Source organism: Neoarius graeffei, chromosome 5 (genome assembly GCF_027579695.1).
Source record: "Neoarius graeffei isolate fNeoGra1 chromosome 5, fNeoGra1.pri, whole genome shotgun sequence".
Classification (NCBI taxonomy): Eukaryota; Metazoa; Chordata; class Actinopteri; order Siluriformes; family Ariidae; genus Neoarius; species Neoarius graeffei.
The window spans coordinates 68,257,295-68,545,652 of NC_083573.1; the positions used below are offsets into that span (position 1 = coordinate 68,257,295).

The 288,358-nt window shown below is 42.2% G+C and overlaps 2 protein-coding genes across 2 annotated transcripts; both read left to right on the forward strand.

Annotated features, from left to right (window-relative positions):
• The first annotated feature begins 5,153 nt into the window (after positions 1-5,153).
• On the forward strand, positions 5,154-123,048 carry eif3ea (eukaryotic translation initiation factor 3, subunit E, a). The gene is made up of 13 exons (XM_060922285.1): positions 5,154-5,265; positions 5,669-5,786; positions 27,411-27,528; positions 63,769-63,811; positions 64,536-64,640; positions 85,959-86,084; positions 86,575-86,699; positions 92,200-92,326; positions 95,180-95,281; positions 100,848-100,957; positions 114,812-114,914; positions 115,348-115,482; positions 122,835-123,048. Exons 1-13 carry the CDS (start codon positions 5,176-5,178, stop codon positions 122,871-122,873), a joined length of 1,341 nt encoding a protein of 446 aa, XP_060778268.1. The 5' UTR covers positions 5,154-5,175; the 3' UTR covers positions 122,874-123,048.
• Positions 123,049-130,864: 7,816 nt separating this feature from the next.
• rspo2 (R-spondin 2) lies at positions 130,865-214,721 on the forward strand. The gene is made up of 5 exons (XM_060920671.1): positions 130,865-132,031; positions 165,737-165,922; positions 178,077-178,220; positions 179,027-179,215; positions 213,472-214,721. Exons 1-5 carry the CDS (start codon positions 131,932-131,934, stop codon positions 213,588-213,590), a joined length of 738 nt encoding a protein of 245 aa, XP_060776654.1. The 5' UTR covers positions 130,865-131,931; the 3' UTR covers positions 213,591-214,721.
• The last annotated feature ends 73,637 nt before the right edge of the window (positions 214,722-288,358 follow it).

Genomic DNA, 288,358 nt, shown 5'->3' on the forward strand with positions numbered 1-288,358 from the left:
AGCCAAAGTTCCTTTTACTTTTTCCCCCCACCCTGTCATCAGTGTTAGTATCAGAGGCACAGTAAAACAAACTGAACCATAGTGACTATTGTGTGTTTAGGACCCATTCCTACCTGAGGGCAGGTTTTAGAAAGCCAGATCAGTATAACAAGAGGGAAATTGTTGTGGGATTGTCTTCTGAAAGCACCATGTGGCTGTCAGGAAAACAGGGCACTGGTGGAACCTATTAGAGATGGACCATTTAGAAGCTGATATTGGCTCTTCACTCCACAGTATGGCCAGCACATGGGCATCTTTATGAGACAGCTGCACAAACAAGGAATAAAACGCTGTGCATTTTATTTGCTTTTTTAAACTTTTTGTCTCGTCCACCATTTCTATCTGATTTCATGGGATATAAGACTGACATTCATCATATATATATATATATATATATATATATATATATATATATATATATATATATATATATATGGGTCTGTCTCAGAAACTGGGTACTGTGGGGGTACCCCACTAAATATACTCACAGTCAATAAACTATATGGTTTTGAATGGTGATGTTGGTTTTAATTTGATAATAATTTGAAATAATACAGGTAAAACTAAATCTTTGATGTGAATATTCAGAATTTGCCAAAAATTCTGCAAATTTGTGGAAAAACGGCGGCTTGATCTGGGACATGATAAATGATTGACTACATCGCATTCTCTTAAAAAGGCTGTAGTCCACTGAAAAGTCTACAGTTATCACTAATTGTATTTTAAGTTGTAACTTTATACACCTAAGGATTGGTGCGCTCACAGAATAATCATAACCATAATAAAACATCATGCAAAATATTTGATCACCATCATAACTCCATTTCCCGCAGACCCAAAACCAATACGATCGTGTGTTTTGATCTAAACGGAAAGCCTCAGGGTCAAGGTCACGATCTCACCAAAAGTAGTAACTTAAAATCACTACACCATATAAAAATTTAGTTATAAATCGGTGATTTTGTTTTTTAAAACGAAAGCTGAAAGTTAGGTATAGAATATGTTTCTTACAGAACGTGTTACAATGGTAGCTGGTCTTGTATGAATTTCTGAGCTATAAAATGAGTTGTGGTCTATTTTTTACCGTAGCGTGTTATTTGTGTGCGGGGAAGGACACACGTTAACAATTTGCATGTGTAGAATGGAATTTTCCACTCCAACAGTTAGAAGTTGATCGTGCTTCCATTTGTGGTCTCTCTGTTACGTGGGTGATCTGTTCGGACGTTATCACTGAAAAGGTGAGTTTTGACAGTTTTATTTTGTTTTAGTCTTGCAGTATAAGGCAATAGAATGTTTCTTTTTCATCTTTCTTTCATATTTCGTAGTGTTTGCATATTTTTGGCCAATATTTTGCAACCATGGTCGATTTAGATCGAACTTTTGATAGAATCTTTTTGCCCCGCCCCCACCTCACGCTCCATCCAGTGTGGTAGTGATGTCCCCATGCTCGCGCGCCGCAGCAGAGACCCGCACAACCTTCAGCCGGTACAGTCGCTGTTCTTTTACCACCGCCGTTATTCTCATCTTTCCGGTGCGTTCTTGATTTTTCCATTGTGTCCTGTTTCGCCATATCAAACACCCAAAGTGTATCATATTATTCATATTTAAGTGAATAATCAATTCAGTCATCATAATTTGGCATTTTTAACCCAAGCACTCAAAAAGAGGAAATTTATTCAATATTTTCACTCATCTGTGAAGGAGGGCCTTTAATTCTTCATGATGGAGTTATTTTATATGTAAATCAATTTTACAAAAGCATTTGAATTGTAATCAAAAAAATTTCCACACTGGAGGCCAGATAAAGCAAGATACTTTATTCTTATTAAACATGACAAAAAATAGTAAAATTAGAAAATTTATTTTTTGACCATAATGTCCCAAATGAGAGACCAGTTTCTGAGACGGACCCATATATATTCAGAAGGAGAAGGTAAAATTCATATCTTCACACCACCATGTATTGTTCTTTATATTATATAAATGCATCCACCAAAAATGTAAGTTAATCAAAATAATTTTAATTTTGAACCTGTTCGCCATTTTGACATTGCGCATCAAGTCAGTGGGAAAACCCTGGGAGTGACATCACTGGAGTGAAATATCAGGAAATAGGTCACTTAGATCCGTGATGTATTTCGTATGAAAAATGCGAGTTTTCAACACGAGAAGATAAACTTCATATCTTCCAGCCAACGTGTGATTTTCTTTTTATTATCCAGACACATTCACAAACAAAAAGTACCCAAATTTATCAAAACAATTCATCAATTTTCTCACAAGTGACATGTAGAGATTTAAGTCACCATTTTGGTTCTCCAAGTCCAAGTCAAGTCAAGTTTATTTGTAGAGTGCTTTTAACAACAGACATTGTCACAAACCAGATTTCCAGAAAATTAAAGATTTTAACCATGAGCTAAATTTTATCCCTAATTTATCCCTAATGAGCAAGCCTGTGGCGATGGTGGCAAAGAAAAACTCCCTCAGATGACATGAGGAAGAAACCTTGAGAGGAACCAGACTCAAAAGGGAACCCACCCTCATCTGGGTGATAACAGATAGTGTGATTATATCTCTATGTCCCGGATATAGCTCGTATGAAAAATACGAGTGGCATATTTCCCAGAAAAACACTTGTGTCCATATACGCCAAATACACCCCCCCCCCCAATATTGGGACTCCTTTACCACAAATTACTGGATCAGAGTGGTGTGTCATGGCGGCGATCAGCCTGTGGCATTGCTGAGGTGTTATTGAAGCCAAGGTTGCTTTGATAGCGGCCTTCAGCTTGTCCGTATTTTTGGGTTGGGTGTTTCTCATCTTCCTCTTGACAATATTCCATAGATTCTCTCTGGGGTTCAGGTCAGGTGAGTTGACCGGCCAATCAAGCACAGTAATATCATGGTCAGCAAACCATTTGGTAGTAGTTTTGGCACTGTGGGTAGGTGCTAAGTCCTGCTAGAAAAGGAAATCAGCATCTCCATAAAGCTTGTCAGCAGATAGAAGCATGAAGTGCTCTAAAACCTCCTGGTAGATGGCTGCATTGACTTTGGGCTTGATAAAACACAGTGGACCAACACCAGCAGATGACATGACACCCCAAATCATCACAGACTGCGGAAACTTCACACTGGACTTCAAACACCTTGGATTCTGTGCCTCTCCACTCTTCCTCCAGACTCTAGGACCTTGATTTCCAAATGAAATGCAAAATTTACTTTCATCTGAAAAGAGGGCTTTGGATCACTGAGCAACAGTCCAGTTCTTTCTCTCCTTAGTCCAGGTAAGACATTTCTGACGTTGTCTCTGGCTCAGGAGTGGCTTGATATTAGGTGCCAGCCTCAGTCCACTCCTTGTGAGGCTATTCCAAGTCCTTGAATCGGCTTTTCTTGACAATCCTCTCAAGGCTGTAGTCATCCCTGTTGCTTGTGCACCTTTTTCCAGCCAGCCTTTTCAACAATGACCTTCTGTGGCTTACCCTTCTTGTGGAGGGTGTCGATGATCGTCTTCTGGACAACTGTCAAGTCAGCAGTCTTCCCCGTGGTTGTGTGTACTGAACTGAAAGAGATACACTGTATTTATGCTGTTTGAAGAGTAATATACTCAAACTTGAAATGAAATTTTCTCATATTTTGAGATTTTTTTTGCACTGTAGGCCATAATTATCAAAATTAATATAGGAAAATACTTGAAACGTTTTAGTTTACATATCGTGAGTCTGGAATATATTAAAATTTCACTTTCCGAAATAATGGGCGGCATGGTGGTGTAGTGGTTAGCACTGTCGCCTCACAGCAAGAAGGTCCGGGTTCGAGCCCCGTGGCCGGCGAGGGCCTTTCTGTGCGGAGTTTGTATGTTCTCCACGTGTCCGCATGGGTTTCCTCCGGGTGCTCCGGTTTCCCCCACAGTCCAAAGACATGCAGGTTAGGTTAACTGGTGACTCTAAATTGACTGTAGGTGTGAATGGTTGTCTGTGTCTATGTGTCAGCCCTGTGATGACCTGGCGACTTGTCCAGGGTGTACCCCGCCTTTCACCCGTAGTCAGCTGGGATAGGCTCCAGCTTGCCTGCGACCCTGTAGAACAGGATAAAGCGGCTAGAGATGATGAGATGAGATGAGACGTTCCGAAATAACTGATGGAAAATATTGAACTTTTTACAAGATATTCTAATTTTTCCAGGTGCACCTGGATATCACAATTGGACAAATGTAGTCTCATCTCATCTCATTATCTCTAGCCGCTTTATCCTGTTCTACAGGGTCGCAGGCAAGCTGGAGCCTATCCCAGCTGACTACGGGCGAGAGGCAGGGTACACCCTGGACAAGTCGCCAGATCATCGCAGGGCTGACACATAGACACAGACAACCATTCACACTCACTGGAACACTGGAACACCCGGAGGAAACCCATGCGGACACGGGGAGAACATGCAAACTCCGCACAGAAAGGCCCTCGCCGGCCACAGGGCTCGAACCCGGACCTTCTTGCTGTGAGGCGACAGCGCTAACCACTACACCACTGTGCCGCCCCTAATAATAATAATAATAATAATTTTTATTATTATTAAAAAATGAACAATTAAATAATATGAGTAGTAGTAGTAGTAGTTTATATAAATGAGCTCATCTTAACACTGTATGTTGTTCAGAGAGCAGAACAAAACCATCTACAATCAGGAATACATTAGATTAGATTGGATAGAACTTTATTGATCCCTTTGGGTAGGTTCCCTCAGGGAAATTAAAATTCCAGTAGCATCATTGCAGGACAACCAGAGAACAGAAATAGAGAAAAACTTCTAGATAAATTAAATTAAAGTATTTGCATATACAAATATAAATAAGAATAAGATATGGGGGGGTCCAACAGAAGAGGTATTGCACATTGACATTATATTGCACATTCTCCAGTATTGCTGATTGTCAGGCTAGGCTACTGCTCCTTCCATTGTAAATATATGAAAATAACAACCAACTGGCATATTAAATAAACATAATATCTAAATATTCATCGAAATTCGACGCAAGACAAATTTTCCTGCTCTCTTCGTTTCCCCTCAGCACTGAGACTTTTGTGAGCTTCCTGAACTAATAAAGTTCTATTGTTTTGAACCGACTCCTTTTCCGCGGCCAATATGGCGGAGTACGACCTGACTACAAAAATTGCCCACTTTTTGGACAGACATCTCGTTTTTCCTTTGTTGGAATTCCTGTCTGTTAAAGAGGTCGGTATCTAGTTTGTGTTTTTGACTTCAGGGTGTTGTGCTGGCGGATTTCTCCCCACTCACAGTCGGTGTTTTAAACACGTGTGCGTGGCTTCTGGATTAGCCAGCTAGCCGATAGCATTAGCTCGCTAGCATGATATATCTAGTGAACTAACCCCGGGGATAACATGGCTCACGCTAGTTTTGTATACCGTCATTGTTGTTACTGAGTAAGATAATAATCATCACTGCGCGCTCTTAATTGTTTATATTGTGTCAGAAGCGTGTAATGAAATAATCTGACTGTCGACTAATCACATATTAGCATCTGGATTAGCGGACATGTGTCTTTCATGCCTCGGTTTCGATGTGCAGATTAATTTCCTGTTCAAATGTATTGTTTACTCTGTTATTATCACAACAGATCTACAATGAGACTGAGCTTCTCCATGGGAAACTTGATCTTCTCAGCGACACCAACATGGTGGACTTCGCCATGGACGTGTATAAGAGTTTGTACCTTGATAAAGACATCCCTAACTGTGAGTATCCTTACACACACACACGCCTTTCTTGTTTGGATGGATATGTTCTGATTTTTTTTTTTTTGAAGTGGAAGATTTATAGCTCATCTCATTATCTGTAGCCGCTTTATCCTGTTCTACAGGGTCACAGGCAAGCTGGAGCCTATCCCAGCTGACTACGGGCGAAAGGCGGGGTACACCCTGGACAAGTCGCCAGGTCATCACAGGGCTGACACATAGACACAGACAACCATTCACACTCACATTCACACCTACGGTCAATTTAGAGTCACCAGTTAACCTAACCTGCATGTCTTTGGACTGTGGGGGGAACCGGAGCACCCGGAGGAAACCCACGCGGACACGGGGAGAACATGCAAACTCCACACAGAAAGGCCCTCGCCGGCCCCGGGGCTCGAACCCGGACCTTCTTGCTGTGAGGCGACAGCGCTAACCACTACACCACCGTGCCGCATATTATTTATATATATATATATATATATATATATATATATATATATCTCATCTCATCTCATTATCTCTAGCCACTTTATCCTTCTACAGGGTCGCAGGCAAGCTGGAGCCTATCCCAGCTGACTACGGGCGAAAGGCGGGGTACACCCTGGACAAGTCGCCAGGTCATCACAGGGCTGACACATAGACACAGACAACCATTCACACTCACATTCACACCTACGGTCAATTTAGAGTCACCAGTTAACCTAACCTGCATGTCTTTGGACTGTGGGGGAAACCGGAGCACCCGGAGGAAACCCACGCGGACACGGGGAGAACATGCAAACTCCGCACAGAAAGGCCCTCGTCGGCCATGGGGCTCGAACCTGGACCTTCTTGCTGTGAGGCGACAGCGCTAACCACTACACCACCGTGCCGCCTATTATTATTATTATCATTATTTGATATTTCTGTCATAACTCTGCCACATACTACTTTCTTCATATCAGGTCTGGATACTGATAGGGTGAACTCATCTCATCTCATTATCTGTAGCCGCTTTATCCTGTTCTACAGGGTCGCAGGCAAGCTGGAGCCTATCCCAGCTGACTACGGGCGAAAGGCGGGGTACACCCTGGACAAGTCGCCAGGTCCTCACAGGGCTGACACATAGACACAGACAACCATTCACACTCACATTCACACCTACGGTCAATTGATACCCTGTCCACACTAGGGATTTTGTACCGATACGAAACTACTTTCGTACCGCAACACCTGTCCACACTAGCAACTATACCGGTACTGTAGCGGTATAACTGTATCGGTACGAAACCCACAAATGTATGGGTTTCGTATCAGTGCTGTAGTGTGGACAGATGAAGCGGCTCTGGATCCATACAAATATAATGCGCATGCGCAAAGTCACACACCTCAATCGATGTCTTCGCTGAATAAAATAGTGAAGAACGGAGATTCGTTTTCTTTGTTTCTTTCTCAACTGCCTCGCGCGTTTTATACGATTCGACTGAATAAATAACCACCAGAAATACAGACTGTACATTGACAACAAAAAGCACACACACATTGCTTCATCCGCCATATTCTCGGAAGGAAGTTACTCGGTAACCACGGAAGCATTTCGCGCACGCGCATTTCAACTACCGTGAAAGAAAACCGCAAACATTTCTTGCTAGTGTGGACAGATGCACTAAACTGTACCGGTATACTTTCAGGGATGAGAATTTTCCACCGATTGGCGGATTTCCGACTTTTTCAGACCAAAATGATCGTTTTTGTGATGGATGTAAATCCGTTGAGAAATTTTTTTTGGGGGGGGGGATTAACAATCTGTGGTCACCTTATAACGCAGACATCCCAAGTCTCCCGGAAGTTCTGGGAGTCTCCTGCGTATTGATAGAAGCGAGCAAGAGCATGCACGCACAACATTAAGGTCTGCATCACGCATCTTAGAATGTGCACGCGCGAGGGAGACTGTGTGCAGTGTTGCCGGATACTGCTGACGTTTTCCAGCACAAAATATGTTCAAAACCTGCCAAAATGCACTTAAAACCACCCAATCTGGCAACACTGCCTGTGTACCTGTTCATGTAGCACATGCCAGACAAAGAGCATCTTGATTGGGTTACTCAGCAAAATAAGCCAATCAGCTTTCAGTGTGGGCGGGCTTTTATCTCTTTTCTCGAGGACCGGAGTTTGCAGTTGTATTGAGTCAGTGCAGCCTACAGGATCGGCATGGCAGAGAGGGAGCGCGCGCCCCAAAAAATATATATCAATTACACGTCATATACAAGTGTGTATCTTTTTATAAATGGGGTTAGCTTATCTAATGTAGCATGTTGGGGAGAATCATAGTATCATATCTATATTTCTGATGAAATTTTAAGTATGATAGCATGTATAACTCTCCTACTTATTGCTCATTTCATAGGGGGACGGAATTGCCGGCATGTGCCGCGCGGGAGCGTCTGCCCAAACTTTTTAGGCCGAGATGAACTTATAGTTTTTGATTTAAAAAAAATTTCCAATATGTAATGCCAATTGTACATGCCTGTTCTTTAATTCAAAATCACCATCTCGATCTTCAAATTGACCATATGGTATCTGTATCACATTACACAACATCCTGTCCAGATAAAACCTAGTTAGTTCACACAACAGTTGAAAGGGAAGTGATGAGTGATGTTGAATGTTGCCTGCTTAATATGCAAGAGCTCCTGCTACCATGATAACATCAGAAGAAAGCTTAAGAGAATTATATGATAGAACTTTTTTCTGGTTTGCACTTCATTTTAAAGGATTAGAGTATTCAAAGACATGAATAGCTAAAATGCAGAACTATAATACTGTAGAGCTCGTTTATATTAAAAGGTGCATTGATTTTTTTTTTTTTAAATCATCAAATGTGAATTGATTAAAAACAAGTCTCTTGTACCATATTAATCATTTTCACCTGGGAGTCCACCAAGAAGGGGAATTTATTTGCAAATAAATTGCAAATTTTTGCTGATAAAATTAATGGTTTTGGGGTAAAAAAAAAAATAGACAAAAATCATTAGCCCCATGCCCCGTTTTTTTCAGACTTTTAAAATATTTTTCATTCTCATCCCTGATACTTTGTATCGATACAGTTATACCACTTTCGTACCGGTATATATGTGAACACAGCATTAGAGTCACCAGTTAACCTAACCTGCATGTCTTTGGACTGTGGGGGAAACCGGAGCACCCGGAGGAAACCCATGCGGACACGGGGAGAACATGCAAACTCCGCACAGAAAGGCCCTCGTCGGCCACGGGGCTCGAACCCGGACCTTCTTGCTGTGAGGCGACAGCGCTAACCACTACACCACCGTGCCGCCCGGAAGATTTATATTTGGAGCTTTTTGTTATTATTTTAAAGGGACACACTCTTCAGGGTTCCACACTGAATCTTTCACAATTCCACCAGATGGACAAACCTCAGAACCCTGAAAGCTGGATTTCCATTGTGTGATTTTTCAACACGATTTAGCTGCTGCATTATAAAAATCGCAGCTTTTAAAGGTTCTGAGTGCAAAGTTGAATTCTAGGCAAAAACGTTCTATATGTCTAGCTGTTGGAGTTTTGAGATGTTTCGCTGCTGCGCACACAGAGTATCCTGTGTGTAAATCTTTTGCTGAGGTAAAAAGCGTCCTGTGTTTTACAATTCCGGAGAGTGCCAAAGCAAGTGAGCACCAATATCGCGTGACCACCGTGGGGCGTGTAACCTACTTTTAACTAAAACAAGTCGTCACGGGCAAACATGGCGGACTCTCATTTTCGCTCTCCTGTGAGCTAAAAGCCAACAGGAAAGGAAAAGGAAAGCCTGCCTACTGGGTGTAACTGCAAGATAGAGAGGTTAAATGATGTCATCTTTCTGGACAGATACAGTGGTGCTTGAAAAAGTTTGTGAACCCTTTAGAATTTTCTGTATAAATATGACCTAAAACATCAGATTTTCACACAAGTCCTAAAAGTAGATAAAGAGAACCCAGTTAAACAAATGAGACAAATGTATTATACTTGGTCATTTATTTATTGAGGAAAATGATCCAATATTACAGATCTGTGAGTGGCAAAAGTATGTGACCCTTTGCTTTCAGTATCTGGTGTGACCCCCTTGTGCAGCAATAACTGCAACTAAACGTTTGCGGTAACTGTTGATCAGTTCTGCACACCGGCTTGGAGGAATTTTAGCCCATTCCTCCGTACAGAACAGCTTCAAATCTGGGATGTTGGTGGGTTTCCTCACATGAACTGCTCGCTTCAGGTCCTTCCACAACATTTCCATTGGATTAAGGTCAGGACTTTGACTTGGCCATTCCAAAACATTAACTTTATTCTTCTTTAACCATTCTTTGGTAGAATGACTTGTGTGCTTAGGGTTGTTGTCTTGCTGCATGACCCACCTTCTCTTGAGATTCAGTTCATGGACAGATGTCCTGACATTTTCCTTTAGAATTCGCTGGTATAATTCAGAATTCATTGTTCCATCAATGATGGCAAGCCGTCCTGGCCCAGATGCAGCAAAACAGGCCCAAACCATGATACTACCACCACCATGTTTCACAGATGGGATAAGGTTCTTATGCTGGAATGCAGTGTTTTCCTTTCTCCAAACATAACGCTTCTCATTTAAACCAAACAGTTCTATTTTGGTCTCATCCGTCCGCAAAACATTTTTTCCAATAGCCTTCTGGCTTGTCCACATGATCTTTAGCAAATTGCAGACGAGCAGCAATGTTCTTTTTGGAGAGCAGTGGCTTTCTCCTTGCAACCCTGCCATGCACACCATTGTTGTTCAGTGTTCTCCTGATGGTGGACTCATGAACATTAACATTAGCCAATGTGAGAGAGGCCTTCAGTTGCTTAGAAGTTACCCTGGGGTCCTTTGTGACCTCGCCGACTATTACACACCTTGCTCTTGGAGTGACCTTTGTTGGTTGACCACTCTTGGGGAGGGTAACAATGGTCTTGAATTTCCTCCATTTGTACACAATCTGTCTGACTGTGGATTGGTGGAGTCCAAACCCTTTAGAGATGGTTTTGTAACCTTTTCCAGCCTGATGAGCATCAACAACGCTTTTTCTGAGGTCCTCAGAAATCTCCTTTGTTCGTGCCATGATACACTTCCACAAACATGTGTTGTGAAGATCAGACTTTGATAGATCCCTGTTCTTTAAATAAAACAGGGTGCCCACTCACACCTGATTGTCATCCCATTGATTGAAAACACCTGACTCTAATTTCACCTTCAAATTAACTGCTAATCCTAGAGGTTCACATACTTTTGCCACTCAGAGATATGTAATACTGGATCATTTTCCTTAATAAATAAATTACCAAGTATAATATTTGTATCTCATTTGTTTAACTGGGTTCTCTTTATCTACTTTTAGGACTTGTGTGAAAATCTGATGATGTTTTAGGTCATATTTATGCAGAAATATAGAAAATTCTAAAGGGTTCACAAACTTTCAAGCACCACTGTAACTAAATCATTTTAGCTAGTGCTTAGCTATCTTAGCCTGAGAATGCATGGGCTCGACTCCACGGAAGTGAGTATGGAGTTATAAACCTCATGTTTTGATCTTGCAGATAAAGAAATAACACAAAAGCAGTAACAGAGAAAAGATATTCGTCTTTTGTTTCACGGCTCTATTCGCGAGCAATAACCACAAATTGCATACCTGCAGATCAGGATTCTCCAAGGTTGATTCTGAGTCACGATGTTTTCTGTATGTCGCCATCTTAGTGTGACCCAGTACGATAATGAGTTAAAGCTCCTCGCGTTCGTCTGTTTCCGTAGGGTCATACTGTTTACCTCAAGAGAGAGGATATTCAGTCCCAAAACGGAGAATAGCGACCCTCAGCACATCAAAATGATCACATCTCATCCGCATGATATTGTTCTTGCGGGACATGGGAAAATGCCACGCACAATAAAATGTTTAAAATATAATAATAATTCAAATGACTTTGCAGTCAGTTCCTTTTTTTAAATAAATTCTCCGCTCATGCATTGTGATCTGCTGTCTTCGGCCCTGTTTACACTCGGTTTTAAAATGCGTCTTGGGTGATCGGGTCACAGGTGGACAGCTGAGACACTTCACCGTTTACCTACTGTGTCTCATTTAGCTCCAAGACGTCCAGTGGACCTCTTGTATTCAGATTTCATTACTGCCTCCATCACCTCTGCTAGAAGGTCAAAGAGTCCCGAGCGTTGCTGCCAGATTCGGTTGTAGCGTTTTCTTCAGACTTCCTAGCAATGTCCTCATAAACAGACCGGTTACGATGGGAGTTGTCTAGTTTTCTTTGGAATGAACCTTCTGCCTAAATGGAAATTAGGCATGTGGTTTCACTTGCGCTCCAACTACGTACAGTACTGTGGAGAAGTCTTAGGCACCCGATTTAAAAAAAAAAAAAAATTTTCTCTTCATACAAACTTTGTGATAGATTTCTATTTTATGACTTCTACATTATCGAGTCAGTCCAGTAACATTTTAGAGTCCAAACGTTTGTTTTCCAACACAAAATTAAATGGTACAGGAAAAAACTGTTTGTATCTGAGCAGCATATTACATAACAGAGCACTTTTCAGATTAAAAAAGAAAACAGAATGAAGGCTGCTGGGTTTTGGTGCAAAATGAAGACGCGAGTGTGACGGTCAAAGTGTCCAGAAGAACTGGGGCTGCTTCTGTAATGCTGTGTTCACACTTATACCGGTACGATAGTGGTATAACTGTATCGATACAAAGTATACCGGTACAGTTTAGTGCATCTGTCCACACTAGCGAGAAATGTTTGCGGTTTTCTTTCATGGTAGTTGAAGTGCGCGAAATGTTTCCGTGGTTACCGAGTAACTTCCTTCCGAGAATATGGCGGATGAAACAACGTGTGTGTGCTTTTTGTTGTCAATGTACAGTCTGTATTTCTGGTGGTCATTTATTCAGTCGAATCGTATAAAACGCGCGAGACAGTTGAGAAAGAAACAAACGAATCTCCGTTCTTCACTATTTTATTCAGCGAAGACAGCGATTGAGGTGTGTGACTTTGCGCATTATATTTGTATCGATACAGAACCGCTTCATCTGTCCACACTACAGCGACGCGCTACAGTACCGATACTGTACTGGTATGAAACCCATACATTTGTGGGTTTCGTACTGATACAGTTATACCACTACAGTACCGGTATAGTTGCTAGTGTGGACAGGTGTTGCGGTACGAAAGTAGTTTCGTATCGGTACAGGGTATTAGATCTCGTCGTCTTCCGCTTATCCGGGACCGGGTCGCGGAGGCAGCAGTCTCAGCATGGAAGCCCAAACTTCCCTTTCCCAGACACCTCGGCCAGCTCCTCGGGAAGAACACCGAGGCGTTCCCAGGCCAGCCGAGAAACATAGTCCCTCCAGCGTGTCCTGGGTCTTCCCCGGGGCCTCCTCCCGGGGGGACATGCCTGGAACACCTCCCCAGGGAGGCGCCCAGGAAAGAGATGCCTGAGCCACCTCAGCTGATTCCTCTCGATGTGGAGGAGCAGCGGCTCTACTCCGAGCTCCTCCCGAGTGACTGTGCTTCTCACCCTATCTCTAAGGGAGCGCCCAGCCACCCTGCGAAGGAAACTCATTTCGGCCACTTGTATCCGCGATCTTGTTCTTTCGGTCATTACCCAAAGCTCATAACCATAGGTGAGAGTTGGAACGTAGATCGACCGGTAAATCAAGAGCTTCACCTTTTGGCTCAGCTCCTTCTTCACCACGACGGACCGGTAAAGCGACCACATCACTGCGGAGGCCGCACCGATCCGCCTGTCGATCTCACGCTCCATCCTTCCCTCACTCGTGAACAAGATCCCGAGATACTTAAACTCCTCCACTTGAGGCAGGACTTCTCCACCAACCTGGAGAGGGCAAGCCACCCTTTTCCGGTCGAGAACCATGGCCTCGGACTTGGAGGTGCTGATTCTCATCCCAGCCGCTTCACACTCGACTGCAAACCGCCCCAGTGCATGCTGAAGGTCCTGGTTTGAAGAAGCCAACAGGACAACATCATCCGCAAAAAGCAGAGATGAAATCCTGTGGTTCCCAAACAGGATTCCTTCCGGCCCCTGGCTGCGCCTAGGGTATTAGACGCTCAGTAAAACCTACAGCTCATTTCCTTATAAAACTGTACTCACTGTACCTGAGACTACTATTTTTTTTTTCTTTTTTAAAGCAAAGGGTCGTCTCATACCATCTATTGACTTTTTCATTTATTATGGATTACTGCTGTTTAGTATTAACTTTTTTTTTAATGTTGAACATTTCATTATTTAAGCCATTTTTGTTCTACAGCATTTCTCTCCGTGTGCTCCCCTTTTTTTTTTTTTTTTTTTTATTTATTTCCTTTTTTGAATTTTTTTTTTTTAAAGCATTGGTATGCTGTCACCAAAACAACCACCACACGCATTGCATTGAAGTATTGCCCTCCTTGTCAGGGACACATTAGTGCTTATACTCCAAAGATACCTGGTGAAATGTGTCCCAGCCCACCCCTGCAATTAGTTTGATGTTTGGCTCACAGTGCGTCGTTTACGCTTGTATTCAGCGCTGTCCACTTGTGAGCTCATCCCCAAAACGCATTTTAAAACCAAGGTGTTAGAACGCATAAGGCGACGTGCTCATTCAAGGCTGATTTTGTGCAACTCCGACCAAAGGCAGCATATGCTAAAGCTCTGGGAATATCAGGAAACATAATCTTAGACTGTAACATCTGCTACAACATGTGTTTTAAAAAAAAAAACAAACAAAACACCAGTAGGATGGCATAGGATTACACAAAACTCAAAGAACAGCTACACATATGGGAGCGTCAATAACGCTTACTTAACATAAGGAACAAAGACGTGAATATCTAATCACAAAGTCTGGAATGGCATTGACTGACTATAAACCTTGAAAATAAAAATCGGAACTTGTTTCTGAGGCATTAGAGTGGGACAAAAGCGCAGATGGGGGCAGGTGGGAGTGATGGGAGGGTGTAAGCAATAATAATTGCATAGCAAGCTATATTGTGCTGCTTAGTCCAATGCCATGGTTTTCCCCAAAGCGTTTTAGCGTATCGGGCCCGATACGCTTGGTCTGCCTGCCGATACGCTTAGTCACTTTAGTTAAAATTCGATACGCTTAGATTTATACCGATACGTTAAATTTAGTAATTCGATACATAGGAGAGCAAATAACAGATCCATTTACATACTGATTGATATTTGTGTTAAACAAGCGGTCTTTTTTCCCCCCAATGTTTGTGTTGATTCTGTCAAAGTAATATGTCCGCGTGGTATGATGTAAACAAACTGTAATCTGTTGGCTGTGTCAAGATCACGTGTTCAAACTGTCCAATAAAACCATCGAAAGAAAACGTCAGACATCCCGTAAGTTTCCGATTCATTATGAGCGATCTCATTGGCTGCCGATGTCATCCCGCACCAGACGGACAAAGCCGACTGATTTTAATCACAAAAGTTTGACCTCGTCTATTATCATTATGGCTTCGATCAAAGATTGGTTGACCAAATGTCAACAAACCCACATGAGTGATGGCGCACAAAACCAGACAACTGTCACGACAACGATGCTTATCGTTATTATTTGAAATTATGCTACATTTGACACTTATAAACACATTCATGAAGAGAATTTAAGTACATAATCTTTCTGCAAACTTAAATGCATGAATTAAGTTTTTTTTTTTTTTAAATACACTACCGTTCAAAAGTTTGGGGTCACCCAGACAATTTTGTGTTTTCCATGAAAAGTCACACTTTTATTTACCACCATAAGTTGTAAAATGAATAGAAAATATAGTCAAGACATTTTTCTGGCCATTTTGAGCATTTAATCGACCCCACAAAATAATGTGATGCTCCAGAAACTCAGCCCATGTTTACATTAGACCGTATCAGCGGATCATCAGATTAACGTTTTTAAAACGATTAGTGTGCACACAGCAACACCAATACACGGATACGCTCGGCTCCGCAGGCATCCTGCGCTCCAAATCACTCCGCCCTGAACAGCGAGTGCCCTCTGGAGGGTGTGCACTCCGGCCCTGCGCAGCTCACAGAGCGCGCGAGTGAAGTGCACGAGCAGTGATTCGGGACTGAGCCGCTGTGTGTGTGATCCCAGCGCATATCACTTACCACTTGCAAGTGGAAGGATGGCAAGCCTAAAGACAATCATAACTACACAATGGGCAGTATTTGCATCAGTATTTGCAGTATTTTCATACTTTTATACTCTTTAATGAAAGGTGATACAAGGCGGAAGTCCGCGCCGTTTTTCAGCTGTCGCGTCACATGACCAACGCCAGCGAATCAGGAAGGTGGATGTCACAGTGACGTTGTCCAATGACGACGCCAGCTAGAGCTCAGCACAGCGTATCCGTGTATTCTCAATGTTTACACAGCACCGGACCAGACACGATCTGGATTGAATACGTGGACCCTGGCGGATTCCCGTTTCCCGGCGTTTCCAGGCGGTTTAATGTAAACGGACAGTGCATCCGCGAAGAAAACGAGACAGATACGGTCTAATGTAAACTTGGCCTCAATCTGCTCAAAGGAAGGTCAGCTTTATAGCTTCTCTAAAGAGCTAAACTGTTTTCAGCTGTGCTAACATGATTGTACAAGGGTTTTCTAATCATCCATTAGCCTTCTGAGGCAATGAGCAAACACATTGTACCATTAGAACACTGGAGTGAGAGTTGCTGGAAATGGGCCGCTATAGACCCTTTTCACTCACGTGACCTTCGTAAATGCGACCGCCATTTTGGACATGAAGAAATAACGGTTTATGGCACAGACCCTTTCGGTTCTCGCTCATCTAGCTGCTACAATGACTGCTTAGACTGCAACAATAATACCTAACACACATTTAAGTATCCGTCGTAAAGACGTGAAACTCGTCGAGCGACGAGTGTGTTCATTGATAAGCTAACATAATCTAAAAGTAGACATACCATCACACTGCCCTGGCGCTGTGTACAGTTTACCTTCTCTGGTTTGTGCACTCACTATTTGCCATTACTTTCTCCAACCCAGTGTTCGAACTATGCCGATATTTTTTGGGGGTCCCTTTTTTTCCCTTGGCGGGGGTGCTTGCGCTTGCCTCAGAGCGCGGATCTCCAAACACATGAGAAGCCTATCTTGCGCACATATCACGCGGACTCCACACCTCCACACACGCATCGCATCTGAAGTCATAACTCATCAGGGGAAATCGTGTCCGCATTAGTTTCAGCATATGGCAGCATGAAGGCTGCCTCTATTTCCTACAGACGTGCTAGTATTTGGCCATTATTTAGTTGAATAAAACTTAGTTTCACATGGCACGCTGCTCAGTTTTGTACAGATATGTGTAAACACATATTTTTTGTTACTCGGTGAAAAATAGATGGCGGAAAATCCTACTCCAGACAGCGATTTGCTGACGACGACCGGCTACTTTTTTTTTTTTTTTAAAGCTTTTTTTGGGGGGCTTTTTCCACCTGTATTGGATAGGACAGTGTAGAGACAGGAAATGAGTGGGAGAGAGAGATGGGGAGGGATCGGGAAATGACCTCAGGTCAGAATCTAATCCGGGTCCCCGGATTTATGGTACGGCGCCTTATCCAACTGAGCCGCCACCCCCCCCCCCCCCCCCCCCCGGACCGGCTACTTTTGAGATCTCTGCAGCATATAAAGTCTGAGACCACATTGGAAAATCTGGGATTTTTTTTCTTCATGAAATTGGAAATAAACAGAAGGTTTTAGAACCTTGAAGTATTTAAAACAAAAAAGTAAATTAATATTCAGAATTCTGCACCATTTCCAGGTCTGGATTGAAATATAAGCAAATTTGTGATACTGATCATCAGCGAACAATTTTAGCACCGGACACTCAGTCCACGACCGAATAAAACAAGCACGGCCCAAGAAACAGTCTGATCGATCGGTTTATGTGTCAAATTGTTTCAAGTAATGAATAAATTGATCAGAAATAGAGCAAAAGTTGTCGTCTTACTGAATCGTGGTCTTGTTTTGATTTGCCGCCGTTACTGGACGGGTCCCCGATCACATCACCGCCTTATTTTCATTCCACACGTTGATTTATATTTTTCGCCGAGGCGGGTACCCGATCGTAGAGCCTTATTATATTTCAATCTGTGAACCGATTTAGTTTGTCATTCTGATTTGGCGGGAAATCATGTGCTCTGTCTTCTGCTATGCTGACGATACCACCTTTTTTTGACAATTTTTGCGCAATTTGTTTCGAGAGATTTGGATTCATGTTATCCAAAAAGCCCTCAAGCTCTCCTGACAAACAAAAACAACATGAATATGAGGCAGAAAGAGAATGGGTTTGCCTCCGTGATCAGCTCCATCAGAAGTTATTATCCATTTCATATGAAGTCAAATGATGATGAACCCTAAAACCCTCCTATGCTAATATCAAACAACGCCGAAGTCCTCATATCCATGTATGGTTTCCTAGCTAAGGGTGCATTCAGTATCGCATGTGGGAAATGTGCATTGTGCAGCTATCTAAGGGTGTTTTCACACTTGGTCCCTTTCAGCCATCTAACGGAACTCAGATCGATGACTCAGCATTTTTTGCGCATATGTGAACACTCCAACCGTACCCAGACCCCTTTAAAGCGAACCGAACTGAGACCACCTCAGGAGGTGGTCTCAGTACAGTTCGCCTAATCTGCGCATTGTGAACAAAAAGCGCACCGGGTTCACTTCGCCTTTTTCACTGGAGTTTAACCTTCTTCGTTTGCCGTAGTTGGTCACGTGACTGTAGCAGGGAAACTCAACTTCCTTTTGCAACTTACCACAGCCGCTTTACAGTTCTCTGAACTTACTGACTGATGAGTCGGCCACAATAATATAACTATATATATATATATATATATATATATATATATATATATATATATATATAAAATCAATTTATTTTCCTTAATCCGCACTATTTTGATCAAAGAATACAGCAGGGCAAGCATGGCAGCAGACATTTTGATTCAAGAGAAAATTACCCAGAATTCCGTGCACTGGGGGTCTGAGGGCTCTAGAGGACCTGGTGCGAACAGAAAGAGGACTGAGGCTCCATCAAAGCTTAACTGGACCAGAAAGAGAACCCAGTCCTCTTTGTAATAAATTCACAGTGTGAACACAAAAAGAACTGAGTTCTTTTTCTGTTGGTCCACTTTTTGGTCCACTTAAAGAGGACTGAGTCTGGTTCCTTTAAAGGGGACCAGGTGTGAAAACACCCTAAAGCTAATGCATGCTACATCTCCATTAAAGATTACTAGTGAACACCATGAAGCACATGCACCACCACACCTGTTACCATTAGAATCTGGGAATATGTTCCAAGTCGGGTAGCATCTCCCGTCAGCACACGCGTACATAAAACGGCGTTCCCCCTGGGTTCTGAAAAATATTCTCCACCTTTTTTCCTTGAAAAATCAAGTCAGAGAAGTATTCTTCACTTTTTCTTATTTGTTTTTTTTCATCTAGTCTGTTTTTTTTTCTTTCTTCGTTACTGACTTATCAAAGTGGACTTGATACAGGTTTATACCAACCAAACTGGTGCAATTCAAATATTTGTACAGCACATTTGCAGGGGGGCCAAACTAGAAAATTATAAAATTTGTGAGGGCCGGAGGGGCAATTGACATAAAATTGATATCAGCTAAAGGCAATTAAAATATACTATACTAAGGTACATAATATATGAAATAAAATAAGGTACATTATTCTTTTTCTTTCCTTTATTATGAAAGCATTCAACACATTCAACAACATGTTGTAATGATTACAACAAAAGCTTCCCTAAGTGTAAAACTGCAAATGCAAATACTGCATAAGACCTGGGGTGATGATAAGTATATTGAGGGCCCATTTACACGAGGACGCTGTCGGGTAAAAACGACTAAATATTTTATCGGAAGTGCCTTTCGTCTACACGGGGACGGCGTTTCCGAGGCTGAAAAACGGAAAAAATTGAAACCGCCTTCCAGAGTGGATAAGTTAAAAACAGCCCCCGTTGCATATCCGTCTAAACTACCCAATACGCGAAACTCTGCTCGGATCTGCTCACGTCGGGTACGCGTTTACGTCATACATATGTCATATACTGTACATGCCAGCCCGGGAAGTAAGAAAGTAAGTAAAAAAGTAAGAGCATGTCTGATTACATCGATCTAACGGACCTTCAAGCTGCTCTGGCAGCTTTAATAAACGTCCAGGAGTCCTTCGAACATCTATACCGAATCTGCACATATACCGTTAATGAACAGAGGCGGGTATAGTATGCTCTTACTTTTTTACTTACTTTCTTACTTACCATAGTCAGAGTAGTCAAAGCTTTCGCGGCGCAGATGTGCAGATCAGACAAGACGGAAGATGTTGCGCATGCGTGCAGACATAGCGGAGGTCTTTCACAGCACCACCTAGCCGCCTGGCATGCACATCCAATTGAATTCCACACATTTATGCGTCACCGTATAGACGCAGATTTCCTCCTTGAAAACGGTCGTGTAGACGCGGAAAAAAGTGAGAACGAAAACGGACTTCTGCGTTTTTGTTTCAGACCGTCCCCGTGTAAAGTGGGCCTGAGAAATATACACAGCTTTTACCCTTAAAACAGTAAACATAAGTAATAGCTTATATAACAAATTCAGACAATCAAAATAAAGCTGCCATAAGTGCAAACTGCAAGTGCAGTTTCAAGTATCAAATCTTATTTGGGGTGATGATGATAACATTCAAATATCCCTGAAAGATACCTTTAAAACAGTACACATTTTAAAACGAGATCAGCATTTCGAGTGTACAGTAAGTAAGTACAAATCTGCTAATTAAAACAATATGCGCTGTAAACATACTCTTGATGGAAACTAACTACTAACCAGAATAGTTTTTTCCTGCTTTAGTTTACCTTATTTATCAGTGAGCTCTCTCTTGTTCTGTGCAAAAGCCACCAATTGCACGCTGACTTTGTTCCAAAGAAGTTAGCAGTCTGTCTATTCTCCTTCGTCTCTCCTCGGAGCCCTCTCGGTATTGCTCAGAAAATGAAGCATGTTTTGTTGTAAAATGTCTCTTCACGTTGTACTCTTTGGCCACAGCTACAGATTCGTTGCACAATAAACACACAGGTCTATCGCTTGCCATAGTTGGCAAAGTAAATAAGTACTTTTCAGTCCATTCGCTTTGAAATTTATGGTTTTCTCTGTCAACTTAGCGATGTTGCTTGGACAGCGCCATGGTGCCGCTGCTGTAGCTGCATGGAGTGTGTCGCATCGCGAGAATCGGCGAGAATGAGTGTTTATCACCATGGAGACGACCTGTACTCTGGTCTGTGCCAGAGCGGTAGAGAAAACTGTGCGCCGCGGCAGTAACGTAGATATGTGTTTTTTGTTTTTTAAAAATCTGCCGCGGGCCGGATTCAATTTCAGTCTGGCCAATTTCGCCCCCGGGCCGCTATTTGAATAGGCCTGTTGTACAGCTGCAGCTAGACCTCTCCATTACATATAAACTTTGGGCTCCACTCCAGTCTGATGAGAGAGACTTGATTTTGGGGACCCTGTGCACCATCAAGCTCTTTAGTTTGAGCTTACTGAAGGTTATTTTAGCAGGGCATTATTCAAAAGAGAGATTAAGGCTACGTTCACACTGCAGGCTGAAGTGACTCAAATCCGATCTTTTCGCCCATATGTGACCTGTATCCGATCTTTTATTGACAATATGAACGACACAGATCCGATTTTTTTCAAATCCGACCCAGGCCGTTTGGATATGTGGTGCTAATTCCGATTCCTATCCGCTCTTTTCATATGCGACTTCAGTCTGAACCGCCAGGTCGCATTCATCCGACTTGCACGTCATCAACAAGCCACAAACGTCACTATTCTGCGCTGAAGTAGGCGGCGGGTCTCTCAAAAAAAGTTACAACAACATGGCGCATAATCACGGGCGCAGATAGAGGGGGAGACGGGTGAGATTCGTCCCACCCAGATTTAAATTCACCTCGTTCGGTCCCCCCCCACTTATAGGGAGGAAAAAACGTCTATACTGTCTTTCTTTGCATAAGGCAAACCTCACGGAAAAATCAAAAGACTAATTACCATTCAGTTTATTGAGGTGTACAGCAGTGTATACATAGTTGCAACAACTCACATAAAACAAAACAAAGACTGATATTCGGTTGGTTGAGCTGCGCAGACTGCACAGGTTGCGAGCTCGAACTTGGTTGCTATGGTTACTAACAAGTTTGACAGGCATATCGGGGTTGGGGTTGGTTTGCTGGCAGCTTTGTCCCCCCAGTTTTTTGTCCCCCCCAGTTCAAAAAACGTATCTGCGCCCCTGCGCATGACATCAGTGCGAGGGACGCTTCGGGCTGTGAAGGTTCTGAATCTTCTCAATGGAAGGACGCAGAGGTTAGGGAGCTGATTTCCATTTGGGGGGATGCAGCTATTCAAGCTAGATTGGATGGGTCATACCGCAACCGGGCGGTTTTACTTCCGTAAACACTGGCCATGCTCACTGCGTGTGACGTCGTCGTATCCTGCAATGCGCATGCGGAACACTTTTAGGTCGCTTTTCGTTCATACTGAGGATCACATACAAGTCGCATATATTTGTTAATGTGAACGACCTCACAAAAAAATCGGATTTCACAAAAAAATCGGAATTGAGCATTAAGCCTTGCAGTGTGAATGTAGCGTAAGACTCCCCTTACCTTTTATTTCAGCACAAAACTTGATTTACAATTGAACAGGGTCAAGAAGAGTCTTGGAACAACCAACAGTGAAGGAATCTGATTTTCCCGTCGATTTACAAACCGAACACTGAATGACACCACGGTTTACATCATACATTAGCCATGGGGACTCAACACACCACTCCCCCTGAAACATAGCTCCCTTCAGTCGCTTGCTGGCTGACAGCACTTTCACTTTTTTTGGTTTTGTTTAAACCAACCCCGGATTACTGATGCTGTCCGATGTGCTCGGGGACAGTCGGGGCTCCGAGTGTGCCTCCCCCGTGGCTGTTTCAGCCCTTAACTCATCTTCAGTGCTTGAAGAAGCCTGCTCAAAAACTTAACCGGTGTAGACTGCATCATTGTTCACTTCACGCAGAGATGATTACACCATCACACCAGGCCAGTTAGGATGCGTTGCAATTGGCCAAAAGCTCGGCGCTCATTTGGTCATCGTGTTGTCTTTTTTTAAAATTAAATAAAAAAAAAAAAAATGTTATTGCTCACAAGCACGTGCTCATTGTTTACACTCTGGCTTTTCTAGTAAGGGATTTCTGGAAAAGATGACTGATGATAATGATAAAGATGACAAATACATTTGTCACTGTAACAACTGCTAGTAATTTTCTCTTCGTCACTGATGGATTATGTTCGTCAGTGACAAGTGTGATGAGTGCCAGCAGGAATCCTGATAAAATACCCATGGCAGTGTTATGCACTCGCCTACAACCAAGGAAAAATAAACCATAATTAGGCAATAACCCGAATAAATAACACAAGGTATGTCGTACATCGGTAATAATAAAAATTTGCATTTTTAAATTGCGTTTTCATTTGAAAATTTGTGTTTTTTACATTAAAACCCCCCCCCCAAACAAACACGGAAATGATCATTCATCTGTCAGCACAGGGACCAGCTAGTTACCGTCAGGACCAGTTACTTTTCAGACACTCAGACAGACTCTGCTGTTCATGTTACCTGCTTTGTACAGAAGATCAGGTTTTCCTCGTGCCTTATCTCGTCCACCGAAGCCTGTGTTCAGGCGACACCCTGATGGATTGGATTTAAAATGGATCATAAGGTTTTGCACAAACTTCTGGAGTCCATGCCAGTTCCAGTGCACACCGTCATTAAAATGAATAGGAGACGGATTCAATACTAAAACTCTAAAAGTCATTATTCTGCTTTCCTCTCAAATAGTTGTCAGTAATATAATTTGTGATGTGTCATATTAAATGAGAAAAGAATAGGAAATAGAAGTATTTTTATTCGCTCTCTCAGACCCCACTGTAGTCATCCGGTCATATTTCCCAGCCACACAGAACCAGTCAAAAGTTTGGACACCCCTACTCATTCATAGGTTTTTCTGTATTTGGACTATTTTCTACATTGTAGAACAATACTGAAGACATCAAAACTATGAAACGAGACAGTCAGTGACAGCGTAGCTCACTCTGGCCCAGTCTTGTCCAGAAGGGACGATCTCAAGTGGGCCACCTTGCGCAATAAATGTTTAAGTTATACACACCATATATACACTATATAGAAGCGATATACACCCTAGGACAGCGGTCCCCAACCTTTTTTGCGGCACGGACTGGTTTGATGTCAGACAATATTTTCACGGACCAGCCTTTAAGGTGTGGTGGATGAACTGTGGTATTTTCTAAATATAGTAATAAACGTGAATCCACTGTGTACTCGTATACAACTTTATTAGCAGCATCCTCGTAACATCGCGTCAGCAACATAACATGAGTAATGTCCTCTCTCCAACATTCTTGGTCGCTGAGATAAGCGTCTTGACATGCGTCAAGAGCAGAGCATGTGAGCGGAGCAGATGAATTTTGAAAAGAGCGCGGAGCGGGATTTTTTTTTTTTCAAGGATGGGAAGGATGGAGCGAGGCAATGGCCCGCTCCAGTTTCGCCCCGTTACCGCTCACATCACGAGTCTGAAGCATGCCCAACGTGGCTCAGAATGAACGACAGCGGTGTTTGTTTGCCACCTGCGCTCCGCCTGCTCATGATGCGTTTAGAGGCGGCTTGGAAAAACGCGTTTCCACGTGTTAAAAATTAAGTGGTTGTAATGGCTGTAAAAAGTGCGGGGGACAGAGGGCAGAGATACGGGAAGTGCTCCGCGTCCACTACGCGCATGTGTGCACATATTTTTTGAGCGAGCGTGGAGTGGAGCGGGATGCAATCTTGGTGGAGCGCTGAGCGGTAACGGGCGAAGCGGCATGGTGCGACATTGAGTGGGGAGCGAGCGGAGCGACCACCTCCGTGAGCGAGGACCGAAATTCTCGCCGCTCCACTCCGCTCACATGCTCTGGTCAAGCGTGAGTTATATAGACGGATGTAACGGAGAGAATCCGGTCATTTTTCAAAATCAAACATCGTTCAGACTCAGATAATGAATGAAACGGAAATAGTGCAGGTTATTTATTCTTTCTATGTGGCCCGGTACCAAATGACCCACGGACCGGTACCGGTCCGCGGCCCGGGGATTGGGGGCCGCTGCCCTAGGAGTACCGACCTATTTGCCAGAAAGAATCCAAAACGGCGAGGAATTGACCGAGAAGAAGCAATTTTTGTTGAACTGCTCATCAAGGTTTACTTAGTCCACAACTTCATTAATAATTGTAATTAAGCAACTCAAGGTAGAAGTTATATGCACCCTAGGTACCCCTACCTTCATGCCAGAAAGAATCAAAATCGGTGAAGAATTGAGGGAGAAGCTAGTCTGGTTAACACCAGACCATATCACAAGTGAAATATGGTCTGGAATCCGCCTATTGAATTTCTCGTAGGGGAGGTGTGGTTTACAATTGTCAACGGCCGTTTATTGGACGTTGCGAATGTCTATCATTTGGCGTATACGTAGCCCATGGCCAATCATGGCAGTTGTACCTGGTGATGTAGTTAGAGCGACGAAGAGGCGAAGAAGAGAAGGAAAGAGAAAGAGAAGGCAAAACAAAAATAGGAAAACAATGGCATCGAACGATTACTGCCGTTTGTGCAAGACAAAGCTTGATCGAAAGTTTGGTTCGTATCGCTCGCCGCCATGTTAAATGTGATCCGTAAACAGTCCCAAATAAACTACAAGCTTCCGTTTGTCGAGTAGTACGCGTCACCGTCTTTCCACCCCTCCCCCCTCTCTGATTGGCTCCCTAACTCAGGCGAGCCTTTAGACCATAGTTTCCATGCTGTCCTTTCAGATCGGAACGATTGTGCAAAGCAGCATGGGATTTCCCAGGCTAGGGAGAAGCAGCAATTTGTGTGGAAACTGCTTGTTAGGGATTAATTACTCCATATCTTCTTTATTATTTGCAATTATGCAAATTTGGGTAGAAGCTATATGCACCCCAGGCAGATCTACCTTCCTGCCAAAAAGAATAAAAATCGGTGAAGAATTGAGGGAGAAGAAGCGATTTACGTGAAACATGGATGATGACGGTCAGATGAACTAATAACTTGGGGACTGTGTATGGAGTTATGTGGTTAACAAAAAAAAAGTGTTAAATTTCATAATATAGGTTATCCATTATGCATATTATAGATTAGTAAATAATAAAAATACAGTAAATAGTCCTATTCCACTACTGTCGTAATCCATATTATGTCAAGAACCGCTCAACTAAGTAAAGAGAAACGACATCCATCATTACTTTAAGACATGAAGTGTGTTTTAAGGCCATCCTTAAAAAAAATCCGTTTCCTGTCCACCGGGTGAGCAAAAAAATTTTCAGTCGGGAGGGAGGGATTTTTTTTTTTATATATATATGGATGGATAAGAAATTGCAATGCTGTGTTTGCCTTTTCTTTCAGTACTTTTTTTTTATTACAAAAGCAGACACATTTAATACAATGACAGTTTAATCAACTGAAACTTGTACAAAAACTGTAAGTTAGCATTTTAAATGCTGACTGCAACATTTGCAAAACTTTTACAAAGGTACTTAAAATGTCCGACACGGACTTTTTGTAGTTCTAAATCGAGCGTTAGGCCGAGTTCGGATGAAATTACACTATTAAAATGATCATGGAATGATTAGTTTTTCTGAATCTTTACTATTTTGTTGTTCGCTAGAGTACCATTTTGCGATTTCACACTTAAGCAAATGTTTGAAAACTCCGGATCTCCTTCCTTCATGGTGGCTGCCATTTTTTTTGTGCCGCACGGCGCATGCGCAGAGCTGATTCGACAGGGCTTTCCACAAGCGCCGGCTGCGGCCACGCAATTAAGTCCAGCCGGCTACTTTAATGACTTATTTTTGTAGCCCACAGGCTCTAAATATTAATTTTCGATTTTAATAAAATTAAATGTTTATCTAACGGACTGACAATAATGTCAAACTGAACCGCACTCATTTAAGTTGTGATTCGCGCTGTTTGTACCGATAATAACCACAAATTCCCCGCCGACTTCGTTGATCAGGGGAGAGTAACTCATCCGCAGCCCCGACATGCGGTGTGTGCGCGCGCGCACTCGGCGGAGGCAGTATGAGCCTTAGTGGAAAGCCCTGGGAATGCGTAAATGTCAAGTTCGAGTTTAGATTTACGAGCCCGAAAAAAATGTCGAAAAACTGGCATTAAAAAAAAAATTCACCCGCACAAACGGCACTCATCGGGCCGGTGGACCGGAAACAGAACATTTTTTAATAATGGCCTAATTAATAAAAATGATGGAGGGGAAAACCTACTGAATTAGTTGTCCAAACTTTTGACTAGTACTGTAAGTGTGACCCTGTTTCTATACATCTGCGACACATTGGCTATATCCATAACAGCGTTCTCGTTTATGAAATGTCATGTTAGTTGAGATGGTAGCGAGTTGGCTGAGCTTTGTTTCCTTTGCTTTAGCGCTGAGAGAGAAGAGGAGTGCGGTTGTGGCCCAGCTGAAGCAGCTGCAGTCTGAGACGGAGCCGATTGTTAAAATGTTTGAGGATCCGGAGACCACCAGACAAATGCAGTCGACAAGGTGAGTTAGTGCTCGTACTCCTGCAGATCTGCAAACAAACTCACTGCCACTTGTAAAGAGACAGAGACAGCCACAACTGAGGGTCGGAGTAAGTACTGGTACTCAGAAGTGCTATAAACACCAGCAGTCGACAAAACAGTGGAAACAACGTTGTAGCAAATTTTCCACCATCATCCCCCTGTTCCATTCACTTGCTTTTTACCACATCAGCTTGCCAGTGGGTTTTTAATACATTTTTCGAGACTTTTCCCCAGTAATCAGGTTCTCTGCTGCATGGATTGTCACCTGGGTGAAGTTGGCTCCTCATCTCCAACCCCAACTCCAAAAAGTTTGGATGCTGTGTTTAAACATGAATGAAAAAAGGATGTGAAGATTTGCAAATCATGGAAACCCGATATTTCATTGAAAATGGTACAAAGACAATGTATCAAATGTTGTAACTGAGAAATTTTCATCTCATTATCTCTAGCCGCTTTATCCTGTTCTACAGGGTCGCAGGCAAGCTGGAGCCTATCCCAGCTGACTACGGGCGAAAGGCGGGGTACACCCTGGACAAGTCGCCAGGTCATCACAGGGCTGACACATAGACACAGACAACCATTCACACTCACATTCACACCTACGGTCAATTTAGAGCCACCAGTTAACCTAACCTGCATGTCTTTGGACTGTGGGGGAAACCGGAGCACCCGGAGGAAACCCAAGCGGACACGGGGAGAACATGCAAACTCCACACAGAAAGGCCCTCGCCGGCCACGGGGCTCAAACCTGGACCTTCTTGCTGTGAGGCAACAGCGCTAACCACTACACCACTGTGCCGCCCCTGAGAAATTTTGTTTTTTTGAAAAAAATATGCTCGTTTTGAATTTGAGGTCAACAACACGTTTCAGGAAAGTTGGGACAGGGGCAAAAAAAGACTGACAAAGTTGTGTAATGCTAAAAAAAACAAAACAAACCTTATTTGGTTAATTGGCAACAAGTCAGTAATATGATTGGGTATAAAAAGAGCATCCCAGAGAGGTGGAGTCTCTCAAAAGTAAAGATGAGGAGGGGTTCACCGCTCTGCGGAAGACTGTGTGGGCAAACAGTGCAACAATTTAAGAATAACGTTCCTCAATGTAAAATTGCAAAGAATTTGGGGATCACATCATCTCTGGTACATAATATTTAAAAGATTCAGAGAATCTAGAGAAATCTCTGTATGCAAGAGTCAAGGCTGAAAACTGACACTGGATGCCTGGATGATGTCACGCATTCAGGGCTGGCTGGCTCAGCTGGGCAGCCAACTTTGTGGTCGGTTTTAACTCTCAAAAATCTCTCTCTCTCTATTTTTTTTTATTCCCATTTATGCAACATACAAGAGTCAAGGATGGAGATACTATCCACTCAGAAATTCATTTAAAAATAAGGGTTCTGCGTATCTGCTTCAGTGTTATAAGCATGGCTAAAACCAAACGTGATCATGATGATACTTCGCAAAGCCTCCATGAAAACAGCATCCGTATCTGCACGTGCTGACTGCGCTCGAATCAATATCGGGTTTTTCCCGTAACGACCAGGTCCCAAGCGTGTACAGCGCGCTCTATGAGCGAGCGCAGCCGCTCGAGCTGTGCCACACTCAAGTGCTCAAAGGAGTGACAGTCAAGTGTTCATGTGCTGTGTGACCACAACTTTTAGCTCATGTATATATTGCCATGCATCGCCACCAAAATGCCTCATTTTCATTGATAACCCATCGTGAGCTGTGGTGTGACCGTAGCTTAATATAAAATTGCAAAGAATTTGGGGATCACATCATCTCTGGTACATATCATTTAAAGATTCAGAGAATCTGGAGAAATCTCTGTATGCAAGAGACAAGGCTAAAAACTAACGTTGGATGCCTGTGATCTTCAGGCCCTCAGGCGACACTGCATTAAAAGCAGACGTGTCTGTAGTGGAAATCACTGTATGGGCTCAGGAACACTTCAGAAAACCATCATCTGTGAAAAGAGTTCATTACTGCATCCACAAATGCAAGTTAAAACCAGGTATAAACAATATCCAGAAACATCGCTACCTTCTCTGGGCCTGAGCTCTTTTACGATGGACTGAAGCAAAGTGGAAAATTGTCTTGAGGTCTGATGAATCAAAAGTAGAAATTCATTTTAGAAATCATGGACACCACGTCCTCCAGGCTAAAGAGGAGAGGGACCATCCGGCTTATCAGTGCGCAGTTCAAAAGCCGGCATCTGTGATGAGGGGTGTTCACACGGCACATATTTGCATCGATGCTGCACCGATGTATTTTGTTGCGATATATCTTACACCGGTGTAAATTTTGTGGAGCGTTCACACGTCACAAACCTGCTTACTAGAGAGAAGTGTGTTCACACCGGTGCAGCCCCACTTGCGTTCACACGGCAGTTTTTGCGACCGTGCTATACGATAGTAATAATGCGGAAATGAAATATGCGCATGCGTGAAAATGTACTTCCTTTTCCCAGTTGTCATGGCATCACGAAGCGCCGGGAAAACAACGTGGATGAAGACACCAGTGTTGCCAGATACTGCTGACGTTTTCCAGCCCAAAATATGTTCAAATCCGCCAAAATGCACTTAAAACTGCCCAATCTGGCAACACTGGAAGACACGCAGTTCTGTTGTTGATATTCGCCATTTTGGAAGCGCAAAATACCAGGATGCAAATTATGCAATGCCCGTATGTAATCAACTCTCCTCACGCGTAGCGAGTCTACCCCTGTAGCCTTCAGACGTCCCATTTTATATCGGTGCTGCCCCGCAAACTAGCATTTACTCCGGAGTAAATTTCTTAAACCACCTCCCGAGCAGGGTTAGATTTGCACCGGTTTAAGCAGCTTTCAGGGGCTACACCGGTATAACTTTGTACCATGTGAACGCTCTACCGGGGCAGCCCCGGTGCTACACCGGAATAAAAGTTGCCATGTGAACACCCCTCTGGTATGAGGGAGCATTAGTGCAGGGCTTCTCACCCTTTTCTGCTTTGAGGCCCACTTATTCATACTTATAACGAGTCGAGGCCCATTTAAAAAAAAAAAAAAGATCCCCAGTTATTTTGGCTCATTTATTCTATTAGAATGTAATAATCTATTGTAAAGTGTATTAATGGGATGCAGCATCACTCCCTGTTACAGATGGGAGCCCAGGAATTAAATAAGTACAATAAATACAAACTATTTTTATTGTAGGTATTCTATTTAAAACTGTACGGATGTGCCAGAAGCCAACATAAAACCATGCATGCAGGGCATTCTCAGTCTAAAGGGATCAATGATCCAAAAGTGGAGTCTGGTCCATTAACACAAGAACTTATTGTCATGTTTGTGTTCAGCAAACAAGCAAGTTATTCAAACCAGGAAGTACACTCAGAAGAAGTGGATATAGAAACCACTCAATGGGATTAGATCCTTACACGCTAACAAAGAAGGGTTTTTTTTTTTTTTCCCCCTACGAGTTGGAAAATTATCCATCCGTCGAGTTCTCGACATCTCAAACTACCTGGTGCTGCAGACATCGTTCTACACTGACAAACAGATGAAAACCTGGAAGAGTATGGAGGAGTACAACTTTTTATATGGGGCTGGTTTAAAGATCTGGGGATCAGGACACGATAGATCCGTCTACCGCTGTCTAAGTGCAGGAAGAGTGTTTGTTAGCAGGCGTGACATTTACAAAAACGAAAACAAAACAAAAAGCAGAATCATAAAGTGGAGTATTTAAACAGTGTTACAAGCATGGCTAAAACCAAACGTGATAACGATGATACTTTGTAAAGCCTCCACGAAAACAGCGTCTGTATCTGCACGTGCTGATTGTGCTCAAATCAGTATCAGGTGTTTCCCATAACAACCGGGTCCCAAGTGTGCACAATGTGCTCCATGAGCGAGCGCAGCTTCTCGAGCTGCGCCACACTCAAGTATGCAAAGGCGTGACAGTCATGTGTTCATGTGCTGTGTGACCACAACTTTTAGCTCGCATGTATATTGCCATGCATCGCCACCAAAATGCCTCATTTTCATTGATAACCCATCACGAGCTGTAGTGTGACTGTAGCTTAAAAAGCACATCTTGGGTAAATTCAGGAGCAAGATCAATGTAATTCTCTTATTTTATATTAAACTTTGGTCAAATATCTGTCACATTATGCATTTTGTGCAATTGTTTTACCTTGCGCAATACCAGAAAAATTCAGCTGAATTCAAGCCATTTGAGGCGAATTGGTCCGCCTCTGAAAAAACTTGGCATTTGGATTTCCCGGCAAGCATTTATTTTTGTGACGTCGCGTGCGGGACGCCTCCCTCTGAATCCTACGTCAGCGCTGGTTTGTTTTATGAGAAAACGACCTGGTGGTTTTCTGCAAATTTCTTCAACGTTATCGCGTAATTATTAAAATGGTTAACAGATGTATCGTAGGAGGGTGTAGCAACACCAATCATGATGGGATTAGTACTCATTGTTTTCCAAAAGACCGGACAATGAGAGAGAAATGGGAGCGCTTGGTCTACACAGGCTGTGCACTGAAACCGTGCAAAGCTCTCGCAGCCTGCTGGCGCTTCCGCAGGTGACTTAACGAATCTGGCTCCAGACTCACTTGGGATTTTTCCAGATGTGTTTTGTTTTATTTTTTTTCTGCTGTAGACAGATGGCCTTGTGCAAAATTGCCCTTCTGGATGAGTGTATAAAGGGACATACTTGCATATAAAAACCCCCGAAATTGGTCCAGGATATGCACTTTAATGAGGTGGGTGTGACATCAGATGCAACCCAGTAATTATACCCTACTACGAGTAGGGTATAATTTTTTTTTTTTTTTACTAAAAAAAATTTTTGCTTCAACTTGGGGGTTGAGAAACACTGCATTAGTGCACATGACATGGGTAGCTTGTACATTTGGGAAGGTGTCATTAATGCTGAATGATGTATACATGTTTCAGAGTAATATGCTGCCATCCAGACAATCTTTTCCAGGGAAGGCTTCCCTTCTTTCAGCAAGACAATGCCAAACTGCTTTCTGCACATATTGAAACTGCCTGGCTCTGTAGTAAGAGTATGGGTGCTAAATTGGCCTGCCTGCAGTCCAGACCTGTCTCCCTTTTAAAACATTTGGTGCATTATGAAGCACAAAATACGGCAAAGCAGACTCCGAACTGTTGAGCAACTGAAATTGTATATCGGGCAAGAATGGGACAACATTTCTCTTTCAAAACGACAGCAATTGGTCTCCTCAGTTCCCAAACATTTACAGTGAGTTGTTAAAAGTAGAGGTGATGCAACAAGCTCTTATATGAGCACCAGTCAGGTTTCCGGTCCTTTTACTCCACAGATACCTGCTTAGCTCACTTAATGGACTATATTAAGTTAGAGCAAGATAAAGGTAATTTCACAGGTATGGTATTACTAGATCTACAAAAGGCCTTTGACACTGTGGAGCATAGTATTCTACTCAAAAACCTGGAAGCTATTGGGCTTCAGAAATCTGCTGTAGACTGGTTTCATGCCTACTTGGCGAATAGGCAGCATTGTGTGGAAGTTGGTGGCGTCACCTCCTCACCTGCAGATATGGTCTGTGGTGTTCCCCAGGGTTCCATATTAGGACCCTTACTATTTCTGATTTATGTAAATGACCTGCCTGCAGCAGTAAAGTGCAATCTTCTGCTGCATGCAGACGATTCTGCTCTCTTGATAGCTGGCAAAAATACTGCTGATATACAGCAGCGTTTTTCATCGGAACTTGAATCAGTCCAAGAGTGGCTAATTGAAAATAAGGTGTTTCTACATCTTGACAAGATTGAATCAGTCCTTTTTGGCTCTAAACGTAGACTCAATGGTAACGAGTCATTAGACGTTACCTGCGATGGTCACAAAATTACCAGTAAATCCTGTGTTAAGTACTTGGGCATTGAACTTGACCTGTCGCTGAGTGGGAGCCGAATAGCTGACAATGTCATAAAGAAGGCCAAACTGAAGTTTCTATATAGACGGGCCAGGAATTTTGATATGGAAACCAAGAAACTTATGACGCCAGCTCTGATTCAATGTCATTTTGATTATGCCAGCACCTCTTGGTACTCTGGCCTTACCAAGAGACAAAGGAATCGTCTCCAAACTACTCAGAATAAAGTTATTCATTTTCTTCTAAGTGTTTCCCCTAGAACTCGTATAGGGTGTGCTGAGTTCAGGCAGGTCAATTGGTCACCGGTGGATCTCTGTGTAAAACAACTTTCACTTAACACTATCCATAACATTATATATGGTAATGCTCCTCAGTATCTAACATCTTCCTTTCGTATTCGTAATTCCCGCCACAACACCCATTCTGGATGCCTGTCCCTGTTTGTGCCCTCAGTAAAGTCTTTCAGGCGTTCCTCGTTTAAGTACACTGGTACCATTGCCTGGAATGAGTTACCTCGTCGTATTCAGTCTATTGAGTCTGAAGGCGCTTTCAAAAATAGGGTTAACAGTTTTTTATTTGATCAACAGTCATAAAATCATTTTATGTCTTAGTCTCATTTGTTTTTTTCTACCATATAAATTTTTGTTGGTTTTTGTGCTTATATTTACTGTGCAACTTGGTTCAAATTTGTTAATAATAATAAAATTATTATTAATACTTTATTATTTTAGTATACTATTGTTTTACATAATATTATGTATTTACTATTTACCCCTATTTTGCCATTTGATTCTTGCCGGACCACAATGGAAATAAGTGTTATACACTTTCTTGTATTAGCCGTGTATCTTAATGTACACTAATATATAATTTACCAGCTGGGAGGTCCGTATCGTGAAATACTGTGACCGAGGTCTTGAAAGTACTGAGCGAGGCCCTCTGGGCCGAGGTCAGTATTCAAGGCCGAGGTCACGGTATTTCACCATACGGACCGACCTTAAGCTGGTAAATAATATATTTATTTTTTTCTTTATCAAATTCTAACAGAAAACCAGAGCGCCCGAAAGGGAAAACTGAGCCGAGCCACCATTTTGAATCCTCATTCATGGCTGTAATGCAAATGGCTTCCTCCTCGGTATACAAGTGCACTTCCATGGCAGGAAAAAACTACATTTTGCCGCCTATGTAGTCCCCTATTCATACAAATAGGAGTCATTGAGGATTCAGCCATGTTTTTGCTCGGCGTTAGCAACAGTTAGAGGTTTTTAGCTTTCTCCTGAAATGTTTTATTTTATTTCTTCTTCCTCAGGGTAGTAAAACTCACTTTCGCTGTGAACACTATCATTATCGCTATCCATGCTGTAAAATTAATGCTATTATGCTGAGAAATGCTGGCAAACATTTATAAGATTTTTGATAATCTTATAAATACATCTTTAAAAAAAGAGAAATGTTGACAAAAATTGCTACTAGGTTTGTTGTTGTGAACGAGCGAGTCGCCAGAGGTCCGTAACCGGGGTCTGTACCGTAGGATATGGACCCGCTCGCCAGCCAATCAGAGCGCAGGATTTGATGGAAACCGGACCGTGAAAAAAATTAATTTATGTATTTTGTGCATTATTTTACTAAGTGAAATCAATCAACCAACACAGTAGTAAACATGCCCTTATCCCAACTTTTCTGAAACGTGTTGCGGACATCAAATTCAAAAGGAGCATATATTTTTCAAAAAACCAGTAACATTTCTCAATTTCAACATTTGGTATGTTGTCTTTGTACCATTTTCAGTGAAAAATAGGGTTTCCATGATTTGCAAATAATCACATTGTTTTTATTTACAGTTTACACAGCGTTCCAACTTTTTGGGAATTGGGGTTATAAAAAGAAATGAAATCAAACAATTGAAATACATTTACAGGTTTGTGCTGGTGTTTTTTTTTTTTTTTTTTTTTTTATTTAGTGTTTACATGAGATTAAACTAATGTACAGGAATAATATATCAAGCAAATTTCATTAGAATCTCTTATGTCGTGCTGCACAACAATATTCTCTTCCCTGCACAATATCTCACTGCCATGACTAATCCTATTTTAATATTAATTATTTCATGTTTTATTAAGCATTTATTAGTTCCTGATTCTCCTTTAATATAACTTGGAATGATTCATGTTAAAATAGGATTAGTCATGGCAGTGTGATATTGTGCAGGGAGGAGAATATTGCTGTGCAGCACGGCATAAGAGATTCTAATGAAATTTGCTCGATATATTATTCCTGTCAATAATAGTTTGTCAATTTATTCATGTTGTTTCTCATTTAAATAGTTGTACAGTGGGACTGCCATAACTGCGGTTTCAGTTATCCGCAGTTTACCCCAGGCTGAAAATATTAAGCGGCAATATTAGAATCCCATTCATGATGGAGAGAGAGATGACAATGTCAATAAACCATTTGGAGACAGGATGGAAATGTAAAATTCCTTTGTTGAACACACAACTCCTCAATCACAAAAACGAGCAACAGGAGCATGAACTAATGATTGGTATTGTATCTAGACGAAAAACAAGCGTTTATATACAGTGGGGCAAAAAAGTATTTAGTCAGCCACCAATTGTGCAAGTTCTCCCACTTAAAAAGATGAGAGAGGCCTGTAATTTTCATCATAGGTACACTTCAACTATGAGAGACAAAATGAGAAAAAAAAATCCAGAAAATCACATTGTCTGATTTTTAAAGAATTTATTTGCAAATTCTGGTGGAAAATAAGTATTTGGTCAATAACAAAAGTTCATCTCAATACTTTGTTATATACCCTTTGTTGGCAATGACAGAGGTCAAACGTTTTCTGTAAGTCTTCACAAGGTTTTCACACACTGTTGCTGGTATTTTGGCCCATTCCTCCATGCAGATCTCCTCTAGAGCAGTGATGTTTTGGGGCTGTCGCTGGGCAACACGGACTTTCAACTCCCTCCAAAGATTTTCTATGGGGTTGAGATCTGGAGACTGGCTAGGCCACTCCAGGACCTTGAAATGCTTCTTACGAAGCCGCTCCTTCGTTGCCCGGGCGGTGTGTTTGGGATAATTGTCATGCTGAAAGACCCAGCCACGTTTCATCTTCAATGCCCTTGCTGATGGAAGGAGGTTTTCACTCAAAATCTCACGATACATGGCCCCATTCATTCTTTCCTTTACATGGATCAGTCGTCCTGGTCCCTTTGCAGAAAAACAGCCCCAAAGCATGATGTTTCCACCCCCATGCTTCACAGTAGGTATGGTGTTCTTTGGATGCAACTCGGCATTCTTTCTCCTCCAAACACGACAAGTTGAGTTTTTACCAAAAAGTTCTATTTTGGTTTCATCTGACCATATGACATTCTCCCAATCCTCTTCTGGATCATCCAAATGCTCTCTAGCAAACTTCAGACGGGCCTGGACATGTACTGGCTTAAGCAGGGGGACACGTCTGGCACTGCAGGATTTGAGTCCCTGGCGGCGTAGTGTGTTACTGATGGTAGCCTTTGTTACTTTGGTCCCAGCTCTCTGCAGGTCATTCACTAGGTCCCCCCGTGTGGTTCTGGGATTTTTGCTCACCGTTCTTGTGATCATTTTGACCCCACGGGGTGAGATCTTGCGTGGAGCCCCAGATTGAGGCAGATTATCAGTGGTCTTAATGTCTTCCATTTTCTAATAATTGCTCCCACAGTTGATTTCTTCACACCAAGCTGCTTACCTATTGCAGATTCAGTCTTCCCAGCCTGGTGCAGGTCTACAATTTTGTTTCTGGTGTCCTTTGACAGCTCTTTGGTCTTGGCCATAGTGGAGTTTGGAGTGTGACTGTTTGAGGTTGTGGACAGGTGTCTTTTATACTGATAACGAGTTCAAACAGGTGCCATTAATACAGGTAACGAGTGGAGGACAGAGGAGCCTCTTAAAGAAGTTGTTACAGGTCTGTGAGAGCCAGAAATCTTGCTTGTTTGTAGGTGACCAAATACTTATTTTACTGAGGAATTTACCAGTTAATTCATTAAAAATCCTACAATGTGATTTCCTGGATTTTTTCCCCCCATTCTGTCTCTCATAGTTGAAGTGTACCTATGATGAAAATTACAGGCCTCTCTCATCTTTTTAAGTGGGAGAACTTGCACAATTGGTGGCTGACTAAATACTTTTTTGCCCCACTGTACGTTTCACTCCAATTCGCAGTTTCGGCTATCTGCGTTAGATCTTTGAACGTGTCTCGCTGTGTACAGTGTCTTGCAAAAGTATTCATCCCCTTGGTGTTTGTCCTGTTTTGTCGCATTACAAGCTGGAATTGAAATGGATTTTTGGGGGGTTCTAGCGTTCCCCTGGGTTCTGAAAAATATTCTCCACTTTTTTCCCTTGGAAAAATTAAAGTCGGATAAGTTTTCTTTACTTTTTCTTAGTTTGTATTTTTTCTTCATTACTGACTTATCAAAATGGACTTAGTACAGGTTTATACCAACCAAACTGGCACAATTCAAATATTTGTGCACTAGGGTGCATCAGTTGCCCCCTAAAAATGAAAAGTTCCTCCGATCATGATGCATTTTTGTTTTTATGTTCCTTTTGGTAAGAAAAAACACTGGGTGAAATATTTTGATAAAATTCAAAAGTTTAATGGTGGCAGCAGGAGCTCAAAGTTATGGAAAAAGCTGCTATTTTATGACTTTTATGACAAAATTTCGATCACTTTTCATGAAACATTATGGCACCTTATAGAGTATACCAAATATCTTAGATACACATTTTTAGTACATATTCTAAATATATTATCAATCACAGTTTGAGTTTTAGCTGTTCATTGAATCATTGTTCAACTACTTTTAAACAATACAAATGTATTATGAATCACATTAATGCTTCTCAATCCCTTGCAAAGGTTCTTAACATGATCTCTGGGTCACAAGAAATCAATAAATGGAGTCCAACATTGTGATTCAAACCTTACGCGAAAACATAAAATAAGCGTTTTTTTGGCAAAAAATGAACCTCATGGTGCCACCATTAGACTTTTGAATATGGTCAAAACATTTTACAGGATGTCTTTATTGGTGAAAAGGAACATCCAAACAAAAATGCATCAGATTTTATGAAAGTGAGGGCAACTGATGCACCCTATTGTGCACATACAGCTAGACCTCTTCAGTACATATAAAATTTGAGCTCCAATCCAGCCTCTGATAAGAGACTTGATTTTGGGTGCCCCCTGCACCACCAAGCTAAAATAAACCTCTCTAGTTTGAGCTTATTTCAGATTACTTTCGCATGGAATTATTCAAGAGAGATATTAGGACTCCCTTTTAGCCTTTACTTCAACACAAAACTTGATTTACAATTGAACCGAGTCGAGAAGAAACTTGGAACAACCAACAGTGAAGGAATCCGATTTTTTTTTTCCATCGATTTACAAACTGAACACAATGACCCCATGGTTTACATCATGCGTTAGTTCGCCCGGGGCCGTTTCTGTTCTAGCTATTGAACAAATCAGGGCCGCAGTCCAGTTTTCCTGAGGCTTGTATTTTTTTTTTAAGGGTGATTGGCATCGATAGGTTGGCGAGGTTATATCTAACTTTTTGCAAGGTAATATTATCACCCACCCACCCACACACATTCAAAAATTATGACATCTTTATTAGTGACTTTGGCGCTGCGCTTTTTAAATTTATGTCATTCACTTCAGTTTCTGTCTCCTTATTATTATCAGCACCTATAATGTTTCAGGAAACTGAGGCATCTGTCAATTGACTTAATGCCAGTAGTAAAATTAATCATCAGTTTAATAAAAATATAATTTCTCACTCTCGTCTCTCTCCTTTAGGACCACACAGACACACATTCAAAGCTACATTATTACATTACAACATTCAAAATCCCACATGACATCCAAGTCAGTTGTTTTCTATTAAATTTTTTTTATTTTGAGGGTGAAAATACCCAGGGGCTATAACCCCGAAACGTAGCTCCCTTCGGTCTGTGAACTTGGAAGCACACAATTATCTAGAATGTCCTAACATGCTGTAGCATAACAATTTCCCTTTGTTGGAGTTAAGGGGCCCAGCATGACAATGCCCCTGTGTACAGAACAAGCTCCATGGTGTGCCAAGGTTGGTACACATCTGTGTCTGACCTCACTGAAGCAGTTGTGGCTGAATGAACACACACCTCTACAGCCACACTCCAAAATCGAGTGGAAAGTCTTCCCAAAAGAGTTTATTCGAACAGCGAATGGACAAACTCTGAAATGGGATCTTCAGCAAACACACATGGGTCAGATGTCCACAAACTTTTGGCCATATACTTTTTGACCCTCATGATGTTTCCAGAATAATCTTCAGCATAACCATGACCCTGCCTGGGATATGCAGGCACTGAATGATGTCGGAGTGAGGGGGGAAATAAGGGCAGGAGGGAGGGAGGGATGGATTTCATTATATTTTGAATATTGCTCAATAGGTCTGGGCACTAAAACAAAGTCATTTTTTAAATTGATTTTTTTTTTTTAGCTTTGCCATAGTGAGAGATATATGTACATACATTATGGCTAGGAAACCACTGGCTTGTGGTTGTTACAGTGGCCCCCATTGTACCTAAACTGCATGTCTTTAGACTGTGGGGGAAACCGGCGCACCCAGAGGAAACCCACACAGACGCGGGGAGAACAGACCAACTCCACACAGAAAGGCCCATTGGAACCTGGAACCTTCTGTCTAATATGCATCGTTGATAGACACCATCAATAATAATAAAAAAAAAATTGTTTGATGGAATTTGATAGTTTCACTTAAATGTACACTACCGTTCAAAAGTTTAGGGTCACTTTGAATTTTCCTTATTTTTGAAAGAAAAGCACTGTTCTTTTCAATGAAGATCACTTTAAACTAATCAGAAATCCACTCTATACATTGCTAATGTGGTAAATGACTATTCTAGCTGCAAATGTCTGGTTTTTGGTGCAATATCTCCATAGGTCTATAGCGGCCCATTTCCAGCAACTATCACTCCAGTGTTCTAATGGTACAGTCAGTGCGTTTACATGCACATCCAAATCGAGCTACTGTCGGTAATCGAGCTAAGGGTCCCAGTAGGGGTGCCGGAGAAATCCAATCCTACATGCACACAAGGAAATCGAGCTATTGTGTGAGGTACATTGTGCACCCGAGCCACAGGTGGCGCTTCACGCCCCATCGTGTTGGTACACTTCCGGTTGTCATCATGAAGAAGAGCTATTCAAGAGTATAAACAAAGTTATCAGCAGTGTTGCCAGATACTGCTGACGTTTTCCAGCCCAAAACATGTTCAAATCCGCCAAAATGCACTTAAAACCGCCCAATCTGGCAACACTGGCAGTTCTGTGTTCACAAGTTCCGTGCTCAAGCTGTTAGGCTTGCTCTAACAGACTGTATGGCTACAAACTGTCCTGCGCAGACCACTGTTTTGTAAGACAACTTATTTTGCGCAATTGTATATTTTTCTAAAGTCCATTTTTTGCTTACAAAAAATTATTTTTTTTGCTTACAATTTAACTTGTCTTAACACAAAGTTCAATTGTTTTGTGTTTGACATTCTTTAGATGTTGGATATATATATATATATATATATATATATATATATATATATATATATATATATATATATATACACACAAATACAATGACTTGTTTATGTACACAATTCACAGCTATGCAACAGCTGTACAGATGTATTTGGTGATACAGTAAGTGAGCTAAATTTTAACAGTGCAAACAATGCCACAAAAAGAAAAGATTCATGCCATTGTCATGATTCGTTGTCATGCCGACCGAGGCTGTTGTGTTTCCCGCTTGTGGTCTCGTCACTCATCACTTCCGGAAGGGGCAGTGCTGAAATAAGTAGCTCGAATACGTAGCTCAATAGGGTTTACATGCACTAAGTAGCTCGGCAGAAATCGCATAATCTAGGTCGTGTAGCTCGATTCCGAGAAATCAAGTTTGGTTCAATTTCAGCCGAATTAAGGTGTATACATGGCATTTTGAACTTCGATTTCAGTCGAGCTACGGCAGAAATTCGATTCTCTCTATGTGCATGTAAACGTACTGACTGTGTTTGCTCATTGCCTCAGAAGGCTAATGGATGATTAGAAAACCCTTGTACAATCATGTTAGCACCGCTGAAAACAGTTGAGCTCTTTAGAGAAGCTATAAAACTGACCTTCCTTTGAGCAGATTGAGTTTCTGGAGCATCACATTATTTTGTGGGGTCGATTAAATGCTCAAAATGGCCAGAAAAATGTCTTGACTGTATTTTCTATTCATTTTACAACTTATGGTTGTAAATAAAAGTGTGACTTTTCATGGAAAACACAAAATTGTCTGGGTGACCCCAAACTTTTGAACGGTAGTGTATTCCAACCCCAAATTAAAACTGAAAATGATGATTTGTAAATCTTCGACCTGGATTGGACTCAAAACAACACAAGAAGACATTATTTGATGTTTTACCTCAATTTTTATTTTCATTTTTTCAAAAATAAATGCTTATTCAAATTTTGATTCTTGCAACACACAAGTTGTGAAGGTAAAGCATTTACCACGTTGTAATGTTGCCATTCCTTCTCCCAACACTTAAAAGATGTTTAGGGACTGAAGACACCAAGTGATGAAGTGTTTCAGGTGTTATTTTGTCCCATTCTTCCTGCAAACAGGTCTTAAGGTGTGCAACAGTACGGAGTCGTCATTGTCATATTTATCCCCTGTCCGAACAAAGTTTGGCGAGAGATATAGAAACGGGTTCCATCCAGCCATCTGTCCGTCTGATCATGTTTTTGTTTCCGGGCCATATCTTTAAAACTACTGAAGATATCTTGAAACTTTGTATACGTATCAAGCAACATGTGAACTGGTGCGTTTTGCTATTTTGGATTTTTTTTGGGGGGGGGGAAAAAAAAAGAAGTATTTTTCAAATTTTTATGTAGAAAATAGATTGTGACTTCGTTTCTAAGAGCAATGTTTGTTTCCGGAGCATATATCCAAAACTATTCATGATACGGATTTGAAACTTGGTATATGTGTTAACAAGGCGATGTAGATGTGCTTTTTCATAATAAGAAATTTAAATTTTTCATGTTTCCATGGAAACAGTTTCAGACTTGGTCTCTCGGGTTAGTCTTGGGGTAGGTTTTGTTTCCGGAGCAGAACTTGTAAACTGAGTGGTATGGTCTTGAAAGTTGGTATATGTGTTGATTAAGTAATGTATATGTGCATTTTGATACTAGGAAATGTGAGAAATTTACATTTTTAGCCCACCTGGACCGAAGGTCCGGTGGGTTTATGTCATGGGCTGCTGAGGTCAGTGTAAAGAGGTAGGGTTGGTTTCCTGCAGCACAACTTGAAAAATGTGACACATCATATCTTGAAACTTGGTATGTAGTTGGTATATAGGGCGGGGGATATATGGCCCTTTTCCACTACCCTTTTTCAGCTCACTTCAGCTCGCTTCAGCTCACTTCAGCCCGACACGGCTCGCGTTTCGACTAGCTCATTACAGCACGACTCAGCTCGCTTCAGCCCTGCTTAGCACCCAAAACTCGCACGGTTTTGGAGTGGGGCTGAAGCGAGCCAAACCGAGCTGAGTGAGGCTGGGGGCGTGAGCAGACACTCCCCTGTGCACTGATTGGTGAGGAGGAGTGTCCTCACATGCCCACACACGCCCCGCGAGCGCGCTGGGATCTGTAAACACCGTAAACCCGGAAGAATAATAATTACGAATTACGAGAATTTCTGAAGCCTTATGCGCCTCGCCTCATCTATACGCTCTTGCCAGTATCTGTTGGGGTTGTTGGTGACAACAAGCCACAGCACCAAGACCAGCAACACTAACGACTCCATGTCCTCCATGTTTATTGTTTACTATCCGGGTCGTGAGACTACCGCTTAAAAGCTCACTGATGTCACTGTTTGCGCCGCTTAACGACATCACGTGACGTCCACCCACTTTCGCTAACTCCACCCAATGTGTCCACCCACTTCCAGCCAGCACGGTTCAGTGCGGTTGTAGTCGAAATGCAACTCCAACAGCCCCGCTCAGCTCGAATCAGCACGGCACGGCTCAGCCGCGTTTGTAGTGGAAAAGCAGCAATAGATGACTCTGTCGTCTTTTCATTTTGCATTGTTTTGTTGGAATATCTCAGGAAAAGATGTAGTCTTGAAGGCAGTATATGTGGCTCAAAAATCTGTGTACTTTTCTGCAGTAATGCTGCCATCACAGAAGTGTAAGTTACCTTTGCCAAGGGCACTGACGCAACCCCATACCATGACCGACCCTGGCTTTTGGGAGCAGTCTGGATGGTCTTTTTCGTCTTTGGCTCAGAGCGCATGACATCCATTTCTTTAAAAAAAAAAACCCTGGAATACTGATTCGGCTGACCACAATACACGTTTCCACTGTGTGATGGTCCATCCCAGATGCCTCTCAGCTCAAAGAAGTCAATGGCGCTTCGGGGGACAGTTACCAGTAGGCTTTCTTTCTGCACAGTCAAGTTTTTACTGGCATTTGTGGCTGTAACTCTGTATTGTCATGCTTTACAAAGGTTTGCAAAAGTAATCCTGAGCCCATGAGGTTGGATCAGCTCTAGATGAATGACAGTTCTTGTTATAGTGTCTGACGGATCAGAGTTCACGGGTGATCGGCTTGCACTCTTGCCCTTTACGCAGCAAAATATCTCCAGATTCTTTGAGTCGTTTAACAATATTATTCACCATCGAGGGTGAAATACTCAAATTCCTTCCCATCTTTCTTTGAGGAACATGTTTTTTTTTTTTTTAAAGATTTCAATAATTTTCTCACGCAATTGTTAACAAGCTAGAGATCCTTGGCCCATCTTTGTTCCTCAAACACTAGGCCTTTCCTGTCCCTATTAGTCAGGCAGAACTGAAGAAGCCTTTCGGATGAGAGGTGAAACGTCTTCAAGAATCTTCTAGCAAGTCCAGTTGCTCTCTCTTACCACCCACAGTTTACTATGACCTGGATGACTGAGAATCTTCACAGACATGGGCCTTTCCTGGACACCGATTCTGTACCAAATCGTGATTACGATCATCTGTTTCAAATCCCATCATTAGTTGTTTTACCTCATTACAAATCCGACATTGTCCCCCGTCCCAACTGGGTTTTTTTTTTTTTTTTGAAATGTTACAGGTAGGGCTGTGCGATATATCGAATATACTCAATATATCGCTGAAAATTCTGTGAGAGATACATAAAATTATTATATCGTAACTATAGAGTATTTTATGGTCATCTTCCGACTTGCGTTTGTTTCGTGTTTGTTGCGTTTGTTTAAAACATTTCCCGCTGGTTTCCTCCCTGTCCCTCAGGCAGTAACGCGAGAGGCTGCAGAAGGGGAAAAAACCAATAATGTCACACACTCGCCAACCAATCCCGGGTGACATCGAGGTGCTGAAAGGAACTTCCGGGAAGATTTTCTAGTTTCGGTTGTGTTGCCAGATTGGGCGTTTTCCCGCCCAATTGGGTGGTTTTAAGTGCGTTTTGGCGGGTTTTGAACATATTTTGGGCTGGAAAACGTCAGCAGTATCTGGCAACACTGCCGGCGGGAAGATTTCCTGGTTCCGGTTTACAGCGCTGACTCAGTTTGTGCAATTGCTGGTGTTGCATAGGCTACCGTGTAAGCTCTGTCAATTTCAGCGACGAATTAAAAATGGAAGCAGACGAATTGGTTCCTAAAAGAACTAGTAAGGGGTCAGCCATCCGGCATTTTTTGGATATCGCGAGGAGGACGTGGAACAGCAAATGCCAATTTGTAAAGTGTGCAAAAAAAAAAAAACCTGTCATCACGAAAGGCAGCAGCACTATAAATATGTTCCATCACCTGAAACTCACCCAGAACAGTATGAAGAGTCTCTTAAACTCCGAACTACTTGCCCACGAGCTAAACCCCCCCACAAGCTAAACAAATGACCATAGCGGCCTCGTTCTCCAAAGCCCCCCCATATGAGAAAACGAGTCAGAGATGGAGAGCTATAACGGATGCAATCACTAACGTCATTGCCAAAGACATGATCCCAGTTAGTATAGTGGAAAAAACAGGCTTCCAAAAATTACTAAACACACTCGATCCCAAACATGAGTTGCCTGGTCGCAGACATTTTACAGAGAAGGCAATACCGGAATTCTACACATCTGAGAGGCAGAGCCAGAAAACATTCAGTTCAAAAGTGTACAAAGAGAAAAATGATGTTTTGCAGATCTCTCTCTTCTCTCCCTCAATCTCTCTCTCTATTGTGAATGTTCCAGTGGTTCTCAGTAGTCAGGTTAATAGCTTGGAGATCTACCTCTGTTTTTTTAAATAATTTAATGAAAGAGCACTTTTCTTATTTAGGCTAAATGTCTTTCTCAGTGTTGAGCTTGCACTGATTTGATTTGAGCTCTGAGCAGCTCTGTATTGTATTCCCCCTTTGTTGCAATTTTCAAGATTGTTTTTGCAGTTTGTGCCACATCTTTGTTGAATAAAAAGTCTTATTTCAATTCAATTGTGATTATTCACTAACATGAAAATTTAAAATGTGTTGTTGAAAACCACCTGTAAAGTTAACCAAGAATGTTATTTAATCTGCAGGGATTGTAGTGAAAACAGTAAAGAGTAAAAGTTAGATTTCATGGGGTCCTTTAGAGGAGATTTAAATATATCGAGATATGGCCCTTTTCCACTACCCTTTTTCAGCTCACTTCAGCTCGCTTCAGCCCGACACGGCTCGCGTTTCGACTACCAAAGAACAGCACGACTCAGCTCGCTTCAGCCCTGCTTAGCCCCTAAAACTCGCACGGTTTTGGAGTGGGGCTGAAGCGAGCCAAAGCGAGCCGAGTGAGGCTGGGGGCGTGAGCAGACACTCCCCTGTGCACTGATTGGTGAGGAGGAGTGTCCTCACATGCCCACACATGCCCCGCGAGCACGCTGGGATCTGTAAACACCGCAAACCCGGAAGAAGAATAATGACGAATTACGAGAATTTCTGAAGCCTTATGCGCCTCGCCTCATCTATACGCTCTTGCCAGTATCTGTTGGGGTTGTCGGTGACAACAAGCCACAGCACCAAGACCAGCAACACTAACGACTCCATGTCCTCCATGTTTATTGTTTACTATTCGGGTCGTGAGACTACCGCTTAAAAGATCACTGATGTCACTGTTTGCGCCGCTTAATGACATCACGTGATGTCCACCCACTTTCGCTAACTCCACCCAATGTGTCCACCCACTTCCAGCCAGCACGGTTCAGCGCGATTGTAGTCAAAATGCAACTTCAATAGCCCCGCTCAGCTCGACTCAGCCCAACTCAGCACGGCACGGCTCAGCCCGACTCAGCCGCGTTGGTATTGGAAAAGCGGCAATATATATCGTATATCGTGAAATGGAGAAAATGTATCGGGATATTCATCTTTTTCCCATATCGTACAGCCCTAGTTACAGGTCTGAAATACAGGAATGGGTGTGTATTCACAAATGAAATGAAGTTGACCAGACAAAACATGAAATATCTTGTTGGTCATTGCAGACAATAAAGTCAAAATAAATTTAAAGATCACTGCTTTCTTTTTTTTTTTTTTTTTTTTTTTATTTTCCCTTTCCATACCGCCCCAACATTTCCTGATTTGGGCTTGTACATGCAAACCGCCAGAAAAGCACATAATGAATATGCAAGTTTTGATTGCATGAACAAACTTCAGTTGTGTTTCCACCCCGGTATCTAAACAGCCTGTCGTATCCCTTGATAATGGCGCGTGCTACGAGCGATGCACAAACGGACAACTGTTCAGTTGCACCATCGACATGTGACAACAGAAACGGCTTGGAGTGAGAAAATGAGCAGTGTTTCCCACAGGTCTTAAATATACTTGTGGTGGGAGCTGGCGGAAAGCTCCAGCATTACCTGCCAGCACAAAAATGCTCTACCTTATGTCATTTCGATTTTCAAGCAGTCCATGTTGTCATGGTAATGGGCGCACAAATTAAGACTGTCTACAACGTGAAAGCTCTCCGTTCATGCGTTCAGCTATTTGGCCAGTCGTTCCAGCACAACACGGCTCCTTTTAGCAATACAGTAGGCTGCATTATGTTCATTGTTATTTATCTGTTGCTCACAGAATGTTCTCGTTCTTCATACTTATTTGCCAAAATGGGTCGCTAAATATACTTTGGACGGCTGTTAATGTTCCCAGGCGGCCCCTCTTGGTCAAGTCTGTGTGGGAAATACTGCAGACAATGAAGAAATTGTTGATTAAGGTGTCAAAATTCAAAATAAAGTGGTTAAAATTTAGCTTTTTTTTTCTCCTGGTAATTATTTAAAAAAGGGCATTAAAATTGATCAATATTGGCTAGCTTTTTTTTTTCATGGTACATCAGATATATTCCATTCAGCTAGCGTGATTGTGAACGAGTCAAAGATGAGTTCAATATCATGCTAGCTGAATGGAATATATCTGATCTACCACAAGAAAAAGCCAGCTATTATTATTATTATTATTATTATTATTATTATTATTATTATTATTATTATTATTATACTACATTCCTTTCAGGTGTTCAAACTGTCCGGTCTCTTTCAAAATTCTCTCAAAAGCTTCCATAATTAACAAAGCAAACCTGGCAGCCATGTTTGTTTACAGATTGTCCCAGTCACTCGCTAGCACGGAAGTTTTGCGTCTCCGACGTGTGACGTCATGTCTTGACAACCATGCAGTATCGTAAACCATATTCAGCGCTCATTCTCCATTGGGTAGAGTGATGTGATGCATGTAGGATAAGCGATATGCTAACAATATTGCATGCTGTCAAACCAAATGAATGAAACTCGCTAGAAGGGAATAGAACACGTGTTTTTATTCCTTGGAAAGTGTCCTGTATGTCTCATCTCATCTCATTATCTCTAGCCGCTTTATCCTGTTCTACAGAGTCGCAGGCAAGCTGGAGCCTATCTCAGCTGACTACGGGCGAAAGGCGGGGTACACCCTGGACAAGTCACCAGATTATCACGGGGCTGACACATAGACACAGACAACCATTCACACTCACATTCACACCTACGCTCAATTTAGAGTCACCAGTTAACCTAACCGGCTGCATGTCTTTGGACTGTGGGGGAAACCGGAGCACCCGGAGGAAACCCACGCGGACACAGGGAGAACATGCAAACTCCACACAGGAAGGCCCTCGCCGGCCACGGGGCTCGAACCCAGACCTTCTTGCTGTGAGGCGACAGCACTAACCACTACACCACCGTGCCGCCCATGTCCTGTATGTATAATGATTAAATAATATTGGCTGGTGTTGAGTGGTCTATCAGATATATTCCATTCAGCTAGCATGTTATTGAACGAGTTGAAGACAAGTTCAAGATCATGCTAGCTGAATGGAATATATCTGATGGACCAGGAAAAAACCAGCCAATATTTATTAATTAATTTAATTAATTATTATTATTATTATTATTATATACATACACACACACACACACACACACACTCTTAATATCCATATTCTTGAAGGCCAACATGAGCTGACCTGCGACTTGGTGCTGTTAGCGTAGTAGTCCAGTTATCTTCTAGCCGATGTAGCGTTCAGCAGTAGTGTTAGCGAAGACCAACACGAGCTTACCAAAGACTTTTTGTGCTGTTAGTGTGGTGGTCCAGTTACCTTCTAGCTGGTGTAGTGCTAGCGCAGGCCGATGTTGGCGCAGTCAAGCCACATGATGTTATTCCCTGTGTAATTTACCTGGTTACTTTTAAAATCAACAATGACACACAATGAAGCGACCTGGCAACCAAAATTCTATCTCAATCTCCCGCTTTTAACAAAGCAAACTTGGCGGCCATGTTTGTTTACAAACTGTCAAGTCACTCGCTAGCGCTGAAGTTTTACATCTCTATTGTGTCTCTTTTCCAGTTTTTCAATGTCCATTGTTATGTTTTTCTCTTGTAAATTAGTCTGGCTAACACGACAAAGCTCTATGAGCTATTGGTCTGGCCAAGATATTAAGCCCAACCGTTTCCCAAAGTGCGTGGTTGACCCACCTCCCTGAAATGCCTCAGTTTGCTACTGGTCGAAGCCAGAAAAGGCTGTGACGAAGCTTAAACCAATCACATCACTCTTTCCTCTGACGTATGTGACGCGACGGGGCTAACTGGTAGATTAAACTCTTACCGAAGCCGGTCGGGAGCAAGGCGAAAACGTCCTTCCTTTCAGTAAACCTCCAGGGCTGCTCTTTGCTCCGTTTTCAATGAGAACTTCCCGTTGAATGCTTTCAATACAGCATCTATGCGTAATAGATGCGGAAGCGTGAATGAAGCGCTTCCGGCATAGATTCTGTAAACAATCTATGGCTTCCGGTCGCAATTCTACTACGTCACTGTCTTGAACACGCGTCTACCCAGGGCCGTTGGAGATGCTCAAAGTTGATTGGTTCCTGATTTTTCAGGAGCTTGTAAGAGCTGTAGATAGCTTGCCTGGCCAGACTAAGCTCGCAACAGGCCCTCGTGTTGCGTCACACTTAGGATGGGCGGGCCCAGGCTACTTGTAAATATGCATGAAGAATATCTAATGAAGTTTTGGTCGCCTTTCGGGTGTTCACTGTGTGTTCAGTTTTCCTTTTATTTATTTAGTGCTTAATCCTAGCTGTAGCACTGGATTAGCCTCGTCTTCTCTCGTTCCCGGCTGACAAAGAAATGATTGTGCGCATGCGCAGCAGAAAAGTTTTGTCACTGGATCTTCGCGTGAGCTCTGACGTGTGACGTCATGTTGTCTTGACAACGTGCAATATTATAACAATATTGCACTCTCATTCTCTATTGGGGAGAGTGGCGTAATACATGGAGGATAAGCGATATGAGAATATTGCATGCCATCAATAAACCCACTAGAAGGGAATAGAATACATGTTTTTATTCCATGGAAAAAGTGTCCTGTGTGTATAATAATTCCCGATATTGACTGTAATTAAACCTTTTTATCATGGTACATTTTTCAGCTGGATCGCCCAGCTCTATTGCTTTAGCCTTGGACTGAATAATTTATTGAAAACTTTATTTTAATTTCCTGAAAAGGAAAATTCTGCTACTCTAATTTATAAAAATAGTTTAGTAGTTTTGAATAAAACATGCAGAGCTTTTCATTGATGATTCAATTGATGTCAGGGTCTCAAAATATCTTTGTGTTTCCCCACAGTAGTGGAGCTGATTGAGTCTTTAACACGGCCTAAACCTACATTCTAAACTTTGGTACTTGTATAATTAAAGTTTGAGCTGTGTAACTTTTCAGAATAATGCAGCGCTTGCATTCTTTCACAGGCATCTGCTGTGCAGTTAAAGGGATACGGTTCTCAAGTAAACATATTTAATGGCGCTATGAAATTGAGAGGTAGTTTATTTTTGGTGAACAGATTATACCTGAGCTGCGATGCCGGAGAACAACAGCGATCTGTTTCGCCCATTTCTCCAGCAACACAGAAATTCAGACTGTGGTTTAGTACAATTTACATCACATAGTAGACGTTTGAGTCAACATGATTATGATTGACCTGCAATATGCCAATATAACAATGTTTATACTTTCATAATTGAACATAATCAGTTTCAGGCTGCTCGTCTTCCTCGTGTGTTTCTCCCAGAATTACATCTGCACGTTGGTTTGAGTCGACTTTGCGTATAGTCCGGGAGGCCCATGTGACTAATTTTGTGCTCTTATGATACAAAGCTTTAAATAAAAAAAAATTCCTATTATCACAAAACATGTTTTATTCAGAGGAACCTTTTGACCTGTCAGTGTTTTTGACATCTTTCTAAATGTTTAAGCATTTAAGAATCTTTGAGCCCATTAGAACAGTGTACAATGTCATGCAAAAGTATTCATCCCCCTTGGTGTTTTGTCGCATTACAAGCTGGAATTAAAATGGATTTTGTGAGGGCTAGCACCATTTGATTTACACATCATGCCTACAACTTTAAAGGTGCACACTGTTTTTCATTGTGACACAAACAATGATCAAGATTGGGGGGGAACAAATCTGGAGTGTGCATAGGTATTCATCCCCCAAAGTCAGTACTTTATAGAGCCACCTTTTGCTGCAATTAAAGCTGCAAGTATCTTGGGCTATGTCTCTATTAGCTTAGCACAACTAGCCGCTGGGATTTTTGCCCATTCCTCAAGGCAAAACTGCTCCGACTCCTTCAAGTTAGATAGATTGTGTTGGTGTACAGCAATCTTCAAGTTATGCCACAGATTCTCAATTGGATTGAGATCTGGGCTTTGACTAGGCCATTCCAAGACATTTTAAATGTTTCCCTTTAAACCACTCCAGTGTAGCTTTAGCACTATGTTCCTGCTGGAACGTGAACCTTCATCCCAGTCTCAAGCCTTTGCAGGGCTCTAGATTAACTTTTGAAACCACTTGTCCTGCCAGGCAAGTTGAAGGGAAATTTACTTGTCCGAATGTGAAGTTGACTTGTCCGAAGAAACATTTGAGAAACCCCCCCCACAAATAAACTATTTGTAACCCAACAATCTTTATTGCATTTGTTTCTGAATTCACAACATATGCATAATATCTATGAATCAAAAGTAATCAATACTTGATATACTGAAGCAAAAGTTCAAAAATATAGTAAAACAAACTGATTGATACCATAATTCACCGATTATTATGCTGAAGTTCAGAAGCAATATATTCCAATAGAGTAGAAATTATGAACATAACATTTTAAGAACAAAATAACTATACTATGAGATCCAGAAACACTAACCATTATATACACACAGATCAGTACTCTGCAGTTCAGTAACAAATATCACAAAAAGCAACATTATCATAAAATTTATGACTTGAGATCACTAGTTTGGACAAGAGAAACAAATAACAATGCTACAAATAAAAACAACTGATAACAAAATTGACTGATTAATACTGTAAATCACTGATTATTATACACTGAAATCTAGTTATCAAATGACAAGATAATATATCTTATGAAAACCTCCACACCTCTATTGACTCACAGATAAATGGATACCAATAAGTTTCTATTCATCTTCATCTATATTTATATTTATATATTTTCATTTTTAAATTATTAACTTTGAATACCGTAAAATACCAAATAATAGCCCGGGCTATTATTTGTCTCAATCACGTAAGAGACCCGGCGCGTATTAGAGACTAGGCGGCTATTTGGAACAGGCGATTAATTCCTTCTTCACAAACACCTTCCCCAAAATCTACCTCAAAACGGGGAAAAATCATTCTCAGATAGGCCTACTTTTAACCAGTATAACTTAGTTTGTTTAGAGTTAGATTACAGATAGCACGGTGCCGACTTCGGGGAATTTTGAAGACGCAGAATGCATCTTCGCATGGCACAGTCGGGGTGGATAAAGGATAAATCACACACCTTTTCCTGTTAATGACTAGTTAAGCGCATGCTTTACAAAATAATCAAGAAACCACACCATTGTCTGTGCGCAGCACTGTGATTTAATTACTCTGCAAAGTTATGGTCACTTGCTATCACCCTCACCCATGCAGCCTCCACCCTTTGCGCTTCGCGATGTCTGTCAATCTGAAATTGCATGGAGGGCGCGACGTTGAAGCAACATAATTAGGGTGCGAAGTGTCAAACCAAAGGGTTTTTTCTTATGCTGAAAAATAAGTGACCTGCAGTGGCTACATACTGTCATCTTGCATCACGTTTCTCTCCAAGACGTCTCCCTATTTGGCCGATATGAGCCTATTCCCCGAGTGAGTTGGTACGGTGGCTCGACCCCGTAGAAAACTTAAAGTTCGGATGAAAGTTAGTTGAATAGGTTACTGACTTGTAGGCCTACATGTTGCCTGCCTGACGCGTGCTTCTGCCCAACTTGCACGACAGATTACTTGTTGAAAAGGCCCCTTGGATTAGATTGGCCGCGAGCAGACTGAAATGCATGTTAGAACGCTCTCACCTTTTTTGTAAAGCGTCTTCCAGATCCGAATGGGTAAGGGCAAGTGAAATGGTATAAGGTCTTTAATAAAACTCAGTGTGTGCTTTGACGCATGCATTCGGCAATTTAGGTCGTTTAACAGAAGCAGCAGTCCAACCTTGGAAACCCGCAGTCCTCAATGTCACCACACACGCTGGGTATTCCTCATTCGATGACGTAAGTGATATCCCACACACCCATGTCAAACGTAATTGGCTAAGACATCTGTCAAAAGTTACGGAGTTGCATTCCTCAAGAAATATTACGGTAGACCAAGATTATAACATTGAAATGGCATGTTTATTATCACGTAACAAAATGTTGTAAACAGTATTATAGAAATAATTTCATTCATTCATTCATTCATTCATTCATTCATATTGTTTCGGTAGAAAACTATGCAATGCAAAATCGTTTAAACACCAGAAAAGTGCTGGGCCTCAAGATTCTAGATAGAACGTTCGGACGCTTTTTTTTTTTTTTTTAGACCCCGGCGAGTATTCGGAACCGGCCTTTATTTGTCACAACACACGCGTACACCCGGCCGTTAAAGGGAACTCGGCGGTTAATTGGAACTCAGCTATTATTTGGTACTTTACGGTATACAGTACATCCTCCACTGATTAATTGTTGTTGTCTAATTATTCAGTGTGGCTCCTGTATGGTATTTAATGGTAAAAAAAAGATAATAAATAATAATTTCAAATAATCCATAATTATATCTAAATTATAGAGCCCTATGTTTCAAATCCCTAAACTCCCATTACTAATTGGTTAATTAATAAAGCCGGTAACCTAATTAGCAGCCATTTGACAGCCTGGTATTTGATAGATAACTTTCCCCACTCCTACCTCACTCCCTGTCAATCCACACGCATGCAGGCGCACATTCCAAGCCAGCACGTGCTCGGCTATATAATGAAAACCATCAACAACAATTCAAAGATTTGGAAATCGCCACATACTCAACGTAAATATACAGTTGAATAATGATCCCGCCAACAGAAATGTCAACAAATCCACGTGTATGACACGATTAAAACCAATCAACGACCGTTTACTTTTCAGCTCAAATACACGAAGCGGTATTGGCCGGTTTCGCAAATGGAATATTGCGCATGCGCACATCGCTCTTTCCGAATAGAAACATCTGGTGATTCATCAAAACAATATGTCGAGTGAGATGCTTTGGAAATCATGTGAATAAACTGATAAATTTGATATGTAACCCGAATATCGGCGTATTTTGGCACTTGTCCGATCGGACAAGTAACTGAGACGACGAACTTGTCTGACATAAAGTATCACTTGTCGCAGACAAGTGTTAATGTTGAGCCCTGCTCTGGCTGACTCAAACAGGTTTTCCTCCAGAATTACCCTGTATTTAGTGCCATCCATCTTTCCTTCAGTCCTGACTAGCTTTCCTGTCCCTGCAGATGAAAAATATCCCCACAGCATGATGCTGCCACCACCATGCTTCACTGTAGTGTTCTCAGAGTGTTGGGTTTGTGCAACACATGGTATTTCCCTTGATGGCCAAAAAGATCAATTTTAGTCTTATTTGACCAGAGAATCATCTTCCATGTGTCTGGGGAGTCTGCCATATGCTGTTGGGCAAACTCCAAACTTTATTTATTTATTTATTTATATTTTATTTTTAAGCAGTAACGCTTTTTTTTCTGGCCACTCTTCCATAAAGCCTTGCTCTGTGGAGTGTACAGCTTAAAGTGGTCCTATGGACAGATTCTCCCATCTCCACTGTGGATCTTTGCAGCTCCTTCAGTGTTATCTTTGATGTCTTTTCTTGCATCTCTGATTAATGCCCTCCTTGCCCTGTCTGTGAGGTTTGGTGGGCGGCCTTCTCTTGTCAGGTTTGTAGTGTTGCCATATTCTTTCCATTTTGCTATAATGTATTTAATGGTGCTCCCTGGGATATTCAAAGTTTGGGATATTTTTTCTAACCCAACCCTGATCTATACTTCTCTACAACTGTTTCTGACCTGTTTGGAGGCTCCGTGGTTCTCATGTTGCTTGCTTAGTAGTGTTGCAGAGTCCGGGTCCTTCCAGAACAGGTTGATTTTATCCAGACATCATGTGACACTTTGATTGCACACAAGTGGATCTTAATCAGCTAATTGTGTGACTTATGAAGTGAATCGTTTGGACCAGCTCTTATTTAGGGGTTTCATATGAAAGGGGGTGAATATTTATGCACACTCCAGATTTCTGTTTTTTCATCTTATTGTGTCAAAAATAATTTGCACCTTGAAAGTGGTAGGGATGTTGTGTAAATCAAATGGTGCAAACCTTCCAAAAATACATTTTATTTCCAGCTTGTAATGTGACAAAACAGGACAAACACTAAAGGCCTCTGTATGCTCGCGCGACAAGGCTTTCGCAGATAGCTTTTCGCAGACAGTTGTGATTTATTGTTGAGCGGGGATAATAGGCGTGCGCGATGTTATTCACCGGCACAACGCAAGGGGGCGCGAAGTCGCTAGGAGTAGTTGGTGGGTGTGGTTAGTGGAGTGTTTATCCTCCGGTTACTTATAATGACTAGAACTTTTTTTTATAATGACTAGAACTGGAGTCGTATAGATGTACATACTTCCTCAATCAACCACTCTCCGTGCTGCTCCATCTTCGCTCGTGTTTTTAAAAATGCTGGTCGTGAAAACAAACCAAACCGGGAAAGTAGGGAAGCGGAAGTGCGTGTACAGCGGATGTAGAGTGGACCAATCAGAGCCCTCTTGTCTGCGACGCTGTCAGCGAGGCTTCTGCGGTGGTCACAATTTTTGGGAGGTGCGCGCAGAGCATCTGCGAAGGTGGGGGGGCTACGCAGACACTGTCTGCGACGCTATCTGCGAGGACTGGGTTGTCAGCATAAATTGGCCTTAAGGGGGATGAATATTTTGCAAGGCACTATATATAAGTAAACGCTTTATTATGCTGCTGAGTCTCATGGTTTTGAAGCATCCGAAACTAAAGTGTTAGCTAACCTACTACACTACAACCCTACTATAACAATCTCTTTTACTACAAATGTTTGCATAGAACAAACTAAGTTCATGTCCCCTGCCTTTTAATAACAATGACTTGGAGTCTTCCAAAAATAAATAAATTACTGTGTCGTGTGTGTGTGTGTGTGTGTGTGTGCTGTGAATGCCATTAGGACTAATTACAGTACTACAGCACCTGTTCCGGATTAGAGTGCAATCACAGCGCACACTTAAAAGGACACTCTAAACACACAGAATTGGCGAAGTATACGTGGGGGCTGGAATGAATACTTGTACAAGAAACTGTAGGTGATTGTGGTTGGGAAGCCATGGCCTAATGGTGGGAGAAGCAGCTTTGGGACCAAAAGGTCGCTGGTTCAATTCCCTGCAACAGCAGGAATAGCTGAAGTGCCTTTGAGCAAGGTACCTAACCCCCAACTGCTTCCCAGGCTGCTCTGGGTATATGTTGCTCTGGATAAGAGCATCTGCTAAATGCCATTAATTTAATGGAATGTAGTTCAAGTTTTTTTTTTTTCATAATGTTTGTCAGATGTGAAGGAAAAACAGGTTTATATTTCAAGTCTAATGACCAAAAACTCAAATTTGTAAATGCAACATGACAGGGTGGTGTCTCAACATGATACGTTTTCAATACGATGCATTATAAAAGTACAATAACCGAAACTTAATAACTTTGTTTGCATGATTCCTGTAGCACCTTAATAACATTTTAATGAAACAAAAGCCGTATATTAGAATATAACGAAGTTAAACATGACTAAGCTTTCACTAGGGTGACTCACAAGGTGTGTCTGAAGCACTTTTTTTTTTTTTTTTTTTTTTTTTTGTTCTGATGTTAGCTTGGCTGTCTGTCGCTTTAGATGTGTTTTGTATCCTGTGTTTTCCACTGGTGAACGAGTGTTCTGGTCGCCCTGCTGATTTCTTTAGCCTGCGAGGAGAGATTGCCGTGCATGATCGTGTGTGTTAGTGTGTGTGTGTATCTGTCTTTGGAGCCGGGCAGTAGGTTTTAAGACAATGGAGGTTGAACAAGTAATGTTGTCTCACTTCAATGCAGGGCAACTGGAAATCTTCTGATGGCATCGTTGCTTCCCGTGTATGTGCTGTCAGAAAGATATAAAATCATGAATAGCTTCACTCATATAAAACGTGGAAATTAAGAAAATGAATCAAGCATTCACTAAGTATCTCTGCTGCTCTTCACCACCGAGCACATGTATAGTGGTGCTTGAAAGTTCATGAACCCTTTAGAATTTTCTATATTTCTGCAAAAAAAAGACCTAAAACATCATCAGATTTTCACACAAGTCCTAAAAGTAGATAAAGAGAACCCAGCTAAACAAATGAGACAAAAATATTATACTTGGTCATTTATTTATTGAGGAAAATGATCCAATATTACATATCTGTGAGTGGCAAAAGTATGTGAACCTTTGCTTTCAGTATCTGGTGTGACCCCCTTGTGCAGCAATAACTGCAACTAAACATTTCCGGTAACTGTTGATCAGTCCTGCACGCCGGCTTGGAGGAATTTTAGCCCGTTCCTCCGTACAGAACAGCTTCAACTCTGGGATGTTGGTGGGTTTCCTTACATGAACTGCTCGCTTCAGGTCCTTCCACAACATTTCGATTGGATTAAGGTCAGGACTTTGACTTGACCATTCCAAAACATTAACTTTATTCTTCTTTAACCATTCTTTGGTAGAACGACTTGTGTGCTTAGGGTCGTTGTCTTGCTGCATGACCCACCTTCTCTTGAGATTCGGTTCATGGACAGATGTCCTGATATTTTCCTTTAGAATTCGCTGGTATAATTCAGAATTCATTGTTCCATCAATGATGGCAAGCCGTCCTGGCCCAGATGCAGCAAAACAGGCCCAAACCATGATACTACCACCACCATGTTTCACAGATGAGATAAGGTTCTTATGCTGGAATGTTTTTTCCTTTTTCCAAACATAACGCTTCTCATTTCAACCAAAAAGTTCTATTTTGGTCTCATCCATCCACAAAGATTTTTCCAGTAGCCTTCTGGCTTGTCCACGTGATCTTTAGCAAACTACAGACGAGCAGCAATGTTCTTTTTGGAGAGCAGTGGCTTTCTCCTTGCAACCCTGCCATGCACACCATTGTTGTTCAGTGTTCTCCTGATGGTGGACTCATGAACATTAGCCAATGTGAGAGAGGCCTTCAGTTGCTTAGAAGTTACCCTGGGGTCCTTTGTGACCTTGCCGACTATTACACGCCTTGCTCTTAGTGTGATGTTTGTTGGTCGACCACTCCTGGGGAGGGTAACAATGGTCTTGAATTTCCTCCATTTGTACACAATCTGTCTGACTGTGGATTGGTGGAGTCCAAACTCTTTAGAGATGGTTTTGTAACCTTTTCCAGCCTGATGAGCATCAACAAGGCTTTTTCTGAGGTCCTCAGAAATCTCCTTTGTTCGTGCCATGATACACTTCCACAAACATGTGTTGTGAAGATCAGACTTTGATAGATCCCTGTTCTTTAAATAAAACAGGGTGCCCACTCACACCTGATTGTCATCCCATTGATTGAAAACACCCGACTCTAATTTCACCTTCAAATTAACTGCTAATCCTAGAGGTTCACATACTTTTGCCACTCACAGATATGTAGTACTGGATCATTTTCCTCAATAAATAAATGACCAAGTGTAATATTTTTTGTCTCATTTGTTGAACTGGGTTCTCTTTATCTACTTTTAGGACTTGTGTGAAACTCTGATGATGTTTTAGGTCATATTTATGCAGAAATATAGAAAATTCTCAAGGGTTCACAAACTTTTAAGCACCACTGTAGTTTATAATTTAATAAAATATTATAAAGAGCAGCAGCACAGTGGTGCAGTGGTTAACACTGTCGCCTCACAGCAGGTTCTGGGTTCGACTGGGGCCTTTCTGTGTCGAGTTTGCATGTTCTCTCCATGTCTGTGTGGGTTTTCTCCAGATGCTCTGGTTTCCTCTCACAGTCCAAAGCCATGCAGATTAGGTCACCTGACTACTCTAAATTGCCTGTAGGGGTGTGTGTGTGTCTCTCTCTCTCTCTCTCTCTCTCGGTGTGTGTTAGCCCTGCGATAGGTTGGTGACCTAATTAGCTCATCTGGCCATAAGGCTGATGAGCTACTGCCATGGCGTGGTGTCCGTCGTCCACAATTCAATTAAACTGTATCTCTGTCAGTTCTTCGCTGATTTCCGTTCTGATTGTTTTGTTTGAAAGAACGCGTCCGCCCGCACAAAACTTGGTCATTGTTTTTGTCAAATTGTTTCCTAATAAGTTAACTTGGCCGAATTAACACGTTTTCCAGGCCTCTCGCTAGAATTTTAGCTCCTCTCTCATTTCTCATCTGATTCCAGTTCTGATCGATGTTTTGGGTAGATCTTCCCTTGAGGAGCAAAACTTGGTTTTGTTGATTTTCCTGTTGTAAGCAATTTGTTTACAACTTTTGTTTATTTTCAGTTAAATCATATCTCCTCCCTCTATTCTCAATGCATTTCATTTCTGATTGTTTTGTTTGAAAGAACTAGTCCTTCTGCACAAAACTGGGTCATTGTATCGTCATTTTTGCTAACGAGCTGCTAATTAGATCAACTTAATGAGTTTTCGGACTTCTCATTAAAATTGCGTCTCCTCTCGCAGTTCTCACCCGATTTCAGTTCTGATCGATGTTTCGGGCAGATCTTCCCTCGGGGAACAAAACTTGCTTGCTTATTTACAACAGGAGAATCAACAATTTGTTTAGAATTTTGTTTTTCAGGTAAATCGTGTCTCCTCCCTCAGTTCGCAATGGATTTCAGTTCTGATTTTGTTTGAAAGAAGTAGACCTTCTGCATAAAACTTGGTCATTGTATTTTTTTTGTTTTTTGGGCTAACGAATTAGTAATTAGGTCAACTTCACAAATTTTCTTCTGACTAGAGTTGTATCTCCTCTCTTTTATCATGTGAATTCAGTTCTGATCGATGTTTTGGGTAGATCTTCCTGTGAGGAACAAAATGTCGTCCTTTGTTGATTTTCCTGTTGTAAACAATTTGTCGTGGAGGTTGGTTCTCTTTCACATTGTCACATTTCAGTTCTGTTTGATGTTTTGGTCGTCATGGTTGTTTTGATGGCAGGCCAGATGAGCGACGACGTCCTTGACGTTCTGGTTTTACTATATAGTCTTTTGAGCATATTGTATGATATGGAGATGTGTTGAATTGAGAGCCTTGCATTGAATATGATATGCTGTATCCTTCCACTCTTGGTATACAGTGCCTTGCAAAAGTATTTATCCCCCTTGGAGTTTGTCCTGTTTTGTCGCATTACAAGCTGGAATTAAAATGGATTTTGGAGGGTTAGCACCATTTGATTTACACAACATGCCGACAACTTTAAAGGTGCACATTGTTGTTTTGTGACACACAAACAATAAGATGAAAAAACAGAAACCTGGAATGTGCGTAAGTATTCCCCCCCCCTTCATATGAAACCCCTAAATAAGGGCTGGTCCAATGAATTCACTTCATAAGTCATATAATTGGTTGATGAAGATCCACGTGTGTGCAATCAAAGTGTCACATGATCCGTCACATGATGTCTGTGTAAATCAGCCTGTTCTGGAAGGACCCTGACTCTGCAACACTACTAAGCAAGCAACATGAGAACCAAGGAGCCTCCAAACAGGTCAAAGTTGTGGAGAAGTATAGATCAGGGTTGGGTTATAAAAAATATCCCAAACTTTGAATATCCCAGGGAGCACCATTAAATCCATTATAGCAACATGGAAAGAATATGGCACCACTACAAACCTGACAAGAGAAGGCCGCCCACCAAAACTCACAGACTGGGCAAGGAGGGCATTAATCAGAGACAAAGACACCAAAGATAACACTGAAGGAGCTGCAAAGATCCACAGCGGAGATGGGAGTATCTGTCCCTAGGACCACTTTATGCCGTACCCTCCACAGAGTGGGGCTTTATGGAAGAGCAGCCAGAAAAGTCATTGCTTAAGAAAACACATTTTGGAGTTTGCCCAACAGCATATGGCAGACTCCCCAAACACATGGAAGAAGATTCTCTGGTCAAATGAGACTAAAATTGAACTTTTTGGCCATCATGGGAAATGCCATGTGTTGCGCAAACCCATCACCCTGAGAACACCATCCCTACCCGGGTATGTGTAAACGGCGCGTAAATCAAACGGTGCTTAAAAAAAAAATCAGTTTTAATTTCAGCTTGTAATATAACAAAACAGGACAAATGCCAAGGAGGATGAATACTTTTGCAAGACACAATTTAATAATAATTGGAATGGGACAATTTTCCAATTTGTCGCCTTTCACTCATTTTCAGTATATTTTTGGTTTAGGCTTTGCTGTGATTCAGATTCCTTCAAATTTCATTGTGTTATTTACTTAATGAAAGAATGCCCCCTCCCATCTGTTTTTCCTCTTAAACATGTTGATTTCATGAAGTGTGATGATTAATCAGGTCACATATTTTAGACACTTAATAAAAATTGAATTGACAAGATCTTAACCTTTCCAATCTGGCACACATTCCTGCCAATATCCATATCCAGTTTTGTTGGATGTCTTTAAATGATTTATTGTCTTGTGTTTATAAAGCAGCAGTGTTCTGCAGATCTGAACTGATATTTTGATGAGCAAGACAAACCCTCATCATGTTTCTTTCTGTATAGCTCTCCGAACTAATGAGCTTGAAGCTTTCTCAAGATTTGTTTGAAGGTGCCTTATGTTGTTTGTTTGTTTTTTGTGTCTGCATTTCGAAGTTGGTAAGAGCTAGCTGTTGTGCTGGTAGTAGGGGGGGGGGACCTCTGTTTGGTCTGTGCCCATCTGTAACACGATGCGGTCAGTGTTGGGCGCTGCTTTTCTCCGTATCAATGAGCCACTTTGTTTCCACAGACTCATGTTTTCTCAGGAAATCGTACAGGATGGCAGTTTGCGGCTCTCAGTCTCGTGTGAGAGCCCTCGGTAGGTGGTAGACGCGCTGGTTTGCTTTTTCGTTTCTCACACCAAAACACGTTTATCACAGTTGAGGATTAAGCTGTGGCCGTTTTAATTAAGCTACCCAGTTGCTCGTCTGCTCCTCATTAACGAGCGGCTTTGAAGTTTACTTATTCGATCTGAATATATAGATTTCAAAGGGCATTATTTGGTGTCTGGTGTTTCACGAGTCGAAAACGCAACCAGGAAATGTGGCCTGGGACTTGTATTTATTTGTTCCTGTGCCGAATAGCTGTTTCTGTCTGTCTGTCTGCTCGAGGCTGTCGTTCAGGACCGATGCTGGTGAGCAGGTGACTGTCGGGATGGTGATGAATGGATGAAATGGATGTTGGGTATGATTGTGGATGAGATTAAACCACTAAACTCTGAGCGCTTGTACCCACAGAACCCAGCGGCAGCGGCTCCACCTCAACAGGGAGGCTGCTGTGGTCTGCTCGGGATGGCTGACCAGGGAGGAGCTGCTATCTCATCCACATACACAGATGTGTGAAGTAGTAATCACGAGCACACAGTAAAGGGACGATGGTAGTCAGACTGAAAGGAATGGAGAGGGCAGTTGAAAGCAAAGGTGCTCCCAGATTGAGGCTTTTATTTTTTATTTCATTTTTTTTTTTTTTTTAAATCATTATGGGAGGTTTGTTCTCCACCCGGCGCTGCAGCATATGTTGGATGACAGTATAATGGCACAGAAGCGGCGCGACAGGAGAACGCCTTTATAAACAGCCTTTGAAGCTCCCCTCAAATAAAATAAATCGGCGACCTCCTCTTTCTGTCTGGCTTGTACAGAGACGCACGGTTTCGTGTGCTGGTTCTGCAGAGTCTAGCCACATTTGGGGGGGTTGGTGGTGCGGAAAACCTGGCTTCCAGTCCCTTTTACCTATTTATCTGCCTCCAGTCACACGAGCAGCACCAGGTCCATGTGGTCAGATAGTGATACGGCCATTTTGTGGCGTTGTGGGTTTTTTTGTTGGTTCTTCTTCTTCTTATTATTATTATTATTATTATTTTCCCTTCTCTCATTTTCTGATTTTATTCTGAAATTTTGTCTTTTGAGCGTGAAGTTCTTGGCTTTCCTTTATGGTTCAGATAAAAAGTTTGACAGGCTTTCTGTGTTTTAATGCCCCCTCTCTCTTTCCTGTGTAATACCTTTAACAGAAAGCATGAGTGTTGTGCGTCTCTTAAAATGATTACAAGAACATGTAGTAACCTTGAAAAATCCCTACTCACCACAACTTTTTTTTTTTTTTCTTCTTCTTCCAGGGACGGGCGTATGCTGTTTGACTATCTGGCTGAGAAGCATGGTGTAAGTAACTCCACTGGTGCTCCGTGCAGTTCTCATGACTCCTGTGTGAACTCGGCCTTGTTTCAGGGGGCCGGTGGGAGGGGCGGCGCAGAGCGCGGAGACGTTAAATGACTTCCCAAAACCTTAACTCATTTTCAGGGCTTTTTATGGCTTGCAGAATTTTTCTGCAGACATTTACATTCTGTGGCGAATTGTTAAGAATAAGCCGAACAGCTCCGAGACCCGTGGGGCTGGCCGCAAAAATGCTTGGGGCTTCTATATTTGACGTGACGGCATTCCCCTCCCACCCCGGCATCCCACTGACCCAGGGCCTGTCCTCAGTGCACCTCAGTTCACAGGCCCCGGTGCCTTTTTAGTGTGCTAATGCAGGGGTCATTCACATTAACAGCCCTTAAACAGCACCCCTAACGTGCACTACCCACACGCCCTGCAGCTCTTCCAGCCTTCACACTGGCCTTCAGTTCTGTGAGACCTCCTGTATTGGGAAACACGGTGGCGTGTGTGGTCTCTATTGTCAAATATTCAGATTTTGGGTTTCTCCCAAACATGCTATTCAGAAAGTTTGAGAGTTCAGTCCTGTCTTTGCCATTTTTCTAAACTTTAATGGGGAGGGCTGTAGAATATATTCGGAATCTGTGACATCATTAACTGCAGTGATTTTTTTTTTTTTAATTTTACATGGTTGTCGTTCTTTTTAACCTCCTTCACACGTTTTTCTTTGCAGTTCCGCCAGGAGTATTTGGACACTCTTTACAGATATGCCAAGTTCCAGTATGAGTGTGGGAATTACTCTGGTGCTGCGGAGTATCTCTACTTCTTCAGGGTCCTGGTAGGTCTTTCACTAGATTTTTAATCTATTATTTATTTTTTTTAAACAGTTGTACTTCATTAGTTGTATTTAATTTGTACGTCGTCATTTTTAGTTCCTCTGGCCAACAGGCGATGAGTTTGTCATCATGTGTTGTCCGGCGTCATCCACGTTTCACGAAAATCGCTGCTTCTCTCTCAGTTCTTCACTAGATTTTTATTCTTTTTGGCAGGAAGGTAGGTCTGCCTGGGGTACATATGGTGTCTCCTCAAATTTGCATAATTGCAATTAATAATGAAGATATGGAGTAATTAAGCCCTAACGAGCAGTTTCCACACACATCGCTACTTCTTCAGTTCTTCACCGATTTTGATTCTTTCTGGCGTGAAGGTCGGGGTACCGAGGGTGCATATAACTTCTACCTAGATTTGCTTAATTACAATTATTAATGAAGTTGTGGACTAATTAAGCTTTAGGGTGTTTTCACACTTGGTCCCTTTCAGCCATCTAACCGAACTCACATCGATGACTCAGCATTTTTTGCGCATATGTGAACACTCCAACCGTACCCAGACCCCTTTAAAGCGAACCGAACTGAGACCACCTCAGGAGGTGGTCTCAGTACGGTTCGCTAAAAATCAACGGTACGGTTCGCCTAATCTCTGCTCATTGTGAACAAAAAGCGCACCGGGTTCACTTCGCCTTTTTCACTGGAGTTTAAGCTTCTTCGTTTGCCGTAGTTGGTCACGTGACTGTAGCAGGGAAACTCAACTTCCTTTTGGAACTTACCACAGCCGCTTTACAGTTCTCTGAACTTACTGACTGATAATTATATATATATATATATATATATATATATATAATTTATTTTCCTTAATACGCACTATTTTGATCAAAGAATACAGCAGGGCAAGCATGGCAGCAGACATTTTGATTCAAGAGAAAATTACCCAGAATTCTGTGCACTGGGGGTCTGAGGGCTCTAGCGGACCTGGTGTGAACAGAAAGAGGACTGAGGCCCCATCAAAGCTTAACTGGACCAGAAAGAGAACCCAGTCCTCTTTGTAATAAATTCACAGTGTGAACACAAAAAGAACTGAGTTCTTTTTCTGTTGGTCCACTTTTTGGTCCACTTAAAGAGGACTGAGTCTGGTTCCTTTAAAGGGGACCAGGTGTGAAAACACCCTTAATGAGCAGTTCAACAAAAATCGCTTCTTCTCGGTCGATTCCTCGCCGTTTTGGAATCTTTCTGGCAAATCGGTCTGTATTCCTAGGGTGTATATTGCTTCTATCTATAGCTTGTATATAATGTATATAGCTTGCAACATTTATTGCTCAAGGTGACCCACTTTAGATCGTTCCTTCTGGACTAGACTGGGCTGGGAGTGAGCTACACAGTCACTGACCGGTCTCGTATTTGATACGATCCTGACAGGTTGTCCGTTTCCTGATGAGTGATTTCGTCGGGAGGGTGAATAAATGGTTGTGACTTGTGTATGCAGTCTAATGGCTAAATAGATGTCTAATATATGGTGTCAAATGGTTTTGATGGACAATTCCTTTGTGAGTGTAGGTTAAGGAAGCATGCTCTTCGCCTTGCGGAAATAAATTTTCTTTATGTTGTGCCGTTTCAGCACTGGACAGTGCCAAGTGGCCTCAGTTATGACTATAACTTGTGAACTTGGAGGTACATTTTTATGAATGAAGTCAATGATGAATGGTTTTATTTCTTTCACAGGTTGATATATTGAAGACACCAAGGTCGTACCTTTTTACTATGCTTGATAGTAGTTGAATCATCCATTGATGGTGTGTTTTTTTTTTTTTTTTTTTTTTCCCCCACCCAGAATGGGGGTAGTAAGGGTGTTTTTGAAAAGTAAATGGTTGTGTTAATGTCGCTGTGTGCCTGCAGTGCTAGAAGAACCTGTTGCCCAACTTGGCCAGCAGCGTTCATCATGCAACTTCAGTCTCTTTACTGAGAATTGCGTTCGATGGATTTTCCATTGACGTCCGAGGCCAGATCACACCTCATCAGGATTCCCTAACCTTGCAGCTCTTTAACATCGTGTGGTGTTCCACTAGATTCCGATTTATTACAAGCTTGAAATGGTCGTGTCCAACTATTTTTATGGGTTATTAACTTTTTTTAATCTTTGCATTTCATGCAAAAAAAAAAAAGCACCAGTGGAACACACAGGCACGCATGCCTTTGGCCATCGCTGCCGCCTTTTATTGGAGTTAAAAATCTCCAGCTAAACCTGGACTGTATCCTTTTTTGTGTTTTGTCTGGTGTAAGATTGAGACAGAGGTGCGCTGAGGACTTTGGATTAAATAATTTTCACCAGCGGAATACTTTGGAAATCAGATAATACCAAAGTAGGTTTGCGGGGGAAGATAATTGCAGTTCACCGAGAGTACTGGCAGTATCCGCGTTACACATGCGTACTTCTTATTTCCTCTATAAACAAAGGGCTCATTGCTCGGGCTCTGGCGTTTGTGGCTTCTCTCCCACCGCTCAGAGAAACGAGTGAAAGATGAACTCGCACACGAGAGTGGCCGAAACGTATGGTTCCGTGCGATTGTGTGTGTGGTGGGGGAAACGCTGAGAGAAAGCCTGGGAATAGTCAGACTCTGACCTGCTCGTGCTTTCCCTCCCTCTCTCTCTTCTCAAGGCCACACTGTGAGGAATTAGGGGCTTGGCTGAAGAGAGATGCCCATTGTCAGTGGTGCTCTGAGCTGGGAGTGTGTGAGACCCTCCATGCCTCACTGAATTATCACACTCCCCTGGTGCAGAGCATTTCTCCCAGTGCCATTTCGCTCGCCTTCTCACATGTAATGCCCTCATCATACAGACTGTCCATTATCCAGGCCCACACTTGGGGATGATTCATTAGTGCCAGACCGTAGAAAAATTGTTCTTACATCATGAGCAAGTTTGAGTAATAAATACTACAATCGTTAAGAATGTGACCTCAGTGCGCGTCCGTATTTATTTGATTTCTAATCGATGTCGAATTGTTTGGATATTTGTTTGCCTGTGGGAAAAGGAAAAACATTAGACTAGTGTCAAGGCAAGTCTTTGACGACAGCACAGAGCTTTACAGTTTACCTACAACATTGAAAGAGTTGCTTTGTGATCCAACTGGGAAAAGTGATATTGGCTTGTCATTACAATCTGGCTCAGTCTGCCTTCTCGAGGCAAGATAAGTGCAGAACACTGCCAGGTTAGCTCTCGTATCTAGTTATCCAATTGTGCATTCTAATAAGCAAAGATTACATTAGATTTTAAAGGTACGTACCATTTGAGTGCATTGGAAATTTGACACTTGCACTCTATATAACGCGAAGCTCTTTCGTATTGCGCCTTGAGCGGATTGGCACGATACGCGAGTGCAGAAATCTTCCGTAAACATTTTTTTTTTTTCCCCTTGATTGACTTTCGGGAACGGTACAGCAAAAGGCGTTTTCATTTCCTCCGTGTGCACGGGAGAAGCTGCGGACGTAATGAGACCGAGCCCCCGTTTTAAGAGAACTTGAAAAATAGCATCGATTTTCCATTTTACACACATCAAACGCTTCGAGTAGATGAGATCCCAGTACAGAGCAGCCAGACTTGTTTATGACATTGCAGCTCAGTGTAAATAGACCCAAATTGCTCTAAAGCATGCTTCCTCCATCAGCATGATTTTGAGCCCTCGTTGACCCTCATTTACGATTGTAGAACAAAGAGCGTGGAACACCCATGGAAATGGTATATCAAACTGGTTTTAATCACACTGAGCCTTTCTCACCGAATACCTGCCTCAACGTTTTTTTCTTTCCCCCGCCTGCTCGCTCCCTTTATCCTCATCTGTGCCGGACCTCCCATGTCCTCAGACGGGTGCTACTATAGGAGAGGTTAGGCTCTGAGAACTCCTTTAACGTGGGAAATGCAGTCATTTAACGAAGGAAGCCAGGCTTGCAAAATCCAGAGCTGAGGTCCTGTTACAGTGGCGGCCCAGTGCGAAAAGAGCAACTTATTCATATCATCTCCTAATGCTGGGATTGAATGTTGAGAATAAAGATTGAGTGTCCCGTCGGATCGGCAGCACAGTAAATTTATTGTTGCTGGTCAGTGAGTGAAAATGTGCCCATTTGGGGAAGCAGTGGAAACTTAAGGTAACTGCTGGAAAAACCCAGGTATTGAAACTATTCTCTGATGGCAAGCCCTGAAAGCCAGGCAGTGTACAGAAAGCTGCCATAATGACATGGAGCCTCGCCAGATGTAGCAAGCAGTGCCTTCCAAAAAAAGGGAAAAGAAAACAAACACTTTTAGAACGAAGCGTTGACCTTTATATTGGAAACACAGCTGTGTTCTTCAATCTCTCACAGCTTTCTATTTTGAAAGACGGTTGCCCTCCGTTCACACTTTGCCCTGATGCGATTTTCAGCAACAGGAGCCGATGGGACCGTTAAAGGGCATATCACGGGTAAATTCAGGAGCAAGATCAATGCAATTCTCCTATTTTATATTAAACTTTGGTCAAATATCTGTCACATTACTGGTCCGCCTCTGAAAAAACTTGGCATTTGGATTTCCCGGGAAACGTTGATTTTCGTGACATCGCGTGCGGGACGCCTCCCTCTGAATCCTACGTCAGCGCTGGTTTGTTTGAGAAAACGCCCCGGTGGTTTTCTGCAAATTTCTTCAACGTTATCGCGTAATTATTAAAATGGTTAACAGATGTATCGTAGGAGGGTGTAGCAACACCAATCTTGATGGGATTAGTACTCATCGTTTCCCAAAAGACCGGACAATGAGAGAGAAATGGGAGCGCTTGGTCTACACAGGCTGTGCACTGAAACCGTGCAAAGCTCGCGCAGCCTGCTGGCGCTTCCGCAGGTGACGTCATGAATCTGGCTCCAGACTTCCTTGGGATTTTTCCAGACGCGTTTTATTTTTTTCTGCTGTAGACACATGGCCTTGTGCAAAATTACCCTTCTGGATGAGTGTGTAAAGGGACATACTTTCATATATTAAAAAAAACAAAAACGAAATTGGTCCAGAATATGCCCTTAAGAGACACGATGGAATTTTCAGTCCTTGTGAGGAGAAGGGATTTAATGACGTTCACTCTAAAGGCGTGAAGGATTAGCATGGTGTGTTTGGGGTTCCCTTCCCCCAACTGGAAAACATCATCTATGTTTTTTGGTTCCACGTATTCATTCCTGCTCGTCGTGAATGACCTCACTGTGCTGTGTATTAATTTACTCGATCTACAATAACACGACTGTTTTTGCTGTTGAAATTTCAGTACATTGAATCTTTATACACGTTAAGAACAGATGCACCGATTGCAGATGCAGTATTCCATATCTGTTAATTCAAAATGAGTCATTTGTATTATTGACACTTTGATGATTAAAACTTTTTCAAAGTGGTGCTCTTGAAATCTTGCAGCACAGCACTAAAGTTTTAGTATTTCACTATAGATAAGTAGAGACAGGCAAACAGAACTCAAGACACCCACTTTTCCACCAAATCAGTTCCAGGGCTGGTTCGGGGCGAGTGCTGGTGCTGGTTCACAACTCGTTCAACTTGCGAGCCAGCTGAGAACCAGTTTGCTTTTCCATAGCTCGGGGTGCTAAGGGAAGCCACGTCAGTTACGTCGCTGTATAGAGGGCTACCGCATGACGTCACCGCGCCGCGAGATTTTGTTAGGTGCCATATTGGAAGACCAAGTACATGCACTCACAATATAAAACAAAGTACGAGCGAGAGTAAAGTGACACGATGGATGATAATTCTGGTTATGTGAGTACATTACCAGCTGCAGAAAGGGCATGGTATGTGGAGAAACTGGCTGTGATTGATGGGTTTGACCCATATCAAATCAAATCAAGTTTATTTGTATAGCGCTTTTAACAATAAACATTGTCGCAAAGCAGCTTTACAGAATTTGAACGACTTAAAACATGAGCTAATTTTATCTCTAATCTATCCCCAATGAGCACGCCTGTGGCGACGGTGGCAAGGAAAAACTCCCTCAGACGACATGAGGAAGAAACCTCGAGAGGAACCAGACTCAAAAGGGAACCCATCCTCATTTGGGCAACAACAGACAGCCTGACTATAATATTAACAGTTTTAACAGGTATAACCCTCAGCTGTCCTCATGGGGCCGTCCTTCACAGGAGCGGTGCGATAAAACTCCGACCAGACACAGGGCACCAGGATGGATCAAGCAGGTCCGAGGGGCAGAAGAGGCCAGCATCTCAATCCCAGGATCAACATGTAACTCAGAGGGACAGATTGGGGGGGGGAAGAGAGAGAGAAAGAAAACACAGGTTGTTGGGTATAAGATAAGACTCGCGGCAAGGGAGAATGGAAACATAAGGAGGACCGGACACCAATTCTGCCATCTGTTTGCTACCCAGACATTGTAAACTATTTGTTGTTTACACCCAGTGCCTACACTGCTGATGACTTGAAAGCCTACAAAGGGCTACAGGCTTACAATTATGTTGTTAGCGGCTTGGGTCGTGATATTACAGCTGTTATTAAGAATAACCTACACACAGTTATGGCCAAGGTAATCTTGTTGATATCTCATCTCATTATCTCTTGCCGCTTTATCCTGTTCTACAGGGTCTCAGGCAAGCTGGAGCCTATCCCAGCTGACTACGGGCGAAAGGCGGGGTACACCCTGGACAAGTCGCCAGGTCATCACAGGGCTGACACATAGACACAGACAACCATTCACACTCACATTCACACCTACGGTCAATTTAGAGTCACCAGTTAACCTAACCTGCATGTCTTTGGACTGTGGGGGAAACCGGAGCACCCGGAGGAAACCCACGCGGACACGGGGAGAACATGCAAACTCTGCACAGAAAGGCCCTCGCCGGCCACGGGGCTCGAACCCAGGACCTTCTTGCTGTGAGGCGACAGCGCTAACCACTACACCACCGTGCCGCCCCTTGTTTATATCTTTTAATAATATATCTTTTCAGTTGAAAAATTGATACTTTTTGTTACTATTAAGGTATCCATAATTTAGGTTAATTTATCCAAATTATACATATGTATTTATGATATATGCCTACACAACAACTATGCTTTATTTATATAATAGGAGGGAGAGCAAGCCCCAAACCATCCTAAATAATTATTATTATGATTATTATTAAATTGTAGAAGTCTGGGAGGCTTGCTCCTCATACAGTTATCAACTTGGGGCCAGTTTAGCCTGTTTTAAATCTGAATTTCTTGCGTTTGCTTACCTCAAAGTGTCCGCAGATCATGCACAGACTTATCCATTATATCCACAGTTTTTTGCCAAGTCTCACACAGGTTTCTTTCAAGTCTACTGTTGGGCCAATAAATCATAAATAAAACAGCTCAGATTTGTTTAAGTCGTTTGCCACTCCACTTTATTCTCGTGGGTTCACATACCGCTGCCGTTATTTCCCCCTAATCACGAGTTTGTTGGTCTTCCAAAATGGCGCAGGGTCTGTTTACTTCCGGTTTCGGGTGACGTCAGTGAAATCCCTCTATACGTCAGTTACGTCGTTGTATACGTCAGTTACGTTGCTACGTTTGCATAAACTTTGGCGCGAATATCGAAGCAAAAACAACACGGAAGATGCAGCAGCAACAACAATAATAATAATAATGGATGACTTCGCGTTTGTACAGCTGCTGCTTCTCGTCGCTTAAAAATGGCAATCTTTCGCGGTCTTGTTATTGTTGTGGTCTTAACAATTCCCCCCCCCCCCCCCCCCCCCCCCCCCCCGCTGATGTAAGCGGGTCTTTCCTCTGGCCCAGCAGAGAGTTGGTGCTAGCCTGGAACCGGTTTTTCTGGCCCCAGAGCCAGTTCTTTGTCAGTGGAAACAGAAAACCCGGTTCCAAACTAAGCACTGGCCCTGAACCAGCCCTGGAACTGCTTTGGTGGAAAAGGGGCAGACACCACTTGTGGGGGGGGGAGCACCTGAGGTTTGGGGACACCGGATTGTTCGGTGTAGTCTATGTAAATGGATCTAAGCCTGGAGCACAACTTACATGAGTGCACAGCTGAAGAGAAAACACCCTAGATGTGTGAGCACACCATGGGATAAGAGAACCAATTAGGATTAGCAGTAAAGAAAAACAAAGTATAAGGGCCCGGTCACACAACACCGATAACTATAACTACAGCTATGACTATACCTGAATTTAGTTCCAGTCTGGAGCAGTCCCACCACAACTATAATCCCGACTATAATATGGGTTGGTCCTGACACTCAGGGAAATAAACGCATGCAACTTAGGAACAGTCATGGAACTTTTTTTCCAAGTAGTAGCACATTATTCCGGGCCGTACTGTACAGCTTGGACTTCAAAACAACCCATGTACATACTCCGGTGGTTGATAAAATATGGATAGGTCACGGACTATGGAAATACAGTAAAGGATACAAAATATGGATTTTAATACAGATGCTAATAATTTATGGATTGGTCACGGACGTTTCAGTGTATTACAGCTTGGTTACGGATGTCATACAAATGATGCATCACGGATAAAAAAAATTAAATCAAAACAAATGTTTGGGCTGCTGGAGTTCATAATTAAAATATCTTACCTGCATTTATGTGTTTATTAATTAACTATTGATATTTCATGTAAAATATCACATCCGTGAATAAAAGATCCTTTTTTTTTTTTTTTTGTATTATATATTTTTTTATTTTCCATGACCTTCATGATGTACAAAGATGCCCAGGGAAAATGGTATGCGCTCCGACAACGGCACATTTTAAACAATTACTTGATTGGTCAGACGTTTTATCGGATCAGGTCCAGGCCTGGGGGGGAAAAAATCGCTCAAGAAGCAATCTCACCGATACTGATAAACCCAGGCCTGGGCTAAAGGTATCGTTATTGGTCTGGTGTGAGCAACAACCACATAACCTGCAGCGGACTGATTTATTTATAGTTATTGGTATTGTGGGACCGGGTCTTAACAGAGTTAGTAATGTCGCATCGTTCGTTTGGCTGTGGTGAGTGTAATTTTTCTTCCCTTTTGGCCAGAGGCACAAGTGAAAGGTTGGCCCCTATGGTTCAAACCAACATATTTCCCCGTTTCAGAAGAAAGAAGGTGGTTTTTGTCTGACTCGAAAGCTGAAAGGGCTGAACTGATTCTTAAAAGCATTCCCCTTTCACATGTCAAGCTCGTCGGATGTTATTCATGGCGTGCAACCACAGGACTGGTTCACGTCAGTGGATCTGCACGATGCATATTTCCAGGTCCATCACAACAGAGTACAGATGCTTCTGAGGTTTGTCTTCCACTGCAAGAAGCTTGATTGAGAATCTCATCAGTCTTGTCATCAGACAGAGAGACGTTCCCATCCTTGCCGACCCAGTGCAGTGCCAGCTCTCGTTGGGAATGCTTGTACCATACCTGCTTGAACCACACTGCAACCTTGGCTCTGTAGGAAGTAAGGGACTTCCAGAAGTGGGTCATCAGTCTGCCGCTAAGGCCCAAACATTTCCTCATCTTACTGAGATGCCCCTTTTCCACCAAAGCAGTTCCAGGGCTGGTTCGGGGCCAGTGCTTAGTTTGGAACCGGGTTTTCTGTTTCTACTGACAAAGAACTGGCTCTGGGGCCAGAAAAACCGGTTCCAGGCTAGCACCAACTCTCTGCTGGGCCAGAGGAAAGACCCACTTACGTCAGCGAGGGGGCAGAGTTGTTAAGACCAACAACAATAGCAAGACTGCGAAAGATCGCCATTTTTAAGCGATGAGAAGCAGCAGCTGTACAAACGCGAAGTCATCCATTATTATTATTGTTGCTGTTGCTGCTTCTTCCGTGTTGTTGTTGCTTCGATATTCGCGCCAAGGTTTATGCAAACGTAGCGACGTAACTGACGTATACAGCGACGTAATGACGTGGCTTCCCTTAGCACCGCGAGCTATGGAAAAGCAAACTGGTTCTCAGCTGGCTCGCAAGTTGAACGAGTTGTGAACCAGCACCAGCACTGGCCCCGAACCAGCCCTGGAACTGATTTGGTGGAAAAGGGGTAAGAGAGGAACAGGCTCTGACTCATTGGAATGCAAGGCTTTTCTCACAAAAAATGTAGTCTGCTTGAGGGCGGTGTCCCATCAGCATGAGTGTGCATCGAGGTTGGGGGAGGTTTAAATGGGAACTGAAGGCAATTTTTTTTTTTTTTAAATCAAAATTCTATTTCTCATTTTATAAAATATAGGAATGCATTTTTGACAGCTATTCTGTCACTGCTACAGCAAGTTATGAGTGTTTGAAATACGCTCTGTAATACATCAGTCCATATGTCAAAGCAATGGCCGTAAACGAGATTCGTTGAGACCTGTGCGAGACATCGTAGGACGGAAGTAAAACGTACAGCGCAAATCAAAGTGACCAACATCTGCCAGCGTTGTCAAAAAGACGTGCGCACCCTTTTTCGAATGCTGAGGTAATCAAGCCGGAAGTTTTCCCTGTGTCTGAAATCACTCCCTACTCTATATAGCGGGGACGCCATTTTGTAGTGCTGTCCGAAACCTTAGTGAGGATTATGTGGGAAATGCACTCAGTATAATATGTATTTTTGTGATAAATACATGCATGTATTTTATTATTTTGAAAACCCACCAGCCACCTGATCTGGCACGTTTTAATTGTGCGACAGCCATGACGTAAATACCAGCGCGACGGACTAGTCCTTATCCTGTCGTCTTTCCAACTCTTCTCTACTCCACGTCGGTTCGAAGTCGTATGGAAGAATCGTCATCACTGATCTCGAAATTAATCTAAATTGGAATGATGTGGCGATCTCGCTGCTGTGTAAACGGTTTTCAAAACGGCGGCGCTGACACTTCACATTTGAAGTCTCGCACAAGTCTCGTGAAGATCGTGCGGATAAGCGACGCCTGCCATGGACCATAGGAACCACATGCAGCATGGCTAAAGGCCGAAAAGTGTAATATAATATGCTAATACGAGTCATGATATAAGGTTAATAAAACCGAAAACGTAATTGAATAACACGTTAATGAAGAAATAAAGCAAGTTTAAAAATGACCTCAGTTCCTCTTTAATATCTGCAGCGAGTTTATATCTGCGTGGATCTGCACAGGCACCTGTCCTGACTTCCTGCTTGAATCACTTTCTCTTAGCAGCGTGGTGCTATCCTGGCTTCCTGTGTCCTGAAATCCAGCACTCAGTCCCTGTGTGTCTGCAGCTGATTATCTGCTGCAGTTTTGTTTATTTTTGTCTCCTGCCATAATTAAGAACAGAATTTACATGCCTTTGAAGTTGATTGTCTCTACAGAGATGAGCCTAGTTAACAAGAGTTTACGTTTCAGTAGGTTAGGGAAGTGACTATGGCTGGTTCTGAAACGAGATTCAGCAGGAAGTTTTCTCTTTGTGTTAAATGAATAACAGATTCTCACAGCTATCCATCACACCCATTGTTTGGATCGGATCTTTTTGAAGTGTAAATTTGTAGATGGAAGCTGGAAGTGTTGCACGGAATCTTGGTGTCAGTGCACGAATAGACGAGTGAAAATAATATATATATGGGGGCCAGGGGGACAAAGTCCCCCTGAAGCTGACGGACTTTGGGCTTTTTTGACAGTGAAACTGGCCAATAAATGGATAGGAAATGCTCATTCATTGTTCAAATCATTTTACAAAAAATGAACACATTCTTACTGTACATATCTTTCTTGTCAATGTGAGACTCATTTGACGTTTCAGTTGAGACTGATGCGCCTGTTGCGCATCCCTGAATTAATTACCTCCGCCAAGGAGGTTATGTTTTCGGTAGCGTTGGTTTGTTTGTTTGTTGGTTTGTCTGTTAGCAACATTACGGAAAAAGTAATGAACGGATTGCTCTGAAATTTTTTTCCAGAGGTGTGACTGGGCACAAGTAACAATCCATTAAATTTTGGCGGTAATGGGGCGTCATGGCTCAGGTAGCTAAGGCGCCATACCATAAATCCGGGGACCCGGGTTCGATTCCGGCCTGAGGTCATTTCCCGATCCCTCCCCGTCTCTCTCTCCCGCTCGTTTCCTGTCCTGTCTCTACACTGTCCTATCCAATAAAGGTGAAAAAAGCCCCCAAAAAATCTTTAAAAAAAATTTTTGGCGGTGATCCGGATCACCTTCTGGATCCCGGAATTTTTTAAAGGATTCTTGGCCGAGGTCTGCGCTCTCCGAGTGCTTTTCTAGCTATAATATAGATATATATATTTTTTTCTGTGTGTGAAAAATAAATGAACTTCCATGCATAAACAAAATACCCAATTACAATAAATGCATACCTTTTTTTTTTTTTTTTTTTTTACAATACACATAATGTTAATTGGGTGAAACTAGAGCCCTGCACTCCCGCGGGAGTCCTGCAGGACCCGACGCAAAGCGGTGCGGCGCGGGACAAATTTTGAAAGCTCATTGTGGGCGGGAGGGGGAGTGCACAATGCGGGAGCGGGCGGGAGAGGTGATAAGCTGCAGTCCCGCTAACTAAAAACGTGTTTAAAATTTATAAATTATTATAAACTTGCATCGTACCATATTGGTTTAATGCTAACTTGGTTGGTTGTTTGGGAAACGCACCCCTGAACGTGAGCTGAAGATATTTATGCTCAAATCCACTCAAAGTAGGGGGCGGGGCACCATCACGCTGTGTCTTTTTAAATTATATTAATTTCTTATAGGCCTACTTGTATTTCCTAGAATGTAAATGTGAGGAGTGACATATAAGCTATGTGCAATGTACAATATTCTTAATATCTACTGTAGATTTTGGTAGGTGTGTTGGGTATCTCTGTAAAGCCTCAGCTGCGCATGCTGCCTGGCAACGCGCACCCTCGCTACGTGCGCTAGGTGAAGGATCGGTCAGTGGAGAGCTCAGCTAAGCTCAGCATGTTTAATTCCCCAAGCCAATGACAAGAACTTTCGTGAGAAATAACGCGAATGTCTGCATCATGCGGGATTTGCGGGCGGGAGCGGGACAAAACATGGCAGGTGGGAGCGGGACTGAAAATGATAGTTTTTTGCGGGAGCGGGACTGCACAATGCGGGAGCGGGACTGAAAATTCTGTCCCGCGCAGACCTCTAGGTGAAACCGCTCCAATCCATGCACGAGCTAGTGCGTGTGCCCGAGACTGGCACTACAAAGCCACCCCGGCCTCTGTAGTTCGGGTTCTTTGACTCAGGAACCCAGAAGTCCTGCAGTGAAGCAACGGAAAACGCAGCTCTCGCCTACACGATCACAGATATGTAAAATAAAAGACCTGAACTTAATGTGTGCGCGCGTGCACTGTTATGATGACTGTAACTGTGTATGGTCAGAAATGACGATAGGTCAGCATAACCATTGCACAATACCGCTACAAGCAACCTGCATGTGCACTGCAAAGTTATTTAGCTGCTGGCTAGCTGCAGCTTGTAGCTTCCAGCGTTGTCAGTATAGTGTACTGTGGTGCAGTGTAGTGTAACGCAGGGATAGACCTCAATCTGCAGAGCTCTGTCTCTCAATCTGTATGCAGCCGGCCGGATGGTTTTCGATTGCAATCGCGTGGCCACTTCAGGTAGCCCCGTATGCATTCATTTAATGGGCTTCTGCATGTTAAATAGTTACAAAATTATAATAAAGTGAATACTTAACGATTTATTTGGTGTATACTGATGAAGTAACACTTTTTTTGGGGGGGGGGCCCAAGGGAAGGATGGTGGACCAGAATTATAACGTGGCGGTGCACCACTTTAAAAGCGCCCGTGGAGAACACAGATGTGTATATAAAATGAGATGTGGCCAATGCAAGACTTTTTACTAATGGCCCTTTTCCACTACCCTTTTTCAGCTCACTTCAGCCCGACACGGCTCGCGTTTCGACTACCCCAGAGCAGCACGACTCAGCTCGCTTCAGCCCTGCTTAGCACCCAAAACTCGTACGGTTTTGGAGTGGGGCTGAAGCGAGCCAAACCGAGCTGAGCGGGGCTAGGGGCGTGAGCAGACACTCCCCTGTGCACTGATTGGTGAGGAGGAGTGTCCTCACATGCCCACACACGCCCCGTGAGCACGCTGGGATCTGTAAACACCGTAAACCCGGAAGAAGAATAATTACGAATTACGATAATTTCTGAAGCCTTATGCGCCTCGCCTCATCTATACGCTCTTGCCAGTATCTGTTGGCGTTGTCGGTGACAACAAGCCACAGCACCAAGACCAGCAACACTAACGACTCCATGTCCTCCATGTTTATTGTTTACTATCTGGGTCGTGAGACTACCGCTTAAAAGGCCACTGATGTCACTGTTTGCGCCGCCTAACGACATCACGTGACGTCCACCCACTCTCGCTAACTCCACCCAATGTGTCCACCCACTTCCAGCCAGCACGGTTCAGCGCGGTTGTAGTCGAAATGCAACTCCAACAGCCCCGCTCAGCCCGACTCAGCACGGCTCAGCCCAACTCAGCCGCGTTGGTAGTGGAAAAGCGGCATTAGAGACTTGGTGAGTGGCCTTATCGGTGCCGTAGTACCTCTCTGCACACAGTGGATTGAAATAGCTCATTGAATATAAATGGCCCTGGCCAGACAGCAGCTCCCCCGACTTAATGTCTGGAGTTGGTTCTTCCTGCACTCCTTCTGGAGCAGACATGTTGATTAGTGTCCCACCACTTGCTCCAGTCTCGTCCCTGTTACAGAGCTGATCAAAGCTCTTGCACATGTGTTTAGGCCAGCAGTAGCAGCACACTTCATTAAGGAGACTGAGTGAAGGGACCGCTCTGTGGCCTTGCACTGACCTCAGCACTTCAGAGAGCTTTAACTTCACTAAAGCTCTAACCTGCACTCCGGGTAACTGAATGAGTGATGCGTCACTGGGCCATCATCGATATTGTTTTGATGTAGGCTTATGGGATTCCCTGGTGTTTTAAACACAGACCATGCAGGGTTTGTACGGGTCCTGGAATTTTTAAATGGTGTTCTCCAGGTCTGGAAAGTCATGCAAGTTTTCATTAGGTCATGGAAAGTCATGATGCGTGAATTTATTTTTTTTTTTTTGCAAATGCGCTAAAAATGTATACTTTTTTTTCCTTTCATTCAGCGCGTACAAGTTGATGTTAAATGCACATGTATACTTGGCGTATGCTCATCAGACTCCGTGAGCAAGGCCGTGCTATTTTCTTTCAGTTATAATTATTTGTACACGCTTGGAACCGATCTCAGTTGCATGTCCCGGATGTTTGTTTGACCTGTAAACTGGTAGCAGTCAGTAGAGTCATTGTTCAGTTTTGAATTTTCACACAGAAGGGTTTATATCGCTTCAGCAAACGTCAGTACGTTACATACATGAAGTTGAACAAAGGACGGTAATGCTGGGCAAGTGCAAGTTTAAAGATGGTTGGTTGGTTGGTTGGTAGGTAAAGTACCATCATGGTGACTGGATAGCTAGAAGCACGCTGCCGATTGTGTATGAAAAATTTTGATATTGCCAATATGGGCGATGTGGCCTTGAAAAGTCATACGGCTTCTGCAAAGCACAAAACTAAAGTCGAGGCAAGTAGGAGTGAAAAGTCAGTCAACAGTACTGGAACTCTTCCAAAAATCTGGAGTGAAAACAGGAAATGGTTCTTCAGCTGTGGGTTCCGGGGGGGAAAAAATCTAGCAGGTCGGCCTTTAACTTTATGACTCTAATGTTAAAATTTCAGTTTAATGTTCGGGAGATCAAGTCTGTCTAGGTATTTCGCGAGCCTACATGTGTACAATAATAATGAGCCTAGTTTATTCATGTTAGATAATAAGTCATTCATTAGATGTATTAGAACTACCTCTAGGCCCCGAACGTTAATGTTAATGGTGTGTCTGAACTGTATTCTATCCACGTTCACTGGATATGCGCAATCGTGCGCTCTGATTGGCTGCTCTCCTGCTAGGATATCAGCTCAGAAAAACAAAATGGCCGAGCATGTTGCTGAACCAGCTGAGGACGAAATAAAAACTCGAAAACAAAACCACAAAAAAAGAAACAAAATGTGGAAAGAAAGTATTTGATGGGAAGAGCGTATCTTTTTTTTTTTTTTTCAAGAATTATTATAATAGTATTTTTCACAAATTGCTACGGTCATTTCATCTGTTTGTTTGCACTCTTCTTCCTTAAGCATTATCATTTATTTATTTATTTATTTATTTTTAAAGACTGGTCCAAAAGCTCAAAGAAGTTTGAAAATTACATAACTGAAATATCCAAGGAAGAATTCAAAAAAATGTCTCAAGCTATTCTATACCTCGGCACGACAGCAAGATGACATTTTCTATAAAAAACAAACAAAAAAACAACACTAAAGTCAATTTGTGCAGCCATCGATATAGTTTCTCATCTCATTCTCATTATCTCTAGCCGCTTTATCCTTCTACAGGGTCGCAGGCAAGCTGGAGCCTATCCCAGCTGACTACGGGCGAAAGGCGGGGTACACCCTGGACAAGTCGCCAGGTCATCACAGGGCTGACACATAGACACAGACAACCATTCACACTCTCATTCACACCTACGGTCAATTTAGAGTCGCCAGTTAACCTAACCTGCATGTCTTTGGACTGTGGGGGAAACCGGAGCACCCGGAGGAAACCCACACGGACACGGGGAGAACATGCAGACTCCACACAGAAAGGCCCTCGCCGGCCATGGGGCTCGAACCCAGGACCTTCTTGCTGTGAGGCTACAGCGCTAACCACTACACCACCGTGCTGCCCTCGATATAGTTTATATTCTATAAAGTTTTTATTTATCGAATTTGCAAAAAATAAAAAATGCTCAGTTTCTCAAAACCCAGTGAATGTGGATTCAAATAAAACAGTTATTCCGCTCAGTCTCGTCGTACATGGCTTATAACCAAGTCGGCTGTCTCGTTTCGTGAAGTCATTAAATAATATTGGCTGGCTTTGAGTGGTCTATCAGATATATTCCATTCAGCTAGCATGGTACTGAATGAGTCAAAGAGGAGTTCGATGTCATGCTTGCTGAATGGAATATATCTTATATACCATGAAAAAAAGCCATTATTATTGTTATTATACATAGACATTTAATGCAACAGTTTTAGATTTTACAAAAAGTTAAGAACAGGGGGGTAACTTATCAATCTCATCTCACTATCTCTAGCCGCTTTATCCTGTTCTACAGGGTCGCAGGCAAGCTGGAGCCTATCCCAGCTGACTACGGGCGAAAGGCGGGGTACACCCTGGACAAGTCACCAGGTCATCACAGGGCTGACACATAGACACAGACAACCATTCACACTCACATCCACACCTACGGTCAATTTAGAGTCACCAGTTAACCTAACCTGCATGTCTTTGGACTGTGGGGGAAACCGGAACACCCGGAGGAAACCCACGCGGACACGGGGAGAACATGCAAACTCCACACAGAAAGGCCCTCGCCGGCCACGGGGCTCGAATCCGGACCTTCTTGCTGTGAGGCGACAGCGCTAACCACTACACCACCGTGCCACCTAACTTATCAATATTGAATGAATATTGAATGTAATTCAGTGTTCTGTCAATCCAATGTACTGTACAAAGTGCTCACAATAAAAATGTTACAAGTCCAAAAAGCCTGAACAACCACCCGACTTGTATACAAGCTATATACAGGTCGACAGTTCAAGTTCACAGTTACTTGTGGTAGTTGTTCACTGTTCCATTGCAGTTGTTCAAAACAAAAGGGCTTTGCTGAGTCAAGTCCACAAGTGAAGTCCTCTTGTAAAAGTCCCCGTCACTTTTCCTCACCTCCAAGTAGAACTTTGACAGTATTTCCGCTATTGCTCTCTTTTCCAGTTTCTCGATGTCCGTTGGTCTGTTTTTCTCTTGTAAATATGCGTGAAGAATATCTAAGGAAGTTCTGGTAGCCTTTCGGGTGTTCAGCGCGCCTTTAGTTTCAGTTTATTTATTTAGTGCGTAAACCTAGCGCTGGATTTTCTCTCTTTCCTGGCCAACAAAGAAATGATTGTGCACATTCGCAGCAAAAAGGTTTTGTCAAGTCAAGTTTATTTGTATAGCGCTTTTAACAATCAACATTGTTGCAAAGCAGCTTTACAGAATTTGAATGACTTAAAACATGAGCTAATTTTATCTCTAATCTATCGCCAATGAGCAAGCCTGTGGCGACGGTGGCAAGGAAAAACTCCCTCAGACGACATGAGGAAGAAACCTCGAGAGGAACCAGACTCAAAAGGGAACCCATCCTCATTTGGGCGACAACAGACAACACGACTATAACATTAACAGTCCTAATATAAAGTCAGCTTCGTTGATGCTATAAACCCCCACTGACGGAAACCCGAGCGCAAAACCGTTCACGATAACCGCAGTCCCAAAGTCAGCAAGTCAGCTGCAGTCCCCAGCCACAAGAGCACTACTGCAAGAGTCCAGAGCGTCCTCCAGGCGCGGCCCCCAACTGTCCACACGGGGTCGTTCTCCACAGGAGCGATGCGATGAGACTCCAACCAGACACAGGGCACCGGGACGGATCAGGCAGGTCCAAGGAGCAGAAGAGGTCAGCATCTCGATCCCAGGACCGACATGTAACTCAGAGGGACAGATTTGGGGAGAGAGAGAGAAAACACAGGTGGTTAGGTATGCCCAATGTCACCTGAATAAGTAGGAACAGTATACATATTGCACCGAGTACAAGCAGGGACTCCAGCAACTAACTATGACAGCATAACTAAAAGGATCCATTTTGTCTTCGCCTGAGCGCTGATGTGTGACGACGTGTTGTCTTGACAACGTGCAATATTATAACAGTATTGCACGCTCATTCTCCATTGGGGAGAACGGCGTAATACATGGAGGATTAGCGATATGATATTGCATGCCATCAGTAAATTCACGAGATGCGAATAGAATACATGGTTTTTATTCCATGGAAAAAGTGGCCTGTATGTATAATTGTGTGTAAATTAAATTATAATAAATTACATGAGACTACCGTATTTTCTGGACTATAGAGCGCACCTGTATATAAGCCGCATCCACTCTATTTTTAAAAATAAATTAAAAAAAAGATATACAAGCTGCACCGGGCTATAAGCCGCAGATATCTATGTTGAAAAATTAGATATTTACTGCATGTACTGTAAATGTACATGTATGTACCTGAACAGATTCTTTCCGAACAGTGCCTTTTAACACGGCAGCAACTTTGCTGATTAAAACGGAACAGAACCAAGAGAAAATAACCGGTATTTATTTACCTTCATTTCTCCTGTGTTTGAAACCACAAGTCACTTTAATCATCTTCGCTGGATTTGAAAATAATTACCAGTTAGTAATTTGTCGTGCGTGTTCTATCTGCTAAAGATCTGCGAATTCTTCTTTGCATTGATTTTTCGTCTATCTTATTTTTGATTCTACTTCCGGTTAGAGCGCCCCTAGCGGTGGAAGAAAAATCCACAGAATAGCCGCACCTTTGTATAAGCCGCATGGTTCAAAACCTAGGAAAAAAGTAGCGGCTTATAGTCCAGAAAATACGGTAGATTAATGTTTATATTTTCTTAGCGAATCAAAAATGTGCTTCTTTATTAAAAGTTAAAGAAAATAATTCATCAGCATAATTTATTGCATGAATTTCATGCCGTGTATGTATTGCAGAATGTAAGTTTGGAAAAAATTCTTCCAGTCATGGAATTTTGTGTTGACCAAAAAGTAAGAACCCTGCCATGGAAACAGATCGAGTCCTGGCTTCCAAAAACCTTCGGGTTTCAAGATCATTTTAACTTTGTACGGTTCGTAGATCTAGGCTACAAGTTTCTGTGACTTTTCTAAGGAGTGTATCCAAAATTTTTTTCTTTCGTGTTCCTTGCCCTTTTGTTGACCCTCTGAACCTTTTTCCGATCACTTGATCTGTCTAACTGAACATTTCCCCCTGACATAACTAGCATTTGACCCTGAGCTTAGTCAGCGCTCGCTTGTTTACTGCCCGTCATTATGCTCCGAACAAGCCGGTCCTTCACCTTTCACCTTGAGGGACCTTTTCAACTTAACCTCGTGCAAGAGAGACTGTTTGGAATGAAATCAACCCGCCGTGAGGCCAATCGGGTTTTGTCTTGACTAAGTGATGTGATTCATGATACATCAAAGTTGAAGTGTTCCACATTTCGAAACCTTTGTGTTCTCCGCGTCTTGTTTGCGAGTTAAAACATGGAGTAAACAAGGCAAAGCACATACAGCGATCCAATGTGCTTTCAGTTACTCCAGTAATCTGGATGGATGGTGGAACAGTTGTCCTTGACACAGTGGCTGCTTTATCACGAAGTGCAGCCAATGAGGCTTCATAAAAGGCTAAATGGCCTTTCATGATCCATTTCTCTCCCTGTCAAGCTTTGTTCCCTGAAGATGACTTAATTGAATCTGTTTGTCCACTGCAAATGAATAAATGTTGTTCTAGCCAGAAGTGGTTTCACTGCAGCCAAGTATCAAGGTTTTCTTTTCAGCGATGGCAGGAAAGCATGCTTTTGAAGTTTGCATGCATTCCAGCTGAGAGGGTTTTTTTTTTTGGGGGGGGGGAAGAAAACTAAGTTGTATCTGATGCAAGATCCTGGGTGGGGCTGCAAGCTCTTATTTTGCTGCCCTTGACCAGGGGACTTGAGGCCTCTGCATGCTCTTGCGACAAGGCTTTCGCAGATAGCTTTTCGCAGACAGTTGTAATTTATCGTTGAGCGAGGAGTAATAGGCGTGCGCGATGTTATTCACCGGCACAACGCAAGGGGGCGCGAAGTCGCTAGGAGTAGTTGGTGGGTGTGGTTAGTGGAGTGTTTATCCTCCGGTTACTTATAATGACTAGAACTTTTTTTTTTTATTTTTTTTATAATGACTAGAACTGGAGTCGTATAGATGTACGTACGTCCTCGATCAACCGCTCTTCGTGCTGCTCCATCTTCGCTCGTGTTTTTAAAAATGCCGGTCGTGAAAACAAACCAAACCGGGAAAGTAGGGAAGCGGAAGTGCGTGTACAGCGGATGTAGAGTGGACCAATCAGAGCCCTCTTGTCTGCGAGGCTTCTGCGGTGGTCACAATTTTTGGGAGGTGCGCGCAGAGCGTCTGCGAAGGTGGGGGGGCTACGCAGACACCGTCTGCGACGCTATCTGCGAGGACTGGGTTGTCAGCATAAATTGGCCTTTAATGTCACTTGCTCCAGAGGTTTACAGCTTTAGCCCCATCCACTTCGGTGGCCTTGAAGAGCAATGACTGCGCACCTTGAATAGATAAAGTCTGAGTGTTTTTTTTTTCGATTAAGCTGCCTTGTTCCTTGTTTTTAAAGTGTGTGTATTGTTGTTTGTGCAGGTTCCAGCAACTGATAGAAACGCGCTGAACTCCCTGTGGGGAAAGCTGGCCTCTGAGATCCTGATGCAGAACTGGGAGGCTGCTATGGAGGATCTCACCCGCCTGCGAGAGACTATCGATAACAACGTAATGCCCCACCACTCAGAATTCAATACCGCACTCAGATTCCCTTACATAGGCCATGATATTGACTGCCTAACATTTCAGCAAAACACTATCAGCACTACTATTGCTGTGCTTTCTCGGTCTCTCTTTCTGTCTCTGCCACATTCTTTCGGCTTTATTCTGGTTTGTTTCACTTGTTTGCTTCCTATTCTGCCGACACCTCAGGCAGAACCACAGTAGCACAGTTGCATTAATTGAGTTTGATTTGAAACTGGAACAGTAGACAAGGCGATGTTGTCCAGGGGTTTGGCTTGTCGAAACCCCCATTTTCGCTGAACTTTTAAATCTCTGTTTTTAATTCGGACTGAAATCATAAGGCCAGCTGAAGTTGCACCAGTGATGAAAGGAAGTCAGGAGTTCAGCATGTGAATTGAACAACCTAATTAACCACATACACAAGGATTTCATCGCCTTAAACAATTTCTCTCTCTCTCGTGTGTATATTCCTCAGACGGTGAGCTCTCCTCTCCAGTCACTTCAGCAGAGGACATGGCTGATCCACTGGTCTCTCTTCGTCTTCTTCAACCACCCCAAAGGCCGAGACAACATCATCGAGCTTTTCCTGTACCAGCCACAGTAAGCACCTTCAGCAGCTGCACACTGCCGTCTGTGCATTTCATTTGGCTTCGGCTCGAATAAAACCGGATGAGTGTGTGTGAGTGCGGGTGTGTGTCAAGCCCACCACAATCTGCAAATGAAACTGCTGATGTTCCGACCAGTCCAGTGCCTCAGACCACCGCTCCAGGCACAGACGCGCGCGCGCACACAAAAACATGCATGACCCCAGGGGCCAAAGTGAAAACAAACGATCGAGTTTCACCGATGAGCCCTGAAAATAATAGATGGCTTAGCAGACGGCCGTCTTGTACTGGGAATACGAGCTCTGACTCAGCTGAGGGCCGCATATGAAAAATCAATAGTTTTTACAGCAGGATTCATTATGCAAACGAAACCAAGTCCTCATGAAGAAGGGAGCTTTAAGAAAATATTCTCTCTCACTTTTCTGCATACGTGCTGTTATTCTATCCACATTCACTGGATACGAGCATTAGCAATCACACGCTCTGATAGCCTAGTAGTAGAGGAGCCAGTCGGCTCGTGTACCGTGAGTAGAGAAAAACGAAATGGCGGAGCGTGTTGCTGAACCAACTGAGGACGAAATAAAAACTCTACATGAAAACAAAACCCAAAATATTTACGAAAAAAAAGCAACAAAATATGGAAGGAAAGTATGCGATGGTAAGAACGTATCTTTTATTACCTCCGCCAAGGAGGTTATGTTTTCGGTAGCGTCGTTTTTTTGTTGGTTTGTCTGTTAGCAACATTACGGAAAAAGTAATGAACGGATTGCTCTGAAATTTTTTCCAGAGGTGTGACTGGGCACAAGTAACAATCCATTAAATTTTGGCGGGGATCCGGATCACCTTCTGGATCCCGGAATTTTTTTAAAGGATTCTTGGCGGAAGGGCGGCATGGTGGTGTAGTGGTTAGCGCTGTCGCCTTGCAGCAAGAAGGTCTGGGTTCGAGCCCCGTGGCCGGCGAGGGCCTTTCTGTGCGGAGTTTGCATGTTTGTCCGCATGGGTTTCCTCCGGGTGCTCCGGTTTTCCCCACAGTCCAAAGACATGCAGGTTAGGTTAACTGGTGACTCTAAATTGAGCGTAGGTGTGAATGTGAGTGTGAATGGTTGTCTGTGTCGGCCCTGTGATGACCTGGCGACTTGTCCAGGGTGTACCCCGCCTTTCGCCCGTAGTCAGCTGGGATAGACTCCAGCTTGCCTGCGACCCTGTAGAACAGGATAAAGCGGCTAGAGATGATGAGATGAGATGAGATTCTTGGCGGAGGTCTGCGCTCTCCGAGTGCTTTTCTAGTTTTTAAAGAATTATTATTATTAGCATTTTTCACAAATTGCTCCTGTCGTTTCGCTGGTTTGTTTACATTCTAAGTGGAAACGACTTTGTCTGACGTTTTGTATAAAGCGATTATCGGATTTGCAAAAAAATTTTAAAAATTGCTCCGTTTCTCAAAATCCAGCGAATGTGGATATAATAAAACAGTTATTCCAGTCAATCTCGTCGTATATGGCTTATAGCCGACTCGGCGCTACGTGCGTCACCGGCTGTCAGCTCGTGTACAACTTGATTTTGTGGAATAACTTGATTATTCCGCCCAACATCTCTGAATTTTAGACTATTTGTGTTACACGTAGGAAGCCTTCTGTATCTATGCTAAATGTCCTTTCCGTCTTCATCGAGAACATGTTTATACCGTATATGTATATATTTTTAATCTAAAGTGTAGTGTTGAACCACACAAGATTATGTTGATCTGCCTTTCAGCAACTTTTTTTTTTTTTTTTTCAGCAGAGATGACTGTAAGGCCAGACCAGTAATTAGTAATAAGTGCTTCACCATAGTGGCCGTAGTAAGGATAGCTTGAGGTCGCTTGTTGTGCTGTTGTATGCTGGAAAACCTCGGTGAGGCTTGGCCTTTTTCTCCCGGCGGTGACCGCTCGCTTCCTTTGGGCCGGATCCAGTGGGCCAGTGACCTGTGGTTGTTTGACCCAGTGGCCGAGGCCACAGTGACATGCTCCATCAGACCTTCTCCGCTTACTGCAGCTCCAGTCCAAGATGGCTGGCTGTACAACAGCACTTTGGACTTAGATGCTCATTATACTACAGTAAACTCCTTCAAATAGGTACTTCTAATTTGTGGTTGGACTCTTCAAGTCATGCGTCTCTCTGTCCTGGCCAGAGTCTTTATAGCAGTAAGAAGTTCTCTCGCCTTTCGTGCTATACAATCATCTTCAGCTCTGTGACCTCAAAAAAAAAATTTGAACCTTTCTCCCACTGGGCAGTTTGTGTTTGGATACACTGTGTAATTGCTTACGGCAGTAGACTTGTGCTTGTATTGATTAGTGGATGAATTTGGAGAAGAGCACCGTTATGCATCATGAAATCTTGCACTGACCTGAAAGATTTAAAAAAGAAAAAAAAAGGTGTTTGGTTAATATTGTTAAATTATAGTTGTTTATTGTGACCCAGTGTTCTGAATCGTTTTACCTGGCCAGTGATTAGAAGCGCGCTCCTGAAACTAATGGTGAAGTTGGAAAGCTTGCAGAGTGTCGAGATGGAAACAAAACCGAAGATGATCCTGAAGATTGGCTATCGTGTTTCATTTCATCACGGGGCTGTTAGAGCGAGAATATTGTCAAAAGGTGATCGATGATGTAGGTGCAAACAGGAAAGATGATACAGAAGTTATACTACACTGACCCTTGCTGATTAGATTCAGTGTTTCACTTGATTTACCTCTAATCCCCACCCACCCACACACACACACACATCGTGAAATTGGAGCCACGCAGCCGTTCGCGTCTCTGTGCTTCTCCGAGCAGTGTTGAGGAAAAAGTCTTGCTTTCTTAAAGGAAAAGGCAACTTTTGTACAAAATCACCACAAATAGATAGATAAATATATAAAGTAATCGATCATGGAATTTATAGAGAAAGAACAGACCGCATAACAGTATCTTTTAACTTTTAATAATACGGGCTTGCGCTGAGCTCAGCGAAGATGCGTTCCGCCATATTGATCTACTGCATGACGTCATGCGGCCCACCACTGAAAAGAACTCTTCAGTGCTTCATGGTAATAAGGTAAAAAACCAGTACAATCGCTTCTTCTTTTTTTTTTTTTTAAGATTTTTTTTTGGGCTTTTTGCACCTTTATTGGATAGGACAGTGTAGAGACAGGAAATGAGCGGGAGAGAGAGACGGGGAGGGATCGGGAAATGACCTCGGGTCGGAATCGAACCCGGGTCCCCGGATTTATGGTATGGCGCCTTATCCACCTGAGCCATGACGCCCCCTACAATCGCTTCTTCAAAGTTTCACCAAATGGTTTTATTTATGCAACTTAAAGCTCATAATACTGTAGAACTTTGGTCGAGTAAAAACACGGAGCAAAAACATGGCTGAATCCTGAATGACTCCTATTTGGATTTGTCCTACCAAGCCTACTGCGCATGCGCGAAGCGGCTCGGCTCGGTTTTCCCTTTCGGGCGCTCTCGTTTTCTGTTAGAATTTGGTAAAGAAAAAAATATATGAGTGATTCCACGCTTATGGGTACTGAAATGGGGACATGAACTTATTTTTAAAAATTCACTTAAAACCATTTCTTTTTTTTTTTTTTACCATCAGGTCACAAAACATGTAATCTTTAATGAATGATATGTTAAAAGATAACTTTAATTTTCTGAGATGTAATAAAAACATATTTATATGCCAAAGTCAGAACGTAACAGAAGTGTTGTGGACATATATATTCTCAATTTTAACAATGTAGAATTACTTTTTGAAACATAGGAAGGTGATGTTTTAGCAAATATAATTAATAAACATGTGTAGTAGAATAAACATACACATTCTTTCAATAAGATTAACATGGTATATAGCTAGATTGTAATTAATTTGTAACAGACGCGAGATGGACAATCGTAACAGAAGTAATGTAACAGACATCATTTTGGAACTCATAGGCTTGACTTTGGCATATAAATATGTTTTTATTACATCTCAGAAAATTAAAGTTATCTTTTAACATATCATTCATTAAAGATTACATGTTTTGTGACCTGATGGTAAAAAAAGAAATGGTTTTAGGTGAATAAGTTCATGTCCCCATTTCAGTACCCATAAGCGTGGAATCACTCATATATATTATTTACCAGCTTACCGGGTCCGTGAACATAAATCTGACAGCTGACAAGGTCGGGATATAAACGAATCGAATACAAGCCACCCGCCGGGACTCCTAATCACAGTGATCTGTCTGTAAGCACTGTTTTCATGGGCCCAGTGACGTCACAGGTCAGAGGGAGGCGCATTAACGAAAGATTCTGATTGGTTTATAGTTGCCCACAATCTCAAAATGGCTGACTCCTCCAACTTCGACTCCTCTGTGTCAATTCATGATTTCAAAGTTAAAAATATTTTTTCATGTTCGATATATAATGGAAATAATTAACGGAATTGATTATGTATACGTTTTTCTCCTATTACACACCTGGTTTTGTACAAAAGTTGCCTTTTCCTTTAAACTCTGTCCAAGTTACTAAGTTGATATAAACTTGCACCCTAAATCTTTTGTCTTTGTTCTTTTTTTTTTTTTTAAATGATTTATTGGTCTGTTAAGGCGCATTACAGAATGCAAATGCCAGAAATAGCTTCATGACTCATGCGAGCAGACTGGCGATCGGCACCCCCTCTGGAGAGGGAGTAGGTGTAAGTTAATCACAAACACAGTACAGAGTGTTGCGGTTTGTTGTGGACTCGCACCACTCCAAAGGAAGGCGAGAGGAGGATAGGGCTACGCCACTGCTCTTTTTACCCCCGACATCTGAAGTGCCACAGTCCCCTCATCCCTTTAATTGCTTTGACTAATTAAACCATCCACTAGTCCTCCACCTCCTTGGAACATGTGTTTCTCCATTCGGACCCCTAAGAGCTTTAGGGGGCTGGCCGAGACCAAGCAACTTGACTTCCTCTTTGAAATTTAATTTGATCCTCAGAAGAGGAGGAGGAGGTGGGGGAGGAAGCCGGAGGTCAAAGATGTTGGTTCAGATACTATAGACACGGATATTGTCCTTTGAATCGACTCGATATGTTAAGTGCACCCTAAAAAGAGCTCTCAGACTTATGACAAGGCATCTGTTGTGTGCTCCCCCCCCCCCCCCCCCCACTCATGAGGGACGGATCTGGTCTGTCCTCAGGCTGCAGAAGGAACTGTATTGGTTTGTAATAGCAGTGCTTCTCAACGCTCTGTTTCGCACTCCGCCTACAGCTAGTTGACCTGAAGCTGAAAAACAAGCCCCTGGTGGGTAGTATTTCAGCTACTGGCCAGGCCTGCGGCCAGTGATCCGTATCTAGCCTGGGGTTTTCCTTGTCTTTCCAACACTGAACAGAGATGCTTTCACCGTTTTACTATTTTTATTTATTTATTTTAAATTTCTTCCAATACCCATAAAAGACAGATGACTCAAAGTATTTGACCACCTCTGTTTGTGTGTTTGTTTTTCCCAGGTACCTAAATGCCATTCAGACCATGTGCCCACATATTCTGCGCTACCTGACCACAGCTGTCATCACTAACAAGGACGTGCGCAAGCGTAGGCAGGTCTTGAAGGATCTGGTGAAAGTTATCCAGCAGGTATTGGATTCTGCCTTGTCTTCATCTCACTCCCGATTTACTTAACAACTCCTCCGTTTAATAGGAACGCCGTGCATCTGATTCATCTGGCCGCACATTTGTAAGCACAGCCACCGAGCATGTTATATATTATTCTATCAACGTTCACCAGATATGAGCAATCGCGTGCTCTGATTGGCTACTCTATTACTAGGACATCAGCTCATATACCGTGAGCAGAGAAAAACAAAATGGCGGCGCATGTTGCTGAACCAACCGAGGACGAAATAAAAACTACTCGAAAACACAACCCCCCCAAAAAATGCAACAAAATATGGAATAAAAATATTTGATGGAAAAAAAACGTATCATTTTTCTTTTTCAAGAATTATTATTGTTGGGGCGGCACGGTGGTGTAGTGGTTAGCGCTGTCGCCTCACAGCAAGAAGGTCCTGGGTTCGAACCCCGTGGCCGGCGAGGGCCTTTCTGTGCAGAGTTTGCATGTTCTCCCCGTGTCCGCGTGGGTTTCCTCCGGGTGCTCCGGTTTCCCCCACAGTCCAAAGACATGCAGGTTAGGTTAACTGGTGACTCTAAATTGACCGTAGGTGTGAATGTGAGTGTGAATGGTTGTCTGTGTCTATTGCCGCTTTTCCACTACAAACGCGGCTGAGCCGTGCCGTGCTGAGTCGAGCTGAGTCGAGCTGAGTGGGGCTGTTGGAGTTGCATTTCGACTACAACCGCGCTGAACCGTGCTGGCTGGAAGTGGGTGGACACATTGGGTGGAGTTAGCGAAAGTGGGTGGACGTCACGTGATGTCGTTAGACGGCGCAAACAGTGACATCGGTGACCTTTTAAGCGGTAGTCTCACGACCCGGATAGTAAACAATAAACATGGAGGACATGGAGTCGTTAGTGTTGCTGGTCTTGGTGCTGTGGCTTGTTGTCACCGACAACACCAACAGATACTGGCAAGAGCGTATAGATGAGGCGAGGCGCATAAGGCTTCAGAAATTCTCGTAATTCGTAATTCTTCTTCTTCCGGGTTTACGGTGTTTACAGATCCCAGCGTGCTCGCGGGGCATGTGTGGACATGTGAGGACACTCCTCCTCACCAATCAGTGCACAGGGGAGTGTCTGCTCACGCCCCTAGCCCCACTCGGTTCGGTTTGGCTCGCTTCAGCCCCACTCCAAAACCGTGCGAGTTTTGGGTGCTAAGCAGGGCTGAAGCGAGCTGAGTCGTGCTGTTCTGAGGTAGTCGAAACGCGAGCCGTGTCGGGCTGAAGCGAGCTGAAAAAGGGTAGTGGAAAAGGGGCCATATGTGTCAGCCCTGTGATGACCTGGCGACTTGTCCAGGGTGTACCCCGCCTTTCGCCTGTAGTCAGCTGGGATAGGCTCCAGCTTGCCTGCGACCCTGTAGAACAGGATAAAGCAGCTACAGATAATGAGATGAGATGAAAAATGCTCTGTTTCTCAAAATCCGGTGAATGTGGATAGAACAAAAGTTATTTCACTCAATCTCCTCCATCTATCAGCTCATGTATGACTCGATTTTGTGGAATAACTGGTTAAATGCCTGCTAAATGAGGCCTGAGCATACCAGGGCACGAGTGTCGACATGGGTGTAATCATCTGTGTTCTCTTTTGCTTTTTATAACAAATGATTTACATCAGACTGTGCAGTAAACAACTAAACAAAACCCTGGTTCTCTTTTCATGCACAACCAACCATTACTTTGTACCAAGGAAGCTACTGCCGGTGGATGACAAAGCTAGAATCAGGCCATCCATCTCCGTTTATCAAAACTAACCAGTTCGGGATTACAGAACGGCCCCCTCAGTTCATGCAGAGAGTAAAGTTCTCACAAAGGCACAAGTGTGTGTAGCCAGGCTTGTAGTACTCGAGTTCGACTCGTGCCCTAATTTTAAGGACTTGTGACTTGACTTGAGCACTGACGACTCGGACTCGCGCGTTAACTGCGTTCGGACTTGTAAATTGGAGACAAGGACTCGGATTTTTTCTATTTTTTGTAACATGCCATAAGATATTTATATCGACGTTAATGTTTATGCTAATTTCGTGCAAGAGAATGCACATTCACCTGTTCATACGTCATGTTCAGGAACAAATTAACGTTAATGGCGCTGAAATGCCTGGAGAGAAGCCCCTAGGATTGTCCGCTTTGCTTATACAGACTTCTCGTGCAGTGGGAAAAATGCACTGCTATGTGTTCCATATGTAGAAGAACTATCGAGGAGACGACGGGGACAACCTCGAACTTCAATCGTTTAGCAAGACTCCACCCAGAGAAGGAAGTGAGACGCTATGTTCATTGCTCTGTTGATGGCGGGGCTTGCTTGCTGAGTGATGAACTAGCGAGGGTTAACCCTCTCTCATGTTATTTGCCCTGTTGATAGCGCGGCTTGCGTCGGACTCAACTCGGATCGATAGTGGACTCGGCTCGAAATTTCCTTTTAATGACTTGGACTTGAACGCTGGGGACTCGGACTCGAGGTTCAGTGACTCTACTACAACACTGTCAGTAGCACTAAAATCTGAATATGAGCCTTCTCCAGCTGTGTAATCTCTTGAACATCTGGCCCAATGCACTCACCTCACCAGTCTCCTCATATGACTCTCAAGCATTCATGGTCTTTATATACAAGGAAGCTTCAAAACCTGTATCGCACATCCCATCAAGGTCGCTCTGATCCTTTCATCTTCGACGCATTTATAGGTTTGGAAGGTAGAACGTGCCACTCTAAACCGATGATCGATTATGCATAAATCCATCCAGGCGCATATTAATTCAGAATAAACGTGTGGTGCTGTATGAGAAATGTCGCCATCATCCATGTTTCCTTTGTCTTTTTAAGGAGTCGTATACCTACAAGGACCCCATCACCGAGTTCGTGGAATGCCTGTACGTGAACTTTGATTTCGACGGTGCTCAGAAGAAACTCCGAGAGTGCGAGTCGGTAAGTTCTAAATACGTATTTATTAGCTTGTTTACGAGGTCGTTTTCCGAAACGTTCACGCTCGTAGGAAAAGCCAAGTGATTCTACATGTAACCTTCTGAGATCTTTAACGGCCTCACCGTCGCTTAAAACGGACTCTGTTTCCAAAAAGACTCTCCGCCTCTTAACCAGTTGAGTGCGTGCAGCTTGACTTTTTTTTTTTTCCCTTCTTTTTCTGACCACAGAAAGTCTGCAACTTTTCAATTTACTTCCATGACGCCTCGGCTTTAACCTTATGACGAGTTGTAATGAAACCACACGCAGCCCAGAGCTGCGGCTGGTCAGTGGAGTGAGTCCTATGAAATTTCCCATGCTGCGGTGAGTCATTACTGATGCTGTATCATGAGCCGCGCTTGCCCGCAGATGGCCTTTTCTTTAGCCGGGGTCCCGAAAGGGCTCTGAAAGCTCTCTGTGCGTTTGCGTCCCACTCTTCACAGAGAGAGAGAGAGAGAATTGCTGTCGGAAAGCCTCTGACTCACCGTCTGTCTCACCGTCTGTCAACTTTTTATGATGCCCGGTAATCGTCCATCAGTGGCACGGTTAACAAAAAGCACTTTTCGTGTGTTGAGGTCGGCCCGTGCGCTGAAAGGAGCCTGCTGTGGTTCAGACGTTTATATTTTCGCTCGGGTATATAATGGGGCCTGCGTGGTGATCTCCGCATTAGATTTCACCCTGATTTGCTGCGTCATACTCTTCGGTGTTTACAGTCAAAGCGCTGTCTTTTAGTGCCAGCAGAACAATTTTAGAAAAACCCCACACCAATATATAGTGTGCAGAAGAAAAAATACCACAACAGAATTTCATTGTATGGCATGGTACTCGCAAGCACCTTCACACTTTCCAGGGAAGTTTGCTTACTTTATATTTTCCCCTCATATTTCGGTTTATCATCCTGTTCATGGAACATAGTCCATAAGTAATAGCTTTTGGCTGCAGGGCTTTCGGGGTCATGAGCCAGCCTGGCACGTTCACGGTGCTGCACTGACCCTGGAAAACATGACTTTTTAACCTAAATTTGTTTAGTAATGCGCTACATTAAATCTCTGTGGCCAAATCCTAAATAGGCTCGCGTTCATATATGTCCTTGGAGAGCGTTGCTATGAGCGAGTCCAGGAAACTATTGGGTGAAGGAAACAAAACAGCTTTGCGGTCCCAAGGATTCATCTCGAGCAGAATGGTTAATAAGAGCAAGTGCATGAGCGGGTTTTATATTCACAATTCCTGAAACAACACTGAATAAACTGCCGGTTCGTTGCGTAATCAATGACTCCGTTCAGTGTTTTTCAACAGTTTTTAAATCGTACAATCTCGTTAACGCCTAAGGCATGTCTAATCAGAATCCCGACTCATTGTACGTTCACGCAGCGGCCAGCCTGAACTCTTCACTGTAGGGACGAGAGCAAAGCTGGTTCGGGGAAGTCCGCTAGCCAGAGGGCTGCGTTACTCCAAGATCAGGCAGGTGTGCAAATTATGTCGACTCTCAGAAGACGTGTCCCGTTAGCATGCAGAGCATGATAGAGATTTCCCTAATGGTTTGATCGTTTGGACCTGCGTGGACATAAAAGGCTCGACCGCGAGTGATTTTAGTCTCATTTTCATCCCTGCTTCTTGACGATAAACGTTTGGAATGAAAAACATCTGGCGTGATTGCATGGGCTTCCTCACAGAAGTAAATGTTTATAAATCATGTCACTGGTTTAGTGAGGGTCTCATTTCTTCATTAAGTTCGGCTATTTTTTTTTTTTTATTTATGTATGAAAAAGCCCTTCGGTTTTCTCGGTTGACTTTTAACAGATGAGGTGCGAGATGCCGGGGCAGTTTTCGGAGTTTATTTCAAGCTCGGCAGCACCGAATAGTCAGCAGTTTTTCTGACTCGGCTGTTAACTGATGAAGTGTTTGATGTTCTGGTAGATTTAAATAGTTATATTTTAAGCTCGTTAATACAGAAGCAGCGAATAGCCAGTTCTTTGAAAAAGATTGGACTGCAAAAAACGAGACCCATCAAATAAAATGGCCTCGAGGCAGTCCTGTTGTACTCCACTTACTGCTAACAGACTGCAGTTTGGGTCTGATCACATCCAACTTTTAGATTTACAGTTTTTGTTTGCCAAGTTGACTAGTTCCATCAATTGACGGTCCCATGGACCCACGAAGTGTCATTTTGAGTTTTCCCGACTCTTAACCTACTTGATCCACCTCATCAGCTCTTTATAAAGCTCCTCATGAGCTGGATCAGCGTTAGACACGGAGAGAACTTGAAGCTGTTCTACAGCATCCAAGTCTGAAGTTAAGAACCCCAGGACTATGGGGGTGTGATGCTTTTCAAAGCAAATCTGCCTCAAGGGTAAGTCTGAAAAGGACATTTTATGCCTTTTTACAAAATCTTTCCTGAAAAACAGATGACTGCAATTATGGCACTTAAGCCATCTGGGGTTTTTTCAGGTTAAGATAAGCATTGACGACAGTAAAACACACGCCGGCTGATACGGCCGTGTAGTTGGGACTTCTTCAGTCAGAATAGTCGAGATAGCAGAGAGCGGAGCCTAAGCAAACAGAACGAGAGGACGAGGACTATACATGAACCATGCAGTGACAGCAGGAGCTCGCACATGGATTTACCGCTGTGGAATGCACAGCACTAAACTGGCGGCGACATGGCAGAAATATCGTATCGCAGTTACAAAAGATATATAAAAGTACTGACGGAACCTGCAGTGTGCGATTTATTGTAATGTCTGATGTATTGTTATACTGCCCACCCGTCTGTGAAGGTGAACGCACCGGGTCCTGTCAGAAAAGAGGACTGTAAAGCTAATGCAGAGAAGCAGGAGGTGTGTGTGTGTGTGTGTGGGGATCAGACCCCAGCTGGCGTGTCTCTCGGGGACTGTGATTACATAGTGGAAGATCCGTGTGAACGCAGTGGCAGTGTAAATTGGTTCCATCGTGGAGCTAGCTGGACCCCGCGGCAGTGCGTGATATGTGCAGCGATAACTTAAAGCCGCTGTGGCTGATTGGGTGGCTGGCTTTGTTCCTGTTCTGTTTCATGTGGAGACTGTGGAATTCCAAGATTTGTGGTTGATTTGGCGTGGCGAGAATGGCCCTAAATCGTTCTTTTCTTTCTTTTCTTTTTTTTTAAAAACCCCATATGCAAATGGGACTTTCTTTCTTCCTTAACAACTGCCAGAGTAAACGATTTCCGAGTCAGCTTCTGTGCAGACGTGTTCAAAGTAGTCCCCTATGGTCCAGTTCATCAGGATGTACTACTCACCCGTACTCACTCATTTTCATTCTTTTTATTTTAATCTCCTCTTAATTAGTACTCGTTGTCCTTAGTTCTGGTTCCCCTGCTGTTGAACCTGTTGCTACAGAGTCCAAAAAGTACAAAAAGAACCGTTTTGATTTTTGTATCGAGTTTCTATAAACTTTTTTTTTTTTTCCCCCGTTTATAGAAGAACTGAAGTCATTTTTAAACTTGCTTTATTTCTTAATTAACGTGTTATTCAGTTACGTTTTTGGTTTCAGTAGCCTTATATCGTGACTCGTATTGGCAACTAATTGCAATTAAATATTATACTTATCGGCCTATTCGGTTTTTAGCCGTGTTGAATTTAGTTCGTTTGGTCCACGGCAGTCGCTTATCCGCGCGATCATCACGAGACTTGTGCGAGACTTCGAAACGTGAAGTGTCAGCGCCGCCATTTTGAAAACTGTTTTCCAAACGAAATATTGCACAAAAGCGAGTTTAAATGACGATTACTGCCGACTTTTTTTCAAACTTCCCTGATTGCTATCAAAACAAACAAAACTTCCAGCTCGATTACGTCAGCATTCGAAAGCGGGCGCGCGCGTCTTTTTGACAACGCTGGCAGATGTTGGTCACTTTGATTTGCGCTGTACGTTTTACTTGCGTCCTACGATGTCTCGCACAGGTCTCAACGAATCTCGTTTACGGCCATTGCTTTGACATATGGACTGATGTATTACAGAGCGCATTTCAAACACTCAACTTGCTATAGAGGGCTACTGCATGACGTCACCGCGCTGCGAGATTTTGTTAGCAGGGGTGATAGCGTTCCGGCGCCGCGCCGGATTTCCGGCGTACCGTGGCCGGGGGAAAAAAAAAAAAATCTAGTTCGCCCATTGTCCTGTGTCATTCTGAGATGCGCAGATAGACAGTAAAGGGAATTCCGAATTCCCTTTACTGTCTATCTGCGCATCTCAGAATGACACAGGACAATGGGCGAACTAGATTTTTTTTTTTTTCCCCCAGCCACGGTACGCCGGAAATCCGGCGCGGCGCCGGAACGCTATCACCCCTGTGTTAGGCACCATATTGGAAGACCAAGTACATGCACTCACAATATAAAACAAAGTACGAGCGAGAGTAAAGTGACACGATGGCTGATAATTCTGGTTATGTGAGTACATTACCAGCTGCAGAAAGGGCACGGCATGTGGAGAAACTGGCTGTGATTGATGGGTTTGACCCATATGATAAGACTCGCGGCAAGGGAGAATGGAAACATAAGGAGGACCGGACACCAATTCTGCCATCTGTTTGCTACCCAGACATTGTAAACTATTTGTTGTTTACACCCAGTGCCTACACTGCTGATGACTTGAAAGCCTACAAAGGGCTACAGGCTTACAATTATGTTGTTAGTGGCTTGGGTCGTGATATTACAGCTGTTATTAAGAATAACCTACACACAGTTATGGCCAAGGTAATCTTGTTGATATTTATCTTTTAATAATATATCTTTTCAGTTGAAAAATTGATACTTTTTGTTACTATTAAGGTATCCATAATTTAGGTTAATTTATCCAAATTATACATATGTATTTATGATATATGCCTACACAACAACTATGCTTTATTTATATAGTAGGAGGGAGAGCAAGCCCCAAACCATCCTAAATTATTATTATTATTATTATTAAATTGTAGAAGTCTGGGAGGCTTGCTCCTCATACAGTTATCAACTTGGGGCCAGTTTAGCCTGTTTTAAATCTGAATTTCTTGCGTTTGCTTACCTCAAAGTGTCCGCAGATCATGCACAGACTTATCCATTATATCCACAGTTTTTTGCCAAGTCTCACACAGGTTTCTTTCAAGTCTACTGTTGGGCCAATAAATCATAAATAAAACAGCTCAGATTTGTTTGTTTAAGTCGTTTGCCACTCCACTTTATTCTCGTGGGTTCACATACCGCTGCCGTTATTTCCCCCTAATCACGAGTTTGTTGGTCTTCCAAAATGGCGCAGGGTCTGTTTACTTCCGGTTTCGGGTGACGTCAGTGAAATCCCTCTATAGCAGTGACAGAATAGCTGTCAGAAATGCATTCCTATATTTAATCAAATGAGAACTAGAATTTTGATGATTTAAAAAAAAAAAGTTGCCTTCAGTTCTCCTTTAACTGTAAGCGTTCCTCTGCACCACAGACTTTGCGACTTGGAACCAGCTTTATCCTGTCCCTTCAATAACCATTTAATAATCTCCCTAATCTCATTGTTCGATCTCCTGAAGGTGCTGGTGAATGATTTCTTCTTGGTGGCATGCCTTGAGGACTTTATTGAAAATGCTCGCTTGTTCATCTTTGAGACCTTCTGCAGAATTCACCAGTGCATCAGCATAAGGTAAGACTCTTAATCTGGCAGTTTCACGACTTGTAAATAAATGTGCCGTTTCCTGAAGGTTACATTAAGACCTGTAATATTATATGATGTGTCGAGATACAGCAACCTTTGTGAATACCTGCTGCCTTCATGCAGTTTCACAAGCACAGAGATGACCCGACAATGTTTTTCCAATCGTCTGTTATCCGGTTTCAGTGAACCTGTGCCCACTGTTTGGTGACAGGAATGAAACCTGATGCGGTGTTCTGCTGTTGCAGCCCATCTCCATCAAGGTTTGATGTGTCGTGCTCTGAGATGCTTTTCTGCTCACCACGCTTGTAACAAGTGGTTATTATCCCCCGCCCAAACAAAGTTTGGCCGGGGGGTATAGAAATGGGTTCCATCTGTCCGTGTGTCCCGTCCGGCCACGTTTTTGTTTCCAGGCCATATCTTTAAAACTACTGAAGATATCTTGATGAAACGTTGTATACGTATCAAGCAACATGTGAACTGGTGCGTTTTGCTATTTTGGATTTTTTTTGGGGGAAAAAAGAAAGTATTTTTCAATTTTTTATGTAGAAAATAGATTTTGACTTGGTTTCTAAGAGCAATGTTTGTTTCTTGCGCATATATCCAAATCTACTCATGATACGGATTTGAAACTTGGTATACATGTTAACAAGGCGATGTAGATATGCTTTTTCATACTAAGAAATTTAAATTTTTCATGTTTCCATGGAAACAGTTTCAGACTTGGTCTCTCAGGTTAGTCTTAGGGGTAGGTTTTGTTTCCGGAGCAGAACTTGTAAACTGAGTGGTATGGTCTTGAAAGTTGGTATATGTGTTGATTAAGTAATGTATATGTGCCTTTTGATACTAAGAAATGTGAGAAATTTAAATTTTTAGCTCCCCTGGACCAAAGGTCCGGTGGGTTTATGCCATGGGCTGCTGAGGTCAGTGTAAAGAGGTAGGGTTGGTTTCCTGCAGCACAACTTGAAAAATGTGACGACACATATCTTGAAACTTGCTATATCGGGCGGGGGATATAGATGATTCTGTCTTGTTTGAGTTCCCGTAGCCTTCCTGGGTTGGACCAGTCTGGTCATTCTCCTCACAAGGCATTTATGTCCACAGATCTGCTGTTCACTGCATGCATTTATTCTTTCTTTTGCACCTTTTCTTACTTTTGCACCTTTTCTTACTTTCACACCTTTCTTTAGCACCTTCCTTTCTTTAGCACCTTCCTTTCTTTTGCACCTTCCTTTCTTTTGCACATTTTCTTTCTTTAGCACCTTCCTTTCTTTTGCACCTTTTCTTACTTTCGCACCTTTCTTTTGCTCCTTTTCTTTCTTTGCACCTTCCTTTCTTTTGCACCTTTTCTTACTTTCACACCTTTCTTTTGCACCTTTTCTTTCCTTCTTTCTTTTGCTCCTTTTGTTTCTTTAGCACCTTCCTTTCTTTTGCACCTTTTCTTTTTTAGCACCTTCCTTTCTTTGCAGCTTTTCTTTCCTCCTTTCTTTTGCACCTTTTCTTTCCTTCTTTCTTTTGCTCCTTTTCTTTAGCACCTTCCTTTCTTTTGCACCTTTCTTTTGCTCCTTTTCTTTCTTTAGCTCCTTCCTTTCTTTGCACCTTTTCTTACTTTTGCACCTTTCTTTTGCTCCTTTTCTTTAGCACCTTCCTTTCTTTGCAACTTCCTTTCTTTTGCACCTTTTCTTACTTTCACACCTTTCTTTTGCACCTTTTCTTACTTTCACACCTTTCTTTTGCACCTTTTCTTACTTTCGCACCTTTCTTTTGCACCTTCCTTTCTTTTGCACCTTTTCTTTTTTAGCACCTTCCTTTCTTTTGCACCTTTTCTTTCCTTCTTTCTTTTGCTCCTGTTTTTTCTTTAGCACCTTCCTTTCTTTTGCACCTTTTCTTTCCTTCTTTCTTTTGCTCCTTTTCTTTCTTTAGCACCTTCCTTTCTTTTGCTCCTTTTCTTTCTTTTGCACCTTTTCTTTCTTTGCACCTTTTCTTTCCTTCTTTCTTTTGCACTTTTTCTTTAGCACCTTCCTTTTTTGCACCTTTTCTTTCCTTCTTTCTTTTGCACCTTTTCTTTCCTTCTTTCTTTAGCACCTTCCTTTCTTTTGCTCCTTTTCTTTCTTTAGCACCTTCCTTTCTTTTGCTCCTTTTCTTTCTTTTGCACTTTTCCTTCTCTTTTGCACCTTCCTTTCTTTTGCACTTTTTCTTTCCTTCTTTCTTTTGCACCTTTTCTTTCTTTAGCACCTTCCTTTCTTTGCTCCTTTTCTTTCTTTCGCACCTTTCCTTTCTTTTTCTTTCTTTTGCACCCTTTTTTTTTTTTCTTTCGCATCTTTCTTTGAAACCTCTTCAGACAAATCCCAGTATCAGTAGTTTCTGAAATACTCAAACAAGCTTGCCTGGCACCCAGGAGCCATGCCATGTTTAAAGTCACCGCAAATCACGTTTTTCCCCTTCAGTTGTTCGCTGTGAACATGAACTGAAGCTCTTGGCCTCCGTCTGTGTGGATTTATACATCGTGCTGCTGCCACTTGCTGAGTTGATCAAATGGCATAAATGAGCAGGTGTACAGGTATTCCTAATAAAGTGGCCTAGTATTTAAGTAACTCTAGTTCAGCCTCATGGTATAAAGGAACGTCGCAGCTCTCTAAATGTGTCCTCAACGTGGGATTGTTTCCTGTCTCTTCTCAGAGCTCCCACTCCACTCACAACCCTTTTTATTAGCCAGTGTGCTAGAGGAAGTATGACCAGAGACTGGATGCCAGCACGTAGGCCTCACACGCACGCACGACCATACATCACAGACACATCTACTCATCTGTTCTGAAGCCGTTCTAGAGGGTTTACATATTATCCTTGCGAGGCCTGGCACTGCACCCAGACCTCTCCTGATACCAGTAGTTTTTAGTCTCTTGTCCTTTCTTGCATTCTCCTTTTCCACCCCTTTTTTTTTTTTTTTTTAATCTTGTTGAATTCTCTTTAAACAAATTTACAGCCTGGAACTCCACACCGAATAGTGCTTGCTTTTCGTCATGGTTCTCACTGAGTCATGTTTTGTAGACAGCTCACAAACCTATCCTACATTTGGTCGAGTGTGGCAGGTGTTTTATTGCCACTTTACTCTATTTACTCTGCTTTATTGCTCTTTTTATGGTATATACACAGCATTGTAGGTTTCCAGAGGAGACACGCAATGGTTTTGGATGCCCAGGTTTTTCCATTGGTGGAAAAGCAGCAGTTGGAATGAGAGGGAGGTTTGGGCGATTGTCATTGGTTTCTCTCCGCCTGGTTCTTATTAGTGCTCCAGTGACAGAATACAGAGCAGGGAAGCAGCACTACACACTGGACTGTTTAACGAGCTTTTCATAACTAGTAGTCTATGAGCATCCATCCAGCATTGCGTTTTTTGTTTTTTTTTCCTTTTTCTGCATGTGGAGCAGAAAACACTTGACCACTTTTTCAGTGGCTTTGGCTAACAGGCTGTAACTATTGTAAGGGATTTTACACCCTCTGCAAACCGGGCCATCCTTAAAAAAAAATCTGTTTCCTGTCCACCGGGTGAGCAAAAAATTTTCGGGAGGGAGGGAGGGATTTTTTTTTTATTATGGATGGATAAGAAATCGCAATGCTGTGTTTGCTTTTTCTTTCGGTACTTTTTTATTACAAAAGCAGACACGTTTAATACAATGACAGTTTAATCAACTGAAACTTGTACAAAAACTGTAAGTTAGCATGTTAAAGGAACAGTCCACCGTACTTCCATAATGAAATATGCTCTTATCTGAATTGAGACGAGCTGCTCCGTACCTCTCCGAGCTTTGCGCGACCTCCCAGTCAGTCAGACGCAGTCAGACGCGCGGTCACTCCTGTTAGCAATGTAGCTAGGCTCAGTATGGCCAATGGTATTTTTTGGGGCTGTAGTTAGATGCGACCAAACTCTTCCGCGTTTTTCCTGTTTACATAGGTTTATATGACCAGTGATATGAAACAAGTTCAGTTACACAAATTGAAACGTAGCGATTTTCTATGCTATGGAAAGTGCGCACTATAATGACAGGCGTACTAACACCTTCTGCGCGCTTTGGCAGCGCATTGATATCTGAGCTCCGTATCAATGCGCTGTCGAAGCGCGCAGAAGGTGTTAGTACGCCTGTCATTATAGTGCGCACTTTCCATAGCATAGAAAATCGCTACGTTTCAATTTGTGTAACTGAACTTGTTTCATATCACTGGTCATATAAACCTATGTAAACAGGAAAAACGCGGAAGAGTTTGGTCGCATCTAACTACAGCCCCAAAAAATACCATTGGCCATACTGAGCCTAGCTACATTGCTAACAGGAGTGACAGCGCGTCTGACTGCGTCTGACTGACTGGGAGGTCGCGCAAAGCTCGGATAGGTACGGAGCAGCTCGTCTCAATTCAGATAAGAGCATATTTCATGATGGAAGTACGGTGGACTGTTCCTTTAAATGCTGACTGCAACATTTGCAAAACTTTTACAAAGGTACTTAAAATGTCCGACACACAGACTTTTGTAGTTCTAAATCGAGCGTTAGGCCTAGTTCGGATGAAATTACACTATTAAAATGATCACTGAATGATTTGTTTTTCTGAATCTTTACTATTTTGTTGTTCGCTAGAATACCATTTTGTGATTTCACACTTAAGCAAATGTTTGAAAACTCCGGATCCCCTTCCTTCATGGTGGCTGCCATTTTTTTGTGCTGCACGGCGCATGCGCAGAGCTGATTCAGTTCAGAGTGCGCGCGCACTCGGCGGAGGCAGTAGTGTGCCGGAGGGAACAGAAGCAGAGATGACGCTTATTTTGTCTCCGGTAAACCAGTCTTCTTTCATTCAATTACGTGCTGGCATCAAAAGATACCGTTGGTTGTAAATGAAACCAAACTGAGTGGTTGGAGTGTATTTGCATACACAAATGGAGAAATGTTGGCTGAGTGTTTAATTGTGTAGCCCCACTGCAGACCGTTGTCGTTGTTAATTCATAGCATGCTCAGCTGCGTGAATGTGTCATGCACCGAAAATGAGATTTACAAGCCAGGAATGCCTCATGATGCAATACGCAAGAAAAGAAAGAAGATTTACTGCCATTTGAGTAAAGTGAATAAATAAATGGTCTGTGGGAAATGCATTTAATCCTGGGAACTGCATGCACAGGAGTTTATTTTGTGTTTACTCCCCCCCTCCCCCGGCTGGTTACTTATTTGTCATGGCTGGCTAGTATGAGCCTTAGTGGAAAGCCCTGGGAATGCGTAAATGTCAAGTTTGATTTTAGATTTACGAACCCGAGAAAAATATTTTAAAAAAATCGGCGTTAAAAAAAAAAATTCAACCGCACAAACGGCACTCACCCGGCCAGTGGACCGGAAACAGAACATTTTTTTAATAATGGCCTCAGAATAGGCGCACACACGAGCACAGCCTGAAGACGATTTTTCGATTAAGTAACACACTTAATAAATGGGTAATTGTAAGTCAGTAGTCTGTTCGTTATAAAAATGGAAGACATTCTCGTAGCATCCTACGTCATGGATCATCTCACACATGCACAGAAATTGTTACGAACTCCTTGGGACACCTTGATTTCTCCCTCTGATAGTTCAATAAACTCAAGCAAGGTTTGCAGTCAAGGTTGAAGCATGGAATTCGATCAGTCTCTGTCCAAACCTCGAGCTGTCAATAGTCTGGAATTGAATCACAGTCCTGGCTCTTTCTGGCAGCCTTGTTCCAGGAGGATCTGTTTACTTGTTAAAGACCGCAAAGGTTAATGGTAAAACTCCTACTAGAAGTGGAACTGTGATTTACTGTGATCCTATGTGTTCTTTTCGGATCAAAATAGTATGGCTTGGAAGCCATGGTCGAGGGTTTTAGTGTCTACTCAACGAGATTTGTTGAGAACGGGAGATTTTCTGTTTTTGATTTACGAGAGTGTGTCGTTAGCACATTATCCAAAAGCCCTTTTCACCAGAGCACGGATTCATATGAATCTGAGGCTTGTATTATAATGAAGACATTTTTATAGCTGCTGAACATAATAAAACATTTTGCTTGTTTTCACCCTCGGTGTTGGCTGAAAGTAGAACGTATCTAAGAATAGCGGAGGAATTTATGCACAAGGACCCCGTGGAAGTGTGATGCTATGATTTATGATTAAGAACAATAATTGCAGCCATCTAGACTTGTGAAATCTCCAATGTTTGAACTGAGACCGGTGGATTTTTTTTTTTTTTCTTCTTCTTCCCCTCCTTCTCTTTTTATTATTAATACACGGGGTAACTGGTTTACCTCTGTCCGAAACACCCTTTTTCTCAGCAACTGCAAATCATAGCCACTTGGTATTGAGCTTCAGCTTGGGGTTCTATACTGTGTATACCGTTTTCAGGTCTGTCGCACGTCAACTTCCTGTTTACTGACCGACTGTATTTACGAAACATGTAGCGTGGATTTACAAAATTTTCCTAACACTTTTCTCAGCAAGTACAAATCACAGCTGCTTGATATTTGGTACTGAGCTTCAGCTTGGGGTTCTATTGAGGTAATTTCACCTGACGTCACAGGGTCACGTGACGCCCCGGTGTCCGCCATTTTGAAGGTCAAGCTAGCTAATGTCAACAACATAGTAGCTAGTATGTTACTGTAGCAATGTTTACGTTCAGTCATTTGGATGACTGTTAAAACCTTTCAGTCTCAAGTTTTTCCTTTACTGTATTTACTAGTTTACTGTAATTATGATCCGGCAGCTATTTACACCGGATCCAGTGTAAATAGCTGCCGGAGCGCGCTCCGGCTTGCTCCCCCTCAAATTAAGCAGCGCGCTCCGGCTTGCTCCCGGAGTGCTCCGGCCGAGGTTCCGGAGCGTGCTCCGGCTTGCTCCCCCTCAAATTAAGCAGAGTGCTCCGGGAGCAAGCCGGAGCGTGCTGCTTAATTTGAGGGGGAGCAAGCCGGAGCGCGCTCCGGCAGCTATTTACACTGGATCCGGTGTAAATAGCTGCAGGATCATAATTACAGTAAACTAGTAAATACAGTAAAGGAAAAACTTTAGACTGAAAGGTTTTAACAGTCATCCAAATGACTGAACGTAAACATTGCTACAGTAACATACTAGCTACTATGTTGTTGACATTAGCTAGTGCTAACAGCTAGCTGCTAGTACACTGCTACAACACAGACACCGACCCTAATAATACAGTTCTTGGTCATTGCCTGGTAACAGCAAATTTATAACAGGCCATGTCTCAACAGACTAAGAAGTTATTTCAATGACATTTAATAACATTTTGTTTATCCTGAGGACCGAAAGTAAATGAAAATGTGAACAAACCTTAGCTGTAATAAGATGGCGACCACCGGCTCCAGGGACGACCCGCTGATGTAGGCATGTTACCCAGCCTGACACAAAATATTTGTAGGCATCCAAACTCTTATACGCTTTCAGATCAATACCTGTGTATGGCGATGGGTTTTTAACGACATGGGTATACAGATCATGTGGGCCGAAGTCAGGTAAAGACGAGGGCTTCGTGTACTTCCGTACGTCAGTGAACAATCCTGGTGGAAGCAAGTAAACGTCGTTCTCTAAGCCTGCTAACCTCAATTTTTGCAAATACCTCTCCCTCTGCTCGCCCTGTAAATGCCCTACGTCGCTGGATAGTGAAGGTGTTTTCTGCATCTCGCTCCTTTTTCTTTTATGTTTTTTGTTTGTCGCCTTCCTCGCGTTCAAACTGATTCGAGCCGTGACGTCCAAAATGGCAGCATCACATGACTTGGTCACGTGGGTGAAAAACCTCAATACTGTGTCTACCGTTTTCAGGTCTGTCCCACATCGACTTCCTGTTTACTGACTGAATGTACTTGCAAAATATAGGCCGATATGCCATATAGGGTGGATTTTGATACGATTTCAAGAAGCAAAATGCTATTTCAAAATGAGTTTATCAGGATGCTGTTTGAAATCCCTGGGGAGAGCACGGCTCTTTACTTGCTTGTTTCAGGGTTAATTATTTGTCGAAGTCAGCATTCATAATAAGTGTCCTGTTCCTTCGATCGCTTGCATCCTGATATAAGCGAGAGCGGGGCGGGGGGGGGATACGTAAGTGACCAGTAGCTCAGTTGATCTTGTTGTTTCTTGTGTTGTACTTTTATTAGCTGATAGGATTGTGCTATCCAGGGGAATATGAACCACATATTCCTTCACATTAATGCCCCTTTTCCACCAAATCAGTTCCAGGGCTGGTTCGGGGCCAGTGCTTAGTTTGGAACCGGGTTTTCTGTTTCCACTGACAAAGAACTGGCTCTGGGGCCAGAAAAACCGGTTCCAGGCTAGCACCAGCTCTTTGCTGGGCCAGAGGAAAGAACCGCTTACGTCAGCGGGGGGCGGAGTTGTTAAGACCGACAACAATAACAAGACCACGAAAGATCGCCATTTTTAAGCGACGAGAAGCAGCAGCTATACAAACGCGAAGTCATTTATTATTATTATTGTTGTTGTTGCTGCTTCTTCCGTGTTGTTTTTGCTTCGATATTCGCGCCAAGGTTTATGCAAACGTAGTGACGTAACTGACGTATACAGCGACGTAATGACGTGGCTTCCCTTAGCACCGCAAGCTATGGAAAAGCAAACTGGTTCTCAGCTGGCTCACAAGTTGAACAAGTTGTGAACCAGCACCAGCCCTGGCCCCAAACCAGCCCTGGAACTGATTTGGTGGAAAAGGGGTATATGTGGACCAGTTGTGCGCACTGGATGCGAATGTCTATCATCTCTATCTAATCTTGTCAGCGCATGCCTTTCAGGAAATCTAATAATTGGAAAGTCCAACATTTCAATGGACAGAGAGGAAAAAAAAAAAAAAAGTGTTTTCGAAATTACAGTTGAATCTTTAAAACCCCACCACGCAGTTGTTTTGGTTTTGATCAAAAAAGTCGGAAAAATCAATTCCGCAACATGCGCTTGGGGGTCTCTCCAAACGGCCTGGAATCTCTTAATGCCTTCATATGGAAGTGTTTAAGAATGCATTTGTTAAGCTGAGCCATGTTAAAAAGAAGGCACTTGTATGGAGTCCATCATTCTCCCTGGACCAAGTCTGTCCTCTGCTTAATGCCTGACCTCTCGGCTAAGTGTGAGGCTCCTGGAGTGAGATGGGTTGCCTCCGTTCCACCAGCTCACAATTGGAATTGGATAAATCGGTGCTCAGGAGCCAGTGTGGGGAAAGGGGTCAAAATGAAAATGATCTCTATAGCCACCCCTTCCCCCGAGGATCTGGGTCAGAGCTGGGTAAAACGAGACCGCAGCAGGAGAGGGCACTCGGGCTGAAGCGGCTGTGTCGGCTACTAAGCATTGAAGGTTCATACTTTCTGCTTTGCTTCCTGTTTGTGCGCTTTGTTTTCAATCCAATCCCACTTTTTTTTTTATCCCATCTGTTTTGACTATTCACACTGGAATATGTTTATAATAAGTTTAAGCAGAATAAAGTATAATAAAGCTGTTTTTGGTGCATATCCCCTGGTTTAAATTAGATCAGTGCATGCCGGTCCTCTCTGCGGCTAGATGCAGGGCCTGACCTGGACCTCTGTGCTAAGCATGTGCAAGCTTTGTTGGGTCTGTTGCCTTCAGAAGACACGCATTGGTGTTTATTTTGATCCAATCTCTGTCTCTGACTTCACTGATCAAATGACTGGAGAAATGTTCGCTTCCTTCTGCTATAATCAACTGTTTCTGAAATGAATTGGAGGTATTTTTAAGGAATCCTTTGATGCTCACTATTCTGTATCTGAGAAGGACCAGAGTTTAGATCAGCTTCCTTTTGACAGAACGACGACAAACCTCATGTGAGCAGGGATTCAGTCTGGTTTCCTGTGCCGTTTGGTATGCAGTCGGTAATCGGGCTACAGTGTACTATTCTGTGCTTTTCAAAGACGTGAAAGAGGCTGCCTTTCAGCCCTGGAGTCGACAGCTATTCCTTTTTCCAATGTCAGTAGGGTCTCTGCTTAATTTTGGACATGTGTTAACCATCACAACCTTGGCCCTTGTGATTTTGACAGCTGACACTTTTTCTGGTGGTTGGGTCTTAAATAATGAGCTCTATGAGCGATCTACTTTGTCACGTGCCATTTTGTGCAGGTCGGAGCAGAAGCAAGTTATGTCAGCTGTCAGTTTTGCCAGGCTGAGCCCAGGCTTCATAAAAAGTGTTTTATAGAAGGTATGTGGATGTAATCTGTCCCTGCAGTTTGGCCTGGGGATCAGTGATCCATGGTAGGAATCCATTATTTCACCTCGGGTTCAGAAGAACTTTGCTTGCACAGCTGTCTGAAACATCTCATTTCTTTGGAAACTTTATATCTGACTTTTTTTTAAACTACTTCTGCATACATTACTCAAGTACACCTTGTCCAGTCAATATGGTAGCACTGATTGATTGATCGTACCACATCCAAAGAAAGGAAAAGAGGAAGCTTGAGAAATTTCTGAACGACAGCGTAGAGAGAAAGTGGAAGGTTAAAATGAAAGTGGTCCCATTGGTTGCAGCTCCAGTACATGTAAGGAATGACTTCCTAGAGTGCAGTCCTAGGAATTTACACGGAGTTGCTAGTTTATCTGGCGCATCTACATTGTAGATTGGCCAATTTATTTAGTACACCAGTCATGCAGGTCATACTGGAGCTATACAGTTATTTATATCTTGGCGTAACCAGTTCTCAATAGCGTAAGGCGTTCCGCCAAGCTAGTAAGAGTGCCGAGTTTTGCGTTTATATTTGGACACAATAAATGTTAAGACGGGTGAACTGATCGAAGTTCTGCAAATTCTGGCTATATTTGAAAGTGATATTGCCATCTATACGCACACTGTCTTTCCGGTAACTAAGAAAATGGCGTACCGAGTTCTCAAGAGTTACAAATATGATGTCATAGCTGAGGGGATTTTCTGACTTTTGGGATTTCCCACATATCAGAGTGTTCTGTTCCATGTTACTACTATATATCTACAGAAAGATGGAAAAAAATACCACCCATGGGTTTTTTTTGGGGGGGCTGAAAAAGGAAAAAATATATTTTTTTCCATGTGATCAAGCCTAATAATTTGTTGTAATTTCAATAGCTTACCTTACATCCAAGCCTGGCTGTTTTGCTGGGTTGTATGAAGTGTTTGGGGTGGGTCCCCCCCCGAAATAATTTCATTTTGCAGCTTCAATCACTTTCTCCAGTGATGAGTTTCCAAATTCAATTCAAAACACAAAAGTTCAAAGGAAGAGAAATTAAGAACAGTCAAAAACTTTCAGATGATGTGCACTGCAGTGATTAATCACTTTGAATAAAGATATGAATGTTTTTGTTGGTGGGCAAAACAAACAGTGGAAAAGTCAAATGTCTTCATCTAACTTTAGTTCAGTGATAAACACTCACCTTCACACACATTTTTCACAAGAAGTGATGTGTTTATGATTGGAGATGTGAAGTACCTCTGGCCAGTGCAGCGTTAATCTGTGATGTCAAACAAACGGAAGTGGTACCGAAATAGAACGCTATGAAGAACAGGTTACGCAACAATACTACAACCCCAATTTCAAAAAAGTAGGGTTGCTATGTAAACTCTAAATAAAAACGATGTGAAGATTTGCAAGTCATGGAAATCCTATATTTCACTGAAAATAGTACAAAGACAACATGTTGAAACCTGAGATGTTATTTTTTGAAAAAAATATGCTCATTTTGAATTTGATGTCAGCAACACATTTCAGAAAAGTTGGGACAGGTGCGACAAAAGACTGAAAAAGTTGTGTAATGCTAAAAAAAAAAATTGGGTAATTGGCAACATGATCGATTCTAAAAAGAGCATCCCAGAGAGGTGGAGTCTCTCAGAAGTAAAGATGGAGGGGGTCACCGCTCTGTGAAAGACTGCGTGGGCAAACATTTAAGAATAACGTTCCTCAATGTAGAATTGCGAAGAATTTGGGGATCACATCATCTCAGGTACATATCATTAAAAAATTCAGAGAATCTGGAGAAATCTCTGTATGCAAGAGACAAGGCTGAAAACTGACACTGGATGTCTGTGATCTTCAGGCCCTCAGGCGACACTGCATTAAATGCAGACACACATGTCTGTAGTGGAAATTTCTGTATGGGCTCAGGAACACTTCAGAAAACCATCGTCTGTGAAAACAATTCATTACTGCATCCACAAATGCAAGTTAAAACCAGATATAAACAATATCCAGAAACACCACCACCTTCTCTGGGCCCTGGACTGAGGTGAAGTGCATTAGTGCACATGACATGGGTAGCTTGTACATCTGGGAAGGCATCATTAATGCTGATTGATATATATATTATACACACACACACTTCAGAGCAATGTGCTGCCATCCAGAGAAAATCTTTTTTCAGGGAAGGTCTTCCTTCTTTCAGTAGGACAATGCCAAACCGCTTTTTGCACATATTAAAGCTGCATGGCTTCATAGTAAGAGAGTCTGGGTGCTAAACTGGCCTTCCTGCAGTCCAGACCTGTCTCCTATTTAAAACCTTTGGCGCAAAATACAGCAAAGGAAACCCAGAACTGTTGAGCAACTGAAATTGTATATCAAGCAAGAATGGAACAGCGTTTCTCTTTCAAAATTACAGCAATTGGTCTCCTCAGTTCCCAAACATTTACAGTGTGTTGTTAAAAGTAGAGGTGATTCAACACAATGGTAAACATGCCCCTGTCCCAACTTTTCTGAAATGTGTTGCTGACATCAAATTGAAAATGAGCATATATTTTTCAAAAAAAACAATGAAAATTTCAGTTTCAACATTTGGTATGCTGTGTTTGTCCTATTTTCAATGAAATATAGGGTTTCCATGATTTTGCAAATAATTGCATTCGGTTTTTATTTACAGTTTACACAGCGTCCCGAATTTTTTGGAATTGGGGTTATAATTGTAGTCTGTTACTGCATACAGGGTTTTTTTTTTTTTTTTAAACCTCCATTCTACCTTGGCCATCACTGGGAAGGGACCATCATAGGCCCTTGACTGACAACTGATATTGAGGTGCTAGCAGTGACGTTCATGTTGATGGGTTTTGCATTGGTATGAGTGTTTAAATGCCTTGTATTCATGGCTTTATTACACACCTACCTTGGAAATTTTTAACTATTTATTTATTTTTTTCCCGAATCAAGTATCGGGTAAGAAAATTCATGAGCTATGCGTTAAACAGAGAATATGGACTTGCGGAGTAAGGCCAGGTACAGTGAATGTTTCGTTTTTTTTAAAGCAGAAAAGCACTGGATCCTCCAGCTTCTCTTCATCTGGCTGAAAGCCCCATCCTGGCCTCCAAGCCTCCGAGCACAACCCTGGCTTTCATTCTTTCGTTTAGGGACAGTTCTACTCTGACATGCCAGAGGAGTGAGTTAGGGGCCAATAGAGGATCTCAAAGATGGCCTGATGATTCAGGGGCCAGTGTATCAGCTCATCTCTAATGGACTTACTCAGGAGACTCACTTCATCTCATCTCTACTTTTGGAAGGGCATTTTCATTTGTCTGTCACCATTACCTCGCCCTCACTCCATCGCTTCTCAGTGATGTAATTGTATTCCTTTTTATGGGCTTCTTAGTCTTGGCGTGAATCATCATTATTGCCTTGCTTACATAATGAAAGGCATTTGTCACTCTAGAGTACTGTTCCAAAAGCTCACTTTTGACAGGGCGCTCTCTCTCCTTCAGTATGCACATTAGATCAGGTCTATTTTTAATATTGCTTTTATTTACATTTTTACATATAGCTTGGGTATCCAGATGAGAGGCATAGTGATGTAGAGTTAGTATGTAGCACGTAATGGCCTCTGTTTGTGTGCAGCATGCTGGCAGACAAGCTGAATATGACTCCTGAGGAGGCAGAACGATGGATTGTTAACCTCATTCGTAATGCAAGGCTGGATGCTAAAATCGACTCCAAACTGGTAAGAGGCTCTCTGCTCATATTTATTTACGCTGTCAAATTCTCTTGAGTGCTCAGGAATTTTGTTGCTTGTAGTACTAGTCCATCAGAACATTTCCCATGTTTAATTTTGACTTTCATATCGAGAGGTACTTGAGCACAATCGGCCAATAATTACTTTGTCCAAGTGGCTCAATGAAAGGTTCCAACTCAGACATACTCCTCCACCAAAGCTGGAAAACTGTATTATTACGGTCTTTCCGAATGTTATAACAAACCCACCATGGGGCGGGCCCTCTGTAATCTCCTAAATCACACAGCTTTATAATGGCATGGCGTAAAATTGACCCCCAGCGTTTGGTGAGATGGTGGTGGGTAGTGATGGAGGTGGATCTGTGGGAACTAAGAAGGGGTTGGTGCTTTGAGTCTACTTAGATTTCTGATACTTTTGGCAGGGTCACGTGGTGATGGGTAACAACGCCGTGTCACCGTATCAGCAAGTGATTGAGAAGACCAAGAGCTTGTCATTCCGGAGCCAGATGCTAGCCATGAACATCGAGAAGAAGCTGAGCCACAGCAACAGGAATGAGGTCAGAGCTCCTCTGTCGTTCTCTCCCACGCACACACATGCTCTATCCAACTTTTATCTGGTCCCATCTCTCACTGTTTAACTCGAGCCCTGTAGTTTACACACGCAAATGATCTTGTCCAGAGAACAGAGCCTGAAGAATGTTGAACCGCCATCAACCTAGAGCTATCTTTACACGGTATAAACCAGTAAGAGCAAGTTTAACACAGCAAGCGCTTTCATCATGCCATTCTTCTTCAAAGCACTAATGACAAGGTAGATGGCAGCGCAGCCGTAAAGAAGAGGGCCCGAGTCCAGTGACTCAGCTCTATAGAGTAAATAACACACACTTGCACACACCAAGCTGTCTGTGAACTTGGAGCTGAAGTTCTCTGCACTTTAGGAGTCACCACAGATGTTTTGCTTGGGGTCCAGGCACTCACTGTTTGATCTTTGTGTGTTGTGCATGTCTAATGACCTGCTGAGACCCAAAAGGAATTCACCTTTACATTCTGTGTGGCTCTGAGTCACAGACCTAAAAATTCAACTGACATTTCTTTCTTTTTATGTAATAGAAAAAATAGTTTTCAATCTTCACTAAATGGACCAAGTGCACATTTATACACATCTCGAGGGCCAAGGGGTATGAAGTAACCCCTCTAAACACAAAAGGAAATGTTTCACAGGGGGAAAATGCTGCCAAATACAACATCCAGGGCTCTGAACAAAGTTGTGGTACTAACAGTGTGACCTCAGACACACGGACAGGCATGTTTGTTTTATGACACACACACACACACACACACACACATATATATATATATATATATATATATATATATATATATATATATATATTATTTATATATAACCCCGATTCCAAAAAAGTTGGGACAAAGTACAAATTGTAAATAAAAACGGAATGCAATGATGTGGAAGTTTCAAAATTCCATATTTTATTCAGAATAGAACATAGATGACATATCAAATGTTTAAACTGAGAAAATGTATCATTTAAAGAGAAAAATTAGGTGATTTTTAAATTTCATGACAACAACACATCTCAAAAAAGTTGGGACAAGGCCATGTTTACCACTGTGAGACATCCCCTTTTCTCTTTACAACAGTCTGTAAACGTCTGGGGACTGAGGAGACAAGTTGCTCAAGTTTAGGGATAGGAATGTTAACCCATTCTTGTCTAATGTAGGATTCTAGTTGCTCAACTGTCTTAGGTCTTTTTTGTCGTATCTTCCGTTTTATGATGCGTCAAATGTTTTCTATGGGTGAAAGATCTGGACTGCAGGCTGGCCAGTTCAGTACTCGGACCCTTCTTCTACGCAGCCATGATGCTGTAATTGATGCAGTATGTGGTTTGGCATTGTCATGTTGGAAAATGCAAGGTCTTCCCTGAAAGAGACGTCGTCTGGATGGGAGCATATGTTGCTCTAGAACCTGGATATACCTTTCAGCATTGATGGTGTCTTTCCAGATGTGTAAGCTGCCCATGCCACACGCACTAATGCAACCCCATACCATCAGAGATGCAGGCTTCTGAACTGAGCGCTGATAACAACTTGGGTCGTCCTTCTCCTCTTTAGTCCGAATGACACGGCGTCCCTGATTTCCATAAAGAACTTCAAATTTTGATTCGTCTGACCACAGAACAGTTTTCCACTTTGCCACAGTCCATTTTAAATGAGCCTTGGCCCAGAGAAGACGTCTGCGCTTCTGGATCATGTTTAGATACGGCTTCTTCTTTGAACTATAGAGTTTTAGCTGGCAACGGCGGATGGCACGGTGAATTGTGTTCACAGATAATGTTCTCTGGAAATATTCCTGAGCCCATTTTGTGATTTCCAATACAGAAGCATGCCTGTATGTGATGCAGTGCCGTCTAAGGGCCCGAAGATCACGGGCACCCAGTATGGTTTTCCGGCCTTGACCCTTACACACACAGATTCTTCCAGATTCTCTGAATTTTTTGATGATGATATGCACTGTAGATGATGATATGTTCAAACTCTTTGCAATTTTACACTGTCGAACTCCTTTCTGATATTGCTCCACTATTTGTTGGCGCAGAATTAGGGGGATTGGTGATCCTCTTCCCATCTTTACTTCTGAGAGCCGCTGCCACTCCAAGATGCTCTTTTTATACCCAGTCATGTTAATGACCTATTGCCAATTGACCTAATGAGTTGCAATTTGGTCCTCCAGCTGTTCCTTTTTTTGTACCTTTAACTTTTCCAGCCTCTTATTGCCCCTGTCCCAACTTTTTTGAGATGTGTTGCTGTCAAGAAATTTCAAATGAGCCAATATTTGGCATGAAATTTCAAAATGTCTCACTTTCGACATTTGATATGTTGTCTATGTTCTATTGTGAATACAATATCAGTTTTTGAGATTTGTAAATAATTGCATTCCGTTTTTATTTACAATTTGTACTTTGTTCCACATACATACACACACACGTATAAAAAACGGTAGGTCAAATGGAAATTTTTCAACCTACATTAGAATTTTTAACCCAGTTCATAATTTGCGACTTGTATTAGGGAGATTTACTATATCTAGGGTTACGTTTAGGATTTGGGAAGACTTTGCATTTTAAACTACTTGATGTAATAAGACTGGACATATTTAAATATATGTCACTTCCATCACAATTGTAATTGTTCTAGTGGTTAAGGTGTTTGGGTTAAGAATCAGGAGGTTCCCAGTTCGAATCGCGGGTAAGTATGAAAAAAAGATATTTTAATTAAAAAAAAATTTGTTAGATAGGAATAGGCAGACAGACAAGAGGAAATACTAGGTATACAACCCCGATTCCAAAAAAGTTGGGACAAAGTACAAATTGTAAATAAAAACAGAATGCAATAATTTACAAATCTCAAAAACTGATATTGTATTCACAATAGAACATAGACAACATATCAAATGTCGAAAGTGAGACATTTTGAAATTTCATGCCAAATATTGGCTCATTTTGAAATTTCTTGACAGCAACACATCTCAAAAAAGTTGGGACAGGGGCAATAAGAGGCTGGAAAAGTTAAAGGTACAAAAAAGGAACAGCTGGAGGACCAAATTGCAACTCATTAGGTCAGTTGGCAATAGGTCATTAACATGACTGGGTATAAAAAGAGCATCTTGGAGTGGCAGCGGCTCTCAGAAGTAAAGATGGGAAGAGGATCACCAATCCCCCTAATTCTGCGCCGACAAATAGTGGAGCAATATCAGAAAGGAGTTCGACAGTGTAAAATTGCAAAGAGTTTGGACATATCATCATCTACAGTGCATATCATCATCAAAAGATTCAGAGAATCTGGAAGAATCTCTGTGCGTAAGGGTCAAGGCTGGAAAACCATACTGGGTGCCCGTGATCTTCGGGCCCTTAGACGGCACTGCATCACATACAGGCATGCTTCTGTATTGGAAATCACAAAATGGGCTCAGGAATATTTCCAGAGAACATCATCTGTGAACACAATTCACCGTGCCATCTGCCGTCGCCAGCTAAAACTCTATAGTTCAAAGAAGAAGCCGTATCTAAACACGATCCAGAAGCGCAGACATCTTCTCTGGGCCAAGGCTCATTTAAAATGGACTGTGGCAAAGTGGAAAACCGTTCTGTGGTCAGACGAATCAAAATGTGAAGTTCTTTATGGAAATCAGGGACGCCGTGTCATTCAGACTAAAGAGGAGAAGATCGACCCAAGTTGTTATCAGCGCTCAGGTCAGAAGCCTGCATCTCTGATGGTATGGGGTTGCATTAGTGCGTGTGGCATGGGCAGCTTACACATCTGGAAAGACACCATCAATGCTGAAAGTTATATCCAGGTTCTAGAACAACATATGCTCCCATCCAGACGACGTCTCTTTCAGGGAAGACCTTGCATTTTCCAACATGACAATGCCAAACCACATACTGCATCAATTACAGCATCATGGCTGCGTAGAAGAAGGGTCCGGGTACTGAACTGGCCAGCCTGCAGTCCAGATCTTTCACCCATAGAAAACATTTGGCACATCATAAAACGGAAGATACGACAAAAAAGACCTAAGACAGTTGAGCAACTAGAATCCTACATTAGACAAGAATGGGTTAACATTCCTATCCCTAAACTTGAACAACTTGTCTCCTCAGTCCCCAGACGTTTACAGACTGTTGTAAACAGGGGTGCAGATCCGAAGTCAGGACTGGGGGGGGGACACACAAGTGAAGAATTTTTTTTTTTTTTTTTTTGCGCCCGTATGCAACTCGTACCATGCAGAGATGGAATGCAAAGTCAGAAATATATTTGTCAAACATTATTTGTTCCACCATTTCTATCTAAAATGTGAAGAATGTGAAGTCTCAAAATACATTTGTTTGTACAATTTTGAATAATTTGGGGGATTTTTATTGGGGTAGACAATTCATGTTTTTCAGAAATTGGGGGGGGATGTCCTCCCATGGTTGTAAAGAGAAAAGGGGATGTCTCACAGTGGTAAATATGGCCTTGTCCCAACTTTTTTGAGATGTGTTGTTGTCATGAAATTTAAAATCACCTAATTTTTCTCTTTAAATGATACATTTTCTCAGTTTTAACTTTTGATACGTCATCTATGTTCTATTCTGAATAAAATATGTAATTTTGAAACTTCCACATCATTGCATTCCATTTTTATTTACAATTTGTACTTTGTCCCAACTTTTTTGGAATTGGGGTTGTGTGCACACAGTGGTATGCAAAAGTTTGGGCAGCCCTGATCAAAATTGCTGTTTCTGTGAACAGTTAAGCAAGTTGAAGATGAAATGATCTCCAGAAGGCATAAAGTTAAAGATGACTCATTCCCTTTATATTTAAAGCAAAAACAATTTTTCATCATTGACATTTTCAAAATGACAAAAAAAGGAAAAGGGCCCGAAGCAAAAGTTTGGGCACCCTGCATGGTTAGTACCTAGTAGCACCCCCTTTGGCAAGTATCACAGTTTGTAAACACTTTTTGTAGCCGGCTAATAATCTTTCAGTTATTACCTGGGGGATTTTCACACATTCGTCCTTGCGAAAGGCTTCCAGTTCTACAAGTTTCTTTGGCTGTCTTGCATGCACTGCTCTTTTGAGATCTATCCACAGATTTTCAATGACGTTTAGGTCAGGGGACTGTGAGAGCCAGGGCAAAACCTTCAGCTTGTGGCTCTTGAGGTATTCCATTGTAGATTTTGAGGTGTGTTTTGGATCATCGTCTTATTGTAGGACCCATCCTCTTTTTAACTTCAACTTTTTTACAGATGGTGTGATGTTTGCTTCCGGAATTTGCTGGTATTTATTCGAATCCATGCTTCCCTCGACCACTGAAATGTGTCCTGTGCCACTGGCTGCAACACAACCCCAAAGCATGATCGATCCACACCCATGCTTCAGAGTTGGAGAGGTGTTCTTTTCCCTGAATTTGGCACCCTTTTTTTCTCCAAACATACCTTTGCACATTGTGGCCAAAAAGTTCTATTTTGATTTCATTAGTCCACAGGACTTGTTTCTAAAATGCATCAGGCTTATTTAGATGTTCATTTGCAAACTTCAGACGCTGAATTTTGTGGCTAGGATGCAGGAAAGGGTTTTTTCTGATGACTCTCCCATGAAGGTCATATTTGTTCAGGTGTCGCTGCATAGTAGAACAGTGCGCCACCACTCCAGGGCCTGCTAAATCTTTCTGAAGGTCTTTTGCAGTCAAACGGGTTTTTATTTGCCTTTCTAGCAATCCAACGAGCAGTTCTTTCAGAAAGTTTTCTTCATCTTCCAGACCTCACCTTGATCTCCACTGTTTGTTAACTGCCATTTCTTAATAACATTACAATCTGAGGAAACAGCTACCTGAAAACACTTTGCTACGTTCTTGTAGCCTTCTCCTGCTTTGTGAGCATCACTTATTTTATTATTCAGAATGCGAGGGAGTTGCTTAGAGGAGCCCATGGCTGTTGATTTTAGGGACAAGTTTGAGGAGTCAGAGAATTTATACAGCTTTGAAATCTGCATCATCTGACCTTTCCTAACGAAGAATTTGAACAAGCCACAGCTCAATAAGCTAATTAAGGTCTGGAACCTTGGTAAAAGTTACCTGAGAACTCAAATGTATTGGGGTGCCCAAACTTTCGCATGGCGTTCCTTTTCTTTTTTTTCACTCTCCAATTGTGCAAAACAAAAATAATACACAAATCTTGCAGAAAACGCTGAAAAGAAATGTCGTCTTTACCTTTATGCCTTTTGGTGATCAGTTCATCTTCTGCTCACTTAACTGTTCACAGTAACGGACGTTTTCAGTAAGGGTGCCCAAACTTTTGCATGCCACTGTGTGTGTTTTATATATAAATTTTTAAATTGTCAATCTCCTATTGTGAAGATAATCAGATATCTGTAAATGTGTAAAACTGACTCGATTTACTCACAGCTAAAGCAGCTGATTGAACATTATTTTCACATTTCCTCATTTAAATGATCACTTTGTGGAAGTTAAATCCAATTATTGTTGAGGTGTGTATTACTGTCCTGCCAGCATTTTTTTGCAACCTTAAGCATGGTGATATATAGTAGACGGTGAGGTTTTTGTTTGTTTGTCCATAGCACCCACTCCATAATTCTGTCTGTACACGGTGATCAGTCAGCGAAATCAAAACCTGTACAGCCAGCCGTAATCGCTAGGGTGCATCAGTTGCCCCCTAAAAATGAAAAGTTCCTCCGATCATGATGCATTTTTGTTTTTATGTTCCTTTTGGTAAGAAAACACACTGGCTGAAATATTTTTGACAAAATTCAAAAGTTTAATGGTGGCACCAGGAGCTCAGTTATGGAAAAAGCTGCTATTTTATGACTTTTATGACAAAATTTCGATCACTTTTCATGAAACATTATGGCACCTTATAGAGTATACCAAATATCTTAGATACACATTTTTAGTACATATTCTAAATATATTAATCAAGCACAGCTTGAGTTTTAGCTGTTCATTGAATCATTGTTCAACTACTTTTAAACAATACAAATGTATTATGAATCACATTAATGCTTCTCAATCCCTTGCAAAGGTTCTTAACATGATCTCTGGGTCACAAGAAATCAATAAATGGAGTCCAACATTGTGATTCAAATCTTACGCGAAAACATAAAATAAGCGTTTTTTGGCAAAAAATGAACCTCATGGTGCCACCATTAGACTTTTGAATATGGTCAAAAAATTTTACAGGATGTCTTTATTGGTGAAAAGGAACACCCAAACAAAAATGCATCAGATTTTATGAAAGTGAGGGCAACTGATGCACCCTAATAATCGCATCACTTGACCTCTCTGTGAATTGTGTAATTAACACGGGATCTGCCTCCTCTCTTCCTGCAGACTCCAAACTGGGCTGCTCAGGACACCAGCTTCTATTGAGCAGTACTGTGAGCAGACGGTGTGCTGCCATCTTCACGTCCCGTTACTCTCCAGCATTCCCATCCTGCTCCTGAACACATTGAGGCGCAATGAGAAGGAAAACGAAGTCAAAAAGAAACCTTTATTTAACCCCAGCTCAGTACATATGGTGTTCAATAAAAATGCTCTGACACAACCTGTTTCACCCCGTACTTGCCTTTTATTTCTGGACATTACAAACGTAATAGATGAAGTTTTAATGAGCACACTGAGTCATCGAGTGGGACGCGGTTCTGGGCCGCATTTTCGCGAAATGGCATGTCCATGCACCATAATGATGAACGAGTGTTTAGTCTGCTGAGTTTTACGGCCTTGTACCATAGCGAGCCACCACTCACCCGCTGGAGGAACATCAAGGAAGGAGGCATAAAGAGGTGATGTCAACTTGCTCAATACCAGTTCAATGCCAGTTATTCCTTCTGTATGCACAGAACAACACTCAGGACTCATCAGGCTGCATTAGCCAACAACACAATCAGCTTAATGCCCCCTCCTCTTATACCTCCCTCCCTTTCCTTCTTATCTCATCCTCTCTACATCACAACAGCTGCAGTCTTTCTGTTTGCCCTCTCCTCGTTTCTCCCCATCTCTTTCATGCTTCTCTCTCTCTCACACACACACAGTGGCGGCTAAGACACGATGCATGTCTTTGTCTATTTTGGCCTCTCCATCAGCTGACACATTTATGAGCGCTGTCTTTCTGGATGAGTGAAGGGGGGTTCACAGCTGCCATAGTGTTCAGGCATGTAGCCACACAGCTAAAACGCTGACATCACCTTTGCTTTCACAGCCTGTGTGAGCGAGAGAGAGAGGCGGCCAGCCACGAAACGAGGAGGTGGAGGTGGATAAAGTAATTGGTTTACCGGTTCTTTCGCCGGTCCTGTGCCATGACACATTACAAAAATAAAACCCATGCACCCCTTAATTATCACATGAACCTTAAGAGTGCTGTATCAAATGTTGTTTTAGTACGGCGTCCAGACCAACATTAGACATGTGGTGAGCAAACCTCTCTGCCACAAAGCCTGACACTTTTCTCAAAATAAATAAATAAACAAACAGGCAAAAGGTCGTCTAAGGTTTTTTGGTCCACACCACAACATGACCTTTCGGTTTGGCGTTGTTCTCTGTAAAAGCTGAACTTTTGACTAAACGTGCTATGTAATTGCAGTAGGTACACACTGTTTTGTCATTTTTCCTTGACTAGTTTTCTGTAATTTAGGAAAGGTTTTTTCCTTTTGGAAAGTGGTTTAGAAGGGTACAGTGACCTTTAGAGGTCATTTATTTACTCTAAAACCATGCATTAGTTCTTCGTGAACATGATAGAGGGATGTGGGATCTCAGGGAGTAATGGTCTGCACGAATGCTCAGAGGATCACAAGTCCTAGAGTTGGCTGAGGTTGACCGAGCCGGCCTGTGTCCAATGTGATACTTGTACTACTGTTTGGTCTTGCAAAGCCTTTAATCACAAAACACTCCAGGGGTTCACCAGAGGTTGACCCTGCACCTGGACCTCGGGCTTATCTTGTTGTCTGACAGAAAATTCAGTGCAATGTTGACGAAATAAGGAATCTATTATATTATTGCAATATGGCACATCACACTAAACAGTCCAAATCAGATTAAGGAGCATGAAAGTCCAGGTCAATGTCAGTGATGCCAGTTTGTTTTCTTAGTCTAATCAGGAGTACATCAAGTACATCAGATATGCTGGTTAAAGGTTTGAAACCAGAAAACCATCTTTAGTTTTACTTAGTAGTGGAAGGGATATAGGGCTGCGACTGTCAATCATTAACTGTGGGGGAGCATTATGTGGAGCATGTACATCGTGGGCATCTGTGAAGAATTTGGGGGACCATAATTCTTCCAATCTCATGTCAAACTTGTAAGTTTCTTTGAGTTTAAAGCATTAAACCTTAACCTTAGGCAATACGATACAAGAGGCTTTCATATAATGCCCCAAGACCAACATCCACTAAAAAATATGGAATGTGTTAAAGCTGAGCTCGTCCTGGAGTAGCCATGGCCTCACTTTAATAATTTGTAATGGGAACGTTCAAAATAGTAGATTAGACAGGTCTGATGTTCCCTTTTCCTGTACAAATAAGTCGGATGTATTTATTTACTCAAATGGAACCAATTCATGGCCAAACCCGTGTTACCTTTGTATTGGAGTTACAAGGTTTCGTTGGCTCTTTTTGTCTCGTCAGACGGTCGTAGCAGTTCACATCAGTGTGGAAATTGTCTTCTGTCACTGCAACGTCGCTCGTTTTCCCACGATCGCAGAGTGTCCTCTCCGCCACCTCTTGAACTGCTGTGCCTGGGCATCGTGTGTAGAGAAAGTGTGTTGCCCAGTTCCCACTTCCTCTCTCTTTGCTTCACCAACAGCATCCAGAGGAGAAACGGATCAATATGTCTGGAAAGTTGGTGTCGCTGCAGGGGATGCCAGATGAAGGGTTGAGCTGCTCCAACATCTGCCTTCGGGTCCCTCCCTCCTGATTTGATTTCGGGGTTTACTCCCCTAGCTTTTGTCTAAAGAGACATGACCTACAAGGCAGCAGGTGGGTTTGATTTCGGAGTCGTCTTCTCTTAGCCTTTGCCTCTAATAGCAAACCCTACAAGGCAGCAGGGGTACTGATTGGTGAGTGCCAGGGCGTGTCCACACACCGGTGGGCCTGCACACTGCAACCCTGGGGTTCAACCTGCTCCGAGATCCCTCACAGTTCAGCGTTACCCGTGGTGTGCCGTTACAGGGTTTAATGCAGCTTTATACACACACTCACTGGCCACTTTATTAGGTACACCTTTTACTTTCAGAACTGCCTTAATTTTCCATGGCATAGATTCATCTAGGTGCTAGAAACATTCCTCAAAGGCTTTGGTCCATACTGATATAATACCATTATACAGTTGCTGTAGGTTTGTCGGCTGCGCATCCATGATCTGAATCCCCCGTTCCACCACATCTCAAAGGTGCTCTATTGGATTGAGATCTAGTGACTGTGCAGGCCATGTGAGTACAGTGAACTCATTGTCATGTTCAAGAAACCAGTTTGAGATGATTTGAGCTTTGTGACATGGCACGCTATCCTGCTGGAAGTAGCCATCAGAGGATGGGTCCATTGTGGTCATAAAGTGATGGACATGGTCAGCAACAATACTCAGGTAAGCTGTGGCCTTTAAATGATGCTCAGTTGGTACTAAGGGGCCCAAAGTGTACCAAGAAAATATCCCCCACACCATTACACCACCAACAGCAACCTCATCTCATCTCATCTCATCTCATCTCATTATCTCTAGCCGCTTTATCCTTCTACAGGGTCGCAGGCAAGCTGGAGCCTATCCCAGCTGACTACGGGCGAAAGGCGGGGTACACCCTGGACAAGTCGCCAGGTCATCACAGGGCTGACACATAGACACAGACAACCATTCACACTCACATTCACACCTACGGTCAATTTAGAGTCACCAGTTAACCTAACCTGCATGTCTTTGGACTGTGGGGGAAACCGGAGCACCCGGAGGAAACCCGTGCGGACACGGGGAGAACATGCAAACTCCGCACAGAAAGGCCCTCGCCGGCCACGGGGCTCGAACCCGGACCTTCTCCAACAGCAACCTGAACCATTAATACAAGGCAGGATGAATCCATGTTTTCATGTTGTTTACGCCAAATTCTGACCCTACCATCTGAATGTCACAGCAAAAATTGAGACTCAACAGACCAGGGAACGTTTTTTTCAGTCCTCTGTTGTCTAATGGTGGTGTAGTGGTTAGCACTGTTGCCTCACAGCAAGAAGGTTATGGGTTTGAGCCCAGTCGCCGATGGGGACCTTTCTGTGTGGAGTTTGCATGTTCTCTCCATGTCTGTGTGGGTTTCCTCCGGGTGCTCTGGTTTCCCCCACAGTCCAAAGACATGCAGGTTTGGCTAATTGGTGGCTCTAAATTGACCGTAGGTGTGAATTGTTGTTTGTCTCTATGTGTCAGCCCTGTGATGGCCTGGCGACTTGTCCAGGGTGTACCCTGCCTTTCGCCCATAGTCAGCTGGAATAGGCTCCAGCTAGCCTGCAAACCTGGATGGATGGAGGTCTAATTTTGGTGAGCCCATGCGAATTGTAGCCTCAGTTTTCTGTTCTTAGCTGACAGGAGTGGCACCCAGTGTGGTCTTCTGCTGCTGTGGCCCATCTGCTTCAAGCTTCAACATGTTGTACATTCAGAGGTGGTCTTCTGCATACCTTGGTTGTAACAAGTGGTTATTTGAGTTACTGTTGTCTTTCTATCATCTCAAACCAGTCTGGCCATTCTCCTCTGACCTCTGGCATCATCAAAGGATTTTTTCCCAGAGAACTGCCGCTTACTGGATATTTTTTCTTTTTCTGACCATTCTCTGTAAACCTGAGAGATGGTTATGCATGAAAATCTCGGTAGATCAACCCATCTGGCACCAACAACCATACCATGTTCAAAGTCACTTAAATCACCTTTCTTCCCCATTCTGATGCTCGGTTTGAACTTCAGCAGGTCATCTTGACCATGTCCACATGCCTAAATGCACTGAGTTGCTGCCATGTGATTGGCTGGTTAGATATTTGGTCTTTTAAGAAATTGACTATACAGATGGTATTCCTAAGAAAAATGTTTGAGGTAAGTACGTGATACTTGCACATGAGCTACATAAGCCTATGCATGCAGCACACACGTCAAACTGATCAGCTACATTTGAGGTAGGCAGGGAATTTGTGTATGTTTCTCTTGAGCCAGTCTTTCAATCTAACTCTACTTTAAAGTTTATTCACAAACAACAAACTTGAAAGCAGACTACTGCAATATTTTACATGCAAGGAAAAACCTTTGAATGTTTGGTGACCTTGATTGACCCTTTTAGATACTTTATTTTAAAATCCAGGAATTCTAGAAGCAAAATCTAGTGGGTTTTGTGCGTATGTAAGTGACCAGTCACTGATCATCTTTATTTGCCCCCCTACAGACTTCTTCATTTTTAAACTTTTATCTTGACTGTATTTACATGTAATAAAAGTGAATTCATGGGCCGACTGCATGGGGCCTTTCCGTGTGAAGTTTGCACGTTCTCCCCATGCCTGTATGGGTTTCCTCTGGTTTCCAAAGACATGCAAATTCGGTCAACCAGCTACTCTAAATTGCCTGTAAGTGTGAATGGTTGCTGCGATGACCCGGCGGCTTGTCCAGGGTGTACCCCGCCTCTCGCCCGTAGTCAGCTGGGATAGGCTCCAGCTTGCCTGCGACCCTGTAGAACAGGATAAAGCGGCTACAGATAATGGATGGATGTGAATGGTTGTTTGTTCCTGCCATAGATTGGTGATCTATCCAAGGTGTGTCTGTGTGGGTTTCCTCTAAGTGCTCCGGTTTCCCCCACAGTTCAAAGGCATGCGGTTAGGTTAACATGGGACGGCCTTGGGCTGAGGTGGCCTTGAGCGAGGCACCTAACTCCCAACTGCTCCCCGGGTGCTGTTAGCATGGCTGCCCACTGCTCTGGGTATGTGTATGTGTTCACTGCTTCAGATGGGTTAAATGCAGAGAGGAATTTCACAAGCATGTGATGAATAAAGTTGTTGTTCTTCTCTAGCCCAAAGTCAGTTGGGATTGGCTCCAGCTTCCTCCATGACCCTGAAGGATAAGTGGTATAGATGAGTGGAATAAATAGCTCGTGGTACCATGACCCATCAGAAGTGTTTTAATCTGTTATTTTCGATTCAGATAGGCCTGTAACTTAATGACTGGCTTCTTATTTTCCTTCTTAACACGTTTTTTGTATGCATGTGATCAGGTGAATATGCAAATTTTTCTTTGGCGTCATGCAGTCCATATCCATATAGGCTACTTTTTTCCTGCAGACTTGGCAAGTACTGATTGTCTTCCATGGAAAAGAGCAAGGCACAATTTCTGGGATTTGACGTCTATATTGATGTTATACTGACGTCAAACCTTTATCGGCTCCCTATTGGACAGGTAGTGCACTAATCATGGCGTATAAGGTGCTATTTTTATATCTTACGTAAAGCACTTACATAGGGAGTACCAAGTCATTTAGGATGCGGCCTAAAACTTTTTCCATGGTCTGTGGGAATTTCAGTGTGACTTAATGGTGGTTGAGCAGAGCAGAGCAGAGCAAAACAAGCAACGAGTCTGACCTCATCCCAGAGGCTTTCTCTATTATCCTGTGTCTATCACACTGGAAAAGAAACACATCCACAAAAAAGTGAGGAGCATTAAAAAAATAGGACAAATAAATAAAAGATTAAGTGCCACACCTAGTGGTCAAGCAGGGTAAAAACATTTGTTTCATTTCAAATATTGCAGAAAGACTAGGATGATGGGAGTGATGTGACAGAGGCAGAGCATTTTTTAACATAGTTACTGGGAGACCAAATGGTCTCCCAGTGGCCAGATTTGGTCTCCTAGTCAATGCCAAACCAGCTTCACTGGGAGACCAAATTTTAAACCAAGTTATGTCTTATCATTTGGTTCAATCAGTTGCAATTAATTAACCAAGTACCATGCAACCAAGCATACATTTAACAAGGAAAACGAAGATCTATGTTATAAGATATACACACAAGATCATGTTGGTTAAGAAAAACAAAACTAAAATTTGGTTACTGAGATGGCTGATGTCAGAATCCGATGTCATTACTGTGTAACTTTGAGTGTCTTTGACAACATTTGTGCTTGGTAATTGCTCTTGATAGCTGTGTAGTCATTGTAGTGTGTTTGTCTGTATGGTGATTGGTGAACCATTTTGCATCACAGAATATGCCGCAGCGGTGGAGCCGCATGGACTCTGGGGCCTGTGATTGTATTGCCCAGACCAGTTGGTCTCCTAGTGGAAAATCCTTAAAAAATGCTCTGGACAGAGGTGCACAGATGCTTCCATGTCAAATGATCTCCATCACGCAGGAGACGTTCTCCTGCCTCACACAACCTAGTGTGCATGCGTTCGAATTGTTTAGGCTATAACCCAAGCATATCTCACACACAAAAACAGCTAACAATAACTTCATCTCATCTCATCTCATTGTGTTGGGCCGACACATAGACACAGACAACCATCTCATCTCATCTCATTATCTCTAGCCGCTTTATCCTGTTCTACAGGGTCGCAGGCAAGCTGGAGCCTATCCCAGCTGACTACGGGCGAAAGGCGGGGTACACCCTGGACAAGTCGCCAGGTCATCACAGGGCCGACACATAGACACAGACAACCATTCACACTCACATTCACACCTACGGCCAATTTAGAGCCACCAGTTAACCTAACCTGCATGTCTTTGGACTGTGGGGGAAACCAGAGCACCCGGAGGAAACCCACGCGGACACGGGGACAACATGCAAACTCCACACAGAAAGGCCCTCACCGGCCACGGGGCTCGAACCCAGGACCTTCTTGCTGTGAGGCGACAGCGCTAACCACTACACCACCGTGCCGCCCGCTAACAATAACTTGCCTGAAGGATTTGGGTGTGAATTTCACAGGCTGCAAAGTGATCTTCATTCTGTATAGCAACGTATGTAACAGTGGTAGTGAAATGTCCAGCTGTGTCTAAGCTCTAATAAACACACCTAATTTGTGCAGCTTCAATCTGGGAAAGATGATCATCAGGAAAACGAAGTTATTACGGTGGTCGGTCCTTCGGTGTAGGGTGCAAGCAAAGAGTCAGAGTGAAGACATGCAGTCGAATGATGTGTTTGTTTGGTTTTAATAAGTATATGAGCTGCACTAGGACCCAGAGCTTGCTCATTAAGTAATTTCTATTAGACCTGGCAGATTTAATAGCATGCAACATCTTGGAAATGTGTGTGTGTGTGTAAGTGAAAAACACCCCTCTTCTGGATGGTGGGGCTTCCAAAGGAAAAAAAAAAAGCCCCACCAAGATGTTGGGAGTCTCCACGTGACAGCAGCTCTGAGCTTATATAGTAAAAGCGGCCCAAGCATCAGCACCACTGAGCCTGAGCTGGCCATCAGCAGAGCGCTCCGGAGCCGCGCATCGACCTCACACACAGCTCCACGATCACTAACGAGCTTCAGGTGTTCCACATAGGCTGGGTGGTGGTGTTCTTTTTTTACGGAGGAAAGAAAGAAAGAAAGAACCCAGAGGCGCTTTTATTTTTTCTTTCTCTTAGAATCGGCGGATCGTGAAGAGCGAGTGCTTCAGCTTCCGAGCGCACAGTGCGCGTCTGAGTGAGTGAGTGTGTGTGTGTGTGAGAGAGAGAGAGAGAGAGAGAGTGATGAGCTGTGAATAACGGATCCAGGACGGTGTTTGGAGTGGCAAACTTTTCCCCAGCGACAGGGATGCTCTGTGTCCAAACTCCATGGCCTTCTGAAGGAACTTGATATTAGTTTTTGTTTTTTACCCGGATCGGACTCTTCTCCTCCATCTCTCTCTCTTTCTCTTTATTTTCCTTCTCATTCTTCTCGCTGTCTTTATTTCCCACGTAGCCTTATGTCATCTTGTGTGAGTGTGAGTGTGTGTTGAGTGTGTGTCCACGTTTGGCCGAACATGTGGTTTGGTGATCTGCGCTGCGTAAAGACGGAACGGTGCCACGGTTTAACGTTGATGTATTATAAAGTGCGCTGTGTGCGCTAAGTGATTGTTTTGCTGATGAATAATAACGAGGCTTCATCCTCCGATTTCGGCTGTTCTATAATCCAAGCACGGCTCACTGTCTTGCACTGCTTTCGAGCCCTATAATCTCACTCGAACTCTTTCCATAGGCTACCGGAGCACTGTGCGCCTTTTTTTTTTTCCTTTTCTTTTTTAACACGCTTCAGCTATAAACATGACTTTAGTCGCTGATGATAAACTCTTTCCCGTCTGATGAGCGACACGTTGAAGTATGGACTCGTAAACTTCACATAGGCAAAAAACCTTCAACACGGACGCTGTGGACGGCAAAAGAGAAAGAGAGAGAAACAAACCAATACACTTCTGACACGTTTGGCACTTCTGACTGAGTGGAGAGATCACGCACAGCCGCCCAGATGCAGTTTCGACTCTTCTCCTTTGCTTTGATCGTGTTGAACTGCATGGACTACAGTCACTGCCAGACGCAGGCGCATCGCTGGAGAAGGAACAAAAGAGGTAAAGCAGACTGGAAATCACACCAGGGGATCTGTTCACGCACTTCGAGTGAGACAGCCTGTTGGCGCTTTGGAGAGGGGTATTCATTTTAGGCAAAAAACTAAACCCGTGTGGAGCTGGCTTCCATGTTGTACTTAGTCCAAAGCTACATTTCACTACAGGGCATCCCTGGAGAAGACATATTTGGATTTGGGTGTAGAGTTAAAAAAAATATATATATGTATATATAGGCTGTATTGTAGCTAGTGTCCAATAACTAGGTTTTTTTTTTTTTTTGACTGATGGACAGGAAAATAAATGCATGTGTCCTGACTTCTAACTTGTGATTCAGTTTCTACTGCTGACTCGAGCGCCAGTGTGCCTGCGCGTAAAAGTGCGTAAAGATACGAGCATCGCGCATAGCCTGGTCTTATTCCAGCACCATTTCACCTCACATTTCATTCTGAAGCAGGGCAGGAATTTCCTCACTTAGGATATGACTAGTTTATGATCTTCAATATCATTTGGGCAAACAGTTCACATCAGGTCAGTGCACACACTTGGAGCTAACCAGTGATCACCACGTTCCCAAATCTCATCGTAAGAGCTCTCTACACTTTCCTGTTGGGTTGTTTAGAAGATTAGGCAGTTAGGATAAGTGTGCATCCAATTCTCATCACTTGTCAACTTTGCCTCACACAAACAGGTTAAAAGCCATGGTGTTTGTTTGGTGTAAAGTCCCACCCATGGAAGATAACATTTGTCTCCAGTGTGGTTTGGTTTGGTTTGGTTTGGTTTGTATGTTGTGTGTCCAGGAACTGCTGCTTCCACTGGCTAACTTTACGACAATACATAATGTCACATGAAAGGTGGATGTCTACGTACTTCATTCCAGTTCAGACTATTCAACGTTTAGCTTGGGATGTACATTTAGGTGTAAAATGAAAAAGTAATCACTTTAAGCATGTTGTTTCAAGTCTAGCAGTCACTTCTTGAACGACTCAAGGATTTGACTCCACGTGAAGGAAAACCTGGTTGATTTATGGTACCGGTGTCGACGCTACTTACCGAAGTGGGCCGGTAAACTGTGACATAGATTTAACCACGTAGACATGTTGAATAAAAACAGAAGTCGTTCCTCTGCCACCGTTCCATTACAACCACGCAAAAAGTAACAATACACGTACCATCAAGACCTACAAGCATGTTAATGTGTATCTCCAAAGTGTACCATGTTTAGGTTTGCTAGACTATGTTTGTTCTTCCTTTATTCCTGTAAATCTGAAATGAACGAACTGTCTACTGGGATGCTGGACTTTGCACTTCTCAGTGTTATCACTGCAGCCAGAGTCTGTTTTAAAGTCTGATTTGTGCTGCGTCCACATCTCCTCTAGATGATGCTGGTGGTTTCAGCTCAGGGGGGGGAAAAAAAAAAAAGACCTGTGTGAATCTTCCCCACTACCTTATGCGTATCATCTCAGAATAATTATAACAATCATAAATTTGCTTCATAAAAGATACTCGGTGTTTATTAACATTCAGGAACAGGAGCTGTAATATCCTGACTTGGTGGAGGTCCAAAATCTAGGATAACTAATGACCAATATGAGGAGCTGTCCATCTAACAGATTATTTAATAGGTCATAGATTAATAAATAATAATACATTTGAGTCATCGATAATAATAATAATAATAATAATAGCCCACAAACGGTCTGTATTTGTTTGAACGTAGCATCTGAGTGATAAGTGTCATATCAGCCTTGCCAGGTAACTGAGTTCAAATGGTTAGCTCGATATATGATTTCAGTTTACTCGCTATGATGCCAGTTCATAGTTAGCCTGTTTACTAGTGTTATTAGCAAACAGAAATAAACAACTCACTCCAAACGACCCTCTGTAGTTAAGGGAAGAGTGGATTTGCAGAGTTCTGTACAAGCCCTATCACCTTTTTTAGAGAAAATAAACGAGCTGCATATTGTGCTACTGCAAGACATGTAAATATCTAAGTTAAAACAGGAAGGAGTAATGGGCCTAACATACATGATCTTAGGTGTAATCATATGCATGGCATGTGGGGGGGGGGGGACCTTTATTCCGGCTGCAAGTCTTCCCCACCACCCATCTGCAAATAATCAGGCCATCACTGCGGGGTACTGGCACACACACGTCTTCTGCTCCCCTATTTTTCTATGAGACTTGTGTGATCTCAGATACTAGGGTAATATAATTTTTTTTAATGGGATCAAAGTTGGCTGAGGTAAACTGTTTTTTATTTTTCGATGTGAGCTTTTTGGATGTGAGGCAAAGAGAAAAATAGTGATTGCGGTGCAAAAATGGTGTATTTTAATTGTGTGTGTGTGAGAGAGAGAGAGAGAGAGAGAGAGAGACAGATTATCCATACACGGCTACACCATATGTATCTGAGGCCCCTGAACCATGCAATCTGACTGCATTTGGAGGGTTAAAAGAGGGAGTAGGATGTATTGTTTTGATATACATGAGGCCAGGAGTGACACGTGAAATGTCGTGGAGGTCAGCCAAGCGTTAAATTTACTTCCTTGTTTTATTTATCATGCTTATTGAGAGTACCATGGGAGAGAAATCATGGTTCAATAGACTCTGAAACAGTCAAATATTTTTCTTGCCCCGCGGGTTCCTGTGACAGCTTTATACTCAGTATTTGCTGGCTTGTTCTCGTACAGCGGTATTTGAACCATTCCAAAGACTCCAGTCATGCGCTACGATTACACCCTCTAAAGAATCAGCCATACAATAATTAGCATTGTGCTGTACAATGTGAATATACAGTGTTTGATGTGTACTCAGCTTTGGATTCTTGACTTTCTGCTCTGATGAGTATTTGGCATGTTTCAAAGAGATCATCATCATCATCATTATGAATTAGTATTAAAAGTAGTGCTGCAGCATACGCCAGTTTTCCTACGCCTCAAACCCAACACATCTTTTTCATTCTGTGCAAATAAAACTAAACCAACAGTAAGAAACATCCAATTTACACCTCCTTACCCCCTACATAGCGTGTTACAGAGAGCAGACAGGGGGGCAGCAAGCCCTGCTATGATATCATTGCTAGACTCGAGGGTATTAGTTTTCATTTTATTCCCTGGCTAATGATGCCACCTGCTGACTACATAAAAAAACCCAAAAGGCTCATGTGCCAGCGTAACCCAGAGGAAGAGAGAAATCAGGCGTGCAGATCTGTAAAACGGATGCTGTTAACTCTTTTGTTGTTAATTAGTTGATTCCAAATGCTTTTGACAAAGAAAATCTCTGTAGGATTGACATTACTATGCTCACACACACACACACACGCACACGCTACCCCAAAAAGAATTTACTGAAGTTCATAAACATGTTATGGTCATTACGCATGTATTAATGTTCTGAAGAACCTCATGTGCCCCTAAAACAGGAGTCAGGTGTGAAGTCGAACATGTTAATAGAAGCACTTATTTTTTGCATCAAAATTTAAGTGTATGCATTTTTAGGGCACAATACACTTGTTATGGAGAACAAGCAGGAGGTTATTAAGTATTTCTGTAGGCATTTTGTTGTGGATTTGAAATATTAGACCAATTTTTCACTTTCAGTCCTAACACTACACTTTTTTTTTTTTTTGATGACTTCATCGCTTTAACCTCATCATTTGTTGATATGGTTTTTGGTTTTTTGTGAACTGAAAGCAGGAGGTTTTCCAGTTTTTTAAATAAACATTTTAATCATTGTCTGTCGAAACCCACAACCTCAGGAAGTGTGTGTGTGTGTGTGTGTGTGTGTGTGTGTGAAAGCACAGATTGCATTGCTGTGTATGTACTGCATGTCTTTTGGGTCCTCAACCATTACCATGACTTTGGCGCCTCTTTTATTCTCTCTCTCTTTGTGAAGAGAGCTTAGAAAGTTCTACTTCTGATTAATAGTCTGATTCAGCACTTGATAACGAAATTAATGGAATCATATAACCAGAAAATCCTGTGCTCTGTAATCCACGAAAAGATGGATATCTCTAAGGAAAGGCTTAGTTCTGAGTTCCTGAGCTGTGCTTCATCTAGAAATGGTGAAATAGTAGAGAGATTGTGTTGTTCTTTTAGCAAAGAAGCGATACTGTATGGTGAGATTTGATTTTCTTCCATCAGCTTCTTTTCTGTCATGCACGGTGTATGTTTTTAATTGGTTCTGGTCCACAGCGGAACTGTATCATGCTCAGACATCATCACAAAAATCTGTGATTGCTGGAATTGAGACCAAAGTATGTGATGGTGGTGGAGAGAACAGTCAGTACCTGGAATTGAAAGGTCGATTGAGCATGTGAATGATCTGATTTTAAACAAAAGCAAGGAATTAATAACTCCCTATTGTGTGAGCAGGAAACACATTGTTTTAAAGAATTCCTTATGTTTACATCTGTTGGGTTTACTAAATCTTAACTTGCACAGAAAGGCATGAAAGAAAGGAGCTGTTAAATGTAGCGCTATGTTTGCGGAAAGCTTAAACAAGGTCCCAGGTCAGTGGGTGGACACATTAACGTTGGATCCTGCAGTGTTCACGCAGTATAAGACATTGACTAAGTGCCTGACAGCGCACGAGAACGCGCCAAGAGCTTTTTCTCAAAACGGTGTTTGCCACTCTCCATTTGGAAAAAGTGAAAAAGCTGCAGATGGCACGTCTTTTAACAAGAGCTTTTCACGCGATGCCTCCATAATCCAGGAGATGGATGTTCTTCATCAAGTCAACGAGTTTATGTGTACGAGTCCCCAGTCTCCTGCTGTCCAATATCCCCTCTTTCCAGTGGCTGGGTTGGCTTTTCTATTGCACTGGCCCTCAGGTCTTGGACAGCAGTTCTCTTGCCTGTTAAGTAGTAGGTGTGCTGTGCTAGAGCTTGTCCTCTTACAACAGGGTGTGATTGTTTTACCAAGCTTGTGTAAAATGAGTGGTGGTTTGAAAATGTGAGTAGCTTCATGCAGCACACAGGAAGAAGCGTTTCTTGATGAAGGGGGATGGGGGGCAACCACGGCTGGGAGTGAGAGGTTGAGAGGGTTGAGCATATTTGTGGAGATCAGTTAGAGATGGCTTCATTTGAGCTCTATCACCTGAGAGGGATTAAATCTCTCAAAGTTCAAGGGTAGCACAGAACCGATGGGAACGTTTTCCTGATTTTTCTTTCTGTCTAATTCTGTCGGATAATCTTAACTGTAGATGGAAATGCAAGTTAAAGATGGACTAAAGATTTAAATCCAGGTTGTGGATACTGCTGGATCTCTAGTCCATGGAAGAGAGGGAGTCTGCTGTCTTCACTTTCTCTGTCACCAGAAGATTTGTGGTCTGATTTGTTTTTAACTTGGATCAAGCTCCTACAGTTTATTGTGTTTCAGCACCACTCTGATGCAGAACATCCATGAGCAGTCGTGCACTAATGAAGCCCTGTCGTTCCTGCTTAAGTTGATTTATCACTTCAGTGACAATTTGACAGCCTTAATCAATGTGTTTTTGGCTCTGGTTGTGGTGTCAAGGCAAAGGATGTGTGTAGTTCAGGGACGGCTTGCCTGCTGGTGTGTGTTGCAGCACACAGTGCCATAGTGCTATGGCACCCCTCAGGCTTTTTCTCACAGGGAATGGCGGTGGCATGAACTCACAATCACACAGATACCTCAAGCCCCATGTGACCCTCTGTGGCAAATCTGGTTTGAGTTGTCTTTGTATTTTTTTTGCCACAAAACCACCCACACGCCCTTTCTTCAACAACGTCAGTTAGCGTTAATTCATTTATCCAGACCGATAGACTCCTGATTTGGATTTGGAGTGGTGCGTTTCCTCTACCAACAGCCCATAGCTCCGTTTTGTGAGCTGTTGCTTCATTAAAGAAAGGGAATGGAGATGTTTTCAGTTCATGCAAAAATAAAAGGGGGCGTTTAGCAGCACCATTTCACACCACCCATTTGTCATGTCATAGCACTTTGTGGGTAAAGCATTCATGTGTTAGAATTTCACTGTTTTTTTTTTGTTTTTTTTTGTTCCCTCATACACAAGGAGATTCCCTCTTTCCCCTCAGTCACTGTCATTAGAGGATCCCTTGTGCTGGCAATGCTAAATGCCAAACAGATGGTTTTCTTTCGGGCCACATTTTACCGCACTGTAAAAGTTAATTTTCGGAAATGAACTAAAATAAAAAGGACTTATTATATAATTCTTGTAATACACTCCATATTTCCTCATGGTGATTGGAAACCGTGGAGCCGCAGACAAAAGGTTCAGTGTCCCATAAGCGAGTGAGATTTTCTAGCTTCCACCTTTGTTAATCCCTCAATAGCGAGCCTCCCAAAGCAATTATACCTTAATATGCTTCCTTATAAAGCTACTAAATATGGTAATATGGCTAGTTGGGTACAATACCCTTTAGTTTACTGACCAATAAAATTTCTGAATGTGGAACTTATTTCCAAAAAGCATGCATGAAACAACCTTGCAATTTTTATTTTTATTTTTTAAATAGCAGCTTGAGTCACACAATGGCATAGAAGGTAAAGAAAATACACAGCAATGTGGCATATAAGCCATATACACTGTACTTCTTTTGCTATCCCAAAGGCTCACTGCATTCTTTAAGTAATGAGGCCAGTTGCAGTTGTGGCAGCTACATCATGCCATGGATTGCCGCATGAGACAAATAGTTAGATTTTCCCTCATTTGCTGAGTGTGTTTCATTTTTGTTTATTACCTTGGAGTTCAACTAAATACTGAAGTAAAGAAAACCATGTGACAGTAATGTTGGTGTTCGAGAGGAACGCCAGTAAGGTTAACCGCTGGCATAACTTTTATGTGCCAGTTCTCCATATCAGCAAGCCTTCTTAGCCCCTCAATCATACTTGGACTTGACCCTTTATGATTATCCAGCATCCTGCAAGCTAGATGCCACATCCTCAACACCCTCCTTAACACCCAGGCTGGAAGGCCTGCAACCATGACTGGCTAATGGGGTGTCAGCTGAGTGTTTGGGACAGTTCAAAGATTTAATTGCTCTTTCCAAGTGCCCCTGTTGAGTTTGTGGAACTTGACGTGCTCTCCTCTTGGCTGCTTCACAACTCTTACATCCTGTGTCTGTGTTGGCACAGGCTGTGTCCTACCCAACCCTGAAGCAGCGCTCACATTGGATTTTTGCCTTGCAAGTTTCTTTTCTGGGGTGGAGCAAAATCAGGCAATTCTACGTGTCCTAGTGTGACATGTTCCTGGAGGGTTCAGTGAACACTGCTAGCTAGTTTGTTATTTGTGAGTAATGGGACTTAACTGAGGAGCAGAAAAAGTGACTTGACACAATGAAACAATAATAGCAAGCTCTTCAAGATATGACAAGCTCTGCACTCGTTTTCCATTGACCCACACTTCCAAGACTGGCAGATTGAGGGGGTAAAATTTCCTGATCAAAATCAGATGATGTCGAGGGACACGCAACACCTACCAGAAGCAAATCGCTTTTACAATGTCCTCTTCCATTAAAGTGAACATACTTTTTTGAGAGGTGGGTATTATGGACACCCGGTGTGACCACTGATTAATCGATCTGGGAGGCTGTGCCAGAACCCAAGCCTCGGCAGCCAGACAGCACTGGCCATGTGGGACCTGTCTCCAATCCTCATTGATATTTACAACCATGCCTATACAAATCACTGCAACAACACCAGTATGATCTTTCCATCACTCCTCCCTAGCCTTCCATTATCCAACAGATGGACAGGCGTCCTCTGTTCCTCTGTATGTTATGGGGTCTCTAATTACGCTCGCTCTCCACATCAAACCCTTACTCAACACGCCTTCTCTTTGCTATGGGATGGACGTGGGCTGGTCAGTTGAAATAGACGGACTCGTGGCATGCGGTTGTGGTCGTGCAGAGGATGTGGACAGAGTTGGGGTCTCGTCTCGACTCCTTGCCCTTTCATAACCTCTTGTAGCAATGGTCCTGTTTAGTTCTGTGAGGCCAAACGGATGCTAGGCATCTAAATTCGAGAAAAGGGAAGTGCAGAAGAATAGCGGTGTGCCTGGCTTGGCCCCTGCCTGTGGAACTAAGAAGCACTGGTGTGGTTTCAATCAGAGCCAGGCATGGAAGTCATTAGAGAGTTGTGGTGCTGAGCTCATTGTCTCTCCATTCTCTCCATTCCCTGTCTTCTCATTCACTCTCTTACTCTCTCCCATACACACTGTCTGAAGATTAAGCATGTTGCTCACATATGGATGAGGTCTTTAAGGGTCACTAACTGGAGAGACACACTCTCTGATTGGTAGCAGAGTGTTCACACTGTACTTATTATCAGTTTATTTGTCTGTTTAGGCCAAGTCACACATAGCAGGCAAAGAAATTCCATGTTTACTTGACAGGGCTATAATTCGGTCAATAATAAAAGCTGTCTCGCAGTAGCAGCAGGTTATGACATTGTTATGGCTATGGATATAAGACACTCAATTAGTTGTATCATTGTCACAAACATGTTTCATGAGGCTTTCTCACACTCAGTAGAAACCCTGGAGGATGGATGCTTTATATGGATAGACTTGGTATGAATGTGGTTGATATCACTGATGTGTAATTTCATTCATTCATTCATTCATTCATTCATTCATCTTCAGTAACCTCTTTATCTTGGTCAGAGTTGTGGTGGATTCAGAGCCTGTCCTGAGAACCCTCGGCAAGGGGCAGGAATACACACTGAAAGGGATGCCAGTCCATCGCAGGGTACCATGTACACACATTCACACTTAGGGGAAACTTAATATAGCCCGTCCACCTACTGCTGTGTTTTGAGACATGGGAGGAAACCAAAGAACCCAGAGGAGAATGAGAAACTCCACACACAAAGTAAACTGATCTCCCAATCGACCCGAGGAATCAGGAGCCGTGAGCCTGCAACACTCCGGTGTAATTTAGGATGTTTTATTTGATTGTCAATTTGTGGCCTTGTTCATAAGTTGAGTACACTGAGTTAAGAATTTCATTCTTCTGTTTCTAAGTCAGTAGTACCTCGGTTGTGGTCCATTTATAAATTTTGGGTTTTGGACACACTCTTTATCCTTCCATTCTCTCTCTTAGTAACTGGCTTGCACAGCAGGGACCAGTCTGCGGTAAAGAGCACAGTAAAGAAAATGTGTGGGGCGGAGAAAAATATCCACCAACATTTTTCAGATTCCTGTTTTTTCCTCTCTCAGTTATTCACTTGTATTACATGTTGGCTGACTTTTCTTCAGCTCAGTGTTATTTTATTTGGAGCAGAGCCAGGCCTCAGGGGCAGACTGTCTTCTTTAGTGTAAACAGCTGTCACAGGCAGGGGTGGCAAGGAAATGGTACACACACGCAGAGGTCGCGTGTAGTTTACATGTTTACACCCCAATGGCTTTGGTAATGTCACTGCCTGGCCACACATAATGGCCAAGCAAATGTCGCCCGTTTAGGTAGTTCATGCTGAAATAGATTTATCAACTGAATAAAAGTTCTGTGTAAAAGCAGGCAGCAGGACTCATGCAGTGCTGTTTGGGTAAGAAAGAGAGAAGAGGACGAGAGCTACAGTGTTTATCTCTCTAATCTCCCTGGGATTAGCAGGGTGCCGAGGAACAGGAGATATGAAATTAAAGTGCACAAAAAGACTGCATTGGCAGTAATTTGTAAGTGCATGATGTGTGGTGTGTCTTTACCTGGAAGGTAAGGCTTTAGTTCGGAAATCTGAGTTTATAATTATACTGTTAGAGATCTGTAGGTATGTAGCGTTATCACTATCAACATGCAACACTATAATTTAATGCTCATGCCATTGTTAAGATAATTTCAAAAAATTATCAAATGTATATTTTAGGGCTTAGCAGTATCTCTGATATGTCTATGTTTTCACCTTGTGGGGACATTTGGCTGGTCCCCATAAAGAAAGCTGCCATCCATCCATCCATCCATCCATCCATCCATCCATCCATCCATCCATCCATCCATCCATCCATTATCTGTAGCTGCTTATCCTGTGCAGGGTTACAGGCAAGCTGGAGCCTATCCCAGCTGACTATGGGTGAGAGGCGGGGTACACCCTGGACAAGTCACCAGGTCATCGCAGGGCTAAAGAAAGCTGCCTTTCCCCAAAAATAAAACGACAGCTTTATCCTATTGGATACTGAAATCAGAGTTAGGTTTAGGTGTAGGCATAGCAATAGTTAGATACATTAATAATCAGAAGGGCACATGGTAGAGTGCATACCTCCACCAAGCCACATATTATCAACATCAAATCACTTGAACCTAGGATAATATTAAAGCTGTACACCAAATTTCATCAAAATCTGTTCACTACCTTTTAAGTTACTTTGGGAACAGACAAAAAAAAAAATCCTGGATCCATACATTTCCAGATTTGCCTCAAAATCTAATCAACTGCTCCTTGGCCCATGGCTCATCTTTGCTCAAAATTTCATTAAAATATCCATCCATCCATGCATCCATCCATCCATCCATCCATCCATCCATCCATCCATCATCTGTAGCCGCTTATCCTGTGCAGGGTCGTGGGCAAGCTGGAGCCGATCCCAGCTGACTACGGGTGAAAGGCGGGGTACACCCTGGACAAGTCGCCAGGTCATCACAGAGCTGACACAGAGACAAACAACCATTCACACTCACATTCACACCTACGGTCAATTTAGAGTCACCAGTTAACCTAACCTGCATGTCTTTGGACTGTGGGGGAAACCGGAGCACCCGGAGGAAACCCACACGGACACGGGGAGAACATGCAAACTCTGCACAGAAAGGCCCTCACCAGCCACTGGGCTCAAACCCAGACCCTTCTTGCTGTGAGGCGACAGTGCTGACCACGACACCACCGTGCCGCCCCGCATCAAAATCTGTTTGCTACTTTTTGAGTTACATTTTGAATAGACAAACACACAAACAAACGGAGGCAAAAGCATAACCTCCTCCAACAAATTTTGTGGAGGTAATTAAGTCATAGGAGGGCCCTGACATGGATAATCGGAAAAGTGTGAAGTCAGATGTCTTGTTATATCCTATTATTTGGCACATAAGCGCACAAATCTGAATAGGTTTTCATAAGTGCACGCCATTTAATAGCAACAGAAAACAGAACAGAAAATTTTGCTCTTGAGGAGTTAAAATGAAACTGGAGTTTTTGTTCGGTGAGAAATGTTGACTAAGTTTAAATGACCTGGAAATCAGTAAATTTAGTAACTTGCATGGAAGAGAAAACAGGAACCTCTCAAATAAAATAAAAAAAAACTGTGACCACATTTCCAGCTGTGCTCGGATGGGGGATCAGTGGGGGCACAAATGCTTAAGTACTTCTCTGCTAGTGGGACGTGTGCATGAGTGTAATACCATGAAATTACAGTATCATCAGAATTACCCTCAGTGTCCTCTGCATGCCCCGTTCCCCCCATACTTGTCCCTTGCTGACATGGTAGAGACTGGCGTAAACTCGTCTTTACATCAGAAAAATGAGCGGAATGAATCTGTGCTTCTGTATATGGATCTCCTCTTGCACTCTGTATGGCTTTCTCTCCTTTAGCCAGCTTTGGGAGAAAGTGCTGACGAGGCTTTCACAAAGACCCGAAGCTAGGTGCTGACTCTCACTGGCAATGCTGCTGTTAACCGCTGGACGCAGGTTATGGCCAAAGCAATTTAGCCACAGCCAACCTAAGCTCCTTACAGCAGCCGCAATATTTGCGCCGTTGTCTATTCTTATGCATAACAACTTTGCTTCCTTGAGCAACCACTCCACAAACACATTTTTTCAGGCTCTCAGCAAGACTGCTGTGTGGTTGTCTGGGATAAATGCAGTTTGAGGACAATGAGACTTGAGCAAGCAGTCAGAAATGCAATGAACTATGATGCTCATGAATGGGATCACGTCTACCCTCAACCACTTACGTTCTTAGAGGAAAATATCTGACATCTGCCAGTGTTTGATTTTTTTCCCCTTGTGTCCTCTTAGTTTTGGAATCGTTGTTGGACAGCAGAAGCATGTACTGCTGAATTTCAGCAACTTATTTTCTCTGAAAAGCTGAGAAACACTCTTTATCTGTGTTCACCAGTATTCGCTTTATCTCTTATAGTGCTGTAGAGGTATAAGTTGGGAAGTCCACATCTGTTTCTGGTGAAGATTTCAGTACGATTCCTGTAGTGAATCATCATCATCATCATCATCATCATCATTGTGCAGACTTAGCCGAGAGACTACACACAACGCCCCGCAAGCAGTCAGGGTTTCCCATGGCAGTGCCCAGTTCAGTGAGATTGATCTCAGTGACCCTCACAATGACCTGGGGACAGGTAAGGTGGCCCCTACCAGCTAATTTCCAGAGAAAGAGCTTGGAAATTAGCTCCTCCTTGGCACGGAAGCAGTGGCCTGGAAACTAGGTGTGCCACTGGCTCAGGCGAGTGCTTAGCCTTGGCAGTGTACCATAAATTTGGTACAAGGTGGGGTGGGAACTCCAGGACAAACCCTGAACCCTGCGGAGCAAGTTGGTATAGCAACCGTCGAGGCAAATATGGAGACGCGCACCAAGGGTTCAGGTCTCTGAGCTGTACAGTCGGACATGTAGTGAATGATTAGGTGGTGGATACTGTGGTTCAGAGGTATTGTCATGTTTGACCTGTACCGTTTTGAAGCAGGGTGGCACGGTGGTGCAGCGGTCCATATGTCCATGTGGGTTTCTTCCAGGTTTTAAGGTTTTCTCTCAGCTCCCAAAAACATGCCAGTAGGTAGATTGTCTATACTAAATTGACCCTAGATGTGAGTATATGCCCTGTGAAGGATTGGTGTCCCATTCAAGCTCCTAGGAGCAGCTACAGATCTTCTGCAATCCTGACCAGGATAAAGTGGCTACTGCAGATTCTGCTTATTGCCTCATCAAGATTTATGATTTAACTGCATTTGTTTCCTTAACAGAGATGTCCACAAGCGTCGGTGAATGGCAATTTTCTCTGCTTATACAGATGGTCTGCGCTGACTACTTGATCCCAGAAAAAATAAAAACTTGCCTTTCAATGTTCAAGCAACTTATATCATCTCCACTGCCCATAATTTGCTGCAAATCCAATTATTCCACCATGAAATTGTCTTCTATTCGGGTTTAACATGACCGGAAGTGATGCCGTATTTGTTGATCGATTCTCTTGCTCTGATTGGCTGAGCCAGACCACACGACCACGCCGTAACATATGTAGTTATATTTCACCGTATAGTTATGTTACAGAGCCAGGCAGCATACCACAGAGGATAACTGAGAAAGCCAAGCATGCATACATTTGAAGGGAAATTTCATACATAATTTGCAAGTATTTTACACGGAAATGGTTAGTAATTTATTAGTTAAGAATGCACCAGAAGCCACCAGAAGGCATGTAAATTTAAAAATTTTCTGGAGGGGGGGAGGGCATGCCCCCAGACCCCCGTAGCATTAGCGCACCTTTGGCGCATTGTGGCGGCTTCACTGCCGCAAATTCCATAACCACCTACTACTATTTTTTAGCCAGCTACTTCAGATTTTCTGGAGAACCCTGCCTTAAACTCAAATACGGCCGCATTGAGAAGTGCACCATTACAAGTGCATTACAAAGCTAACACTTTAAGGTCTACCTATTAGATTATTTGAATTCTTTCTATTTCTTCAACACAGACATCACAAACACATCCTTGTTTTATTCAAATGTACTATTTTTAATATTTAACATTCAAATTAATATTGAAAGTAACAGTTTACGATGCCAGTGAGTACATTTGAATAGGATTAATAATTTGTCATGTTTAAAAATAGAATACTTAACGTGCCACTTTCCTTCTTCCAGAAAAGCCAGATCCCATTGCACCCATTCCCAGTTCCACTGAAACACTATCGAATTAAGATACTTTGTTTAAGCTCTCAGACTTTGGAGACAGTATCAATGTCCTTTATCATATTTTAGCATACAATGTTTATTATTATTATTTCGGCTGCTCCCATACGTTCAGGGTCGCCACAACGGATCGGTTCCGCATATTTGATTTGGCATAGGTTTTACACCGGATGCCCTTCCTGACGCAACCCTCCCTAATCTATCTGGGCTTGGGACCGGCACTAAGTATGCACTGTCTTGTACAGCCCCAGTGGCTGAATATTTTACCTAATCTGCATGTCTTTGGACTGTGGGGGAAACCAGAGCACTCGGAGGAAACCCACGCAGACACAGGGAGAACATGCAAACTCCACACAGAAAGGCCCCCATCGGCTGTGAGGTTCAAACCCGGAACCTTCTTGCTGTGAGGCGACAGCGCTAACCATGACACCACCCCATTATTATTATTATTATTATTATTATTATTATTATTATTATTATTATTATTAAGTATATGAGTTTACTTGATATAAGGACTTTGATTTTTGTATATTACTTTTACTGAAGAAATTCACAAGATTCCTTGATTGATATAGTCTCAAATTGATAATATCCTCATTTAACTGTTTCCATAACAACTCACAAGTTGCAACTGAAGGCTTTTGTTTCTCATCACCTCTGTGCTCTCTGTGGCGCTTGAGTAAGGTGCCATGAGTCCCTAGTAATGATGTTTGATGTTTTGAGTCCCCGTCTTTGGCATCAGGCTTTTGAAGTGTTCTCCAAGTGGCCAGGACCATATGTGAGAGTGTGTGTGCGTGACTTGCTGTGGGCACCCCTGTGGTGTTCCACACTTTTGACCCTGTGGACCTTTTCTGATCTGGGCTGTGTGCATGGGGTTGAGCAAGGCTATGGTGTGAGGTGGAAAGGGGGTCTCATTAGAGCGTTAATGATATACAACCGGGCAGCAGTATTTACATTCCTTATGATGGCAAAGGTGACATGAAAAGCTTAAGGACTCAGAGGGGCATTCATATGGGTGTGTGGTTTGTGTCTGTCCATCTCAGTGGCATAGCTAGGAATTCATTTCAGGGGAGGAATAATAATAATAATAAACATTGTATGCTAAAATATGATAAAGGACATTGATACTGTCTCCAAAGTCTGAGAGCTTAAACAAAGCATCTTAATTCGATAGTGTTTCAGTGGAACTGGGAATGGGTGCAGTGGGATCTGGCTTTTCTGGAAGAAGGAAAGTGGCTAAGTGGCTAAGGAAAGTGGAGGAAATACGCTAACGAAAATCACTGCATGATCTGTACAATTAAATTAATAACTGTGGCAAGCCCATGCGTTTTGACTGGATGCTGCACAGCACTAGACGTGGTGGTGGTATGCAGAATTTATCATTGACGTATTAAGACATAATCTACCATCAACCAATAATATTACTATATTTGTAATGTTAATTCACGTAGGAAATAAAGTATGTTTGTTACAGTTCCAGTGAAAATGCCAATGTCACCTTGATATTCTTATGCTCAGTGTGTAACTAGTTGGCTAGTAGCTTTGAAACAGAAACTAGAAAATCCTGATTGGTTAGAGCCAATAAAATGTGATGAAACAAACTAAGTGGTATGTTCATCTGACATCTGTTGTGGTTAAATATGTTGAAAGCATAATGATAACATTGTTATCATTGACCTTTCATGAACATCAGTATAGTGCAATTGCACAATTATATGTCTCACTCACCCCCCCACACACACACACACACCGGTCAGCCATAACATTGAAACCACTGCCAGGTGAAGTGAATAACATTCCCTCATTACAATGGCACCTGCCAAGGGGTGGGATATATTAGGCAGCAAGAGAACAGTCAGTTCTTGAAGTTGAAGTGTTGGAAGCAGGAAAAATGGGCAAGCGTAAGGATCTGAGCAATTGCTGAAAAAGTTGATTTTGGCTAATACAGAAAGGTGTCACCATTAACTTTTTCAGCAGTTTGTGCTACAATAGGTCTTCTGTGGGATTGGACCATATGGGCCAGCCTTCATTCCCCGTGTGAATCAATGAGCCTTCGACACCCATGACCCTGTCACTAGTTCACCGGTTGTCCTTCCTTGGACCATTTTTGATCGGTACTAACCACTGCATACCAGGAACACCCCACAAGATGTGCCATTTTGGAGATGCGCCGACCCAGTCATCTAGCCATCACAAGTTGGCCCTTGTCAAAGTCACACAGGTCTGTACACTTGCCCATTTTCCTGCTTCCAACACCTCGACTTTAAGAACTGACTGTTCTCTTGATGCCTTATATATCCCACCCCTTGACAAGTGCCATTGTAATGAGATAATCAGTATATATATCCATCCATCCATTATCTGTAGCCGCTTATCCTGTGCAGGGTCGCAGGCAAGCTGGAGCCTATCCCAGCTGGCTATGGGCGAGAGGCAGGGTACACCGTGGACAAGTCGCCAGGTCGTTGCAGGGCTGACAAACAACCATTCACACTCACATTCACACCTACAGTCAATTTAGAGCCACCAATTAGCCTAACCTGCATTTTTTTGGACTGTGGGGGAAACCGGAGCACCTGGAGGAAACCCACACAGACATGGGGAGAACATGTAAACTCCACACAGAAAGGCCCTTGTGAGCCACTGGGCTCGAAACCAGACCCTTCTTGCTGTGAGGCGACAGTGCTAACTACTACATCACCATGCCGCCAGTATATATATCCCTCATCAAAAAATTCCCATGCAGAGATTGGCCAAGGATGGCTCACGTGACATAAAATAGTTCCAACACTGATGAAGCAATGTATCTCGTGACGTCAAAAAAAAAAAATGGATATGGTGTGAGTCAGTCATGGTATATCCTGGATATACCATGAACTGACATCACGATTTCAAGCTATATGGCTGACTCGAGTCACATTTTGAGTCACACATGGCATTTCTATGTGTGTAGATCTACGTATCATGATCATGCCTAGCGAGGCAGGTGATAGCATGGTACATTGGACATGCGCTGATGTAAACAACAGCAAGTGTTGCCAGACAAAACAAACCTCGCCCAGCCTTTCCACTGACCTTGACCTTCACCTTGACCCGATTACCCCCTAAATTTAATCAGGTAATCTACGGACCATTGCCCACCTCCACTGAAAATTTGAAGTCGATTGGTGCAACCGTCTAGATGCTAATTGTTAACAGACAGACACACAAACAAACCACACTGATTACAATACCTCGCCCCGCTTACTCCATTGCAGGCGAGGCAAACATGGCTGCCTCCAGTGAGTTTATGCTGAGATTCAATCTTAAAGGACATGGGACATGGATTTTTTTCTGGGTATAATTATGTATAAAGGACATAAGAAATGCCATCTAAATCACTGCAGGGCGTCAAAAATGCGAAAATCATCACATTATTCAACTTTTTTATACATCAGCGTAAAACAATGATTCGTTAATTAGCTAGGTGGTCACGTGACCCGTGACGTCACAAAAACTTTCCAAGGAGCCAGTGCTTGGGTATCTAATGTAAACAGGTTACCGAAATGGACACCATCGACAGTGACATTCCCGATGTTTCACAGAGATGTGAAGTTAGACCCTATCAATTCGAACCGATAGCTGGAAATTCACATGAACATGGATCTTGTCTTTACTCTGACGGGTCAGATGATTCTGAGAGTGAGAGTTCATTCAATCCCCATGAAACTGAAAGCGGTCGGCTCTATAACACTTCCTGGTAAGTTAAAAACAATTCTGCTCAAAGGCTAATGATCTGTTGAAAGAAGTATTATTTTTGTATCATACATTGAAAGTTCATCATAGATCTAGCTAAAGTCTGTTGCAAGCTAGTTTTTTTTTTTGCTGATATTTTTCAAGATTGATTGAGATACAATGCTTCCAGAGTCCAAGATGAAAACATTCAAAATGGTGAAACGAGTCAGAATTATGATAATCAATAATTGATACACCCAAAATTATAATACTAATCCTTACCTCGGCTTTCAGTCACTTAGCGAATGCACCTCGGCATTTTTCTGCATGAGGCCCATGGTAAAACCACACTTCCAGGAGGGGCTGCCGTCTGCCTCCCAAGCCGGCCAAGCGCGCTCCACGTCGGGCACGGCCAGGCGGGCGAATGCCCTGGTCCATCCGCCCTGTCTAAAAAATAATGGTACAACTCCGAGTGAAGGTATCAATGCGCTGTCGAAGCGCGCAGAAGGTGTTAGTACGCCTGTCATTATAGTGCGGACTTTCCATAGCATAGAAAATCGCCACGTTTCAATTTGTGTAACTGAACTTTGTTTCATGTCACTGGTCATATAAACCTATGTAAACAGGAAAAACGTGGAAGAGTTTGGTCGCATCTAACTACAGCCCCAAAAAATACCATTGGCCATACTGAGCCTAGCTACATTGCTAACAGGAGTAACAGCGCGTCTGACTGACTGGGAGGTCGCAATACACCATGATGTTCAATGTACGTTAAACACTCTAAAAACGAAACAATTTTCTTGTCATCCAAGACACAAAAACTATTTTGTCTCATTCGTCATCATCACGATTCACACTTCTCCATATTCAGCTACCCGCTTGTGCTGTACCTGAAAGTTTTTGTGACGTATGATCACGTGACAGCGGCTCTTCCAGTTGTAAAATATGCATATCGGAGCTCGAGCAGAAATGCCATATAATCATCACGAATATAATGATTTTGCTGAATTTAATAGATAATTTTGTATTTGTTGATGCAATTATTTCATATTTTTAATGTCCTTTAACGCTTTTCATTTGGAATATTTTGATGAGGGATATAAATCTAATATACCATGCACTGAGAGGCACCGGTAATTAAAAAAAACTCTTAGGTGACTGGCATAGGGGCCGCCTCAGGGAATTCATAATTTGAACCGGAGCCTCTCAATACATGAAGTGATTATTATTCACTTCACCTGTCAGTGGTTTTAATGGTATGGCTGATCAGTGTACTAGTGCATCTCAAAAAATTAGAATACTATGAAAAAGTTCCTTTTTTTCATAATTTAATTCAAAAAGGTAAACTTTCATATATTCTATATTCATTACATGGAAAGTGAAATATTTAAAGCCTTTTTTGTTTTAATTTTGATGATTATGGCTTATAGCTCATGAAAATCAGAAATCCGGTATCTCAAATTATTTGAATATTCCCTAAGATCAATCAAAAAAAAGGATTTACAATACAGAAATGTCCAACTTCTGAAAAGTATATTCATTTATACACTCAATACTTGGTTGGGGCTCCTTTACCATGAATTACTGTATCAATGCGGTGTGGCATGGAGGTGATCAGTCTGTGGCACTGCTGAGGTGTTATTGAAGCCCAGGTTGCTTTGATAGTGGCCTTCAGCATATCTGTATTTTTGGGTCGGGTGTTTCTCATCTTCCTCTTGACAATACCCCATAGATTCTCTCTGGGGTTCAGGTCAGGCAAGTTGGCTGGCCAATCAAACACAATAATATCATGGTCAGCAAACCATTTGGTAGTAGTTTTGGCACTGTGGGTAGGTGCTAAGTCCTGCTGGAAAAGGAAATCAGCATCTCCAAAAAGCTTGTCGGCAGATGGAAGCATGAAGTGCTCTAAAATCTCCTGGTAGATGGCTGTGTTGACTTTGGACTTGATAAAATACAGTGGACCAACACCAGCAGATGACATGGCACCCCAAATCATCACAGACTGTGGAAACTTCACACTGGGCTTCAAACACCTTGGATTCTGTGCCTCTCCACTCTTCCTCCAGACTCTAGAACCGTGATTTCCAAATTAAATGCAAAACGTACTTTCATCTGAAAAGAGGACTTTGGACCACTGAGCAACAGTCCATTTCTTTCTCTCCTTAGCCCAGATAAGACACTTCTGACATTGTCTCTGGCTCAGGAGTAGCTTGATATTAGGAATGCGAAAGTTGTATCCCCTTTCTTGAAGATGTCTGTTCGTGATGGGTCTTGATACACTGACACCAGCCTCAGTCCACTCCTTGTGAAGCTCTCCCAAGTTCTTGAATCAACTTTTCTTGACAATCCTCTCAAGACTGCGGCCATCCCTGTTGCTTGTGCACCTTTTCCAGCCACCCTTTTCAGCATTGACCTTTTGTGGCTTACCCTCCTTGTGGAGGGCATCAGTGATCATCTTCTGGACAACAGTCAAGTCAGCAGTCTTCCCCATGATTGTGGTTGTGTGTACTGAACTAGACCGAGAGATACACTGTGTTCATACTGTTTTACTCAAACTCGAAATGAAATATTCTAATATTTTGAGATGGGTTTTTATGTTTTTGTACTGTATGTCATACTGATTAAAATTAAAATAGAAAAATGCTTGAAACATTTTAGTTTATGTGTAATGGGTCTATAATATATAACATTTTCACTTAATTAAATAACTGATGGAAAATATTGAACTTTTTCATAATATTCAAATTTTTTGAGATGCACTAGTGCATACATATAATCATCTGTGCTGTATGTGTGTTATGTAAACTGTCCACGGATAAGCATTGGAAACCGACAGATAATATTTCAGGGAGGTTCATACCTGTAACCTCTACGTCTCGGCTGCATCTCTATGTATTTGAGAGCCTCCAGGGAGCAGGAAACCCTGTTTGTACGAGGTTTGGGGTGTTGATGTGTTGGTTGGAGTATTATTTGATCATGTGGGTGCAGAGGTATGCGCAGAAATAGCAGGCAGGAGGTTTCCTACATTGGGTGATAAAATCGGAGGGAGTTTCATTGATCTGTGGCTGTGGGAACTGCACGTTCAGATCAGGGAGCACAAAGCCGACTCCTGAAGAACAGCACATGGGAGTGAGTGAGTGAGTGAGTGCATCCAGCTACAGGTGTGAAAATTAGGTGTGAGATTTATGTGTGATAAATTACCACCAGGTGTGCTAATTAGATCCATTCCACTTCCCACTCATTTTAACCAGCTCTCGTCTGTTCCTTCTGTTTCTCTTACCCTCTTTTTTCCCTGATCCTTTCTGTGTTGTATGTCTTTTCCTGTTACTCTTTGTGTCTCTGCCAGTGTTGTATAAAGCATAAATATATTTTAGTTGAACAACAACAACAAAAAAACCCAACAACCCAGGTATATAAAATGCTAAAGGAAACCATGAGAAATTTGCTAAATTAAAAATTTGTGTCTTTCTGTGCGGAGTTTGCATGTTCTCCCCGTGTCCGCGTGGGTTTCCTCCGGGTGCTCCGGTTTCCCCCACAGTCCAAAGACATGCAGGTTAGGTTAACTGGTGACTCTAAATTGAGCGTAGGTGTGAATGTGAGTGTGAATGGTTGTCTGTGTCTATGTGTCAGCCCTGTGATGACCTGGCGATTTGTCCAGGGTGTACCCCGCCTTTCACCCGTAGTCAGCTGGGATAGGCTCCAGCTTGCCTGCGACCCTGTAGAAGGATAAAGCGGCTAGAGATAATGAGATGAGATGAGAAAAATTTGTGTGGGCGGCACGGTGGTGTAGTGGTTAGCGCTGTCGCCTCACAGCAAGAAGGTCCGGGTTCGAGCCCCGTGGCCGGCGAGGGCCTTTCTGTGCGGAGTTTGCATGTTCTCCCCGTGTCCGCGTGGGTTTCCTCCGGGTGCTCCGGTTTCTCCCACAGTCCAAAGACATGCAGGTTAGGTTAACTGGTGATTCTAAATTGACCGTAGGTGTGAATGTGAGTGTGAATGGTTGTCTGTGTCTATGTGTCAGCCCTGTGATGACCTGGCGACTTGTCCAGGGTGTACCCCGCCTTTCGCCCGTAGTCAGCTGGGATAGGCTCCAGCTTGCCTGCGACCCTGTAGGACAGGATAAAGCGGCTACAGATAATGAGATGAGTGAAAAATTTGTGTTGAAAAGAAGAGAAAAAAACCCTTGCTTTGCATGTTCATGTTTTGCATTTTATCAAAAGTGCTTTTTAAAATACAGTACATGAAAATCCATTACTTTTAATTAACGCTACAGTTTATTTCAATGTTAGCTATCTCATTAATGTTACTTCACATTATTTCACAATAAGTGACAAGTAATCACCAGTTTAACAACTTTCTTGCTACAGTAAGAAACATTGTTTTGATGTTTTATCCGATAACGTAAAAAAACAAAACAAAAAAAACCTCGTGATGTTTGGCTTGTTTGTGAGTGAGTCTGGGTTAACTTTTCAAATCAACTCCTGTTTTGTGGAAAGTTTTATTCTGTTTTATCCCAATTTGGTCATTTGCCAATTCCCACCCACGATCTAGCTCTCCCCGATCACACAACAACTACAATCAGGGAGTGTGAAGCCTAACACATGCTTCATCTGAGGCACATGAAGCCAGCAATGACAGCTTTTTAAACTACTGCTCATGCTGCATCACAGGGAAGCGTAACACACCCGGAGGAAAGTGTTATCTTCTACATGAACTTACAAACGTTGATGATTGGTTTGTGTCTCTCTGAGTGACAAGGGACAGAGAACTCCATCCCTCCCACCCAGAGAGCCTGGCCAGTTTGGCTTGCTTGTACTTTAAGCCACGGTTTCATAAGGATTTGATCTGACTACAGAATGCTTTTCTGTTGTGCCACTTGGTAGCCGGTCAGCTGTTTTGACTCGGCGCTTTACAGCGAAAGTTAGACTCTGAAAATGATTTTGGTAATTAGACAGCTGAGGCATAATGGTTGAAAATCATTAGATGTATTTATTTCCTTTTTTAATGGAATGAAATATCACAGTAATGAATGTGTCTAAGGAAACGTATTGCAGTAAAAATATCCGCTTGTTTTAAAAATGTCGAGAAGCAAAGGATATTATTACTCTCTAGCCCTTTCCCATTCTCTCTCCTTCACATCATCACCTTCATCTCACGCTCTTTTATTTAGTAATGTGATCTGACTGCCCTGTGGGGTATTCCAGAAGTTGGAAAGGTCTAAATCTTCTACTAAAGGAGAGAAACCTAAAACACATGTTAGTGTTTGTTTGGGCACACTCCTCCAGAGAGAACGGCTCTTGTGACGAATTGCTGATTGTACTGCCTGCTGTTCCAGGATGCTCTGAGCACCTGTGTACATCATTTTGGCCTGTCTATTGGGTGTCTGACGAGAATAAGCAGCGATCAGGCAGCCCGCTCCACTGCTATCTTGGTACATACCTGAAAGCGTGGTCTGACCTTCTGAGGTTTTTGTTGTTTCCGGATAAGTTAATGTCCATAACATATTGAGCCTCAGGACATCAGGTGCTAACTGGAAAAATCTGTTGGTCTGTGGTTGTACTGCTTGGCACAAGTGTGGCTGTAAATGAGATATTCAATTCAAATCAATCTTATTTATATAGCACTTTTAAAAACACACATTGTGTGTGCGTATGTATGTTATATAATAAAGTTATTCGACAAGGCGTGTAGCACTGAGGTAGCTATAAGCCATGTACGATGAGATTGAGTGGAATAACTGTTTTATTCTATCCACATTCACTGGATTTTGAGAAACAGAGCATTTTTATTTTTTGCAAATTCAGTAAATAAAAACTTTATACAAAACATCCGACAAAATCATTTCCGCTTAGAATGTAAACAAACCAACGAAATGACAGGAGCAATTTGTGGAAAATGCTATAATAATAATTCTTGAAAAAAATATATAAAAAAGATATGTTCTTACCATCAAATACTTTTATTCCATATTTTGTTGCTTTTTTTGTATTTTTGGGGTTTTGTTTTCGAGTAGAGTTTTTATTTCGTCCTCGGTTGGTTTTTCAACACGCTCCGTCATTTTCTTCTCCTTCTTCTTCTTCACACAGAAATTTGTTTAGCTATTTCTGTTTCTTTTAAATACTTGATAACAAAGCCGCCATTTTGTTTTTCTCTACTCACGGTATATGAGCTGATATCAGGGGCGATTCTAGCATCTGATCTTTGGGGGTGCTTAGCCCCCAGAGCTGACAGCAGGGGCGATTCTAGCATCTAAGCAAACGTAAACGGTATGTTACATTAAATAAAATTGACTAACACACGATGGTCTAGCACCGTAGCACTTGTACAGCTCTGCACAAAAGTATCTCGATATGGATGATAAATGTCGTTTTTATCATTCTGTTCATAGACCAGGGAACATCAATATTGCATTATGCATATTATTGTGTTGTGTTTAACAACTGTAACTCCAGTCCGTACCTTCACATCTCGCTATGCGAGTAATACTCAGGTGCTACTTCGAGTTCCTCACTGGCGTGGAATCCAGTTAAAAAAACCACCATGTCGTAGCAAGCACTCGCGCGGACAGGCAACCCAATCAGAGGGGACGCAAGGAGGAGAGGTATTTTACTGCTCATAGAACTATCACGTAACAGGTGAATTCAAGAACACACACACGCCCGCGCACACATTCATTGCGCAGTGCGCAAGGGCACTTATTTCTGAAAATTACGTCCAAAAGCAATGTTTTTGAAGGTGCTGAGCTAGGGGGTGCTGAGCTCGTTTTTGGGGGTGCTTGAGCACCCCCAAAAATAGGCTAAACACGCCCCTGGCTGATATCCTGGTAGTGTAGTAGCCAATCAGAGTGCACGATTGCTCATATCCAGTGAATGTGGATAGAATACATATGTCCAGTGCCCTCCATGATTCTTGGCACCCCTTGTAAACATTAGTAAAAAGGGTTAGAAAAAATCCACCTTTTGGTGAAGTCGCTTCATCTCACAGTGAAAAATGAGAAAAATCCAGCCTTTAATTGAAATAAATGTATTCAGAGAAAAACAAATCCCTCATCAAGAAATAACTATTTTCAACAAAAACACATGTAGCACTATTACTGGCACCCCTGGAAATTATAATGAACACTATAATTTATCCCTAATGAGAAAGCCAGAGGCAACGATGCCAAGAAAAAAAGTCCCTGAGATGGCATGAAGAGGCAACCTTGAAAGGAACCAGACTCAAAAAGGAACCCAACCTCATCTGGGTGACACTGTATTGAGGTTTTTCACCCACGTGACCAAGTCATGTGATGCATCGTTAGGCTGCCATTTTGGACGTCACGGCTCGAATCAGTTTGAATGCGAGGAAGGCGACAAACGAAAAACATAAAAGAAAAAGGAGCGAGATGCAGAAAACACCTTCACTATCCAGCGACGTAGGGCATTTACAGGGCGAGCAGAGGGAGAGGTATTTGCAAAAATTGAGGTTAGCAGGCTTAGAGAACGACGTTTACCTGCTTCCACCAGGATTGTTCACTGACGTACGGAAGTACACGAAGCCCTCGTCTTTACCTAACTTCGGCCCACATGATCTGTATACCCATGTCGTTAAAAACCCATCGCCATACACAGGTATTGATCTGAAAGCGTATAAGAGTTTGGATGCCTACAAATATTTTGTGTCAGGCTGGGTAACATGCCTACATCAGCGGGTCGTCCCTGGAGCCGGTGGTCGCCATCTTATTACAGATAAGGTTTGTTCACATTTTCATTTACTTTCGGTCCTCAGGATAAACAAAATGTTATTAAATGTCATTGAAATAACTTCTTAGTCTGTTGAGACATGGCCCGTTATAAATTTGCTGTTACCAGGCAATGACCAAGAACTGTATTATTAGGGTCGGTGTCTGTGTTGTAGCAGTGTACTAGCAGCTAGCTGTTAGCACTAGCTAATGTCAACAACATAGTAGCTAGTATTTACGTTCAGTCATTTGGATGACTGTTAAAACCTTTCAGTCTCAAGTTTTTCCTTTACTGTATTTACTAGTTTACTGTAATTATGATCCGGCAGCTATTTACACTGGATCTAGTGTAAATAGCTGCCGGAGCGCACTCCGGCTTGCTCCCCCTCAAATTAAGCAGCGCGCTCCGGCTTGCTCCCGGGAGCAAGCCGGAGCGTGCTGCTTAATTTGAGGGGGAGCAAGCCGGAGCGCGCTCCGGAACCTCGGCCGGAGCACTCTGGGAGCAAGCCGGAGCGTGCTGCTTAATTTGAGGGGGAGCAAGCCGGAGCGCGCTCCGGAACCTCGGCCGGAGCACTCTGGGAGCAAGCCGGAGCGTGCTGCTTAATTTGAGGGGGAGCAAGCCGGAGCGCGCTCTGGCAGGTATTTACACTGGATCCGGTGTCTGTAACACGTTTTTTTTCAAGCTGGTTTTCCCTCTCTGTCTGCAGCGTTAGTATGTAGCTTGACCTTCAAAATGGCAGACACCGGGGCGTCACGTGACCCTGTGACGTCAGATGAAAAACCTCAATAGTGTGATTATAAACAATAGTACAAATATACGAATTCATTAAGACCAAGTCCTAGGGACTAATTTCCATTTTCGCAGCAGCAGAGTTCTGATGTAGAGCCACAGTCTCCACTTTATTTCTCACTGCAGACTGCAGGGTATTACTGCCAGCTCCTGATTCTCACCAGATACATTTATATATCAAATCCACCGTTTAAGCACGGAGATTCGATCTACAACTTTACCAATGTCTGGCATGCATGCTAAGCCTACAGCAAAGGAAGTTCTCCAGTGAAGCTAATAATATGGCAAAATAAAAAGCATTTATTCAGGCACATGCTGCTAAAGCATTATAAGCGCTGAGATTGCTTTAAATTGTAAACATATGCATACAGTGTGAATTGGTAAAGTAAACTTGAAAAATAGATTCGAATCTCCAAATCCTGACCATTTCCAGCTGTAAAGTACTTTAAAATGAGAGCCAATTTATTTCCTGATAAACTGAAACAGAAATGCATTTTTGGAACGGAAAATGCCGTATCCCGTTAACCATCGCTGTCCTGTTTGTTTGTTTTTTCCTTTCCTATTGAGCAATGAGAGACTTCCACACATACAATGAATAAAGGCATGTGTAACGCATAAGGGGGTTTGAAATCATTTTCAGTGGACTGTCCTTAACAATGAGGGGGAGTGTGTAGCTGTCAGTGGGCTGGTGTGCACTTTGTGGAGCTTCTGAAAGCTTTATTGCAAGGACATGACTCCCAATTTCCAGGACAAGTGGCTAGAAATTTTGGCAGCCGTATACATTCGTCTGTGTTTTGCTCTAGACACTTAGCAAGGACGCTGTAAACTTGATAGCTCTCAAAGTCAGAGAAACTGAAGTGTATTTCTCCTGTGGTGCACTATAGTTTTAATAGTCTTGCTTTTTAGGAGTGCATTACCCAAGGACTTTATATTACAAGTGCATGGTTCTGTTGGCAAACTTCATTTTCACCACAGAACAGAGACCTCATAAGAAGGCTTGGGTTTAGCTTCTGAGGGCTGAGGTTTACCCAGAGCGCTGGCCGTTTATGTCGAAAATATTGCTTTGCATGATTGAAAGGTTACTCAGTTGTTGTTGTTGTTGTTGTTGTTTTAAATCAACAGGTGCACGTTTATAGGTTAGTTCTTCACGCATACATCCATCTGATAACTTTAGTTAAAATTTTATTAGTGATTTGCGCTCCTTGAAAGAGAACCCTTTCTGAAATTGAGAAATACTACGTGTAATTTATTCCTTTTTCAATGTAAGTCTTGAATCCTGCATGATTCTAATATAGATATGAAAAGCAAGCGTGATACATCGGGTTGTGAGAAAACACTGCAAACCAAGAAGGACTTTTAAGGTGGTTGTCATAGTGGTGAGGGACTCGGTTGTTCTTTAGCAGTTTACTCTAATGACGCCTCACATCTGTCTTTTACACAACTCTTACTAATTGGATGAACACAAAATTACCCTTAGTGATGTGGGTAGCTTACTTTCTAGGGGGAGCAATCAAAGCTCGCAATCAAAGTGGCAGTTTTTTTTATGGTTCGAAAAATGCAGAAGCTTTTAATGACTCCTCGTACAGGATGATGTGATGGAGAACATTGAGACATGGAGTTTGTGGTAGGGTGTGTGTTGGAGGATCATGTGTGTTTATGTATCTCTGAGAGAGAGCGAGAGAGAGAGTATAGGAGGTCTGCTTGGGCCTGCAGCCGTCACGGTTGTTTAGCGTTCGTTAAATGTACCTGAGACAGAGCACTATTCAGCTAGATCTCACTTGCACCCTAATTGCTCTTGATCACAGTTCAAAACCAGCCTCTCCTGGCTGAATGAATGCAGCGCAGGCCAAATATGGTGTCATGCCTCGTGCTATTGGCTGTCGGTTTGCATGAATGAAGGAGAAAAACTTACCTGAATGAACCACATTATTACCGCTGCAGCTGGCCTGAGTGACACTAATATGGAATTAATTTGCAAGGATATTTTAACCCTTGCAAATTAAATTTCATTTCTCATTGTGTCGCGGCATGCAGACGGAAATCATTGCTCCGCTTGTCTGGATTAATGTTTTAGCCCTTACTTCTGAGTGCCCGGTGTTCCTGTGCGGTGATGGCTTCGGGGTTAAGACACACTATTGTTAGTTATGAAAGGAAAGTAAGTATTGCCTGTGTGACAGACGTTATAAATTCTCAAACCAGAGAGAAAGATTGGGTGAGTATGGGAAAGAAATAAAAACATGGCTAAGAAAGAAATAACATCTTCAAAAGAATAATGATCTGCAGTCTTTCTGTCCAAACATATCCAGACGTATACCTTTAATCAGTTAGTCCAGACACTTTGTCTTTTCTGTCACAGGCTCCTTCCAAGCTGACAAGCAATGAGGTGATGTTTTGGCTGATTGATTATTTTGGTCTCCATTTATAACACTGTGACATTGAAAACGGTTAGCAGTATTTGTCTTACCTTTTCTAAATGTACAGCCCTTTTCAGTGTTGAAACTGCGTATTATTTGTAACAGGGATTTTGACAGTGTAAGAGAGTTGTGTTCTTGATTCTGTTTGGTCAGAAAGTGTTGGTTAATGTTCTATAACGGCAGCTCTGTCAGTCGTTATGGATGCAAGGCAAATTGCAGGTTTATATTAATGATCTCGTTCTGTTACATTTTAGCAGGTTCTTGGTAAACTCTTTACATAAACATGCAGAGTTGGCATGAAGTTTTCTGTTCATTTAGCTTTGTTTTTGAATCAGCCAGTACATTGTAACATTTATTAATTTTCTATGCCACCTATCCATTGAGGTTCACAGGTGAGCTGGAGCCAATGATGGGGCGAGAGGCAGGGTACACACTGGACCGGTTGATAAGCTGTCGCAGGGTTAATACAGAGATGTACAACCATTCACACTCACATCCACACCTATGGGCAATTTAGAGTAGCCAGTTGACCAAATCCATATGACTTTGGACTGTGGGAGGAAACCAGAGGACCCAGAGGAAACCCACACAGGCACGGAGAGAACATGCAGACTACACGCAGAAAAGCCCTAGTCGACTGGCAGGTTTGAACCTAGAACCTGCTTGCTGTGAAGTGACAGTGATAACCACTGCACCACCATGTTTTCAGACATAGAAAAGTCTCATTACAGAGCAATTTGTGGTCACATGACAAGCTGCATTTTTTGCAGCTCCTGTTCCACCAGTCGGTGACAGTAATGCACCTTTAAATAGGTTTGCCAACCACCAAAAAACCCTAAAGAAGAACAGAAGCCCCCCCCCAAAAAAAGCGCTACAAAATATGGAATAAAAGTATTTGATGGTAAGAACATATCTTTTTTTTCCAGGAATTATTATTATAGCATTTTTCACAAATTGCTACTGTCATTTCGCCGGTTTGTTTACATTCTAAGCGGAAATGAGTTTGTCAGATGTTTTGTATAAAGTTTTTATTTATTGAATTTGCAAAAAAAAAAACATAAAAATGCTCTGTTTCTCATGTCAGCCCTGCGATGACCTGGCGACCTGTCCAGGGTGTACCCCGCCTCTCGCCCATAGTCAGCTGGGATAGGCTCCAGCTTGCCTGCGACCCTGTAGAACAGGATAAAGCGGCTAGAGATGATGGATGGATAGATGGACTCTGTTTCTCAAAATCCAGTGAATGTGGATAGAATAAAACAGTTATTCCACTCAATCTCGTCGTACATGGCTTATAGCCAAATCGGTGCTACGCGCCTCGTCGGCTATCAGCTCACGTACGACTCGATTTTGTGGAATAACTGTTAAATAGCTGTTGTACTGTAAATAATGAAAGGAACTAATTTGTTTTGCAGACGTTCTACAGCATTAAATATAACTACAAAAGGATAGAAAAGCATGAACTGTCGTTCTTAAATATATACCAATTTGTGGCTAATTGCTGTGATGTAAGAGAAATAAAACTCAAATTCATCTTCAGGATGAGAGAGATCAAAAAAAGATTTCCATTATTCTTGGGCTATAATTTAATTTTCAAAAATGTAAAGATGTGAAATCTGAACACACTTATCCTTTGCACTATAGCATCTCCTTCCAGCTGTATTATCCACTGCAGTTTACGCAGAGTCTGGAATTTGTAGAACCCAATGCACTTTGATCGCTAGCATTCGACTGTGACTTAAAACATTGGCAAAGAAGCTGTTTATATCTAAAGTGCAGATTGTTGCTCTCAGATCTTGGATGCAGTATAGCGTGTGAATGGTGAAGGCTGATGTCTTTATGAGTAGAGGCTTCAGCCACTAAAAGCCAGTCAACTTAAACTACACCATTTATCCCAAGTTAAACATGAATCTGAGCTGAGTGTTGAGTATGAATTAGGTGCTATACAGGCTCATTTAATCGTTTCCGCTCTAGGTCACGGTGTATGCTGAATGTGAAAGGGCTGTCTTCGAAAGTAATACTGGAAGCTAGGTATAATTTCTGGTTTAGAGCTTAAATGTGAGCCCCTTGAGCAACTGTTGAAAATATTAGGTGGGATAAGAGACTCCGACCATAGTTGTTAAAGCCTCAGGTATAAATCAATTGGTGGTGAAAAAAATTTCCATAAAATGTGGAAGCCCTGGGTCCTCGAGGACAGCAGTTGGACACTCCTGTCTGAAATGCAATGAATCTCAGCCTCCTATTTGACATACCTGTGGTTTGAACCAGAGCAAAGACGGGTCCTTGCTCCAAAATCTCATCATAGCGAAAGCTAATCTCTTCAGCCATCAGATGAAACCCTTGCGTTTGAGTTTTCCATTTGTAAAGGCTTAGTGTGTGGAGAGCATGGGCTCTACTGTACATTCTGAGTCGGGTGTTACATAATACAGCAAGCCCAGCAAACACATAGGTCGATAAGTCATGCTAACAGCAATCAAGCTTTTAAAGGAAGTGTCATTAATGTGAGTGTTGCTGAAACAGCGATGAATTATTTCTTAACTACTAATAGGTGTTGTTGAAATGGATGACCGAGTTGCTAGTTGGATGAAGTTAAAATGGGCAAACGATGAAGAAAGAAAACAAGAGTTTGCAATACCACCCACCAACTACCTAACTGATTGAATGCTCCAGTGGTTGTCTGCTTTTTTTAGACTTCAAGCCCAAATTTCCTCAATTCTCCATGCTACAATAGCAATCAGGGTGTAGGCTAGTGGGGGAGGAGAGCACAAATGTCAGGTTACTGTAAACACATCAGAACTCTATGCCATATGTCTGTGTGAATGTGCAATGTGGTCACATAAAAATGTGCTTCTCATCACATATTGTAAGCCTGGAATATGAAACTCAGCTAAACAGAAATTTGATATCGAATTTTGTTATCATTGAAATAACCTGAAGATAGCCTTCTGTAAAATGACTTTGCAGTCAACATCAGGCATACCCAAGATGGAACGCTAGCGATGATATTTATTTAGGTTTTACTTTTCAGGAGTTTATTTTATCCTAACAGTATATGTAATGGCAGAATTGGATACACTATTTACATTGGTCAACAGTATATCAAATGTAAATACACTGCACGCCTGGCAAGAACCACAGGGCATGATGATAGTTTGGTAGTATGGATTGTTTTACATTACCTCCTGCTGATTTTTTTTTTTAAGACAAAGCAATAGACATGGGGTTGTGGATGGCAGAAAGATGCAGATTGTATGCATTATGTTGGCACAAACACTCAAGATCAATATAGACTTTATTAAGCGTCTGTAATGAAATAAATTGAACTGAATTGAAATAAATGGCATATCTGCTTTTAATCTGCAAATGACTGTTGCTTAGTAGGCTTGCCATCCATCAATGTCAAACGAAAGAAGATATACAGTACCAGGCAAAAGTTTGGACACACCTTCGAATTCAAACATTAATTAAAAGACACGTCGCGTCTTAAAGTAATGATGGATGTCGTTTCTCTTTACTTAGCTGAGCGGTTCTTGACAGAATATGGATTACTACAGTTGTGGAACAGAGCTATTTACTGTATTTTTATGATTTACTATTTACTTTTTGTTCTCAAACACATTAAGAAGGCAAGAAATTGCACTAATTACGTAACTTTTGACGAGACGCACCTGTTAATTGAAAAGCGTTCCAGGTGACTACCTCATGAAGCTGGTTAAGATAATGCCAATAGTGTGTAAAGCGTCATCAAGGTAAACAGTGGATACTATGAAGAATCTAAAACCTTGCGCACACGTGCAACTTCTCATCGCAAGCGTATTGCGATTTTTGGATGCAAGTTTCCCTTCTCGGGTAGCTGCGTGTGCACGTTATCTGCTACCGGTGGGCGATTTGGGGAAGGGGATACAAGTCACGTGGAAATCATGTGACTACTTTGTGGGCAGGGATTGGATTAGCATTTGGAGGTGATCGCTTCGTTATTGCAAAGACACGCACATGTGGCGATATCTCTGCAACAAGTCAGCAACTGGTGATTTTTTTGTCGCAGAATATCAAGCATGTTTGATACCTGCGATCCGTCGCAAGCAACAAAAAATCGCCGTCGCAAATATCCGCACACGAAGTGATTTTTCGCTTGTGTCAAAAAGGTGCACAACCAAGCAACGGAAAATCGCCCGTGTGCACCGGGCTTAAAATATGAAACAAATATTTTGTTTTTTAACACTTTTCTTGTTTACCACATAATTCCATATATGTTCCATATATTATTTCATAGTTTTGATGTCTTCAGTATTGTTCTACAATGTAGAGAATAGTCAAAATACAGAATAACGCTATGAATGAGTAGGGGTGTCCAAACTATTGACTGGTACTATATGTATATAATAACAACATCATTTGAATACAATAAAAGAAAGTCTTTAAAGGTAAGATGGATGGAGGAGTGCACCTTTTACTCTCCACATTTGAAAGAAAAAAGTTTTCTAGTAAATATACATTTGATTGTGTTGAATTCCTTCGAGGTTTCCAAAAGTAACCATGTAGTTATTAACAACGCCCACGCACACATTTTTAAAAGAGTTACTCAAAAAAAAATTGCTTAGAATTATACAGGCCAGGACAGGACCTCATTCTGCTCCTTCTCCCACAGCATGATATTTTCTCTAGCATTGTGGTAGGTCATACAGGCTTGTTACTCTATCTTGGCGTGTGATATTTAAAACTTGGCTGCAATCAATAGTGCTGTCTCTTGTTTGCAGCTATTGTGTGTACCCGAGGACATTTTCCTGTAAACTGGACACTACGAAGTTACAGTAGGAGGAACAAACTAGTTATTACTGGCTCTTTTGTCTTCAAAATCTGGCTTGTAGTCACTGCTGTTTTGGCTTTCCCTGCTACACTGCATTCAGAAGCTAAGCTCAAAACCAAATCAGAGTAATGTTCGCATTGTGTATTTATTTATTTTTTACTGTAAAAATGATGAGGCCAGCAAAGGTTTACATGAATTTCTTGTTTCAGTGAGATTTTTAATGAATTACAGTACCACATAGATTGATTATGACGGCGCTTCAGTATCCTTTAGGTTTTTTTTGTCATTCTTAAGAGAAAATAGTATGATAAATGTTGTGTTGTTAATATCAAGATCATCAGCATATCAGTACTTTTTCTGTAAAACCAGTGTATATCCTGTCTTGTGTTCCAGCTAGCTATGTTTACCCAATCTGCAAAGGCTGCTCAGTGTGTTCGAAGGACAATGGGTGTATGACGTGTCAGCCCAAGCTCTTCCTTTTCCTGAGGAGGGAGAGGATGAGGCAGTATGGCGAGTGTCTCCACGTCTGCCCCTCTGGCTACTACGGCACCCGTGGGCCGGAGATCAACATGTGTTCAAGTAAGACCCTTTACCCTGTTAGCACTGCATGCGAATAACATGGACTCACACGCACCCACACACAAACACACCTATAGCACACGTATAGAGACTTGGGTTTAGAACAGTTGTAGGAATGATCTTTCAGTGTCAGGCAAGTTGAATGGGAACCAAATATCTTTAGAGTAGTTCCACTTCAATAAGTGCCATTCTCTGTGTTCCACAAAGGCTGTTTGAGAAATGATCAATATCAAAGACTACACGCACACACACACACACACACACACACACACACACACACACACACATATCAGTATTCCAAAATAGTGTACACTAAAATGAAATGGCTGGATTTTGGTCTCCTGTCTGCCCATCATGTGCTCTGTAAAGACATCTGGATCCAATGCAGTTCACTGCGGAATCAATGGAAGTGAAATATGATTGGTTACATATACAGACGGAAACAACTGAATGACAGCACTGTGTTCCCTTAACCATTCATAACAGACCCATGTCTGGTGGTTATATGATTTATTCAAAGTACGAGCTAACTTCCTTTTGAAACTTCCTGTCTCTTCTGTTAAAGACTGTTCTGTCACGTCTGTTGTGGTAGAGTTATATGTGAAGCCATGCTGATGAAATTACTATAATAATCTCTTAAGCCACTGTTTATCACATTTATCAAACTCGTAGTGCTGATTGAGGATCACCGTCTGCATTTTACATCTTAACACGGCCAAGCCAGCGCCTATTCCAAAAGAATTCATCCAAGCAGTAGTGACACCAGGAGCGTATGCGGTTTAGGACCCAACCCAAGTGTTTCTGGATATTTGAAAAACATTATATGAATAAAATACAGGTGAAAGAGTGAGTCTTGTGGCACACTTCTGAGTAGACTTGCTGCTATTTGCATTTGAGATGTCCCCAAATATCTCTAAGGCCAACAGAGCTAGCCCGCTAACTCAAGCGAGGTAAAATACAGTTTAGAGAACAAAAATATTATGTCTGGTTGATCTGATGTGTATTTTTATTACCTAATCTGTTCTCTCTGTGTATTTTATTATATAATATGTGTATTTAGTTCTCTCTGAGTCGGATAGTAATCTAGCTCGGAGTAATAAAATATACACACAAAAAGACACTGGAGTGCTTTCTTTCAAATGATGGCTGCCTGTCACTGTGGGTTCATCCCTGAAGTTATGATATGATAATATTTTACCTATCCAAATTTCCATTGTACAGGATTGCCAGAACAACTCAAAACAGCTTACGGGCTAGAATAGGACAGGAACTATAATGCTACTGTATGCTATAATAAAATACTACCAATTGTTTCTTGACTCATTAATTTCCTTTTTCACATTAAAAGAAATTCCTGTGCACTGTAGATTTACATTGTTCAGCTGTACATGGATAACAACATGACGCTGAAATATAGATCTAAGCTACGAGTCTTTTAAATGCTCTAATTTCTTTGCTGAACTCTGTAAATGTTGATTTTTTTTTCCAGATCCCAACATATTTTTGTTACTTTTCTAATGAATAGGCTGAAAGAGCTTGTAGTTTTTGTAATGAAGTATGACCAGGACATAAACCTTAAAGCCTGTTTAACATACTCGTAGCTTAAGATTGCTTTTGTTTCCTAAACTTAAACAGACAACACCCTCAGTAACATGCTGTTTGAATTAAGTGCCCAATATTAAAACGATGGTAATGGGGGATGGCAATATTTTAAGCCTATCTGTTGAAAGAATACAAAACGTTGATTCACAAAATATGTCCCTTTTCTCCCCAAACACTGACCAGCATCATAACATTATTTTAACATTTGTAGCTGGCGAGAGACACTTTGGGGCTTTTGTAGGTTTAGAGAAAAGCCTGAGGTGTTGGCTGAGTTTGTCATGTGAAACAGAAAGGAACTCGAACCCAGTAGGTTGTGGGAGCCAAGCTTCTGACAGACGTGGCTGAAACGGCTCCTCAGAGGACCATGTCAGGACCTCCAGGCCCAATAATGTAGACACACCGCAGACACCTCAGCAAAAAAAGCCACTTCCTTGCCCAAGACCAAGATTTTTTTTTCTCCAATTTTAGTGAGCACTGAAATATAGATGGTAAGTAGGACTGAGATAAATATCTAGTTATAAACTAGCAGTAAAAATCCTGGATCCTCGGAGCCATCTGTGAATATTGATCTTAAACCAGACTGATGTACGGCAAGTAAATCTGTGTTCCCCGTTTGAGGAGATCTTCTCCCAGAACAAAACCTCACAGTCATGTACCATTAGAGCTCAACAGAAAGCTTACTTTGATCCCACTGTGATCCCAAGTTCAGTCATAATCCAGTCTCACATTTGACCCTCCTCTTTAAGTTATGTTTTTTTTTCCTCCATCATCCTTGGCTAAGCTGTTCTTATCCCTCAGGCATAATGGGATATTCTAACAAGACTAGCACAAAAAGTTAATTGTTGGGAAACGGCACACTGGAATCACTACAAGACTGCGAGTGTGGAATATAACATGACGGCGGGACTTGGTCAAGTTTTCAAAAAGCCAGCTCTGAATTCACTTAAGGTGCTGCATGTTATTACGCTCAAGTGTGTCTGTGCGATGTTATCTCCGTAAAAAATGCCTCGCAGACTTTGAGTGAAAAAATCCCCAACAAAGTCAAAGGAACGGCTGGCTGACACTGTCAGAGAGCCTTTCTCAGGAGCGAGAGGGTCAGGTGGAGCTTTGAGACGTCTACCAGTCTGCACTCTCTCTAAACGCTCTCTGGTGAGCTTCATCTCAATGACCCTAACCTACAGGTGCAAACTTTACCCACAAGGGAAACAATGGGTCATACTACCACCCACTCTCTCCTCGTGTGGGAAGATGGGACAGTGTGAAGAATGAAAATAGAGTTAGATCGGGAGGAAGTGCAAAAGATAAAAGTGGAAAAAAGAGGCTCTGTGGAAGCTCTGCAGGTACCGTCAGTTTTTCCACAACGTTGTCAAGTGAAACGTTCTCTCTCATCGATCTTGCACCCTCCTGTTTTCTTCTTTCCCTCCCAAATGACTTTTTCACCATGTTTTAACAGTGTCGCGCGCACACACACACACACACACACACACACACACACACACACACACACACACACACACACACACACACACAGAGAGCTGAGGCGGTTCTACTAGAAATTAGATTTTAACTACAGTAAATGGAGAATGTGATAACAGTAATAACTTTACCAGCTGTCACCAAGACACTTAGTAGCTTAGTGAGTTCGTCCAACTCATTGATCTTTATAGGTGTAGTGCTCCTCTGTGAAAGATAGAGGCATAGAAGACGGCAACGTACAATGAATAATGTAATAATTTTAAGCATCATTGTGTCTTTATGGCACTCCATTTTCACTGCAACTCATAAAACATTCAAAACGCTTCCTTTTAAATTGTGAACGATGAATTATTGAAATCAATCCAAGCAGTGGCGCTTCATATGGCTCACAATAAAGTGTTGTCCTGAGACGTGTGTAACTGGGATTGCAGTCCATGAGGATTCCCATAGAGGAGAGGAAGGGTTTCGGTTTCGCAAATAAACTAACTGATTTGAACAGGCAGCCATCTGGTAACATATTGGGTTTGGTGTGGCGGTTCTCTGGAAAATTAAACCATTCAGAAGGTTTGTATTAAATCTTTGAAAGCTAAAAAAAAAATCTGTTCTGAAATGTACTTTAGTTTGAACAGTGTGTTGCAAAACTCAGTGAAATGAAATGTTTCCTTAATAGAGTGGGAAGATTTTTGAGGGGAAAGTAATGATTTTGACTGGCAGTATCCTGGAAGTATGGTATGAATATCACAGCTCATCTAGCACTGCTCTAACAGTGACTTTTAACGTTTTTTGTTTTGTTTTGTTTTTTAAGTTTGGCTTTCTTTCCTTCTTTCTTTCTTAGAATTAAGTCAATTTTCCAACAACCAATGTGACAGGAAATATTTGATATCTAGTGGGTTTTCTTTTTTTGAAAATATTCCATAGACGTGACTTATTTATTCATAAAACGCCACAGTCTACTACATCAAGTGTGGAACATTTACAGTTTCCCTGATTTAAGAGCATCCATTTCATATTAAATTCTAGATTTTTTCTTCAACATATTTAGTACTGTTTGCCTTTTCTCTGTATTTACATTGGTTGGCCATTAAATTTTGCATTGATTCTAAGTCAAAGTCCCTCTCACACCAGCATCTGGTCTACCCAGGCAGTCTCCTGTCCCAGTACTAACCAGCTCTTTAAGGTGTATGGGTGCAGCGCCGATCTCCATAGCCCTCGGCCTCCCACCTATACAGCTAGGGTTACAGTGGGGGGCTAATCCTCTGGTAACCATGAGAACTTGACTTCCCCACTCACATCTTGCCAGATGGTAATAGGTACTATTTTTATGATTGTCTTTGGTATGACCCGACTGCGAGTAGAACTCGCGATCTCCCAGTCGAGAGGCGGACACGCTAATCACTAGGCCAACTTGCAGTATTGATTTTAACCTACTGTTAATAATTTATAAAGCTATACATGGCCTAGCCTTGGATTATATACTAGAACTCATTGCTATTAAAACTCCATCACATTATAGCTGAAGGTCTAATAGTGAACTATTATTACAACCACCAAGAGTTAGAACACTTACTACATTGGGTGACCACACTTTTGTATCTGTGGCACCCAAACTGTGAAACAAACTACCTACGGTAGGGAGCTTTGCAATGCAGGATCTGTAGATATTTTTTAAGAAATTACTTAAGACTTAAGTTTTTAAAGAGACTTTTCATCATTAATGTTTAGATTTAGATTGTTTTATTAATTTATTTTATTTTATTATTATTATGTTTTTAAAAATTTTTTGGTTATGTTATAGGTTTTCCTTTTAAACCATTTTGGGGTTAATTTTTGTGGAATGTTGTTGTGTGTGTATATATTTAATTACTGTAATGCGCACGTGAACATCCATCCATTCATCCATTATCTGTAGCCGCTTATCCTGTCCTACAAGGTCGCAGGCAAGCTGGAGCCTATCCCAGCTGACTGCGGACGAAAGGCAGGGTACACCCTGGACAAGTCGCCAGGTCATCACAGGGCTGACACATAGACACAGACAACCATTCACACCTACAGTCAATTTAGAATCACCAGTTAACCTAACCTGCATGTCTTTGGACTGTGGGGGAAACCGGAGCACCCGGAGGAAACCCACGCGGACACGGGGAGAACATGCAAACTCCGCACAGAAAGGCCTTCGTCGGCTGCTGGACTCAAACTGAGGACCTTCTTGCTGTGAGGCGGCAGTGCTAACCACTACACCACCGTGCTGCCCCGCACGCAAACATATTTGTATGAAACATATGCAATATAAGTAATAAACTTAAACTTATTGTAGATGCACATAATCCCACTAACAGAAAATGGATTCCCTTTTGAGTCTGGATATGACAATATAGTACACATTACTGTCTGTTCTCTCTTGAAAATTATCCATTTCTTGGGAGTCATTTTATCCTATTTGTTTTTTTGCCTCTTGCATTTTAAGATATGTTCTAAATATCATACTTATACTGTAACTTGTTCCACATTGGAGAATGCAGACATTTGGACCAGTTCTATCCCCTACCTTCATCCTGTCTTAACCTTTAGTACATTTCAAGGAAATTTTGTGTTGCTGAGTTGGAAGTTGTACAAAATGCCCAATGCCCAGAATGGTACCCAAAAACCATTAAGGACTCAGCACAGCCCAGCAAAATGCCAGTGTAAAGCTGCCAGAGCTCTATATCCTTCGGTTATGAATGGGCTGTTCCATTTACAGTGACGTCATTTGGGACCTGCAAAACAGCAGTTGCATTTGGACCCTGTGCCTGCACTGACCGCATAATGCAGCCTCGGCCAGACAGTGTGAAAGGCGCCTGTCGCAGATCTGTCAGCAGCTCTGTGTAGAAGCAACGCTAAATGGGTTTGGTGCACGCTGCTGATCTGCAGATCAGTGAGACTATCTGGTATATCTAATCCATTTCAATCCTGGCTGGATGTAAGCTTCCTCGGCTTGTGCAGAAGAAGAAGAAGAAGATTTAAAGTTAGTTTTCTTAAGAAGTGACGGCCAGGAAAACTGTGATGTTTGTAATTTGTTCTGTGCATCACATTATCTTAGTGAAAGATGGGAATACCAATATGGCTCTCATGTGCAGAGCTGCCGTGCAACCGTCAGCACTGTCCCTGTTAGAGCCCCGGGGAAAACCACAAAAGTCTTGGCTTACCATTCAGTATTACTAGATGACATGGCTGGGTGTGAGTAAGAGGTCTGTGTGATATGCCTTCACCAGCAGAAGGTCAGAACAGCCAGGCTGCCTCTGCTGGGCCTGCTGAAGGAAAAATGGAAAAATGTGGCTGGATTTTTCCCCCACCTCGGCACGGTGGTTAGAGGCTGGTTGAGGGCGGACATCCCTGCTGCACTAAGCATCTACTGAAAGCTTCACAAGGATTCAGGCCAACTTCAACTTTTGTCCACTTTTTAAAAAAAGAACTGACCTGTGGGTGTCTAGTCAACTTGTTTTTATAAGCAGGATTTATGTGTCTGACAAAGTTTGCTCTAAATCTGCCTAAATCTTGACAATGCCATATATATATATATATATATATATATATATATATATATATATATATACACACACACACACACACACACACACACACACACACACACACATATATATATATATATATATATATATATATATATATATATATACACAGTGGTGCTTGAAAGTTTGTGAACCCTTGAGAATTTTATATATTTCTGCATAAATATGGCCTAAACCATCATCAGATTTTCACACAAGTCCTAAAAGTAGATAAAGAGAACCCAGTTAAACAAATGAGGCAAAAATATTATACTTGGTCATTTATTTATTGAGGAAAATGATCCAATATTACATATCTGTGAGCGGCAAAAGTATGTGAACCTTTGCTTTCAGTATCTGGTGTGACCCCCTTGTGCAGCAATAACTGCAACTAAACATTTCCGGTAACTGTTGATCAGTCCTGCACACCGGCTTGGAGGAATTTTAGCCCATTTCTCTCTACAGAACAGCTTCAACTCTGGGATGTTGGTGGGTTTCCTCACATGAACTGCTCGCTTCAGGTCTTTCCACAACATTTCGATTGGATTAAGGTCAGGACTTTGACTTGGCCATTCCAAAACATTAACTTTATTCTTCTTTAACCATTCTTTGGTAGAACGACTTGTGTGCTTAGGGTCGTTGTCTTGCTGCATGAGCCACCTTCTCTTGAGATTCAGTTCATGGACAGATGTCCTGACATTTTCCTTTAGAATTTGCTGGTATAATTCAGGATTCATTGTTCCATCAATGATGGCAAGCCGTCCTGGCCCAGATGCAGCAAAACAGGCCAAAACCATGATACTACCACCACCATGTTTCACAGATGGGATAAGGTTCTTATGCTGAAATGCAATGTTTTCCTTTCTCCAAACATAATGCTTCTCATTTAAACCAAAAAGTTCTATTTTGGTCTCATCCATACACAAAACATTTTTCCAATAGCCTGGCTTGTCCACGTGATCTTTAGCAAACTGCAGACGAGCAGCAATGTTCTTTTTGGAGAGCAGTGGCTTTCTCCTTGCAACCCTGCCATGCACACCATTGTTGCTCAGTGTTCTCCTAATGGTGGACTCTTGAACATTAACATTAGCCAATGTGAGAGAGGCCTTCAGTTGCTTAGAAGTTACCCTGGGGTCCTTTGTGACCTCACCAACTATTACACACCTTGCTCTTGGAGTGATCTTTGTTGATCAACCACTCCTGGGGAGGGTAACAATGGTCTTGAATTTCCTCCATTTGTACACAATCTGTCTGACTGTGGATTGGTGGAGTCCAAACTCTTTAGAGATGGTTTTGTAACCTTTTCCAACAACGCTTTTTCTGAGGTCCTCAGAAATCTCCTTTGTTCGTGCCATGATACACTTCCACAAACATGTGTTGTGAAGATCAGACTTTGATAGATCCCTGTTCTTTAAATAAAACAGGGTGTCCACTCACACCTGATTGTCATCCCATTGATTGAAAACACCTGACTCTATTTTCACCTTCAAATTAACTGCTAATCCTAGAGGTTCACATACTTTTGCCACTCACAGATATGTAATATTGGATCATTTTTCTCAATAAATAAATGACCAAGTATAATATTTTTGTCTCATTTGTTTAACTGGGTTCTCTTTATCTACTTTTAGGACTTGTGTGAAAATCTGATGATGTTTTAGATCATATTTATGCAGAAATGTAGAAAATTCTAAAGGGTTCACAAACTTTCAAGCACCACTGTGTGTGTATATATATATATATATATATATATATATATATATATATATATATATATATATAATGTGTGTGTGTGTGCAACATATACAAAAGCCAGGGATACAAAGTCATGCATTAAAAATAAAAAAAGGATTTTGCAATTCCACAATATGTAGAAGTTGTGAAAGGACTTTTTTAAATCTGTCTTTTTTCATTGCATTAATTGCCATGATTAGATGATTAGAAGAAATGCTTTTCTTTAAGCAGTGGCATCAGACTATTACGTGTGTGCCAACTCGGACAACCTCGTTATTCCTCATTATTCCCCCAGTGGCACCTATGATGGAGCTTAAATGTGACAGATCAGTTTATCTTACAGGAATATGCTACCGAGGAATGATACACCGGTATCTCTTTTCCCTTGATCAGTGATGCTGCAAGTGATTGCTCCCGTTTTCTATTGCAAAGATGGAAGCAAGTTTAAGTGGTGCCAGCGAATGTTTTTTCACCACATTTGAGATACTCTGACATTCTCACTTAGTAAGTATCTATGCAGAAAGCCCACTGCACTGGAACAGTTCCAAATTAAACATACCGTTCAAGGAGGGTGAAAGTGTAGAGAGAGCAGAAATATTTCAGCTCGGCTTTAAAAGAGGAAATGGAAGAGCATTGCCTGGGAGACTGAGTTCGGATTCAGGTACTAAGAGTAATGATCTCCTTGCCATAGTGGATAATGTAAGCTAGGGGATAGCTCTGTGTCCTGGAGTAAAGAACTTTAGTGAACTCTACTGTGTGTAGGGTAAGAGGAGCACTGAAAATTAACATGGAAGGCATTAAATGGGGGTGGTGTAGTGGTTAACACTGTTGCCTCACAGCAAGAAGGTTCTGGGTTTGAACCTCACGGCCAACAGGGCCTTTCTGTGTGCAGTTTGCATATTCTCCCTGTGTCTGCGTGGGATTCCTCTGGGTGCTCTGGTTTCCCCCACAGTTCAAAGTTATGTAGATTAGGTAAAATACCCAGCCACTGGGGTTGTGCAAGCTAGTGCATACTTGTCCCAAGCCTGGATAGATTGGGGAGGGTTGCGTCAGGAAGGGCGTCCGGCGTAAAAACCTATGCCAAATCAAATATGCGGAACAGATCCGCTGTGGCGACCCCAAACGTACGGGAGCAGCCGAAAGAAGAAGGAGGTATTAAATGGCAGGAGCAGTATTTTGTATTTTGTAAAGAAAGTGTAGTTCATAGAGATTTGGGGATAAAACTGCTTCAGTATCGGTGAGATCTCTGGTGACTGAGGTGTGTATACATTGAAGCTTTTAGTCGGTCGGCTACTGATAAGGGAGTTACAGCAATTGAATTGTTTTCAAAATTTCATGTATGAGGGTTTCAGCATCTTTGGATTCTGTAAATGCAAAGGCAAGCAGTATTACAAAGGTGGAAAAATAATTATTTTGGTGAGTATTCTAACGTGAGGCTCAAATGTTATGACAAAAGTGCCGTGGCAAATGAATAATAGCCTTGTTTTTTTTCCCCCTGGTTGTTTTTATACTCCATAGTTATAATATTATTAAAATAGAGTAAAGCTCTTATATCTAATACAAAAAAAAAAGTTTTCATGAAATGTGCTATTGCTTTTTGGTCTCTGTGGTGCTGTTCAGTATTTCAGAATCTGGCCTGCTGTTTACAGATGGTTGCTCAGGAAGTTGTTGTCTGAGCTTTTTTTCACCTGTTTTTCCCTTGTTCTTTCCCTTTTCTGTGGACGTGATCAGGTGATGACAGGCTCACCATGCCTAATGTTTAATGGACAGGAAGGGTTGTCCAATTACAGATCTGATTTATTAGCTGTTGGTTCTTGTCATGTGCTGGACATGTAGGGACATTAGACTGCTCAGAGCTCTCATTACGCTGGCAACAAAAACACACCACATCCTCCTGTGTGGCCTTTGCGTCCATGCCAAGAACTCTACAATACATTGAAACTTGACCAGCTAAAGCACATGTTTATCAAACAGGGCTGAGATGTTGTGGTGTCTGCTGGTGGGACGGTGTGAAGACAATATGTTGGAGACAGATATGAGGAAAAGATTGGTTTACGCTAACTACACAGTCTACATTGATGCACCATGGTGAAAATATGTGAGGCATTTACGGATGGTTGAGCCTGTCTTATTATTCCTCATGTCATATCAAATGCTCATTGTATTCTGTTAAGACACTTCTCAAAGCCTCAAAGAGGCTCTGTTTTGCTCAGGCAGGAAATTCCTACTCATAATCTGCTTATGTTTTACTGGTCTGCTACTCCATGGCTGGAGTGTGTGATGGTTAGATAACGGGAGATAACAGGACTGTAGTTGAGGTGAGTGTCATGTCAATAGAGGCGACCAATGGTCTGCATCAAGATGGAGGAATCTTTTCAGACCTGTTTATCTTGTTGACTGGTTGGGAGGTGAGATTGCTTGAGCTAGGGCTAAAAAGTATAGGGATTTCCTTGGTGTGTGGTAAAGTCCCTAAGGAACCTGGCTTAATAAGTGACAAAAGTTAAAATGAACCCTAATTAATTTCACAGACTATGATAATAATCCACATGATAAACCCAGATCCATGGAGCATCCAATTTCCAAAAGCACAAGCTTGGCTATATGCACAATAAACATCATTTGAGGAATCTATACCTGGCATTCTGAGATGCCATTTTGAATTTAGGCAACAGTGTGTTGCAACAGCCTTGCAATTGGTAATGTGGGGAAGCCATGGCCTAAAGGTTAGGGAAGCAGCTTTGAGACCAAAAGGGCGCCGATTTGATTCTCTGGACTAGCAGGAATGGCTGAAATGTCCTTGAGCAAGGCACCTAACCCCCAATTGCTCCTCAGGCTGCTCTGGGTATGCTGTACATCGCTCTTGATAAGAGCGTCTGCTAAATGCCATTAATGTAACATTGCCTAAAGAGCTCAAATACTCAGAGTATGACTAAAAAAAGTGGCATGATAAAAAAGGGTTGAAATAGCACAAGTTTAAGAATCAAAGCCCACCAGACATCTCACAAGGCTTCTCAGCATCACTCTCAGGAGCTCCTTTTAATCATGTACAGTAGTCTAGTGCATGGTCCTGTTGGTGGAGCTAATGGAACTTGCCTGAGAATCATATATTATTTGTCAAGTCCGAGCTTGTTGGTGCGGTGCTGTTAGGATGAGACAGCGTGGGCTGTAAAAGGAGAAGTTCTTCACCAAGCCTGGGCTCGATGAAGAATTGGACAATAGCTCACAAATGTGTCTCTCCTCCCTTCTCCTCCCTTCTAAGTTAAGGACTTAAGCCAGAACTGGATTTAAGCACAACATGGAGAATTTCCCAACTTGGTGGTTAGAACATCATTAATCATGTCCTATCTATCTGGCTATGAAGAAATGATGCATAACAGACTGTAAACAAATAAGGCATGTGAGCCACAGCGTCAGATTCATGTGAAAGAGTAATTATTGAAGATAGACCTCTTGGCTATGTGCTTCCCTCCCCTGTTAAAAGGGGTCATGATGAGGTAATCATTTGTGACGTCTAGTAGTGGACGGTTGTATGATCACAACACACACACACACACACACACACACACACACACACACACACACACACACACACACACACACACATACAGGTAATGTCTGTCAGGGATAAAGAGTATTCTGCAATTTGGTTCTGCCCCAAGGAGACATCTGCAAACATCAAACCCATGTTTTAACCTTAATCGTTTTACAGTACCTCACTCAGCCTTGATCAGATGCAGATGCATCGATGATGTTTCTGTGCTCATCACCTTTTATCTCTCTTTCATGCCACTCTGCAGGATGTAGGATAGACAACTGTGAGACCTGTTTCAGCAAAGAGCATTGTACAAAGTGCAAGCCTGGTTTTTACTTGCACAAAACCCGCTGCTATGAGAAGTGTCCAGAGGGCTTTGCTCCACTGGATGACAGCATGGAGTGTGGAGGTGAGGAGAGCCTGCATAAGAGACAGCACTGATATAGCTTTGAGTAAGAAATAAAGTACAGCTTGTTTTAGTATAGTAAAATAGCTGTTATAGTAAAATAATCCACCAATAGAATAGAAGATTTCGACAATCACTACCTCAAAAGAGGATTATTTGACTATATTATATAACGTAATGCAATTTTAAGGTACAAAGTATTGCATTCTTTTTATACCACATTGATTTGCTAACGATGAGAATTTTAACGTCAAGCTTTTTAATCATTTAATGTTATGGAACGTCAGTGGGACAAGGTCCTGTTATTACTTTTGTTTTAACAGATATAAACAGTCATTCCCTCACCACACCATAAAAACCCACAGCTTGTCATGTTATTGAGTAACTGTAAAACATAAAGTCTGCTGTCCTGAAGACTCTCCCTTGGTGGAAAACTTAATGACTGACACCAAAGACTCCTTCCATAAATATTAAATAAATGTCGGCCATAAAGTCCCCACGAACGAGCCGTTCCTATAGACACCATAATGTACTGGAATGAGCACATTAATATAAAACTCTCGTTTGAATTACATCCTGAACTGATGTCATAGCTGTGCTGTTATAGGAAATTAACATCATCTGACCAATCCAGTTTGAGAATTCCACAGTGCCGTGGTACAATAAACAGTAACGACTGACAAAAAAAAATCTCTAATGGAAATGGACGGAAAATGACCGCATTATAAGAAACTGCTGTAAGAAATTGCTGTAATGTTGTGTGTTAACTATGAAGTGGTTTCTAAATGATTATCCTTTTCTTCCTTCAGAGGGCTGTGAGGTGGGTCAGTGGAGCGAGTGGGGGACGTGCACCAGAAGAAACAAAACATGTGGCTTCAAGTGGGGATTGGAGACTCGCACACGGCATATTGTGAAGAAACCACCAAGGGACACGATACCCTGCCCTACGATTGCTGAGTCCAGGAGGTGCAAAATGCCTATGCGACACTGCAGGAAAGGTCAGATACTCTATATATTTACACTCCTTCGTTCGGCGTAAATAAATTCTTTAAATTAAATTCTGAAAAGCTCGTTGCCAATTTGATGAATTTATTGCTAGACTTGGAAACCTTTAGTGACTTTAAAAAAAAAAAGGGAGCCTAATGCAAATAGCATTTTGAACAGATGCTAGTGACTGTCTTCTACTTGAAACAGCTCTTAAGCTCACATCACACCGGCTGGTTATGTTGAGAGAGCAGGTTTGCTCGAGTGCATAAAGCCTGACAGAGTTGCATTTGCACAATCTTATGTCTTCAGAAATAGTTTGGTTTTCATGTAACGTGCTGGGATATGCAAATGATAATGATAGTTGAATGAATATGCAAATTATCCTGTGGTATCAACTTCAAGTTAATTTTGAACAGGCATTATCTATTACTTTACCCGGAATGGTATTAGCAGCACTGCCATGGAGTGAGGGGGCAATGTGTAAAATCAGTGGACGTATATTTTTGATTTATTCTATCCACATTCACTGGATATGAGCAATCGCGCACTCTGATTGGCTACTCTGCTACTAGGATATCACCGTGAGTAGAGAAAAACAAAATGGTGGCGTGCATTAGGTCAAATATATCACAGATCAAGTATTTAAAATAAACAGAAATAGCTAAAAGAATATAGTTTCCCCCCCAATATCTCCTGTTCCACACTCCAGCCCAGTCAGTGGCAGTAATGCACCTTTAAATTGGTTTACCAAGCAACAACAAAAAAAAAACTAAAGAAGAAGAAGAAGAAATTGGTGGAGCGTGTTGCTGAACCAACCGAGGAGGAAATGAAAACTCTACTTGAAAATAAAACCCCCCAAAATAGAAAAAAAAGCAATAAAATATGGAAAAATTATTTGATGGTAAGAGCGTATCTTTTTTTATTTTTCAATAATTATTATGATAGCATTTTCCACATCTTGCTACTGTCATTTCGCCGGTTTGTTTACATTCTAAGCGGAAATGATTTTGTCGGATGTTTTGTACAAAGGTTTTATTGATCGAATTTATTGAATGTCGCATCTCGGCGCAACGTGCCTCGTTGGCTATCAGTTCATGTACGACTCGATTTCATGGAATAACTGTTAAATATTTTCAAGCTTGGGTGGCACAGTGGTGTAGTGGTTAGCGCTGTCGCCTCACAGCAAGAAGGTCCGGGTTCGAGCCCCGTGGCCGGCGAGGGCCTTTCTGTGCGGAGTTTGCATGTTCTCCCCGTGTCCGCGTGGGTTTCCTCCGGGTGCTCCGGTTTCCCCCACAGTCCAAAGACATGCAGGTTAGGTTAACTGGTGACTCTAAATTGACCGTAGGTGTGAATGTGAGTGTGAATGGTTGTCTGTGTCTATGTGTCAGCCCTGTGATGACCTGGCGACTTGTCCAGGGTGTACCCCGCCTTTCGCCCGTAGTCAGCTGGGATAGGCTCCAGCTTGCCTGCGACCCTGTAGAACAGGATAAAGCGGCTACAGATAATGAGATGAGGTGAGATGAGACAGGCCATATTAAAGGCCTATGCAGGGTCTAAGAAGAAACAAATGTGCAGCACTTTCACATTCACCTGTTTCACCATAATCTTTTTTTTTCTGTTCTACACTGTCTTCTCTAACCTCAATCCTTTTATTTGAATTGTAAGTGGCTGGTGGTGTGTTTTCATGCATGATACATTAGTGTTTTTCCATGCTCACTTTAGTCTGCCTGCTATGTTTTGCCGCAGTATATTTTCTCTTGGCTTCTCCTCTCTCTTCATAGTGGAATTGCTCAGTGTATGAAGTGCAGTGGCACTCTCTGTTTCCTTTCGTCTACTCAAGACTTATTTGCGGTACGTGCTGCACGCAGCTTCACTATTAATAGAGAGGTCCAGTCTGGAGGAAACTATCTGCACTCTAAACACACTCAGAGAATTTTTTTTTTTTTCAGTGAAGCACTTCGTTTAACATAGATGGACCAACCTTGCTAATGAAAATAATTGCCGTCTTGGGGAAATCTTATTAGCCAGCATGTATAGTAAGCATTCATGTCTACCCTCGGTATTTTTAGCTCCTGCTCACCTGATTACATGTATGCCATTTGTGGTTCTTGAATTATTCTCCTGTTACACTCAGTACACATATAATTGCGATGTAAGGCCACCATAGAAACAACACTTCCTGTAACTCGAGCTGTTTTAATTTTCAGTACTCTGGGTATGTTTTTCATTTTTTTTTAGATGAATGTTTTAATTAAGTGTCCACAGTTCATACGGACTGTGTTCATTTGTTCAAATATCAATATTTATTTAACTGTTTCCTGGCATCCAGTGAGGAAGCTAAAGAAATCATTCTGAACTAAAGACCTTCATTCACTGTTCAGACTGCTGTTTGTCTCAGCACACACACCGATCATAGGCTTTGGGTACACTAATGAAAATAGCCTGAAGCAAACTGAAAGCTAGGCATGGCGTTTAGGTGAGATGGGAGAAGCGCACTGAGGTGCTTATTAGATAAATAAATCTGAAATAGGCTATGTGCTGTGTCCTTTTCCAGTAACAGTGAAGTACAGAGAAATCTTGGAGTTAGAAATAATAATTATCTTCCTTCTATGCTGGCTCATCTTGAGGTTCAGGGTTAGTTCTTCCTGCCTGACATTTCCCAAATTATTTCATTATCCTTAATTATGATTAAGCACTGGGATACATACTTATTGGCATATCTAGTGTGATCTAGTATGAGGTCAGTGATTGGGGCCAATGTTAAAGTGTTAATGATTCTTCAGTGCATTCAATTCTTCTGTCAGTCTGCCATTATTCATTTGAGACAGAGACAACATGTATGCATGCTTTTCTGTGTTTACTCCTCACGTTAGTACCACGGATGCCAAGTGATGCCCTCCCACCCCATCATTTCTACTTGCACTGCAGAGTACAGTATCATCAACGTATGAAATGTGATTATAAGACATTTCGTGGGTTTTCACAATGTTCCATGATTATCACAAAATTACATAATGATTGAATAGTGAATACAACCCCAAAATCAGAAAAAGTTTGGCTGGTATGTTGAATTTAAAACTGAAAACAATGATTTGTAATTAATCTTTGGCCTGTATTGCACTCAAAACAATACAACAACACATTATTTGATGTTTTACTTCATGAAATTTATGGGGGGGGGGGTAAATAAACACATTTCAATTTTGATTCTTGCAACACATTTAAAAAAAAGTTGTGAAGGTAAAGCATTTACCACGCTGTAATGTTGCCATTCCTTCTCACAACACTAAAAAGATGTTTAGGGACTGAAGACACCAAGTGATGAAGTGTTTCAGGTGTTATTTTGTACCATTCTTCCTGCAAACAGGTCGTAAAGTGTGCAACAGTACGGAATCGTCATTGTCATATTTTTCGTTTCAAAATTCCCCACACATTCTCTATTGGGGACAGAGGGGATAGGTGCCCTCTTCTTCCACAGCCATGCCTTTGTAATGTGTGCAGAATGTGGCTTTGCAGTGTCTTGTTGAAATATCCCTGGAAAAGATGTCGTCTTGAAGGCAGCATATGTTGCTCCAAAATCTCAGTGTACTTTTCTGCATTAATGCTGCCATCACAGAAGTGTAAGTTACCTTTGCCAAGGGCACTGACACAACCCCATACCATGACCGACCCTGGCTTTTGGACTTGTTGCTGGTAACAGTCTGGATGGTCCTTTTTGTCTTTAGTCTGGAGCACATAGTGTCTATTTCTTACAAAAAAAGACCTCAAATACTGATTCATCTGACCATAATACACGTTTCCACAGTGTGATGGTCCATTCCAGATGCCTCCAAGCCCAGAGAAGTCAACAGCGCTTCTGGACACAGTTAACATAAGGAAGGCTTCCTTTTTGCACAGTAAAGAGTTAACTGGTATTTGTGGATGTAACTCTGTTTTGTAGTCCTTGACAAAGGTTTGCCAAAGTAATCCTGAGCCCGTGTGGTTATATCCGCTATAGATGAATGATGGTTCTTGATGCAGTGCCATCTGGGGGATCAGAGATCACAAGTGTTCAGCTTAGGCTTGCACCCTTGCCCTTTATGCACCAAACTTCCTCCCAGATTCCTTGAATCATTTTATGGTGATATTATGCACCGTAGAGGGTGAAATATCCAAATCCCTTTGTATCTTACTATGAGGAGCATTGTTTTTAAACATTTCAATAATTTTCTCATGCACCCTGGGCAGCATGGTGGTGTTGGGCGGCATAGTGGTGTACGTAGTGATTAGCACTGTTGCCTCACAGTAAGAAGGTTATGGGTTCGAGCCCAATGGCTGACGGGGGCCTTTCTGTGTGGAGTTTGCATGTTCTTCCCGTGTCTGTGTGGGTTTCCTCCGGGTGCTCCGGTTTCCCCCACAGTTCAAAGACGTGTGGTTAGGTTAACATGGGGAAGCTTTGGGCTGAAGTGCCCTTGAGCAAGGCACCTAACCCTGAACTGCTCCCAGGGCGCTGTAGCATAGCTGCCCACTGCTCTGGGTATGTGTGTGCGCTCATTGCTCACTTGTGTGTGTGCGCGCATGCATGTGTTCACTGCTTCAGATGGGTTAAATGCAGAGAACATATTTCACTATGCTTGAGTGTGCATGTGAGAATTCTTCTTTTTCTGCATTTGTTGAGAAACTGGAGGCCTGAAGGCCTTTCCTGGAAATTGATTTTGTACTAAATCATGATTACAATCACCTGTTGACATCACCTGTTGCAAATCACATCATTATTTAATTGTATTACCTCGTTACTAGCCCTAAATTGCCCTCCGTCCCAACTTTTTTTGGAATGTGTTGATTTTCAAGCATGGATTCCTGAAATTCAGGAATGGACGTACTGTATATTAACAAATGAGATGAAGTTGACCAGACAAAACATGACATATCTTGAGTTCATTCTGTCTGCAATGAAATACACGTCAAAGAAATTTAGAAATCACTGCTTTTTTATTAGCGTTTTCCATACCGTCCCAACATATTCTGATTTGGGGTTGTATATAAATAGTGAACAAATCCAAATATTCTGCTGTCCCGTTGAGGGTGAGTCCAGGCCTCAAGTCCAGACTTCCTGGGATAAGCTCCGAATTCACTGTGTCCCTAAAAATAATAGTGGTTACTGAAGATGAATGAATGAATGAATGAATGAATGACCTCTATTATATCACATTGTTGTTGAATCGATTGGTCTGAATGTATTAATCTAACAGTAGCTCTAGTTTAAATTTCAGGTTTATATTAATGTAACCTTCTAATGTATAGATTATCCTTTCTGTAGTCACAGCTCATGTACAGGGACTTGTATGGCAGACAGTCCACATCATCTAAGGTTATTTATCAAGAAATTTAAAATATTTTGTTATTTAACAAATACATACATACATACAGTATATAATTGGTTTAAGGAAATGTTTATTTAACGTTTATGCAATAAGTATACAGTATCAGCACTTTAACAGTCAGTAATTCTTTTTCCATGGGAATGCTCAGGACAGGGGACTTTGTGATTTCTAGTTTTTCAGTAACATGATAAGCTGCATTTTTTTTTGTCTTATTAACTGAGAGAGAGAGAGAGAGAGAGAGAGAGAGGCAGGGGCAGGCTAGTGAAAGAACAGTTGTTTATGGCTACTTTAATATAAGTGTAACTAACTCACTTGATTTGTGGAAATGTCCTTTATTAATACATTAAAATTTTTAACTGTTCTCAACACTCAGTGGTGTCCAAGGAATAAAACACTTTGCAACATGCTGTTATAGGAAAATAATCCACTTCAGGTCAGCTTCAGGTCAGTCGGCGTCATCACTCATCACTGATTAGTTTCCTTCAACAGCACGTCCTGTCATATTTTATTTCTTACTTAACCTGCATGCCTGCAATTTACATTTTGCCTCTTAGCTGTAATATTAAACTGGCTGTAACCCACCCAGAGCTCATTCCTCTTGACACCTCTGTTCTAACTCCGCCAAATTGCTTCGCAAATCATTGTCCATTCTTCTTGATGTATCTGTTACAACACTGCCAGCTGTCATGCTCCGCCTTCTTCAAATCAGGTCTGGAGGTCAAGGAACTTATTTTTAAACCATTCTCTCTGTAAATTTTGCTTGAAGTGCTTGTTGTCTTGTTGCAGGATGCACTCATATTTCATTTCATTTCTTTTTTTTTTTTGGTACAAATTGTCAAATGATGTCAGAAAACCACAGGGCTGCTCAGTATTTTCATTGCTCTCACTGAGCTCTGTTATTTTCTGTTGTTAGTGGGTATCATGTTATTGTGTTCCTTTTATATCTTGTATGTTACACCAAAGTCCTCAAAAAACAGCATGTCATTCCACTGTGTGTGTGTGTGTGTGTGTGTGTGTCACGGATGTGATGGCAGTATGCTACTTTTCTGTCATTATTGCCAATGATGGTAAAGTCCATTTCCAAGCTGTAGTAGAAATTTGACCTGATGCTCTGATGGCTGTCTGACCCAGTTAGTAAAATGTCTTGTGCAGATGACCAGGAAAAGGCCAAAGCCCTTGAATTAGGCTTTGAAAGCATTTCTCAATCCTTTGTTAAAACAGTGGACTGGATAGAATTCCTCCCAGCTGACCTCTTAAATTACACTGGATTTCAAGGGCTTTGTAAATAAGTCCCTGAACGCTACCTAATGTGACGGCTTTACTCTGCTATACAACAAATTGCATTTAGGTACCTAAATAGGATTATGGTCAGACTATAAACATGTATGTTTAAACATATGTCACGGTCCCAAGCGGACCACACAGCACTGGTGCAGAGAGAAAGCAGAAAGAGACTGAGGAGACGTGCACTGGGTAATATCACTATTACCATACTCTGCCTACAAGCAGACACTATACACCAGGCTTGGGTTACATAAGAAAAGAACTTCTATACAGTTATAGATTAAGTGGATATGGATGACGGATATCGGAGAATGGCAGAAAGCAGTGGAGGGAGGGGAAAAAAAAACTAATAATATGAAGGTCCACTATTTCTGGCATTGTTTATCTGATCATCCTGCTTCCATAGCTCTCAGTTTAAATACCACTACGAATTATTTACAGATTTTACAGATATTCAGGCTTTACACTTGATCTGACCAACCGGATTTATGCTACCCTGAGGGTACCAGTGAAAACATGGAAAATGCTTCTAATTTATTTGTTTTAGTGAAATTTTCTGATGATGGTGTAGTTATTGTACAGGATTCCACAACAGCCATGAGGCGTGGAAATTCAGTGTTGCTTGGCTGCTCAGAGTTGGTGCTTGGGAGTCGGTTGCTGTGCCAACGCTCCCCTACAGGCACTTCAGCCTATTGTGGCAATGTGTGGAGGGACTCCCTGGGGTGGACTACTGCGTGGCCCATAAACACTGTTTATTAATAGGCGCTTGACTGCTTTCAAAAATTAAACGCCTGCTGAGCTCCATTCTGCGCTTTCCTCTGGCCCTGTCATCAAACAGAGTAAATACACTAGAGAAGAAGAGAAGAATGTATTTAAGAAGAGAAGAGAAGGGATTTGCTCGAGAAAAGGCTGCTAGAGAAAAGTCTTAATGGTTGTATCTCCTGTAAACAGCCCTGTCAGCACCCTTAAGTAATCTTCCAGCATGTGACTGATGTTTCCAGCCGTCCAGCTCAGCTTACTCTACACAGGCCTGTCAGACTCATGGAAGTTTCCTTTGCAGCAAAAAGCTGTCTGCCTCACCAGCAGGTTATTTAACATCACTAATATTAGCTGTTGTGTTAGCAACTCACAATGTTACCGCTCACAATTCCTTAACCTCACAGTAATTCCTCGAAGTTGGATTTAAAGGGATTAAGGTTTTACACAAACTTACCTGTGGACTCATTTACCAATGGGAACAAAGCAACTTTTGTCAACTTTGACAGCAGGAAGGAGAAGAGAAAAGGAGAGAAGAAGTTAGAGGAGATGCTTGCAAGAGAAGAGAAGGCCGTTTTACACAAGCATGCCAGTGGACTCACTGGCAAATTTCACTGATGGTAGCAAAACAGCTATATCCTACTCAGACAGCAGGAAACAGTCTGATGAAAACACACATTATTGAGCATGTGCGAGGATAAAAAATAAGCCCTTTTGGAAAGTGCTATGCATGCGATGGATGATATGACGTGAGAGACAGAGACGCTCACTTCGAACCCATTACTTCAGATGGCTCCCGGATTTAGCTTCAAGCCGAAGCACCTGGTGTGATGCCATCGATTTTCCATTTCCGTAAAAGGAGAAATGTGCGCCGTTCTTTCATTTATCACCTGGACTCAAATAATTTACTTTCCTATTATAGGATGTGTCGATCTAATACATCTGCGAGACTAATACATCAAGAGCACTTCAGTTACGATGGCTTTTAACGTTGTATTTGTTTTGTGACTTTGATGTTTGTCACAGTCTGGTCCAGTCCATCCATGCCTTAGATGGTGGGACTTCCATGCCGGCTCCAGACTGGATCCAGGACAGGAATTCAGTCCTGTCTTGCTGAAGGCCATTTCCTGAAGCGGCACTCCCACACCTGCTACCACCCCTCTCCCATCAGCCAGGGCTTTTTAAGGACTGTTTGGAGCTACTCCATTTGCCAGACTGTCTCTTGTAGACTTTCCTCGCCTCGCTACAGCTCATTGGTATCGTGTCTTCTTGATTCCCCCTGCCTGAATTTTTCCTTGTTTTTCTGTCCAGTTTTTGTCCCTGTTTTTGCCTGCCTGTTCTTTTGAATTGTGTCTTTTGTTACCTCTGCCTGGATTTCCCTTGTCCCTGTGTTCATCCGTTTTTATGAAGATTTTTCTGTCCTGTTTTTTGTCCCTGATCGTGTCTACCTGCTCCTCTGTGTTTTTGACCTCCTGGCCTGTTTTTTGACTACCGATTTTTGCCTGTGCCCTACTGTACCTTTGCCTTTCTGCCATCTACTCCATTAAAGAAGTTTTCTCTTTACATTGCCTGTTTTCTGAGTCTGCTCTTGGATCCTCACTTCACCTCAGCTCGCCACTCGTGACAGCACAGTCTGGCCAACATGGACCCAGCAGATTTCGCCCAGCTGACAGCAGCGGTGCAGAAACAGGGAGCTCTCCTTGGGACCCACCAGCAGGACATCCAACAGGTGAATCAAAACCTTGTCGCCATCTCTGACACTCTCAATCTTCTTGCCACTCAGCTACAACAGCTTCAAGTAACGTCTGCTCCTACACAACCCCCTCCACCTACCGCTCCTCCAGCTCCTGCTCTAGCCCTCTTCAGAGAGCTGAGACTACACCATCACTCTCCTCACTGGCAAAGTGAGGGAGTGTGGAACAGCTATGTGGGATGCCAATGCACCATGCTGCACCAGCTTCAAGGATTTCACAGAGGAGATGAGGCGAACCTTTGATCGCTCTCTGTCTAGCAGAGAGGCAGCAAGAGAAATCATGGGGCTGCGGCAGGGTGCCCGGTCGGCTTTTGACTATGCGATTGAGTTTCACACTTTGGCGGTATCTTGTGGCTGGAATGAGTGCCTTGTTTGACACATTTTTGAATGGGCTGTCAGACTCCATCAAGGATGAGCTGGTCTCACGAGAACTGCCACCTGATCTCCCCAGTCTCATGGACCTTGCCAGTCGTATTGACTCCCGGATCAGACAGTGGGTGAAAGAACTCGGACTAGTCTTGCTCCCCCTCAGCCTCCCATCCCTTCCGCTGAGCCAATGCAGGTAGACCGAGTCTACATCTCACCTGAGGAACGACAGCGCCGTCGGGATATGAGGGCAAGTTTTTATTGCGGACAGCTGGGGCATTTCTGCCAATCTTGCCCTTTAAAAGGAGGAGCCCACCAGTGAGTTTAGGGGCCCTGGTGGGCAATGTCCAGAATCAGCCCTCTACTGATTGACCGCTACTCCCAGTGGTCATTATCCATGGTAATCAGCCCCACGACCTCCAGCCACTCACTGATTCAGGGGCTGACAGAAACCTGATCTGCTCGACCATCTCCAAGCGCCTGGGGATTCCACTACTGGCTCTGAACCCGTCCCTCACTGTCCTGACCCTTAACGGTACTGGTCTGACCACCATCACCCATAGAACAGCCCCGGTCACCTTAAGAATTTCTGGCAACCACTCTGAATCCATCCAGTTTTTTGTCATGAGTAATCCCCATGTGCCCATAGTTCTTGGTCTGCCCTGGCTAACTCTACATAACCCCCATGTCAACTGGACTAATGACACCATTTTAGGATGGAGTCAATTCTGTTTATCATCAAGCCTGAGATCTGCCCTCCCTCATGCCGAGCTGCTCCAACCTATCATTGGTTAATATCCTGACCTCTCTAACATGCCTCCCGAGTATAATGACTTAAAACCTGTGTTCAGCAAGTCTCAAGCTGTTTCCCTTCCTCCCCATAGGCCCTATGACTGTGGAATTGACCTTCTCCCTGGGACTGCACCACCTAAGGGGTGACTTTATCTCTCCTTCTGAAAGGCAAGCCATGGATAAATACATCACCGAGTCCTTAGCAGCTGGTATTATTTGTCCCTCCTCTTCTCCTGCAGGGGCAGGATTCTTTTTTGTGGAGAAGGATGACAAATCCTTGCGCCCTTGCATTGATTACCGTGGGCTAAATGACATCACCATCAAGAACCCTTACCCCGTACCTCTCATGTCTACAGCGTTTGAGTTACTCCAGGGAGCCCAGATTTTCACCAAGCTAGACCTGCATAATGCTTATCACCTCATGAGGATCAGGGAAGGGGATGAATGGAAGACGGCATTCCACACCCCCACGGGCCACTACGAATACCTCGTGGTTCCATTTGGCCTGACTAACACTCCTGCGGTTTTCCAGGCCCTCGTTAATGATGTCCTTAATATTTTTGTTTATCTGGACAATATATATATTTTTCCCCACTCCCTTGATGAACACTGCATCCACGTCAGGCAGGTCCTTCAGTGACTCCTGGAAAACAAACTCTTTGTTAAGGCCGAGAAATGTGAGTTCCATAGAAATTCTGTCTCCTTTCTGGGTTTCATTATCTCCCCTGCACAGATTCAGATGGACCCCCTGAAACTCAAGGCAGTTACCCACTGGCCCACCCTGTCCTCTCGGCGAGAACTCCAGTGGTTTCTTGGGTTTGCGAATTTCTACAGGCGATTCATCAGGAACTTTAGTACAGTGGCTGGGCCCCTCACGCCTCTAACTTCCACCAAGGCCCCTTTCAGCTGGGAGGAAGGGGCCGAGAAGGTGTTCTCCGAGTTCAAACAAAGGTTCACGTCAGCACCTATACTCACCATTCCAGATCCATCCTGGCAGTTTGTGGTTGAGGTCGATGCTTCGGAGTCAGGGGTGGGGGCCATATTGTCCCAAAGATCGGCTAGTGACAACAAGCTTCATCCTTGCTCCTTCTTCTCGCGTCGGCTTTCCCCCTCTGAGAGAAGCTGACGTTGGCAATAGGGAACTGTTGGCCATTAAACTGGCCTTGAAAGAATGGAGACATTGGTTGGAGGGGTCAGACCTTCCCTTCATCGTATGGACACATCACAAGAACCTCAAATACCTCAGGACTGCCAAGCACCTCAATTCTCGTCAGACCCAGTGGTCTCTTCTTTTCTCACTTCAAGTTCACACTTTGCTTCTGCCCAGGCTCTAAGAATGGTAAGCCCAATGCCTTGTCTAGAATGTTTTCTCCCCTCCAGGAGGAATCGACCTCCCCTGAGACTATCCTTCCTCCACGGTGCCTGGTGAGGGCTGCTCTGTTAGAGGTGGAAACCCTGGTCCAGAAGGCCCATGAGCAGGACCCAGTAATGCACCTCCTAACCATCTTTTTGTTCCTGTTTCTGTGTGAGCACAGGTGTTGCAGTGGGGTCATGGTTCCAGAATGGCATGCCACCCAGGAGCAGCCCGGACTCTGGCACTCATCCGACAACGTTTTTGGTGGCCATCCATCAAGGAGGACGTCCAGAGGTTTGTGGCAGCTTGCGACATCTGCGCCAGGAACAAGACTGGCAACAGACCCCCTGCCGGCCTGCTGAGACCCCTTCTTGTTCCCCACCAGCCCTGGTCACACATAGCCCTGGATTTCATCACAGGACTCCCTAATTCAGGTGGCAATACTTGTATCCTCACTGTTGTCAACTGTTTTTTTCTAAAGCTGTTCATTTTATCCCTCTGCCCAAGCTTCCCACTGCCAAAGAGACCGCCGAATTGCTGATACTCCATGTTTTCCATCTACACTGACTTCCCTCAGACATTGTATCAGACCATGGACCCCAGTTCTCTGCCCAATTCTGGAAGGCTTTCTGTAAACTCATTGGTGCTTTTCACAGTCTGTCTTCAGGTTTTCACCCTCAGACCAATGGACAGACAGAATGGGCCAACCAGGAGCTGGAAGTGGCTCTCAGGTGCATGGTGTCCAAGGATGTTGCCTCCTGGAGCAAGACCCTTCCTTGGATAGAATATGCTCACAACTCCTTACCCACTTCTGCTACAGGTCTTTCCCCCTTCCAGTGCTCTCTGGGTTACCAGCCACCACTCTTCCCCGTCCAAGAAGAAGTCGCCGTGCCCTCTGCCCAGATGTTTGTGCGCCGCTGCAGGAGAACGTGGGCATTGACCAGGAAAAAGCTCCTACGTTCTGTCAAGATGTTTAAAGAGCAAGTCGACAAACACTGCTCAGCGGCTCCCATCTATCGAGTGGGGTAGCGGGTAATGCTCTCCACTCGCCACTTGCCCCTCAAGATGGTCTCCCGCAAATTGGTTCCCAGGTTCATAGGACCTTTCCCCATCTCCAAGGCAATTAATCCCTGCTCTGTAAGACTGTCTCTGCCCATAACCATGTGCCGTATTCACCCAACTTTCCATGTCTCCCAAGCCAAACCCCTTGTCTCCAGTTCCTTGTCCCCACCCTCCAAACCCCTTCCTCCTCCCAGGTTCATAGATGGTGGTGAGGTCTTCACTGTCAGGAGGTTGCTGAAGGTACAACGCCGAGGCAGAGGACTCCAGTACCTGGTTGATTGGGAGGGGTATGGTCCTGAGGAGAGGAGCTGGGTTCCTGCCAGGTTCATCATGGATCCCACCCTCATCATGGATTTCCACCAACAACACCCTGAGGCATTTCCTAAGGTGCCTGGAGGCACCCGTTGAAGGGGGGGAGGGTACTGTCACAGTCCGGTTCAGTCCATCCATGCCTTAGATTGTGGGACTTCCATGCCGGCTCCAGGCTGGCTCCAGGACAGGAATTCAGTCCTGCCTTGCTGAAGGCCATTTCCTGAAGCGGCACTCCCACACCTACTACCACTCTTCTCCCATCAGCCAGGGCTTTTTAAGAACTGTTTGGAGCTACTCCATTTGCCAGACTGTCTCTTGTAGGCTTTCCTCGCCTCACTACAGCTCATTGGTATTGTCTTCTTGATTCCCCCTGCCTGAATTGTTTTTGTCAAGTTTTTCTGTCCAGTTTTTGTCCCTTTTTTTGCCTGCCTGTTCTTTTGAATTGTGTCTTTTGTTACCTCTGCCTGGATTTCCCTTGTCCCTGTGTTCATCAGTTTTTGTGAAGATTTCTGTCCTGTTTTTTGTCCCTGATCGTGTCTACCTGCTCCTCTGTGTTTTTGACCTCCTGGCCTGTTTTTTGACTACCGATTTTTGCCTGAGCCCTACTGTAACTTTTGCCTTTCTGCCATCTACTCCATTAAAGAAGTTTTCTCTTTACACTGCCTGTTTTCTGAGTCTGCTCTTGGGTCCTCACTTCACCTCAGCTCGCCACTCGTGACAATGTTACAATTCTAGCTAATATTGCAGGGTGTAGGCAGTGGAAAAATTTTGAGCTCAACCCGTCACAGCCATTCAGATCAGAGCCGTACTAACAAAAAAAAAAACAAACAAAACAAAACCAGACTGAATCTGATGTCTTCATCACTTCCAGGCCTGTGAACTGAGGTTTACACACAGCTGGTTTGCACTTAACAGTTTGCCTCTGTGGACATCTGCCAGTGCCTCCACACCTGGCTCCGAGCGCTCACCCTGCTGCTTTTGCTTTCACACATCTGAGTATGTGTTTGTCAGAATGGATGGACAAGTCTGGAGCTGGGAATAATTTGATTCTCATGCCAGGTGAGTCTGCGAGCCAGTGAAGGAGATGATAGAGAGACGTAATTGCCTTTAATCTGTCATGGATTGGGCTTTCCATGACACAGTCCATGTGCAGATCTGATTTCCTGTACATACAGTCTCGCCCAGACTTCTCTGTGTTAACAGTTGGATACTGAAGAACGTCAGTACTATGACAAAGAGATATCATTCTCTTCCTCCTCATCCAAGCATTTCAGTTACGCAGTTGACATCTGACTTGCTGCCTGTGTTTGGTTTGGAAAACCAAAATCCATATCCATTTTTGAGCATCTTTGTGTCAAACATGCTCATTTTTGTCCTGCCATCCAGCCAGCACAGATGCATGCTTCCACAGACAGCTAATTTACTTCTTTTGGCACATGCACTCATTCCTGTCTGTGGAGCAGCACGCTGGGCCGACTCATCCAAAACAAATAGCAAGTGCTGCACTTTTGCCATCACTAAGCAAAACCTCTTGGATGCACTTAGTTAAGAGAGGCCGAGGGATGAAGCGAGAGAGCTGCTACCTTGCTTATTTATTTGATTACTGTCAGGCGGCTTGGCGTTCTTCACAGAAGCATGGGGCTTGACGTAGGAGAAAGCAATCTGTCCATGATAACTCCCAATTAGATTTGGCTCTGGCGGTGAAACTCAGGAATGTTTAATGTTGAATTATGTCTAGGTGTTATCACAGACAAGTGCTGAACAGAAAAGGATGGCCAGCAGGAGCATGGGACATGTCGCTTTCCCAGGACAAGTGGCGCTCACTAGCTGGCTGGTGTTGTGTCAGAGTGATTATTCATGGCCATTGCCAAGCCTGTTGTGACTGCAGGGTCTGTGGCCTAATCTTCCTTTAATTATCTCAATCTGTAGCACTGACAGAGAGCCAACTCTGTGTGATCGAGCTTGGTGTGGTCGTGCATGCATTAACAACACAATCCCCTTTCAGCCACCACATAAAACTATGAAGCTGAAGTAGGTCCGTCAGGTCATCCAAAGGTCACCAACTGGTTTTTGAGTCATTATAATCGTCAAGTCAGTTCAGTAGTATGGACCTTTTGAAATTGACACAGGCAGAGATCAATTCAGAAATCAGAAAGACGTTTTGTTTTTTTGCCAGCATTTTCTCATCCAAGACCCTAAATCCAGTGCAGGCACTGAGTTTGTGGCTGATATCTTGGGGTTAAAGCCCAGTGTACTCACTGATTGGGACTTTCTTTCAAGGTTTATCCATTGGCACTCCTCATGGTTCTTGGTTACAAGAAACCCACATCGTCTTTTATTCAGATTGAAAAGAATCCCTGCCCATTTGCTGATAGCCAAAAACTGGATTCAGCTATGCAATGGGCTTGAGCAAACAATGCTACAGTATGTTCTTGTGTTCAAGTCAGTCCAGGCATACTGTAGCTTAATGAATTTGTTTAAAGGAGTAGAAAGGGAGCAGAAATAGCATCAGTATAAACAGCTACACAGTATAACAGTATGCTTGGATATGAGATGTTTTATTACTGCATCAACTAATATAATTAAAGGAGAACTGAAGGCAAATTTTTTATCATCAAAATTCTATTTCTCATTTTATTAAAGGGATAGTTCGGGATTTTTGACATGAATCTATATGGTATCCCCGTCAGCAGTGTCGTGCATCCTCACTGACTTACCCCCGACAGTGTTCTGTGAGCCTAGATATTGTACAGTGTTGGTCAGTGCACAAGTAGTTCCGGCAGGTTTCCTGGGGTCTGCAAAGTAACACGTTTTTCTTCTCAAAACAGCTCGTGTTCGAATGAGTGATTTATTAGCATAACAAAACCCTTGTAGTCCAAAAAGTCACACCTTGTAATTGCTTGGGGCTACTTTCTCTCAATAGCGATCAGTGCGCGCTGTCACTGTTAACAGTTGTGTGCGAGCTAGCCAACAACTTTCATTAGTTGTTCGACAGTGTTTAGCAGCAGCAAATTGCTTTCCTCCTCAGTATACAAGTGCGCTTCCATGGCAGGGAAAAAGAAACTACCACTGCTGCCTATGTAGTGCCCTATTTATACAAATAGGAGTCATTCAGGATTCAGCCATGTTTTTGCTCCGTGTCATGGCTGAATCCTGAATGACTCCTATTTGTATAAATAGGGCACTACATAGGCAGCAGTGGTAGTTTCTTTTTCCCTGCCATGGAAGCGCACTTGTATACTGAGGAGGAAAGCAATTTGCTGCTGCTGAACACTGTCGAACAACTAATGAAAGTTGTTGGCTAGCTCGCACACAACTGTTAACAGTGACAGCGCGCACTGATCGCTATTGAGAGAAAGTAGCCCCAAGCAATTACAAGGTGTGACTTTTTGGACTACAAGGGTTTTGTTATGCTAATAAATCACTCATTCGAACACGAGCTGTTTTGAGAAGAAAAACGTGTTACTTTGCAGACCCCAGGAAACCTGCCGGAACTACTTGTGCACTGACCAACACTGTACAATATCTAGGCTCACAGAACACTGTCGGGGGTAAGTCAGTGTGGATGCACGACACTGCTGACGGGGATACCATATAGATTCATGTCAAAAATCCCGAACTATCCCTTTAAATATAGGAATGCATTTTTGATTGCTATTTTGTCACTGCTATAGCAAGTTATGAGTGTTTGAAATATGCTCTGTAATATATCAGTCCATATGTCAAAGCAATGGCCATAAACAAGATTCGTTGAGACCTGTGCGAGACATTGTAGGACAGAAGTAAAACGTACAGCGGAAATCAAAGTGACCAACATCTGCCAACGTTGTCAAAAGATGCGCGTGCCCTCTTTCAAATGCTGACGTAATCAAGCCGGAAGTTTTGTTTGTTTTGATAGCAATCAGGAAGGTTTGAAAAAAGTAGGCAGTAATGGTCATTTAAACTCGTTTTTGTGCAATATTTTGTTTGGAAAACAGTTTTCAAAATGGTGGCACTGACACCTGGCTGACACTTCACATTTCAAAGTTTCGCACAAGTCTCGTGAAGATTGCACGGATAAGCGACACCTGCCGTGGACCAAACGAACTAAATTCAACACGGCTAAAAACCGAATAGGCCGATAAGTATAATATTTAATTGCAGTTAGTTGCCAATATGAGTCACGATATAAGGTTACTAAAACCGAAAACGTCATTGAATAACATGTTAATTAAGAAATAAAGCAAATTTAAAAATGACTTCAGTTCTCTTTTAACATTTATTCCACAAAATCGAGTCGTATATGAGCTGATAGTCGACAAGGTGCGTAGCACTGAGTTGGCTATTAGCCACGTACGACGAGATTGAGTGGAATAATTGTTTTATTCCATCCACATTCACTGGATTTTGAGAAACAGAGCATTTTTATTTTTTGCAAATTTGATAAATAAACACTTTATACAAAACATCCGAGAAAATCATTTCCGCTTAGAATGTAAATAAACTGGCAAAATGACAGAAGGAGTTTGTGAATAATGCAATAATAATAATTCTTGAAAAATAAAAAAGATACGTTCTTATCATCAAATACTTTAATTTCATATTTTGTTGCTTTTTTGTATTTTTGGGGTTTTGTTTTCGAGTAGAGTTTTTTATTTCATCCTTGGTTGATTCAGCAATATGCTCCACCATTTTGTTTTTCTCCACTCACGGTATAGGAGCTGATAGCCTAGTAGTAGAGTAGCCAATCAGGGTGCACGATTGCTCATAACCAATGAATGTGGATAGAACAATAAGCAACATCCATCTTCAGCTATTTCTCAAAGTTAATCATCTCGTCTTATATCACAGACTACAAATTCTCACCTGTTTTATACATCTGTCCCACTGTGCTAATTTCAGAGGGCCTCTGGAAAACCTTCCACAGTAAGACCATTCGTTCTCACTCTCCCTTTCACACAAACACTATGTGAAAGTCTTTTTCTCTCACACATACAGTGTATCTCTCTCTCTCTCTCTCTCTCTCTCCATCTTTTTGCTATGGTTACATTCCTTATGGGGGGGGGGATTTGGGAGCCTCTGATTAACTCCCCACAAAGTGCCCTGCTCCCCGACCAAAATAAATATGGCTACTGTCATTCTGTCAGCATCTGTTTTCAGAGAGCAATATTCGAAACACCCGACAATCCTGTCGGCTTCTATACGGAGAATTCATCGTCATGCCACAGGCATGAGCCATAAACACAGGGACTCCTGTGGAAGAGGGCTCCCCTCTCCATATCTCCGTCATCTGGCTCTCTGAAACCAGGAGAAGAACCATGGCTCATTTGCAGGGCAGATTTTTTTTCTTTTTCATATCTGGCAATGCTTTTACTGAAATATAGGCACCTTGGGAGTCTTGTGCAGTCCTTGTTTATGAGAGGAAGAAATCATTCTTGGAACATATTATATAAGATATAAGGATATGGTATCCACGATGGTTCAGCGGGTAGGTGAGTAGTATTTGGTGATGGTTGAAGAAGAAGTGTGATGACATGACCAGTCTTTGGCTTTCCTGCCAGCCAAATCCTGTGCTTTGTCCCTTGCATAGGGCCCCCACATACGCTTTCATCTCAAGATACCACACATGGCGAGCCACACACTTCCTCTCCAGTCCTCAATAAACATGCATATTCGTGCACACGCACATGGATGGATGCCTGTATACGTAAACATGATGATGTGTATGTATAGGATTTGTTTCAGCTGAGCACTGCCATGACCCAGACTGGCTTCCGTAAAGAGAGTTTGGTCATCTCCATCTGGAGCACATTTGCACCAGTTCAGGTTCTAGAAAGTTCTCTCTTTCCCCTTGTCTTGGCCTGTTCCCTCCCTCCTCTTGGCCATCTTCATTGAGACATCACAGCTTGTAATCAGAACATGATGATGTGCCTGCGGAGGGAAGTGGTGGTGTCTGACCCACTCATGTCCAGAGGGCTGGACCACTCAAAGAGACACCTAGTCAAAACAAAGACCTGTTTCTGGGTGGTTAAGTGAGGATGTGAGCTTTGGAGATCGCTCTGTGTGTCACTTTAATCATGTGCACTCCAGCAGAATGCAAAATTACAGGCGAGACACCTCTGTTCTTACACACATATGGGCTTGAGACAAACGCCAGGGTTTAAAGCTTTATCTGGAAATATTTGCTCCAAATGATTCACTCCAAATGTTGCAGTTTCTCACGATATGAAGCCTCATACTGTGCATGTAGATTTTTACATAGGTTTTTAAACAATGCTCAAAAAGGTTAACACTGTGCAATTAAAAAAATCCCTGGACTCAACCACTGTTCATTTTCTCAAGTTTTTGTGTTTATTTGTTTGTGGTATCGTTTCTTCCTAACGTCTCTCCAAGCCCCTGGCCTCCAACCTTTGTGTGTTTAGAAGAAATAGTACCTGGATGTCTGACAAATCAGCACTACCCTGCGGTTACAGTTGGATCTTTTCCCCTACATGCGCTTAGTTTTTCCCTTAACCTATGCAGCTTTAACAGCAATAGGCTCTTTGACTGCCTTGCATTTCTTCACATCTGTATGTCAGTTCATCGTTTCAATAGCTCTGTTCCCAAATCCAACAATCTCCATTTTGAAATTGCCAACCAAAATTACATAGCAATCAAAAGCAGAAAAAGTGCGCATACAGAGCGGAACGTGTTTGCCATATGTTGTGAAAGTGTTTGTTTTTGTGGAAAGGGTTGCTTCAGAGCTCGTGTAGCTCTGCAGGTAGATGATAAAAGCTGTCTGCTTCACTCACATGAGTGCTGTCCAGCGGCAGTCAAGTGTGCCTCATCTCAGGGAGAAATGCTCACACCAGACTTCTTAGGGCGTAACATCAAAAACACTCAAGCACACATTTTGACCACAGTTCATACAGATGCCCTAAATCTATTTCCTCTGTTTTTGTCTCAGGAGAATATGGCTTTGAGCATGCTGACATATGAAAGGTGTTTGGGGAGATTCTAAAATGGAAGGATGTAAAGGAGAGCAGGCACATTTGCAGCAACTTGAAGTGTTTCCCATGTAGCGTTCCCTTCTCCCCATCTTTAGCGTGTAAGCCTGGAGATTTGCCGAGACCCCTTGGCCTCTTGGCCATTTCCTCTTTTTTTTTTTTAATACTGTAAAAATCTGCTCCTTCTGCAGATATAAGGCAGATTTCCCCCCTGCTATTCTCTTATCAATGACAAGTATGAAGGGCCAGACATATAAAGAACGAATCAGGCTAGTCCATTGACTTTTCCAACCTCGAAAACAGCTCTGTTGGGATATGAAATATAAAACAGAGCATTTAAAGAACTATATAAGCTCATACCTGGCGACTTGTCCAGGGTGTTCCCCACCTCTTGCCCATAGTCAGCTGGAATAGACTCCAGCTTGCCTGCGACCCTGTACAGGATAAGCAGCCACAGATGGTGGATGGATGGATAGAAGCACATAACACCGGTACATATCAGTTTCAAGTTATTCAATGTCATACCTGGTAACCGCGAGCTGGCCTAGTGGTTAGCGTGTCCGCCTCTTGATGGCGAGGTCGCGAGTTCTACTCATGGTCAGGTCATACCAAAGACCATCATAAAAATGGTACCTGCTGCCATCTGGCAAGGCATGCTGCAATACAAATGTGAGTGGGGAGTCAAACTCTCATGGTTACCAGAGGACTAACCCCCCACTGTAACCTTAGCTGTACAGTAAATAGGTGAGAGGCTGAGGGCTATGGAAGTGGAGATTGGCGCCGCCCAATACACCTTAAGGGCCTGGTTAGTACTGGGATGGGAGACTGCCTGGGAAGACCAGGTGCTGGCATGGGAGGGGCTTTGACTTTGAATATCATACCTGGTAGTACAACTATATGTAGTCGTGACTGTTTCCCAGTTTATGTGTATTTCTCTCAAAAGTCTCCAAACAATCAAAAAAAAATTCCTCTTTTCTCCTGCTCAGTATTCTCTGAACCATTCCTCAACCCATGTTGTCTTCATTCATATGAAGCAAAATGTTTCGGAGCATAGAAACGCAACATGCAGTGCTGCTTTAGCAGTTCTCAGAAAGTTACACTGCTATTTTCAGGGGGAAATGAAGGTCTAGTTTTTCTGAAACTAGATTTTTCCCTTTTTTCCCTCAGATTTTTCTAAACAGGTTTTCCTCTCTGAAAGAGGAAAAATGTAGTGTTCTTACAGAGAGAGAGAGAGAGAGAGAGTATATATCCTTCCCAGCACCTTTATCATGTACAGGAAATGCAGCTTCAAGGGTAAAATAGAAAACAAATGTTCCTTCAAATGGTTTGTGTAATGGTAGTGTGAAAAGGTCACCTTCTTGGCAGAGGTGATTTTTTTTAGTACAATTTCATGACAACCATGAAGAGGAGGTTTTAAATTTACAGTTAGCCTACAATATGTTAAGGATGTAGATAATCTTAATGGAATTTCTATTCGCTTTAGTAAGTGTAACTTTTGGACTCCGTTTTTTTTTTTTTTTTAATAAAAAACTGCAGGTCAAAACCGGCAGATCTTCCTCTCCTTGTGAGGATACTTAGGATAGGTGAAAAACATGCCTACCCACAGACAGTCAAAAAAGCACTGAGAAACTCTTTAATAAATCAGACACAGCTTTATGTGACTCATCAGAAGCGCGACATAACATATACTGTACACAGTAATTAAACATAACTATAGCTAATTATGTCTCATTTTCTAAGTGACACAGGACCAGAACTCCATCCATTTAAGCCCAGATGTGAACCAGACAGGAATCAACCTTTTCATGAGAGTCTGATGTAACTCCATGATGACATGTTGGTGGAGTTCAGGGAAAATATTTAGCTGTTTGGGTTGAAAACAGATAGAATGTTGCTTAGGTACAATGATGAATAGTTGTGATCAAATCAGACTTCAAGTGATTTCATGTGAATTTACACTTGGATTTTTGTAAGAAGTAGTCCAGTGTGTACAGTGCCAGTCAAAGATTTGGACATACCTTCTAATTCAATGGTTTTCTTTAAAGTAATACTGGACTGCCATTGAGTTGTTCTTGACATAACTAACAGTTATTCCACAAAATCGAGTCATATATGAGCTGACTGGCTATAAGCCATGTACGACGAGATTGAGTGGAATAACTGTTTTATTCTATCCACATTCACTGGATTTTGAGAAACAGAGCATTTTTATTATTTATTATTTTTTGCAAATTCGATAAATAAAACTATACAAAACATCTGAGAAAATCAAACCAGCGAAATGACAGTAGCAATTTGTGAAAAATGCTATAATAGTAATTCTTGAAAAATAAAAAAAAGATATGTTCTTACCATCAAATACTTTCATTCCATATTTTGTTGCCTTTTTTGTATTTTTGGGGCTTTGTTTTCGAGCAGAGTTTTTATTTCGTCCTCTGATGGTTCAGCAACACGTGCCGCCATTTTGTTTCTCTCTACTCACGGTATATGAGCTGATAGTCTAGTAGTAGAGTAGCCAATCAGAGTGCACGATTGCTCATATCCAGTGAATGTGGATAGAATAATACGGATTACTACAGTTGTGGAATAGGGCTATTTGGTGTATTTTTATTATCCCCCACCCAAATGAAGTTTGGTGGGGGTTATAGAAAAGGGTTCCGTTTGTCCGGCTGTCCTTCTGTCCGGTCACATTTTCGTTTCCGGGCCATATCTTTAAAACTACTGACGATATCGTCATGAAACTTTGTATACATATCAAGCAACATGTGAACTGGTGCCTTTTGCTATTTTGGATTTTTGAAAAAAGTATTTTTCAGATTTTTACATAAAAAAATAGATTTTGACTTAGTTTCTAAGAGCAATGTTTGTTTCCGGAGCATATATCCAAAACTATTCATGATACGGATTTGAAACTTGGTACACATGTTAACAAGGTGATGTAGATGTGCCTTTTCATACTAAGAAATTTGAGAAATTTTAATTTTTCATGTTTCCATGGAAACAATTTCAGACTTAGTCTTTCAGGTTAGTCTTAGGGGTAGGTTTTGTTTCCGGAGCAGAGCTTGAGAACTATGAGTGGTATGGTCTTGAAAGTTGGTATATGTGTTGATTAAGTAATGTATATGTGCCTTTTGAAACTAAGAAATGTGAGAAATTTTAATTTTTAGCTCACCTGGACCAAAGGTCCGGTGGGTTTATGCCATGGGCTGCTGAGGTCAGTGTAAAGAGGTAGGGTTGGTTTCCTGCAGCACAACTTGAAAAATGTGACAAATAATATCTTGAAACTAGGTATATATTTGGTATATAGGGCGGGGGATATAGATGACTCTGTCTTCTTGTTATTTATTGTTTACTGTTTGATCTCAAACAAATTAAGAAGGCAAGAAATTGCACTAATTAACTTTTGATGAGGCACACCTGTTAATTGAAAAGCATTCAAGGTGACTACCTCATGAAGCTGGTTAAGATAATGCCAATAGTGTGCAAAGCGTCATCAAGGTAAACGGTGGCTATTTTGAAGAATCAAAAATATGAAATTTTGTTTTTTAACACTTTTTTTTTGTTTACGACATAATTTCATATGGTCCATGTTATTTCATACTTTTGATGTCTTCTTGTTCTACAATGTAGAAAATAGTCAAAATACAGAAGAAAAACTATGAATGAGTAGGGGTGTCCAAACTTTTGACTTGTAATGTAATTTCAGAGGGCATGGCTTTTACCTACTACTTAATGTCCTGACAGAACAGGAGATTAACATTATATATAATGAGGAAATAATGACACACCTAATCGCAACATTGGCAATTTTTCATCTGAAATACACGTTTTAAGTCGTACCATGTGATACTAAACAGAGCACAGTGACAAAAGAGAGAGTGGGATAAGTAGTATCCAGTGTAATCTTGTTAAGCTAAGTGAAGCTTTGCAGAAAAGGCTCTTGTCAGCCGGCTGGCAAGATGAACTTCTGCTCCTAGATCAGTCTCTGTTTTTACATTTCATTTCTCTGTTATCAGTCATCTTCATCGTCATGCTTTTCCTGCTTTTCTTTTGTTCTTTCAATAGCTTTTTTTTTTAATCGAAGTGTCTGTGAAGGAAGGTTGTAAAAATGTTGGATTATGTAAACTACATATGTGCCTTACACCTGGCTTATGGACTTGTGGAGATAACTTTTGAGACTTTAGTTATGTGCATGTGATGTGATGCAACTCCAACCTGGTCTAGCACAAGCTAAATCAAAGAAGATGGACCCGAAGGGGTTTTCTTATAGCACTACAAGACTATTTTTCTTAGATGTTTCAAGAATAAAATCTTCCATGAAACTAAATCCTCTAAATCTTCTATAAGCTACATTTTCTGTGTATGTATAATTTGTCTTTGTAAAATTTTGTCTTAACGTATATTTGTGACAAAATAGCTGTCAAGCTTTTGACAGAATTGGGCCAATAGTCTGTCGTCCTACAGAGATGCAAGAATTTGAGCTCAAAAAAACAACTAAAGCAATACTTTAGAGTAAAAACCACCGAAACACAAATGAACATTAATACTTAGGTGTAAAATATGACACTCTTGAACTCTTGGAAATGGATTTGGTTGCGTTTCCTTTCTGTTTGAGTTCTATTACTTTTTTTTTTTAACCTCTCATTCCAGTGAGCATTTCTAAATTAGACCGTGAGCGAAGTGTCTGAGAATACTCACAAACAACAGAATGTATGATATGCTCGAAGGAAACCCAGTGAGTGAGGGAGAAATGCATCTGCACATTTTTTGCCAGTCGCACATAAACATATACACACATTCACGGTGCTTTGTGAGTGTTATGTGTTCTCTTTTAGCTTGAGGAGTCTATAGTGTGAGATGTGAGGAGCTGGCTCTAACTACACTCCCCTTCACAGCATCATAAATGTATGTGTGAGGAGGCCCTTAATGGCTGCTAATCCAATTTCTGCTACTGGAATCAAATCTCACTGGCGCCAGTAGACCTCTCCTTCATGCACAAATAATGGTCTTTGCATTGGTGTGTTTATAAAAATCATGCACAGCCAAAAAATTGCAGACTTTACTACCTGAGTCCATCTGAATCTTTTCAACATTATTCAACACACTTCCATTTTATCTCACACTCTCACTTCATTGCTTGGCCCTTTTTTTTTGAAGGGTCGGGAGTGGAGAAGATAGTTATTAATTGTCGGTCCCCTGAAAGATGAGAAGGTTTTGAACAGAAGGAACAGAGATTCTTTGCAGAGAGGCCCAATTACCGCTCTCGCGTAATGCCTTCCTGAGGTCAGCCATCGATTTGCTTTAAACCACAGGCTGCACTGATAAGATTAGGCCTTTCGATTCCTGAACTACTTGAGTCATCCAGATGAAGTCACTTTCGGTTGGACAACAGACCAGATAGTTCTCTTTTCATTAGGTCATGGCCTCACTCATAACAGGTTGACTTTGCGTTTCTTGCTTGCTCTCTTTCTGTGCACTGAAGCCTGCCATAAACAAGACCATCTACAGTACAGTATGTGTGAATTAACTCCAAGTTCAATACAAAGAAAGAAAGATGGCGCTTCACAAGGGACGTTGACGTGCAAACAGAAAGCAAACATAGAAAGTGACAAATCAGAATTAAAGGAGTGAGAGTTACTCTTATGCAACGAATTTATGCCACAGCAACCATGCTTATGTTTCAACAAAATTTAATAAAAGTATGACAAAAATTGTCATTATCTAACAGCACTATGGAGCAGCACATTACCAACATTCAGCAGACGCTCTTACCCAGAGCAACATACAACATACCCAGAGCAGCCCAGGGAGCACTTGGGGGTTATGTGCCTTACTCAAGGGCACTTCAGACATTCCTGCTGGTCTGGCAAATCAAACCAGCAACCCTTTGGTCCCAAAGCTGCTTCTCTAACCATTAGACCATGGCACAGCTCTATGGCTGCCAGTTCACTCCTGAGCTTGGGTTACTATCTGTACAGAATAGTGCTGTCTGATAAATCATATTTTCATCGTAATCATGATATGAACATGTGTGATAAATACATTGAAAAAGACTGCCTTAAATAAAAAGATCATGTTATTTACACACACCATTTGGCCAATCAGATGAAGCTCCAGCTGGCCCTCAGCGACCCTATGTGCTGATGTCCATTTTCCACCAGGATGCAACCCCTCAGTCAGACTGAGTGGCAAAACATGCTGCAACATGGCTGTCTTTAGTAGGGGAAACTGCGAAACTGGGAGTAAAACAAATGATTATCTGCTTAAATTAAAGGCAGTTGGACTCAGTAGTGATCCTCACAACTTACCAAAGAATCACTGGTCCATGAACATTGACATGTAGCCAGAAATCAGGTTTCCTGACTGTGGCAGCAGGGGTGTGGCCAAGTGTCGGTTTGTGAATGGAGGGCGGAGTCAGGGAAGGTGAGTGGCCAAATCGCTACACCTGTCGTCAATTAATGTGTGTGTGTCTGTGTGTGTCTCTTGTAGTGACGGCAGTGTATAAAAGGAGTAGGAGAGCAGAGGAGTGGTGGTTGGGACCAGAACACGACTGTGCGTGTGTTTATATTATGTGTGTGACTGTCCCTGTCGTGAAAGTACCATGTCTTGCTGAAAAGCAATAATAAACGTGTGTCTAAGCACTAACAACCACCTGGCGTACTTCTGTACTCCACCCACATCAGGGCAGCTTCCACACTGACGTTTATATGATGTTGGGGAAATACGGTTCACAAAGCAAAGCCTGAAGGCATACAAAAGCCTTGACACTTAGTTGTATTTCAAGGCAGGATTTGCTGGTAAAATTAAAGTGACAAGGACACCCATATATATTCTGGTTGTATGTGAACAGATTTGTACAAATATTTTTATTTTATTATAACTTTGACACAAAATGGCAACTGCAGATCCACATTTCGATGCCAGGATTCCAGTTGTATCTGGGAATTGCAGCGATCCATTTGCTTCTCTTTTCTTTAGCTTTCTGCAGTCTGTAAAAAAAAAAAGCTCAGATTTCTTGTTGAATCTGTTTGCACAGTAAATTACATAACAACTCAGTTTTGGTGTCGATTCCCTTCAGGCCTTGGTTTGCTGTGGGTGATGCCTGTGCTTCTCGCTATGGACTGCAGTGAGCTCGTTGCTCTTTTTAACATGGGGTTGTCCAGCGCTCTATGCGGCAGTGCTTCTGTGCTTGGTGCATTGTTCTGAGTGATGTTGCTCGATGGCATTGCGGTGGTTGTGCAGGTGGTGTGGGACATACCAGTGCTCTGTGTGGCGGTGCTTCTGTGCTTGCTTTGTGGATCCATGGCGCGGTATTCTGAGCAATGTTGCCCGGCAGCATCGCGGCAGCTGTGCAGGTGGTATGGGACATACCCTCATGCGCCTTTTGGTGGGACTGTGGATAGCTACGCCATTGGAATTACATCCTCATCCTCTTTTGGTGGACTCCCCCCCCCCCCCCCCCCCATTGTAATGCGACCTTGGATGTGAGAAAGGTGCTATATACAACCCCAATTCCAAAAAAAGTTGGGACAAAGTACAAATTGTAAATAAAAACGGAATGCAATGATGTGGAAGTTTCAAAATTCCATATTTTATTCAGAATAGAACATAGATGACATATCAAATGTTTAAACTGAGAAAATGTATCATTTAAAGAGAAAAATTAGGTGATTTTAAATTTCATGTCAACAACACATCTCAAAAAAGTTGGGACAAGGCCATGTTTACCACTGTGAGACATCCCCTTTTCTCTTTACAACAGTCTGCAAACGTCTGGGGACTGAGGAGACAAGTTGCTCAAGTTTAGGGATAGGAATGTTAACCCATTCATGTCTAATGTAGGATTCTAGTTGCTCAACTGTCTTGGGTCTTTTTTGTCGTATCTTCCGTTTTATGATGCGCCAAATGTTTTCTATGGGTGAAAGATCTGGACTGCAGGCTGGCCAGTTCAGTACCCGGACCCTTCTTCTACGCAGCCATGATCAGAATCAGAATCAGAAACACTTTAATTGCCAGGTATGTGGACACACACGAGGAATTTGACTCCGGTTCACTTAGCTCTCATAGTACAAAACAGATAAAAAAGCGTAGACACAAAACAAACAAACAAGCAAACAACAACAACTGATGCTGTAATTGATGCAGTCTGTGGTTTGGCATTGTCATGTTGGAAAATGCAAGGTCTTCCCTGAAAGAGACATCGTCTGGATGGGAGCATATGTTGCTCTAGAACCTGGATATACCTTTCAGCATTGATGGTGTCTTTCCAGATGTGTAAGCTGCCCATGCCACTTGCACTAATGCAACCCCATACCATCAGAGATGCAGGCTTCTGAACTGAGCGCTGATAACAACTTGGGTCATCCTTCTCCTCTTTAGTCCGAATGACACGGCGTCCCTGATTTCCATAAAGAACTTCAAACTTTGATTCATCTGACCACAGAACAGTTTTCCACTTTGCCACAGTCCATTTTAAATGAGCCTTGGCCCAGAGAAGACGTCTGCGCTTCTGGATCATGTTTAGATACGGCTTCTTCTTTGAACTATACGGTAGAGTTTTAGCTGGCAACAGCGGATGGCACGGTGAATTGTGTTCACAGATAATGTTCTCTGGAAATATTCCTGAGCCCATTTTGTGATTTCCAATACAGAAGCATGCCTGTATGTGATGCAGTGCCGTCTAAGGGCCCGAAGATCATGGGCACCCAGTATGGTTTTCCGGCCTTGACCCTTACGCACAGAGATTCTTCCAGATTCTCTGAATCTTTTGATGATAGTATGCACTGTAGATGATGATATGTTCAAACTCTTTGCAATTTTATACTGTCGAACTCCTTTCTGATATTGCTCCACTATTTGTCGGCACAGAATTAGGGGGATTGGTGAGCCTCTTCCCATCTTTACTTCAGAGAGCCGCTGCCACTCCAAGATGCTCTTTTTATACCCAGTCATGTTAATGACCTATTGCCAATTGACCTAATGAGTTGCAATTTAGTTCTCCAGTTGTTCCTTTTTTGTACGTTTAACTTTTCCAGCCTCTTATTGCCCCTGTCCCAACTTTTTTGAGATGTGTTGCTGTCATGAAATTTCAAATGAGCCAATATTTGGCATGAAATTTCCAAATGTCTCACTTTCGACATTTGATATGTTGTCTATATTCTACTGTGAATATAATATCAGTTTTTCAGATTTGTAAATTATTGCATTCCGTTTTTATTTATAACTTGTACTTTGTCCCAACGTTTTTGGAATCGGGGTTGTAAATTGAAATTATTATTATCTCTGCCATTTTCACACCGCGGTGTTTGTTTATTTATCGCAAGTCATATGGTCATCACAGTATTTAAATAATACAGGCTGGTATTGAGTGGTACAGTGGTGCTTGAAAGTTTGTGAACCCTTTAGAATTTTCTATATTTCTGCAGAAATATGACCTAAAACATCATCAGATTTTCACACAAGTCCTAAAAGTAGATAAAGAGAACCCAGTTAAACAAATGAGACAAAAATATTATACTTGCTCATTTATTTATTGAGGAAAATGAGCCAATATTGCGTATCTGTGAGTGGCAAAAGTATGTGAACCTTTGCTTTCAGTATCTGGTGTGACTCCCTTGTGCAGCAATAACTACAACTAAACATTTCTGGTAACTGTTGATCAGTCCTGCACACCGGCTTGGAGTTTTAGCCCATTCCTCCATACAGAACAGCTTCAACTCTGGGATGTTGGTGGGTTTCTTCATATGAACTGCTCGCTTCAGGTCCTTCCACAACATTTCAATTGGATTAAGGTCAGGACATTGACTTGGCCATTCCAAAACATTAACTTTATTCTTCTTTAACCATTCTTTGGTAGAACGACTTGTGTGCTTTGGGTCGTTGTCTTGCTGCATGACCCACCTTCTCTTGAGATTCAGTTCAAGAACAGATGTCCTGACGTTTTCCTTTAGAATTCGCTGGTATAATTCAGAATTCATTGTCCCATCAATGATGGCAAGCCGTCCTGGCCCAGATGCAGCAAAACAGGCCCAAACCATGATACTACCACCACCATGTTTCACAGATGGGATAAGGTTCTTATGCTGGAATGCAGTGTTTTCCTTTCTCCAAATATAACGCTTCTCGTTTAAACCAAAAAGTTCTATTTTGGTCTCATCCGTCCACAAAACATTTTTCCAATATTCTTCTGGCTTGTCCATGTGATCTTTAGCAAACTGCAGACAAGCAGCAATGTTCTTTTTGGAGAGCAGTGGCTTTCTCCTTACAACCCTGCCATGCACACCATTGTTGTTCAGTGTTCTCTTGATGGTGGACTCATGAACATTAATATTAGCCAGTGTGAGAGAGGCCTTCAGTTGCTTAGACATTACCCTGGGGTCCTTTGTGACCTCACTGTCTATTACACATCTTGCTCTTGGAGTGATCTTTGTTGGTCGACCACTCCTGGGGAGGGTAACAATGGTCTTGAATTTCCTCCACGTGTATACAATCTGTCTGACTGTGGATTGGTGGAGTCCAAACTTTTTAAAGATGGTTTTGTAACCTTTTCCAGCCTGATGAGCATCAACAAGGCTTTTTCTGAGGTCCTCAAAAATCTCCTTTGTTCGTGCCATGATACACTTCCACAAACGTGTTGTGAAGATCAGACTTTGATAGATCCCTGTTCTTTAAATAAAACGGTGCCCACTCACACCTGATCGTCATCCCGTTGATTGAAAACACCTGACTCTAATTTCACCTTCAAATTAACTGCTAATCCTAGAGGTTCATATACTTTTGCCACTCACAGATATGTAATATTGGATCATTTTCCTCAATAAGTAAATGAGCAAGTATAATATTTTTGTCTCATTTGTTTAACTGGGTTCTCTTTATCTACTTTTAGGACTTGTGTGAAAATCTGATGATGTTTTAGGTCATATTTATGCAGAAATATAGAAAATTCTAAAGGGTTCACAAACTTTCAAGCACCACTGTATATCAGAGATATTCCATTCAGCTAGCATGATATCGTAAGTTGAAGATGAGTTCAGTATCATGCTAGCTGAATGGAATATATCTGGTATACCACAAAAAAAGCTAGCCAATATTATCATTATTATACATACCGTACACACTCCTTTCGAGTGTTCAGTGCGTCTTTCTCTTTCAAAATTCTCTCAAAATCTTCTCTATTTAATGAAGCAAACCTGGTGGCCATGTTTGTTTACAAATTGTCCCAGTCGCTTGCTAGTGCAGAAGTTTTACGTCTCCGACGTGTGATGTCATTGTCTTGACAACCATGCAATATCATAAACCATATTCAACGCTCATTCTCCATTGGGTAGAGTGACATAATACATGTAGGATAAGCGATATGCTAATAATATTGCATGCTATCAAACCAAATGAATGAAACCCACTAGAAAGGAATAGAACACGTTTTAATTTCATCAGAAAAGTGTCCTGTATTCATAATATTGAACAATGTTATCCCACGTAGCAAATTTTCCTCATATCATGCAGGCCTAGTACAGAGTTTAGCATGTCCTCCAGGTGCTGGGGTTTCCTCCCGTGTCCCAAAAATATGCTTGTAGGTCGATAAGCTGTGAATGTGGTGTGAATGTGGTGTGAATGTGTGTGTGCATTGATCCAAGATAGTTGTGGATCCACTGCGACCCTGACCAGGATAAAATGCTTACTAAAGATGGCTGGAAGGATGGATGAATATTTTTGATAAGAATTCTTGCAAAAGCAAAACAATTAAAAAAAATAACATGGCAGTCATCTGCAGGTTTCCATATGCCATCTGTTTTTATCCAAAGTGTCTTACAAGTATGAAAAGTGCAACCCAAGCATACAGCTGTGGCAAGAGCCAACTTTGCTACATGATTATGCTTCTATTTCAGGCATAATAGTTGTAGGACGTGAAAAGGAAACTTCAATGCAATGCCAAAAGCTACAAGGTACAGAAAGGGTAAATAAATGTGGAGCAAAGTACAAGTCAGCAATACACAACAAGGAGGAGAAAATTCCATTATAATGCAGTGTACAATTTCAAGCAACATCATAATAAAATAAGTCTAAAGGAAACTTCAGAGCGCTGCCAAGAGCTCCGTAATACAGTCAATGTAAATGCAAAATTGAAGACTGCAAATACAATAAAGAGAAAAGAAACCAAGAAGCACACAATAGGCAACTTTAACACTGTCATACAAAAAAAGACATCAATCTAGAGAGACATAAAACTCTCCACACCAACACACAGATTTACAGGTTCAAACACAAACCCACTCTCTCCGGCCAGTGGGATAGGAACCAATTTCTCATGTGGCCAAAGGAACACTGAGCAACATGAGAGTATGTACTGCATATGAATAAACTGAATATGTTTGCCCTGAATTCTTTGTTTGAATGAGTGCAGATGTTAACATCTTTGTACAAATGAAAAGCAATAAGACACTCTGTATGAGGTATCGTTTAATGCCGCCGCACTACGGACTTAAAAACTAATTCAAAGAACCCGAAGAATATCTATTTTCTGCTCCTTTTTTGCAGTTCAGTTTACTTTTCACACTTTACGTGCGCCGATGGTAAAATTGCACCAGCCTGGGTGGGTATCCTGGGCAATTAATTGAAAATTACTGTTTATTCATTCATTATTGTGCATGGCTGTGACACACAATGAGTCCCATTAAATGCTCAGGACATCTTGATATGATTTTCCTTTTTGAGCTTTTTTTTTTTGGCCAAATAGTGATGAAGGATTCAGCTGGTGTGGGTTGCCCTCTAGCTGCCAGTTATGAAATATTATATAGTACACTTCAGGATACCTTTTCAGAAAACTGGGATTGTGAGTGCATCTTCTATCAGCCATACTCACAGCACACCACAATAGATTATAATAAAAAGACTGAAATAAGATCATAATGAAAAGGGTCAGTAATCACAACAAGGGTCTTGCTGTAATTCTAGGAGGAAAGAAACACATGTTCTGTTTTGTTCCAGTGGAAACAGAACTTGTTCCTTTATTGCCATCAAATGTAATTCCTTCTGAGTTGATTGCAGCAAAGGTCTGTTTATAAAGCGCATAGCAACCCTGTTTCAAATGAAAAGGAGCTCTTTAAATGGCAATTAGTGAGAAAACAAGCCGATGGTCCAGATGTTCTCGTACAGTTTGCTGTGTCTGTGTCGAGTCATAATCTTGCTGTAAGTCACTCGAATAGAAAGGGACACTTGTGAAACAAGCTCGGCAGCTTTTGTGTTTGCAAATGAGGCTCATGGAAACCTTCATGTCTTCCTGAATAGCATAAGCTGAAGTGGGGAACCATAATGCCGTGGGAGTCGAAGTTTTGGAGGCCCCTCTTGACAAATAACAAGCGATTGCGTGGAGACAACATATTTTGAATCCTGCCAAATTCCTAAACTGGAAGATTTTCGTCCCAAAAATAGTGTGATTGGAGTAATAGCAGGAAATTGCCCTTGGAACATTACGTGAAACTGTTACATTTTTGTGCCACTGAAAAGAGCTAAAACAGCCGCACTCTATTCTCAGGGTTGTTTCCACTTAAGAAAATCATTTTCAGAGAATTTACAGTGCTGTGCTGGGAAGGGCAATGGGGCAGCTGCTTGAGCCAAAGCGCCAAGCCATGGGTGAGAGAGTCTCATTTCAGATAAACACACCACACATTACTCAGGCCTCATTTTGCTGCGTTAAACGGCCCGAACAAGTGCAGTAAAGAGATATTAAGCTGAGCACTGAAACCTGACTACAGAAGAGATCGTTTTCACCAGCATTTTTCCCTGCACTCTCTCTGAGTGTGAACTATAGAAAGCGCTCCCTAGCTAAATATCCATTTATTTTTCCAGCGTTCAAGTTTGACTAGTTTTTCAAATTTTGCCTGTCAAACTCTCGACTTCATCAGAAACACTCACAGCCACCCAAACACAAAACTAATTCACCATAATAATACATTCATTTGTACTGATTGCTGCTGAACTGAGTAGTCACTGTGCGTGTATCACACTTCTATTTGCTGTGCCGTGGAGAACCCTGCATAGCCCTTGTTTTCCCAACATGCTTTGCAGTCTTGTGCTCACACCTGGGCTGCATTAAGTCTGGTTTAAGAGTAGCTTAGAGGTTATTAAGTTTCTCTCACTTCACTTCATTTGCACTGGTGTGAGAACATGGGGGGGGGGGAGAAGGAGTTGATTTAATTTGAGGTTCTGCTACAAAAGCTGCTGTGAAAAATGAGTATTTTGTTCTCTGTGTTTGCTGCAGGGGGATCGGGGAAGCACAAGCCTAAAGATCAGAAGAAGAAGTCCAACAAGCAGAGGCTGCGCTTCCGGGCTCAGAACCACCACAGTGACCACCTGGCCTCATTGAGGGCCAGCCAGTAAAGACTGAGATTCCACATGGAACGAAGATCAGAAAGCTGCTACCCGCTGCTCAACACACACTTGTACACACACACACACACAAATGCAGTTCCTCATAGTCTCTTAAGCTGTACACACATTCACACATGCGCTGTGTATTTGTACCTCCTGCTGCTTCCGTCGTGCCGGTGCCCCAACGCGTGACCCTTCTCGACATCTTCGAGCCGTACAGCAACTGTTGGTACCCAGTCTGAGCTGGAAGATGAGGAAAACAGAGCTGAACAAGGACTGAAGGAGTCATGGACTTTAAGGTTGGAGGATGAGCAACGAGCAAGCGAGAGAGAGAGAGAGAGAGAGAGAGAGAGAGGGCAGGAGGAGAATAGATAGAAGGAGGGGGATAGAGAGTATAATGTCTTGAGAAGAAAGACACTTGTCTATATTTATGTAAAATGATGTGAGCATCAACGGACGCAGAGTGCGCCAGGTAATGCCTTTTTGGTTGGCTCTGTACATTTCTGAGAGTAATCCAGTATAATGTGTAGTTGCAAAGTATTTTATTCTCGGCACAAGATGTTTACGTCCAGACTGCTTTATGCTCTAACTGTATATTGTGGATAATAAAAGTTTAGTTGTTCACCTAGCATGGCCACAAGCTCATGTGTACATAGTTGGTGAGTTTATCTAATGATATTATTAAAATAAAACATTACTGTATTTTCAGTATTGAGCTCCTTCACCATTAAATGTGTTAGTAAAAGGTTATAATACCAGCTACAGGTTTAAGATTAAAAAAAAAAAAGAACAAAAAATTAATAAATAAATAAAACATAGCCTTCACATAGCTATTACATTTATATGGTATATATTTGATTTATTTATTGATTTTGATTTTGTACTTTTTTGTGTTTGGTGACAGTTTTTGTCTCTGTATCTGTTCCTATTCTGTGCTGAAATATTCTTTGAACACTTATAACAATACAGATATCTCCACCAGTGGAACCAGTTTCTGTCAGATGTGTCTAATAACTGTTCTTTAGAAGAACTTTCCATGCTTTAAGCTTTAAACTGACCCATAATAGAGCAGCTGAAATATTATAGGCAATGGAATGACCATGTATATATGATGTTCTATTAAAAATGCAATTCATGCCACCTATGTGATACTGTTTTGTATTTCGATTAAATTACGGTGATTTAGCAACCAGGTCCACAACGCAACACCTGCACGCACTATTACTACTATCTGCCATTTTCATAGCACAAGACATAGCACATATTGACAGTGGAAAACAGACATCCATCCATTATCTGTAGCAGCTTATCCTGTTCTACAGGGTCGCAGGCAAGCTGGAGCCTATCCCAGCTGACTACGGGCGAAAGGCGGGGTACACCCTGGACAAGTCGCCAGGTCATCACAGGGCTGACACATAGACACAGACAACCATTCACACTCACATTCACACCTACGGTCAATTTAGAGTCACCAGTTAACCTAACCTGCATGTCTTTGGACTGTGGGGGAAACCAGAGCACCCGGAGGAAACCCACGCGGACATGGGGAGAACATGCAAACTCCACACAGAAAGGCCCTCATTGGTTGCTGGGCTCGAACCTAAGACCTTCTTGCTGTGAGACGACAGTGCTAACCACTACACCACCGTGCCACCCCCGTATCATCCATCCATCACATATAAGACTGTCACATGACCTCTGTGTCACATTTACCTGAACAAATTACCTCTCCTCACACTCATACAAATCTTTTATGCTTCCTTCTGTCACTGTGTGCCTCTGAGAAAAATGGACAGAAGTGAATAAGAACCTCTGCTTTGTATGACTTCCAGACAGCTGGAGGAGTTTAATGTGAGTCATGGCAAATTAAACCAACGTAGTGTACTATATAATCACTGCCTGCACAAAAAGAAAAAAAATTCTTAAGGCCTAATCTGCCTGACAGATTATGAATGCATACTAGCAAATGAATCATGGTTAAGCAGAGACAATTTGACACTAGATTTCCATCCTCTTGTGTTAAGTCAGAAAACATTTCCAGATTTAAAGGGAATCAAGAAAGAAGAAGAAGAGACCATTTGTGGAGACTAACAGTTTTTCAGTAGATAGTGTAACAGGACGGTGTTTAAGTGGAGCACGATGATCACAGACAAAATGGCACTATGACATATGATTAATTATACATACAGGACACTTTTTCCATGGAATAAAAACGTATTCTATTCCCTTCTAGCAGGTTTCATTCATCTGGTTTGATAGCATGCAGTATTGCTATCATATCGCTTATCCTAGATGTACTACAGCACTCTACCCAGTGGAGAATGAGCATTGAATATGGTTTACGATATTGCATGGTTGTCGAGATAACATAATGTCACACGTCAGAGCTGATGCGAATATATTCAGTGAGAGAGTTTTCTGCTGTGTATGCGCAGAAGCATTTCTTTGTTCGCCGGGAAAAAGAAAGACATGCTGAACACCCAAAAGACTACCAAAACTTCATTACATATTCTTCACGCATATTTACAAGAGAAAAACAGACCAATGGACATTGAAAAGCTGAAAAAGAGACACGTCAGAGATGTAAAACTTCCGTGCTAGCGAGCGACTGTGACAATTAGCCGCCAGGTTTGCTTTGTTAAAAATGTGAGATTTTGAGAGAATTTTGGCTGTCAGGTCGCTTTGTTGTGTGTATCTGTTGTTGTTGATTTTAAAAGTAGCTAAGTAAATTACACGGGGAAATGAATACTTAAGTCTGAGTGAAAAATACTGCAGCGAGCGTATGTGGAAGAAGAGTCTGGAGACAGAAATCTTAGTTTCTCGGTCGTTAGCCTGTGCTACTTGCTCTGGATAGCACTGGCTTGACCGCTTTATTAGCATTCGCTAACACTATTGATGAACGCTACACCAGCTGGAAGGTGACTTCACTGCTGAGCTGACGGTGCTGACTTGCAGGTAAGCTAGTGTTGGCCTTCAAGAATGCTGATATGAAGAGAGTGTGTATGTATAATAATAATAATAATAATAATATTGGCTGGCTTTTTTCCTGATATATCAGATATATTCCGTTCAGCTAGCATGATACTGAACTCGTCTTCAACTCATTCAATATCATGCTAGCTGAATGGAATATATCTGATATACCACGAAAAAAAGCCAGTCAATATTATTTAAACATTACGCTGAGAAAAGGATGTAACCCCAAACACTTTTACCAGTCTACAGCAGTGCAGCAGGTAGCATTGCCACCTCACAGCTCCAGGGTCCTATGGTTCAAGCCTGAGCTTGGATTACTATCTGTTTGGTGTCACATATTCTCCTCATTTCTGCACTGCTTTCCTCACTGCTACAGTGGTGCTTGAAAGTTTGTGAACCCTTTAGTATTTTCTATATTTCCGCATAAATATGACCTAAAACATCATCAGATTTTCACACAAGTCCTAAAAGTAGATAAAGAGAACCCAGTTAAACAAATGAGACAAAAATATTATACTTGGTCATTTATTTATTGGGGTGGCACGGTGGTGTAGTGGTTAGCGCTGTCGCCTCACAGCAAGAAGGTCCGGGTTCAAGCCCCGTGGCCGGTGAGGGCCTTTCTGTGCGGAGTTTGCATGTTCTCCCTGTGTCCGCGTGGGTTTCCTCCGGGTGCTCCGGTCTCCCCCACAGTCCAAGGACATGCAGGTTAGGTTAACTGGTGACGCTAAATTGACCGTAGGTGTGAGTGTGAATGGTTGTCTGTGTCTATGTGTCAGCCCTGTGATGACCTGGCGACTTGTCCAGGGTGTGCCCCGCCTTTCGCCCGTAGTCAGCTGGGATAGGCTCCAGCTTGCCTGTGACCCTGTAGAACAGGATAAAGCGGCTAGAGATGATGAGATGAGATTTATTTATTGAGGGAAATGATCCAATATTACATATCTGTGAGTGGCAAAAGTATGTGAACCTCTAGGATTAGCAGTTAATTTGAAGGTGAAATTAGAGTCAGGTGTTTTTAATCAATGGGAGGACAATCAGGTGTGAGTGGGCACCCTGTTTTATTTAAAGAACAGGGATCTATCAAAGTCTGATCTTCACAACACATGTTTGTGGAAGTGTATCATGGCACGAACAAAGGAGATTTCTGAGGACCTCAGAAAAAGCCTTGTTGATGCTCATCAGGCTGCAAAAGGTTACAAAACCATCTCTAAAGAATTTGGACTCCACCAATCCACAGGCAGACAGATTGTGTACAAATGGAGGAAATTCAAGACCATTGTTACCCTCCCCAGGAGTGGTCGACCAACAAAGATCACTCCAAGAGCAAGGTGTGTAATAGTTGGCGAGGTTACAAAGGAAGCCAGGGTAACTTCTAAGCAACTGAAGGTCTCTTTCACATTAGCCAATGTTAATGTTCATAAGTCCACCATCAGGAGAACACTGAACAACAATTGTGTGCATGGCAGGGTTGTAAGGAGAAAGCCACTGCTCTCCAAAAAGAACATTGCTGCTTGTCTGCAGTTTACTCAAGATCACGTGGACAAGCCAGAAGGCTATTGGAAAAATGTTTTGTGGATGGATGAGACCAAAATAGAACTTTTTGGTTTAAATGAGAAGCGTTATGTTTGGAGAAAGGAAAACACTGCATTCCAGCACAAGAACCTTATCCCATCTGTGAAACATGGTGGTGGTAGTATCATGGTTTGGGCCTGTTTTGCTGCATCTGGGCCAGGACGGCTTGCCATCATTGATGGAACAATGAATTCTGAATTATACCAGCGAATTCTAAAGGAAAATGTCAGGACATCTGTCCATGAACTGAATCTCAAGAGAAGGTGGGTCATGCAGCAAGACAACGACCCTAAGCACACAAGTTGTTCTAGCAAAGAATGGTTAAAGAAGAATAAAGTTAATGTTTTGGAATGGCCAAGTCAAAGTCCTGACCTTAATCCAATGGAAATGTTGTGGAAAGACCTGAAGCGAGCAGTTCATGTGAGGAAACCCACCAACATCCTAGAGTTGAAGCTGTTCTGTATGGAGGAATGGGCTAAAATTCCTCCAAGCCGGTGTGCAGGACTGATCAACAGTTACCGGAAACGTTTAGTTGCAGTTATTGCTGCACAAGGGGGTCACACCAGATACTGAAAGCAAAGGTTCACATACTTTTGCCACTCACAGATATGTAATATTGGATCATTTTCCTCAATAAATAAATGACCAAGTATAATATTTTTGTCTCATATGTTTAACTGGGTTCTCTTTATCTACTTTCAGGACTTGTGTGAAAATCTGATGATGTTTTAGGTCATATTTCTGCAGAAATATAGAAAATTCTAAAGGGTTCACAAACTTTCAAGCACCACTGTATCCAGTTCCCTCCTGCCTCCCAAAAACATGCCCTTAGGTGTGAACGTGTGTATGTATGGTGCCCTGTGATAGACTGGCATCCCATCCGGGTATTGGTATTCCCAGCGCACATCTAAGTATTCCTGGGATAGGTTTTGAATCCATCACAACCCTGACCAGGGCAAAGCAGTTGCTAAAGATGAATTAATATAAGCACACAAATTAAAAGTCACAGTTCCCTCTTGATGAGTGTAGGATAGTTAAAGTGTCATCAAAGCTGTTGTGAGACTGAGATTAAGAATATGAGTGAAGAAGAGAGCAAGAAACTGAAGAAGTTGTTAATCAGAATCAGAATCAAGTTTATTGCCAAGTACACTCTCACATGCAAGGAATTTGCTTTGGTGGTTGGTGCATGAACAGTTCAGATAAAAGAATTTAGTAAGAGACAGAAGTAGAAATACAAATAGAATAAAAATATGTAGAAATCTCAAATATACAATTTGGAAAAAGAAACTGTATAATAAATAATATTATTGTACATACAGGACACTTTTTTGATGGAATAAAAACGTGTTCTATTCCCTTCTAGCAGGGGAATAGAAGGCCAACACTAGCTTACCCGCAAGTCTGCACCGTCAGCACAGCAGTGAAGTCACCTCATTCTATTCATTTGGTTTGATAGCATGCAATATTGTTATCATATCGCTTATCCTACGTGTATTATGTAACTCTACCCAATGGAGAATGAGCGTTGAATATAGTTTATGATATTGCATGGTTGTCAAGGCAACATGACGTCACACATTGAACATGTAAAACTTCTGCACTAGCGAGCGACTGGGACAATTTGTAAACAAACATGGCTGCCAGGAAGATTTTGAGAGAATTTTGAAAGAGAAAGATGCATTGAACACCTGAAAGGAATGTGTATGTATAATAATAATAATAATATTGGCTGGCTTTTTTTGTGGTTTATCAGATATATTCCATTCAGCTAGCATGATGTTGAACTCGTCTTCAATGTGTTCAGCATAATGCTAGCTGAATGGAATATATCTGATAGACCACTCAACACCAGCCAATATTATTGAAACATTTTTATTGCGTTATTTTTATTTTATACATTTTTATTACATTATATTATTATCTGTATAATACTTAATAAATCAAATAAAATATATTAACTAAAAATTTATTTAAGACCCCGTTTACACGTAGCCGGGCATCTATAAAAACGGATATTTATTTATGCGGTTGCACCCATCATTTACACGTAAACAGAGGTTTCAGTCACTGAAAATGGCTGCTTTCGAAAACTCCGTGCAAAGTGGAGATTTGTGAAAACTCCGTTTTCATGCCTGCATGTGAATAGTGGAAAACTGAGTTTTCTCCGTATTATGGGGAAAACAGAATTTTAACATTGTGATCTGACGGTCCCTCCTCCTTGGCTTTCAGATCTCTGGTTGGCTTTCTATTTGTTTGACATGTTTTTGACAGCCTTCCCTGACTGTTTTTGAGCATTGTGTAAACGGAATTATTTTCTAGTACGGGGGAGGAGAATATACCCGTTTTCATAAATACCCGGCTACGTGTAAACGAAGTATAAAACACAACAATGAGGATTGGCACTCATATAATGACTGTGATATTAATCTTAACAAGATGCATTGTGTTCCAGCCCATTTACTAGAGTACTATTTTTGCACCTCTCTGAAACAGGAGTGGGGGCCATTATGCTAATGTGTAGTGAATCTACTGTATGTGTACATTACTAACTGTGTTTAAAGAGCCATCTGTTGTGGGTTACAACCTAATGAACTACTCCCAGACATCATCTCAGAACACCAGACTGTCAGTGCACCAGAGGCGGAGATTCATTTGTAAAGAGAACTACACTGAGGGAAATTCATTTAAGTCCAGATCCTCATAGAGAAACCGCATACAGAAATTCTAAAGAGTTAATCTTGAATCTAGTGTAAAATCTCTTTCTCTATAGACTGGCACATCCATCGCACATCCATGTATACACTACCCCACTTCCTCCACTACTCTTTTCATCAGAAAACCACTACTATAAACTTTGTGGCAGCTAAAAGGCAATGGATCATTCTGGAGGACCTCTGGATGTCCTTGTGTGTGTGTGTGTGTGTGTGTGTGTGTGGTGGGAGGCTCTGGTGAGCCAACTAAGTCAAAAGACTCCTTTAATCTGACAGCATGCAGTTTCATTAGCTCAATTCAGTTCTATTATTATGGCATGCATCAAAGCTTGAACTAGTAAAACCACAAACAGGAAGTGAGAACTGAGCAGCCATATTCGGTGTGTGTGTGTGTATATACGCGCACTGTCTCTCATGCCATCTGGCTGTCACACACTTCACTCTCAATGTGAATGACACATTGATTCCAAAGCAAATGGCAAACATGCAAGTTATGACATTGTTGGTTCAACAATGTTGCCCAGAACATTAAATGCTGTAATAATTTGCTGTTTGCAATAGCCATATAATGAAATACCGGTTGCCCTCTGTATGCAGGAAATTAAGCATCATTAGTGCACTCATTGAATATGACATTTTGGCAGGAAGCACTGCTGAACAAAGTGTGGATGTAGCCTGTGCTCTCCAACATTTCAGGGCAGCAGAGTCCAGTGCACAGTACAGATTTACCATATGTCAGCTATCAAGACCCAACACGCACCAGATTAGTGAGGAAAATAATATGGACAAATGTTCTTGTAATGGCCGATCTTATCCAGCGTTTGTTCCATTTAAGCAAATTGGTCACATTTAGGAATAAAAGTTGCTAAGTTACATTTATTACACATATAAATATAACCACCAATGAGCGGTATTTATGTGTGACTCGCTCTACATTATTCAATACAAGGAATTAATAGGAAATGATTTAATGGGAAAATGAGTTCGACAGTACAGCTTTAAGGGTCTGCTTCATTCAACATGTAATTTAGAGTAATAAAAGATGCTAAGATCAACAAAGTAGAACTTTTTTGCACAGTTATACAAAATCAAACAAAGCAGAGCTGCAGATCATATCACAACCAAGCTACAGAACTTTCAATGCTCTATTTCAGTGAGAATAAATCTATATTTATGATCTAATTTTTATGGTCTTCTTGGTTTCAGAAAGGCAGGTGCATCGGTGTATAAAGTATCCATATGAACTCCCAGTAGAAAGCGATTATTGGACTGAACTGGCATGAGGTTCCAGAAGAGGAACTGGCAGCTGTTCTTTGTCATTCTGGGCTTTTTCTCTCTCTCCAGTATTGCTCTTAACGTCTTTTCCTTTGCTATGGCGAACTTCCCTGCTAGTGACCACCATCGTGGCTAACATCTCAGCCATTCAGAGCGGCCTGTTTTATTTCAGTCTGACAACCACACAAGGCCTTTCTCCTTCCCTAGAGGCCTCGAGGTCTCGTAATCACATGAGAGGTCAAAGCCCTGAGTCGACCACACCGTCACCACCCATCCCTGGACTCCAGCTCAGGTCCGGCCCACAGAATCGGTAACACATGGTCTTTATAAATGGATCTGAATACTGTACGCTCAAAACACATTAGCGGGAACTCGGAATTCCCTTTATGGACAGACAGTGCTGTGTGGGCACAATAGTCACGTTTGGCAAACCGATCGAGCCAGCTGCTAGAAAGAAAATGAAAAACTCCATCATCACTGTTCTTTTTCCCCCCATTTGTTTGGCACTGATTCCCCATTTACTGGACTTTATATGGGTCTAGTAGCTGCATTAACAAAAGGTTTCAAGGAAAGATTAATCAAAACCAGCCCTTATTAAACTACGCTGAGAGAATTCCTCTTAAATGTAATATAACCATGAGGACCCAAAAGGGCAACATAATATTCCATAGTTGACCCAAATGGCCCAGAGGAGGAAAAGGGACATATTTGTGTTGTGGGCAAAAGGGAGCTGGTTAAGAGTCTTGGGGGAGATAAGTTAGTACACTGCCATGCAAGACACGCAGCACTACTCTTTAGGGAGGGAAATAGGTGTATGTGGAAAGAGGGGTAGTGAAACTGTCATACTTCAGGAATGTTTACCTCCACTGCACCTCCGGTGTGGCAGCTCAACCCACACCATCCATCCTTTCATACCCTTATTTTTTTCTGGTCAGGATACTTTTGATTCTTAATGCTTGTTTTTCTTTCTTTCTTTCTTTCTTTCTTTCTTTCTTTCTTTCTTTCTTTCTTTCTTTCTTTCTTTCTAATTATTATTAATGACATACAGGGGTAGCTACAACCATCACCAACATTCAATTTAAAAATAAAATAGGGTAACTGAAAGATTTGCAAATTAATCTCTTTTTCTTGATGGTTGAGAAAAAGTCATGGATTTCATTTTCCCCCATATGCAGATTTGTGTAATTGAATTTAAATCTACTGGAACATCTCAAATATGTTTCCTCAACAAATAATAAAAGCTACATAGTCAGTGCAACCCTACATGACTCCGTCCATCCATCCATTATCTGTAGCCGCTTATCCTGTGCAGGGTCGCAGGCAAGCTGGAGCCTATCCCAGCTGACTATGGGCGAGAGGCGGGGTACACCCTGGACAAGTTGCCAGGTCATCACAGGGCTAACACACAGAGACAAACAACCATTCACACTCACATTCACACCTACGGTCAATTTAGAGTCACCAGTTAACCTAACCTGCATGTCTTTGGACTGTGAGGGAAACCGGAGCATCCGGAGGAAACCCACGCGGACACGGGGAGAACATGCACACTCCATACAGAAAGGCCCCTGTCAGCCACTGGGCTCGAACCCAGGACCTTCTTGCTGTGAGGTGACAGTGCTAACCACTACAGCACCATGCCACCCCTCCCTGCATGACTCTTTTAACCAAATTTACCCATTGTTTTAACTTAATTCATGTGGGTTTTTGTTTGTTTGTTTGTTTGTGTGTTTGTTTTAAACTGCTGTTTTTAAGATGTAATGCAGTTGCCACTACAGGCTTCCAGCATCTATAGCATCTTTAGCTTTTAGTCTCGTGTTGCATTCATTTCATTAAATATGCAGATACTTTGTTGAAACCAGTAGCATGCATGTGTTGTATTACATGGTGTGTGTGTGTGTGTGTGTGTGTGTGTGTGTGTGTGTGTGTGTGTGTGTGTGTGTGTGTGTGTGTAGACTGGCTTCATGTACATACAAGAGTGGTGTAGATGAAACAGATACTTGTCTTCCTGGAGCCCAATCCATATAGTTGTGTAGTATTTTTGAGGATCATCAGAATTTCAGTGAGGTAATTTGGAGGCCAATTTTCTCCAACTGCTTACTGCCCTTAGCTTCAGTGGCCTCATTACTAACGCTTTCCTCTCATTAGCGTGTATAAAGGCAATGACAGGCAGTGTTTGGGGGTGACTAAAGACCTTCAGAGCGTATACCTGCTATCACAGGCCTCTAGATTAGTGGCTGTAGCTGTGTGTCAGCCTCTAATTCCAAACCCTTTACTACTTTATGTCTTTACCCTGTGTTTACAGAGCATGTTTATGCTTTGAGTATGCCCCTGTGCCTATGTGTGAGTGGGTGTACATGCCTGTCTGCAAGACATCTGTATTTTTCAATAGTTATGGCATAAATGGGGCTTGGGGAGTCAATAACACTTGCTAACATCTCTTAGAGCCCATTAAGACAGGCTAACTATTCCCATTGACTCCTGGGAGAGACGTTTAGATATTTATGATGTGCAGATTTTCAAGGGAAAAGGAGGAAAAAGAGATTAGTCTCTACATTAAACATGTCTGGGGTAGCAGTCATTAAGCAGTGGGATAGAATAACTGCCGAAGAGCTGAACTGTGGAAGAGCTGAAGCAGAGCTCAGCAGGAGGGCTGCTGTTGTGTTTCCTTAATCAGATGCACAACCTTAACTGCCTTCAGGAAGAGATCCACAGAGCATGGTGTGTGTTAATCAAACCAGTGAATGTGAAGCGTCCTGTAGAGCTTCTCTGTCTCCCAGCCTGTGCTGAGCTTTAAAACTCGACCATCAACGTTTTCACAGACTGTATACTTTCAAGGGAAGCACTGAATGCCCCATCAGCAGCAGTGTTGTAATTACAGGCTGATTTCATTGTGTGAGATAAAGTGAACCACATGGTAGTGGATGGGAGACAGGAGAGCAGAGAGCTGGCCACTCATTGCCATCACCATGTGTGGTTTTAGCCTGTGCTGGGCTGTGGGCGTATAGTGGGCATGTGCCTGGGCACGAGACCTGGCAGCCAGCCCAGTTCTCCTGTGCCGCTTAAAGAGAATGCTTTCTCGGGAGACTTTGCTACTCGAGGCTCTTGTGTCTGAGAGTGCGGCTACAAGGCACCAGTCTCTGCAGGGGGAGTTTAAGCTCCAATCAAAACAAGATTATAAACACTCCAGATTTAAAGAGGGAAGTGCCCACACACAGGCACAGAGACAACCATATACAGGCATGTGTCAGGCTCAAAGCAGTAAAATAGCAAGAACAGCTTTGTCCGTACAAATTTCGTTGTCCGGGGGTCAAGTGTTTATGAGATACATTGCCTTGCACTATGATCGGGCTCCCTGTGGTGTTACACGGACATCTTTCGTATGGACGCTGTACAGTCGCAAAAGCCATCAAAAATCAGGTTAATGCATTACCATATTCTCTGGAGCTCCACTATTAACGTTATTAAACCTTTTCAGATCAGTCAGAATATCTTCATGTTTGAATGATCTTGGAAAAGGGGTGGCATGGTGGTGTAGTGATTAGCCATCCTTGGCCAATCTCTGCACGGGAATTTTTTGATGAGGCATATACCGTATATATATATATATATATATATATATATATATATATATATATATATATATATACTGGCGGCATAGTGGTTAGCACTGTCGCCTTACAGCAAGAAGGTTCTGGGTTTGAGCCCAGTCGCTGACAGGGGCCTTTCTGTGTGGAGTTAGCATGTTCTCCCTGTGTCTGTGTGGGTTTCTAACTTGACTGTAGGTGTGAATGGTTGTTTGTCTCTATGTGTTAGCCCTGTGATGATCTGGTGACTTGTCCACGGTGTATTCTGCCTCTTGCCCATAGTCAGCTGGGATGGGCTCCAGCTTGCCTGTGAGCCTGCACAGGATAAGTGGTTATGGATGATGGATGGATCTTGGAAAACAAAAGTATCATTTACATTCAGTGATCACTTTATCCTGGTCATGGCTGCAGTAGATCTGGAGTCTATCCTGGGAACACCATCCACAAGGTGGAAATACACCCTTAAAGGACGCACCGGTCTTAGAAAAACTGGACAGTTTCATTTGCCAACCTTATTATAGGAAGTTGATAGTGTGCACATTATTTCATCTTCTCTACTTATTGATAACTCCTCGAGAAAGCAGATAAAATTAGCTACAATGAAAACTGCATGTATTCCAACTGCTTTACACCCCATTTCATAACGTAATGAAGCAAGTACTACCCTGTCATGGGGTTATGATATATTAAACTCTTCTTAAATCACTCAGAAAATCTGAAATATTGAACATTATTAGACACAAAATAACATTTAATTCATAAATTTTTTCAGTGAGCTAAATGATTTATCCTCGTCAGGGTGGCAAAGGATCCAGAGCTCATCTTGGGAACACTGGGTGTGACCCTTGATGGGATACCAGTCCAACTAATAGTTAGAAAATCACACATTGTTAGCTGGGTATTAGCTTATCTTTAGTCACTGAATAATTCATACTTGTTATAGAATGTTATCTTTTAACCAAATAATAAGCTTATAGTTAAACATATTCATTGCACTAGTAACATTCATGCTGACTGGTAATCACGAGACAAACCTCTCTCTTAATCTGAGAATCCTCATGATACGCATCCTTAGTGGTCATATAATGGTAACATCTTTCTCCTGAGAGTGTTGCACACACAGCTAACATTCACCTAAACTAAAATAAGCCCTCCTTGCCAGGTTGCTGAGCCGTGTCTGAGACCTGGGTAAACCTCATTTCATGAGTCACACCATACTGCCTCAATTTGTTCTCCTTCCCTGCACTCTCTGCCACGGCGCTGAATAAAACGACATTGTGACATGACATGGGATCTCTGCCAAGGCATCTGTAACACGGGAGGGAAAAAAATCAATGGGAGCTTGTTGTAATTAGTCTAATAAATGTTTTACCATGGATGTATTGGAAACAAAGCGGGTCTTATTGCAGCGAGCATGACTTTTATTGTGAGACCTTGTAAGTGCATGATGCCTTCTCCTCCAAGTCAAAGGGCTTGCTCTTAGTGTGGTAATGAAGCAATTTAAAAGGAGCTCAAGCACTAACAGCATAAGTCCTCTGCTACCAAGCAAGCAAATATGGAACTGCTTTTCCTGTTTTATAATCTAAGGATGTTATAAAATTTGTATGAGGAGTTTGGGTTCGTTCAGAGTCTGTTTTATTGCTGCATAACTCCCAATTAAGGATGCAAATGAAGTGCAGATTAGATATCGTAATATTAAAAATATGTCATAATAATAATGTGTGAAACTTAAACAACCAGTGCTGCTCATGCAAAGAAATTTCACTTTTTAGCTCTCTTTAGTGGCAACATGAGCTGGCAAAGAAGGTGGTGTAACTTGGATTTGATGTGGCATTGAAACGTCTGGCTCATTACTTAGTAGAATTGGTATGGCCTCTGCCACTGACTAGAATCTCTACAGACCTGCTTGGCCCTTTTTAATGGCTCAGGGCTGCCGTTTCACGTTCCACCAACCTCCGCCATAGATGTGGTTACTCAAAGGAGAGCTGAGGGAATAACAGGGGCACTGAGGGGGTCAGGAATTTAGCCACCATTGATTGTTGGCAAACCAAATTGCTACCACATGAATGGCACTGGTTCAATATTGGATAGTGATGCCAACTTTTGAACGATTAGGGTTGCTGAATAGATTGGGCTATATCAACCTGATGTGTTGATATTCTAAACATGGACTAGTCCCGTTGGACACATTATGGTCACCATCTGTATGTATCTGATCTCCTACTGAAGATAATGTTGCTCTGTAATTTGCATTGACTGTGTCCTGTGCTGGTTAATTAATCCTAACAACCAAACCAGAAGCAAATGCAGATCTCTTGCTGGTGATTTTGAAGGAAGTAGTTATATTTGGCTGTCTCATGTGGCACGCTGAGGTGGTTGTTAGGGAAGTAAACTGTGAACCATGGCCTTGTAGGTTACAGACTGTCAGAGCTGTAAAAATGTTTGTGAAGTGAAAACCCCTTCAAAGTGCTACTCATCACCTCAGAAATGCCCTTCACTTAAACAGTAATGAGAGAGCAATGCAAATCGGACATGTTTTATTCATCAAAGACCCAGAGCTGGCCAAGTTTAAAAAAAATATCTCTGGCCTCTGTGCTTTATAATCTATATATTTTGTATTTTAAAGCAAAATGGATCATCACTGTACCATTTTATGTTAACTGGATATTTGTATTTGCCAGACATATTATAAGAAGTCAGTGGTGTGCACATTATTTCATCTTCTCCACTCACTGATGACTCCTCTAGAAAGCGATGAAAATGAGCCACTCTGAAAACTGCATGTATTTCAACTGCTTTACACCCCATTGCATAACGTAATGTGGCAAGTATTACACTGTAAAGGGCTAATGATATATTTTCTCAGCGGAAAAAGGCCTTTGCATTATGGGCTCAGCAGAAGTGTCAGGTCTCAGTAAATGAATGTGTGCTGCTGAGTGAAAAGTGAGTCTATGGCCCGAGTCGCACTGGCTCGTGACCCATGAGGAACGCACGAGCCACCGCACTGGGGGTTTGAAGTGCTCTGCCAGGAGGATATTCACAAAACCCAGACTTCACCCTCCTGACAGTTAGGAAATATCCGCTGTAATGCAGGGGAAACATCGGTCTGGCCAGACATTTTCATTTTCTGTGTGTGGAAACCTAACAGCCCATAGCCCATTTGATATGGAGCGACATCTGTCACCTCAAACAGTATGGAGCGAACTAAGGACTAACCAGAGATGAACATTTTTGCCAGGTTATCCGAAACTGCTTATGAGCCTTGCTATCTAAACATACGTATTTCAAGCTACACGTCATTTTCCCACTTCTTGGAGCTCCTTAGCTTGAGGCTCTGGAGGTTCCCAACTTCAAATGCCATCACCATCTGTCAGATACAAATCTAATGCACTTACACTGATTATGTTGCCTTTGAAACTATTCAGATATCTTCATTCATTTCAGTTTGCTCTTTTCCCAGCAGTCCACATGCCAGGGTCATGGGAAGCATATGGGCCTTGATGTGTGGTGTCTTTAAAGAAATTTGGATGGTACATAATACCAGGTTGGGTACTGCAGATGGATTTCAGTTTCCAAAATAATAATAATAATAATCTCATCTCATCTCATCTCATTATCTCTAGCTGCTTTATCCTGTTCTACAGGGTCGCAGGCAAGCTGGAGCCTATCCCAGCTGACTACGGGCGAAAGGCGGGGTACACCCTGGACAAGTCGCCAGGTCATCACAGGGCTGACACATAGACACAGACAACCATTCACACTCACATTCACACCTACGGTCAATTTAGAGTCACCAGTTAACCTAACCTGCATGTCTTTGGACTGTGGGGGAAACTGGAGCACCCGGAGGAAACCCACGCGGAGAACATGCAAACTCCACACAGAAAGGCCCTCGCCGGCCACGGGGCTCGAACCCAGAACCTTCTTGCTGTGAGGTGACAGCGCTAACCACTACACCATCGTGCTGCCCCAATAATAATAATAATAATAATAATAATAATAAAATCTGTGACTTAAAGAATAAATAGTTATTTATTTATCTATTATTTATTGATTATCTTATTGGGACGTGAATTAATGGACAACATTTTTGGTGGAGAGTGGAGAGATAAAAAGGCAACATTTTCCCCCTTTAGAATCCCCAGATAATTAAATGGCTACACAACTGGGCAATAAGTGAGTAAACTTATCAAATTAATCCTCCTAATATGAAATATTTTGTTAAAATATTTTGTAAAATTTCGACGTCATTTCTGCCCCTCTTGCTCCAAGACCTTTCTATTTTATTTTGAGCTCAACACAATTCATATACTGGATATAAAGCAGCTATTCTTAATTACTACTGAAGATGTCTCCTTCGAACAGATTGATGTTAATAAGAATTACAAATCAAGCATTTGCTAATGGCTAATAAAGAACAACTCAAAAAGTCTATGATCGTCAAGTTCGGTGACTTCATCCCTTTTATTCATTATATAGTGGTGAATAGATGAACTTTGTGTGTACTAGGTTTTTAACATCTATATGTACAAGAGGCGACCACATTACACTTTTATGATTTTGATAATAATACTGCCTTATCAAAACCAGATGTATGTAGTAATATTGAGCAGCTGTACAACCCAGCCCTCAGGCCCTTTCTTAACTTTGAAAAAAGGAAAGGAAAACTTCCACATGCTAACATTTACACAGTGATTTCTTTTAATTGCACTCTACTTTTTAATTTGCCTTGGACTAATGCTTTTAAAAGCGGGCAGGAGGTATTTTATTGAAGTCTTGCCTAACGCTGGACTAAGTTTCCTTGATTGCTGTAGCCCCTCTATCTGGCTCATGTCTGACAGCCGATGTTTCTTGTTTCACCTCTAAAGTCAAACATGCCACACAGCATTTTGAGCTGCGGCTGAGGAAGGGACACATTAAATAAGCAAGCTTCGTTTAGCTCTGGCCTTCAAAGCATCACTGCAAATAACATTCCATGCATTGGCTCTGAGTGAATCATGTTTGAGTTTCCAGTTTCAGCCTGAACTGAGACTACTTGTGCTATAACGGATATATGTGGTAGCAAACGAAATGTGAATGTTGATCTTAACCTGAAGGAATAAAGAGCTGGAAATGCCTGTCAAAAGGACATCTTGCCTCTTTTCACACTTTTCCAAGAAATTCCCAAGTATGGATGACCCTGAACATGCCTTAGTGGTGTGTAAGAAAGATTTGTAGAGGAAGGAGGTAGTGCTGGGTGTATTTAAATGCCCTGGCCTGTCCAGCTTCTCTGGAATGAATTTGGTTTACCAGTCTGAAGAAGTTCTCAATCAACTCCAAAAGGTCTGGCATGGACAAACAGAAAAGCATCCCCGAAGAAAGACTGGAAGAAAAAAAAACCTCAACTGCTTGTATAAGTATGAGAAGTGTGCACACCTGTTGCAGCTGTGAAGCCTTTTGTGATGAAACATAGTTTAATTGTGCTAATTAATTGCTTTAATTACTGTCACAAATATCAATTCAGGGCGGCACGGTGGTGTAGTGGTTAGCACTGTCGCCTCACAGCAAGAAGGTCCTGGGTTCGAGCCCCGTGGCCGGCGAGGGCCTTTCTGTGTGGAGTTTGCATGTTCTCCCCGTGTCTGCGTGGGTTTCCTCTGGGTGCTCTGGTTTCCCCCACAGTCCAAAGACATGCAGGTTAGGTTAACTGGTGGCTCTAAATTGACCGTAGGTGTGAATGTGAGTGTGAATGGTTGTCTGTGTCTATGTGTCAGCCCTGTGATGACCTGGCGACTTGTCCAGGGTGTACCCCGCCTTTCGCCCATAGTCAGCTGGGATAGGCTCCAGCTTGCCTGCGACCCTGTAGAAGGATAAAGCGGCTAGAGATAATGAGATGAGATGAGAAATATCAATTCACACAATACTGTTTTCTTTAAAAAGCCATCAATAATTCATTGTGAACAAACACACATCAAGAATCATTTGTTTTATTCTATCCACATTCACTTGATATGAGCAATCGCGTGCTCTGATTGGCAACTCTACTACTAGGATATCAGCTTATATACCATGAGTAGGGAAAAAAATGGTGGGTTTATTATCAAGTATTTAAAAGAAACAGAAATAGCTAAAAGAATATAGGATGTTTTTTCCTCCAATATCTCCTGTTCCACACTCCAGCCCAGTCAGTGGCGGCAATGCATCTTTAAGTTGGTTTGCCAATCGCCACAAAAAGAAGAAAAGAAAATGTTGGACCGTGTTGCTGAACCAACCGAGGACAAAAAACTCTACTCGAAAACAAAACCCCAAAAAATACAAAAAAAGCAACAAAATATGGAATAAAAGTATTTGATGGTAAGAATATATCTTTTTTTAATGTTTCAAGAATTATTATTATTATTATTATAGCATTTTTCACAAATTGCTACTGTCATTTTGCCAGTTTGTTTACATCTATCCATTATCTGTAGCCGCTTATCCTGTTCTACAGGGTCGCAGGTAAGCTGGAGCCTATCCCAGCTGACTATGGGCGAGAGGCGGGGTACACCCTGGACAAGCATGCAAACTCCACACAGAAAGGCCCTCATCAGCCGCTGGGCTCAAGCCCAGGACCTTCTTGCTGTGAGGTACCGTAACAGTGCTAGCCACTACACCACCGTGCCACCCCAGTTTGTTTATGTTCTAAGTGGAAATGATTTTGTTGGACGTTTTGTATAAAGTTTTTATTTATCTAATTTTGCAAAAAATTAAAATAAAAATGCTCTGTTTCTCAAAATCCAGCGAATGTGGACAGAATAAAACAGTTATTCCACTCAATCTCGTCGTGCATGGCTTATAGCCAATTCGGCGATCAGCTCATGTATGACACTATTTCATAAAATTGACAAGCTAGATGTCTAAATAAAATTTAAGAGGCAGTGCTAAAGAAATCGTTAAATGTTTGTGATAGCAGCAGTCTAGAAAATGAATTATTAGAAATTATAAGAGTCAAAGGAATACATTTAATAGAAAACGTGTAGTCTTGACCATGACTAAAACTTACACAGTCACTGCTATTTCCTCAATTTTATTATTAACTTTTGCCAGCTTTATAGTGTGCCTGTTTTATATTTGCAGAGAAAAGGCCATTTCCGACCTGTTCATAAGGACTCGTTTTTAAATGATGTTAAATAACACAAATCTGAGCTAAACGGTTATTCCATACACCCCTTTGCCTGTAACACACAATAACTTCTCTGTCTCTCAACTTAAACTACACTTTCACTGATGAGAAAAGCAACAGCATAAATATTCAAAGTGTATTTATGGTTATGAGCTTCCGGTGACTGTCTTTTCCTGGGAAGTGTTTTCTGCACACTGGGATGTGATAGTGCTGGCAAAACAGCTGTGGTTGTAAAGCAACTCTGGATGATGACAGCCTGATCCTGGCATCATCACGCTCATCCTCCAAACAATAACAAGGGAAGGGAATCGTGCCAACTTGAGAGAATCAAAAAATAAATGCTCCTTTAAAGAGTTATGGCAGTTTGACCCAGGAGTGCTACCGTATCTCATCCACCATATTGTACAGACGTGTGCTTTATGGCCTTGATTTCCCATGTGGAAAAGTAAAGAATCAAGCCAGCAGATGGGCTTTCTGAGGAGGGAACACTTAATTTAACAATGTGTGCTTGCGAGAGTGTACAAGAGCATATGTGTGTTGTGGTTCACTGAATTATTACTTCACATAAAGAACGGGAAGGACAGGATTCCATTCTGGATAACCAGGAGTCTTGGATTAGATACACAATTACCTCATGTGGGTTATGTCTCTACTGGCTGGAGAGGGGAAATTGTGTGCTTGGAAATCAAATATACTTTTCATTCATTGTGCTGTGTGTATTTGTGGTATTACCTTCTCAGCTAAGAAGCCTGAGAACTCTGAAGCATGCTGCTCTGAGAGACATTAATCATGAAGTTTTTTTTTTCCTGTTTATTATGATACTAAATGTCATCAACATTGGGGTGTCCTCATTAGAATATATATATATATATATATATATATATATATATATATATATATATATATATATATATATTCTATCCACGTTCACTAGATATGAGCAATCGTGCGCTCTGATTAGCTACTCTACTATTAGGCTATCAGCTCATATACCATGAGTAGAGAAAAACAAAATGGCGGAGCATTTTGCTGAACCAACTGTGGACAAAATAGAAACTCTACTCGAAAACAAAACCCCAAAAAATAAAAAAAGCAACAAAATATGGAATAAAAGTATTTCATGGTAAGAACGTATCTTTTTTTCCCCAAGAATTATTATTATAGCATTTTTCTCAAATTGCTCCTGACATTTCGACGGTTTGTTTACATACTAAGTGGAAATTATTTTGTCGGACATTTTGTATAAAGTTTTTATTTATCAAATTTGCAAAAAATAAAAATAAAAATGCTTTGTTTCTCAAAATCCAGTGAATGTGGATAGAATAAAACAGTTATTCCACTCAGTTTCATTGTACATGGCTTATAGCAGTCAGGCTTGTAGTACTTGAGTCCAGGACTCGGACTCAAGTCTGACTCGTGCCCTAATTTTAAGGACTCGTGACTCAACTTAGACTTGAGCACTGATGACTCAGACTTGGACTTGGACTCATGCATTAACTGCATTCTGACTCGTAAATTGGAGACGAGGACTCTGATTTTTTCTTTATTTTTTGTAACATGGCATAATAATTTGGCATAAGATATTTATATCTACATTAATTTTTGTACTAATTTTGTGCAAGACTGTCACACCTGCACACCTTGGTGCGTGCATCAGATAGACTCTCGAGCATGCTTCGGACAGTGCGCGCACCAAGCAGACACGCTCACGCGCGCTGTAAACGACTCACACCTGCATAGGATTAAGGTGCAATCAGCACACCAGTAGAAAAACTGTGAAAACACACTTACTTTGCGAAGTATTGAGTTGCGTTGCTGACACATTACCGAGCCTTATTTCCTTGTTTGGTTTCCTGATCCCTGATTTTCTGTTTCTCGTCTTTGATTCTGCCGAGTCTACGATAGCCTGTTTGTGCCTCACTCAACCTATGGCCTGTTTCACTATTTTACGATTTTACCTGCCATTCTGGATTATTTACCTGTCTTCACTTGTATTAATAAACACACCTTCTGCACTTACATCCGTCTCCCAACCATCTCTGAAAAAATACTTCACACTCCCTGACAAAGAGAATGCACATTCACCTGTTCATATGTTATGTTCAGGAACAAACTAATGTTAATGGCACTGAAACAGCCACCGTCAAATGGTGTGGTTGGAGTCTTGGACTTGACTCGGATCAATAGTGGACTCAACTCAAAATTTTTTTAATGACTTGGACTTGAACCGGACTTGAACACTGGGGACTCGAGACTGGACTCGGACTCGAAGTTTAGTGACTCGACTACAACACTGATAGCAGCGCCTTATCTGCTATCAGCTCATGTACGACTTGATTTTGTGGAATAACTGTTAAATACACACACACACACTAGTGCATCTCAAAAATATTGGAATATCATGAAAAAGTTAATTTTTTTCATAATTACATTCAAAAAGGTAAAGCTTCATATATTATATATTCATTACATGTAAAGTGAAATATTTCAATCCTTTTTTGTTTTAAGTTTGATGATTATGGCTTATAGTTCATGAAAATCAGAACTCCAGTATCTCAAAATATTAGAATATTTAATTTCGAGTTTGAGTAAAACAGTATAAATACCATGTATCTTTCAGTCTACTTCAGTGCACGCAATCACAATCATGGGGAAGACTGCTGACTTGACAGTTGTCCAGAAGACGATCATTGACACCCTCCAGAAGGAGGGTAAGCCACAGAAGGTCATTGCTGAAAAGGCTGGCTGGAAAAGGTGCACAAGCAACAGGGATGACTGCAGCCTTGAGAGGATTGTCAAGAAAAGTCGATTCAAGAACGTGGGAGAGCTTCACAAGGAGTCGACTGAGGCTGGTGTCAGTGCATCAAGAGCCACCATGCACAAACGTCTTCAGGAAAGGGGCTACAACTGTCACATTCCCAATATCAAGCCAGTCCTGAACCAGAGACGGAATCAGAAGCGTTTTACCTGGGCTAAGGAGAGAAAGAACTGGACTGTTGCTCAGTGGACTTGATAAAACACAGTGGTCCAACACCAGCAGATGACATGGGACCCCAAATCATCACAGACTGCGGAAACTTCACACTGGACTTCAAACACCTTGGATTCTGTGCCTCTCCACTCTTCCTCCAGACTCTAGGACCTTGATTTCCAAATGAAATGCAAAATTTACTTTCATCTGAAAACAGGACTTTGGATCGTGAAACTCCAGTTCTGTCTCTCTTTAGCCCAGGTAAGACGCTTCTGACGTTGTCTCTGGTTCAGGAGTGGCTTGATATTAGGAATGCGACAGTTGTAGCCCCTTTCCTAAAGACGTCTGTGCACACATTTTACTATGACAAGGATTTTGTAAAATATACACAGTACCTGTAAAAACTTTGACCAGACTTTTCAATGTTTGAAAGGGTACTGTGAGTGGCTGTTCATGGTGCTTGTTTCAGCCTTATAGAAAAATTTTACCCTCAAACACATTAGATATGCTTAAATTGAAATATTTGTGTTTAATATTAGCAATCCTGTAGCTAATATGTGGGTTGGTGCTGTATTTTCCTTATTCCTGTGAGAAGTTTGATGCTGTTTGTTGTACTTACTTCACATGGGGGGCATTGCTACTGCAAATGCAATAGCATTTATTGGAAGAAAAAATATTAAACAATCTCAAACATAAAAGTGATAGTCAGGTTTTGCTGTTATCTCTGAAAAACAAAAGAGTGGGAGCTTCTTTTCTCACTCACAATTTTCCAGTGATGCTCAATTTTATATTAATGAGAACTCTCGTGTAGATGTAGTGGACACAGCAACACTGACTAAAAGTTCCAGAATGCAATGCTGCTATATGGTGCAGTGCAACAGCAGAGGGTACTGAGTGATCAAGATGACAAAAATGATGGTGTTTAAGGCAGCATCAGCATGAAACTTGAAGCTTAGGAACCTGATCTGTTTGAGCAGAGTGGACTGATGAGAAAGAACCAAGTGCTAATTCCCACTGGCACCACTATCAGTGGGCAGTCAAATGACATTATGTGCAATTTATGAAACCATTAACCAAAGTGAAAATGAAATGTCCAGACCAAGACCAAAGTGAAATGTTCAGATTGTTGTAACTATCTCTGGGCTTGTTGAGTTTCCCTGTTTTGCGTTGGCCCCTCCCACCTGCTCACCTGAGGCCTGTCTCACCTGGTTCAGCCTCTATTCTTGGGTTTCACGTGACGTCACATCTGCCTCATTAGTTATTCAAAACTTTAGCTGGTGGTCTACCAAAGCTCAATTGACAAAGCGTTTGTACGAAGAAGGTGCATTGCTCGCATGAAAAATGCCTTACACCTGTATTGTTTTAGGTTGTTCAAATCAATCAAACCTGAAAAGTTTCTTCAGGAGTCCCTGTGAACTAATAAAAAAGGGTGAACGAACACAGGAGTTCACAAAAAGGTGTCAAGAAAGGTGGGTTTTGAACCTCTCACTGAAATTGAAGGGAGCCGAGTCGAAGCATGCTTGAGTTTGCAGTGATCACTTCTTGAAAGGTTTGTATATCCCTCTCAGCTATGTCGTTAGTGTTTTCCAAGTACTTTTCTTGTTATGTGTCGTTATTTTATGGGATTTTTTTTAGTCACGAAGCGCTAAAGTCCCCAGCTACTTCTTTGTTTACGCCTCACTCCTCACAAAGTCCATATGCATGAAGGTCATGACAAAATTCTTACCCAGCCATACAGTTACAATGCGCCGTGATCACTTCTCCATCTTGTTTAACTAAGATCCAGGTCTTTAAAGGGGTTTCTGATGATCTTTGTGAATGATTTACCTGAGAGATAAGAGCCAACACAAGTAAGAATCAAGCTAACTGTTGTTTGTTTACACTTCAACTTGCAGCGCTTCGTTGTAAAGACGCAAATGAAAAGCTTAAAAAAAACCATACATATACGGGCAAAAACAATCCAGGATTCATTCGGCAGCGACTTGATACCGAGGTCCTTTACTCAGCCACATACAAAAAAAGCTGTAAGCCTCCATACTCTTCTATGCTTCTATACGTTCATCTGCATAGGACGTCTGCAACACCAGATAGTTTGAGATGTCATGGAACTCGACTGAAGGGTAGTTTTCAAGATTGTATGACAAATCCTTCTTTCCCAGACTATAGGGGTCTATTCCATTGCACATAGCAATCTTCTGAATATATCTAAAGCGAGCAGTGGCTTCCAGATTACGAGCATACCATACTCTGATAAGTTATTGCTAGTTGTTTGCACTACTACTAAAATGAAGGCCTCTACTTACTTCTGAGACTTCAATGCCAGAGTGGGAGCTGACCACAAGGCTTGACCCACCTGCCTTGGTGTTCATGGAAGGGGCAAGATCAACAAGAATGGCCAATGACTGCTGGAGCCGTGCTGCTTTCATGACCTATGCGTGACCAACACCTTCAAGAGCAAGGAAATCCATCAGGTGTCTTGGAGATACCCGCGTTCTCGCCACTGGCACCAGCTAGATTTAGTCATCACCAGGTGGGCGGAACTTGCCCATGTCCTCCTCACCTGCAGCTATCACAGTGCGGACTGTGACATGGATCACTCTCTTGTGGCCAGCAAGGTGCAGGTAGCACCAAAGAAGATGCACCACTCCAAGAAGACTGGTTGCCCACGCATAAACACTTGCTGTGTATGAAACCCAGAGAAGACGCAGCAGTTCATCAGTAAGCTGCAAGAGGCCCTTGATGATAAGACACCTGACGGAGACTCCATTGACGCCAAGTGGTCCCACCTCCAAGACGCCATGTACAACTCGCCCATTACCGTCTATGGGAAAAAGGAGCGTAAAAATGCCAACTGGTATGAGGCCCACTGGGAAGAAATGGAACCCATGACTGAGGCCAAGAGGAGAGCCCTCCTAGCTTACAAGGCAGTGCCTAGCCCTAATACACTGGAAGCCCTCAAGACTGCCAGGAAAAAAGCCCAGCAGACTGCCCGCCACTGTGCCAACACCTACTGGCTGAACCTCTGCAGCAGTATACAGACAGCTGCCAATGCTGGGAATGTAAGAGGGATGTACGGGGGCATCAAGAAGGTGACAGGCCCATCTACTACCAAGACCGCCCCACTCATGTCCAAGACAGGTGAAGTTATCACAGACCAGCAGAAGCAGTTGCAACGCTGGGTTGAGCATTACCTTGAGCTGTACTCAACCCAGAATGTTGTCACCGACACCGCCCTAGACACCATCCCAGATTTGCCTGTCATGGAGGAGCTAGACATACCACCTACCATAGAAGAGCTCAGTATAGCCATCGACTGCCTTGCTAGTGGGAAGGCCCCAGGGAGTGACAGCATCCCATCAGAAGTCTTGAACAGCAGGAAATGTGCACTGCTCCAACCCCTGCATGAACTCCTCTGCCTCTGCTGGGAACAGGGACACATCCCCCAGGACATGCGTGATGCTAATATTATCACTTTGTACATGAACAAAGGAGACCAGAGTAACTGCAACAACTACAGGGGAATCTCCTTCCTTAGCATTGTCGGGAAGGCATTTGCCCATGTTGCTCTGGTGTGCCTGCAAACCCTAGCTTCCCATGTCTAGTGTCTAACCAGATTCCCAGTGTGGCTTCTGAGCTGGCTGGTCAACTGTGGACATGATCTTCTCACTAAGCCAGCTGCAGGAGAAGTGTCAAGAGCAGCAAATGCCACTCTTCATCACCTTCATTGACTTGACAAAGGTGTTTGACCTGGTCAGATGGAGTGGACTCTTCAGATTACTGCAGAAGATCATTGTCCTCCCCAACTGCTCGCACTTGTCACTTCATTCCATGAAAACATGCACAGCACAATTTGCTTCAATGGTGCAACATCTGAGGCCTTCCCGGTCAGCAGTGGAGTAAAGCAAGGCTGTGTCCTTGCGCCGACGCTCTTTGGTATCCTCTTCTCCATGCTCCTCCAGTATGCCTTTAAGGATTGCAGCGAGGGTGTCTACATTCACACCCAGGCTGACGGCAAGCTTTTCAACATTGCCTGCCTTCATGCCAAGACCAAAGTCACAGAGGTACTCATCCGTGAGATGCTGCTTGCTGATGATGCAGCCTTGACATCACACACTGAAGATGGTCTGCAGCAGCTTGTCAGTTGCCTCTCCTATGCCTGCAAGGAGTTTGGATTGACCATCAGTCTGAAGAAGACAAAAATCATGGCACAAGGCGCATTCGCTCCTCTAAACATCGCCATCGATGGGTACAGCCTGGAAGTTGTTGAGAGCTTCACGTACCTTGGGTCCACTGTCTCCAGTTCGATCTCCATTGATTCAGAGGTGAATAACAGGATTACCAAGGCAGCAGCAGTTATGGCTAAGCTAAACCAGAGGGTCTGGAAAAAACCCAGCCTCACCATGAAGACCAAACTGCGAGTCTACCAAGCCTGTGTGCAAGGCACACTCCTCTACAGTAGCAAGGCGTGGACCACATATGCTAGCCATGAGAGGAAACTCAACAGCTTCCACCTGAGGTGCCTGAGACGTATTCTACATATCCAATGGCAGGACAAGGTGCCCAACACAGAGGTCTTGAAGCGGGCCAAGATAAGCAGCATGTTTGCAATTCTCAGTGAGAGGCATCTTCGTTGGCTCAGCCATGTCAGGAGAATGGACTCTGGCCACATTCCCAAAGACTTGATATATGGCGATCTGGCAGAGGGTTCACGACGGGCGGGACAACCACGCCTGCACTACAATGATGTCTGCAAGAAAGACATGAAACTGTGCAGCATCAAGATCACCACCTGGGAACGATGTACAGATGACTGTGCAGCTTGGCACCTTGCCATCAGAAAGGGTGTACAGAGAGCAGAGGAGACAAGGAATGAAAACCTTGAGGACAAGAGAGCAAGAAGGAAGGAGAGAAAACGACAGCCTCAGCAGGCATCGCCATTCATCTGCAGCAAATGTAACAGAGCCTGCCATTCACGGATTGGACTGCACAGCCACACATGAATATGCAGATAAAAACATATCTGGACATCACCATCGTCTTTTGTAGATGGAAGGATTCCGAAATGAAACGAAGTTGTTTGCACTATGGCTGCTTTTTGGTTTGCTTGACCACCAGCTGTTTTACCAGAAGTGAAATCACTAAGAAAAATCATGTGACTGAAACCCAGGAATATATAAGATCAATTTGGCAGATACCAGGTCAGTTTGGCAAATACCAGAGAGAAAGAGAAGAAGGGAGGGGTGGTAGCTGTCCTTTTTGGGCCTTCTTGGTTTGTGGAGGTTTTATTGCATTATTTTGTTTGGCTTTAACTCTTTCTTCAGCTTAAGTTTTGTTTATGCCAATAAATCCTTGAGTTTTCTCATTTTAATTCTAATTTAAAGACATGTGACCTCTTTTGTTACAGTCTTGAGCCGGGTCATTACAAAAGAGGAGGACATGTCTTTAAATTAGAAAACTCAAGTGTTTAAAGATGTGTGTCCTCCTCTTTTGTTACAACCTGGCTCAAGACCGTAACAAAAGAGGAGGACACACGTCTTTAAATTAGAAAACTAAAATATTTATTTGCATAAACAAAACTTAAACTGAAGAAAGAGTTAAAGGCAAACAAAATAATGCAACAAGAAGGGACAAAAAGGACTGCTGCCACTCATCCCTTCCTCTCTCTCTCTCTGGTATCTGCCAAAGTGATCCTATATAGAGACTGAACCAGGTGAGATAGGTCTAAAGGTGAGCATGTGAGAGGAGCCAACACAAAACAGGAAAACGAAACGAGCCCAGAGATTGTTACAATCATGTCCATGACATAAGTTAAGAATTTTATTTTAAAATAAATCCTGGACGGGCGGCACAGTGGTGTAGTGGTTAGCACTGTCGCCTCACAGCAAGAAGATCCGGGTTCGAGCCCTGTGGCCGACGAGGAACTTTCTGTGCGGAGTTTGCATGTTCTCCCCGTGCTCACGTGGGTTTCCTCCAGGTGCTCCGGTTTCCCCCACAGTCCAAAGACATGCAGGTTAGGTTAACTGGTGACACTAAATTGAGCGTAGGTGTGAATGTGAGTGTGAATGGTTGTCTGTGTCTATGTGTCAGCCCTGTGATGACCTGGCGACTTGTCCAGGGTGTACCCCGCCTTTCACCCGTAGTCAGCTGGGATAGGCTCCAGCTTGCCTGCGACCCTGTAGAACAGGATAAAGCGGCTAGAGATAATGAGATGAGATAAATCCTGGACATGACATAAGATCACATGTTAATTATAAAAATTAATTAAATTTGTTCAGAGTGAATATTTCTTTGAATTCTGAAGTGTTTGTGTTTTGCTTATATAATTATAAGTGCAGGTGGCATGATGGTGTCGTGGTTAGCACTGTCACCTCATAGCAAGAAGGTTCTGGGTTCAAGCCCAGCGGCCGACGGGGACCTTTCTGTGTGGAGTTTGCATGTTCTCCCCATGTCTGCGTGGGTTTCCTCCGGGTGCTCCAGTTTCCCCCACAGTCCAAAGACACGCAGGTTAGGCTAATTGGTGGCTCTAAATTGACCGTAGGTGTGAACGTGAGTGTGAATGGTTGTTTGTCTCTGTGTCAGCCCTGCGATGACCTGGCAACTTGCCCAGGGTGTACCCCGCCTTTCGCCCATAGTCAGCTGAGATAGGCTCCAGCTTGCCCGCAACCCTGCACGGGATAAGCGGCTACAGATAATGGATGGATGGAGGGATGGCTTATAATTGCAAACAACTTGCATCCCATTTATTCTTGAATAAAAAGAAAATATTTCTCTATTTTATGACTTATGTACGGTAGAAAAAAAAAGATTCCGTGACTGTCTCTGACTCCAGACCTGATTTAAAGAAGGCAGTGTATGACATCTGGCAGATTTATAACAGATAAATCTAAAAGAATAGGCAAAGGACAGCCAAGCAATCTGTCAGAGTTAGACCAGTTATGTCAGGAAGAATATGCAGGGGCTACATGAGGGAATTAGACTGAGATATTAGACTGAGAAGATCCAAAAGCTGTTTACAGAACATAAGTTTGGCGTTAGAAAGGCAAAATTATTTGAGAATATTTAAGCTATTCAGAACAGGGATGCTAATATATTCTTGACAAATCACTCATCATTAATGAACAGATAATGTATTCTCAACAGATAAAAATACAGAAAGGATTTTTCCCCTTTTTTTCAGAAAGCTTGGCAGGCCGGTTCTCACTGCATTTTGGATGAGAATTGTTTGAAGTGATCAATCAACAATATTGGGATTGGAATCCTGGAAAAAAAGTTATGATAAAGATTTTATGATGTTATGATAAGTTATGATTCTATGATGCAGGACAAATAAAAGAACATGTTCTTTAACATGAATGTACATCATTTATTCATCCTTAGTAACTGCCTGGTCAGGGTTCGGGTGGTTTCAATTAGGCTACTAATTACTTTATATTTTGGGAAATTGAATAAAGATATTAGAAAATATTGTGGACTGGTACAAACAAAAATAATAAGTGGGCGAATGGGATTCAAAAACAGTCCCACACACATTACATAGGGTTCATATGTCATTTAATCATCATCATCAAGAACAACAACAACAACGCTTTTGGTTAAAGCCCCCATCCTTCTTGGTTTTTACAGATATTCGGGGTGCTAAACAAATCCAGATACATATAATGGCATTGTGTTACCCACTTAACTCAGAAAGAGAAATGCAAATTGTTGAAATGATTTAATTTTCATTATTAATAATTTAACTTACAATATTTGACCATTTGTTATACACTGTATGTTGTAATGAACATCTGCAAAACACACTATACATCTTGTTATAGCTTACATTTCTTTGTCTTTTTGCACTCAGCCATAGCTCTTTCCATCTGCACCAGGTTAAGACCTTATATTTCATTCTAGAGACTGGCAGTTTATCAACTTAGATATTTGTTCTGACATTGTTCATAAAGATTTTCAAAAGGTTTCAGAAAAAAAATGAATGATGTCATGGACTGATGATGATGATGATGATGATGATGATGATGATCTAATATGGGGGGGGGATTAGGAGGTTTTAAGCAAACATGCAGTTCTCTTGGAGAGAACACACTGTTTTTCACTGATGTGCAGAGCTCCATGTGTGAGTGATTGCAGTGATGAATGGTTTACAGCATATGTTCATATCTGTGTGAACAGTAAGTGAACCATCACTTCAGGCCAGTGCGATTCAAAGCTGATAGTAGTAGTGTTATGCAAGAACATTTTGTAACAGGTTCGAGCACAGCTAATAAAGAATGCTATTGCCATCTTATGGTGAAATTGAGAAGTGCAACTTCAGTTGTCTTCTAATAAATGTAACGGAGAAAGAAGAAGAAGAAAAAGAAGGACCAGACTTTATTTGTCACATGCACACTCAAGCACAGTGAAATTCGGCTTCTGCATTTAACCCATCTGAAGCAGTGAACACACACATGCACACAAACAAGTGAGCAATGAGCACACACACATACCCAGAGCAGTGGGCCGCTATGCTACAGCGCCCGGGGAGCAGTTGAGGGTTAGGTGCCTTGCTCAAGGGCATTTCAGCCCAACCTCAGGCCATGGCTGCCCCATTGCTAACCTAACCGCATGTCTTTGAACTGTGGGGGAAACCGGAGCACCCGGAGGAAACCCACACAGACATGGGGAGAACATGCAAACTCCACACAGAAAGGCCCTCGTCGGCCACTGGGCTCGAACTCAGAACCTTCTTGCTGTGAGGCGACAGTGCTAGCAGCTACACCACCGTGCCATGCAAAAAAAGAGAGAAAGAGAGAGAGAGAGAGAGGGAGAAGCAAGCCTATATTTTTAAATAGGAAAAGACATTCAAAACATTCAGGAAACAGAAAATATATTTTTTAAAATAAGCTTGAACATCGGGGCGGCACGGTGGTGTAGTGGTTAGCGCTGTCGCCTCACAGCAAGAAGGTCCTGGGTTCGAGCCCCGGGGCCGGCGAGGGCCTTTCTGTGCGGAGTTTGCATGTTCTCCCCGTGTCCGCGTGGGTTTCCTCCGGGTGCTCCGGTTTCCCCCACAGTCCAAAGACATGCAGGTTAGGTTAACTGGTGACTCTAAATTGAGCGTAGGTGTGAATGTGAGTGTGAATGGTTGTCTGTGTCTATGTGTCAGCCCTGTGATGACCTGGCGACTTGTCCAGGGTGCACCCCGCCTTTCGCCCGTAGTCAGCTGGGATAGGCTCCAGCTTGCCTGCGACCCTGTAGAAGGATAAAGCGGCTAGAGATAATGAGATGAGAATGAGCTTGAACATCACCCTATCAGTATCCAGACCTGATATGAAGAAAGTAGTATGTGGCAGAGTTATGACAGAAATGTCAAATAATAATAATAATAATAATAATAATAAGGATGGTTTAAGCAGAAGATTTGAATGAGGTTACGCAGAATGAAGTTATGAATGAAAATGGTGGATGTACACATAAATAAAGGATATTTATAAAACCCACAGACAGAAAAGTCCAAAAAATTGAACTGATATAATTTAATTTTTTTAGCTACTGGTAAAAAAAAAAAAAAAAAGTGCAATATTTGACCATTTGTTGTTGTTGTTGTTGTTGTCGTCTGTTGTCATGGTAATGAAGGAACATCTGTTAAACCTAACACACTAAAATACTTTTTTATTCATTCATTCGTCCTGATTAACCACTTTATCCTGGTCAGGGTCACACTGCACTCTGAGCCGATCCCAGGAACACTGGATGTGAGGCAAGAATTCAGCCTGGATGGGATGCCAGTCCACCACAGCACACCATTCACACACACACACACACACACACACACACACACACACACACACACACACACACACACACACATATTCAAAACAAGCATCAATATATTGTACTCAGTTCACCTACTGCCATGTTTTTTTTTTCTTTTAGGAAGTCAGAGGAAACCTGAGAACCTGGAGGGAACCCATGTGAACACAGCATGTGAAACTCTGAAAAGACAGTAACATGAGCTCAGGATTGAACTGCGGAGCTGGAGCTGTGAGGGAGCAAAACTACCTTCTGTGCCACCATGCCACCCCCTAAATGACTTGTTGGTTCAAATTAAATTCCTTTGTCTTGTTTCTTTTTTAAATTATTATAAAATACTATGTACATGATTATAAAATAAACGTGATGCTATACTGGATTCACTTAGCAGTAATTAATGTATAAATAATTTATAAACAATCCATCAATCTTATCTTGCTCAAGGGCACTTCATGGAGGTTTGGAGTTTTTTTTTTCTTCTGGTATTTCAGGTGCATTTGTCCACTGAAACTGGGAAATTCAAAAGATGTTAGTTTTTGACAGCAACCATGATTCAGACGAATGCCAGAATAATAGTGTGTATGCCTGAGGGCACGTGTGCTCTTAATCCAAGCTAAAAGAGTCCTACAGTAGTGTAACTGTGGTAATGTTTCGAGTTCATAAAGCAGCATTGTGGAGGCATGGAGAGGTCAGAGCTTAATGAAAACTCATCATTCAGTGCTACAGTGGTTGAACCTCATCAAGACCACAGGAACACGATTTCAATATGTTATGAAGCCACTTCCTGTAAAAACAAAACCACACCGCTGTCTGATACTGGACTCTGGTTTTGCTAAATGTCAACCCAAGTTGTGAGAAAGAACTAAGAAACAATGGTAAGCGCAGTGCTCACGGATCACATTCCTGCTGGACTGGACACACACTGCTGTGATTGCACTGATTTAATGAAGCTGCTATTTTTATCCAGTGAAGGATAAAGAAGCACTGAATTACCTGCTCATGCTTTCCAGTAGTTTATACCTAAAGACAACAGGACAGTTGTACCCTAAGGTATGTGTCCAGGTGGTTTTGTTCACTATAAAATGTTTTGCACACTTTTATAATTTTTCTCTGAACCAGTCCTAGAAAAAGATATGCATTATAATGAATGGCTCCTGTGTCACAAACACAAATCAGTTTTATTTGTATAGTATTTTTAACAACAGATATTGTCCCATTGCAACTTTGCAGATCTCTGTTTTTAGGTCTAGATCAATTTTCTGTGAGTTTTGAGCGCATGTTTTGTGATATCACAAAGATTTGGTTACAGATTATAAACCTGTTGAGCAGCATATAGTCCCACCAGACGGCAACTTTGCTAAAGTAAAAAAGTAATGTGTGAGAGGCCGTGTGTGTGTGTGTGTGTGTGTGTGTGTGTGTGTGTGTGTGTGTGTGTGTGTGTGTGTGTGTGTGTGTGTGTTTCAAATGATGTTTGTATAGGGCCTTCCTTCAACCAGCTGGTGTCCATCTGCCCCAACAAATGTTCTTATAGAAGAGATACAGAGACTTTATTAATCATTCATGCAAAGATTATAGATGTTAAAGTTGGTCCTAATTTCCATTGTTGATGTGGGACACTATCCAGGCTTCTTACCTTTCTCTATGCATCTTTTCAAGTCATTCACCATGCAGCATTCACAAGTGAAGGAAAGTGTCAATCAGAGGTGGACAAAATACCCAACTTCCTTACTTTATTCAAAGTACAGATCTCACTGGTCAAATGTTACTCCGATACAAGTGAAAGTTGTACAGTCAAATTTTTACTGAAGTTAAAGTACTGAAGTACTTGCTTTTAAAAATACTTAAGTATTAAAAGTACATTTTCTGTCAACGCATCGTTGTATTATTGCCACAACGCTTACAAAACCTAACGCCTCTGAAACAACCTACTGGATTTACTGACTAGCTTGTAGAACCTGTAGAATAAACACCTTTAAACACAGATAAACACATATTTCTACATTCTGTTTATTTGGCAAGATTATGCTAAAACATATTTCTGAAAGGACTTCAGATAAGTTAACGTTATTCATATTAGCGTAACTCCGTTTTTACATACTAACTAACAGTGTCCAAGTTAATTAGCTATGTGTTATAGTCATGGACAAGGCTATGGCAACTTGGTGGGCAAATCCATAGAAAGTCATCTGACTAACCAGACTGCATAGCTATTGCAACGTTATCGCTAACTCTAAAAGCACAGACAACTTCATTGCAAGCTTTCTCTTGGAATAAAACATTTATATACCTCGATATGCTTCTGCAGGATGGATGGCGAGATTTTGGAGGCTGTGATGTGGTTCGTTTTAGGTAAACAAAGCAAACAATTAAAACAAAACGAATCTTTAATCCTTTCAGAAAACTGAAGCATGGGTTCATGGGCCATGGGCGCATGCATTCCCCAGAAGAACCGCCTCCTTCCATTCTGCCATCAACTGATCATGTTCAAATAATGCTGCTGAGAAATCATTGAACTTGATTTTATACAGTCTATGGATGTGACGTGACCCTAGTGATTACTGATCAGCTGTCTCAGTGTCACCTGCGAATAAACCAATCACGTTTTTAGAAAATGAAAGAAAAAAACATCCACTTTCAAAGCTGCTTCATAGTAACGAGTAACGAGGACCTTGATAGAAATGTAGTGGAGTGAAAAGTATGATATTTGTCTTTCAAATAGAGTGAAGTTCAAGTCACAAGTTTCCAAAAAATAACAATACTCTAGTAAAGTACAGATACTCGAAAAGTGTACTTAAGTACAGTACTCAAGTAAATGTACTTCGTTACTGTCCACCTCTGATGCCAATCTGTCAATGATACATCTGAATGAAAACTCTGAGTGAGGTGGTTGAATGAGAACGTGAACCCTAAATCTCAGAGTCAGAATGGTAGTCTTGGATTGCCTCTAATTTATGTATTTTAGCACTTTGGATACCCCATTTTAAATAAAGCTTTGGATTGATTTATTGATAGTTTGAAGAAGCTTGACACTCAAACCCAAAGCTCTTCACTAAAGTGAGGCCCAATCAGATGACACTCTCAAGGCCATGAGTCACTACAAGGCTATGCTCATTTTCTTCCACACAAGGTTTATGTAAATTACAGAGACTTTTGCACTGCCAGGTTTCCATCAGTGCATTATGTAAAGTGTGGTTTGGTTTGGGTGACTGTGGTATGGAAGTATGTCAGACGCAAGACAGACTTGAAAATGAAACACTCCATTTGATTCTGAGGAAATAAGTAAAAAATGAGCTTTGTTTGTTCCTGATGGGCACATACAAGTCACTGCTAAAGCCGGTATAATGACATTGCTAGATACATTGCTAGCCATGACCATATTCAAAACCAGCGTTTGGTACTGTATAGCATGTGGATCCGATGAGTATTCAGTTGGCAGTGCTCTTCAACATCTTTAAATGGCCCATATTGCACACCTAAATCATACGAAACCAGCTGTAATTCAATTTTAACATGGCAATTTTCCAATTTCTTTTTACTCCTTATAAAATAAAATAAAATATAATAGTCTGTTTTTGCGATTGTGCCTTTAAGACTCATCTGTAAGTGACCTCTGTTCTGATTGGCTGACACACCACACCCCTGCCTGCAACATGCCAGGATATAAATAATGGCATCTGTTCAACATATACAGCTGTACATGTTTAAGTGTAAAGGATAGTCTAACTGAAATAGACTTTCCGAACATACCATGTTTACACATTTACATTTATTTATTTGACAAACACTTTTATACAAAGCAGCGTATAATTGAGCAGTTGAGGGCTAAAGTCAAACAAAACCCAAAAATACAGTGGTGCTTGAAAGTTTGTGAACCCTTTAGAATTTTCTATATTTCTGCATAAATATGACTTAAAACATCATCAGATTTTCACACAAGTCCTAAACGTAGATAAAGAGAACCCAGTTAAACAAATGAGACAAAATATTATACTTGGTCATTTATTTATTGAGGAAAATGATCCAATATTACATATCTGTGAGTGGCAAAAGTATGTGAACCTTTGCTTTCAGTATCTGGTGCGACCGCCTTGTGCAGCAATAACTGCAACTAAATGTTTCCGGTAACTGTTGATCAGTCCTGCACACCGGCTTGGAGGAATTTTAGCCCATTCCTCCATACAGAACAGCTTCAACTCTGGGATGTTGGTGGGTTTCCTCACATGAATTGCTCACTTCAGGTCCTTCCACAACATTTCAATTGGATTAAAGTGCATATCCTGGACCAATTTCATTTTTTTTATATGAAGGTATGTCCCTTTACACACTCATCCAGAAGGGTAATTTTGTACAAGGCCATCTGTCTACAGCAGAAAAAAATAAAATAACAAAACGCGTCTGGAAAAATCCCAAGGGAGTCTGGAGCCAGATTTGTGACGTCACCTGCAGAAGCGCCAGCAGGTTGCAAGAGCTTGCACGGTTTCAGTGCACAGCCTGTGTAGACCAAGTTTAGCAGCTAGCGATTTTGCATTGAAATAACGAATTGTCACCTGAGCGCAGTGTTACTTCACCTTTGGATGAAGAATATAATGAGATGTCAGAATTGGGGCTTCATCTGTTTGGATTTGATGATGATTCAAGTAGTGAAGACGACGGAGACAACACCGGGGATGTAAATAATACGGTTGTTTTCTCATAAACAAACCAGTGCTGATGTAGGATTCAGAAGGAGGCGTCCCGCATGTGACAGATATTTGACCAAAGTTTAATATAAAATAGGAGAATTACATTGATCTTGCTCCTGAATTTACCCGTGATATGCACTTTAAGGTCAGGACTTTGACTTGGCCATTCCAAAACATTAACTTTATTCTTCTTTAACCATTCTTTGGAAGAATGACTTGTGTACTTAGGGTCATTGTCTTGCTGCATGACCCACCTTCTCTTGAGATTCAGTTCATGGACAGATGTCCTGACATTTTCTTTTAGAATTCACTGGTATAATTCAGAATTCATTGTTCCATCAACGATGGCAAGCCGTCCTGGCCCAGATGCAGCAAAACAGGCCCAAACCATGATACTACCAACACCATGTTTCACAGATGGGATAAGGTTCTTATGCTGGAATGCAGTGTTTTCCTTTCTCCAAACATAACGCTTCTCATTTAAACCAAACAGTTCTATTTTGGTCTCATCTGTCCGCAAAACATTTTTTCCAATAGCCTTCTGGCTTGTCCACATGATCTTTAGCAAACTGCAGACAAGCAGCAATGCTCTTTTTGGAGAGCAGTGGCTTTCTCCATGCAACCTTGCCATGCACACCATTGTTGTTCAGTGTTCTCCTGATGGTGGACTCATGAACATTAACATTAGCCAATGTGAGAGAGGCCTTCAGTTGCTTAGAAGTTATCCTGGGGTCCTTTGTGACCTCGCCAACTATTACACGCCTTGCTCTTGGAGTGATCTTTGTTGGTCGACCACTCCTGGAGAGGATAACAATGGTCTTGAATTTCCTCCATTTGTACACAATCTGTCTGACTATGGATTGGTGGAGTCCAAACTCTTTAGAGATGGTTTTGTAACCTTTTCCAGCCTGATGAGCATCAACAACACTTTTTCTGAGGTCCTCAAAAATCTCCTTTGTTCATGCCATGATACACTTCCACAAACATGTGTTGTGAAGATCAGACTTTGATAGATCCCTGTTCTTTAAATAAAACAGGGTGCCCACTCACACCTGATTGTCATCCCATTGATTGAAAACACCTGACTCTAATTTCACCTTCAAATTAACTGCTAATCCTAGAGGTTCACATACTTTTGCCACTCACAGATATGTAATACTGGATCATTTTCCTTAATAAATAAATTACCAAGTATTATATTTTTATCTCATTTGTTTAACTGGGTTCTCTTTATCTACTTTTAGGACTTGTGTGAAAATCTGATGATGTTTTAAGTCATATTTATGCAGAAATATAGAAAATTCTAAAGGGTTCACAAACTTTCAAGCACCACTGTAAACACCATTTGCCAATCATGGCAAGTGCCCTGATATGCCCTCCACACATTTAAATAAAAAATAATCAATTTATCCACTTTAAAGGTTGTAATATTGCTAAAAATGGGCTTACCTGGACACAACCATGTGCACCGAAACCAGATATCTGCCTGTGATGTTACTGGATCACTAGAACACCGTTTACCTTCATTACACAGAGCCATCACATAAAGGCTCCTAATTCCAAAAAAAATGTAAAAAAAAAAAATCTCCAGGCGCTACTGCTCTGTGTGTGTGTGTGTGTGTGTGTTCACTGCTTCAGTGATTAGGCTTATTTTTATACCCAAACACTTGACACTCGGGCATCTTTAGGGTTGTTTACAACAATGCAGAAGCGATGTGTCCACAAGATCAGCTAACTTCAGCAAGTCAAGTAGCCTGTAGGTGACGTCACTATTTGTACTTAGAGCGTGATATTTGAACTCCGGAGAGAGGAAGATGTCAGCACCCAGGGACATTGCTTTTCTTTAAAAATAAAATCTGTACACAGTATACAGGTACAAATATGAACAAGTGAACACTCAAACATGTCTTGTATGGATATTATCTGTCAGCATAAAGTAGTTTATTTTTGGGTTTTGTTAATTTATAAGGACCTTGCAGTAGCATCTTGACCATGTCAGGATTTAAACTAATAACCTTCTGATCAGTCGCCTTAACATAGCCTTAACACCTGAATCACCACTATCAAAACATTGCCACAAAATGTGACTAAGAAATAAAACCCCTCTCCATGAGCTCAGAGGTGTGCTGTAATTAGTCAAGACTGAGTTTGATTACAGCCTTGTTCATTTGCTCTTTCTGGGACTCCTTGGATTTTTTGAAACTAATTTTTTACTATCTGTCTTATTAAACCTGAATTTTCAGCAGCTAGAGTTTTTTTCCATCCATCCATCCATCCATCCATCCATCCATCCATTATCTGTAGCCGCTTTATCCTGTTCTACAGGGTCGCAGGCAAGCTGGAGCCTATCCCAGCTTACTACGGGCGAAAGGCGGGGTACACCCTGGACAAGTCGCCAGGTCATCACAGGGCTGACACATAGACACAGACAACCATTCACACTCACATTCACACCTACGGTCAATTTAGAGTCACCAGTTAACCTAACCTGCATGCCTTTGGACTGTGGGGAAAACTGGAGCACCCGGAGGAAACCCGTGCGGACACGGGGAGAACATGCAAACTCCACACAGAAAGCCCCTCGCCGGCCACGGGGCTCGAACCCGGACCTTCTTGCTGTGAGGCGACAGTGCTAACCACTACACCACTGTGCTGCCCCCGTAGAGGTTTTTTTACTACCTGAAATTTTAACTGAAAATTTCAAGACCTGAATTTTACACAGTTGAATAACAAACCGATAAATTAAAATATTCATACTGAAAATTTTCAAGAAAATCAGATCTACACATGCCCCCCCTCATATACCCCATATATATTCAACAGTTATTCCACAAAACTGAGTTGTATATGAGCTGATAGGTGACAAGGCACATAGCACTAAGTTGGCTAGAAGCCATGTACGATGAGATTGAGTGGAATAACTGTTTTATTCTATCCACATTCACTGGATTTTGAGAAACAGAACATTTTTATTTTTTGGAAATTCAATAAATAAAAACTTTATACAAAACGTCAGACAAAATAATTTCCGCTTAGAATGTAAACAAGCCGGGAAAAATGACAGAAGCAATTTGTGAAAAATGCGATAATTATTATTGAAATATACTATTCAAAAAAAGTAGGGGATATTTTATTTTGAGATCCAAATTTTCACATATACAAAGGGATACGAAAGCATGTTGTATAGTTCCTTACTGAGGAAGCATTTCCAAAGAAATTCATCACCCAAACACATCAATGACACTCTCATGATCAGCACGGGATGCTACTGATGATCAAGGGGGTCGTGCCACAAATTTGCATGACTCTGAATTGGAAGGTTAGAGCCACTCCAAAGGAAGATTTTGAAGAGAAAGCATCAGATTATCAGTGGTTGAAGTCGTTAATTAAACAGAGACCATGCGCCGTCTAACACAGGATGAGAGGTTACGTGCCCTTGGCATGCTACAGGTTGGCACAAGACAGGTCGTTGTGGCAAGAGCATTGAATGTTTCCCAGTCTGTCATCAGCAGATTATGGTCCAGACATCGTGCTACAGGGTCTGTTCAGGATAGACCACGATCCGGTCGACCAAGGGCAACAACTCAGGCTCAGGACAGATTCATCCGCACTATTGCCTTGAGAAATCGTATGGTAACAGCAAATCAGATAAGGTCTCAACTTCGAAGGGATACTGGCTTGGTAGTGAGTGGCCAGACCATCAGGAATCGACTGCACAGATTTCACTTACACGTCCGACGTCCTCGTGTCATTCCCTGTTTGAGGGATCGTCACATTAGGGCCAGACTCCAATGGTGTCGTCATCATCAATGCTGGGATAATCGCCGATGGAACCACGTAATGTTCTCAGATGAGTCAAGGTTCACTGTGGACTTCCTGGACAGACGCAGGAGGGTTTGGCGCCGACGTAACGAACGTTTCCATGACGTTAACGTCATTAGACATGATCCGTATGGGGGTGGCTCTGTAATGGTGTGGGAAGGCATCACTGCTGCCGGCAGAACAGACTTGCATGTTGTTGCTGGACGTGTCACAGGGCAGTACAACAACATCTTGGCACCCCATGTTGTGCCATTTGCACGTCGTTATGGCCGCTGTTTCATTTTCCAAGATGACAATGCCAGATGTCATAGGGCCAGGATCGTTACAGATTACCTCCAGCAGCAGAATATCACCAGATTACCATGGCCAGCACTCAGTCCGGACCTTTCCCCCATCGAGCATGTCTGGGACATGCTTGGACAGCGGCTACGCCAACGTCAACAACCTCCTGCCAATGTCCAAGAACTTGCTGCAGCATTGCAACAGGAATGGAATAACATTCCCCAAAATGACCTGGGATGTCTCGTTAGGAGTATGCCATGCCGAATTCGAGCTTGTCTAGCCAACCGAGGGGGTTTTACCCGCTACTGACTCGGTTTCAAAATGGTGGTAAATTTGCTGTGTGACCCTGTGTTTGTGTTGACCCTTATTCTGGAGAATCTGTCCTTTACTGACTGTACACAGGGTTTCGAATAAATTGACAAATGTTTCCTTAATGTTTTTCTGTCATTTGTTTCCTTCCTGACCTCATGATCTGCATTTCATTCTACTTGTAAATCCAATATCCCCTACTTTTTTTGAATAGTATATAAAAAAGATACGTTCTTATCATCAAATACTTTTAGTCCATATTTTGTTGCTTTTTTGTATTTTGGGGGTTTTGTTTTCGAGTAGAATTTTTATTTCATCCTTTGTTGGTTAAGTAACACGGTCCGGCATTTTCTTTTCTTCTTTTTGTGGCAGTTGGCAAACCAACTTAAAGGTGCATTACTGCCACCGAATGAGCTGGAGTGTGGAACAGGAGACATGGGGTGTGTGTGTGTGTGTGTGTGTGTGTGTGTGTGTAATATTTTATTTACCTATTTCTGTTTCTTTTAAATACTTAATAACAAAGTAATATATCTGACTTGATATGCTCTGCCATTTTATTTTTCTTTACTCACGGTCTATGAGCTGATGTTCTAGTAGTAGAGTACCTAATGAGAGCACACGACTGTTCATATCCAGTGAATGTGGATAGTGTGTGTGTGTGTGTGTGTGTGTGTGTGTGTATATTCTGGACAGCACGGTGGTGTAGTGGTTAGCACTGTCGCCTCACAGTAAGAAGGTCCTGGGTTCGAGCCCAGTGGCCGGCAAGGGCCTTTCTGTGTGGAGTTTGCATGTTCTCCCCGTGTCTGCGCGGGTTTCCTCCGGGTGCTCCGGTTTCCCCCACAGCCCAAAGACATGCAGGTTAGGCTAATTGGTGGTTCTAAATTGACTGTAGGTGTGAATGTGAGTGTGAATGGTTGTTTGTCTCTGTGTCAGATGTGCGATAACCTGGCAACTTATCCAGGGTGTACCCCGCCTCTCGCCCATAGTCAGCTGGGATAGGCTCCAGCTTGCCTGCGACCCTGTAGTACAGGATAAGCAGCTACAGATAATGGACGGATGGATGGATATATATATTCTAGTTCTGCTGACCATGATTTCACTTCATAAGCAATAGAGAATCTTTTCCATTTGTCCACTTGAGGGCACTGTAAATATTTTGTAAAATGCCTGTATTCTGAACACTGAATGCCGTGTGGATGTACAATGTTTAATGAAGTTACTTCTGCATTGTGCAGCTGGTTGAGTGTTAAATAGAGGGATAATACACTGGCTTAGAATTTATTCTTCATACTTCGGTGAATAGCCTGTGAAGCAAATCACCTAACTTTCTGTATATTTTCTCTGAATCAGTTGTGCATCTTCTCAAAATTATCTTTCACTTGTCTCATATTTCCTTTATGCCCCCCACCCAAACCACAGCTTACTATGAGCAAATGCTGAGAAAATTTTCTTGTTGAAGAAATTCACAGCTTGAATCTTTCTGCAAAAATTCACCTGTTTCACAAATATTTGTCAAAATAGAAAAAAAAAGTACTCTGTCATGCATCGCTAATATAGAGTTACAAAGTACATTTTAGTGTTTCAGACCATTTTCACCAGCGTTTGGAGGATCCAAAAGTTGTTATCCTGGTCTTCCTATCAATAATTGTTTATGTTTTCATATATGACACTAGAGGGATGAAAGAAGACAAATGCTTGAGATTTTTGATTGTTTTTTTTTTCTGGAATGTGTAGTTAAGTTTTAGGAGTTTGAATAACAGTCATACATGTCAACCTTTGGTCAATCAAACCTGTATAACCAACCTCCAAAATTATTTCCCTTATAAAATCCGTATAAGATGCAAATTAAAATAATTTACCTAAAATTTAAATGATAATTAACAATGATATATCCAAGTTACTTTTTATTCAATATTAATAACAATAGACCTTCAGAATGAATACAAAGCTCCAATGTTTGACAAAAACACAAAGTGTCACTCTAATGTTCTGAATTGTACTCCATGACAGCTTTTTTTAGCAGTCTGCACCAATACCTCACTAGGCTGCATGTCACAGCAAGTGTCTGTGTTGATCTTGCCGGAGTGCCCATTCAGAATCTTTTCAGTCGCTATTGAAAGTCGCTCAGGTGGAAATACGCTTTTCAAACAAAATGTTACTTCCCGGTTGGCAGGATTCTCGCAATGCGGTGTGCGCATGATCAAAAGTGGAACAAAGTCTCGCTACCACAAGATAACGCGCGATTTCATAAGACTCTTTACTGGCTGTTTGTGCTTTCTGTGGTGTACAGTACGTTTGTAAATGTTATGCGCTCTTTTATCATCATGGGAATTGATTATAGCTCTAAATAAATATTGAAGTTTTTTTTAAAGAATCCGTATAACTTTATTTGTACACCCGTATACTACGTTTATTGAATCAAATCCGTATAAAATACGGACATTCCGTATAGGTTGACATGTATGAACAGTACTCTTGTGAAGCTGTAAAAGCATTGTAACTCCTCCACTTTCTCCTGTATATACTACTTGTTTTAATAATGAGAACAGGACAAAGATCAGCAAGTGTGAATTAACTTCTTTTGAGAATCACTGGACTGGCAGAATCTGTATAGACAAGCCACACACCAGGCTTTTCATCATTACTCATACCACGAGTTGAGAATATGAATGCTATGAGAGTGGGAATGATTCACGCAAACACTCTGTATGAAATGAAAGCATGCAGATTGTGATATAATATAACAAATTAACAATTGAATTGAAATTACTGTTATAACTAAACACAAAGGCTAACCCAGAAATATTATGGTACTTTGTAGGTTTATGGTACTTTGTGTGAACAATTCTATTCAATTCAAAAAAATTTTTAATAAAAATCATGTCCAGATATGGAGGAATTTCTTCCATGCCACCATTTAAAGCCAGAACTCTAGTGAGGCCTTTAAGTGTCATAAAATACCATAAACCTTGCTTAACAGTGGGCTTAGAAGGGTACATGGTTAACAGAGTGCAGAGAGTTGGGATCTCATTAGTTGTTTCTTTGTAGGCTTCTAGGGTGATGAAGGTCCCTGATTTTGCTTGGAGGCATGACAATGTTGTAATCTTCCTAACATTAAGTGAAAAAAAAAAGATAATCAGGATATCTGCATGGCCAAACAGACACCCATCCATCCATTATCCGTAACCGCTTATCCTATGCAGGGTCACGGGCAAGCTGGAGCCTATCCCAGCTGACTATGAACGAGAGGCAGGGTACACCCTGGACCAGTCACCAGATCATCACAGGGCTGACAAACAACCATTCACACTCACAGTCAATTTAGAGCCACCAATTAGCCTAACCTGCATGTCTTTGGGGGAAACCAGAGCACCCGGAGGAAACCCATGCAGACACGGGGAGAACATGCAAACTCCACTCAGAAAGGCCCCTGTTGGCCACTGGGCTCAAACCCAGAACCTTCTTGCTGTGAGGCGACAGTACTAACCACTACACCACTGTGCCGCCAACCAAACAGACATTTAGTTTTTATTTTTTTCCTTCAAGGTCCCTGAATCCTGCATCAAAACATGATCACATTAACCTGATGTTAGTCGTCTGTATGAGTTATCTAATCTGTGGGTGTGTGCTTAGTAAGTGAAAAAGATAACCTGCTGCCTATTCTATAGTCACGACATTTCTCTGACAGAGGAGAATATTTTCAAGCCATGTAGTAAACTTACTGATTATATGGCAGTACAATAACTAACATAATCTTTTCCATTGTAATTCAGAGCTCTTTTTAGGTGATCCTTCATGAATGGAATTACAGAGGGTTAAAATTAAATCACATGTACATTAGCGTACACACAGGTTCTCTCATGGCTTATTTTTAGGTTGGAGTCAGTATGTCAGGTTTGCCTTAATTATAAACCCTGACAGATTTTCAAAGACCTTTTTCAGGACACTCATCACGTTTTCTTTCTAAGTCATATTTTATGCCTCTTTATAGAGCAGCTTTCAGTTTCATTTTTCATACTTTTCTTTTATGTATATATTTTTCATGGTTTCAATTTGTGCCTGATAGAGATGATCTTAACATCTGCTTATTATAGAATATAATAAAGAGAATGCCTGGAGTTTGCTAGAGTTCATGATACTGTGTCAAAAGACTTGTAGCTGCCTGTTAGATTAGATTAGATTAGATTAGATTAGATTAGATTAGATTAGATTAGATTAGATTAGATTAGATTAGATTAGATAAAACTTTATTGATCCCTTTGGGAGGGTTCCCTCAGGGAAATTAAGATTCCAGCAGCATCATTACAGATAAACGGAGAAAAGAAATAGAGAATACTTCTAGATAAATTAAAATAAATTAAGTATTTACATATGCAAATATAAAAAGAATAAGATACAGGGAAGAGAGGAAGGGGGAGGGGGGACAGCAGGAGAGATATTGCACTTTATATTGCACATTATATTGCACATTGTCTGGTATTGCTTATTGTTAGGCTAGGCTACTGCTCCTTCCCGTCCTCTGTCCTCCTGTTACCCCTCCTCCCCCCCAGAGAGGAGTTGTACAGTCTGATGGCATGAGGGACAAAGGAGTTTTTGTGTCTGTTCATCCTGCACTTGGGAAGGAGCATTCTGTCACTGAACAGGCTCCTCTCGTTGCTGATGACGGTGTGCAGAGGGTGACTGGCATCGTCCATGATGTTCAATAGTTTGTCCATAGACCTCTTCTCTGCCACCGTCACCAGAGAGTCCAGTTTCATGCCAACCACAGAGCTGGCCCACCTGATCAGTTTGTCCAGCCTGGATGTGTCCTTCTTGGATGTGCTGCCCCCCCCCAGCACACCACGGTGTAAAACAGGACACTGGTAACCACAGACTGATAGAACATCCACAGGAGTTTCCTGCAGATGTTAAAGGACCGCAGCCTCCTAAGGAAGTATAGCCTGCTCTGTCCCTTCCTGTATAAGTGTTTGGTGTTGCAAGTCCAGTCCAGCTTGCTGTTCAGCCACAGCCCGAGGTACTTGTAGGAACCCACAGTCTCCACCTCGACTCCCTCGATCAGAACTGGTCATGACCTTGGTCTAGACCTCCCAAAGTCAATGACTGGCTCCTTGGTCTTCGAGGTGTTGAGCTGCAGATGGTACCTGTTGCACCACACAGCAATGTTTTGTATACATTTATTGTAATGTTTGCCAGCATTACCTTATTCAACCCATAGAATCAAGCTTCACTATGACTTCACTCTGACTTCACTATACTCAGTCAGAAAATCCCAGAACTGGGCATGGTATTACACAGTGCTCTGTCAGCTGTTAATTTATGAATGGGACTTTTCAAACCCTTAACAGACCCACTCAAATTGAAAATGAAAAAATACAATAAATATGGAAAGACATTGTTTTCACAAGTTTTCATGTACTGGTGGCAACAGACAGATGATTTCATTTAAAACATGCTAGCAAACAAATCAAAATGTCAGGCAAAAGCAGAGTGAAGAAACAGGCAAGCATAGTGCAAGGCATAAACAGAATAGCAAAGGCTGAGACAAAAGGCAAAATCCAAATATGCAAAACAAGGTCAGACCAGAGTAGCAATACAATAACACAAGAATTAGTAATGTAAGACACAAGTTACTCAGCGTGTATACTTTGCAAAGTCTGCAGGTACTGCAAGTCTAACCATGCACTATGATTGCCCTCTAATCAGGAGCAGGTACATGGCAATTAGTTCTAATGAGCTTGAGTGTGGTGCTGCGTGCAAGTAGCAGTCCATGCCACATGCTGCATGCTCTGAGCTCCAATGCATGTGGACGTGACAGATCCCCCTGCCCCCAAGGAGCTCCCTCCGGGAACTAAAAACTGCCCAGAGATGAGGATCAGGAGCTGGAAGAAGTCCCCGCAAAGCTCTGCCCTGGCTCGACATGGCACCAGAACATGGGGTTAGGTGGAGGTTTGAGTTCAGGCTTGGCTTGGTACAGAGGCATGGATACAGGTGGAAGTTTGGGTTCAGGCTTGGATTCATATGGAGGTGTGGCTGTAGGTGGAGGCTTGGGTTCAGGTGTGGACTTGGATATGGACATAGGCTTGAGTGTGGTCATGGACTCAGGCACAGACGTGGGTTTGGGCATGGGCGTGGACTCAGGCATGGATGTGGGCTTGAGCATGGGCATGGACCCTGGCATCAGCATGGGCATGGACTCAGGCATGGATATGAGCTTGGACTCAGACATGGACATGAGCATGTGCTCCAGCATGAACATGGGCATGGGCTCTGGCTTACTAGGATGGGCAAATTGGGCACAAGTCAAGACATAATTATGCACATCAATTAGCATGTTGGGCCACCAGTATTTGGCCCTGAGGAGCTGATATGTGCCCGTAATGCCTAAATGGCCCATGGCTGGTGAGGTGTGAGCTCATGTGACCATGCGGTCTCTGAGGCATGAGGCAACATATTTGAGGTGAGCTGGGCAGTTGGCAGGGATGTGGTATGGCATGGCACAAGTGATGATCTTTTCCTCCCTGAAGCCTAGAGGCAGAGTGACAGTCTCATCCTCCCTGAAGCCTGGCGGCAGACTGAAGAGCTTGACCTCCCTGAAGCCTGGAGTGAAGGCCTTGTCGTCTGCTGCTGTGTTGACCTTACAGGTATTATCCTACCAAAAATATTTTTAGGGGTTGTTCCCTCACTGACTTGGGCATGGCATGGCATTGCTTAGCATGGCATCTCTCTTCTGCTACATTCAATTAATGGGCAAAGTATTTTGTCATGTATTATTGGCAACAGATGGATGCAAATGGAGGAAGCGTGTATTTAAAACACACTGGCACACTGGGTACTGCGAGTCCTAATAAGCACGCGCTGAGATTGCACTCTAATCAGGAACAGGTGCATAGCAATTAGTTCTAAGGAGCTTGAATGCGGCGCTGTTTGCGAGTAGCAGTCCATGGTGTGTGCTGCGTGCTCTGAGTGCCAACGTGAATGAACGTGATAGATAACAACAGAAATCCACAGTTAATGTCAGTTTTGGAGGTGAATAAATTTTTAAATATTTTTTATATGTGGTGAAGTTGTTAGCCCTGTCGCCTCACAGCAAGAAGGTTCTGGGTTCGAGCCCAGTGGCTGACGGGGGCCTTTCTGTGTGGAGTTTGCATGTTCTCCCTGTGTTTGTGTGGGTTTCCTTCGGATGCTCTGGTTTCCCCCACAGTTCAAAGACATGTGGTTAGGTTGACATGGGGTGGCCTTGGGCTGAAGTACCCTTGAGCAAGGCACCTAACCCCCAACTGTTCCCCGGGTGCTATAGCATAGCTGCCCACTGCTCTGGGTATGTGCATGTGCTCATTGCTCACTTGTGTGTGCGTGTTCACTGCTTCAGATGGGTTAAATGCAGAGGACGAATTTCACTGTGCTTGAGTGTGTATATGACAAATAAAGGCTTCTTCTTCTTCTTCTATATGATTTGTGAAGAATTTTATTATTGAATAATTCTAATAAATGAGCAAGTAGCCTGCAGCTTTTGCTGTGCAAAAAATTGTCAATTATACTAGTTGATGCTAACTCATTTAGATTAGATTAGATTAGATTAGATTAGATCAGATCAGATCAGATCAGATCAGATCAGATCAGATCAGATCAGATTAGATTAGATTAGATCAGATCAGATTAGATTAGATTAGATTAGATTAGATTAGATTAGATAGAACTTTATTGATCCCTTTGGGAGGGTCCCCTCAGGGAAATTAAGATTCCAGCAGCATCATTACAGGATAAATAGAGAATAGAAAATAGAGAAAAAACGTCTAGATAAATTAACTAAATTAAGTATTTACATATACAAAATATAAAAAGAATAAGATATGGGGAAGAGAGGAAGGGGAAGGGAAAAAAGGGGGAAAAAGGGAAAAGGGGGGCAGCAGGAGAGATATTGCACTTTATATTGCACATTATATTGCACATTGTCCGGTATTGCTTATTGTTAGGCTAGGCTACTGCTCCTTCCCATCCTCTGTCCTCCTGTTACCCTTCCTCCCCCCAGAGAGGAGTTGTACAGTCTGATGGTGTGAGGGACAAAGGAGTTTTTAAGTCTGTTCGTCCTGCACTTGGGAAGGAGCATTCGGTCACTGAACAGGCTCCTCTGGTTGCTGATGACGGTGTGCAGAGGGTGACTGGCATCATCCATGATGTTCAATAGTTTGTCCATAGTCCTCTTCTCTGCCACCGTCACCAGAGAGTCCAGCTTCATGCCGACCACAGAGCCGGCCCGCCTGATCAGTTTGTCCAGCCTGGATGTGTCCTTCTTGGATGTGCTGCCCCCCCAGCACACCACAGTGTAAAACAGGATACTGGCATTTTCCCAGTAGTCAGTACTAGACTACTCCTCCATCACCAAATCCAACCCTCTGAATGTTCCTCACACTGGGGAGTCATAACCGTACAGAGACAAGGCATCTTGGATGGTATCCTTTTTCCAGGTAGGAAAAGTAGCTTGTCAGTAGATGAGCTGTTGAAATTTTGTATCACTGCTATGCAGATGACACCCAAATTTATTTTGCTCTATCATCTAATGATTATGCCCCCCTTGAATGTCTCTACCAGTGTATTGACCAAATCAACAACTGGATGTCACAAAATTTTCTCCAGCTGAACACAGATAAAACAGAAGTAATTCTATTTGGGAAAAAAGATGAAAGACTCAGGATTACCACTATTCTTGACACAAAGGGGATTCAAACAAAAGAAATGGTTAAAAATCTTGGTGTTTTCATTGACATCGAGCTAAACTTTGACAGTCACATGAAAGCAATCACTAAATCGGCATTTTATCACCTAAAAAACATTTCCAAACTAAGAGGACTTATGTCAAAAAATGATCTGGAAAAACATACATGCCTTCATCTCTAGTAGGGTTGATTACTGCAATGGCCTTTTCACAGGCCTGCCAAAAAAGACCATCAAACGACTTCAGCTGGTTCAAAATGCAGCGGCTAGGGTTCTCACACGAACAGAAAGAACAGAGCACATTACTCCAATTCTAAGGTCCCTTCACTGGCTTCCAGTAAGCTACAGAATTGACTTTAAAGCATTGCTGCTGGTGTACAAATCTCTAAATGGTACAGGGCCCAATTACCTCTCTGATATGTTGCAGCGGCCTAACCCAATCAGATCTACCAGATCGCAGCAGCAAAATTTACTGGTAAAACCTGTTGTTAAAACAAAGTGTGGTGAAGCAGCTTTTAGCTACTATGCAGTACAGCTATGGAACCAACTCCCAGAGGACATCAAAAATGCTCCTGCTGTTGGCAGCTTTAAATCTAGATTAAAGACCAAGCTGTTCTCAGATGCTTTCTGCTAATTGATAAATATCATCATCTTTACATGTTTTAAACTTTACTTAACTTCTACAGTCTTTGCATGTCTTAAACTTTACTTAACTTTTATTCCATTTTATTCTGCTGTTTTTACTGAACTTTCTATCTTCTTCCGCCTTTATTTTATGTAATTTTATTTTCTATTGTTTACTGTTTTGCTTTTACCTCTGTAAAGCACATTGAACTGCCACTGTGTATGAAATGTGCTATATAAATAAACTTGCCTTGCCTTGCCTTGCCTTGAAATGCTACATCTGGTCATACTTCTCCCCTTGGACAATGAGGATCCAGTTTACCCGATATATTTCCAAAAGCCACTCATTTTCACTTTCAAACTGTGGAAGACAAATAAAATTTACAGTTGTTTAGTTCCAGTCTATCTTCATCACAAGAAACTCGAAATTAGAGGGGTTTACTTTGTCAAGCTCATCAGGGCACTATCTGCAAGAACAAGTCATCCATTCCATCAAATACACCATACAAGAACACAAGGTGTGTTCTTACTGGCCATAACATGTCATGACATTAGACATAATAAGGATCACTTCACCAAAAAAAAAAAGTATTATCTTCAGACAGCTAAAAAATTTATCTAGTAATATCAAAACACAGACAAAATGACCACAAATAGCTTTAGGAAAGTGTAACAGTTCAGCTGCTGTAAACAAGGGTACATGGTTCAATCCTGAGCTCAGCTCGTTGTCTATGTGAAGTTTCTGTGCAACTTCCCATGTTCAGTTCTCCGGTTTCCTCTCACCTTTTATCTTTACCATTGGCTATGATAAATTTCCTTATATGTTAACTGAGTGTGTGAATGGGCTGGTATCCCATCCAGGGTGTGTTCAGAGCTATTCTGTGGTATTATTTCCTTGTGGAGTAGTTATGGAATAGTTATGGTACGTCATGCTTCCACAAAGTCAGAAGTGTATATGTGTCCTATGTTCTGGTAGCTTGTAAAGCAGTGATGACCAGAAAAAGAGGTCTTTTTGTTAGTGTTGTTGTTTGTTTTGCATTGGAATTACCAGCATTTGATGGTCTTGTAGAGATCTGCAATTTTCTATGCACTGTATATATGATTTTTACAATGTACTGCCACCAAGTGGTGAAAGTCCACCAAACTGCATATACTATGCTGAATCATATACTGTATAGAGATCTTGCATGTGACGTCACAGCCGATCCAGATTGTAACAGACGCCATCTTGTCGGTCAAACGCCATATTTCCGCCTTCTACTTCATTCTGGTTCTACTTCTGCTTCTACTTCTACCTTTTCTTCTTTGAAAACCCTACTATATACAATTCTACTACAACGGCTGCGGCTACAAGCTCTCCCTACCTGTGCACGTTTTTTATGTTTTTTGTGTGTATTTTTGCGTGTTGTTCGTCTGTACCGGACTTCAATATCCACTACAACCGTATGGACTTACTGGACATTGGTTTCCAGCAGAAAATGACGGTTTGTAGCGATTTCCATCGCATGCACAACATTCCGGACGAGATAGCGAGACCAGCGGGGTCTCCGTGGATTGTTATCGGGTCTGGCAGGCGAAGGAGGCGGCGTCGGGAGCGGAAGCAAAAGCGAGGCTGCAGGCAGAGCCGGCCTGTTGACTAAGCTCAGAAAACAGCCACTCAAATCTCCACTGCCAAGCCTCTATCTCTCCAACGCCAGATCCATGGTAAACAAGACGGACGATTTGGAATTACAGCTGGAATTACCTTACTCTATTCTATTCTATAATCGGCTGGTCAGTGCTATACTAGATTCTACTGATATATCTAGTATCAGTACTAGTAATACTTAAGTGACTTACCCGTCCAATGAGGATTGTTATTTTCTTGTTTACAAGATGCCACATCTGAGGGGGGTTGACAAATCCTGAATTTCTGTAAAGATAACTGTCCAGAGATTTATAAGCACACAGTGCTTCACCACTAGTCTGGTTAACACCAGACCATATCACAAGTGAACTATGGTCTGGAATCCACCTATTGAATTTCTCATAGGGGAGGTGTGGTTTACGATTGTCAACGGCCGTTTATTGGACGTTGCGAATGTCTATCATTTGGCGTATGGCCAATCATGGCCCATGGCCAATCATGGCAGTTGTACCCGGTGACGTAGTTAGAGCGACGAAGAAGACGAAGAAGAGAAGGAAAGAGAAGGCAAAGCAAAAATAGGAAAACAATGGCACCGAACGATTACTGCCGTTTTAAAACAAACTTTCGCTCTAAACTATTCAGAACAGTGTCTAAAGCTTGATCGAAAGTTTGGTTCGTATCGCTCGCTGCCATGTTAAATGTGATCCGTAAACAGTCCCAAATAAACTACAAGCTTCCGTTTGTCGAGTAGTACGCGTCACCGTCTTTCCACCCCTCCCCACTCTCTGATTGGCTCCCTAACTCAGGCGAGCCTTTAGACCATAGTTTCCATGCTGTCTTTTCAGATCGGAACGATTGTGCAAAGCAGCATGGGATTTCCCAGGCTACTTCACCACTGAACAGCGAGGGAAAGTTTATGAGGTAATTATACACGTCTGGGTATTCCACCTCTGGCAGTTCAGTATCCACTGACACGGTCGTGAAAACTACATCCGGTAATTGATAAGGGTCACTAATCTGTAGGTCATTTATTTTAGACATATATCTAATTATCTGTTCATTAGAAAAATGAGCCGTGTAGTCCGTCGGTTGAAATTGATCCATTTTGTACACGAGTGCAGCAGTATTCAGCAGTGTTTTTTACCAACAAGATGGCGGCTGTGTACTTTCCGGTCACGTGACTGCAAGATCTCTATAGCACTTTGGAGAGGATTGGACCAAATATCCACACCTTTACAGGATTCTGGCCAAGTTATTTTCATGTTGTAGTGCTGTCTGATGGCCCACATCCATCAAAAATCAGCATGCTGACTGAATTTTACACTTGCTCAAGTACAGAATGTTTAAATTTTAATAAATCTTAAATATTCGGGGAAAGACAGAGTGTCTGTTCCAATGTGTAGTAGATTAAAAAAAAAATAACGAAGCATCATATCTCCAACATAATAGAGAGTCTATAGATAGGTGCATGTGTGTACTAGCACTATTCTATGCAGTATCTGTTGTTTTGAAAGATGCAGACTAAACTGAAGGGGAATATCCACAATTATGCTAATATTTGATTGGCTTTCACTTAAGAAATGCAAGCGTACCCTATCATTCCTACGTGTGGACCATGTTTTCTCATCATTCACTTTTTTCCCCCTAGCATTTCATTATTGAAATGAATGATGCAAACCTCTCTGAGGGCATATTTCATTCCTGAAGCTGGAGTCTTAGTGGATGTGAAGCATATCCCTCAAATACTGGGTGTGAGGCAGAAATTGAATGGGACACCAGTCCATCACAGTACTGAGAATCCTGCAGCATTTTTACTGTAACACATACTATCAATATTTCTCTTAACTTTGTCTTAATTTGCATCACAGTCCTGCAAGCAAGGTAGCACAGGCCTACACTATCCTGCATTACCTGCAACATCCAACTAACCCATAAGGTGTGTGTACAGCATGCTGTTCACATACAGTACATTCTGTGGAAATGTGGGTGTGTCGAGTCCATAGATGGAAGTACCGTAAGAGTACCCAAGAGTGAGCATGCCTTTACAACAATAGATGGGACTGTGGGTGTGTTGTTGAGTCCATATATGGAACCATTCAAGAAGGAAGAAAGAGGTCATTGGTATTCTATTCTCGTGTTGCTATGCCTTGGTAAAGTAGATCCTAATTTGCACATCTATGAGGCCCCATTTCTGCCCATTAATGTAATACTTACATTTTCTATTTATATTAAGTGTTTCTTCTTGGTTAGGAAAGGTGTTTTCTGGTTGTCTGTGCTATTAGATGTTACATCAGCATACTGATTGATGTTTGTTTCTTCACTGTTCTGCGTAAGCCAGATGGGTTTTGTCACCCCACTGTTTTCCCTTCACTGAGCCAGTTTTTTGGCCCAAATCTGTTTTTGTGCTGCAAGTGTGAGTTTGCCAATAAAAGAAAGAGCATTTTTGTATGATGTCTCCTAGTGAATTTCCTTCCTTGCTGAAGCCACTATATATTTTATATAGTAACTATATGCACTGACTATGGGCTGATAATTCATTCATATAGTGGTGCTTGAAAGTTTGTGAACCCTTTAGAATTTTCTATATTCCTGCATAAATATGATCTAAAACATTATCAGATTTTCACACAAATCCTAAAAGTAGATAAAGAGAACCCAGTGAAACAAATGAGACAAAAATATTATACTTGGTCATTTATTTATTGAGGAAAATGATCCAATATTACATATCTGTGAGTGGCAAAAGTATGTGAACCTCTAGGATTAGTAATTAATTTGAAGGTGAAATTAGAGTCAGGGGTTTTCAATCAATGGGATGACAATCAGGTGTGAGTGGGCACCCTGTTTCATTTAAAGAACAGGGATCTATCAAAGTCTGATCTTCACAACACATGTTTGTGGAAGTGTACCATGGCACGAACAAAGGAGATTTCTGAGGACCTCAGAAAAAGCGTTGCTGATGCTTATCAGGCTGGAAAAGGTTACAAAACCATCTCTAAAGAGTTTGGACTCCACCAATCCACAGTCAGACAGATTGTGTACAAATGAAGGAAATTCAAGACCATTGTTATCCTCTCCAGGAATGGACAGCCAACAAAGATCACTCCAAGAGCAAGGCGTGTAATAGTCGGCGAGGTCACAAAGGACCCCAGGGTAACTTCTAAGCAACTGAAGGCCTTTCTCACATTGGTTAAAGTGCATATCCTGGACCAATTTAGTGTTTTTTTTTATATGAAAGTACAACCCCGATTCCAAAAAAGTTGGGACAAAGTACAAATTGTAAATAAAAACGGAATGCAATAATTTACAAATCTCAAAAACTGATATTGTATTCACAATAGAATATAGACAACATATCAAATGTCAAAAGTGAGACATTTTGAAATTTCATGCCAAATATTGGCTCATTTGAAATTTCATGACAGCAACACATCTCAAAAAAGTTGGGATAGGGGCAATAAGAGGCTGGAAAAGTTAAAGGTACAAAAAAGGAACAGCTGGAGGACCAAATTGCAACTCATTAGGTCAATTGGCAATAGGTCATTAACATGACTGGGTATAAAAAGAGCATCTTGGAGTGGCAGTGGCTCTCAGAAGTAAAGATGGGAAGAGGATCACCAATCCCCCTAATTCTGCACCGACAAATAGTGGCTCAATATCAGAAAGGAGTTCGACATTGTAAAATTGCAAAGAGTTTGAACATATCATCATCGACAGTGCATAATATCATCAAAAGATTCAGAGGCTCTGGAAGAATCTCTGTGCGTAAGGGTCAAGGCCGGAAAACCATACCGGGTGCCCGTGATCTTCGGGCCCTTAGACGGCACTGCATCACATACAGGCATGCTTCTGTATTGGAAATCACAAAATGGGCTCAGGAATATTTCCAGAGAACATTATCTGTGAACACAATTCACCATGCCATCCGCCGTTGCCAGCTAAAACTCTATAGTTCAAAGAAGAAGCCGTATCTAAACATGATCCAGAAGCGCAGACGTCTTCTCTGGGTCAAGGCTCATTTAAAATGGACTGTGGCAAAGTGGAAAACTGTTCTGTGGTCAGACAAATCAAAATTTGAAGTTCTTTATGGAAATCAGGGACGCCGTGTCATTCGGACTAAAGAGGAGAAGGATGACCCAAGTTGTTATCAGCGCTCAGTTCAGAAGCCTGAATCTCTGATGGTATGGGGTTGCATTAGTGCATGTGGCATGGGCAGCTTATACATCTGGAAAGACGCCATCAATGCTGGAAGGTATATACAGGTTCTAGAGCAACATATGCTCCAGTGGCGGCTGGTAGTCTTTCAAACAGGGGATGCTGGTCGGTTACGATATTTCCAGATTTTAAAAGAAAAAAGAAAAAACACATCAATTTTGCCCATACTCTTGCCTCCGATCTGGCTGATTGTTGGCAGGGTCACAAACTGTGAAATAACAGGTTCTTTTGGCCCATTAGCCTACTGTCCAATATACATGATGGTGGTGTTGGGGGGGTATATTTTAACATTTTATATTTTAAAATTGTGGCATGTTGTTTAAAAATTGATCATTATTGAAAGCAGCTCTTTGTCAGGAACCTCAGCAGTAACAGCAGAGTGTTCTGGAATAGGCACAAGCACTGACCTTGGGGAGCCAAACATAGAGCTGGGTGCCACACATTTCATTCAGTGACACTTTCCCTATATTTTACTTATTTTGACTGAGAAATGTTTTATTGACAATTTTGATAACCCTTCACTTTTAATCCAGGTCTGTAGTGTGAAATGTTCTCGGCTGTGTTTTTGTTTAAAAATGTTTTCCAAATTCAACTGGACTGCCCTAGACTGTGCTGTACTGTACTGTGTCTTGTATACTAGTCTTGTTCTTATCTTCCTGTCTTTAGCCAAGATTATTTTTCTAAATGTTAAATGTTTCAAATGTTAAATGCTTTAATTGTTTTTTTTTTAATCATTACTTTATTATTACTTATTGCTTGTTACACTGTTATTGGTCCTGTCTTGCACTTTAATGTTTGTCTTGTTAATATCAGTCCTATGTTTGTCTATGTCTTTGCATGGGGTAGAGAGAAACGTAATTTCAATTTCCTTGTATGACCTGTGCATATGAAGAAACTGACAATAAAGCTGACTTGAACTTGAAATTGTAGCTGTGTTTAATTCATATCCAGAAAAATATATGTTCCAATATAATATACTCAGCATAAACATTTTAAATAGATTCGATATTTTTGGTCCATCCATGACATATTACTAAAGTAGCCTATTTACTGTTGTTGATGTGGGTCACTTGCTGTTAGCCAATTCACTTTCTCGTACCAGGAGAGCTGAAAGGAACGAGTATTATTCCCTACCTTTTTCACCAAGTCAATTTGAGGCGTTGGTCTACCCTGCTCTTTAATTTTAATTTTTTCCTCGAAAGGAAGACTGGCAAATGGCTTCGCCAAAATTAAATCAGCAATGCTTGGCATCCGTGCGCAGCTTTCTTGCTAGCTGACTAGCCCCCTCAAGTTCAAGTTCAGTCACTCAAATAAATGAAATTTCTGGAACTAAGATAGCAAACTTGACAACACTATATTTACACTTTATTTACAATGAAAATATATACAAACTAAAAAAGCTGGTAGAAACCGTATGTAATGAATGAAATCAAAATGTAAACTGATCTCTTACAATACACCACAGCACTTGCGAATCCGCATGGGACTGAACTGAAATTCACCGCTGCCTGTCTATATTTGAAACGAGCTGTCAATCAAAGAAAATATCCGGCCGCTTTCACCAATCACCAGTCTCCTCGCGGAAACTGCCAGGTCCCTCCCACTGTGAGGCTGGGAGCCCGGTGGGCGGGCGTTTTCACAGTATTTGTCCAATAACCGTCTTGCATTTTGAGATTGAAAAGCGCATCGCTCCCAAATGCCATTGAAGTCCACTGAGGCTGGGCGTCCGTTAGACTCCGTGGGCGGGCGTTTTCACAGTATTTGTCCAATAATCGTCTTGCATTTTGATATTGAAAAGCGCAGAGCTCCCAAATGCCATTGAAGTGCACTGAGGCTGGGAGTCCGTGAGACTCAGTGGGCGGGCGTTTTCGCAGTATTTGTCCAACAATCGTCTTGTATTTTGATATTGAAAAGCGCATAGCTCCCAAATGCCATTGAAGTGCACTGAGGCTGGGCTGCATCGTGCTGTCATGAGGGGGAAAAACTCACGCACACATTAGGCGAACTGGGGAAAGTTATAACGGAATGATTTTGCACTGTAGTTGGGTTGAGCACATATATTTCTATGATTCTGGATCTGAAATCGCAATGTTATAAGGTCGGCTATAACATAAGCCTAGCGCAATTCATCCTACACGATGTTCATCATTTTTAGAGGAGGCTAAGCCTCCCTCGTTGTCTTAGAGCAATCGCCCGTGATATGCTCCCATCCAGACGACGTCTCTTTCAGGGAAGACCTTGCATTTTCCAACATGACAATGCCAAACCACATACTGCATCAATTACAACATCATGGCTGCGTAGAAGAAGGGTCCGGGTACTGAACTGGCCAGCCTGCAGTCCAGATCTTTCACCCATAGAAAACATTTGGCGCATCATAAAACGGAAGATACGACAAAAAAGACCTAAGACAGTTGAGCAACTAGAATCCTACATTAGACAAGAATGGGTTAACATTCCTATCCCTAAACTTGAGCAACTTGTCTCCTCAGTCCCCAGACGTTTACAGACTGTTGTAAAGAGAAAAGGGGATGTCTCACAGTGGTAAACATGGCCTTGTCCCAACTTTTTTGAGATGTGTTGTTGTCATGAAATTTAAAATCACCTAATTTTTCTCTTTAAATGATACATTTTCTCAGTTTAAACATTTGATATGTCATCTATGTTCTATTCTGAATAAAATATGGAATTTTGAAACTTCCACATCATTGCATTCCATTTTTATTTACAATTTGTACTTTGTCCCAACTTTTTTGGAATCGGGGTTGTATGTCCCTTTACACACTCATCCAGAAGGATAATTTTGCACAAGGCCATCTGTCTACAGCAGAAAAAAATAAAATAACAAAACACGTCTGGAAAAATCCCAAGGGAGTTTAGAGCCAGATTCGTGACGTCACGTGCAGAAGCGCCAGCAGGCTGAGAGAGCTTGCATGGATTCAGTGCACAGCCTGTGAAGCAGCTAGCGATTTTGCATTGAAATATGGAATTGTCGCCTGAGCTTTTAAGCCCATGGATTCATGTATCAATGCTCATCTATCTATTGTTACATAAATAATATTTTTTCTAATTACTATTATGTATTTATATTTCTTCATTTAGAAGAGTACTGGCTACTGTAGGAGAAAGATTTCATAAACTACACACATGGAATTGGTGAAGCAGGGTTGTATATACATTTAATGTGTTTGACAGGTCCCAAGATCTCAAGCCCTGACACGCAGATCCCTTGATACATGTGAAGTAAGTGTATTATTGCCCAACGCTTTCGTGTTGTTTACGTTTGTGTGTGTCAATAAATAACATTATCCGTGTACCACACAAACACAGGAACACCTTATTTAGAGTATAGTCTCTCTTATTTCTTACCCTGGCAACAGTCAACTTGTGAATTGCCAATTTTCTTGGTCTTTTTCTCGGCTCTGCTTTGGTCCTCGGTTTCCGGGTGCCTCGCACGAAGCGCTCCCATTTCTCTCTCATTGTCCGGTCTTTTGGAAAACGATGAGTACTAATCCCATCAAGATTGGTGTTGCTACACCCTCCTATGATACATCTGTTAACCATTTTAATAATTATGTGATAACGTTGAAGAAATTTACAGAAAACCACCAGGTCGTTTTCTCATAAACAAACCAGCGCTGACGTAGGATTCAAAGGGAGGCGTCCCGCACGCGACGTCACGAAAATCAATGTTTGCCGGGAAATCCAAATGGCAAGTTTTTTCAGAGGCAGACCAATTCGCCTCAAATGGCTCGATTTCAACTGAATTTTTCTGGTATTGCACAAGATAAAAAAATTGCACAAAATGCAAAATGTGACAGATACTTGACCAAAGTTTAATATAAAATAGGAGAATTACACTGATCTTGCTCCTAAATATACCCAAGATGTGCACTTTAATGTTCATGAGTCCACCATCAGGAGAACACTGAACAACAATGGTGTGCATGGCAGGGTTGCAAGGAGAAAGCCACTGCTCTCCAAAAAGAACATTGCTGCTCGTCTGCAGTTTGCTAAAGATCACATGGACAAGCCAGAAGAATATTGGAAAAATGTTTTGTGGATGGATGAGACCAAAATAGAACTTTTTGGTTTAAATGAGAAGTGTTATGTTTGGAGAAAGGAAAACACTGCATTCCAGCATAAGAATCTTATCCCATCTGTGAAACATGGTGGTGGTAGTATCATGGTTTGGGCCTGTTTTGCTGCATCTGGGCCAGGATGGCTTCCCATCATTGATGGAACAATGAATTCTGAATTATACCAGCGAATTCTAAAGGAAAATGTCAGGACATCTGTCCATGAACTGAATCTCAAGAGAACGTGGGTCATGCAGCTAGGCCTGTCGTGATATTTGATATACCGACTTATCATACGGTAAACGAAAATGAACTCGGTAATTTTTTTTTTAACCATGATTTTGGCATTTACGCGCTGTACATCTATATGGGGAAGTTGCCAGAGTATTAGCTTGACCCACTGACTTAATAAAACATTGCACTGTTTTCTGTCGTCTCATGTGGCCTCCCAGCATGCAACAGTGATCCAGCCAGGGGATCCACTAAATGGGAAAAAGACAACATGTTGCTCTGTTCGACAGACCGTAGGCGTAGAATTGGGTATGGATGGTATGAACATGTCCCTACCAATTTTTCTGATAGAAGAAAAAAATAAATAAATCCCACTCCCTGCGCGGTACACAAATAGTTCCTGTCAGTTTGCACTGGGTGAAACACCACGCCCAATTCGCTCATGAATATCCGCTCTGTGGGCATGGTCACGAAAACAGCATGCATGTCTGGCTACCATGTCAATTAGCAAGTGCGTTTGCAGTGCAGTGACCGGCTGCTAGCTAGCAAACTGTCCTTGAGGAATGTAACATTAGATTAGCTCGTAAAATGAATCAGTTAACAAACATTTTGTATTCAGTGTGTAAAAACAACATACCAATATGACTGTTTTCTAAGTTTGTGTGGCATGTAAATAACAATCCGACTTGATACCGACATCAACTGGTGTTCATTGTCAAAGACATTATTAAATCATATCAAACTGTGCTAATGTTGCACTGAGTCTTGCTTGTGAAGTGCCTACAAACTTTAGCAGCCTGCTAACCCTTAATTTGAAGTGCTTCTGTTAAGACCTGCAGAGAACCCTGTGTCAAGTTCCTGTAACATCTCATCTCATCTCATTATCTGTAGCCGCTTTATCCTGTTCTACAGGGTCGCAGGCAAGCTGGAGCCTATCCCAGCTGACTACGGGCGAAAGGCGGGGTACACCCTGGACAAGTTGCCAGGTCATCACAGGGCTGAGACATAGACACAGACAACCATTCACACTCACATTCACACCTACGCTCAATTTAGAGTCACCAGTTAACCTAACCTGCATGTCTTTGGACTGTGGGGGAAACCGGAGCACCCGGAGGAAACCCACGCGGACACGGGGAGAACATGCAAACTCCGCACAGAAAGGGCCTCGCTGGCCACAGGGCTCGAACCTTTATTTGTCACATGCCTTTACTTGGTTCACATGCACACTGTTCAAGCACAGTGAAATTCATCCTCTGCATTTAACCCATCTGAAGCAGTGAACACACGAGCGCACACACACACCCAGAGCAGTGGGCAGCCACACCAGAGCGCCCAGGGAGCAGTCAGGGGTCAGGTACCTTGCTCAAGGGCACCTCAGCCCAAGGCCGCCCCACGTCAACCTAACTGCATGTCTTTGGACTGTGGGGGAAACCGGAGCACCCGGAGGAAACCCACGCGGACACGGGGAGAACATGCAAACTCCGCACAGAAAGGCCCTCGCTGGCCATGGGGCTCGAACCCAGACCTTCTTGCTGTGAGGCGACAGCGCTAACCACTACACCACCGTGCCGCCTTAAACTAGTATTCTAAAACTAGTTAAAGATCCCACAGAAGAGAGCCTACTCCCTCTGCCAGCCTCATGGAACACAGTGTTTAAGGCTCCGGATGTGTTTTACTTCCATTTACGTATGAGGGAAAGGAACATACACCCTCCTGACAGTCAATGCGTTATTTGCTTGTAAAACACATTTGCAAACTGGTAGAATGAGTTAATCATCACATGCAAGATTTGCAATTAATCAAATGAACTGCATTATTATTATTATTATTCATGAAGGGTGGCATGGTGGTGTAGTGGTTAGCGCTGTTGCCTCACAGCAAGAAGGTCTGGGTTTGAGCCCCGTGGCCAGCGAGGGCCTTTCTGTGCGGAGTTTGCATGTTCTCCCCGTGTCCGTGTGGGTTTCCTCCGGGTGCTCCGGTTTCCCCCACAGTCCAAAGACATGCAGGTTAGGTTAACTGGTGACTCTAAATTGACCGTAGGTGTGAATGTGAGTGTGAATGGTTGTCTGTGTCTATGTGTCAGCCCTGTGATGACCTGGCGACTTGTCCAGGGTGTACCTCGCCTTTTGCCCGTAGTCAGCTGGGATAGGCTCCAGTTTGCCTGTGACCCCGTAGAACAGGATAAAGCGGCTAGAGATAATGAGATGAGATGAGATTATTCATGAATTACTACAGTTCTGAACTTCACATTTTAAAAGTCTGGATTTTGGAGAGATGATGGATACTCTTTTGGTGGAACACAACGGAGCAAAATATTGTGACTCTCTAATGTTGACCTGAAGTTGGCGTCACTGGGGGTTGGCATTGGGCTTATGTCCCCACCAATGTTAAAGTGCATATTCTGGACCAATTTCGTGGGTTTTTTTATATGAAAGTATGTCCCTTTACACACTCATCCAGAAGGGTAATTTTGCACAAGGCCATCTGTGTACAGCAGAAAAAAATAAAATAATAAAACGCGTCTGGAAAAATCCCAAGGGAGTCTGGAGCCAGATTTGTGACATCACCTGCGGAAGTGCCAGCAGGCTGCGTGAGCTTTGCACAGTTTCAGTGCACAGCCTGTGTAGACCAAGCGCTCCCATTTCTCTCTCATTGTCTTTTGGAAAACGATGAGTACTAATCCCATCAAGATTGGTGTTGCTACACCCTCCTACGATACATCTGTTAACCATTTTAATAATTATGCGATAACGTTGAAGAAATTTGCAGAAAACCACCAGGTCGTTTTCTCATAAACAAACCAGCGCTGATGTAGGATTCAGAGGGAGGCGTCCCGGACGTGACGTCATGAAAATCAATGTTTGCCGGGAAATCCAAATGGCAAGTTTTTTCAGAGGTGGACCAATTCGCCTCAAATGGCTTGGTTTCAACTGAATTTTTCTGGTATTGCACAAGGTAAAAAAATTGCAGAGAATGCAGAATGTTACAGATATTTGACCAAAGTATAATATAAAATAGGAGAATTACATTGATCTTGCTCCTGAATTTACCCGTGATATGCACTTTAATACCAAACCTATGCCCTTACCTAAATGTTATCTTAATTCTAATTGTTGTTACTTTTAACCACATGACAGCTGGCAATATGTTGTTACTTTGCACTTTTTGTTTATCTGGGTACTAATTTTTGAGAAACTGGATTGGCAGAATGTTGCCTGTGAAGGAAAGAGTGTCTTTTTATTACCATGTGCCAAGTTAATATTTACTTAAGTGCAATTTTTAAGAGCCATAGATTGTATTTTATTTATTGTTTTTGTTGTGAGTGATTTTGTTTGTTTTATTTCTTTAGGTTATTTATTTATACTTTTATATTTTTTTACGTTCCACTGTTGAATTGAATAAGTTGACTTAATTGAAAAGTTTACTGTTCTTTGAAAGGGTGTATTTGCATGATTATTATTATTTTACAAGTGGCATAAAATTGTCTTGAAAAGACATCAACAATAATATTGTTTCTCGCAATAATTTCTGAGACAATATATCGTCCAGCAAAATGTATCGTGACCGGCCTACATGCAGCAAGACAATGACCCTAAGCACACAAGTCGTTCTACCAAAGAATGGTTAAAGAAGAATAAAGTTAATGTTTTGGAATGGCCAAGTCAAAGTCCTGACCTTAATCCAAAATCAAAATGTTGTGGAAGGACCTGAAGCGAGCAGTTCATGTGAGGAAACCCACCAACATCCCAGAGTTGAGTTTTTTTTTTTTTTACTGAACTTTTATTTCATTTTATTATTTTATTTCTACTATTGTTTAATTCTTATTATTTTTCTTCCCCATTTATTTTATGTAATTTTATTTTCTATTGTTTACTGTTTTGCTTTTACTTCTGTAAAGCACATTGAACTGCCACTGTGTATGAAATGTGCTATATAAATAAACTTGCCTTGCCTTGAAGCTGTTCTGTACGGAGGAACGGGCTAAAATTCCTCCAAGCCGGTGTGCAGGACTGATCAACAGTTACCGGAAACGTTTAGTTGCAGTTATTGCTGCACAAGGGGGTCACACCAGATACTGAAAGCAAAGGTTCACATACTTTTGCCACTCACAGATATGTAATATTGGATCATTTTCCTCAATAAATAAATGACCAAGTATCATATTTTGTTTCATTTGTTTAACTGGGTTCTCTTTATCTACTTTTAGGACTTGTGTGAAAATCTGATGATGTTTTAGGTCATATTTATGCAGAAATATAGAAAATTCTAAAGGGATCACAAACTTTCAAGTACCACTGTGTGTGTATATATATATATATATATATATATATAAAATCATCATGGCCACAACTAACCAGGTATCTAACATGAAATAACCTGACAGGATTTTTTTTTTTTTAGAGCATTTAAAACATAATAATTTCAGTTGATATAGCAGCTTTCCAGAGTACGGGTAGGGGAAAAGGAAAAAAAAAAGCACCACTTAAACTCAGATCAAACACTAAATGACAACAGTGCGAGACAGACACAGAGTGATGACATAAAGAGAAAAGGTAAGATTTAATCCATTCATTATCTGTAACTACTTATCCTGTACAGGGTCACAGGCAAGCTGAAGCCTATCCCAGCTGACTATGGGCAAGAGGCGGGGTACACCCTGGACAAGTCGCCAGGTCATCACAGGGCTGACACATACAGACAAACAACCATTCACACCTACGGTCAATTTAGAGCCACCAATTAGCCTAACCTGCATGTCTTCAGACTGTGAGGGGAAACCAAAGCAAACCCACGCAGACACAGGGAGAACATGCAAACTCCACACAGAAAGGCCCCCGTCAGCTACTGGGCTCGAACCCAGAATCTTCTTGCTGTGAGGCAACAGTGCTAACCACTACACCATGCTAACACAGAGATGAACAATCATTCACACTCACTTTCACACCTATGGGCAACCCAGAGTAGCCAGTTGATCTAATCAACATGTCTTTGGCCTATGGGAGGAAACCCAGAGAAGATGCAAACTCCAGTCAGAAAGGGCCCAGTCAGCTGTCAGAACCTTCAAATGCAGAACCTTCTTCCTGAGAGGTGACGATGCTACCACTGCACCACCGTGCCACCCTACTCTATATTAATTTATTATTTATAGAAGTGTATTTATAGAGGCAGTATCGCACTTGAGGTTGTGCTGTTGTACTGAATATCAGCACTGTTGCTGTGATTATGTGATTCACAGCCCTTACTTACTTAGCCCATAGCCCCTGGTTGATGGGGCATAGGCCATCAATGACCACTCTCCATTTGTCCTGGTCTTGAGCAATCTTCTCCAGTTCCCTCCAGCTGTGCCCTGTTTTTGTCACCTCCATCTCTCGGTCCCTGCACCAGCTGTTCCGTGCTCTTCCTCGTTTCCTCTTTCCCTGGGGAATCCATGTTAGGGCCCTCCTGGTGATGCTTGGAGGCTTCCTTAGGGTGTGTGCCAGCCATCTCTATTTCCTTTGTTGGATGTCTCTCTCCACTGCTTCTTGCCCTGTTATCTCCCATAATGCAGCTCTGCTGATCTTCTGTAGCCAGTAGATGTCTAGTATGCTTCGGAGGCATCTATTGATAAAGGTCTGTCCTTTTTCCATGGCAGTTTTGGTAATCTTTTTCCCCCATGGCACTTTTTTGAATCACAGGGTGGCACGGTGGTGTAGTGGCTAGCACTGTCGCCTCACAGCAAGAAGGTCCTGGGTTTGAGCCCAGTGGCCAACGGGGGCCTTTCTGTGTGGAGTTTGCATGTTTTCCCTGTGTCTGCATGGGTTTCCTCTGACAGTCCAAAGATATGCAGGTTAGGTTAATTGGTGGCTCTAAATTGACCGTGAGTGTGAATGGTTGTTTGTGTATCTATGTGTGTGTCAGCCCTGCGATGAGCTGGTGACTTGTCTAGGGTGTACCCAGCCTCTTGCCCATGGTCAGCTGGGATAGGCTCTAGCTTGCCCCCCATGACCCCACACGGGATAAGTGGTTACAGATAAAACAAACAAACAAACAAGCTGATCTTCTGTAGCCAGTAGATGTTTAGTATGCTTCGGAGGCATCTACTGATAAAGGTCTGTCCCTTTTCCATGGAAGTTTTGGTGATTTTTTTTTTTTTGATTCACAGGGCGGCACAGTGGTGTAGTGGCTAGCATTGTCACCTCACAGCAAGAAGGTCCTGGGTTTGAGCCCAGTGGCCAACGGGGGCCTTTCTGTGTGGAGTTTTCATGTTCTCCCCGTGTCCATGTGGGTTTCCTCTGGGTGCTCCGGTTTCCCCCACAGTCCAAAGACATGCAGGTTAGGTTAACTGGTGGCTCTAAATTGACCGTAAGTGTGAAGTGAGTGTGAATGGTTGTTTGTCTCTATGTGTCAGCCCTGCGATGAGCTGGTGACTTGTCCAGGGTGTACCCCGCCTCTTGCCCATGGTCAGCTGGGATAGGCTCCAGCTTGCCCCCTGCGACCCCTCACGGGATAAGTGGTTACAGAGTTTAGTATGCTTCAGAGCCATCTACTGAAAAAGGTCAGTCCCTTTTCCATGGCAGTTTTGGTGATTTTTTTTTTATTCACAAGGCAGCACGGTGGTGTAGTGGTTAGCGCTGTTGCCTCACAGCAAGAAGGTCCTGGGTTTGAGCCCAGTGGCCAACGGGGGGCTTTCTGTGTGGAGTCTGCATGTTCTCCCCATGTCCACATGGGTTTCCTCCGGGTGCTCCGGTTTCCCCCACAGTCCAAAGACATGCAGGTTAGGTTAACTGGTGACTCTAAATTGACCGTGAGTGTGAATGGTTGTTTGTCTCTATGTGTCAGCCCTGCGATGACCTGGTGACTTGTCCAGGGTGTACCCCACCCTGGACAAGTGTGGGGTACCCCACCAAAGCCCATAGTCAGCTGGAATAGGCTCCAGCACAGGATAAGCAGATAATGGATGGATGGACTTTTTTGATCCACAGCCCATCCTGTGTTACGTGTGAAAAGTTTATAATCTGAGGCCCACTTTACACGGGGACGGTCTGAAACAAAAATGCAAAAGTCCGTTTTCGTTCTCACTTTTTTCCATGTCTACACGACCGTTTTCAAGGAGGAAATCTGCGTCTATACGGTGACGCATAAATGTGTGGAATTCAATTGGATGTGCATGCCAGGCAGCTAGGTGGTGCTGTGAAAGACCTCCGCTATGTCTGCACACATGCGCAACGTCTTCCGTCTTGTCTGATCTGCACATCTGCGCCGCGAAAACTTTGACTACTCTGGCTATGGTAAGTAAGAAAGTAAGTAAAAAAGTAAGAGCATACTATACCCGCCTCTGTTCATTAACGGTATATGTGCAGATTCGGTATAGATGTTCGAAGGACTCCTGGACGTTTATTAAAGCTGCCAGAGCAGCTTGAAGGTCCGTTGGATCGATGTAATCAGACATGCTCTTACTTTTTTACTTGTTTTCTTACTTCCCGGGCTGGCATGTACAGTATATGACATATGTATGACGTAAACTCGTACTCGACGTGAGCAGATCCGAGCAGAGTTTCGCGTATTGGGTAGTTTAGATGGATATGCAATGGGGGCTGTTTTTAACTTATCCACTCTGGAAGGCGTTTTCAATTTTTTCCGTTTTTCAGCCTCGGAAACGCCGTCCCCGTGTAGACGAAAGGCACTTCCGATAAAATATTTAGTCGTTTTTACCCGACAGCGTCCTCGTGTAAACGCATACATGTCAACCTATACGGAATGTCCGTATTTTATATGGATTTGATTCAATAAACGTAGTATACGGGCGTATAAATAAAGTTATATGGATTCTTTAAAAAAACTTCAATATTTATTTAGTGCTATAATCAATTCCCACGATGATAAACGTACTGTACACCACAGACAGCCAGTAAAGAGTCTTATGAAATCGCGCGTTATCTTGTGGTAGCAAGACTTCGTTCCACTTTTGATCATGCGCACACCGCATTGCGAGAATCCCGCCAACCGTGAAGTCATAGACATATAAACATAGATGCCGCCTTCTGCGTAGAATCATACGTCATCCTCGCCGCCATATTGGATGTGGCAAAGTGGAGATTCTTTACCCGTCTCTGGTAGACAGTAGCCGAGAATAAAGATGCCTCATTTATGTGCTGCGTTTAACTGTACCAACAGGTTTACCGTCCAAACGAGATCACATGCAGAGGCGCATCTTGTCACCAGTCAAGGGAGGCAGCTGCTTGGGGCCCCTGATCCACTAGGTGGCGAAAGAGAGTCGAGATTTGACACTTGCGTTTTGAAAAGTCATTGCGCGTATTAACCTGCAAATAGAAAATTGTGCCTGTCGTACATAAACCAGCTAATCTTCTAATTACGACGTCAAGAAGAAAATGAAGCGGAGCTATCCACCCGGGAATGTAAAAAGAAAAAAGAGGAAGAGGAGAGAAGAAAGCAAGACAGTGGTAAGTCAGTCGAAATAATAATGAATGATGTAGTGCTAGCTATCCCTTACACAAAGGCTAAAATCCTTTAAAGTTTTTTGTTTTGTTTGTTTGTTTTAATATAACTGACAATTACCTTGCACTGTCTGTTAAAATGAACAGAAACTTACAGTAACTTAAGAAATATAGAAAACGCTGCTCACAAATTCATCTCATCTCATTATCTCTAGCCACTTTATCCTTCTACAGGGTCGCAGGCAAGCTGGAGCCTATCCCAGCTGACTACAGGCGAAAGGCGGGGTACACCCTGGACAAGTCGCCAGGTCATCACAGGGCTGACACATAGACACAGACAACCATTCACACCTACGGTCAATTTAGAGTCACCAGTTAACCTAACCTGCATGTCTTTGGACTGTGGGGGAAACCGGAGCACCCAGAGGAAACCCACGCGGACAACATGCAAACTCCACACAGAAAGGCCCTCGCCGGCCCCGGGGCTCGAACCCAGGACCTTCTTGCTGTGAGGCGACAGCGCTAACCACTACACCACCGTGCCGCCCTGCTCACAAATTGTTTTTATGAAACATTTATGAAAATGCTGACATCTATTTGTAACTTTTTGTAACTTCACTTTTTGTAGCGTGTGAAATAAAAAAAACATTACTGTTCACAATTTGTTGTTGATTTATTGAACTGCATGTGTTCGTAACTTCACAATTTGTAACTTGTGAAATAAAAAAACTATATTGCTAAGAATTTGTTGATGTTTTATTAAAATAAAGAGTTTGTCCTAGTGAATTTCTGTTGTGTGGGGTGGGATGGAGGGGGGGTGGGGGGGGGATTTCTGCTTGAGGCCCCACCAGACCCTAGAATCGCCTCTGATCACATGGGATTACCTTTCACAGGTGAGACTGGAAAAATACTTTGTATTCATTCTGAAGGTTTATTGTTATTAATATTGAATAAAAAGTAACTGGGATATATCATTGTTAATTATCATTCAAATTTTAGGTAAATTATTTTAATTTGCATCTTATACGGAGTTTATAAGGGAAACACGGATTTTAGAGGCTGGTTATACAGGTTTGATTGACCAAAGGTTGACATGTATGTAAACGGGCCCTGAAAGCCTAAAAAAAAAAAAAATCACTCAGAAAAGGGCGTATCTTTGAGTCCATCCCGACAACTCAAAGACACGCCCACCGGTCTGTTGTGCAGCGAGGCTCCGCCTCCATCTTAATTGTCCTTTGAAGTTGGCTGCGTCCCAACCTGCGTGCTAAAGCAGTAAATAGTGCGCCATTGCATGGCTTATTCTGGCGCATGATTTTACACGGTGGTATGTGGTTTTGGACGCAAGCAGGTGGATGAGCCGGAGAGAAATCTGGCGTCAGTTAATTATTGATCTGTGTGTGTGTGTGTGTGTCACTGGAGGAAACAGGGCGCAGAGCACTGCGGATGTCTGAGTGTAAAACCCGCCCAGGTTCTTGTAAACACTGAAAACACACCCATGTAGTTTTCTAAGGTGAACACAGAGGGATAGTGGTTTGGATGTCGGTGATGAACAGCAGATAATACGGGAGATTTATCACACATCACATCACTTGTCCATGCGTTTCTGACAGGAGAGAGAGAGAGAGAGATCTGCCATACTGCACAGCGCCACGGTAAGCCTCAAGTTCATGCTGACGAAGCTGCAGTGACTAACGGGTTTGTTTATTGTAGAAATGCCATTAAAGCTTGAACTTGCATTCATTCATTCATTCTTTTTTTTAAAACAAACCAACCTAATGTTTAATCTCATCTCGATTTTATCCCATGCCAGCAAGAGATCTAGACAGGTGCATGCAAAGAAGTGTTTAATAAACTATACTGCATCAGTTATTGTTAACATATGCAGTTTGAGCTGGAGGGACTGAAACCCATTCCAACCCAGCACCACTTTCTCTGACATTTCTAAGTGCCTTTGTAAGCCTTCACCCTCTAATAAATGATGCAAACCTCTCATTTGTCATCCTTAGCTTCTGATGCAGTGGCATCATATTTGTTACACAATGACTGGAGCTCACAAACCTCAAGAAAGCAGACCACAGTATGGTTGCTTTGTAAGCTGCGAGTGCAATTCTACACTATTCAGTTCTATTTCATTCTAACAATAGACCTTGTCACAAAGCAGCTTTACAGAAATCTGGATGCGTAGATGTATATTTAGATGCGTAAAGAACAAGCCTGAGCTGACGGTGGCAAGGAAATACTCCCCTGAGAGGAAACCTTGCGAAGAACTGACTCAGAAGTGAAGTCATCCTCTTCTGAGTGACACCAGGTAGTCGGATAATAAATAATTGATCTGAGAGTATGACACTATGTTCTTATCTCGCTTCAATTCCATAACAAGTTCAACAAGACCCCGTGTACTGCACATGCATGCCATGGACTAATGGTTAGAGAAGCAGCCTTGGGACCAAAAGGTCGCTGGTTTGATTCCCTGGAGTGGTCGAAGTGCCCTTGAGCAAGGCACTAGGCTGCTCTGGGTATGTTGTACATTGCTCTGTATAAGAGCGTCTGCAAAATGCCATTAATGTAATGAATGGACTGCTATCATCAGCTATCCAGCCTGTATCGTTAAATCAGGATGAATGTTATTTGCAACTCAAATGTGACATGCACAGCAATGATGCTACAGCAGTATAAGCTCTCCCCTGTTGTCAGAGCAGCATTGTGTTACTATTTACCGTTGTTTCCTAGCCCTAAAGCCATCCACACAGTGTAATAATGTTTTCTTTGTTCTACCACACCTGATTATGTTGAAAAGCAAATGGTCAAACCTGTCATGAATGTGTTAGCACAATGAAGACACTAAACTGTGTACATTGAAGGTGTATTCCATGACTGAACTGGAATACACGTCAGCTGAATCTGAAGTACATTTACACATAGGGATATCTTTTCAGGTTTTCCTGTGAGTACAGTGTATTATCACATCATTTGCAAAACTACATTTTAGCGCCAAGTCAGCTATTTGTTTGAAAAACAACAGAGTTGGCCCCGATATACGCTCACCGGCGACTTTATTAGGAACACCCATACGCCTGCTGTTTTGTGCAGTTATCTAATCAGCCAATTCCTTGACAGCAGCACAATACGTAAAATCATGCAGATGCAAATCAAAAGCTTCAGTTAACGTTCACTTCAGACATCAGAATGGGAAAAATTGTGATCTCAAAGTCTGACTTTCACTGTGGCATGGGCGTTGGTGCCAGATGGACTGGTTTGAGTATTTCAGAAACTGTTGATCTCCTGGGGTTTTCACACACAACAGTCTCTAGAGTTTGCACAGAATGGTGCAAAAAAACAAAAAACATTGAGCGAGCGACAGTTCTGTGGGTGGAAACGTCTTGTTGATAAGAGGTCAGAGGAAAATGGCCAGATTGGTTTGAGCTGCCAGGGAGGATATAGTAACTTTTTTTTTTTTTTTTTTAAATATAATCACTCTTTACAACTGTGGTGAACAGAAAAGCATCTCAGCATACAGCAGCAGAAGACCACATTGGGTTCCACTCCTGCAGCCAAGAACAGGAATCTTAAGGCTACGTTCACACTGCAGGCTGAAGTGACTCAAATCCGATCTTTTCGCCCATATGTGACCTGTATCCGATCTTTTATTGACAATATGAACGACACAGATCCGATTTTTTCAAATCCGACCCAGGCCGTTTGGATATGTGGTGCTAATTCCGATTCCTATCCGATCTTTTCATATGCGACTTCAGTCTGAACCGCCAGGTCGCATTCATCCGACTTACACGTCATCAACAAGCCACAAACGTCACTATTCTGCGCTGAAGTAGGCGGCGGGTCTCTCAAAAAAAGTTACAACAACATGGCGCATAATCACGGGCGCAGATAGAGGGTGGGACTCGTCCCACCCAGATTTAAATTCACCTCGTTCGGTCCCCCCCACTTATAGGGAGGAAAAAACGTCTATGCTGTCTTTCTTTGCATAAGGCAAACCTCACGGAAAAATCAAAAGACTAATTACCATTCGGTTTATTGAGGTGCACAGCAGTGTATACATAGTTGCAACGACTCACATAAAACAAAACAAAGACTGATATTCGGTTGGTTGAGCTGCGCAGACTGCACAGGTTGCGAGCTCGAGCTTGGTTGCTATGGTTACTAACAAGTTTGACAGGCATATCGGGGTTGGGGTTGGTTTGCTGGCAGCTTTGTCCCCCCCCCAGTTTTTTGTCCCCCCCAGTTCAAAAAAACGTATCTGCGCCCCTGCGCATGACATCAATGCGAGGGACGCTTCGGGCTGTGAAGGTTCTGAATCTTCTCAATGGAAGGACGCAGAGGTTAGGGAGCTGATTTCCATTTGGGGGGATGCAGCTATTCAAGCTAGATTGGATGGGTCATACCGCAACCGGGCGGTTTTACTTCCGTAAACACTGGCCATGCTCACTGCGTGTGACGTCGTCGTATCCTGCAATGCGCATGCGGAACACTTTTAGGTCGCTTTTCGTTCATACTGAGGATCACATACAAGTCGCATATATTTGTTAATGTGAACGACCTCACAAAAAAAATCGGATTTCACAAAAAAATCGGAATTGAGCATTAAGCCTTGCAGTGTGAGACTCAAGAAAAAGTTCCCATTAAAGTGGTTGGTGAGTGTACAGTATGAGTCAAAAGTTTGGACACCCCTATTAATTCAATGTTTTTTGCTTTTATTAATTAAGTCACTTCGTCTTAAAGTAATGATGGATGCCGTTTCTCTTTACATAGTTGAGCGGTTCTTGACATAATATGGATTACTACAGTTGTGGAATAGGGCTACTTACTGTATTTTTATTATTTACTATTTACTGTTTGATCTCAAACACGTTAAGAAAGTGAAAATTGCACTAATTAACTTTTGACGAGGCGTACCTGTTAATTGAAGAGCATTCCATGTGACTACCTCATGAAGCTGGTTAACATAATGCCAATAGTGTGCAAAGTGTCATCAAGGTCAATGGTGGCTACTCTGAAGAATCTAAAACAGGAAATGTTTTGTTTTTAGCACTTTTTTTGCTTACCACATAATTCTATATATGGTCCTTATATTATTTAATAGTTTTAATGTCTTCAGTATTGTTCTACAATGTAGAAAATAGTCAAAATACAGAAAAACCTATGAATGAGGAGGGGTGTCCAAACTTTTGACTGCTGTATTTTATCATATTACTCTCATATCCTCATATTGCTCCAGTCCTATTTAACATCTCTGTGTCCTTCACCTAGAAGCAGAGACATAAAAAAAACGCTGTCGGATGCAGCCATTTGGTTTGTGGAGTGAACAGACAACTGCACTCCGTCAGAAACCCCCCAGTTATATCCAGCTGTTTAAGTCAGGCACTGTGTAATTCTCCAGTGAACATGCAAATTCTGACTTATTAGGATATTCCACTAAGTGCTGTTTCAACATAGATACCAATCAGGTACTGTTTGCAATTGTTTTTGTGTATTGACCTTCCAAGGAAACAAGTTCTACAATTGCATTAACCCCGATAATAAGATCTCTACTGACTTGATGTTTCTTAACCAGTTGTAGTTTTTGAGTTTGTGGATATATTATTTTTCTGTAGTTAACCACACTTCTCAGCCTCCTACATCCATGACTTGTTGTCTTAGCAACAACCTTTCAAATGCCAGACAGATTATGTCTGTCTTTGCTTACACTGTATGAACCTCTTTGCTTAATATGAATATGAGA

Coding starts and splice junctions, on each gene's coding strand:
- rspo2 (XM_060920671.1), top strand. CDS start 131,932: ATGCAGTTTCGACTCTTCTCCTTTGCTTTGATCGTGTTGAACTGCATG. Junction 132,032..165,736: donor CTGGAGAAGGAACAAAAGAG/GTAAAGCAGACT, acceptor CTTGTGTTCCAG/CTAGCTATGTTTACCCAATC. Junction 179,216..213,471: donor TATGCGACACTGCAGGAAAG/GTCAGATACTCT, acceptor TGTTTGCTGCAG/GGGGATCGGGGAAGCACAAG.
- eif3ea (XM_060922285.1), top strand. CDS start 5,176: ATGGCGGAGTACGACCTGACTACAAAAATTGCCCACTTTTTGGACAGA. Junction 5,266..5,668: donor AATTCCTGTCTGTTAAAGAG/GTCGGTATCTAG, acceptor TTATCACAACAG/ATCTACAATGAGACTGAGCT. Junction 86,700..92,199: donor CTTTTCCTGTACCAGCCACA/GTAAGCACCTTC, acceptor TGTTTTTCCCAG/GTACCTAAATGCCATTCAGA.